Source organism: Colletotrichum spaethianum, assembly GCF_022836535.1.
Source record: "Colletotrichum spaethianum MAFF 239500 DNA, contig36, whole genome shotgun sequence".
NCBI classification, from domain to species: domain Eukaryota; kingdom Fungi; phylum Ascomycota; class Sordariomycetes; order Glomerellales; family Glomerellaceae; genus Colletotrichum; species Colletotrichum spaethianum.
Window position 1 is genome coordinate 160,717 of NW_026054806.1, and position 272,068 is coordinate 432,784.

The following is a 272,068-nucleotide window of genomic DNA, read 5'->3' on the forward strand; positions in this document are numbered from 1 at the left end:
ATCCTTGAAGCAACCCCCTCCCCAATATCCACCTCTGCAAATTGGCTAGCGCTTGCAAATCTGACATGTTACCACCCGAGACGCGGCGTCGGCGACGGCGTGCATCTGCCCACGGACATTCCATGCTCGCAGGGGTGGGGGCAGAAGCCACCGACCAACCTCCAGCACACTCCAGGCAGGTAGTAATTAGAGGGGTTTGGGGGCAGGAAGACTGAGAAGGAGGGGAATAAAGTGGGAATGGGTTGCGAATGTAACGCAGGCTCAACAGGCGAGGCGTTCCGCCCACCGTCCGCCCATCGCCCGCCCGCTCTGCGCGTGTGCGGCAAGGGCCTATAGCAGAGACGGGCCACGGCCGAAGAGAATCAAACTCACGCCCCGGGGGGGCCGCAAATTTGGCGGCCAACTGGAGGGGTGGGCGGGCGGCCCAGGCTTTTCTGATTTAACAACTCACCAAACTTCGCAAGCAAGCAGGGCCAGCGGCGCCGGCCGCTTGCCTGATCGAGGTCGATGGGGGGCTGGGTCGGAAGGTGAATCGAAAAGAGAGTAGAGAGAGAGAGAGAGAGGGACACAACAAGTTTGCGTGTGTGTGTGTGTGTGTGTGTGTGTGTGTACCGCGGGTGCGAGGAAGTCGTTCCCGCCAACGACACGACACCTCGTGTGCGTGAGAAGGGGGACCCCAAAATCTTTTGAGTCGTTGTAGATACTTGCCGCGTCCGGCTTCGACTCGACCTTGTGCAACCGTGGTACACACACCTGACGCACGCTATCTGCTTCGTGCAGTTGTAGATTTTCTCAAGGAGCAGTAATGCGAGCTATGAGGCAAACGGGACGGGGCCCAGCCCAGCCCACGCCCAACAAGCAAGCAAACGTATGTACGTACATCCAACGCACATGCGGCCATCGTGAGTGCAGCGCAGCTCTCCGCACAACGCGCCAGGGCAGGGCACGAGAGGTCCAGCTACCTGCTGCTGCCGATGCTGACGTTCCTACAGGGGTCACTGATGTAGGACATGTCGATTCTCATCAGATCTCTTCCAGCACACATGCGAGGCGAGGCTACGGGACGCACGCAGCTATCCCGACACATGCACAAGACGGAAAGGCAGGCGGGGAGGAGGAGGGGGGCCACCGGTCTTGAGGGGCCAATGATCATGGGTAGGGTTGGTTGATGGCCAAGCGATATCGTGAGGTACGTAGTATAGTCGTAGCAGTTCTTACTATTACCTAGCCGTACTGGACCTTTGTCGTTGGATCGTGGATCTTCGGGGACGCCAACCAACCTACATACCTGTCCGCTTATGCCTCACGGGTGCACAGTCGGTCAGGACAGGGCCTGGACATGGGTGGACTCGCTCCGCTGCGGCTGGCATGCTGGCTCTGTGCCATAACGATGCGATGACGATAGCCAGACGAACCCCTCCCCTCGTTGAGGGAAAAATAAAAAAAAAGAGGACTCCCAGACTTTGCCAGAGCCTCATCTCGAAGCGGGCGGCGACCAACCACCACGCCCGTCATCAAAGACATCAAACGGGCGGTCGCTGAGAGAGAAGCGGGGGATCCCAAAGGCGCACCGAATTGTTCCCCCGAAACGGCGAGGTTTTCCGTCAAATGTCTCACTTCAATCTCAGCCGAGCCCCCGTGTTGAGGGAATCAACGACAAGGGAGGGGAACGGCGGCGGCTGTCAAAGCGACTGAAATGAAAGTAACCGATGACCGATGATCCGATGGTCGTATGTAACGCGACAAGGGGCGGGGGGGGGGGGCAAAGAGACGACACGAGACGACACGAGAGGAGCAGTTGGATGGGAGAGCGAAAGAGAAAGAGAGCAAGATGGACCAACAAAAGCCGTGGCTGGAACAGACCGATCATCGCCGTCGCCGCCGCTGTCGTCCGCTCGCCCCACCGCCTTGCGGTGTTGGCAAATACACAATCCTACCCCCCTCCTCGTCGAGGCGGAAGAGAGCACAAAAGCGGGAGAGAGAGAGACAGAGAGAGACGAAGTCGGGATCTCGTCATGGGTGTGCAGTTGCGCGATTTCCCAGGGTATTTTCGTGAAAGGAAGGCTTGAACTGGACGAGGGCTGACCGAGAATGACTGATGATTGATGGAGGTTTCGGAGGAGGGAGAGAGACTGGAGACTGGGGAGGAGGGGGGTGGAGAAAGACAAGACCAGAGTGAGGGGGGCACGGGCGAAGGAGATGGACCATCGGCGCGCAACGCTACGCAGAGCGCACCCCCCCTCTCCCCTCCCTTTCCTCGCTCTCACCCCTGCCCTTCCCCTCCGCCATCGCATCATGCCATTCGCCTCCACGTGAAAACTGCAGGCAAAAACTCAACGTTCAGCAGCAGTAGCAGCCGGCGGGAAAACAGTGGGCAAGGTAGCCCTGCCAGCGCACCGTAGTTCCCAAGTGGGGGACGTCAGCAAGCCAACTCGTTCGGGCATAGGGCTATTGGCTCGTCCGCGGTGGAGAAGCAAGCGATGATGGGCTGGTGGGCCGGGGGAGGGGGTTCCAGGCCTAGGTCTCTCTCCTCTCTTGCCCCCCCCCGGGCCGCTGAGTGTGCCATTATCACCACCTTCAGATCCCGGCACAACGAAAGACGATGTGTGGGTGAGGCCGGAGGGGAGAGGGCGTCATCGTAAATAGGCCACAGGAGTAGCGGTGAAGAGGATGCTAAACCCAATTGGTGAAGCCATTATCACGTCCGCCAACCTCGCCCGAGGCGCCTCAACGCCACAGTGTCGAGAGACGACATCATCTCGTGTGTCTTCGTCGAACCGATGCCCACGGTCGTATGCGGCAAACACAGAGTTGTCTCGGTGGTCTCCAACGTTTGCTGGCTGGGCTGTCGGTGATATACCAGTCGGTGATATACCAGTCGCAAAAGGCGGGATGCCACCTGGGACATGTCACCAGTACCTCGTCTTGGGGTTTACTCTGATATAGTACATTGTCGCTTACACGAGCCGCGGGCAGAGTTCGGGGGTAGGCTCTGACTTTCGGCAATGGGAGTAGATGATGCCACCCGGGACGCGTCTCTCTCTGAGGCTCGTTCATGGGAAGCGACCATCAGTCTCGACACAAGAGCTATTGCTGCCGCTGCCGCTGCCGCCGTCGCCATCGCCGCTGCACTGCATTCCAATCCGGGCGTCTGGCGTGAGATTACTCAGACGTGCCAAAGTCGTTTGTTGAATGGATGACAAGACATCATTGCTGGCATTTCATCCATGCCATGTCGCGCAGACCTGTAGGCAGGCAGTTGCAGTCTCTGGCCCCGGCCACGTTCCCATTGGGCCAGCATCGTCGACGACGTGGAACTATCCATTGGAACGGTACGGGGACACTGTCAGACCTCACCCCAACGCCACGCCCGTCTGACCTACCTAGCTCGCAGCTGCGGGAGGAACTCCTCGTGCTTCTCATGTAAGGCGGAAAACGGTCCGCTCATGCATGCCAATTGGCGAATGGGAGCAGCAAGAGACGGCTTCCAAACAACATGATTTGCATACGACCTTCTCTCTTCATGGAATCTCCTGCCAGCACCTTGCGCTCGCGGCAGGAAATCGTATGTAGTCTTTCGTGGAGGGGACAGCAAAAGACCAAGCAAAGGAGCCAATCTGGTAGGGCCTGGGGCTAGGCTGTTGTCGCGGGGGTCCAGAGAGCTGACGGATTGCCGGTGACATACTCGTGCAAAGTCCCGCCGGCAGCTGGGTAAAGGTTCCCAGAACATTGCATGCAGGGCTCTACACAACCAGCAGCAGCAACACAACCGGAGTCGACAAGAGCCGGCACAATATGTTCTCTACATATTAACCAGGCTGGCTGGGCTGTGTGTGTGTGTGTCGCAGACCCAATGGCGAACTTCACACGTAGACGCGTCGCCAATTTGGGTGAAGAGTTCCGGTACCAGCAGACAGCTCTGCGGCGTGGTCGTAGGCGTAGATCCAACTGTGTTGTAAATGGTGTGGCCGCCAACAACGTGGATAGCTGTGATTCGCCTGATTGCGGCGCGGTTCGATGCGCTGGGGTCTCTGCCATCCCAGTCGGAAGAGCGAAGATGGCGCGCGACTGATAAGCTAAGGCGCCAGATTTGCTGCAGGCCCCGGCCGGGGAAGCAGGAGCGCAGCCAGAAAGTACTGGCTACATGGTCTCCATCGCGCTGTCCTGGCGTTCTGTGCGACGTTGAGGTGGCCTCTGGTATGCCCTTACGTACGGTGGCTCACTCGGGATCTGATTTATTTCGTACGGGACTGTCGGACTGCGAGCGCACCACGGAGGCTTCCCAAGACCTTGAATCGCCGGCTCGTCTGGTGACCGGGGACCCGGCTTCAGCGCTTTGAGAAAGCCCTATTTCGCTCGCTGGCTTCAAGGGTCAAGGGCCTGGAATGCCTACAAGACCCGGAGCGTACCCGAAGCCGTTGGAAGTCTGGCATTCCACACACTAGATGCAAAGTATGTTCTTCTGATAAACTCTGTCGGGCCAGCACTTGTCCCAGGCGACTGTTTAGCAGCGCTTGACAAGGTAGGGCATGCCGAGAACAATTGTGTTCCTTGCCAGCGCCGAACAGAGAGAGTATCAGAAGGCCGGCGGGGGAAAGGTTGAGTACGCAGTACGTACCCGGTACATTGCAGAGGGAGCAGAGGGACGAGAACGAGAGATAGAGAACGAGAGATAGAGAACGAAAGTGAGTTGACGGGTAAGCTAATGTGGCTAGGAAAGCGTGGAGTCTTCCGCTGCGACTGACACCAGCGGCCTAGGTTCCAAAGCGGCAAGTGGCTCGCAAATCGCAACAGGCCCAAAAACGACGTGGAGGCCAAGGACGGTTACGGCCGACCAGGTAAGTGTTGCTGTTGCGAGCCTGTGCTGCTATCGTTCCCAGGTGGATTGTCTACCTAGGGAGAGTTGTGTGTTTGCGAATGATACGACCGGTGGTTCTGGCCCTGCCGATCGTGTAGAGGCCGACTCTTTCTCCTTTCTTCTTCAGAGCGGATCGATATTACCCAGCCGCTGACGGGCTTGGTTACTTTGTCGAGGTGCCCGTCCCGGAAGCTTCTTCTAGGCTACCTACTGAGAAGAGGTGCGAGAATGGGCCCGAAAGCCCGTCGTTCGCCCCGAGTGGGGTTGTGCAAAACCATGCCCGGTTGACAGTGATTGAAACTTTCACTCAAGGACCCTGACCAACTCCACACCCCCAGCAAGAGGGGAGAGGGTAAGAAGTTCAAGGCTGTCCAACTGCCTGAGGCCAACGAGATGCCCGCTTCTGAAAACCAGTGCTATGTAGGTTCTACAGGGTACTTTGCAGGTCGTGTGGCCGTTGTGTCTAGGTACAAGTCAGAAACAGATGCCTAAGGAGGGGCCTGAAACGCACCCCTCCCTCCATGTTGCCAACAAGGGCCGTTCATTGGCCATGTTTTAGAGCTGCTTAGCCGCCTTGCAGCTGGGTCATGCAAGTGCTCAAGCCAACATCAGCATCACACCCTAACCCCTGTTGAATCTCCCATCTTTGGCAGCTTAAGATTTTAAGATGTCTGCAGGGTCTGAACTACGTGGGAGCCAGGGGGCCGCCAGCTATGCTGCTGACCTGCTTGCTTGCTACTGCTGCTGGATGCCAGCGGATGCTGTGCCGCCGTACATGAAGACGCTGGTGGGAACCGCCCCCGTCCTGGCTGGGCTGCATCTTGGTACGTGGAATGGTGCGCGGGAAGGTCGACGAGCCCGCTTCCCGCAAGGGACCATGCCGTCCGCGGGCGACAGTAGAGACACCTTTTGTATGTGTGTGTGCGGATTATCTGTGGAAACGCATCTTCGTCGGCCTTGATACCAGCCGCAACAAGGTTGGATATCTGGCCGCAAAAACTCTCGACCCCGAGGTCTTGGGCGAACTTTGTCATTCGGACGCAACAAACTATCGCATTGGCCATGGCCATGCTCGTTTCCTCTGGAGCCCCGTAGGTATTGTACAGGTTCTCTGGCTTGCATCGTGGCCCCAGGGTTCTGGGAAAAAGGGATGACGGACGGCTCTTGCGTATGCCATCTCGAAATTCAGCTGATCCCAATACCTTGTCGCAACATGTTTCGGGGACATGGATCGGATCGAGTAAGAATCAACAATGTATGTCAGATCTTCTCGACAATGTTGCTACCCTGACCGCTGTTGCTGCCCTGCCTTGCGGATAGGCTCTCGACTTCGGCCTGAGGCGTGCTTCAAGGTTCTGTGAGCTCTCAGTCCGAGGGATTGATCCATCGACACTTATAATGGTTTACCAACCATGCAAAGGCATACAATCACGTGTTGTGAGGTCGCACAGGCAAGCATCCATGATGGCTAGAGGTCTCAATGAAAAGTTTGCTTGCACCTGATTCACTATCCCGCCCCGTGCAATTTCAAAGCTGGAGTTGATTCACCAGCCCCGTATATTCGAGTAAAGGTGATCGGCATGGCGAGAGAATTGTTCTTTGCATTGGAAGCAAGGGGTAGATGACGTCGAGAGCCCGGCCTGGGATGCTCTCAATGCCCTAACGCGGCAAAGAAAGTCGGCGCCTGTTCTTTGGAGAGGATTCGGAGCCTTTGCTTAGCAGCCGTCCAATAGAAAGCCAGGAGCAGCCAGGCCAAACGCCGACACTCGGCAGATGATCGAGGAGCAAAGCGACGTCGAAGAAGGTGCCACCATCGCAGCGCAAGCACGGCTGTCGCCGCTGCCGCCACCAGGTTCACCCATCAAAGAGGAGATCGGCTGAGACAGACTCAGAAGGAAACAAAGAGCTTTCCGCCTTGCCGTCCCAAGGGCAAGTCTCAAACGACAATAGTCTATTGGTAGCGTGGCTGAACATGTGTCCTGTGAGACACGAGCGGGCTAATGTGCTTGGTTGGGCTGTTCCTGACGGAGACTTGATGGATTGGCGCCGTTCGTCAACTCATCCTTCTGAGTGAGACCTTCGACTTGCCCCCCTCGGGCAATTTCAACCAGTCTGGATTGGCCACGAAATCAGCGCCCGACAAGGAAAATTAGGCGGGCCACGCTGTCAAGCCTCCAGCTCTGGGTAGGAAGATGGTGCACTGGACCTCTCAATGGTCGAATTTTCCAGCCAGTCCTGGCGACAGTTGCGGTCCTCTGGTGATCCTTCCGTTTCTATGCCCCCTCCCCTTCCAAATCCCCTCCCCCTTTGCATTCGCCTGCTCTACTGCTTATGATTCTTGCTTGGTTTGCTTGAGTTGACGAGAGTCCCTATCGGGGCGGTTCGGGAAACGAATTAAGCTGGGTACTGGCCGCCTGCTCTGCCCGTATACAAAAGCGAGGTACGTACCCTCACAACTCAATAATTTGCAACTACTGTCCCGTTATTTCTCCAGGGCACACACGGTAAACTTGGACTGGGGGGGATGGTTACCGGCAGCGACCTTCAATTCGAAACGACGTTGAAGGCGTCTCCATTGTCAGCCTTCGAAATCTAAATTGAGTTCAAATGGGGCGCCAATCCAGCTGTCGTTGTGAAGTACCGAAAAGTCGACCCAAGTGTAGTGAGCAGAAATAGTTTCCGTGTGAGTTTGTCAGAAACCTTTGTCGATTGCATCGGCCATATTTGGCACAGCAGTGCAGGTACTGCACTCTAGATTGGCCCCTGTTGCTCCTTTGCCTTAGGTATTCCAGCAGCTCAAGGATTGCGCTCCAAGGAGATCGACCGCCCCGGAGAAGACACCTGGATTGCTGCAGAGGCCGAGGTGGTGGTATCCAAACAAGGTGTATGTACGAGCCGCAGTGTACAGGACGGAATCTTGCATTGTATTCTACATGCCCCTACGTGAGCTTCTGCACTGCACTGGGAGGCCAGAAAGCAACAAGAAAATACATTACCACCGCCGCCCGCAATGCGACCAGCCCCGCACTGGCCTGTTCATTGCTACGTGCCTGCGTGCGTCGGTCTTCGCGATGTCTCTCCTCTGGAACAGGGTGGACATGTGCGGCTGTGCCTTGGGCGGCTTAGACTCTAAGGGTCGACTTTGCTAAGCAACTGAGACTGTTCCTGTCGAACTGATGGTCGCGTGTATGGTGCATCGACGGCGCACGGCAATGCACCGTATCTGGCTCCTCAGAAGTTACATGTAAGGCTAGACATAACATGACGGCCCCCCCAGGTGCGGGATGGGCATGAAGCATACCCACATGGACGCAGGTGCATGCATTGCCCGGCTTGGGACCATGGGGATACATGGCAAGTGCGCAGTAGGCGAACCGCCTCCACCTTGTCGTCAACAACACCGATCGCCGGGTCCGTTGTTCTTGCTCTTGATTAATATTGAGAGACAGGTTCGCAGCCTTTGAGAGAAGTCTCTCCCGGAATCCAACGGGAAGGAACTGTATAAACAGACGAGTTCATGTATGAGCCAGCGGAAGAGCCCGGTGAGGACACCAGCGGAACAGGCGTTCAGATGGGTCAGGATACGGTGTTGGTAACCTCGAGCCAGAGCGACACAAACCTTGATCCCTGGGACCGTGGTATCTGGGCCCCGTCCAAATAAACCGCGTACGTACATACATGGCCGACGGGTAGATGATCCTCCTGCATTTCGTGGGTCGTTCTCCTTCCTTCACTGCAGGAAGCTAGATAAGGAACTTTGTACGCCACGGGGGATGGACGTACCGTTGCACCGCCCCAGCTCTTCTCGTGTCCGGCGTTAACCAGCAGACCCGTCGAAGACACGCCGTCACACAAAGTGCCGCGGTGTTGCGTCTGGAATGGCCATCGAGATCGCCAAACAGGGCATACGAGTCCGCTTCATTTCCAACGGGCAAAGATAAAAGTAGAGCGATGGGTGTAAGGTAAGGATGCATAGAGCCGTTACTAGGTCCAAAGTTCGTACCCGTCTCACGCCATCTGCAGGAATCTTGCATTGCAGAAAGCTGGGCCCTCGGAGTATTTCCAAAGGCACACTCAACCCGATGATCGTTGCAATCAGATCGTCAGTTGCTGGGCTGCTAGCTATCCAAGATTGAGATAATAGGGCGATCCGGAATCCCATGGCGAAACAAAACCTAAGCTCATGCGGCGACGGTGTTCTTCCCTGAATCACCCCAACCTTTGGCTTTGGCTGTTTACTTCGCAGCACCTGAGCGCGCGCGCGCTCTGAACCCAAGCCGTTGCGTGCGGTATATGCAAAGCTGTTCTTAGCGCTTGAATGGGCCGGAAGACAGCAAGGCTTTGGGCACTCGTCTCACTGCGGTATCATTCAAATGCTGCATGAACCGATGGCTGCTGGACTCGTCAAGCCGATGTTTGAGCAGCCACACTGACGACCACTCGTGCATAGGTGCAGTCTCCGAATGCGCAGTTGATGCCTGCATGCGCTTGACCCCTGACTGAGCCCTCATGCATTGTATGCCGTTTCGGACTGAGCCTAGGCAACTGGCACCGCACAACGAGTCCGATGAACCGTACCAAGCGTGTGAAAGGCAGACGAACCGGTCCGTGTTCGATTAAACTCAATTGGCGCAGAAGACGGACCAGGGGCCGATTTCACGTCTCAATCCAGGCGTTGCGCCGCAAGCTTCGCATTCGCAGAGGACGGGATCAACCTCAGAGGCGCCGGTCATGTCTCCGTTGCAAAGCCTCGACAGGTGCGGTACAAACTCTTGTGCTCTGGCATTGGGGGTTGACCCGAGTTGGCCCATTTGTCGTATGCCCGGCCATGGTCCGGGGACGATACAGAATATCGCCAAGCAAAAGCAGCAGACCATGGGTGCGATTGTAGGATGTGGTGATATGCCCACGCGCCGCGGCAGGATGTATGGAATTACCTAGCTAGCCCGGGCAAATCACTAGACCCGTTGGTCGTTGTGGGAAAGGCCTATCGCGAAAGATTGGGGCCTATACCAGCGTCACTAATGATGCCGTAAAATGGCGGGGTAATGGGAGATGATTGGCGAGCGGGGTGGCAGTGGAAAGTGCAGCGGTGGATCTGTCGCTGATTGAGGTCGGAAAGATCCAGTCGAGACGGCAGAGGCCCCACTATATCAATTTGGCCGACTGACGACCGTACGTAGGTGCGTAGGCATACTGGCCGTTGTCTAGAAAGGTGCCGTTCCACACTCCGACAAACAGCGGCCAGGAGTGACCGGGGAGACAGAGCAAGGCAATATACCGATATTGCGGAAGACCGAGACATCCAGGTGACGGCATGTGTTCAACGAGTCGTTGGACAATGGCAAACTGGCTCGGTCAAAGAGAGTCATCCGAAAAGCAGAGGTTGATAATACCTAGTGCCTACAGGGTTGCAACAAGGGAAACAGCCACCGTCCGGTCCAGGTGCCAAAGTCCCAACCTCGAATAGGACGGTGAAGGGGGTGGACTACCAGCGTTTCTTTTCCCATCTCTTGGCAGCCGTTGGGGTGGTGGTTATGGTGCGCCTTTTCTGGACCCGACGAGAATGTCTCGCCGGCTGATGGCCCTCCTGCGGTAGACCCGGTGTCGTCGCCCTCTCGTCATGGGGACGATGGGCTGAAAGCCCGGATTGGAGGATGAGGATCCGTCAGAGCTAGTTGGGGCTAGCGGAGCAGGGTAAAGATGAAAGAGGTGGCAGGTAGACGAGTGGTGTGGTCCGTGGTGTCAATGTTTGTTTAAGGGAGGTTGGGCGAACCTTGCTGGCTACGGAGCAGCGCGAGCCCACACAGGTGTTTCCGTACATGCATAGTACGGGTACCGGGGCTTCAGCGGGCCACAGGTCGCCCGCACGCCTGGGATGGAAAACAAGAATCGAGGCCCCGGATTGGCGATGACTTTGGAGGGCGTCGAAGTCCAGGTCGCAGCCAAGAATAAGGACTAGAGGCTTAAGACCTATGTTGACGAACGATTGACCCTCTTCGCGCGTAGTTCGATGACGAAAGCCTGCGACTAGGTAGCATGGAACGAAAGCAGCCCGACGTTGACGCGGCTGAAGGCGCATCTCGGTCTGAACCCGCTCCCGCCACTGGTATCTCGGAATGAGACACTGACCTTGCTCTCTGGTCAGGCTGTAAGACGAGATGCGACCAAGGGCTGTGTCAAGAGCAGCCACCCCCAGTAGGCATTACATTAACAGGATACGTTTGTGTAACGATGAGTCCGATGCGATGTGCGTAGTACGGGAAGCTCGGGAAGCCATCGAAACGTGGCCAGTCAACATCTCTCACAGTTGGATCCTTATTTGACTTGAACCCTGTTACTCAGGCCTGTCCATAGTGCTGCTACCGTGGCAAGGGGGGGGGGGGGGGGAGGGGAGACACGCATACAGGTTATTACCAGAGGCGAGACTGCTCGACGATTGAAGTTCGCCGAAGATACAATGCTACGAGAACGAGAGAAGCCCTGGCCCTCTCTCGCTTTAGTGCGTGCAGTGGGCAACCGCCTCTGCTTCGAGTTGACGCGGCTGCGGTTTACGGATCTTGCAGCTTGTCGCCGCCCTCAATTTCGCAATCGCAGTCGCAGTCGCAGCCGCAGGCGGTACGCACGGCACGTCCCCCGGACCGTGTCCAGGACCCATCGGAAGATAGGAAGTGAAGGGAGGGATGGTGGTCGGTTTGGGTGAGAAAAGCCAAAGTATGGATACCAGGCGGAAAGAGCATGATGGCGCGCAATGGGTTGTGTTGGGAAGTTGGCGGCGTGAGACAGTGACACGACATGGATAAAAAAGAAACGTGATTGATAGCCGGTTGGCCGAATTGCCAGCAGCCTTTCTCTCGTTTCTTAGGTGCCCACCGTCTCGGCCCAGGTCACGATGGGATCCCCCGGCCAGTAGAGCGAGTGAGGATGGAAGCTAGTGCAAGGTACGCTTCTCTAGGTTCAGAAGATGAAAGGCTTCTATAGTGTCGTGTGCATACGCATCGTGGTATGGAGTCGGGCGTCTAGGAGCAGGGCACCTGCCTTCATCTCGAGGGAGGCATGCTTATCTTTGGAGAGGGGGGATCCTCAATGGCATTTGCGTGTGACACGGCGATGTGTCCAACTACCCATGGCGAGCAGGAGATTTGTCGAGGATTCCTTCCCGGGCTGGATGAGTCCCACGGTCGGCCATATTACGAACGGAAACTCGAGCGAGATTGTAGGCAAGTCTGGGCTTGTTATGTTCCTGAGGCATAGAAACTCATCACACTCGGGGAAGGAAGGAAGGGGGTGGGGTTGTCAAGGTAGGCAGGGAGTTGCGACTATTCGCACCGAATGGCGGCAACCATAGAGGAAGAGCACGGAAAGAACCTGCTGGGCACACCTGGTTCGAAGTGAGGTCGGGCCGGGAGGAGCACCTTCTCTTTCCATCGGCTGTTTTCTCTCTTAAGGTGTATCCGTACTTTGAGTTGAAGTGAGGACACCCAGTTTGAGACCGAGTCCCCAAACAGCAATTCGGGCGACAAGGACTTCCTGCCTTTCGACGCGCACCAGGTGCGCGTCGCCCCTACCTGGAAGTACCCAAATGGAGCAGATGCGCCGTAAAGATACCCTGCGAGGTCGGAAGCCCGCGGCACCTGCCAGCCACCCCATGTTGTTCTTTCCTTGTCCTTTTACCCACTCGCGCTCCACAAGGAGAAGCAGGGTTAGGCGGCTTAGGTAGGCAAGCACATAGGGTTCGCAGCGGGGTCGGCGCGGAGAAGGCAAGCAGCAGTCCGCTCCGCAGGACCGAGTACCTACTCCAACACAGCAGGTATCGCAAGGACACGGGACACATGGCATGGGCAGCTGGGAGAAGAAAACAAGTCAGACACCCAGCACCGTCAGAATTCCCTGCCCCGAGTTCCACTTAGAAATACGGGCGACGACAGGGAAACCACGACGCAGGCCAACGGCCGATGCTGGCGCAGGATGAAAATTAAGAAATACACTACATAGTACCACCGGACAGACGACGGGACCAGGCAACGGGGTCGGCCAAGGTAGCGTTATAAGATCTGCCTTTTGACATGCGCATGGCCCTCTGCCGCACAGTGCAGCAAACGTCTGTGCTCTCGAGCGTCAAAGTCGGGAACCCCAGCCAGCGCGTACGGATGCTAGTGCGTAGTGCAAGATCAGAGATCCATACTGCGGTGGCCTTGGTGGAAGCTGGTTCGCTCGACACACGACCTACGTAGTGCTCTTCCCTACCCGATCTTGGTCTTTGGGAGGCCAAGCGAGTAAGCCGACTGTGGCATGGTCAGAAACCCAAGCCGGCCCATGGTCGTTTCTACACTAGGTTCGGCAATCGTCAACGAACGAGCCCCTCCTTGGCTCCCTGTACTAAGCCGACGGCGTCGTGCTTGGTGGACAGAAGAAGCGTCGAGAAGACGATGAAGCGCCATGGATTTGCTTGGGGGATTCCCCATCCTGCTCTCACGCTCTCCAACTTCATCTGTTTTTATCTCGTCGCCCGGGTCGTTGACTCGCAACGGCGTTTCCAGGGAGGCCACCGGAGTTTGAACATCTCGGGTCGACGAGCCGCGCCAGTCAGTGCAGTTGTTGTTACTGTTGTTGTCGTTGTCGTTGTCGTTGCCATGAAAGCCACGCCGTCGGGAACACAACCAAACCCCAAGCTGGCCTCGGCCGCCAAAGAAACGGATGCTTTACCTTGCTGCCGGGTTCAACAGACTTTCCGCTCGAAGCAATGGGCACTCGAACCCTACGTTTGCCGACCGGATGACATATGTTTTGTCGGAACGGCAGCACCTTGCATTCATGACGGAACTCAAGTCTGGGGCGCATGCAGAAGAGGGGGATGGCGTGTGAGCACGCCGTGCATCGTTAGCAGTAGACACATTCGACACCCAAACACAGAGTCCGACTGACTTTCGAGCTTCGGTCGAACAACAAAGGTAACAACAATGGCACGGGCAATAGATCAAAGAGAAGAATGAGGCAACGCCAAGTCCGAGGCCCAAGGGCGGATGAACAAGAAGATCGAGGAGCACGGCCGTCCGGACAGTGTGTCAACCAGCCAAAAACCGAGCCCGCCTGTTGTATGGCGTCAACCGCTGTTGCCGCTGCGACCACCGTCTCTGTCTGCTGAGCCGCTCGGGACGCTTTACACAGCACGCAACCTGCCGAACTTGACTGCGGCCTCTCAGCCTGGCTTGATAACCCCCCCTCTCGGCCCGAGTGACGTGAGTTAACGTCGGACTCGACCGTTGTTGAGGGAATGGAAGCCACCTCCAAAGGCCAGCTTGGAACTTCAAATTTTGCTGTGCGATGGACGATGCGGAAGCGCTGTGGAGCTACGGCGATGTTGCGCCGACACTGGAGTGAGTGAGTGAGTGGTCACTGCGCTACTGGGGACTTGAGACCGATAACCGACGACCTCCGTGTGACTGGAGGGGCGGTGCTGGGCTTCGACGACAGCTAGCCTCAGTGGGACAAGAGGACAGCCGAACTTCAAGTTGAGTTGAGACAGCCAGCGGCCAGGGCAGACCGATGACTTCAAACTGGCTCCTCGATGACTGAGAAGGGCTTCAACCTTTTCCTCAACAAGAGCTGACAGTTTTTGACTTGACGTGCTCCGTGCGCTTTGTGTAGAGGTACTCGAGGCGGTACTTCTCAAACCGAGGATAAGAACGAGGAAGAATGGACGACGTAAACCCAAGCGAGAGAGGAACGGAGTCTACCACCGCATCTCATCACCTCACCTCAACAAGGGCACTGGATCCTCTGGAGACGAGACTGGAGTTGGCGGGCACAGATTCGGAAGGCCCAAGATCGGATCCACCGCAACTCACTTCTCCTCTCCTCTGATGCCCAGGTCGAGCTTGAGGTCTTCCTGTCCATGTTCCGTCGGGGTCCCAGGTCGCCATGTCTGATTTGTGTGTTTGTGCGAAAAGGGTTGCCCACTGTCCGTACCGTGGCCCTCGCTCTCAGTTCGCCGGGGGGGTCGAGTTGTCCTGGTCTCATTGATCCGTAGCGTGGAAGCATGGCTCTAGGGTCGGTCGAGGTCGGTTGGCCCAGTCCAGTCCACGTCCACATCCACGTCCACAATTCCCAACCCACGTCCATCTCAGTCGCAGTTGCGGTCGGGAGATGTAAGATGCTCGCACAGGTATCGGTACCTCGTCTCGGAAGGGTACTTGGACTTGGGATTGATTGAGATGCTTAGCCGATATTTTTTCGCGACTCTGTCTCTCTGACAGACTGTGTTGCGCTGGGTTGCGATGCCTGGCATTGTCTTCTTTGGCGAGACCCTTCGTCCTTGAACCCATTTGTCCCCCATCCCACGCCGACTACTCCACGTCGTCCGTCCGCTCCAGAGAGTGTGTACGGACTGCCCAGCGTGTTGAGCGAGTCCCTTCTGAAAGGCCGACAGACCGACCGCGACTGACTGGGACTTGACCTCAGGCCATGGGCCACCCTGGTCGGAGCCAACAGACCCCTCTCTTCCTGGTGCTACTCTGCTCCAACCACGCCCCTAAGCGAGGGCTAGGAAAACGACAATGGAGCCACACGTCCAGCGAGGCCCTTTACGCCATTGCTCTTGTTGCACGCCCCCCTCTCTGGCCCTCCTCCTCTCTACCTTTGCCTTCCGACCACCACCCTCCACCCACCGAACGGCGACGGCTAGCTTAGCTCCTTGCCCGTACCACCCTCCAAGGGCTCAGGTAGGTAAGTAGCTGAGAAATCCCCTTTGCGCCCCCAGCCCGGCACAGTGGTCAAGACCGAAGAAGAGATGAAAAGAGAGAGGCGAAGGCCGACGGTAAAGTCGCTTACCGATGCAGTCGCAGGCCAAAGTGTCCAGGAGTCCAGGAGCGAGGACCTCCAAGGGAGGCAGGGCAAGATTTGACGCGACAGAAACAAAACAAAAAGCTGAAATAATACTTTTGGGGGGGGGGGGGGGGAGGGGAAGACCAGGGCCACTGCTAGCTAAGGTAAGGTACGGAAAGGTAACGTGAGGCAAGGTCATATCGCGGGTAAAGTCTCGTACGGCTAGAACAGACACAAGTCACGATACGGACAGGCTTGTTCAAAGGACGAGGAAGAAGAGGAGACATTACGAGTCAAACTCTCCACTTTTCTCTAAAAGGCTTCTTCAGGTGCTCTCCATCCAGCAGCTGAGAATATGTCAGGCAGGATACCATAGTAGAAAGGTATTGCCAGTTTTCCGTCCACACACGAGAAACAGTGTCCACTTGGGTTTTCGGAAGAGGGGCGCAACAGGCGACCAGAAGAGGTACAGATACACATGTGTCGAGCTTGGTAAGGTACAGTACAGTACGGCACATACACTACTACATCCCGTCCCCAATGCACGTCCAATGCCATTGAGAGAGAATGCCAAATGAACAGGCTAGAAAGACAAACATCAACTGGATAAGGTAGGGAGCAGGAGAGGAAAAGAAACGCAGACAGGAGGGACAGACCATACGCCCGTAGCTTCGGGCCCAAGAGTCGAGATGGGAATTGTCGTCGCCCAGCACGACGTTGTTCAAGTGCGAGTGCGCGTGTGGTTCCGATGCGGGTGCTGCTCTTCGGAGTGAATGGAGCGTGTGCGCTGTGTTGTATGTGCGTGTGGGCTGCCGTCGACCGACCGAGGTACTACTACCTACCTCTGGCCTTTGCCTGGACTCCCCGTCCTCTCTGCCCATACGTAGTAAACGTCGACGATTTGGGGATACGTATCTTTTATTTTTATTTCTTTTATCCCGCCAGCTTTACCTTGTTTTTCCTCGCACGCCCCCCCCTTTTCTCCGCCCTCCTCCCCTCCTTCTCCTCCTCTCCTCCCATCCCATGTCATCCATCATCCCCCCATCCCACTTGGTAGAACACCCCCCCGGCCTCCGTACCTTGGTACCTGGACTCTTAGCCTCGCCCTCTGCCATCCTCGTCCTTTAGCCCCTCCCCAGCAACCCCGGTCGGGCGGACCGTCCACTCAGCAGCGGCAGAAATCGGCCAAGGCCATCCACTCTCTGGGCTCCTTCGGGGGCAGGCCCTTCGCCTGTGCCATTTCCAATCTAAACCTACCCTGTCGACCGCTACCGCTCTCTGTACCTTTTCGTATGTATGTGTTTTGCCGCGAGGTACCTCTACCTCTGCCGCTGCCATGTACCCTCTGCCCTGCAACTGACGGCTCTGCTTCGACCTCACGGTGCCCATGCCCATGTCCCCCACCCCTTGCCATGCCCATGGGCCATGCCCCATGCTGTTCGAGCGAGCTCCTCTCCGTACCGCTACCGCCGTGCTTTTTTACCGCACCAGCATCAGCAAAGTGCGGACACCGCAGTACCCCAGTACCTTTTTTATTTTTTATTTTATTTTTTACCTCAACTTGCACCTGCACACTGCACCATCTTGCGCCGGCTGGGGTGTGTGGATTGTGGATTGTGGATGGATGGACTTCGACCTGCCTCCTCTTCTTTTCTCACCACCGAAAACAAAACCTTCCCACGCCCGTCTTCTTTCTTTTCTTTCTACCTCTCACGACTCCACCAACCACCTCCAATATTCCACTTAGGACAGCCAAAGAGGCGAGGACGGTAAGTCTGACTTCTTCTACGCCCACGCTTCCCAATGCTTCTTCATCACCATTCATCCTCTTGCTCCATACCTTAAACCGCCATCATACAACATCCATCTCTCTCCGTCTCCCCCCCCCATCATTCCTCTCCTGCATCTCTTCTGCACAACCCGCCCCCCTCTTATACGCCCAAAAAAAAAACCTCTAGCTAATGTACCTGCATTAGAAGAGTTGGGCGAGCTCGACGAAAGAGAAAGAGACGCAAAGAAAAAGAAGGACGACCAACACGATCGATCCCTCTGCTCTCGAGTGTTTGTGTGGTGTCTGGTACCTACCTGTCTGAATAGACCTTCATACAAACGGCATCCACCGCTTGTTACTCAGCTCCCGATCTCAGCACATACAAAAAAAGGGCATTCCCTCGCTTCCTATCGTCACCGTCCTAGGCGCCTTTCGTGCAACCCGCCTTGCAACCAAAAAGAGAGACAACCTCGTCTCCTCTTCTGCCACTTCAACAAACGGCATCGCCGTCATTCAGTCAGCACTCTCCGCGACAAGACACAGCAACCAAAGCTGCCTTCGAACCCATCTCAGATGCCCCCCGGAACATAGAAGCTTCTGATTTTAACGACTGCTTACGACGACCACGACCGTCCTGATCTATTTCCTCGAAAGAAGTTTCGTGCCCCGTCAACTGTACCATCTCTTTCACGGTAGCACCTTCACCGCTCGGCGCTCTCGTGCACTTTTTGCGAGCCGCCAAGACTTCAGCCTGCTGCTCCCCGTCGCCTTCGTTTCAAGGCTCTCTGGACAAATCAACTCAGCACAACGCTGCAGTAGGGCTAGACGCTTTGGAAGAAACCTCTTTCTTGACGTCTTATTACTTGCTGCTGTAGTCACGAGTCTCGCCCTGCGACTCGGACTCCACTGATCCTCTGGTGTTTGGTGTAGGAACCTTCGGGGCAAAACCGTGAAGCTGGATCTACCGTCGATTTCTCAAGTGCAAAACCGGGGACCGACCGACGTGTCGTATTACAACGCTCACGCTGCTCAGAGGCCATTGTACATGAACAGCGAGAGATTCCCGTCTCTGCCACTGCCAACTCCGCACCAGGCATACTCTTCGGGTACCTCGTCCCCCCGGGTCAGTTCCATCGGCTCTGCTTCAAGCTCTCACACAGGCTCGCAGTCGTCTTTCACGTCGGCCGCATCCTCCAACGGCCCGAAGACGCCTTCTCCCACTTTGCCCATCAACTCGGCGATCCCTGGATCTTCCAGCCAATCCATTGGCGGATACGAGCACTACCCCGCCATGAATCAACCTGCAGCAGACATGTACTATTCGCAACATATGTCTGCCGGCCAGGCGCCGCCGCCCCAGACTGTGACCTCTGGCAACATGTCTTACCATCAGCCCCCGCCGTTGCAGCCAAGTCACCTGCCTCAGTATGCCCAGCAGACTCAGTACGGCCAGCCGTACGGGTACACCAATGGCCTGACGTCGCCTCAGAGCGCTCCCCCCGCTGTGAACAACGGAATGGGTGGCCAGAATGTTCTTCCCCTCCCCGGTGTTTCGACTCAGGGCTTTCAGGGCTTTGACACGACCGGTCAGGTAGCCCCGCCTGGCATGAAGCCCAGAGTGACGGCCACTTTGTGGGAAGATGAGGGAAGCTTGTGCTTCCAGGTTGAGGCACGAGGAATCTGCGTTGCTCGCAGAGAGGGTGAGCTCAACTGACACTACTCTCACCGTGACCGCATGGCTGACTACGTTAGATAATCACATGATCAACGGCACCAAGCTGTTGAACGTTGCGGGAATGACCCGCGGCCGCCGCGATGGCATTCTCAAGAGTGAGAAAGTCAGACATGTCGTCAAGATTGGCCCCATGCACTTGAAGGGTGTTTGGTGCGTTTTACATTCCACGGTATCACCTTATCTGTACTAACGAGGCAACAGGATCCCGTTCGAGCGGGCCTTGGACTTTGCTAACAAGGAGAAGATCACCGAGTTGCTCTACCCCCTCTTTGTTCACAACATTGGTGCTTTGCTTTACCACCCCACGAACCAGACCCGTACGAACCAAGTCATGGCTGCTGCCGAACGCCGCAAGCAAGAACAGAGCCAGATGCGTGGCGCTCCCCAGACTGGAGGCCCTGGATTGCCATCCATCCAGCAGCATCATCACCACTCCATGGGCTTGCCGGGACCCCAGCAGTCTCTGCCATCTCATGCCAACATGGGGCGTCCCACTCTTGACCGGGCACACACCTTCCCTACACCCCCTACTAGTGCTTCTAGCGTGATGGGTGGCAGCATGGGCGCTTCGGACAACGGGTTCCAATGGGCCCAGTCTCAGGGCATGGGCAACGCTCAAGCTCAAAACCCCATGTCCATCGACACCGGTCTGAGCAATGCGCGCTCCATGCCTGCGACACCTGCTTCAACGCCGCCAGGTTCGACCATCCAGAACATGCAGCCGTACCAACAGTCTGGAACACAACAATATGACAACTCGCGGCCCATGTACAACCAGTCTGCTCAGCAGTCCCCTTACCAGACTACCAACCAGGCGTCGCAAGATCGTTCGGTCTACGGGCAGAATGATCCGTACGCCAAGAGCGACATGGGTCCTCCGTCAGCACGACCCGCCACGTCTGGCGCCTCTCAGGACCAGAAGCCCACAAATGGCATCATGCACCCCGACCAGAGTGCATCTCAGCCTGCCGGCGAGGAGGAGGCAGAGCATGAGCACGATGCGGAGTACACCCACGACAGCGGTGCTTACGACGCCAACCGTGGATCCTACAACTACTCTGCTCCCGCTGTTGGAACGCTTCCTGCCGAGCATCAGCACCTATCCCCGAGATGACCGGTTCGCCTGGCCACCCGCCCGCTTCTGGACGTGCCACCCCTCGCACCGCCGCCGCACCCCAGCCCTATTACTCTCAGCAGGCTGGTTACAGCACCCCTCCGCGCGTTGCCCAGCAGTCCAGCAATCTGTATAGTGTGATGAGCAACGACCGCAACTCGGCTGCTACAGGAGGCAACGACGTCTACCAGCCTCAAGCAGATATGGGCCCCATGTCCAATGGCTACCCATCCCAGATTAACGGCTCCTCCGGTGGCATTAAGCGTGGCCGTGACGACGACGATGATCTGCAGCGTCCGCTTAGCGGTGGCGGCATGGACCTCAAGCGCCGAAAGACTTTGATGAACTCGGCCGTCCCTGCTTACGACACCATGGCTCGAGCTGCCCCAGTGATGGCCCAACAACCGCAGCGAAGGTAACGGCGTTCTTTAGCGACATTAATTCCAACCTCTGCCTTTCGTCACTTCATTGGAGGGCGTTGCGGCTACACGGTACGAGGCATGATCAGTCATGAACATCTGATTTGATGATCTCGAAGCATCCAAACGGGGCTTCTTGACACTCCTTGCACACCATTTTTCTTACCTGTCTTTGTATTCGCGAGACGACCTATCGGCATCGACGATCCTCAGAAGACGACGCTGACGAGTTGACGACTTCTCATTCCCTGTTTTTAAACGCCCGTCATGGCTGTAGATGCTGATGAATGACGCCTTGCATGGAGGAGGGCTTAATCCTAAAGACTCGACCATTATTCTTTTTTCCGGTTCTCCTGGGCGACATACACGAAAGAGCATGGTGGGGTTGGATACGGCTTGCTGTTCCGTTATGACACTCGGGCAGATGAGCTTGTGACCACCACCTCGGAGGACCAACCATCAACATTACCACATTATTTCCTTTGCTTCAGTTTCGAATACAGTGGGGGATCATCTGGTACCAGTGTGTGCCAGGGATGGGGGATAGGATGATGACCTTATGACGACTCTTGTTTCTTTCACAAAAGTGTGAGACGTGTGATGGAGACTGTCTCTTTAGGTAACGACTTGATGAATGGAAATAAAAAAAGCTGTTGCTGCTTCAAAAAACAGAGACCCGGAGGGTTTCCATGACCTATGCTTCGAACCCACGTGAACGAGAACTCCCACAAAATGTTGGATTCGTAGAATCGTTTGGTTGAACAGTGCGGCCGATGACACAAGCCGTTCAAGAAGAGTTTGCCTCGATACCGATCCCTCTTGAGTGTTTGTGGAGGCCCTAACTCCAGAATTTGACCTGCAGTAGCCCATGGCCGGCTTGGCAGAGCTCATGTATATAGTTGTGTCACAGGGAGCTCTCGAATCGATATGCCTCTCTCTAGGTTGTCTTGCGAACATGGAGGGGATTGGACTTGGAGCCTTTGAAGGGGGGGGGTTGTCGACCGGACCTAAATCCCCTTCCCCGACTACGTTTCGAGCTTGCTAGCTGAAAGCCGGATGGACTCAATCACATATCCCACTGAATTGCGAAGCTGCCAATATCGATAACCCTTACCAAATGTTGCTGGCGATGCGATCTTGGGGTTACTCAGAGCGGACCATAGGCGCAAGCAATGCCTAGGTATGGCATATAGGACATTCTCAGCCGGAATCGATGTTTATCAGCGCAAACTCAGAGCAGAATCTCCTATGGATAGAACAAATTGAGCCTGGTGCCCTTTTTCGTATATACAGGTCTGAATTCTTGCCAAGTTCATCTCCCAAATGAATAACATTAGATAGCGTTGAACAACGTTGAGCAAGGGAAGGCACGACGGCTAAATTTCGGCCCGTGTCGCCCCACTATCGACTTGACGGTCCGCCCTGGGTAGGTCGCGCCTAGAGGCAGGTACTCTTGCGATGCGGGACACGGTCGGCCGCGGTTCACTCATTGCTTTATATACATACCTAATCTGCGGCTCGGTTCAAGCTCGACCCGTAGCACGCATCTTTCAACACTTGCCTCTAGCCAGACTCGTGTCACCAGTTTCCACCTTGGTTTGATATCAAAATTGAAGGCAGTATCGATAAAGCAGTTAATGGTCACAAAGACATTGGCATTATACTACGGTGCGGCGGCATTCTTCCACGAAAGTCAACCTGCGTGTTCACGAACGAACTCGACCGAGCGACCAACTCGCACGATGGCCACCCCGACCCAGATGAAGCACGCGGCTTCGCAGCAGGGCAGAACCCCTTCGCAGCTCACCGCGGCGACTCCGCCAGTGTCGACGCCATTCTCGGCGTCGCAAGCGCACGCGGCCTTCTCGCCCAGAGGGCCCAAATCGTCGCCTCAGCAGTTCAAGAAATCGCCCGCGACCTCGACCACCCTGATGGGCCACCCCGCGAATGGCGCCCTCAACTTCGACAGCCCTTCCGCGGCAGCTGCTATGGGTGCGCTCGGTATAAGTGGGGGATTGGATATTGGGCTGGATCACGTTGGCGTCGGAGGGTTCGGCGGCCTGGGAGCACTAGGCAGCGAGGACGACAAGATCAAGAGACTCGACGCAGTCATTGAAATCCTCGGGGTAGGCCAACACATTACACGCCTTTCATTCTGAATGAAGACTGACACACTGTCTTGTAGAAGGCAAAAGGCCGAGTCAGCGAAGCCGGACTCGAGCGCCTCACGCTCCGAACAGGTCTTACTAGCATGTGGGACGAGCATAGGTCGCCCGACGGCAGGAAGACGAGGATGCTAGTCATTGCCGGTCAGGCTTTGACGATTGATATCGAGCTCAACAACAACATCGTGGAGAACGTCTCATTGGGTTTCCCGGAGTCGGGCCCCATCGTCACAAGGCACAAAGACCAAGCCGGAAACATCCTTCTCAGGGACCTGCAGCTTCGCCCCGACCAGAGCCCGTTGACCAAGACCCTGGAAAAGTTCTCTGCAAACTTGGAGCGCCTGGCCAACCTTGACAGGCTGAGCGTCATTCCCGGACTTGACTGCCAGGAAGCTCTCGCCGGCATCTTTGAGAGTCTCGAGAGACTACACAAGTGGGAGCTGTCGAAGCTGCGGGAGGACCCTGCCATGGGCGGTAAGCCAGACCGTTTCCTCGAGACAACCGTCATGTGCACCAAGAGCGGTCGGCCCATGATGCATACGAGAGACATGGTGGGACTCAGCATCGAGTACTGGACCGAGAGGCGCCATGTCATTCCCAGAACGCCAGAGACGGTGCGCTACTGCGAGAATATGGAGAAGGTCTGGTCGATTCTCATAGGCTGCAAGGCCCTGGATGGTGACCTGTTCCCTCCAGTCCGGGTAACAGAGAACTGGATTTCCCAAAAGGTGGAGAAGGCCGAGCCTGGACCCGAGGACATTCTCGTTGCAGCTTCCGGACCGGCTCTCGACTGGCTGGAACCAGAGCCCACGACGCTACCCCAGACCGACGACAATAAGGACTCGGGCATCGACGTGGTGCAGCCGGACGGTACAACGCACAAATACCCGAACGTCAAGTTTGTGGCAACGCTCACCCCGTCAGTGATCGTGCCACAATCGGTATGGAACACGCTGCACACCCTCACAGGAGCGCAGGCTCAGCCCATGCCTCTCCCCACCTACACGTTCGACAGCATCTCTTTCCCGATACCCGAGGGAAGCAACCATGATGCAAGCGAGCTTCGAGTCATATCCTGCAAGAGAAAGGTCCAGGTCCCTGGCGACGGCAACACCGTAACGTCGCGGAAGCACAAGAACACCCTGCTCATCTACAAGCCTGTGTATGGCCAGACCGTGACTGAGCTATCCTTCTCGCACCCGCGGCAGCTGGTGGCAATGCTTCCCATTCTCCGCCAGTATGCCTTCATATCAACCTTGCTCGAAAGAAGCTTCGGCTCCAACATTACCGGCGAGACCGTACCGGAAGTCGACGAATCGATCATCATTAGCGATACCACGACGACACAAGCCGAGTACGACAGATTCATGTCCAAGACCTACAACGTCGACGAGCAGGAGCTTACGCTTGACGTGGTGCTGACTGTCCACCCTTCGGCCGGCCTCCACGTCGTTTTCCCCTTCCGAAACGCCACAGCCAACGTTGACCTGCAGATACAGCAGAATGGAGTGGTCCACGTCGTGTCACAAAACATTGTTCCTGCCAATGGCGAGGACGTGGCAGACGCGGACAAGGGCAAACACAAGCGGCTTACCCCGCAAGACCTGGGCAGGTTGCTCGAGGTGATGGAGGATCTCTGTTCCTGGGCAGAATGGATCCGAAAGAACCTGTCATAGATCCCCAGACGTTGGTGGGTTGTCTTATAGCCCCCCTGGCAGAGGGCAGGGCTTCTGGATATTATTTGGCTTTGTTTTTGTTCTGTATAATTGATACCCAGAGAACCTTTCCTTCTTCACCACAAGGGATCATCGGCACCTGGTTGAGCCGTCATTTTTCTTGTAGCCAAGGACGAAACATCGTTCAGTCTCCCATGGATACGATTCCTGAACGGGCGGGGAAGGTGGACTAGAAGAAAGTGATGCAGGTTTGCTTTCGTGCCCGTGTGGCGTTGGGGTTTCGGAAAGAGAGGCAAAGCAGGAGGTCCGTTTTACGCTCGCCTGACCGTTGAGAGAAGCCATCTAGCAGCGAGCCCGAACAAAGGGAACGCGGAACCACTTGGTGCGTCAACGGTTAGGGACTCTCATCCGGTAGTCCGGGTTAGCCTGCCGCCTACGGGAAGGCTGAAAGGGGAAGAGGAAGTGAACAATGAAGTGGATTACGATGACGTCCCCTCGCTCCGTCCTGCTACACTAGTGAAGCTCTCCCACATGGGCGGGATGATCGCTGGTGTTGGTTGTCGGGATCGATCGACAAGCGCATTTGCCCTGCCTGGCTTCCCGTGACGTCTACGTCGCCTAGTCCAATTTGTTGATTCATATGTTGCTTCCTCAGTGGGGCCGAAGGTAATGACGATGGGGGGTTTTTTTTTTTCCACGATCACAACGATGGGTTGCTGATCCAGACCCTGCGCGTTTCTACTGCGCGAAGCCAATCGAGTTCCTCCGGGCTGGCATGGTAGTTTGAATAATGAGTCCAAGTTGGGAATCTCAGGTTGGTTCAACCCCGGACAGGGGCCCGGGCAGGAGGAAGCGCGACTGCGACCCGGCTCCTCATCAATCCGCCTTGGTCTCCTCGATCGTGGTCCAGTACGATGCATGTCTTGGGTTGCGCACGGGAAGAAGCATCCGCCTCGGGGCATCTCTCGGGAGGGGCTGTCGCAGACATTTTGACACAACTGAATACAAATAGTCGGATACCCGATGGGAAGGGAGATGAAGGCGAGGGAGAAGAAAGGGCGGGTGTCCCGGGACTTCGTTCGGGTGGCGGCGCCGGACCACGGTCAGGCCAAGCGGGCTGGGCTGCCTTTGCCTTCCACTCCCCAAAGCCCTCGAGGTTCACGTTTGCTTTTACGTGCGACGGGAGCTAGACGCGCCCGGCAAATGGATGATGCCTCTACTGCTTTTCGACGGCGTTTGCGGCTTTTTGCGCGGTCGCTTGCTAGTTTTCTTTTCCCGACCTTCTTTTTCGGGCTTGGTTGTCTCTCCCGAATAAATGCGCCGCCGCCCTTTGGTCCCGATGCCTGATATCTAGAGACGATGGGCGGCCCACACAATGACTGCAACCGGTGCCGACCTGGTTAATTTTCTGCGTTTCTTTTCTTCTGCCCATACCCTTTCGTCACATTTTTTTTGCGGGAGTCTGTGCTGTCCTAGTGCCTGTCCTGCCTGCTTCAGAAGATCGGAGGGTGATGGATGGGGAACCACAGAGGGTCGAAGAGGGGGAGGGGAAAGAATGGAGGGAAGCGGTATCGATAGGGGGGTGTTCTGCGTTGTTATTGACTGGAAGTCAACAAACAATGGGAAAGTCAACAAATCGACTCCAAACAAAACATAGAGAATCCTCCCTATTCCACCTGGAAGCGAAATTGGCGGAGACCATACGGGCTACTGGATACCGCCTGATAAGGTAGAAACCCAGGACTCCGCAAACTCGTAAAAAGAGGAGCACAACTGGCGCGAGGACGGGGCTGGGGGCCATCTTTACCCGTGCCTATTACTCTCGGCTTTCCGGTCCCGTTGTGGCGGCAGCATCGGAATGGAATCTGGTGGTGAGAATCCGGAGACTGTTGTGTGAGAAAAACGACACGTCTGCCTGTTGGTCTGTGTACCCCCAATACGATGCTGGGAACCTGCGATGCTGCATCGTATCAGAGAGTTGACAGCCAGAGAAAGGGTTCGGCCGGTCCACTTCTTTTTTCCAATACTTCCAAAGTCAGAAGGTCATCCTGGAAGTCAAGAGGCCATCCCATCTCTTACTTTCTACCCGTCCGTGTTCCGGTTCATGTGCAATATTGGTGTAACCCTTGGCTGACACCTCGACTTTGTGACTTGCATTCCCGTCTACCGCTGCCCTCGGAGGCAATGCGACGAGTCTTTTTTTTTGTCGGAGCCCAATCCCCCTCCCTAAGCCAAGGAAGAGCCTGGCTACCTCTTGTAAGTTTTCTCTGCGCTATTCACCAACTCCATGAGGGTCAAAGAGCGTCCGAGCTTTCGAGGCTCGAACGGCGATCTTAAAGCTCCCCGCCATTGTGGGCCGAATAAGAAGCGTGGTCCTGGCACTGGACTCCCCTCAATGATGCGGGCGCCCGTTTTATTCTTGATTTTGACGCAGTCCGTTGAAGAGAGGCCTAGAAGAGTCAAGACGGAGAGGAGAAGGAGAAACACCAGTTTCTTCTTAGAGAAAACTCTAGTGAAGCCGCTGCCGCGCCCCTAGGTGCCTGGCCTTTCCCAGTGTTCCTATGTCCCAAAAGCTCCGTCCATGGGATGGGGGAGGGGGCAGCAGAAAAAGAGATTTGAGGAAGGCGAAGGGGCGGGAAGGTGGGCTTCAGGCGTCCCAGGTTGGCAGACCGGCGAGCTCGTCCCGCCCCTTGACTTTTTATCAAAAGCCATCTGGCACTTGCAGTGACTTTCAGTATTGTCTCGGAGGACTTTGGGCACATTGCGGCGTCGCCTCCAGATTAAGAGTGGAAGCGACGCAATACGGCACTGCGACGACCAGCATGAATTCGTAATATCAGGCGCAATTAATCGCTGACCCTGCTGCTTTCCCCATTGAGATCGGACATGCGATGCGGTTGTGTGGAGAGGACCTGACCAAGATGATGGAAGGAATGAACGATGCGCATGATATGGTATGGATGGCCCGGGAGATTGGGAAGGGATTTGATGAGGCAAGGTCAATGGCTGTTGGCCGGCCTGGTGGTCATGACGGTAGTGACGGTGGCGACGACGGTGGTGGCCTCAGCCAAAACTGGACGAGTGTACAAGAGGCAAAGTACCTCGGGGGTAGGTAGGATTGACAAAGTACATAATATTTGTTTTGTTGGTGTTGGTGTTTTTGTTTTGTTTTGGTTCCCGGCTGTGGCTTGTCGCGTTTGTTTAGTGGCCTGGCCCCATCGCCCAGCCGTCTTTCTATTTTGAACGATGAGCCCAGCCCACCTTTCCCCGCTGCCCGACAGTCGCCAAATTGTGGCCACTCGTCCTCGGCGAGCTGGTGTAAGCCAGCAATGACGACTTGGAAGGAGAAAGAAGGAAAGAAAGAAGCGTGCCGCTGCGTCTCGACGGAGTCCAAGTGAACAAGTGTCAGTCGAATCGTGGCTTTGAGACCAGGGGTCCTTTTCGACTCTACAGACTGCAGCTGCTACTGCAGAGTGTGACTGTGATTATGACTGGATCTGATCAAGGCGAACGAACGAGAGGAGGATGTAATAGACAGGGAAGGGGTGTCGAGAGTGTCTTCTTGGGGCGGGACTCAGGCGCCTCTTCCCCTCGGATGGATGTTAGAGCGCAAGCCTCGTCTACTCGTCTGGCCTTCGTTGGACCATGTGGTGCGGACGCTTGCTGCAAGTCGCGCAACGCACAGAACGGGAGAAAAAGATGGACCCGTAGCCGACGTGCCTGTGCCTCAGCGGTCAGCTTTGCAGTACTCTGTATCGTCTCCCAAGTGTGCCCCCCAGAACGTGTTGATCTCCCTTGTTGTTTTGCCCATTTTTTCCCTTTCTCGTGAGGAAGGGCTGCATGAGACCTCAGACGCGTGGGCGGGACCCTGCAGGCAGAGGGAAGATGCAGCCAATGGATGTCGACGGCACACCCCCGATAACCGTCCCCTGGTCTAGAGTCGGGATCCCCTGGCCTGCTTCGCACACTTCACTGCCAGACCGTTGGGTTAGTGATGTCAGGGTTGGAAAGAGGTCGTGGATCTGTTTGTTATGGACTTTGCGACCTGTAAGAGTGTGTCTGATAGCGGGAGACAAAAGGAACAGAGTCGCAGGTCGGGCCACAACGCGAAGGACCAAGACATGATGCGGCGTCGGGATTCTTCAGTTGAGACGTCTGCATGTCTAAACCCGGGTGATGAGATTTGTTTTTCTCTATTCGGGACCTGCATCTGCGACCTGACGTCTCTCGAACGGCCTCAGTCCGGGTCTTGCTCTAACAGCAGTACCCCACTCCCGGGACGCGGAGTCACGTGAACGCTAGCCTCTACGGGAAAAATTGTAAACAACACACGCCACGCGCGCCATCGCGAAAAGCATCAGCACCAAGACTCCATAATCCCACCGCACACACTTTCCACGTCTCGCTCTTTCTCCCCGTTCCAGAGCACTCTGTCCAGTCAGATGTCTGTTTCGACTGCAAAAGTCTCCATCCTGACTGCGATCCCCCAGCTTGAACGTGCCATTTCTGCCCGCCCGCCCACCTACCTGCCTTGCCCATCCCATCTTCCCTCTCTCTATTCCGCCCGCCCACCCACTCGTCGGCTTCGCGCTGCGCTGCACTTTCGCACTTACACCCGCATCCGCACCCGCACGCCCAACCACCCACCCACTCTCGCGCACACAACCCGACCTACGTACACACACTCACCGCGCATCACATTCCCTTCCCCGATCCGTTGCGCCTACCACTCTCCAACGTTCACCCATCCCAACTTTCCCTCCCCTTCCCGTTTGGTGTGTTGCGTCTATCGCCTGCGCGTGTTTCCAAGTTTTTGGGCCCCTTCCCAAAGCAAAGTCACCTCACACCAAGGTACCTCTTTGCCACCCGCGCGCGCGCATCAGATAACCCCGACCACCACTCAAGAGGAAGCCGTCGACTGCTCTTTCATGCGATGACTTGAATGAGTCCGTCTGCCGATCACGAATCGCGATTGAAGGGGAATGGAGATGCGAAGCAAGACGCATACCTGAACGTTCCTGCTTGCCAAAACCCCCCGAGGCCTTAGCGCCATGCAGTAGATGCACTTGCGCTCCCGTCCCGTCCCTTCTTTCTCTACTCTCGCCTCGCTCTGCCCTCTTCCTGTCTGGGCCCTCTCCCTCCTTTTCTTTCAGCCTTCCTTCCTGCAACATCGCACCCACCCTATCGTCCTACCAAGAAAGAGGGCGCCCTTCCCCGGCTGACCAGGCCACTTCGCCTCGTCCACGTGTAACCAGCCAGTCCTGGATACTTGGACCCCTAAACACGTCCCATCGCCATCGCCATCTTGGAGCAACACCCCCAAACATTGACGATACAACCTTGCGCACCCCAGAAAAGCTGCGCCCACACTCTCGGCATCCCTCCAACTCTCTCTATCTGCGGAAAGGCGGAAAACATTACGCGCCAAACCCTCCAGCCTACGCCATATATCTCCATCGATCGCGCCCTCGGCTACCGCCTACCTACTTCCCTAGGTTCCTCAGCGAAACAGTATACGACGACAAATACCAGCGACAGATTGTTTGGAAGAAGGATTGCTCATTGCTTGTCGAGCCTACACCATATCACGTCGTGTGACTCCGCCCTTTGTATTTCCACAGCGAACGACGACGACAAAAACAACAACACTCTCAAAAGAAGACGGCCAGTCAGCACGACACAAAGAACACCATCACGATGTCGTTCTCCAACAGCAGTGGCGGGACACTCACTGTGCCTAGTCCCACGCACGTCCACCATGTCGACGTGCTTGCATCATCAGTCAGGAGCCTCCGACGATCCCTCTCGCGATCACCATCGAAGTTCAGCCTGGCGCGTACGAATTCTCCAAGCTCCGAGAGCTCTCACAGCGGATCCCACACTCCCGTGCAGCAGCAATCGCCCTGCCGACGATACACTCCAACTCCGACTCCTCCCAGTAGCAGCCACAATAACACCACCACATTCGGGGAGCCATTCCAAAGCCAAACACCAGCGGGGCTCCCGCACTCGATGACCTCGACGACGCCTTTCAGCTCCCACCAAGCCTTGCAACACCTTTTCGCCCCAGCGTTCGCCTTTCTCTACGCTCTGCCAAGACCTCCAAGGCAACCGGCAGCCCTTCAAGGCCAGCTACTCGACTTCGGACATCGCCCAAATCCCCCCTCAAGCGCGCACTGAACGCTACAACAGAATCGGGGGTAAATTCCACTCCTTCCTCTTTTTCAAGCTCGGAGGCCTCGGGCCAGGAAAATAACCAGTCTTCTGCACAACAGAGCCCTCACTCGCGATCGTCCACTCAAAAATCATCTCGCCACAGCCTCCATCTCGACGTATCGGGCCACGCCCAGCAGACAAACATCTTCAAACATCTGGAAGGTCAAGGTGATTCGCAGGGTGCCCCAGGATCGGGCGCTCTCAAGCGTAGCGACGCCATTATGAACCTAGACCAAGCGTCTCTAGGTAGTCCCGTCGCAAAGCGGCGAAGTTTGCACGGTATTTCAAGTTTTGGTCAAAACACATCTGATTTCAACATTTTCGACAATACCGGCAGCACCACAACTAAGACCAATTTCGACATCCACGACGAGGCCAGCCGGGAGCGCGAGTACGAACTCTTTGGTTCAAGTGTTTCTGCTCGGGAACCTCTCCCTTCGCCGACCCCGCCTCCCCAGATTCCGAGAAGAACTGGGTCGCTTCGACGATCCACGCTTCAGCAAAGACAGCACGATAGAAGCTCCTGGGGACGCAAGTCTGGTGCCAATCACCTAGCTCAAATGGGCGGGGAATTCTCTACTCCCAACGTCAAGAATCGACCGCGCCTCTCGATGGACCAGTTCCTTCCTCCTCAGCTCCCTCGGGACAGCCCATTCACCTCCAACGGGCCCTTGCCCAACCCTTCAGCTCACCCTGTAGAGCGACCTTCTCATCAGCCTCACCCTCTGTCCAAGACTTTGGTGACTTCAACGTCTGGCAATAGCCTCGAGGAGCAGAATAACAGCATGCCTCCTCCCTACGTCTTCGAGAAGCCACGAGCCCCCCTTAATTTTGCCAGGTCAATGCCTTACGGATCATCTCGACCCTCGTTCATGCAGGAAGAGGGCGAGAACGTTACACCTTTCAAGGCAGCCAGGCCTTGGGCGGGAGCTTTTATGTCGACTGGTCTTGTTTCCAAGGTGAACCGCAATCCCGAGGAGGACAACAAGTTGATGATGCCCGACACCCCTTGCAAAAAGCCTACCAACGGCTTTGCAACATTCCCACCCCCGCCTGGCAGTGCGATCAAGAAGAGCAATCGGTACTCTTTTGGCGGCATGCCCTCAACACCTTTCAACCCTCCAGGAGCGCCATCTCGCAGCACATTCGGCAACACTGGAAAGGGGCTGGGTATCTTCCAGCGACTCGGATCACGCCATGCGCGCCGTGGCAGTGTCTTGAGCCTGGATGAAGATAAGAAATTCTCCCTCGACACAAACTTCAACGTCGGCCCTGGGGCTGAAAGTGATGCCCCTCCGACTCCTACAAAGCAGGGTCTCACACCCAGCTTGAGCAACCTAAGCGAACAAAGCATTGAGAGCCCCAGCGCTAAGAGGTCACTTCCGCCTCCCATGTCTGCTGTCCGGCCAATGATCTCCAGAGAATCGACTGGTAAGTGTACCTCTCAGGAACGGTTCGACTATGAGAGTGCGAGTGGCCCACCGAGCTCTCGGCTTGGCACTGCTATCGCTCCTACTAGCGGACTGTCTCTTCCCAGCGTCTTTCTTTGCCGTCATTTTGTCGTTCGAGGGCGGTAAGGGGTCTCAGAGCCCCTTCGCCACTGCGGACTCGACTTCATACCATGGCTCTCGATTATCAAATGGATTTGTTGGCTAAGAATACTCTTCAAAACACAGCTAGCCCAGTGGAACAGCGCTCCCCGCGAACGCCCTCGACTCACGTCGTTCTTCCCGACGCCAGCTGCCTATCGATCTCTAATCCTGCCGAGTCGAAGAGCACAACTACTCCAGTCACGCCCTCTGGACGTGACTCCTTCCAAAGCACTACCTCTCAACTCATGACTCCTGTCAATGCTGGTCGTGGCGACGCAGATGTTGATGACTCACTCTACTCTCGGTTTGACAAGGTCGAGATGGTTGGCAAGGGAGAATTTTCCTCTGTCTACCGTGTGGTCAAGGCTGGTTACTCTCGTGCCTCATTCCTCTCGGTCTTTAGTGGAACGCCTACGAAGAACCATCGCGAGAGCCCTGAGCCCGACCGCATTTACGCCGTGAAGAAAGCCCGTCGCCAATTCACGGGACCCAAGGATCGCTTGTCCAAGCTCAGAGAAGTTCATGCACTTCAAGCCCTGACACACGCAGACCATGTTGTTCACTACGTCGACAGCTGGGAGTACAACCAGTACCTTTACATCCAAACTGAATATTGCGACGAGGGTACTCTAGACAAGTTCCTCAGCAATGTTGGTCGCAAGGGCAGATTGGATGACTTCCGTATCTGGAAGGTCATCCACGACATCGGCTTGGTATGTATACTGCGTTTCCCCGCAATAGGAAGACAACTAACTTTGAGGCAGGGTCTGCAAAGCATTCACGAAGCTGGTTTTATTCATCTCGACTTGAAACCGGCGAATATTCTCATTACCTTTGAGGGCATCCTCAAGATTGGCGATTTCGGGCTAGCAACTGAGTGGCCCGCCGCCAAGGGCGTCGATGCGGAAGGAGACAGAGAATATATCGGCCCTGAAATCCTGCGCGGCGACTTCAACAAACCTGCAGACATATTCTCGCTCGGTTTGATCACTATTGAGATGGCCGCCAACGTCGTCCTCCCCGACAACGGTCCAACTTGGGTTGCTCTCCGTTCTGGTGATCTTTCTGAAGTCCCTAGCTTGACCTTCAGCGCCACCACCACAACCACGGCTCACCGAGACGCAGCTGGGGTTCCTACCATGCAGTCCTTTGACGACCCGCTGCTCGGCCAAACCAGTGCTCCAGATATCAGTCTGCATTCGGCAGCTGCTCCCACTCGTGTGAGTGTGGTTATGGACGACGAGAGTCCTTTCATCACGCGCAAGCGCACCGAGCTCAGGTCACCTCCGGACTTCATGAGCGATCCTTTCCACCCTAGCTCTCTCGACCAAATTGTTCGATGGATGATTAGCCCCGAGCCGAGCGAGAGGCCCACCATTCAACAGTTGCTGTCCACTCCCTCAATGATGTGGGTTGCCCAACGTCGCAGATCAGCTGCGACTGTCTTCGAAGGTGTCTGGGGACCTAGCGAGTCGACCGCACTCCCAACCTTGGTGGACGAAGACACCGAAATGATGGACGTTTGAGTACGATCCATACCACTATATGCCGCATCAGTCGGCTTGGAAGTCGCTCACCACTCTGGATTTGCACAGGGTGTGTAGAGCCCTTGATGCATCGTCTGGATTGAACGATTCTGGCTGGGTCGCTTTTGAAGTGGATACAGCTGAATGGAGTTGGAATTCCAGAAGATGGCGTTGGGACACGAGCCTGTGCCTCGCAGTCATTGATGACTATTGAAAATTACTTTAATACGGTGACGTTCGGCTTACGACATGACGATGCTACGGTTTAGCCTTACGAAGAGTTCAACAAGGCCTGTTGTGGATATTGTGTTTATGTCCTTTCTGGTTGTACGCTTGGCGGCATATCAAAACGACGAACCGTTTCACTCTGCAAACGACTTTCGACGAAAATGCCTAGGCATACGTACCAATTGGTAGTGCTAGCAAGGTATCGCCAAAGTTATTTGTTCGAAAGAGACAGCTGGAAAGTCTGGCGGCTCAGGAGCATGGCTTAGCATTGTTGAGCCTTTTTCTTCTGTCATAGCTCCGGTCGCTATAAGACTTTCGTGTATAGACTAGATCTGTATTCTTTTCGATTTGTGTCAGATGGCACCGGCTCCGCAACACACTTGGCGTCGAGTACGGAAACAAAAACGGGAATCCGGGGAAAAGGCTCTAGAGAGGCTCAAGAGACATATTTTCGGTTTTGTCTCTCGGCCCAAGCATCGTGCGGTAATGACGGCAAAGAAAAGTCTTCGACGAGAAACGGAGACCACAGGCCGCATTGCGCACGCATCACATTATGTATATATGGGTAATTCTGTCAGAGTATAGGCTGGCGATTGGGGGAGAAGAGGAAAGGAAAAGGGCTTTTCTTTTGTCGTGTGCCTTCGAGCGCACCCGCTGCCCTGGTTATGGTTGTTGTTTTAATGTGTTTCTTGTGAGGAATACTGCATGGTAACCGTATCACGCGGGCTTACCCAAAGATCAGATAGATCATCTCCTGGCCAGACTGCGCCTGTTCCCTTTGTCATGGGTAGGTTGCAATTTCTTTTGGCTCATGAATCCATGACGAAATGGCATGATAGTTATGAACGTTCCATTCAGACCAGTCCGAATCTGTCTCCAAAGTGATTTGACCCTTCTGATATGTTGTAGTTGTTAGCCTCGAAATGCTTTGGTCTCAACACAGTGAATCTCCATTGAGGCCATTCCCTTGGAACCAAGTCCGCTGCACTTGTCACACAAACACGGGACAATAGTGATGGGTAGGTAGTTCATCATTCATAGATAGGGGGAATCCGGTTCTGCGTAAAGACACCAATCAAGTGGGTTCCCCCTTCCCATCCTCCCGGCACGCAACGCCTAATTCCAGAATGTCTATGGCATCGTGGAACGTGTAATTCTCCATCCTCTTCCACCCCCAGAAGGAAACGGTACCGACTCCCGAAGGCGGGCATAGACTGTTTCAGTCGTAATGCCTCGCTTCGCCTCCCAAGTGTTTCTGTTATGCCATCGCGGCGGCTGTGGCCATTGCCCGCGGGCCGTGGTGATTATACGTCCATTCCAAACCCCTCTGCGCTCTCGAACCAGTTTCTGTTTGACCTCACGCTCTGGAAGTGTTAGCCGAGGCCGTTGAGGTCGTCTTAGTCTTCCTCCTAGAGGGCTGATAGACGTCGTTGAAGTTCATCGCGACACCGAGGAAACGCATGTCCACGTCGGGCTGATATGCGAGGTCGCCCAGAAGGATCTGAAGGCGGGAACGAAACGTAGCGCCGAGCTGCCGCAAGCGGTCCTGGAGAACGGGAAACTCTGACGCAACGGCCGGGTTGTCGTCCTCGCCGTCCGCACCCGGCTCCGACGGCTTTTTCTGGTGACGAGCGCCGCGGGTCGACATACGCATGACGTCGACCTCTTGCCGACGCGTAAAGTCCGAGACGCTCCAGCTGTAGAGGCCGTCGACGGAGTCACGATAGCTGAGCATGGCGCGCAGAAGGTCGCCAAGCTGGGAAAGATAAGATGTGCGATCATCTTCGCCAGTCGCTATGTCGGCATTCCGGACGCTGCGCCGCGCGCCGAGGAGTCCCTTGTGAGTGATGTCATTGAGGTAGCGAGTATGCGCCTTGATGAGGTCGTCTAGTGTGCAATCTTCGCGATGTACGCGCTTCTGGAGCTCATTCCAAGACGACTCGATAACCTCAAACAGGATGTAGTACTGGAGCTGGCCGATGAAGTGAATCATCTCAGCGAGGATGCCACGGGTTGACTTCCAGGTCTGCACGACGACTGGGTCAGAGTTCTGGAGCACTCCGCGCGAACCCGTCATACACTTGCGCCAAGTCGAGGCTAGGGCAAACTCGACGCGCTTGATGCGCCACAAGAAGTTGAAGACCTTGAGATACTGGCGGTTGCCCCAGTCCGTAACCACGACGTCCACTGGAGCATCAACTTTGTATTCTAGCGTGAAGCAATCCCATCCGATGTCGCCGTGTGATAGCTGCAACATACGAGCGTCGAGGCGGCGGAGGACCTCAGGTGAGTCGTACTGCGCATTGGAGCCGCGGATGGCATGCTCAAGCTGCGCTGTAAGGGTATGCCGGTATTGCGCACCAGCAGGGCGGTCGAGGTTCGCAGCAAGAGATTCCATAAGAAGAGCGATGAAATCGCCTTGGCCGAGAAGAATATAATTCTTCAGGGCCTGAAGATGTTCGAAAAGGTGGAATTTGTTCGCCATGAGATCGATGAGACGCTTCATCGTCGTCTTGTACGCCTCGTCGATCCAAGCCTCAAGCGTGGCAGTGTCGCCGTAGCGCAATTCCTTCGAGGCCGCCTTGGAGTAGTCCTCGACCCATTGTGAGTCACCGCAGCTGTGTCTGATGAAGTTGAGAGACTTGCCGATGAGGAAGACCTTTTGCGCAAAGTCCTGTGTGATGATACTAGGGACCATGTCCTTATCAATCTCATACTTATCCTCCCAAACACTGCTGCCACCTGTCTTGGGCTCGTCGGTCTGCTTCTGTTCCTTGACGAAAAACTCGCAGAAAGGGTCAAGAAGCTCGCCATCGTAGATCCAGCGACGAAGAATATCGTAGAATGGGCGGGTAACATGAACAAGCAGCCGTTCAGCAAACGCTGCTACCATGGGATCGCCATGCGACGATGAAAACCCATGGATAAGAGAAATGAGTTGGCCACCTCGTTTGCTCTCTGATTCTTCGGCGATGAGACTCATGAGCCTTAGGCCCATCGTAGCTTCTCGTGTCCATACCACGCATCTTTTCAGGGTTACGCCCGCCTTTCCAATGCCACCTCTTGGTGCAGATTCGTCTAGCGAGGACAGCGCTCTTCGGATCTGTCCTTCGAGCGTTGCGACCAAGCTGAGATACGACCGCAGCTCCCCACCTATTGCGGCTCGGATACTTTGCCTCAGCAAACCTTGCGCCGGGGATTTGACGAAGACATCTAGATGTCGGTACAGTAAAGACGGCTCAGCTACTGTGTGCAGGAGCGAGATGATCGGAGATGGTAATGTCGGAGGCAATGTGACGGTGTGTGGTTTCGAGAAGGGTAACGTCGTCGATGACAGTCCTTGTAAAGTAAAGGGGAGGTCCCGTAAAAGAACGGTTTCAGAGGGCTCGATCTCGATATAGTTATCGGCCAGAAACGTCGACTTTAAGGCTACCTGTCGTTTGTTCGCCACAGGCTCGTCTGCATCCTTTTCCGTTTCCTTGTCTTTTTCCCTCTCATCGACCGACTTGTTCTTGGGGTGCTTGGGAGGAAATTTTTTCAGTCCCTCGGGCGCAAAAGCGTCGTTGAACTGCTCCTCTTCTTGTCTTGAAATTGGCGTCGAGTTCTTGGATGATCGTTCTCTTTCATGTTTCCTGAAAGGATCGCGTTGTGTTTGCGAAGGAGGGTTTGGCGGGGGTAGGGGAAGTGGTTCGTTAGGGTCTGGCGAGTCGGCGAGCTGGTAAAGTAGGTACAGGATGGCCCATTTCTGGCCCAGCACAGGTAGAGAAAGAAGGCGAGTATACAGGTTCGAGAAGCGCAGTGCTTGTGTTGGGTTACTCTGTATGAGCTTCCTCTTGATTAGGTCTGAGGCATGGTTGACGTCCGAGGAAATGGCGGGGGACGCGGGGCTGTGAGATGGCTTCGGTCAGTGAAAAGGCGCAACATAGCCGAGGAATTGCATAACCTCTCACTGTTCGAGACTTACGCTTCCAAGACTGACTTCACCAACTCGAAGCAGTGGTCGTGTCGCTCCTGGGCGGCAGCGTCGTCCTCGTGGGGATCGTTGGGTATCAGGTGTGCAATTAGGCTGTCGACGGCGCCGGCAATGCGATGCTCGCGGTTGGCCGACATGATGGCATCGCCGACGACTGTTCAAGCTCAGGACCCGAGAGAAAGGCGGGACCTGCTCGAGCAGAGTCCAGAGTGAGTGGGCGGGTCTCTGGCTCAAGAAAGAATGGTGAGATTGAGGCTTCGTCGTCAAAGAAGGCATGGGCTTGGGTGTGTGTATTTGCAGCGAATGCAATCCACTGAGCGACGCGCCGGACGCGACTTCACAGTGTTGCTAATGCCAATTGCGAGCAGTCCACAGGAGCACATGGGGAAGTGGTCAATGCGCTCAGCCAAGTACCTTGAACCGTCGTTACCACATTAATCGTGCGCCTTCCTCGGTCTCCTCTACCTCTTCCCCAGGCTCAGTCCTCCCCTGGCATTTGTCGTCAGACAGTTCGGCAAAATTTCCATCGACAAAGCAGTGCAGCACCTCTCAGTCGCATCCCGTCTTCCTCCACTATCCGCAATTGAGAGACCGAGACGGACCCAACCACTGACCTCAACCCGACCTTTGCCATCACGCCAGCGCCCGCAACATGCCCCGTTCATCGAGATAATACCGGATTCGCGATCGCATCGTCTCCCTCTTTTGTTTCTTGCTACTCATGAACATATTTCCCCCCTTGCGCCAAGTCCTGTCTGCCATTGCTGCTCTCGCGCACGCGACTGTCGCTCAGCTCCACTAATACGCCTGACGACGTGATCTGCCTCTCTGGCATCCCGTCGTCGCAATGCCCGACATCGACCCCGCGGCCTTGAGCAGCCGCCCATCTGTGAATCTTTCAACACCGACATTATCTACCAAGTCCATCACCGTACAGCCTCCCGGCTCCCTCAAAACATCGAAAACAAGCCAGATAATTCCGGCCCGCATTGACCTTGAGCCGCTATATACCGCTTTGAAGCAGGCCATCGGCCCCGAAGCATGGGTCGTGTACAAGGAGTCAACAACGGAGTTCCTCATCGGTAGCCAACCCACGACATCTGCGCATTTTCTTCCCTGCTTGCTGACCCATCCTTCTAGGTCGACTGAACCAGACCGAATACTCGGAACGAATCGATCCCATCCTCGCATCCCTCAATGGCGAAAGGGAACACCTCCATAATCAGCTGTTAGCTGCTATATACGGCAATGTCACGAGAGAGATGCCCGACCAGGGCCTTGCCCCTTGGGTCAGCGCCAACGACAAGCCAACTGCTCCCGTTGGCAGTAAGCCTGTGTCTGGCGATGCTGCGGAGCGTCGTCTCAAGGGCGATGTCATGCAGCTGCCCACCAAAGACCGTCGGCGCATCAAGGATTTGGCTTCCAACGATGTTGGTCCCCATCTCTTCCTCTCTAAACCGGCCCTTGCTGATAGTGCTGCTACCCAGTTCGATCCTAACGACAGCCTTTCCAACGTCTTCCTAGACAATCACAGGCGACAGCCTAAGCCGGCCGAAGTACCGCCCAGTGCAGGAGGCATTGGTGGTATCAATAAGATGAGTATGTGGAAATACACCTCAACCTTGTCCGGGAGGGCCAGTGCTGACTGGAAATACAGATTTCGACTTGGAGATTCGCAAGCGCTTTGCACAGCCATTGGCCGTGGAGTCGGGCGAGTTTCCTGACGCTCCCGTAGTCGAAGGCAGGATGCTGCCTTTCTGCTATGAGGCAGGCCTCACCAGCGGCCATGTCCAAGAAGCGCCACACTTCATGTCTGTCGCGACAGAAACGTTCATTAAGGAAGCTCTCGCTGCTATATTCTCCAAGACAAGGAGCAATGGCCCGGGAGAGGGCGGAACCGCCGGTTTCGGAGCCGGTACACAATGGATCCAAACCCACAAGTACCGGCATCAGCTTGTCAAAGAGGAAGATGCGGCATTACGAGGCGAACTTACACGCGATAAGAGTGGCTTGTTACCTATCGAGTCGAAAGCTGCGAGCGAGCGTGGTCCCCTCGGTATGGCGGACGTGCGGATCGCCCTGGAGATGGCAGACAGTGGCCTGGCACAGTTCCCCATTATCAACACGGCAATATCGTATGGATATCGTGAAGGAGAGCTCGAAAACTGGCATGATTATACCTGGCTTCCGGGTCTTGAGCCCATTGGGGCCAAGGCGGGAGAGGCCTCCGATGTTAAGCCGCTGGCTGCGGAGCAGCTGCCGAACGGACACGTCGATGCAATGGAGATTGACTCGGAGCCATGGTGGGATGGCGCAGATCCTCAAGACATGGGCGCCCTCGACTCTGTGCTGGACTCATGTCTGGCTGTTGGGTCATAGTATGGCCGGCGACCAGAACAATCATCATGGGTTTCCAAGAGGGACAAGCTCTACTCGAAACGCTTCATTCGGGGTATTCATCCTATCTACAAGGACTGGGGACACTTATGGGGTTGGAAAAAAAGGCAGATTCGAACGCGTCCCCGGCGCTACAAAGGCGGGAAAGGTAAATAAGAGGTTTGTTTTGCTGCCTTCGAAAGTCATGCCCATCCAGCATCACCCCACATCAGCATTGGCATCAGGAAAGGCGTCGTTGGTTCTTTTTGCTCTTCGGCCATTTGGCCGAATCTTTTCAATTTTCTTTTGTTTATCCCAACATAGGATACAGGGGGGAGAGGGGGGAGTTGTGCATGCGCTCAGCTTCATCAGAGAAACGAGGGAGGCGTTCAAGGTTCTTTAGCAAAGGAAGGGTTCTGTACAGTAAGGTCGATACCCTATTGCTCGCTCTTTGTGGGCCTCACAAGTATGGAAAGGTGGCGAACAGGGTGGTTTTAGTTAGCGAGACGTTATAGACGACTTCATGTAACATGTATTACAAGCTTCGCCTGTGTGTCCGCTTAGGTTTTATGATTTTATATATATTTCTAGAGCTGGTATCTTCCTTTGAAGCTATGTGTATCGCAAGCCCTCTTTGTCTTGGATACGAGGCTAAATCTAGCAAGTACAAGTTTGCTTGTTACCTGGTCTCCACCGACTGTCTACAGTTTTGAAACTGAATCGCCAACTTCCTGCTTGGCCTTTTCTCTAAGAATCTTTCGCAAGATCTTGCCGGACTGGTTAAATGAGTTAGTCTGCTCGTTCCAACAGCAAATGATGGAAGCAAAACTTACAGGGTTCTTGGGGATGACATCTGTAAACGCAACACCGCCCCTGAGGCGCTTGTGCTTCGAAACCCGCTCCTCCAACCACTTGGCAATCTCCTCGCCTGTGGCATTGGTTCCAGGCGACCGGACAATGTAGGCCCGGGGAAACTCCTCTCCGTTAATCGTGACGCCGATGACGGCGGCGTCAGCAACGTCCTGCCGCTCGAGGAGGAGGGCCTCAAGCTCAGCGGGGGCAACCTGGTTGCCCTTGACCTTGATAAGCTCTTTCATGCGATCGACGATGAAGAAGAGACCGCCCGTCGAATACTTTTCGACGTATGCGACGTCTCCTGTGCGCAGCCAGCGTTTGCCGTTAGCGTCCGTGACGATAGTCTCTTCCGTCGCCTTGGGATTGCGCCAGTAGCCACGCATGACGGTCGGACCCGCGATCCACAGCTCACCGGGCACCTTGGCCTCGGTAATTTCTCTGCCGTCCTCGTCAACGAGCTTCGCCTGGCAGTTAGGCATCAGCTCGCCAACGGAGGAGCTGCGCTCCAGGCGCGTCGGGTCCCAGGTCATGGCAGTGCAAGTGACTTCAGTCATACCCCAGCCCTGGCGAACGATAAGGTCGTCCTTCTTGAGGATGCGCTCTGTCTGGCGGGCAACGTCAGCGGCGAGGGGCGCGGCGCCAGAGCCGACGCTCTCGAGGCTACTGAGGTCAAACTTTGCGGTGATGGGGTGCTTGGTCAGAGCGACGAGGATGGGTGGGACGCTGACGAGCTGTGTAACACGGTAGCGCTGGATGTAGGTAAGCATCTTAACGAAGTCGAAGCCCGACATGATGTAGACTGGGATGCCCTGTTTGGCGAAGTTGGCGACGAAGTACGTCTGCGCATAGGTGTGGTAGAGGGGCAGGAAGCAGAGGCCGACGGAGCGAGCGAGGGAGGCCTCGTGGTCCTCTTCCAGAGCTGACACCTTAACGACGCCGGTGCCGTTGGCGACATAGCTGTAGTGGGAGATCTCAACGCCCTTGGGCACGCCCGTCGTACCAGAGCTGTAGTTGAGACAGCACGTCGTCGTGCGGGCGTCGGAAGGCTCAACCCACTGGAATTTCTCGGCCTGCGCCCTAGGCGCAACCAGCTCAGTCCAGTGGCGAGCGCCGCCCTGCACAGGCTTCTCGGGTTTGCTCGAGCTCGGGATCGTGGTATCGAAAACGAAGACGTTGCTCGCGGGTATGGAGACTTCCTTCGCGGCTTCCAGAGCGGTGTCAAGGCTGCCCTCAGCAGCGACCATGAACCTCGCGCCGCTATCTCTGAGCTGATGAGCGAGCTCGCGAGTAACGAAGCCCGGGTTCGCGCCGGTGAATATACCGCCGGCCATCAGAACGCCGAGAAAGATGACAGGGAAAAAGAGGTTGTTGCCCGAAAAGAGCAGCACGCGGTCGCCGGGCTTGAGGCCAGCGGCCTGGAGGCCGATGGCGATTTGCTTGGCCACGAGGCGGTAATCAGAGAAGGTCAGGTAGTGGGTGTCTGGACAGTCTGCATCATAGAAAGCCTTGCGGTTGGAGAGGGGTTCAAAAGAGGATCCGAAGATCCATGTCTGCAGAGAGCAGTTCGGAATAGGTTCCGACCACCGTGATTTGATCGGCATATTTGTTTGGTGAGCGTTTCCGTTCTATTCCAACAGCAGATTACAGCCCAAGTATGAAGTAGGGACTCGAGAAAGAAGACGAAGGCTACAGTTGGAGACTGGTGTTGTTTGCTCAGACACTCCGGGGCCTAAGGCGTTTGATAGGTAGGAGTTATCCCCGTGTTTGAGACGGAAGATATCGAACTGGAGGATTGTGCGGCGTGGGAACGTCCACTTCGAGAAGGGGTCCGCTTCGGTAAGGTTTGAAGCTATCACTTTCGAGATCCCAGTCTTGATTTGAGCCGCGGGTCCCGTACTATCAGAGTAATATAGTATTCCTGAGCTCGAGTCAGTGACTATAGTTGCTTTCCTGCCAGAACAGCCCAGAAACTGCAACCTACTCAGAAACGAGACAATCTGCTTGTTCAATGCGAAGAGGGAAAGGAATCGGAACCGGCGGGATCCACGTCAACTAAAATGACAATGCCGAGGAGGAAACGAACAGGACTGCTACAAAGAAGTGGATTTCCGTAGCCCATATACTGGCCGACCCAGGCAGGGAACTCCAGACGAAACCTCGGGTCCCCGCGCCATACCCGGCCAATGACTACAGCCTTCCAGCGACGCCATGGGTTGCAACTGAGGCTTTCAAATCTGGGGTGGAGAGCACCTTCGTGACGCTGGATCTCCGCCTTAGATCCCTGTCGAATGCGGGGATGGGCGAGTAGGGGAAAGCTCCGCGACTAGGCAATGGAGGAGAAAGCTGGGGGAGGAGACAAGCCGAGGTACAAGCTGCCGGAAAGTTGGGGATGAGGAGGATGAGGAGAAACGACGACAGCTATTGTTTCCCAAAAGGGTTTACAAATCGTTCCGGTGTGTTCAATTTTGCGGCCGGAACGCCACACCCTTTGCCGGCCGAGGGCCTGGAAGACGTAGTATACAGAGAAAATGGGAGCGATGTGGAGGTGGATGGAGGCGAGCCGATCCCGGCTCTGGATCTCGCTTATTTGGAACCCGAGATGGAGCGAGCGACAGTCCATCGAGGGCTCTCAATTCCGTTACTGGAGCGTCAGACGTCGAAGAAACGAAACTTTGGAGTTTGCCGGTGTCAATGGTACAGGACGTGCGCAAAGAAAACTGATACGGCAGCTCCACGACATGTTCCACTTGACGTCGCTCGACATGCTGTATGCGGGCAGAAAATGGCAATACTCCGCCCGGCGGCTCTCTGTTCTCATTAAAGGTGCGAGATCGCCAGATGATCTAATAAGAGGACGCACAAGAGTTGAGGCTTGACTCAACACCTGCATTGGCCAATGGGCGTAGACCTGGTAGATTTTCCAATATGTTACCTCGTCCTGGCAACTGATTAGGAGGTTTCGGGGCCAGGTCTTGCTTCTGAGCCGCCTCAGCCCGAGGTAGAAGTCGGTTGTGTAACGAGGTTTGCGAGGTTTGGGTCAAATGGACTGCAATCGTTGATTCACCTAGGACCGCTTTTATTGTTTTGCGGCTCGCTCGGTACCATAAGCCAATACCGGGCCCGGACTCCAGCAGATCTCCAAAGAGTTAGTGTCTTGGAGTTCTGCGCGCAAGACAAGACGGCTGGAGCTCTAAAAAATTATTTGGCCTGGTTGACAAGTTGTTTCTGCACTTGGCCTCGACGAATCGCACAGACACAAGCGCTCTATGTGGTCCCCAATTAACAAGGCAGGACGCAGCGTGGCAGCTTCGTTCTACTCACCCGTTCCTCTTTTTCGTGCGGACGGTATACTGCCGATGAATATCTACTAAGAGAGATCAGAGACAACATAGATTTTTAGCCAAATGGAAAGAAAGCGTGCTAATTCGATGCTTTCGGATTGGTATTCTTCGTTTTCCCACCATCTGCATGCCCAATTGCCACTTGGGCCCTACTAATACGGGCAATGAATAAACAAGACCCAACGAAAAACGGTCCTAGAACCAATTATCTGTTATCGAAGAAGCAGTGGGAGGAAACAATCCATCACCAGCCTCTGTAAGCAGGAACAACGTGAAAGTTGTGGTGTCTCATGGGGCTTTCGTACCTGCATGCAAACAATGGACATTGAGCGAACGCACGGTTGCATGCATAAAAACACGATTCAAATACTTATGCAAACCTCAATGACGCTTACTCGACCATGTTTGCCTCTTGTGCATCCGCTGCCCCATAGACTTACCTAATCAGACTGTGGCCATTTCGACCAATCACAATGATGCATTATCCAAGCAGAAGCTCACGACTTTTGAACCTCCCGAATCTAACGAACAGCGCAAGATATCCGCAAATTAACCTCCCTCGTCCGCTCGCCCGCTCGCCCATCGTCAATTGAGCTGCCACCACACATCCCTCGCCATGGCCTCCAGACTCTCACCCCTCCTCTTCAGATCAGCCCTCCGCTCGGCAACGTGTCGAGCGGCGAGGCCCCAGTTCCGCGCCTTCTCCCTCACAGCCGTCCGCCCCAGCGACACACTCCAAGTGGTAAGCACCCTCCACCTTTTCCGCTCCGACGTCAATTGTCCGTATGGCTATGACCGAGAGCAATTCCAACATGCGGAGACAGTCGCCTGCGAGTCTCTCCTCGAGGAGCAATTGCTAATCAGCCTTGTCGAAACAGCACCGCGACTCCCCGAAGAACAACACCGACATCCCCTTCAAGTTCACCAAGGAGAACGAGGCCGTCATCGATGAAATCCTCAAGCGCTACCCGCCGCAGTACAAGAAGGCTGCCGTCATGCCTATCCTCGATCTCGGTCAGCGCCAGCACGGCTTCACCAGCATCAGCGTCATGAACGAGGTCGCCCGCCTCCTGGAGATGCCCCCCCAGCGCGTCTACGAAGTCGCCTCTTTCTACACCATGTACAACCGCACCCCCGTTGGAAAGTACTTCATTCAGGCCTGCACAACCGTGAGTCCAACCCTTGTTACGAAACACACACGGTCCTTCGAAACGTCTTTTCTCCGAGAATCCCGTAGCCGAGCCATAGTCGGGAAGCGACTTCCTCTTGATATCACAGGGCTACGGAACGAGAATCCGAATGGTATTTTCCGGAGAATTGAGTTATCGCTAACTGGCAACCCATAGACCCCTGCCAGCTTGGCGGTGTCGGCTCCGACGTGATCGTTAAGGCCATCATCGACCACCTCGGCATCAAGCAGGGCGAGACCACCAAGGACGGCCTCTTTACCCTCCTCGAGGTCGAGTGCCTCGGTGCCTGTGTCAATGCCCCCATGGTCCAGATCAACGACGACTACTACGAGGATCTCACCCCCGAGACCACTGTCCAGCTCCTCGATGCCCTCAAGGCCACCGCGACCGCTACCGGCGGCGGCGCCGCTGCCCAGGTCCCCAAGCCCGGCCCTATCAACAGCGGCCGCCAAACCTGCGAAAACAGCAAGGGCCTGACAAACCTCACCTCCGAGCCGTGGGGCCCCGAGGTGACGCGGAGCGACTTGTAAGAAAAAGCAACAAATGGGAAACGAGGGAAGGAGGTGAAGAGCGGTTTCAGAGCGTGCGCGAAAGTTGGGAGAACACTCCCACGAATGGGCCGAGCGAACGGAATAGAGCCGGAGGATAGTCCGGCTTGTATATAAAACACAATGTGCTGTATTCGAAATGCATGGGCGAACGATTTAGAGACTCATGGCCCTATGTTCCTGCAACCGAGATCGCGACCACTTTACTCGTTGTTCTTTTGTGACGACACGATAATGTCGAACATCAATTTGCTACCAAATCGTCGCTTCAAGTCCAGTTCCTGTGTCATGGAATATAAGGGGGAAATGACTGTGCGTCCTAGAGACAGTGTCTCACTCGGGGATTCTCAGGATCCAACCGTCTTTCAGCCTCTTGTTCTCGGAGCTGAGTCCTCCCCAGACAACAACACCGGCCTCTTCCACATCTCCCATCGGTGCCGTGGCGAACCAGCCGCGCGGCTCAGGCTCGCCGTCGTCATTATCATCATCATACGGCTCCGTCACGAGTTTTGTCCACTTGCCTTCGCCCGTCGGCCGGCCAATGGCCTGCCACATGGCATCCCGCACGCTGGCGGCGGTCATGCCAAGAGGCGGGACCTGGAACGCCCATACGTCGTCCCACATGGCGCCGGCGCCGGAATGACCATCCGAGCTGGGTTCGCGCTCGCCCATAATGAGCAGGAGGTACTCGCGGCCGGCACCGACGGTGACGGCCTCGAGGCCCGCTACGCTCCGGTTTCCGGGCCACGTCTGGCCCGGAATGAGGTGGATTTCCTGCTCGCCAGAGTTGGCTCCTTGGACGATGCTCTGCCAGCCGCCGCGGCCATGAACAGCAATTTCGCCCTTGGAAACGCCGTCGTCGAAGGTGTCCATCTCAAGGTGGAGGAAGTCAAGCTGTCCACCAATTTCACCCTTGCCGTCGAAGCCACCAAAGCGGAACAGCCGGCTCTTGCTGATAGTGATTGCGGCGCCGCCGCGGGCCGGTCCGGGCGCTGAAGGCAGCTGGCTCCACACTCGGGATCGGACATCGAAAGCCCAGAGATCATTGGCGCGCTCGCCGCTAGCGAGGCAGCCGGCGTGCACGAAGAAAGTCCCGTATCCGTCATCTTCTTCGTCGGTGGCATTGGCAGCAGCGTGGCCTACGATGGGAGCTTGAGGGATCCCGACCTCGGCGCTGTCCCCTTGGGCCCAGGCCCTCCAAGTCTGCTTGCCACGCGCGCGCTTGGGGGCGAAGTCGCGCGGGCGATCGGTCGCGGCGGCCGAGTGGTAGCTGCGCGGTGAGGGCATTGGCAGGATGGTTACCCCAGGTGCGGGCGGCACGGGATCAAGAAAGGACCAAGAATTGGTTCGTGTGTCAAAGACCCAGACACGACCGCCCTCCTCGAGGGGTTTCATGTCAAGCCCTCCGCGACCTCCATAAAGGAAAATACGACTGCCGATGACGGCAGTCGCATGACCAACACGCGGGGCCGGGACGTCGCTGAGGGAGGGGGTCTCAGGAAGAGCTGGGCCTTTGCCCTTGTCCAGAGCAGGGCCCGACGATGTGCCTTCTTCGCCAGCCATGACGGGTGAATCCTCCGCTTCCTCGGCAACGCCCGGGGAGGCAAGGGGAACCTCGTCGAGGAGTTGTTCCTTCTGTGCGGCCTTCTCTATGAGGTTCGGGGCTTCGACCGTCTCCTCAGCCTTCTCGACGGGCGGGTTGTACTGCTTCGCGGGGGCGGACTTGATCTTGTAGTAATCGGCGCCGGCGCTGTTATACGGCAGCCTGATGACGTGGACATCGTTATCGACCGGTTCACGGGGCCTGATCTCGCCGCCGAAGACGTAGGCCGAGCCGTTGACGACGTTGACGGTGTGGGAGGAACGGCCGAGGGGTGGTACGTCAATTCGCTCCCAGGTGGCCTTCATAGCTTTCGGGCCTGTGCCGCTTGACAGAGACGGCCTCTTCACGCTGGGTATGTTCGGCATGGCGGGGAGGTTCTGGGGGAGGGATTGCAGGATCTCGGTCGTCCGACGCTTGAGAGCTCCGAAAGACTCCATGGCGGTTTAGATAGGTCGTTTGGCCTCACAAATGCGGATAACAATGGTCGATGGGAGGCGGGGGGGAGGAAAAGAAGAAAATAGTGGACAGAATTGCGCGAGGATGAGGTCAAGTTTGTATGCTGACAGCTGCTGATGGTCGGGATGGACCTTGACAATATGACGTAGCAAGGAAGCGATGCTCACCTCAGCCCGGGGGGTTGGTTGTTTTTTGGGTGGGTTATAAGGTTGTTGTAAGCGGGCAGTGAGGACAAGCACCGGATGCGGGCGGATATGATGAGAAACAGCGAGGAGAAAGGCGTTGGTCCCGCAAGGAGGAGATGCTTTGTTGTGAAAAGGAACGGACAAGGGGAAAGAGAGTTTCTTTCGTTAATTACTGCTACACTCGCCTTCGCTCGTATCACCCAGCGCTTGTCTTCAACAGCTGCGGCCTTTGTACATTGGAGGATGGCTCAGCTTGCAGTCGGAAGCGGGGGCGCAGGCTTCCCATAGCTCCTGTCGTCCTATCAATAGCCCCGTAGCAGTTTGCGCACTGTCGCCCTGTCGTTTGGGTACCGGTACCTTAGTCGTCGGCAGTGATGTTGGTGGGGTAGTTCAATGTCGTCCTCTCAGCAGGGCCTTAGCTTGCTCCTTTGGGGGCGGTACTAAGGAGGACCCTGATTCCGCTTTTTTTCGCCAAGTTAACAGCAACAGTCAGCAGCACCGAACCCAGCCATCCCATCTATCCTTGACTTCATCGCCAGGGGAACAGCGTCGTTGATATCGCGCCAGGGGCACCAGTTGGCCGTCAATGGCGCCGCCGATCCGACGTTCACAGGACAGAAGCCAGCGGTGCCACATCGCCAACTGCCCTCCGCCTGGCACGACTCAGCAGACAATCCTCGCCAGGTTAAGATCCCACTCGTGCCCCTTAATAGCTGTATGTTGGAGACGTCATTACCCAATCATAAGCTGTGGCCGTTAACAGAGCTCACGAGATGCCCTGCAGACAAACATGTAGACTAGACAGAGCCCGATGCATTTTCCGCCGTCGCCCTGCGCTGCACATGTCTGGGCTTGAATGAACTCCAGCGGTGACCGCACGCTCTCGCGGTACTCCGTCGCAAGATCACCATCGCTTCCGTCAGCTCCATTTGTGGGCGGGCTGGCGGCGGCGGCGGCGGCGGGTTGGTTCGCCCTTTATCGGCCCGGAGAAGGTGCTCATCCGATGACTTCAATTTAAAATGTCAAGCCTGATCGGCCGTGCTTCGCATTTGTCGGACATCTGGCTTGACCGTCCCCGACTCCGGCATTACGGTAAACACTCGGCCCCGCCACACCCGGGCCCCGCTCTCCGGCGCCGTCCCGGTTTCTGCATGGATGGCCACGACACGCATACATCCTGGAGCAATGCCAATACGCGGCCACATCTTCCGAACTGGATTCACTGAATCACTGACTGGGCTGACGAGGCTACCTCACATGGCTGTTCAGCTGTGGACAGAAGGGTCCGGCCCGAGTCAACACCCTGCCGCCCCCAAGTTGACTGCTCATCTGTGGCATTTGTTCCGCCTCCTCTAGGCCCAACCCAGTTTATTCCCGTGTCGGCCCGACTTGCGAGTCTACAGCTCCAATTCATCAGCCTCTCTATCACGCATCTAACAGGATACAACCCCCCCTCCTCGGAGGCCAGATATCCTCACGTTCATCCATGACGCCCCCTGAAGGATCGATCGCACGGCGAAAAAGGGGGTTTCGAGAATGTAATAGGGGGGCCAAATGGCTTTGCTTATCTCACATGGGTAGTTCAACGGCGGAGAACCTCGAGGTAGGGAAAAGCCGGGCTGATTCCCACGCCCCGAACACGAGGCGAAATGGTGCAGCCAGCACGCAACAGCGGAAGACTGCAGCCTTGGATTGGAGAATCCCCCCATAAGGTACTAACCGCAGAGCATCGTGGTACAATCCATTCCTCTTGCTCTTCATACTTTTTCCACTTCCGACCAACTTGGCAAAGTACCGACAGAGCCCGACAATCCTTGTCATAGATTCGGATGGACGGTTAATTGGGGGCCGCAACGTACCATGGCGGAAGCGCACTGCCCCAAAAGCCATCTCGATAAAAGCCCAGAGATGCGAGTTTGTGCGCAACTAAACGCGCAGCTGCGCCGTCGGCTAGCGTACCCTTCTGCCTCTTTCTCGTCTCTCTCTCTCTCGCGTCCATTTCCGTTGCGGCGCAGTCCCCCACTTAGACCGAACAGACCGAATGGGCCTATGGTTTCGCGCGCTCGCGCGCATGTGTGTGCATAATTCCAAGCCGCATAACCGTTGGTGGAACATGCAAAGCTGCAATTTGCGCGCGCGTTGTTTCTCAACTCGTTCAGTGTCATCACTCTATCCAGCCAAGCCAGCTGCAACAACGGCCGGTGTCCAACGCGGACTAGTGCTGACAGCGCCATGCTGAAGCATCTCGGTCTCTGCTCGGGAACGCTGGGCCACAACCAACGGAACGCTGTCGTTCGCAAAGTGACAAAAGGGAGGAAATCAGGTTTCCCCGGGGTTGGGGGCCAGACGCCAAGCGCACGAGTTCTCCCTTCCTCGAGTTCTTTTCCAATTGCACCCCCTACCCCCCCTCTCTGCCCTACGAGAGGCACACGGTAAAATGTAGGATTGAAGGAATGGCATCCGCTGCTTGGGACGGACTGGGGAGGGTTGGCAACGGGTACGCTACCTGAAAGATAAGACTGGACCGACCAAACCAGACCGAAAGCTGGGCCTTGGAGCGGTAAAGGGACCCGAAGCATTATGCATCTTCTTCTCACGCACCCCCCCATGCAGGAGAGTCAAAAGGTGCCACCTGTCAGTCTTCCACCCGACCCCTTCCACAAGCCCCAAAGGTGTCCCGCCCTATCGACCCTCATGGCGGATGTATCGACTAGCGCCAGGGCGAGCCATTGAGCCGCACGGCTCAGGGTTTGCGGGCTGCCCCGGTTCCCAGTCGCTGGAAAACCTGACACGATGGGATTTGTGGGTGGGAGCGGTCGGTTAGCGGTCGGTCGTGTAAGTGAGTGCGGCCCTCTGCCGCCGCCGCCGCCAGACACAGGGCCGCCTCCAGAGCTTCCACTTGAGACGTGTCGAGCGCCAGATGAACTCAATGAGGCGGGAATAGACGCTTCATTGGAGTCTCCGGCGGTTACTGTCCCTCTGGCGCGCTTAAGTTGTTTCCTGACATCCTTAGGCGTCTCAATTCTAGGAATCAGCTGGGTAGCAAAAGGGTCGTCTCCGAATTGGGAGACCTGTCAGAAAAGCTGCCATTTGTGGTCTCCATAGGCGAAGAGCAGGACTCGGCGTATCTGTCCAGCCCTGTATACAGGCAGAGCCATTAAGTCGGGGCAGTCTGTACACAGACGGAGACCCCATGATTGCACGGCAGGAGTGACTTGATACCAATACATTGTGATTTTGATGTAGAGGAGATCGTGGTATATCATTAAGAGTGCCCTATGCCCGTCCATATGTGTAAATTCTATTCCTTGGTATGTGACATAATTGTCATTCTGCTACCCTTCCCCATCATACTCCGCCAAGACAGAAAAGCCCAAACTCCCACGAATACACCTTCGCAAGATGTTGATAGAGCATAAAGTAAAGAGAGAAAGCAGGTGGAAAGGTATCTAATATAGAAAAATCAAACACAAAAACCGAAGCCCCAAGCGACTAACATGTCAAGTGGGCATATCTACAAAGCAACGTATGAATATTGAACAAGGTCCGCAAAAGAGATTGTGTGTTGGTGCCAGTCACTCCTCGTCCTCTCCCTCAGCGTCTTCATCGGAGCCAGTAGCTACGATGATCTCCTTGAGGCAGGATGAGGTATTACTACTACTGTTTACCCCTTTTCCATTGCCCGAAGAGGGGCCAACCTCCCCCTTGAGTGGGTTGATGAGCTCCCAACCGCCAGGGGCCTTGGTCTGCCGGACGACGTAGACATCGCGGCTCGACGCCCACTGTGTCAGAGTTGGGTCGTTTTCACCGCCGAAGTAGACCATCGGCTCCTTGCCGTCGGCTGCGCGCTCGAGGTGACGCGCGACGTGCTCCATGCGCTCGTCCCAGGCTTGCGGTCCGTTGAACTCGTGCTCGCAGTCGTTGGCGGGGCAGCGCATGTACTGTGGCAAATCGCAGCGCGTCTGTTCGGCGTCTGCTTGGAGAGTTTTGAGGTGGTCATCCCAATCGGGAGTCGGTTTCTTCTGCTTCTGGGCCTTTCGGACGAGAGGGGGGACGTGCATGCGACGGACGTGCTGGGTGTAAAGATCTTTGCGGTTGAAGATGGCGCCGTTGGGCAAGGGAGGCGGTGTCGGCGCGACGGAACCAGAGGAAGAAGAGGAGGAACGTCGGTTGGTTGGAGGATTGGTGGTCTTGGAGCAGCCATCTTGAATACAAAGCCAGTATTGGAGGGCCAGGTGCTGGGAGCTTACGTGGCGTTTCCATTCGTTCTTGCTAGCAAAGGTGGATGGGCAACCGGCATAGTTGAAAACGCATACGAAGGGGCGGGTGTGGTGTTGCTTCATGTGCTTCTGGTAAGTGTTCTCGTCGGAAAAGGGGGTTTTGCACTCGGTGCAAAGAATCTTGGGGTTCCGCGTGGAGGCGATGGTCGGGTTGATTGGAGTTGGGAGCAGGCCACCGGCGTTGCCGCTGACCCTCGTCCTCTTTCTTTCCTGAAGTGGGCCATAGTTGTGCACCCGAGGTCTGATATTCGCGTTGCGAGAGCGCTTTCGTGTATGCTGCTTAGGCTTATAGTCCGAATCTTTGTCGTCTTCGAGGGAAACGCCGAACTCAATCTTGGATTTAAAGGGGTCCGGATCGCTTAGTTCAGGGTCGGGGTAGTTTGTTCCGCACGAAGACTCAACCATGGGGAGCTCCTGCTTGATGATGGCTCCAGGGGCATCAGGTGTAAGTTGACGTGACGAGAAAGCAGATTGCTGGGGGATGCCCGACTCGTCAGAGTCCGAGGAACAGAAGCTGAAGGTTCGGCTGTTGCTGAAAGTGGCTGGAACAACCTCGTCCTCGAACACGGCTTGAGAGATGTTTACCTCATGAGGATTGACGAAGACGTTTGCCTGCATACCAAGGCCAAGCAAAGTGTGGGATTGGTACTGTTGGGATTCCCAATCGCCAGTGTATTGCTTATTTTGCATGAAAGGAGAAGTGGCAGAACAGTCCGGGGGAGTTGCCGGGAGAACATCGCTTTCCGTGGGAGGACTGTTAGAGTCGCTGCTGGACAGTGTCTGCTGGGAACAGGGAGAGCCGTGCCTTCGCTTTGAAGCTGGAGGTAGCGCGGTGGTTTCCTGAGTCGGGCGGGCTAGGTTGTGCAAGGCCTGGGCATATTCAGGGACGAAGAAGGCTGTTCGTGGCCCGTCGATGTATTGCTGAATCTGATGGGTCTGGTTCACTGGCCATGGCGTCTGGTATTGCGTCTGGGAGTAGGATCCCAGACTTGGGTCGACTGGAGTGGAGGAGTTTGAAGTTGGTAACGACTCGAAGTAGGACATGGGCAGCTGGCTGAAGTTCTGTTGCCCGTAGTATAGTTGCTCGTGAGAAGGATGCCCCCCTTGGGCATGTTCGTAGAAATAGGCCATGTCGCGTCTTTCTTCCAGTTGAGGTCTTTAATCTAAGGAAGCGACTATCTTTTGAGAAGAGCCACGGAAGTAAGTATTGAAAGTTTCTGAATGAGCCCGGAGTCACAGATAGTCGGACAAAACAGCAGCGAAGCCGGGTATGCAGCCTGGCGAACGGGTCTGTCTCAAGCAGGCTATAAGGAAATTGCCTTGGGACAGGTTTGGAAGGTTTGGGCAATTGGTATAAATGACGGCGTGACAATAGAGTGATATAAGAGAGCAGATACCCTAGGTATGCTAAAGAACAAAAGGTTGTTGTCTTCACATCTGGGTTGAATAGTAAGAGACACGGCATCGACATCAGAAACCTACCAGTGTGGCGATGCTAGGTGTATATAAGTCCATTAGGTAAAGCGGAAGACCGGTGACACTGGAGTGCGCCAGGGCAGTTGGTTGGGCTCTCCAGGAGCAGAGCGCTTTGGGGGAAGGAGCAGAACCCCCATCACGCAGATACGTACTGCGCAGAGCCTCATGGTGGGGACAAACAAGCTAGCAGCAGATGAGAGGGCAGAATGAGAGGCGTGAAGGAAGAGGCAAAGATGTGCGGTGGTGGACCATCATCATCAGGCGCTGCGAGGAGCATATGCACACCCCTGACGCCCAAGGACTGCGGCAGGGTATGTGTGGTGTGGGCTGGCCCACCTAGTTTCTGGTGGCTGCAGATGGGTTGTAGCTGGTCGTCTCGTTGGCGAACGGTACGCGGATCACACCATCTTGACCACCAACAGAACAGACGGAGGGCCAGTGATGGACGGTAGTGGACAAGAGGAGCCGCCAGGGCTGTGTCTTGGTCTGCCCTTGCGACTCCACGGCTGACGGGACGGGTAGCTTGTCTCTACTGGGTTGGTACCAGGCACATCTTTTGTCGTATCCAGGCAGATACGGATGCCTTGCCCTCTGGTTGCCTCGTCGAGAGCGAATCAAAAGCTGCCCCAAGTGGACAACCCCAGACTTGCCAGCCTCTGTGCATCTATGCGCAATGTCAGTCAGTGCATGTCAACTCAAATCAGTCCGACGGTGAAGCGTCCATCAAGACTTGTATATTCTTGACTGACACTGCCGCTGTATCCAGGGTGTGCCCGAGGATGCATTGCCAACGTCACCGGCGATCATTATTGTGAGTGTCGGTCAACCGTTATCTAGTTTTATAGTTGCGGGCTTGGGAAGATGTTCTCTACTGCGCAAGGAGTATATCCATTTCGGTGGCCCTAAACCATGGAGGGTGGCCCCGTCCAAGGAGTTAGACGAGATGTCCGCCCAACGTTCAGCGTAACGTCCGACCTCTTGATACCGCGAGCGGGTAGATAAGCCCCGGGCTTTTCTCGGATGGCGCCTTAGGGTGTCGATACTGAAGACAGGCTCAGAACATGTCTACCGGCTGCTCCGCTAAGGAATGAAGATTCGATAGGGAAGCCACGGGTTGACTCCAGGGGCGGAGTCTATCTGTCAGTCTGCTGCCTGTCAGTCAGTCAGTCGAAACTCGCGACTGCTCCGCAGTGCTGATGCCACTGAAGAACAAAACCCCGGCCAAGGCACTTCGAGTGTGGATTCCAAAGCCGCTCAAACGCCTTGAAGAAAGTCGCAAGGGAGGGTGCCTTGTCAGCGAGCAAAAAGCAAAGATGGTCGCTGGGGGTCGAGATACAGTAGTCGGTGACGAAGGGAAAGTCAAGGAGAGGAACAGGAGACGCGGTGGAGATCAGAAGTTGGGACGGGGCATTCTGGACGAAACGCGATTCTGTAATACCAGCCAGCCCTTGTCTTTGAACGGGCGTTTGTGAGTGTGCCAGCGGAGAGTCAAGGTCTCTGTGACCGCGTGGGCTGGCAAGGGGAGGAGGAGTGGAGTTTGGAGGAGTCGAGGGTGGAGGGCGGAAGTTTGGGGACGGAGAGGGTGAGAGAGCGAGAAAGACAAGAAGAGACAGCATCGCGCACTTGCGCTAAGCAAGCATGCAGCTCGACGTGGAGATGCGATTGGCTTCTTTCCGCCTCCCCCACGAGGCGCACTCCCAACAAGGCAGCCACAGGCTACCTGGCGCAGTCTCATCGGAAGAGGGCCATTGCTGACTTGACAAGGCGGCTCAGGTAATTTAGTGGGCAGGTGCTGTAAAAGGACCGGGCATGACAAAAAGAACCCGGCATGGGATGGGACCACGCGGGAGACGGGAGACGGAAGGCTAAAAACGCGAGGTGATGATCCAGTCAAATACAGTACGGTCCCCACCCCGTCCGGTCGAAGGATGGTATGGAAGGCTTCCCTCCCCGTTCAGCGGGAGGAGCGTACTAGCGGATGCGGTGGATGCGGTGGATGTGGAATTGACGGGAAGGCGCCAATCTCGTACCCGCCGCAGCAACGCCCATCAGTGCCATACTACCTACGTAGGTAGCACCTCCCAGCTCGATTCTAAAAAAGGTTGCCTGGATTGCTGGTTCCCTAGGGCGGGTCAACCACATGGCACTGTCGTTCCTTTCTATGTAGGACGGGCAGAAGTCGCCAGCCACCCGGGGCAGCAAACCAAACCCGACCCAGGCATTACTGCGCTATACTGTACTTCACAGCCTGGGATGAACCTGTGATATTCCCACTTCAGCTTGCCAGCCGGGCCGCCCATAAGTACTGCATAGTAGTAGGTACTGCGGTGCTTTTTGTGTAACCCTCCCGTCACGCTTCGACTCTACAACGTCTCCACTTCACTACCTAAACCAAGTACTACTATGGTATGTACTACGGTACCTACCTACCCAAGGTCCGTCCCGCAAGACGCCGTGCTTGCTCCAAAGTCCCACGTTCCCTGCCCCGCTTCCCCTTGCTCAGTCCCCTTTGAGGCAATCTGTTCGGCTGCTGGGGGCTGAGGGTCCAGTCTGCGATACCGACCCTTGTTGGTCTTCGAAATCACCCGCGGCCGCCACAGATATTTTGTCTGGGGATAACACAGAAAAATCGGACGAACTAACAGATGGACGACCCTACGCGGGACCTAGCTACCGCCAGAGATACGCTATCTGAGTCAATACCCTGGTCCTCGAACAAACGACTCCTGTCAGGGACCCCCCATTCTAGACTCCTCAGTGGCTGCACTTCAAACAACGCTCCCCGATCTGTACTAAATGTGACAAATGGAACACACCATTATCCGAAGCCTCAGCCTGTTCGCTGTCACTCGTCAACAAGCTGCATATACATGGTTGGGCTGACCACGACCCCGTTGCCCGGGCGCCATCAACCTACCTCTCATCATGTTTGATCGGACCTCGGACTATCAACCCTCTTTTCGGATGCTGCCATGCAGACCTTCACTGCAACGATGGCGTGAAGCCATTGATTTCCACATCTGCGAGCCTCTGTCCCTCTTAGCGCAAAGACTTCTTGGCATCATGGCTAGCCCGGAAGGCCCACTTACCCATCATTCCTCCGCCGCTCGTTCACACTCCTCCCGTCTTTAACTCCTGGTCGATTGGGTTGCCCGTCTCCGTACATGGAGTACCGAACACGCGCAATTGCTCGCGCACGCTACGCTGCCACGTTGTTTATCTCACGATGGACCTGGTTGTCCGGCCCCCGCAGACACAGAGGAGCCAGCACTCAAGGACCACTCACCAACTTTTTACTGGATAGCATGCGAGGCGTCTGGGAATAGAGAACCCTGGCTTTCTCGGGCTTGCCTGTCGATCAGGGGGACTTCGACCAACATCACCGACGATAACCCGTCTGCGCAATTGCGCGCTACAGTCCAACAGAAGCCGCGTTGCTCGCATCCGATTCCCCCGTGCAAGGATGACTCGCTGTTTTGCATGCAATATCTCACTGACAAGGAATCTTGCCGCAATACCTCATGAGTGGCGGGCGTGTCGTTCATTCAGCAGTTGACAATTGCCGAACGGCTGCTTGGTCTTGCCTACTTGGACAATTCTTGCCCTAGTGAGCCAGGGAAGAATAAAGCACAGGGTCGTTGCCGCCCTCGCGGCAGGCAATGTCGGACTTTGAGAGTCACCCCATGCTAGCAGCTAATCTCTGCTCTCGAGCTTGTTTCCGGGCTAGAGCTGCTCCTTTCAGACCCCATGTTCGGGGACAAGGATGAGAGCCCATTGGAACGGCCAAGCTAGAGCTGAAAAAGAAGATTACTCAACGGCAAGCAGCAATCCCACCCCGAACCACAGCTATTTCGATCTCTTGATGCTTTCCTATCCAAGGTCTAACTCCGCTTAGCCCCTGGTTTCCGGACCCTTGTAGCTGGGTCCGGTTCAAGCACGTGGCACACACGTTGATACTGTTCGTATGGTGAAGATGGGATGAGTATGCTGAGCTATACTCTCAGTCTTGTGTCGCATGGCTTACCAACAATCTCACGGAGGTCTGCAATCTCTAGCAGGGATGCAAACCCACAAATCTCTTAGATCTTAAGCTACGGATGCATGTCTTGATTTGGCGACACCAGCAATGTCGACTACGTGCGTTTTATTGAATGCTCAAGTTGCGCAATTTTCGATGAGACACACTTGGTGCTTGTGCGGGTCGCGCGGCAAGTTTATTCTTATACGCGCAACTGCGCGCACGAGATCAATGACATCCACCATTGTCGATAGTGCAAAGCAAACACTCTGTTTCCTAAGCCCCTCTTGCCAGCCAGGCGTTGGGATTCCGAGCCGTGCGTCCGCGATCCTTCAGCCCCTTGCCTCTAGAATCGGTAGATCGGGAATGGAACAGATCTTGGATTCCTCAGCCATCTCACCTTCCCCCTAGTAAGGCCGGCTCGCGTGGGATGGGCGGGCCATTGGGCGGTCCCTCTGGTCTCATGGGACACTGCAGGCATTCCCGGAAAGAAACCGGCGTGAGCACCTAATGGAGATAACACGCCCGTCTGTGCCGATTCCGACTCTTCCATAACGGCATTCGCATCGATCGGGTGCGAATGTTCGTTGTATTCCGTCTCCGAAACCCTTCATTCCAAATACAGGTCGAAAGCCATCTTGGCATCCGGGACACCCGAAATTGATGTTGGGGATCTTTCATCGAAGCTTGGAGACACAGCATACTCATGGCAACCTATGCATGGTATCACTGACATGAATGGGGCACAGGTAGTTCTCTCTGTGGCCAAAGAGGGAAGACATGTTTACATGACAGCACACGGTGTGTGGTCTCTTGATACACCACATAACGGGGCGCCAACCTGTGCTGAAACATTCGACATTGCTGTATGTTGGTTGCAGATCTGCGCGATTCGTAAGAGGCTTTACAGGCAGCCACAATATGGCCGGCCTGGTGAGCGGTCTATTGCGAGACTGATTCGAAGGAGCATGTCGGCACTCCGTATCCAACACAATAACGGTATCCCGTCTCAAGGCTGGAAGCTGTTGGCTAGGGTTCAAATCGACCTAGAACATAATCTCAGGACGCCTGGCACTCGTCCTCGTTTCGCCTGACGACATCCTGACGGCCCCCCTCCATTACCATGGGTTCTGAATCTCTGCGCATCCACCTCCATCACCACCACCACCCCAGCACTCTGCTTCAGCCGAAACATGAGCCACCGTGACTGCTCAGCCGCACCAGACCACACGCGATTCTCGCTGACGTTTCCAGCGTGCATTTCCCTCCCTTTCCCTAGACAACCCTTCCACTCCCACGCCTTAAGCCACCCCGAAGCATGGGGATGCCCACACCCCCACAACAACCCACGGAGGCAAGCCCGGTAACGTCAAGACAACTGGGGAAATGATAAGGAAACATGCATATTCATACCCCTTAAGCATATCTCGTGCAAATCATCGCAACGCCATGCCGAATCCTTTTGCTACTTACTTCCCCTGCCGGCACCGCCAGGTCCAGCCCTGCCTTGTTCCGCCTTCCCATCACCACCACACCCCCTCTTCCCCGGCTCTGTACTTTTAACAGACACCACCCCCCCTCCAGGGAAATGGGTTGAAAGCTCTCAGACTGCGGATCAGAACCCTGTTGGTCTGCTTCCGCCGAGGGGGCTGACGCTACCGGCCCCCAACACACGGGTTTCAGGGAAGCTGGGAAAGAATGATGGGTAGCACATACCAAGGCGGCTACGGAAGTAAGTATATTAGGCGTTCGGGTGGTGGCAACGGGGTGGAGTAACGTGTGATGGCTCCTACTGCCAGCCATCCGCCCGAGTGCTTGCTCGAGGCGGCTTTCGAGGAGGGAAAGGCAAAGCCTACTTACCCAAACCCCAGGTCTCGGGAGGGTGCCGTCGAAGAATAGACGTGCCCAAAGGACGGACGCGGCTACGGTTCCTATCCTGTGACTGGTTTCCAATCCCTCTTCTGAACCCCTGAGCCTGGGAACCTCCGCCCTGCGGCGGTGTGACGGCGGGGGGCTGGGAGCCTTGCGGCCTCGTGGCATGTGGATGGGGCCCAGAAGTGAGCGAACGTGCCGTGACAGGGGCTTTTTCTTACACGCCATGTTTGTCGAGCACAAGGGGACAACGAGTTGCCGGCCGGGGCATGTTGATTCGGGAGAGAAAAGGCTTGCAAAGATTTGACAAATGCCTACACGGTGTGGATCAAACACTACCTAGGTAGCCGCCGCGTAGGTAATCAGTATTAGCAGACGCTGCCAGAGACGCCGGCTTCTTTCTGCTTACTATAGCAAAAGGTATATCGGATCATTGGAATACAGACAAGGATCCGTTGCAACTTCTCTAGCCTGGCCAAAGGCACAAAGAGGGTGGGAATCGTCATTTGTTTCGCGAGGCATGCCTGTTACCTAGCATCACTCCCATGTCCATCATAACAAACCATCAGTGCATCCAATGGCACTATGGTGGATATCATCGTCATCATACCCATCTTACATTACAACGCTCTACTCTTGGTTCTTGGTAGAACGATCGGCTTCCTTTTCACTCCGAATCAAGTCATATTTGACTTCACAGCCACGACACCATACGTGAGCGCAGTTGATGCAGCTGGCGTGCACCTTATAATCAGCGGTCCAGGTACAGCAGCACTATAAAGAGAACCTATTAGCAGGCATTCACCGCGCCTTATCATGATGAACTAGGGTCACTCACGCAGTGCCACATGTACATTCGTATACGCTTAGGGTCATGTTGTTCGTCATCGTCGTCGAGGCGCCTCTTCCTCCTCTGGCCGCTTACAGCCTTAGGAGTATCCTCGGGCTTTCGCGAGATAACAGCGACTGGGCTCTCATCGGCCGAATCATCGTCGCTTGAGTCACTCAGAGACCCGGAGAGGTCGATCTCGGGAAGTTCGCGATCGACAGCTACCCAGTCAGAGTGGTCTTTCTTGGGTAGACTGTGCCGACCTGCGTAGTGGTTGTCGATGTGGTTGAATCTCTCAGCCCAAGCGTTGGTTCCCTTTTTCGCGATTTCGACAATCTTGACGCAGAAACCGCACCAGAACCTTGGCTCGCCGTTGCGTCCAACGCGGCACTTGTCGAGGGCCTTGTCGACTTCCGCGACGTCGTCCATCTTGTGTTCCTTTGCAAGATGGTTCCGGAAAGTCTCCCGGCGGTGGCAGACCTTCCCGCAACTCTCACTTTCTTTATCGGCCCGCTTTTCGTGGCACTTCCACATCTCCACCTGGAAGTGCTGGCTGTTCTCGTGGCGCTTCCAGTCGTTCTTGCTGCCGAATTTTTTCTTACAGTTTGAGAATGTGCAACCATACGGCTTCTCATGGCGCTTCATATGCTTCCTGTCTTTGTGTTAACGCTATCTTTGGTCAAGGCGTGGCGGAGATTGCATACTTGAGCTCGCATTTTCGGCTGAAGCCCTTGTCACAGCTAGCATGTGGGCATCGATGAGGGCCGCTGGCACTGATGTTCGGAGTTGGTACGCGTTTCTGAGGAGCGGCTTCCGTTTGGGACTTCAAGAATGTCTCGATGATATTCTTAGGCACCTGCGAAAGGATATCGAACATGGCTTGTTGGCTCAGATCTTTGTTCTGGCGAACCGAAGGATACTGGTTCGTTGGCTGCTCCTCTTGGTCGACGGGTCGTTCCTTTGCACTGGATCCGCCTGTGGATCGATGACATGGAACTTTGGCAGCGTCATCGCAGTCCATGCTATCCGTTAGAGGACTATGAAAAGTCTCACTCTGGGTTCTATTCAGGCTAGTGGCATCTCGTTCGCAGCCGACGCTCAAGTTGATAGAGGACCGCTGAGGCTGGTTAGCACGAAGTCCATTGGAGTTTTCGTGCTTCGGTCCACCAATAACGGCCTTTGGAGATGGAGCGATCGTGATCTCTTTGGGCTGTACGAATTCATGGCGTGTGGGTTCACGAACCGGATCAGGTAATTCGTTCTGTAACTGTACCTTAGAACCAGCCATATCTACGTCCGATGCTGAACCATCGGGAGTTGTTAGAGATGGGTCGAGGATGAGGTCCATGGATGCTGGCTGTTCTTCTTGCGGGGATAGCTGAATATCCTCAAAGGCCGGCGGCCGACCACCCCAGGCCATGGAGCCTGCGTAGGACTTGAAAAGTTCCGAGCCTACACCTTCGAGAGCATCTTGCGCATTCTGTTGGAATGAATCGTCCTGGGGTCTCTGGAGCGATGACCTATGCTGATGTTAGATGTCACATCCAACGACAGTATGACAATCATACTTACTGCAGCGAATATTCGCTAAGATCATCCTCAGGGCTGACATCCTGACGATGCACACGCTTCAGGTGCTGTCTAAAGTTGTCCGCCCGGGGCCAAATCTTGTCCTTGTTCTGACATTGGCCAATCCGGCAACGAAATCGAGGGCCTGCGTTAAAGACATCAGGGTGAACACTGCCCTTGTGTCGGTCAAGGTCGTTCAAGGTGCCGAATCCCTCCTTCCGGGAACATCCGGCGACATCGCATCTGTACGCTTTGCGGTGCCGCTGGTTATGTTTGCTTGGGGACATGTCAGCGGGGTTGTCCGATATTAGCGCTGTCAGTTCACAAACTCACTTCAATTCTGACTTAGTCTTGCAAAGGGCTTGGCAGCCAGGGCAAATCAATCTGTTCCCCATAGCACCAAGATGGGATACGGGAACGGGCGTTGCAGCTATGTTGTCCCAGCCCCATCGGTGGCGGTTAGACCAAAGGGGTGATAGTCTATTATCTGCCCCGAAAGACTCTGGGTATCCTGGCTTCGGTCCACATCGTTGAAGACGGATGTGTTTTCGATGCTGTGTTTCGTCCTACTCTCATAACCGGAGTCAGAAGGCGGGAACCCTGGGGGACGGTATCACATTCCGAGGGCAGCGTGCTCCGCCAGCCCTGGAAGCCACTGGTGCTTCGTTGCTGACTATTTGGCGTAAGTGCTTGTCGGCCTTGCTGAGACCCGGCAAAAATCCCCGGAGGAACCCATGGCTGCTCGCCGCCATAAAATTCGATCAAGCTCCATGGTATTGGTGTCTTCTGATGGAAGCTCTGGCTCGAAGATGTTGGCATGTTGGCCACGGCCTCTGTGCCTTGAAGGGAAACCATCTGGCCTTGCTTTGCGGTATCCATCTCCACCGTCTGGGGCAAGTTCGCCATGAATGAGAGGTTGTCGTCGTAGCGAAGAATCGCGCCAGGGGTATCGACTCGATATATTAGCTGCAACGGGCAACTAATGACACGTTAGATCGCGGCATACAGAAAGGGCGACTCTGTGGGCTTTCGCAATCGTGGCCGTAGGCACTGGCCCGATTTTACATAACAAAATTGAGAATGGTGCGTGTAGTGGGAGACGCGGAAGAGAATAAGGGTAACCAACTCGAGTTCGAATTCAGGCAGGCAGTACTGTTTTCCCCTCTTATTACAGAAGCTCGAAGTCGGTGTAATCGGGGAGAACCCGGCTGTCTAGATGGAGTTTTTATCAAAGCGAGACAGAGTCCGGATGGCCGAGTCAGGATGAAGTTGGACACAGTTCAGTTGCCGGTCCGCAGTGGGTCGGTCGGGGGTCGGAAGAGGACGACTGAGTCCCGGAACTAGAAAGACATGGGTGGCCGGGCGAACGAACAGGCGAGGTTTCGCACGACGAAGACTGCTGGCTAGAGATGGACAAAATAGAAGAAAACCAAAGGTTTAGTCAGGCGGCATAGGCATGGACGGAGGGGGACTTGTAGTCATTCGGACGGGAGGAAACAGTGAGGGATGAGCACGAAAGGGGATGAGGTCGAGGGTGAGGATGAGGACCCGATGTGACTAATGCGAGGGAAGGTGAGGAGCAGATGAGGCAACTGTGAGGACGAGGGCGCAGTCAATTCGCTAGTCCGCCTTGCTTTTGGGCGACTCTCGGTGAGTAGCACACGTCGTCGTATGGCCCTGGCCAATCAGCATTCGGAAACACACTAGGCAGCGACACAAGGCAACCAGCGAGGCAATCAGGCGCCCGGGGAATGGTTCGCATTTTCCCACTTTCCAACACCGACAGTCCAGACCATTGAACAATCACTCCAGCACAAACTGGCCTCGGCCGTCGTCCCGTTGCGCAACCTACCACTGAAGACACCCCGTAAAAGGACAAGCATGAACAGCTCAAAGAACGGCCCAGGACATTCAAGTCACCCATCTGCCAAGAAGCAAGACTTCGAAGCCACATTGCTCAACTAATTTCAAAAGTGCTGTCTGTGTACATGGGCGTTGGCCGATTGAACCACTCGGAAACCACGCCAACTTACTTGCATGTTTCTGAGCCGACGTCCCTCTCGAGGTACCCCGAGACAGCCTGGTCGAGGGCTTCCAACCATGATACCCAGCCATGGCCAGAGGAGGAAGGTTTGTGTCATGTGCTCATGCTCACTATTCCTACGGTAAACGTCGTCTCTATATGTCTCAGCCGGCACAAGCAAGCCGCTCGTCTTCGGATTCTTGACCGCTAGCGCCTACCGGACCTTCCGCCAGGAAGAGTCCTCAGAGGCGAGTGAGACCATGGCGGCTGGAGGTCTACATCGTTATTGAGAATGTCTCACAAGAAGGCTTTCAGAGCCATGGCTTTCCGCGCAAGTGCGCAATCGTCTTGTTCTCTCGTTTCGTCACATTGTCTGCAGAGCACTTATATCGACCCCAAGCAACAGAGCGAGGCCCGCATACACGAGTTTGCCATGATCCCACCTACCAGCAAATGAACTAGGTTTCTATGGGTGAAACAAAGACCCGACATCATGTCTGCCCGTATTCTGCTTGTTGTGCAAGCCCGCACAGTACCTTGTCATATCACTTCTCATAAGAGGGAACAACCCGATATCCAACGGACAAGTCTTGATTGAACAAACGACCATCGCTCGACATATGATGTGTCATGTTTTCCAATGCCATCTTCCGGTGGTGCCTTCATCCCTAGGTGAGAACCCTTCCGGCACTTGCAGAATCACTTCCGTTGGCCTCCTTTCCCGTCTAACCTTCTAATGCTCGAGGAAATCTGCATAGGTTGACTACTCGGATGTTCTGGCAAACGGGGCCTTGTCCCCCGTTGTACACAGTATTACGTGCGGGACTTCCTTTTTTGCCACAACACTTGCCCTCACCAGATGGGCGTTCAACTCCGCCCTGCACTGCAGTATGCCTACTCTACGTATCCAACAGCACGATATCCGAGAGTTTCTGGACAGTCAGGGGACTGTTCGGCCGTATCTTCAGTTTGTATTTGACCCGTCTGATGTGCACATATTCGATGTTTGCTCTACGCCAAGGAGCGAGCCTACTCAGCTAGGTAAACCCGCCTATCGGGCCGCTCCGCAGAATGCAGATGACTTGGGTCCCAAGCTGATGGTCTTGATAATTGGGTGGTAGAGGCTGCATCTTCTCCACTGTCAATAGAATTTGACGTCCATCGTGTCACATGGCCTGCAAATTGCAGACGAACCCGATGAGAGAACAGGATGAGGCCGGTCGTCTCAAGCCGACAAGATCTTAGAGGTCCAGACGGACAATTCCATCTGTTATCAAATGTACAGCACCTTGATGACCTGGCCGCGCAAGGATTTGCACTGCACTAGCCCTTTTTGTGGCACAACCCTCCCGAAGAAACACATAACATTCATCACCTTTGCACGGCGATGCCATGCTGAGGCGGTCAGGTTAATGGACCTTTTTAAATGTCCAGATCAACAGGTCAGTGTTCCTAGGAGCAGTAGTTGACTTCGTCTGCACAACCATACTATGGCTGAAGTCCACCGGCCAGTACTCAAAGGCTAGCACACTACTCTCGTCATACATATTGTGTATTGCCATTTCTTTCTCGAAACAGCAAGCCAATCTTGAGGTATCTCAAGGAGAGGGATGAGAGGGTTCCTACATCGCTATCCCTCATCCGAGCAAGTGATCTGCAGCCACTTCCTCCGGGGCTGCACAGTTAAGTCCCCTCCCCGTCCGACGCTAAGCTTCGTATCGTAGCTGTTCAAGCCTGCACGAGGCAGCTATTGAGCGAAGTTGCCCCCCGCATGATATCCCGGCTTGCATGGCAACCTCCGCGAATCAGCGTCTCTTCGATGCACGAAACCAACGAGTTAGATAGGGACGTACACTGCGTCCATATAAACGGATATATTGGCGGCCTCGAGCTGCCCTTTTTGTTCAGCTGCAGACTAGTGTTAGAGAATTCCATCATGAAAACTGCAGCCTGTGAACGATGACTTGAAGCGGGATGTCTATAAAAGGGTGGCGAAAGCTCAGGAATATCTACTCCGTTATCTGTGGGATTCACTCCTAGACATCAATTGGCAATGGTTGCACCAGCAGGCATATAACATCACATTCTATACTCTTGCTGTTATCAACACATATTTGGAAAGCGAGAAGAGCCCTTCGAGGCGGGGATTATCCACAAAACTGGGTGAACGTTGCAACAGTATGTCTCCAAATAGTGTCAAAGTCTTTTGACTGCCGGAAGTCCCGAGCTGACCACAGGAAGAAAGCTACTCTCACAATCCTCCACCAACCCGTTCCAGTGCTTCCTTGAACCCACCCTTACAAGATGTGTGACTGGGAGGAATTCCTCTTCACCTGCAACCACTCGATTGTCCGGCTGAAGTCGTATTGCCACTTCGCCCGCAACGACCCGAACCACCAATGCTTCGGCGTGAAGGTTCTCCGCAACTCGTGGCAACAAAGCGTCCCATGCAATAACTGCATCTCGGTCTGGCAGGACCAGGAACGCTCTCATTTCGTCGCCAGGTTCAACCGAGAAGAGTGCATTGGCGATCAGAGCCGCCGTCGTTGAGGAGGGATTGGCCTCAACGACAATGGTGATGGTATATGTCTCTGTTGGGAGCAAATTTGGGCATCCATATGCACATGGCACTTGAAAGTTTGAACAGTGGTTTATAGGTAGGCGCAGGATGACCGACGTGCCAGGTTGTATAGTGGTAGGGACTTTTTATGGGCTGTGTTGCATCAAAGAGCGGGGCAGATCTTGGAATATTGGCAGATTGATATTATGATCAGTCTCTGTGCACAGCTCGCGGATGTATCTAGGTCCGGGGGACTGTAGTGTGTTCATGTTCTAGCAGGATGATGAACAGACGAAGACGCTGTGGTACATGTATCTCAATTCTCGTAGGAACTAACCAATAGATATATACGCTGATACTGTGATGAAGGTACTACGGAGTGACTTGAGAAGTGGTTCAGTTGTGCCGTTTCTCATCGGGTCTCAATATGTGACAAGATACGGGAGATACCAAGGGGCTCGGTTGAGTGAAGTTATAGACTTTATTGGCTCAACTCGGCGCGATGAACAATGTAGGGCTTCTTTACCTAAGTATCTCCGTGTAAGAGAATGGTTCATTGGGGTGATGATACTCTCAGCGTATCCATGAGCTGTTCTCTCGCAAGCAGGATCCAAGCTCACTTTGCAAAGTGTCTGGTCAGAGACTAGATTTAAGCCGCAGAATCGAGGGCCGGTTCCTCCTCTGAAACGGGTAGATTTTCATAGGAATAGCGTCAACATAGAATCTTCTCTTATCGGGTCCCAAGTCTTGAAGTTTTCGTGACTCCATGTAGCAGAGTAGATAGCTGGATGGCAAATACGGCAACCGACATGTACAAACATCCTTCGTACGACCGGAAAACCAAAAGGCTGCGCTCCACATTAACGGTTTTTGGACCACTGTATGTTTTGCGTAATCCTGAAGATAATTCGACAAAAAAGAAAAGGAGAAGGGGGTCTCAAGAGCTGAGACGCAGACTGTTTTCATAAAGGATTTCTTGTAGAGCAAAGCCAGAGGAATGAGGCTGATTACGCAAGACACGCTATTTTTCACCTATTCCAGCTCGAAGAAAAGCCTTGAGTCGATCCCAGTGAAAAGATTCCTTTACATAATGGAACTGAGACCCTCAATATTGCAACTGAAGCCTCCGACTCATTCTGGTAGTTGTGGAAAGCTGAGGCCGGCGGTCTGGCGAGCACCAGGTCTGGACCCGTGCAGGAACGTAATGCAGCATTGTTGGTATCGCATCTGAGCAATGGCTGTGACGCACGGCCTAAGGCGTTGAGGGTGGCCAAACGAGACATAGTTTTTGGATAAGCTTTGAAGTGACATAGCCTGCACAACGTACAACAGCGGTCAAAAGGACTTGACGTGTAACCGCAACGCCATCGTAGAATTCAAGAGCAGTGTTTTCCCAAAGAGGAACTGGATAAGGAGGTTCCGGAGGATTTGAAGAGAACTCGCGAGCTTTGGCGTGGTGCCAGTGGCTCATAATGGGCTTATGATATTTTTTACGTCTACACTTGACACTTGATCACAGCAACGTTCCACGCTCGGATGAGAGCCATCTTTGACCTCCTGTTATCCTCTGCGCCCTTAATGCTCCCACTTGCGTTCCGTTCTTTCAGAGCCAGGCCTCTCTTCCTCTTACCCTTCACTCTGTGTTTGTAGCTCCGGCAACACGGCCTACGACGTTGTACCGCTTGGAGAAGAAGGTAATCCAGTCGTTGAGGACGCCCTTTTCCTTATCGGGGAGATCTTGCCACTCGGAGCTGACATCCTCGGCCTTTGTTGAGGTCATCCCGAGGGCGCGGGAAGCATCCTTTCCAGCGAAGACTCCTTGAGCGTCAATTTCGGGTCCTTTCGTGGCTTTAGCAAGCAGTTTTCCGACTCACCATTGTAAGAACCTCCTGGTTGGTATGCCTTGTTGCCCGTCACGTCATAGACGATACCCTAGGTCAATATTGTAAGAACCGGTCGTAATTGCCCAAAAACTCTATCTTACCTTGATAGCAACGTACGTCTTTCCATTGGGGTCTGAGCCTATGATGTTGTTAGCCTCATCGGCATTAAGCGGGTGAGATGTCTAGAAAGAAACATTTGCATGTGATTAGGATAGTATGGGGATGGTATAGGGGTAGTATAGAACCCAACAACTGAACTCAGTTTTGAATCATTAGACATTCTTCCCAAAGAATAAAACAATCTAGATTTACTCAAATCGTAGTGACCGGGCTTCTGTTGTCGAGCACACGCCCTGGCGAATGGTAACGGTTTCTTCTGTGCACATACAGGCAACTTCGCTCAAGGCCAGATAAGAGTCACCTGGCGGCTTTCGCTCGAAGGAAAGACGCAATAGAAATATTTCTAAGATCAAAACAATAGAAACAAAAGCAACCTACCATCAGCCTTTGCCAACTCCTCAAGGGTGATGGGGTCGTCCTTGGGGGGAGCCAGGTTGACAGGGACCTTGGGTTCGAACTTTCCAGCCATTTTCTTAGGGTTCGGTGAGACAGAGACAATAAAGAGAGTATCAGTACCGAGTCGAAGTCGTTGAAATGTCGAAAAATGAGTTGCAGGGTTGAAGAAGCTTGGTTTCTCTTACAAAGACGGTGAATGGAGGGGAAGAAGCTCGACATTTGCCCCTCTGATGCCGTAGCTTCCCCACGATCCAGGTGGGGGGCTCCTGCGAGATGGCTGGGTGAGCCTCGGAGCAAATGCCGTCGTCTGATTCGCTGCGCATTGTGATGAGAGACCCACAACAGCAAGAGCTTTGGGCTCTGCGACTGTTCCGATCTTTTATTAAATTTCGTGGAATACGTCACTCGACAATCGCCCGAACCCGACCAGACACTACAGGTATTTTTGACCAAGTTTGTCCGACAACCAATTCTGAAGCTTACGGCTCTTCAACTACAATACGAGTTAGCATTCGACTGATCTCGACGATGGCAGCGTCGCGAATTGCGGCATGTCGGACCATCAACAGCCTCTGCCGCCGTCAGGCCGTTGGATCGTCCGCGGCGCCCTGGGCAACATTGCGAGCCCGTACCCTTTCGAGAACTGTTAACATATGCCAACATGCTCAAATGAGGCTGGAAAGCACTTCGAATTCATCTTACAATGGCTCCAAGAAGACCAATCCGCCAGCTCCGCCTCCACCCCCGCCACCCCAAGTACGCCAGCTTTGGAGAGCAATATCTTTCCGCTCACTGTTGACCTCCATGACACCGCGAGGAATGAAGAAGATGTTTAGGGAGAGTCCCGAAGAGCTTATCCTCGCCCTAGCGATGTAAGTTGTCTGATGTTGTTGCCAACCTCTGAACCACCCTGCTGACTAGTCTGCGCCCAAGTCTCGCTGGTTTGGCAGGTGTATCCATCTATATCGTCAAGCTTTATTTCGACTACTTCATGGCTCGGCAATTCACCAAGTACCCCAAGCCGATCGCAAAGTCTCTCCGCCGAGCGCTATACTACACCAACATCAGCCCCGACCCGAATTTAGCAAGGAAATACTACAAACAAGCTTTGGAGCAGTGCAATGAGCTCCAGCTGGATCCGTTCTCCGACGACGTCTTGGGCATAAGAATCCAAACTGCCGCTTGGCTTGAGAAGATCGGAAATTATCAGGGAGCCATCACTGTTCTAGACTCGGTACTAAGAGATTGCCTCAAGTGGGTGGAGTGGATGGAAAAGTCCATCGCAGACGGGACAGTGGACAAGTCAGGAAAGCCCCCTGCTGTCGAGGTACTAAACAAGGACCAACACCCGGCCGTTGCAGAAGATGGTGAAGAGAAGGTTGTCGAGAACTTATGGCACAAGCGTACCCGTCTGCTGGCTAAAGCCGTTGGCACCAGCACCAAACTTGGTGCTCTCTACTCCGATGAGCATGTTATGGAACCAGAGAACGCCCAGGCTCGCTTGACATGGGCTGTCGAGACTGCCTTGAAGGAATCACGTCGCCGCCATAATGAGGGTGTCAAGAAGGAAGAGGGCTCTTGGATGAGCCCAGAGGAGATTGGGGGAGCCATGGAATGTGCGTTGCCATCTATCATCCTACTTGGTAATATCACGAAGCCTCGATCGATGTCATACTGACGGTTTATCCCAGCCCTAGCTCAACACTATGAGTCCAAATCTCAATTCCATCTGGCAGTGCCGCTCTTCTTCCAGGCATTGCGTCTCTGCGATAACCCCTGCCACCGAGTTACAATTAGTAAGTTGATACCGCATCGCCTCGACAGTTTTGCTCGTTGCCCTCAAAGCGTACATGTGGACGTGGCTGACACATTACATAGTGAATAATTTGGCTGTAGCCTTCGCGCAGCATCCTCTTCAAGCTCTACTGGAGACCGTACCTAACGCCCCTGCAATTTCCAACGCAATGGTCAGCCCTGATATGCCAACGGATCGTGCCGGGTTCCTGGAAGCTGCCAAGAACTGGGCTCGCAACGCTTACTCACACTCCAAGGATATCACGGGTGACGAGCGCACAGAGGAGTGTGACGAGGCTTGTGCTGTGGCCTTGGCAAATATGGGCGACATCGCTGCCATGCTAGGAAAGAAGGAAGATGCTAGGAAACGTTTCCAACAAGCCATCGACATGAGCAATAAGATTGACTTCCCTCCCGGTGTGGCTCAGGCCAAGGCCGGACTTGAGAGGCTCTAGAACTGCCAGAGACGCCCGCTTTGGCCGCTCTAGTGCATCTTCTCTCAATTTTACAAACGCCAGGATCTTGAAGCCATACCCGAAACTGCATTAGCAACCTTTGATAGGGCAAGTGGCATCAGAGACCCCTACTATCGCGTCCACAAAGTCCCTGCATAGGGCTGGGACTAGACAACTGAAACAGGAATTTTCTTCTACTGTACTTATTCGCCGGCGGGCAGGCAGGCCCCCGCTCTCTCTCTTTGAACACCAGGGTCCTACAGCTATTAACCGAAGTCAGGCGTTGAGTTCTGACTGCCTTCCGGCATTGGCCCTTAAAACTTGACTGGGCCGGCTGTAGCGACGGAAGAATGTCATGGCGACAACCATGTGCCACTAGACCTTGTCTTCGTCTTGACCGGCAGCATGTGAGCCGTGCATCAATCTGGAGCCCATCGTATTTGTTAGAGCCACCGCCTACTTGCAACGATGGCGGATCAACTGCGGTCCTTAGGGACCGGCGGCGGTATCAATAAACTCGATTCAATCAATGGCAACCTTAAGCACTGCAATATGTCGTCAAGTATGCAGATAAGAGGATTGCGGATCAGCTGCAATCATTGTTGACAAAATGTGCCTAATCTGTTACCGTGGGACTGGGCTTGAAAATCAGATGAGGAACAATCTCTATTCCGCCTTATCCACGATGTTAGATTTCGGTCTGGGACCAGGAATGCTATGAAGGACTCAAGGCTTCCGAGAGCATGACTCTCCACACCCCCAAGAAACCCCTTTTCATGATTCATCCTCAAAAGCTTGGGCCGCGTCGCCCAGAAAACCATTTGGACCCCAAATCTGTCGTCGCCAATCGCGTGGCCGGGTAATAGCGGCTCGGCGTGCCAGCGGACGCATATTGACGGGTTCAGTCCCCTGCATGCTCACCCCGGCATCGCCATCACTGCAAGCCAGCGGGAAATTGCCTTTTTCGGAAAATAGTTACTCTTCAGTGGGGAGGAGCCCAGCTGGGCGAGTGGAAACCCGCCAACCACCGCTCAGCCTATTGGACGAGCTTGAGGATGGATACCCGAATCCCGATGCGAACTTGCAAAGATTCCTTCTGCCTAGATGGCTGTGGAAAGGGTATCATGTGGTGCCCACAGAGCCAGGTACTTCTCCAATACCTTCAGACAAACCGGCGACTAATCCGGCACCGTTCATTGCAACCTGTGGGGTACGGGACTTATAGGGCCCTCACGCTACCTTTGGATCAATGGCCGTTAGTTCGACCTGATCGAACCAGAGACTCCCGTCAGTGGCTGACCTCAAAAAGGCACAGTGGCATATTCCAAATACTTAGACCTGGAGGTCCCGAGTAAAGATGCGCTGTCATACCCTCACTCACTAACACAGAGAGAGGCGGTCAGTGAGGTGGACTTCTCATTGCGGCGTTACATTCTCGCGCGCGAAGATTGTATGCTAAGAAGTACTGTCACTCTGCAATCTGACGAAGCTCAACGAGCTTCGGTTCAGATGAAGACAACCTGCCGAATTCTCTTACTTGTATATTTGGGCTGAACGAAAGTATACGTTTGAAACCTCTATCACGACGTAGTCTTCGACCTTGTCAAAGCAAACCCGACTTGCGCCTGGAAGCGCACAAGGGCTTCAAGCACGTGCAAAACAAATGTTGCGGGCAACGGAGGTACCTCCGATCCTCTCCGCCGTTGCTCTTGAGGGTAACCCTCGCATGCACATGGGCTCCGGCCATTTCCACGGGCGCATGGTCTCTGGAGTGGGCCTTCACAAACTGCAGCTTGCGGAATTGCGGGAGGCAACGCCGGTGTCCGTCAACCTGAGGCATTTGTGAATACAGTGTCCTACCGTTACGGCCGAGCTAACCGCGATGTTACGTTTCTAAGTGCTGATAGTCTATTACCTTATCGGATCTCCGCTTGCACGAGACTCATACATGCCACACGAAGAAGGAGAGCTTAATCCAATTGCTACCAGCTGGATACCCCGGTCACTCCTCCCTTCTTGCCCCGAAGTACGCCTTGGATTTACCAGGCGAGGTTTTGCAATCTTCGTGATGTTCGCTACCATGACATTGTTCTCCAGCTCCAATCAGGCTACACTGCAACGTCGCTCTGGTTCAGCGGCCAGCACCGCCTCCCAGTAGTCCGTCAATTGGCATATACGGGGTGCAAGAATGGTGGGCAGCTGAAATGGACCGTTTCTTACCCCCACAGCCATATATGTTCCTGCACGAAGTGACCGAAGCGGCGGGAAGATCTACTCCGACGTTTCAAACGGAGTTCCGCTAACTAGTGGCGTCTAGACTCACAGAGCCTTGCCTATTCACGCTGCGGGCAAACCTGGGCCAAAGGGACATCCCGGTCGCCAAATGAATGCAACAATGACAGGATGAAGGCTTGATATTTCGGCTATCATCACCTGTTTGATTTTCGAGGCAACATAGGAATGAAAGACAAAGTGACGGGAGAAGCCGTCTCGAAAGACTGGGTACATATGCCGTCCGTGGTGCCTGCCGCGACCCAAATTCCCCAGTCTGGCAATAAGGGGGGCTGTCAGCTTTAAAATAGATTCAACTCGGTCGACCCATGGCTTCAGGTGCTCTGACAACGAACCCAACTACTCGGGACAGGGCCTAGGGTCTAGAAGAGGGAACACCCTAACTGCGGGACGGGACCGAACGGGCCAGTGAAAAGGCGTGATCCTTTCATTCACCGAGATTTATGGACTACGGTGATTGCTGGTTCTACTAGCGGAGCGAGATTTCACCCAGTCCTCTTCGTACTACGGGGGCCGCGATGTCTAAATCCCCTGTACGCAGTTGCTTGGGTTAAGTAAGGCATGGTCCCATGGTGTATGGGGACGCTGGCAGCGCTAGCAGCTGCAGCAGTATGACAAAAACAACCCAAGCTTCTGATTGGGGCGCTCGTAACGGCGGGGAGAGCTGATGTTCAAAAAACACCACAATTGAGACAACCCCAAACCCAGCCATTGAGAACCCCGCCGAAGCTATCGAGATGGGAAGCGAAGAACGACATCGGGAGAGGTTCGAACAGGGACAATTATGGCTGCCTGATCTAGGGGATATTGACCGGCCACAGCGGGACTTACGAAGCAGAAAGAAGCTACGCAGAACCGGGGGATTTCGCACATGCGGGCGGTGCAACAATGATTTTTTCCTTGACCTGCTATTTCTGGTACAGCAATAGATTTTTGTCTCCAGAGATGAGGTGATTGAGGACGGTTTCCGGTGTTCCGGTGTGGAGTTCCACTCCGGGGAGCGGGCTGCGGCGGCAGGATTCGGCTCCGGGGCGGAACAGGATTGCTGATCGGCGGTCGCCTAGGCTTAAGGTTATTTGACGGAGGCAACAATACAATCGACACCACGAGACACATCTGCTCGGTGTGCGAGCACCTGTGGATCAATTCGAATGGCAGAGAACCATGACAGCAGCGCCATTAAGCCACTGAGGGCAACTATGGATGTCACCTCAATACCTAACGGGCGTGCGTCATCTCGCTTACACCGAGGCCTCTCAGGGCTTGCAGATAAAACGGCGCGAGAAGCAAAACGGCACGGCTCGAAAACGGTTGCCGATTGGAGGAAATATCCATCCACCTGGTCGAACGTTGCAACCCGAACGGTGGGCCCACTAGTGCGGCGGAATTCCACCTCGCAGAACAAACAGCACACATGCCACGCTGTCGGTTCCTTTGCATGTAATCAGACAGACACGGCACCTGGTCGCCGCCTGCAAGCCTCGATTCTTCTCTTTGAGCAACAGTCGACATGTCCATCAAAACACGGAGTGTCGTCTATGTACAGATGAACCTCCCCATTCCGTGGATACGATTACAACGGCGGCTATCGCTTGAGCCCCGAAAGCATTTAGCTGTGGCTCTGACAGAAAGGCTCTGTAAACTTAGCGTACAAGCACACCTGATCCTATCTCCAAACACCCATCCAGATCACTGCATAAATGGGGCCACCGCTTATCAGATGGAATTCCGTGCCGCTGCTGCAAGCACAGGGAATAGAATGTACCTATAGGATCTAATTTCCTATCCTTCCGATTCACACACGAGGACGAATGACAAGGCAAACTCAGTCTTTCCGTGTGTCCTTTTGGGCCGAACACTGAAGAACCAGCCCCCATGGTCTAGCCCAACATCGCCTGCGCGTCCACGTCAATCATCCCCGGATTCAGAAGCCACTGGCACAAGAATTTTGGGGAAGTTGGAGAAAATCCCAATCTCATGTTTTCTCTCTTGCACATTTCACACCACCTCCTCACGGGCTGCGGCAAGACAACTAGCTCCAAACCGAAGCACACGCAAGCACAGGCCTGCTGGGTGTCGCAACACCAAGACCAGGGTTTCTTGACTTGCTATTAAATCTGCCATTCACCAAATCAGAATGAGACATTCAGCCATCCCAGGCAAAGACTGAGTTGGGCTCGCGTGCGGGGCCAGACCTGCGTCCCCCGCTTTCCCCCCCTCCGGGGTGCTGAGAACCCTTCCTACCTCGCGGTATGCCCGGCCTATGGCCGAGTCAAAGTCTGTTCGGAAACCCTCCGACGACGACGATTAACATCAGCTGACATGCCCGCCGCAGGAGTCTTGATGTGAGGAATCTGTTCGCCTCCAAAAAAGGAATCATGGAGGCTTCTATTGTTGGTATTGCGGAGTACCTTAGCTTTGGGCTACCGGGCTGGGCCAGCCTCGCAAGGCAACGCTCCCCCTGCCACATGCACTGGTGCGGTGATCGTGCCGCAGCCCTGCATGCCGTTCATTACTGGTGTGGTCCGTAACATAACTTCATACGAATTGGCCAACAGATACGTAGACCTCTTTGCTTGAGGGGCGCCGGGAAACCGTCTTACAGAGTTGGGGAAACGCACGATGGCTAGGCCATGCGAGGACGCGCATCAAAAGTCATTACTGTCGTCATACGGCACCAGAACAGCTTCTGCTGGGAACTGGTTCCGAGACGGGCCGGCAATGACTGACTATCTGTCAGCGACGATATCCGGCATCGGGACAAGTGTAGCCGTTACTGTCAGTTGCTCGCTCGACTTGTCATCAACGAAAACATGTCCCCATCCAACTTCGGGGTGCTGCCTACTCCTCCATTTAATGAGATGATACCATCAGGAAATTTGACGCACTACTATGTAGGCTTCTTGTCTTCCAGTAACCCGAAAAATGCGAAGGAGGTACGACATGCATCAGGTGCTGCCATTCTATGCATACGCCCTTGCCATGCTGCCCCCACAGCTTGCATCCGAATTGGGCTCCGCCCTTCTTCTGCCAGAAGTCTACCAAGATTGAAGCTTCACTGCTGGGAAGCGACCCAAAAAGGCGGGATTGCAACTGCTGCGCTTAGCGGCACCACCCCCTCGTCTTTCGCACCCCTCCCTTGGCGATGTACGAGTTTCGGGCAATGAGAAGCCATGCTTGGCTTTTTGGCGATAATGATGACTTTGCCGCTTTGCTTCCGCGATTCGACAGTCATCTCAGGCAAAACCGCCTATCTACAAAGATCTGCGAGACAAGGGCCAACCGACGGCCAACCGTTTTGCCGTTGTCTAACATCGCAGCAAACAAAATACGTCTGCCCGTCCAGCGAAGAAACGAGTCTAGTACACCTTGGGATCACGGACAGAAAAGGTCGCCTCCATCACTTAGACTATACCGAAGAGGCGAGACTGTCGATGTTCGCCTCCAGAATCTTCCCGTGCTTTGAGGGTGGGAATGATCAAACCACAAGAAAATGGAGATGGGCCCGGCTGCGGCGATGCTTTCATAAACCTACCGTCCGAGGTTCTGAGTGGTCAGGAGTGAGAGAAGATGATGGTTGGTCACAGAGAGTTATCCCATCTTGCCCTTCGAGGCGTCGTGGGCGAGAAGGCTCAGCATCATGCAACGGCGGCAGGCCCAAAGCTTAACGGCGCCGCGTCGGCTTACCGCAACAACCTCGACCCCTCACCTCCGTCTTTGCCCACCGTCTTCCGTCTTGCCCCCCGTCACATCTGGTTCTGTCTTGCCAGGGGCCCTTGCAATATCTCAGCCCGTTGAAAGCGGGACTTCACGCGCGAAATGCAGAGAAGACAGCAGCGGTCTCCAATTCCATCCCTGCCCGCACCACCACCCCATGCGGTATGTGCAAGCTCTCGGCCAGCCCCAAAAAGACAGCGGAGGCGATTCTTGCTGTGCTCTTCGCTTCCCCATCACGCAACCTTGAATGCCACCAGGGACCAGGAACAAGAGGGTGGACGGGGGCCCGCCATGCACCTAAGCAGCCCAGGAGGTGCGCTATCTGGGGTCCAATCCCACCGGGGTCCCACTGGGTGGTTGCATTGCTGGTGTCTACGTTCGTGGTCCTGAAGGGATCTGCCAGAATGTTGCTTACCTACGTACTTACGAACCACAGGACACAGCTTTTGCACATGTGCATATGGGTTCCACCCTGCCGCTTCCCTTTCCGTACCGATACCTTGGCTGGGGTGTATGCCTTCGTGGTGCTTCTTTCCCATACGCTGCCCATACGCTGCGTGCCTTATATAATTCCTCCCAGCCCTTTGCAAATCCTCGTGGCGTAGCTTATGTTGCCTTACACATCACTCTTCAGACACACATCCAGACTGACGCGCTACCCCCTTGCTTCAGTATATATCATCCCAAACCCCGTCCAGACTTGGAACCTTGCGCATCCCAAGCCGACATCAAGCCAGCCTGCTCTCGCCCACTACCCATATCAACTTACCGTCCACAATTCTATCCCCTCTGGCACTCAATTGTCACACATGGATCACTCACTGCCGCTCAACATGTACGACGACGTGGATACCTTCTTGGATATGGACGCTCCTTACATCTACGACGAACCTGAACAATATCTGGATACCGCCAGCTCATCCGAGTCGACAAGTCCCGTCATGTCAAGTGTAAGTCGACTCTTGTCGCACCCCGAGAGCGTCAATTGACTCACGCTTGGCCCAGTTTGACATGACCCTCGTGAACGACTTCAATGGCATGGATCAAGGCATCTATCCCAGTCCCATGAGCTCGTCTCGCGACACAGCGTCACCGCAACCCACTCTAGACGATAAGGCAGCCCCGGCCAAAGCCCCGGCCAAGAGGAAGCGCGAGAACCGTTACAAGAATGCGCCGCCGTCGGTCCTTTCGGTAAGTCCAAGTTTTCCCTAAGACGGCGCTGGTTGTACGACCCTCTAGCGGTAAACTAACACATTCCGTTCCTTATAGCGTCGCCGGGCACAGAACAGGGCCTCACAACGGGCTTATCGCGAGCGTAAGGACCAGCGCATAAAGGACCTCGAGGTCATGCTCTCCGAGCAGAAACAGAAAAACGATTCCCTCAGCCAGGCCTACTCGTCCCTTCACGCCGAGTACCTCAAGCTTCGGGGCGAGCAGGCGAGGTCGCAACAGCTTCCGCGACAACACACCGCGCCGCCAATGACTTACGACGCATCCACCGCTGCCCACATGGGGATGCCCACGCACGCGGGAACGATGAATTTTGCCGACAACATGTTCATGTTTCAGGATATGCAGAATTACACACTCTGAGCGGGGTATCAGCCTCTTGATGAGAAAGCAATGGTGATGGGCGGCAGGGAAAACGCAAAAGCCGTGGACTTCCTTCTGCTTCTGTTTTCCTTTCCTTTCCTTTTTCTTTTCCCTCTCCCACCAGATGAGTGTTACTACTGTTACCGGGATCCTGGGAGGGCAACCGAAGTTATGACGGTTATGCAAACAAGCGAATGGAAAACGACCGATTGGGTTCTATGGCTAAAGGTGGTTCAGCTGATTTTTCTGTTCTGGTTCTTTGGGGTTCTGTCTCTTCTGCTTTCCGGTCTTGGCGTGCTTGGGTCTATTGGCTGGCTCTATTACTAGATGGCGAACATGGGCTGGCAGGCCTCGGGCCTTTCTTGTTATCCTGGCGTTCTTTGAAATGGAGTTTTCATGTTTCTCTGTCACTTGAATGGAGGCTTCTCCTCGAGAAGGAAATCGGCGCGTTCCATTGCCACGATGTGTGAATGCGGGGGTTCGGTCTTGTCTATGGGACACTCTTTGGGGTTCGGAAGATGGAAAACCTTTAGGGAATAGTCGAGAAAAGAATAGTATTGACATGTGAGAATTCCATCTTTCTGAACACTGCCAATTCGAGAATCTCAAGCGCTTTCACACTGCCAAAGTTTGGGACTAGCTTTGTAAAAGCCGACCCCGCAACCCTATGATGGGCTCCAGGTCTGGACGTCCGAAGTGGTGAACAAGGGTGGGGTTCGGTCATTGCTTTTGCGTCCTGATAACCTTGTTTCTTAGACGAGGTTATAAATATCACCATGTCACGAAGGGAGAGTAGGGATCCGGTTCCCGAGGGGGACGATGTGGTTCGATGGGCTGAGCTTGCCAAAAAAGATGGCAGGTTGGCCGTCTTCCAGATCGAGCGAAGAGACGTGTGCGACAATGCCATTACGGAACCAGCCAAGTTCGTATAGAGTTCTCCCAAGCTTTCGGGGGGCTGTGGCCTCAGGTGGGTAGGGGGCTTGCCGTGACAGATTCGTCGACCGAAAAGGCTTGGCATCTCTGTACCAGATCTGGCTTCACCGACAGAGAAGTGTGTGTATGCGGTTTCTCGGTAACCCTGCCATCAGCCCTGTAGGAGTTTAGGTCATGGGGAGGTTACTCAGCACCTACTCACGTCAGCACCCTGTTTGACGTTACCCACGAGGATGGACATTTTCAGTGTCGTGTTTTGGGGTCCATTGATCTGGGTTCCGGGGCTGATTCCAGGGTCTTGGAGTTTTGGGGGCTACTCACATATTGTACCCGTCATGATCTTCTTAAAGTTATGGGACTCGGTGATCTACTGGGTTGCGTGCGCGGCTATGGAGCTTGGAAGCCTAAGCCTCCCGTGATGCGGATGCCTAGGGATGAAGATCACGGAAACAAGCTTTTCTAAGATTGAAATGACAGTTTACAACCGCCGCTTGTAGTGAAACGTGTGGCTGTGGAGGGTAGACGCGGCTAGGCTTCCGTGCGCCGTTACGCTCATGAACTCGTGGCGATACTTGAGATAATCCGAGAAAGCATGGTTTACAGGATGGTGTTGGTGTGTGCTTACCTTGACACTTTTAGAATGAACAGTAGGATATATTTACAATGTGGCGCGTGGTGCCCGTGCTAGTTCAGCTTGACAGGACAATGAAACTATGTTTGTGTAGGGAATGAAGGTTTTGGGCACGAATACTGGAACGACATGGGAGTCGGCTGCTGCCGACTAGTCGGTTATCGGAATATCAAGTCTGATGTTTCGTGGCTTGCGTAACCCTCTTGCCATGCTGAGAGAACACGCAGCTCATGCTATGAATATTGCGTTATGGCCGGTCCTCTCCGCGTAGATGATGTCATTCTAGGATTTCTCCCATCAAGGCAAATCGGGGTTTCTGCACCGTTTCAATCCAATTGAGAAAACAACCAAATACGGCATGTTACGTTGCTCATAGTGGTTTGTCTGCCTTGTGCTGTGCCGCACATGCGCTGCGGGCTCTTAGCATCTCGGTGTCCCCGAGGATGAGGTGACAAACTCGGGCCGGTTAAAGCTGACGGCACCCTTACCAAAGCGAGATAGCACCGGGCTTCCGCTATCTTCACTGCCACACCAGCCTCGACACGAAAATACGATAACAGATGACCCTTCTCTCCTGAACAACCCCGATTGAGAAAGGGCCTGCTGCATGTGCGTGTGCAACACGAGGTGCGGCTGCATTCCGACGACCCAAGAGGCCTCTATCTGAGAGCGAGCAGTAGGCGCGACTACCCCCAAGCCATTTGTTTCTATCACAAGCCAGAAGCCTACTTCGATAGTGTTTGTTACATGTCCCGTGTTGCTCAGAGCTGCATGTTCAAAAGCCTACCTGACACTCATTGACCCGCCATGCCCTGTTTGCAAATTTGAGAGCATATCAATATTAGAGAATTGCCTCGGTTCTAGAAGAGTCGAATATAAACAGGCTCAGGATGCTGATACGCCAATGAAATCTTGAGCGACACTGTTCCTGGCCTTGGAGATCGTCAGGGCCGCATTAAAGTGCCACAGGCCTAGAGAACCCCGTCTCTCCGGCGGCCTCTGCGGCCTGCGACGTGACAGGATGATGGCATGTCAGCTTTTCTACGAAAACAACCATGAAACTTGGTAGGGTTACGATACATGGTGGTTGATATGGTCCCGTGAAGGCTGTACGTATCGTATTTAGCGACTGTCGAGAGTATCCATGAGCCGGTCTCTACGCCAAACAAACATCTTCATCTGCTATAGAACTCCATTCTTTGCTCTGTATTCACAGTGGTTATTTTTGGGGCCAACACTCAATAATAATGTACCTCGACTTCGGTAATCACGTGTTGAGTGATAGCAGAGGCATTTCTTTCACAACTACGTTGCTCTAGTTCACGTGGTCATGACGTGCAAGTGGCTATATGAACCAAGGCAGCACCAGCAAGTAGACTGCTAGAATATGAACAACTCTACTTGCGATGATTAAATCCGCAGAGAATGTTTGTGGACAAAATATGAATATGAAGGCCACTTCGGCCACTCTGTGGTCAGTAGACAAAGAGGGTGTTCTCCTCATTATAGATGCCACCCCGATAATTAAGAGAATGGAAACAAGGTGAGAAAGGAAAAGGTTTCTATTGAATTCGGCATCATGGAGTGATTATTGATGAGCTACAGATTGAACCAGCTTTCTTCGGCGACAATTTGCTGGGTACCTCGCACAAGTCTATGTGCATCCTCAAGACTCATTGACCACAAGAGATCAAGATGGACGTTGCTTTATTATCAGTAGCGTCGAAAACTTTACATCAAAATACCAAATATTGAAATTGGTAGTAGGTGCGGTAAGATTGGATGATAGAGTAAACTCGTTACTTGGGAAACGACTGCGAGGCTCTATGCTTCACCAGCCAAACTGGACTTCGTCTTCCAGCAACAAGATGTTCATTTATGCAATTACTTCAGAATCACGACTTCCGCTCAACATCTTAGACAAGAATGGGGATAACGTTTCAAAGACGATGTCACAAAACATAGGCTGACAGCTCAACAAGGAGAGTTGGCCTAGTTCTGATAGTGATCAAGTTGCTGACAACAGCTCTGCCCGGAAGACGTCTGTGGCACGCTTGTCAGCGCTTTGTTGATTGGGTTATCTGCCCTGGTAGCGACAGTGACATCAAGCCAACCCCAAGAACGATATCGTGGTCTTTTTCTCGTTGCGGGTTGGGTAACGTATTCGCTTACTTTATCCTCGATAGTGCCAATTAAATCGCTCCGGACCAACGGGTCTCTGGAGCTGTCTGTCAATGGCTGCTCCATATTTAATATCTTATTGGTCTTAGATCACTCGAAGCTATAGGCTTCGAACTGCTGGCTAGATCGACCTGATCATAGTTATTGGATGTCCGTTCAGAGGCTCCTGACGCCGGGAATCAATCACCCCTAGGCACACCTGTTTCTAGCCTCCAGGGTTACCAATGCAGCTATCATACACTTTCCAGGTAGAAACGAGACCTGAAGCGGGAATATTACAGACGCACTCGAGCCTCCTTTGACCTTTGTCCCGCGTTACTTTCTTGCCAATTTCAAATGAGGCAAAGGGAGTTCAAGGTCTCCAGATCTAGAAGCCCACGCTCTAAGTCAGCTGCTAGTAGCTGCTGAAGACATTTTTGCCATGTGATCCCTCTGGCGAAGCAGGCTACGGGTGACGCTAGAGTCGACATCATTCAATTCTATCACCGCGAAGAGAGACAAGTGGCATGAATGCTATGTGCATGCGATGAGACATGCAAGTGGAGACGCGGAGCCATCGCTCCGAAGTTCGTGAAAGAGATCCAGCCATAGATCATTGTGTTTGCTCATCTGAGTTATCTTAGGTTGTTTGAGAAGGAGGTCCTGAGTATCGATATCAATGGAGCGACTGGACGAATGGGACGTTGGGCAGAAGTACCAGTCACGGACCGATAGTGGCAACGTGTCCTCAACACATGCTAACAAGGAATAATCACTCATGGTGTTGGGTCAAGGTCCCTGACTAGAGTCTCATCCATCTTCTTCAACAGGCGGCCATGAGGTAAGTTGATCTAGAATGTTCTAGACTACATCATATCAACGATAGATCGGTGTCTTGTTCGGTCGTCACCATTCTATGTTATCAAACAATACGGGTGAAGATTGCGCAAGCTAAGCTTAAGTCCACGCCATTCGTTGCCGGAAACTTCAGTCAACTCAAGAGTCGTGTATTGTGGAACTCGAGCGAAGTTTCGATGACTCAATTGCATGGCGATGTAGCTACGTATAGCCAATTACTGACAACTCAAGAGCCTGTGGCGAATTGTCGTGATAGCAGAAGATAGTAGGAAGCCTGACTCACTCGATAGATCATCAGCACCGACGGGTCGAGACCGATCGATACGAAGAAAAGGGGATAGGTGAAGGGGCCTCGGTTGGCATGATGGTCACGGGACTCGTGAGGGAACCGAGACCCACTGGTTGCTTGCAGCGTGTTCTGTCAATATCGCAGACCCCGCTGTGAAGGAGGCGGTTCACAATGACGAACGCCCCCTAATCCGGGTTGCCTTTCTCACTTTCATGACTCTTGCTGTAGTGAATTGTGGAATCATCCATCCCGCCATCACTGGTGTAACATGGATTCCACGATTGATGATAGCATATCTGCGTTATCGGGGTCCTAGTTCCGAGAGCCCCGAATTTGATAGCAGATCGGACCAGAGAGAGCCAAGAGGACTGATGCTCGAGCCTGCTTACGGAGCCGGAGGTCGTTCGAGCTGATCGGGAAACGGTCGTCGGCCGACGAATGAGATGGCAGCCTCAAGAGGAATGCGGCAGGCCAAATGGGACACACGTCAAGCGCGCTGTCAGGACAGCCGGCCTGCAGAGTAGATCGGAGGGGGAGGGGCACAGACGGCGGGGACCCGATTCGCGCGAGTCAGGGGGGCTTCAGCGACCTTTCTCCGCTGTCGTTGTGGGCACTTCCGATGTCTGCGCCGTATCAAAGCAGGACGAAGGCGGGCAGTCAATGAGTCTGCTATAGAGAGTGTCTAGAATTGGAAGCAAGCCGATGGTGACTTGGAGGTGAACGTCAGTCGGAGATGGCATTGCGAGATCGGTCGAATGGCGGACGTCCGCTTCGAGAGAGCTCCAGAAAGCTCTGTGACTGAGCCGAGTGGGGCCCATTGGTCAATTGACTCCCGAACTGACGAGCTTGACCGATCCAGGGGTTTCGGAGACCGAGATTGAAACGCGGAATTCCAGTCATACGGGCCTTCTCCCAAGAGATGCATGGGCATTTCAGACTTGTTGGGGCGGGAATTCTTTGGGCACGGTCCAGAAACGGGGCGGGCAGTGGCCAGCTGACGATGGAAAGGACCCATCAGAGAGACCCCGTTCCCCATCGAGTTGAAGTTGGCATTGCCGCCACGCAGCTTCGTGTGGTGCTGTTACTGTATGCCTTAGGTTGGATGGGCGAGCAGGACGGAAAGAGCGGTAGTCGCCGAACATGAGCATGATCATGTGTCACATTGCTGCGGGTTGCCGCAATGGAGTCGTTGTAAAGCCCCATGCTCAGGCCAGAACGGTAGAGGTGCCACATGGCCCAAACCGAAGCATCGAAAGAAGCAACAGCCTTAGCCATGCCCAGCGGTTCTTGGGTCATCCGATGTCGGGAATACGCCGTAGGAATGTCCCGGTTGGTGTTTGGCACTTACTCTTCAAGTGATGTCAACGGACAAGGCTATTCAAACGGGTGGTGGCAGCAGCGACAAACGACGACGACAGGGACGAAGAAAAGGGAGCAAGCTGGGATGACACGACACTGACGATGGGCAGTTTTCTCAAGAGTCACGGCGTCGAAGTGGCTCGATGGCTCGTCGGAGCATGGGTTCGCGGGTACTGGTCGCGTGGTGCGCCGGTACTTGGGTCGCCGCTGCGGTGTAGTGGCTTGGGCAATGTAACGGGCTAGCGGCGGTTGGTACTCTGTGTATCCACTACCCCGCAATCTGACCACCCGGCCCAGCTGCGCGCTGGTACCTGAGACCCCGGATCCCGGGTGGGTCCCCTTTGCGTCACTGTGCTCCCGTGGTCAAACGTATGGGACTCTGCAGAGGAAGGAACGGAACAGCTGAGGAAAGACCATCTGGTTTCTTCTGAGGGGTTCACTAGGGAAGACTCAATTGATCCTCTGGCAGAAAGACTGGCATGCCAAAGAACGAGCGAGACACCAATGGAGAGGCAAAGCAAGAAGCTGTGTGCTCTGGAGGGGGAGAGAGAGAGAGAGAAAGGGAACACACAAGGGGAGCCGACCGCTAGCCAGCATAGGAGACAGCTCAGTGCAATGCCGCCAGACAGACACAAAAAGGTGGCATAATGAAGGTTTGGTCTGGCGTCAGTCCACGTCCGTCTCCACTCCCCGGGGGCCAGTCCAAGTCCACACCGGCCGGTCCCCCGTCCCACCCCCTTCCTGCATCGTTGCTGCTGCTGCTTCCCTTGCAACAAGCCCCTCCGCTGCATCAGGTCACGCGATCCAGCTTTCTCTGCCACTCTACCTACTCTACCACAGGACCCAGGCTTTCCGGACCTGCGAGATGCAACCCGCCCATGCCTTGCACCTCATTGGACAAGCTGTCTGATGATCGCGTGATGTGATAGGCTGCCAACTCTCTCGAGCCTTCGACCTTTAAAAGCATCCCGCGTAGCTCTACTCGCCTACATATCTTCCCCCCTCTCCCCTCTCCATCCTCACATCACATCAACGATTCATCAACGAGCTTCTCTTTTCAATCCATCGAACCAACTCTTCAAAGGCGATTCCTTCCTCGGCGAACATCAACGACACACGCTCGACTGACACATCAATCCGGTCTGACTGAGCCTATCTAACCACCACTTGCACACGTACAACCAAACTTACCAACAACCAATTCCTCCAAGAGTATGTTTCTCCCACTAACCCTCCTGCTCCCCCGACCCTTTAACTTGCCCCCGCATCACAACCCCCTTCGTGTGACGTCTCCCTTCATCACTTCCGTCCCTTGCTCCAGGTCCTAGCCCCCAATGAGGACGCCGATCCTTCATATCATTACCACCCGTGCTCGAATTCATCTCGTCGACATGTCAATTAGCTGTTCGATACTTACATGAACTTATTCGACTAACATCACGCCAGTGACTCGTTCCCACAAGTACAACGACCGTGACCACGCCGGCCTGGCCGATGGAACCGCTTCTCCCCAGGAGCACTTGCCTCGCTTCTTCGCAAAGCACGGCCACGAGGGTGTCGACCCCAAAAAGGTGAAGAAGAACGGCGCTGGCAGAAGTAATTGGTATGTTCGGACCTCCTGTCTACCCCACTTACACGCATCTCTTTCTTGGCGATGTCAGAGCACCGCCATATCCCCCCAAAGACAACACCTCATGCATTCATTTAATATAAAGTTCCGTTGGCTGACATGGCTGCTCGCCTCACAGGGGCAACGCTGGCGAGGAGGTCATTGATGAGGACTTCCACTTTACCAACGCCCGCCGCCGCACCAACAGCAGTGGCTTCGCCGACAACATCGCGGCTTTCAAGACCAAGTTCGATGTCAACGAGCCCGAGCCCGTCTTCGAAGAGTCCGTTCACGGCCCGGCTGAGGAGGACGGCGAGGACCTCACCAAGACCGAGTCATCCGAGAGCGGCCGCTCTTCGGCCTACGGTGACGACAAAGTCACTAAGCACTAATCCCTGACATCTAATTTACACATTACGATGTCTCTCGCTCGTGTGCACTCCCTCTCATAACCGCTGTTTCCGGCACGGCAGTCAAAACGTTGTCTTTTTTCACAACTTGCTACCAACAAACAACTCAAACACAACATATTGCATTGGAGGACAGGTTTTACTGGCTTCTGGTTTTATTTCGAACGGATTCGGCGACATATGGCTTTGTATTACGAGGAAATCGGAGGGGGTCAAATCAGGATCCTCACCCAAAGATTGACTGCCTCGGCGGCGGATGATAGCATGCATCACGAACATTATGACCTGGCGACGAAAAGTGTCGCCCTTGTACTATCAACTCAAACGGCCAATGATCTTCAGAATAGATTCATGCCTTGTATGCTCTGTTCCTCGCTGCCTTGTGAAGTTTCGCTTGCAATCCTGTGCTGTCTCTGATTATAATGTTTCGATTTTCTAACTACTGCACCGAGCCTTCTTGTTGATTCGGATCGAGTCCTGTTCAGGCGGTAATCCCTCATGGCCGAAGTATCATGGCGAACACCAACATTTACTTTTGGCCCGGCACTAACAAGGGGCCACCATTACACCGTAGCTCTTTCTCTAGGAAGCATGGACACCTGCCGATCAATCGCATCTGTGTCGACTTCAAGCAATCAATCTTGGCTTCTTTGTCAACCGCTTAAGAGCCTTTGAGCAAAGTTCACCCTTCCCGCATCTACAGCCTCCCGATTAGGCAGACTCTGCCTCATACCGACCCCTCATCTGTGGATAGCACCCAACACACTGTGTATACACCACCCTGACGAAACAAATCTGCTACCCCCGCTTTTGGTCACTTTGCAAATACGATTCTTCACCATTCGACTCCAAGTACGCAAAGCCGTTTGACAAACGGGGACTAGCCGAATGTCAACATGAAACGGGCGTATAGTATTTTCTCCTCCAACACCCTGAGCCCGTTGGTCTCCATCATAGCCAGTTCTCTCCATAGAGCAGCCGGAACTGTTGGAGCAGGAGAAGTCTCCGCCTCATCCGCTGTCTCCAGCAACGGGCTCGGGGTACCATTGGACTCGTTAGCGGGGAAGAAGAGCTCGCTCCAGGCCTGGTCAGTCCAGACAAGCTTCCCCTGCGTAATGCATCCTGTCTCGTCTGCTAGGGTACCCATGATATGGGGGTTAAGAACGAGAGTATGCTGCTTCATGCAGGTCTTGCACGTCGCAGATGGCAGGTTTGCATATAGGGGCACTCCGCAGCTGAAGAAAGACGCCACATTAGTTATCTGCATTATTTATGGCGGGAGGCTTGATGGGAAGAAGTGTGTAAATTACCACTCGATACAAAATATCATCTTTCTTCGATGGAGCTCAAGCAGGTTGGTTCCAAGGATAGTAAGACTCAGTTTGCCGGTGAAGTCGGTGGCTGGGTCGGCGCAGGCGAAGTCGTCCACCTCAGCGAGCGTAAAAAGCGGCCGGACGGGCCCATGAACGGCCTCCGCTGCATTCCAGACGCCTTTCGGGAAGGGTAAATAGACGCCCTCCTCCTTGACTCTGTTCGTAACCCATCCACGAAGCCAATTGGCATCCTGGAAGTTCGGATTGACGTCAACGATAGTGTTGTAGTTCAGGCTGATGCGGGCGGTTGAAGGCATTGGCTTGGTGTCTCTGGGAGGCACGAACTTTGGGCTCGTCAGAAGCAAAATGGTCTCGTTAGGCTTCCATAACTTGGCGGAGTTGGCCTTGTCTTCCCAGAGAGTCAGTACGCAGCTAGCGGTATCGTCACACACGCTGATTTCGATCAGCTCCGCCTCTTTCATACGCTCTTGCATTAGAATGCGTTTACGGGCGCCGATGCTCTTAATGCAGACGATGATGCGTGCTCCTCGGGTGTCATGTCCCGTCTTTAGATATTGGCGTAAAGTCATCAGACCAGGGAGTAGCTTCGACTTCTGTCCGTAGTCGTTGTACTCTAAGGGTACCCGGCAGAGTCGTTCGTTCTCTGGAGTATTAGGCAGAAACTGGATGAACTGTTTCGTGCCTACGTCTGCCGGGTTGATTGGTGTATACATTGTGACAAAGGGGATGTTGCCATGATTCGAACCAGCCGCGGTACCTGTCCAGCTGGCCCAAACGGTGACAAGCTGTCCTATAACCAGAAGAGAAACTGGAATACCGATAGGTATGAGTCTGACCTGAAATGCTGTTAGTCTCTGCAATGATCGTGTGACAACATGAATAAATACCCCTATAGCGCCTGTGTCATCTGCGACAATCAACTGATGAGTCGGGCGACTATAAGTGTTCATGGAGTCGAGCAAGGCCGGAGCGTAGTTGACTACACGGCCGGTGAAACGGATGCGATTCGGGCCCGGTTGAATGTCGCCGATACAGACCTCCTCGTAGTCCTCTGACGGATTCCACGGACGAGCAAGAGGATTGTTACCAGCATCAATCTCTGCTTGTGTAAAGCCATCATCTTTCAGTGGCCATCTTACAGTTGACGCAGCTTCTGACGAAGTCGGAAGCTCCTTCTTGTAGAAGGCCTGTATGGAGAATGTCGACATCGTGGGACGGAGGATTGTCAATGGAAAAATGAACACGTTTCGACATAGGAATATGGCCAGAAGGACAATTACCTTACCTTAATCCATTGGAGAGTGTGCTAATGATAATATTATCAATATAAATCTCTTTGGCGCTCTTGGAACAGAAGGCAGGAGCAGTAGGATGTTGAATCAGGGAAGGACCCATCCTCGTACCTGCCTCCTTACCTGCCTCCTTACCTATGATGCCAACACACTTTTCCGATGCTGCCATTTCAAAAGGCAACAACAATTTTAAGCCATAGTTACTATGATACCAGCTAACAGCATACGTTAAAACGATAAGCGTTGAAGTTGGAGATTCTTCGTTTTTGTAAGTTAGGGCAACAGGTAGACGGTATATCAAGCGGGCTTGTTGAGACATTACATAGGTACGGGAGGGTTACCCGACGAGTTCAAAAGAGCTACATGTTGTAAGAGGAAAACTTTCAGGAGAATGACGATCCACCGGTGGTTTGCTATTTTGATCATTGAGGTTGTCTCGGCGGTCCCGTTGGCACTTGACAGTTGTGGAAACGCTACACATACACCCAATCGCAGCGTCACCACAGAGCTGCCGCGAAGCTCCCTAGGTTGATTCAAAGAAACAGAAATAACTTTATCCTCGATGTACGTGTTGTTTTTGTTGTCTTACTTGGAAGCTTGGAACAAGTATGTGTATGCTTGCTCTCATTCACATAACTCAGTGTCTTCTATATGGGTTCTCCCTCGGTTATAGTGCTGGTTCTGTTCTGTCGGTTTCTTCCACGCTTAACTAGCGATCCAACGAAAATGATGCGTGTAAATACAGATATGGAACAAACAATGAATACGTATGTCACAACTCTCAACGCCCGACGCAACATCTCTGCCTCCTAGGCTGCAAATCAGACCGCTTTTGGTTGCTATTGTACTGCTGTTCAATGACTGAGAGTCTTTTGCACCCGGAAACTATGAAAATATGTAACCACATCAATCGGACTTCTTGTCAAAACCATATTAACTATGGGCTATATCTACGTCTGCCCGGGGCCTTAATCTGACACCGCGCTAGAGGAGTGTGAAACTGACGTTGATCGACGACTCCGAGTGGTAAAATCTTTGACGCTCCCAGCCTCAAGGTCTTTCATTCCATACAGACCCGAGGATTCGTGGGTCTCGAGCGCGGACTGCTTTGTGGTCATCTTACCTTTAGCGCCCCGAACAGCGGGTTGCAGCTCGGTAGTTGAGGAATCGGGAACAGTAACGTGAGATAAGCGGTTACGGCCCCGGTTACGGCCCGCTTCGCTTGAAGGAATGGTGTGTTCATCCGAATCAGAGCGTCGGGTGAGCTTCCCGAAGAGTCTTGGGAACGTCTTGATAAGAATAAGACGAAGGGCCGGCATGCAGAGGCAAATGATGCCGGTAGGAACTTCGAGACATGTCCAGAAGGCGATATCGAACTGATCCCATGTCGGATTCATAGATTTCGCGAAACGAACCAATGACTGTAGTCTCAGAATGCTGACGATGGTGACGCTGAATATCGTTAGATCGCTGTCCCAAAGTGTATGGGAGGGGGGCTTACAAAGTGCCGACGCAGAACATCAGCGTAACAGCAAGCTTCTTCCACCAGTGAAGGTTGAGGGTCCGGATTCTTGATAGGGGCAGGTAGAGCATCCAGAGATCCAGAACAATGCTGATGATGGCATTCGCCCAAGCTACCGCATTGATGTTGACACAGGTGCCTTGTTTCTCACCATCCCATCTTGTCCAGTAGAATGAGATAGGGGTACACTGAAAGATGCCGACGAGGAGGAAGGCGACAGTATTGGTGGCGTTGAAGGCAACTGTGCCCCACAAAAGCTTTCCGAGGCCGGCGCGGTCGAAGATGCGCATGTAGAAGCACAAGATTGCCATCTTGACGAGACCCATCTGAACGAAGTACACGGGCTCCAGGAGATAGAACCAGTAGCCGAAACTCTCAATTTGACTTGGCGTTAGGGTCCATATGTCCTTGCCGAGGCCGGCGGGCACGAGACCAACTAGGTTGATGATGAAGGACGGGAGAACGGCGACGTAGGCGAGAAAGGTGAACAAGTCATCGAGTCCGAGCTGTGTCGATGAAAAGAACTTGTATGTCAAGCGGGCAGCCACAACGAAAGTGCTGAGGCCCAGTAATACCCAGGTCAAACGAACATACTCGGGGCTGTGATCTCTTACGGGTCTATTACAGGTTACCTCGAAGACACCTTTGGCATCTGATTCGCTGTTAGCCCATGGTTTAAGGATCTTTGAAGGGGTCGCTACCGACGAAGGGCATCTTTGATGGAACAGGCTGATGTTATACAGCTCTGGGTCGTGGTTTCAAATTGCGAATCGGAACAGATACACGTCGCATTTGCCAACCCACATGGCGAGCCTTGGATTGCAGAAAGAATGCATGTAACCTAGGTGATGTGAGACTCACGTGCTCTTGACAAGAAACAGAACACTTACGGCGCAGGTAGGGAGCTGTGCCACAGCATCCGTTATGCTGTTGACCTTCTGGGCTGCAGCAAAAAGCATTGGTACGACCAATAGCGCAGACACCATGAAGGTGAGGGACACCGAATACCTCATGATGTCCTGTATGCGCCCGTTGCGTCAATCAACAAGTGCGGTAGGCCGTTCCAGGACTCTATATCTTGTAAGTGGGATATACGTTTCTTTAAGAGAGAAGCAAGGACAGCTGCAGACCGTTGACCTCGCTTTTGTCCTTTGCAACCACCAGGACACAAACCGAGAAGTAAAAAGGACCCCATGGTGGGCTTTGCCGGCAACATTCAAGGGTAGCCCAGAGCCATCCTTTGCGAGTGGCGGCCTAGGCCGCCTTCAAAGAACATGATGTGCCGCATGCAATAGTCAATCTCGGCGTGCGCCACCCAAGCCTAGACCAAAAAGGGCGCAAGAGGCGGCGAGTCTCTAGTTCCTCCACATGGTGGATATACGGCTAGAGGATGACGATCGACTTCTCATTGCGACCAGATCGTAGAGGGGGCACTGCTTACGGCAAGGCTGGCGGCTACCGTCTTTACCTTGGTCCAAGAGGGAACAAGAAATGGATAGAACACCTCGGCAGGCAGCTTCGTGCAGTCAACCATTGGCAGGAAACGCCACTGGGCTGGCTCCAGGCTCGGAGACGCGTGCCGGGCCCAATCATCTTATCCGCCTACTCGAAATTGAAAGGGCCGGACTGGGATAGCTGCTCAGCAACAACAAGCCACAAGCACCCCGAGTGGTATAATCTCGGCTATACTTAAGGGCACCAGACTGTTTTGTTGTTGTAGACCTTCCGGTGTAGAGCAGATGAGATTTCATGGCGGATGTAGTAGGGCTTGGTTGGTCGGAATGCGTTGGTATGGGTTGTCTGGGAAAGGGGGGAGACAATGGCAGCAATTTACCCTGCAGTGCCTCTGATTTTCCGTTACCGGCCTGATTTCGTCCTTCTGCGGATGGAAGACGCCTGGAATGAGAACGCGTGGAACCATCCATTGGGTCAGTCTGCTCATGATGTCCCTCAGCGGGCAGTGTCAAAGAAAAACAACGCGTTTCATCAGGCAAGTGTAAGTTTAGCTCTTGCGCCAATCCCTTCGAGTACGTGTAACCCCAAAAACGTGGAATCGAACAAGGTCCCAGTGAGGCAGGCATGCTTTGAAGCCATCACCAACTAACTCCATGCCTGCACGCCAGGTTTCCTGTCGTCCCATCATCAATCCGCTAAGTTCAATCGCGTGTCTTCCATGCTTCTCTGCTCCAAAAGTTGGGATGGACGAATAGACACAAGGCAACGTGGGAATGCCAGGGGGCCTTCCTCAACCTGCTAGTGCTGGTGTAGTGGTTGCCAGAATCGCTGCAGAACAGAAGCCGGAAGGCAAGGACTGATTAGCTTGCCCAAGCAATGTGCGTGAGTGGACCACTACCCAGGCCAATGATCGACAACGGATGGTCCGTGCATCCGCTTCTCACTCAAGCCAGAAGTGCACGGATCCTATTCCTTGTAGCCAGCTTATCTGCTTATCGGGTGGGCATGTGCGTCAAGGTCCCAAATTTCTAAACTTCAGCTCGCGGCAGCCTCGTGCGTTTCGGTTGACATCGGCAGATCAAGCTACACTATCGAACACCCTCAGCCTCTCAACCGCTCTGCTGATACTTCAGACTGTTGGATTCTGTCCGTTTCCTTCAGTAGTTATTTACATAGCGCGCTTCGCATTGGAACCATCAGAATGTCTGCTCTGAACGCCTTCCACGAGTCTCTTCCATGTACGTTGTTGTGGGATTCTTTCGCGCTCGCAACCTCGACTAATACCAAACGCCTATAGACATTGACGACGAACCCACAGCGGCGGAGCGCGAAGCCGCCGAGTCCTTGATTCGTGCCGAGTTGGCCACATCATCCCCGACGCCTGCATCAACCTATACAAAACTGTCCTTCTCCCCCCTGATCGAGCTCGAGCTGGAACGCGTCGCCTCCAAGCAACCACTTAAAGCCATTGACCTCGAACGCTACCAAACACAAGAGCCTTTCCCAGATTCCGAGAAACCATCGACAGCAGAGGACCGTGAACGTCTCGCCGACTCACTCCAGAAAGCCTACATTGCCTACACCTATCTAGACACACGTGCTCAGAACCTCAACCTGCTGGACAAATGGGGCAAGAATGCTTGGCTGATTGGCAATTGGGGCCTGGAGAATGAGCTCAAGTCTCTCGAACGTGATCTCGCCGAAACGAAGCGCCTGATCGACGTCTTGACCGTCGCTCGAAGGCGGCAGCAGGAGGAGGTGGCAGCTGAGATGAAGGGCCTGGAAGAGACTTGGAAGAAGGGTGTAGGAAGGACATTGGAGACTGAGATCGCCGTTGAACAATTGAGAAGGGAGATTTTGGAAGAGATGAGAGTAAGAGGTGGTTAATGCGGACCCTCTGGCGCCGACACTGAAGCACGAACTGGGCGAAACTGCCTGTTAAAGACTGCTCGGTCGCATTGTATATGTACCAACAAGAATCAATGATACCACGGGGATATTCTAACCCTTACACTTCCAGGACAACATCGTGGATGAAATATTCTTTACTAACAGGTATCTGGACATCACTAGCCGTGTCTCTTAGGAAGCGAGGGTAAGAGGTTCCGCTAACGCCGCCGTGAATCTTCACATTCACTCTCAACTTGCCAAAGCCTGCCATCCAATCTTGGATAAAACGAAAAACCAACCACATTTCTACCCCTTTTTAGGCCGCTTGAAGCGGATCCATCTCCTCGACACCAGTTTTGACGCCTTCGTACTTTGTCCGTCTCATGATGCCTTCGACGGGACCTAGGAGTCTCTGGAAAGCGTTCTTGCCGAGACTTGCTACCTTGACATCCGTTGTGGCAACAATGCTAGCGGCACGAGGGGCGTCATTCAGAAGCGCAAGCTCACCGAAGAAGTCCCCCTTACTGTAGTGCTTTACAGATTCTTCGCTGCCACCCTTGTACGCATCGGCTTCACCACTTTCTAGAAGGAAGAACGAGTGTCCAGGGTCTCCCTCCTTGATGATCGTTTCTCCCGGCGCGTACTTCTGGGTCTCCAGCGCATCGGCAATCTTGGACCGCTCGTATGGTGTGAGGCTCTGCAGCAGAGGCACCTCTTCAAGGAAACTCTCATACATCCGTCGTCGAGCAAATGTCGACTCCATGAGGATGCGGCGGAAAGTGAGACGATCCAGCGCCCAAAGGGTACATCCAGATTCGGCGGATATAACGGTCGCAGCGCGAGGGGCATTGTACATCAAAGCCAGTTCACCGAAGGAGCCTCCAGCCTGGATGGTACCGACTTTTTGGCCCATGCCCTCGGGACCGGGCTGCAAGTGACCGCTGCTGTTCACGTATACATCGAAAGACCCTTTCTCTACCACGTAGAAGAAGTCGCCAGCGTCACCCTGGCTAATAACCTGTTATGGAAAGTTAGGACCCCGTTCGTGCGATAGTTCGATGTTAAAGCCAGCTTACCTTGATGTCCTTAGCAGGAATCGGTTTTTCGTTGAGCGCACCCAGAATCTGGGCGCTCTGCTCCTCATCCAGGTGGCTGAAAAGAAAGTTGCCCTCAATGGCGGTCTGCAGACGTCCCAGCTGTTCCTTGCTCTTCTCGTGGTAAGGAGGTGACCAGTTATCGTACGTGTCCGCGCTGGGCTTCAGCGACTCGGCCGAGACTGAGGTTCGGCGGCCAAAGTTGTATTGAGCGGGATAGCTCTCGGGATTCGGCGGGCTTCTAAGAGCAGACGGCGGGGCGTCGTTGGCAGCGTCGCCGCCGAAGGGGCCGCTAAACATTGAACCGGCATTCATACCGAAGTTTGGTGATGTAGGAGACGTAACGGTATCGTTCTCCTCTTCCTCAACTACTCGATGAATGGCGTTGCCTCCCGCTGGGGCTCCATCGCTGGGCCCTCCGAAAGGGTTGGCATTAGCCCCGAAAGGACTCTTGAACATGCCGGACATTATTCTGGTGTAGGGTTTTTGTCTGTAAACAAGTTCGTTTCGTAGATGGGGGCTCGTTTCGTGGGGCTAGCTGCTAAGTGGGCGTGCGAGTCGGCGCAGAGTTCAAGGACGTCGACTGGAGATATTTTGTATGAGCGTCGTGGTTGGAGGCTTCGTGCTATTCTGATCAGCTTCATTCAGCTCACGACATTCGAGCGGCAGCAGCAACAGGAATGATGGATGGTTGCCCTGTCGCTTAGGTCATCAGGGTGGTGAACAAAGAATGCTGTGAAATTGGTGGGGTTGTTGGGTAGGGTGCAAGTGTGGGTGTACCTGATGCCTCGTCCCCGCGTTCAGGCTGCAGTAAACGAGCTGATCACGACTCCCTAGCGACTACGCCGCGGAGAGGTTATAGGTGCGATGACGCAGATCGGAATGAACAAATGCCGTTGGTTGTGGCGGGAGACGCAGAGGGGTGGCAAGATGCCCGAATGCGATGCCAAGGAAGAGACACAAGGGGAAGGGGACAAGATGGGAAATAGCAGGACACTCCTGTAAACTGCGGCTTAGGATGGAAGAGAGTAGCAAACGTAACAACAATGCTGCGATGTGATGAAGCCGACGAAGATATGACGGCAAGCAACAGGGAGATGACGGTGATGGGTTGAACTATTGAGCGGGGGCTGGACCGGCGCGCGGCCACGAAGGGAGCTATCACTTACCGGAGGGCCGTGTACGGAGCTAGCTAGTGGGCGATGGTAAGTTGGGGCGGAGAGCTCGACAGCATCCGTGATATTGGCTACAGAATCTTGAGGAGAAGATTTGTGGTTGACCAGACCCTAACTTGAAGAACTAGCAGGCCGAAGCAGCTGTCAGAGACCAAGAGTGACACTTGGCGATCGGGTTGAGTGGGTTGAGGGGGAGGGAAACAATAAGTGGGAGAGGAGAGATGCGAAAGAGAAGAAAGATCACGGCGTGCGGTGCAGCAACTATGATCCCGGATGGGGATGCGGCTAGTATGTAAAGGAGGGACCAGGGGGAGGCGTGGCAAGTGACCGGTTTCTGTATCTGCTCTCGTACTGTCGTCCGGGTGAGAGACGAGGCCACGAGAATAGCGTTCGCTTGTGTGTCTTGATCGAGGGAAGCGGGAGGAAGTGACGAGATGGAAGCACAAGATGGGGAAGCGCAGGAAGCGGAATGGCCAAGGGAAGGGAAGCTTTTTGGGTTCGGTTTAGGGACGAGGATTGCTCTGGGACGGGGGCAAGAAGGTGGGGGGAGTCGAGAAGCAGGAGGAGGCACGGAGGGCCCTTTGACGCATCGCTGCTTCCAGTCAAATACAGCAGCAAAGAAGCAGGTGCTCCCCTCCTTCTGGTGCTCCTCAATGTTCCCCTTCTCTTTCCACAAGGTGACGGTGAGGTCCTAGCTTTTGAGGGGCCTTGCTGCCCCGGCCGACCAGTCACGGGTGTCGAAGGGTTCTAGAAGGTGCACGGATCATAGGCTGGTCTGCTGCCGTTCCCCTACCCTGCAGCCCGAAGTGTCCGGGCTTCAGCTTCCACTTCCAAGCCGCTTCGGTTGCGATTCTGTGCAGCTCTCAGCGCCGCCTCTGACTGGCTCACGTTTGCTCGCGTCAGCTAGGTATTGCCTCAAGACCGAGGCAGAGATACGTACCGTCCGTCCACTTCAACTCTCCGGTCTCCCAGAGGCCTCAAGCTCAAGGCACCCTGGGTCCCCTGGTTTCGGCCATGTCATCATGGGGACAGCCTCCCGTGGAATTTCAGGGCGCTTTCGGTGGGTCTACCCCGTCCGCCCGCAATTGCCCCTCACTAAAACTCGGCTGTCAGTGGCTCGTCCATTCGATAGCCCGTTGATCGAAGTCGGTACGGCCATTTTAGGGGTGCAGCCAAGGGGAGCCCGATCCCTTTCCTAGCAGAGGTCTTACCTGTTGGTCTCAGGAATCCCTCCCTAGCCGACATCAGCCCGCTGCTTTCGCCTGCAATTCCAGCGGCTCGTCGATTTCAGACAGCCAAGTCTCTTGTGTCACCAGGCTGCTTGTGGTCCGTCCGACATTGACATGCGAATGCGTCCTGTCGAGTTCTGGTTAGCATATATGATGAGGCATTTCAGCCGCCAGTCTCTTTGAAGTTTGCGGCAATGTTCCCTTTGGGTCGTACATCTGACCGTTGACAGATGGTCAGTCACCTCTTGCGCCGCTTTTTGCTTCTTGATATGGGAACACAGAATCCTGTCGGCCAGCTTCCCACCTAAAACAACACCCATGTATGCCAATATCCGAAAGAACCCAGTATTTCATTGGACCCTGCAGAAATGGGTTGCGTCCTCAGCGATGGTAGGTCGCTTGGAGCGCGCGTGGCCACTAATAGGATAAGGAACAGCCTAACGGCACACCATCGCTCCTCTTGAGTCTGGTTTTATTATCATCACCACAACTTCGCCTGTTACTGAGCCGTTTCTCCCTGAGAGTAAAATAAGAGCGATGGGGCTAGGGTGGAAGGGAGGATTACACATCTTCAGTTCGTCAATATCGTATTTTATGGCCCTGTTTGTGCAATCGACTAACCGAGCAAGTTACAAGACTCACCCAGGAGTTCATATGTGAATCGTCAAATAACAGAAATTATTGGCAAAGGACATAACGGGAGAGAGTAGATGCACGAGGAAGATTGGCCTCCTTAGGGTGATAACATAGATGTATATAAGTATGTACACGATCAGCCTAAACATAGCAAATCCGATATGGTGTAGTGGCCAACATGATGCCCTCTCATCTCCGTTGAGAGGTTAGGCATAGCCCCGAGTTCGATTCTCGGTTTCGGAAGTATTCTTTTTCTCTTTGGTTGTTTTTGCTTCCAAGGCACAAGTCTACCTCCGGTCAACTCGTTTGCCTACCTTTCGTGCTTGGACTAGTGGAGGTTTTGGGCTGGCTTTTGCATTTTTGTTGCATCTGACTGAACCTTTCTCCTGATCGAATGTCATTGCAAAACCGCGTAGTGGAGCGGTGGAGTTGTGTGAAATGATAATATTAGAAATGTAGACTAGGGTCCTTCACTGTTAGCGCCCTGTCAAGCATGGCTCTACTGCAAGACTGTTCACCAATCTTTTTGTCATCTAAGTGAGCGTCTTTGGTACTCTTCGTCCTCCACAGCGGATCATTCACAGTGAATTAGATGTTTAAACTGATGACTGCACTGTGATCAAGCACTTTGCAGTGTCCGCCCGTGCTCCATGACTGACGAACAAGTGGACCGCTAAGCCACGACGCTAGGCCCAATCCATGCATTGGACGCCAAGCCACACTCTCGCTGACCTCCAAGTCTCCTGTCTTGCCGGGCAAGCGCATTCAAGCCCGGACTTCAACGACAGCAGTTGATTCCCTCCTGTCACCACTTCAATCGCGCACCCCCGAGAGTGCATGATTGCCCAAGATGCCCGAACCATCGCCAGGCGTCAATCACGCTGACTCCATCGACCCGCAACATGACACAGGAAAGAAGGAGGAGAAGAAGAAGAGCCGCCGGCCTGCAAGTACGTGGAAGCCCCGGACCGATGTCAACCTCCCTTCGGCGGTCGCGGAAGCGCTGGGATTCGAGCGAAACGAGGAAAGCGGTGCTGATACTGGTGTGTTTGATTAGATACGGCATTTCGTCAACAGCGCTTGAAGGCATGGCAGTAAGTTCATGGCGATGTCTTTGCGACGTCAAATCGCGGCGACAGACCTTAGCGGCTGACTGTTGCAGACCGATCTTGACGCCTAAGACTGTCTTGCCCCTGTTCTTCATTATCGGCATCATCTTCGCTCCCATCGGTGGACTACTGCTCTACGCAAGTGCCAAGGTAAATGCACGCCGCCCGTTACTTATGGAGCGGTCGCTAAATAACACGTCCTGCAGGTCAAGGAGATACGGATCGACTACACCAACTGTCTTGCCGAAGCAACGGAGAACCTCGAGGCCATGGATTCGAAATACATTAGCACTGCGTTCAAGAGTGACGACCAGACCAAGAATGCTGTGTGGGCTGTGACGGACATCGAAGTTGAGGATGGACCGATTACATACCCAGCGAAGCAATGCAGGATCCAGTTCACTATCCCCGAAGACATGGGGCCACCGGTGTTGTTCTACTATCACCTCACGAACTTTTATCAGAACCACAGACGATACGTCGCGTCTTTCTATGACAAGCAGCTCAAGGGTAATGCGGAGTCTGGCAGTAATGTCAACAGCTCCTCCTGCGAGCCCCTTGAGTGGGATAAAGAAGCCGGGAAGCCGTATTATCCCTGTGGTAAGTCTTGGTGCTGGTTGCGGTGCCCTCTTTCAGTAGACTAAAGGACTGCTAGGATTGATTGCAAACTCAATGTTCAACGATACATTCACCTCGCCCCGCTGGTTGCAACAAGACGAGATATACCCGATGTCGACGGACAAGAACATTGCCTGGGCGTCCGATGCTGACCTTTACGGCAAAACCAAGTACAACCCCGAGGATGTTGTGCCGCCACCAAATTGGAGAGTCCGGTATCCCAATTACACCGCCGAGCACCTCCCACCAGATATCTCCAAGTGGCCTGCTTTTCAGGTATGGATGAGGACTGCTGGGTTGCCGTCGTTCAGTAAATTATACCAGCGGAACGACGATGAGACCATGAAGCAAGGCCAATACGAAGTCAATATTACCGACAGTAGGTTTTTGTGGTAAGATTTGCACGAGCCAGGCAGTGCTGACAAGTCTAGATTTCCCAACAACGGAGTACAAGGGAACCAAGTCCATCGTTATCACCACGCGTACAATCATGGGCGGCAGAAACCCTTTCCTCGGTATTGCATATGTCGTAGTTGGTGGCATGTGTATTCTCCTCGGTGTAGTCTTCACTGTCACTCATCTCATCAAGCCGAGGTAAGTGATCCTTCTCCATAACTTGAAGCTCACAGAAGCAAAGGCTGACCCCTGCACAGGAAGCTGGGTGACCACACCTACCTGTCCTGGAACAACGCACCAGGGTCCAAGCAGGGTGCTGGCGCCAGCTCGGCAATTGCATCAGGTCGTGAAGTACGACCCGGCGAAGCCTAGAAGGCCCGCGATGAGTCGCAGTGCCCTCTCCACAGCCGTACAGTTTCCAATGCCACCGACCCCTCCGTGGCATCGACGACAATGGCATACAGCGTCACCGCATCATCCGTTGGGGGGCAACGCCTGGTTCTACCCATGTCGCCGTTATGAGGTTGGTGGACTGTGGTTTTTGGGAAGGGAAAGCCTGGCCTGCGGCGTTTTTGTACGGAATGACATGAAATTTGTATGAGTAACGGGGGCAACAGGATTTTTTCAGCCAAGTTCCCCCCTACATCACCCACACCTCCCGCTGCCTAAGAGAGAGAGAGAGAGAGGTCTTGAGAGGGGAAGGTGTTTTGTTATTTTGCTGCTCTGCACCGGCTGGTCAACGCGCGTTGCTTCTTTTTTCTTTTTTGCCTGTAACGACTTTCTTGGGTTTCAACCAACCGTCCTTGCGCGTGCCGTCGTCTTCACGTGGACTTCTTTTTCTTCCACCCCCCAACAGGAACGAGGGCGAGGTAGGCAACCAGCAGAAACCAGAAACCGTCCTTAGCTTACCGAGGGATCCGGAGTTATTTGGTTTCGACATCAGGTAGACCAGCAACATCGCTTCAAACTCATACATGGTCCTTCCTGTCCCATTAGGAACCCGTCCGTCCGACGTGAAATGAGCAATTCTGTGAACACACACACACACACACACACACACACTTGTCGCTGCTTACGACAACGGCAGACCAGATAAAACGTAAATAGCAACAAACAATCGGGTTTTCCATGCAGGAATCATTGATTAATAAGAAAGCTATCTGTTTCGTCGTTCCGCCGTCCACTGGAGGCAGACCCTTGATCACCAATGACCTCTCCTCCACTCATCCCAAGACGCCTACACAACAATTTTGATAATACAATTGACGAGATAATAAGCACAGTGCACTCATAAAGATCGCTTCCGTCTGTGTCTGCGGTCCGCCATCTCCCGCATCATGCCAGAGACGAAGAGAGTGACCCTTCTTAGTGCTTCCGCTTCTTGCGGCCCCGGCCATCGTCTTCATCGGCGCCACCTCGAGCATCCTCGCGGTCACGCTTCTTCGCCTTCGCCTCAAGCTCGTCCCAGTCCTCGCCCTCATCTTCATCGCTCATCTCGGCGTCGTCCTCTTCATCGGAGACATTAGAGCCAAAGTCGGAATCTTCTTCGCTCGACTCAGAAGCCTCCTCGAGTTCGTCGGATTCTATCTCAAAGTTGCTCTCCTGATCCTCCGAACCGGCATCCTCGTCGTCAGAATCAGCCTGCAAGAAGGACCAACCTCCGTCGAGGAAAAACTGGTGGGTATCGGCAGTGACCGTCTTCATGATCGTCGGCCAGTTCAGGTTGAGAGGACCCTCGGAGTAGGCGATGTCTGAAGAGTCTAGGAATTCCTTGACGTGATCGAGGAACTCAACTGGAATGGTGTTGACGTGATATGGTGGCCGTGTAAAGTCTTTGAAGACAAACACAAGATCAAAGTTTTTGAGGCCAAATTGAACACGTTCCAGATGGGCAACTTCGATGTCCTCCAGGGTAATGACCATGAATGGCGGCTCAACAACTTGGATCAGGCACTCAGTTGTAGGCTGGATAAAGACGTTGCTTCGGAACGGCACACCGTGGAAGCCGAGATCTCTGATAGGCACATCCACCTCGAGGTTCTCGTTCTTACCAGCCTCAGCCATCTTCTGGGCGAAGCCTTGGAACAGACGGTCAAGCTCGGCGCGGCGCCTACGCTCCTCTTGTTCCTGCTCGAACTCGTCCTCGTCACCGTACCGGTACTTCCTCTTGCGGTTACCTGTCTCATCGAACTGGATGTCCGTTGCCTCTCGGTAGAACTGGACGTCCTTGGTCTTCTTCTTGTTGGCAACCATGATGGGGTCCTTCAGATGGATGTGGATGATGACGATCAATTCGTGCTGGCAGGGCTGGAAGAAGAGGTGGCGGACGTTTGAGAATAGAATATCCACGCGTTGCTGGGTGCTTAGAGGAGACTGATAGCGAATACCATTCTGGTGGATTTCCACCTTACCAGGAACCCGCTTGCCTTCCATGGCAGGACGGATGAAGACGTTGTCAAGCACGGCGGGACGACGGTCTGGTAGCTTGTTAGCAACAGCGCAAAAACTTCCATGGTGAATTTCAACTTACTTCTTATCTCGACGAGCTTGTCTTGCTCGACAACGTCCTCCAGCTCCTTCTTCTCCTGCTCCTTCTTGTTCACATCCCGCTTCATGTTCGAGATTTGAGTTGCGATTTCTTGGTAGCGGTCACCATCCGTCGAGCGGAACGTCAAGCTTCTGACGAAGTGGGCCGAAGCGTCTTCAAAAGGCTGGTCGTCTTTGCGACCAACACCCTGACCAGGAGACAAGAAGTTGATTCGCAGGAACGACCAATCACCCTCGTCACTCTTGCTCGCGTTCTTGATTGTGTTGATGTGGAAAGGAACAGGACGGCCCATGACAGGCAGAACGACTGTGTCGTTTCTCGCATCAACCACGATCTGCAGATCACGGACCTTGGGAGGAAACTGATTATCGCGCTTGTATGAATCGAAGCGCTTGAACTTCTTCACCTCCGTGCCATTCTGTCCACTGGTGGACTCAGAAAAGCGCGCCAGACCTTCCTTCTGCTTCTTGGACGCCAACTCCTTCTGATGCTCACGGCGTCTCTTGTCCGCATCGTCGTCAACAGTCGTGGTTCGCTCGGATCTCAACCTCGTAGAAGTGATGTTCTTCGTAGCAACAGCACCAACTCGGGAATCCTTCTTCTCCTTCTTGGGCGTAGGCTGGGCCTCTTCCTCGTCTTTGAAGAAAAATGAATTCGAATCCGCATCGATGGGAGTCTCTCCGGTGAAAACGACGGCCTCGCTTGTGGTGACACGAATCGTATCGGTAATGACCAAGGAGTAAATCTTACTGTTCTTGTCCTGCGGTTGGGGGTTTTCGATATCGCTAAAACCGGTGGTAATGACAAGGGTCATGCCATCCTTCAGGGCTCGGGAGTTCTTCGCGTTGAGAATCAAAGTTGGGTCCCTGTTCTCCAGGCCGACGCCCCAACCAACGTTCTTCAGGAAGTGCTTTTCCAAATCAGGCTTCTTCGCCTTGATCATGCTCAAAGCTTTGTTGTAGACTTCCTTGATTACGACGCCGTCGCGGACCTCCTTCAGGATCATGTTGTGAATGTTGAAAAGAAGCTTGTAATTGCTCTCCTGCGACTTGTTCGGGTCTACCAGGTAGGTACGAGCGATCGCAGAGCAGTATGACTTGTAGCGCAAGCCCATGGCGGCAACAATAGTACCAGGGTGCAAAATGTCGTCGTTGCTCTCCGAGTTCATCTTCAAGTCGTATTTGCCACCGCTCTGCACCAAGGGACCCAGAACCCAGTCCAGCTGAGCCGGGTCCAAGTCCTGAGGAAGCTTGGTCTTATTGGGTAGCTCGACCGTCTTCCAGAACTTGGTGTCGTCAAGCTTCTTATCAACCTTGTCTGCCAATGCGCTGTGCTTGACCTTCTTCTCCTTATCAAGAATGTCCGACATTTCCTCGAGGAAAAAGGGGGTCATCAAGGCGACGCAGGCCTTGGACGCAGTTCGCATTGCTCGGAGCTCGGTTTCGTCCTTCACGGAAAAGGCGTGTTGGGAAAGGGCCTGAGACACATCGACCTCTTCGACGTCCTTGCATTGATCGGCGAAGACCTTCTTCCACTCCTCGATGAAGGGACCCTTGGAGGTGTCCTTGGCGATGGTGCCAACCTTGTTCTGCAGGAGAGGTGTGTTAGTGGCAATCGACGCATGACGCATTGAGGGCAGCGACTCACGCCCGAAGCCTTGATGACTTCAGCAAGCTTGACAAACAGCTTTTCATTCTCAGCTGCGTCCTTGCCTCGGACAAGGACCTCGAGGGGGAAGCGGCCGTTCTTCAACTGCTCGAGATGTTTCGCTATGTTTGCGTTAGCCAAGATCCGTCGCACGTGTGGCGCGTTGATGGCGAAAACTCCTCACCCTTCTTCGCAGTCGTCAAAATGTAGATTTTGTCGGTCGTCAGCAGCATCATCGTCGTCGGGAATTCGTAGCCGAGAAGCCAAAACTATTGTCCCAAAAATGTCAGTTTTTTCGACTCATGCATTGAACTGATGGCGAACGCAAATGGGGCGGCTCGCGTCGTTACGGATTGGAAGGATGCGACTGACATGCATGGCGTTGTTCTTGTGCAGCTCGGGCACCTCCTCCACCTTGCCCATCATGACGACGATGGACGAGGCGCCGTGGAAGATGTTGCCATCCTTGGATCGCAAGTCATTCTTCCAGGCGCCCGCGAGGCGCGTGACGCGCTCGTGGAAGGCCTTGCTGTCGATTTTGATCTCCGCCATCGTCGCTGCGAGGTGAGTGACGGATGTGGTGGCAGAGAAGGGGGTTGAAGAACGAAAGGTTCCAGGTTGCTGCTGGCGACGCGAGATCCGAAAAATCCACCGCGTAAATTGGGCGAGGCAGGAGCTGTTCACGTGACCGCGTCGCGCCTCACTTTTTCCCCAGTTGCAGTTCAGTGAGTGGTTGCTAAGGGAAGGGGTTCGTGGCGCGTTGGCTAGTGGAGGAAAAGGGAGCTGTTCAGGGGGCGAGCTTGCCTGAAGTGTGCTGAAGGTAGTTTGGGTTTAGGCAGGCGCTGCAGCCAATTTCGGGTCGACGTCAGCGCTTCAACCTCGGTGATGTCCACGTCGCTCTTCATCAAGTCGATGTACCCTTGCAGACCCAAGGCAAAGTATTTTGCAGGGTCGTTGAAGCTGCTTCCTTCTTTTGCTGTGAGGACAGTAAGGAACGTCTGTATAAGACTAAGGTAAAATCGCCAGTTATTTCCCAAGACTGAAGGCAAGCAGAAACCGGACCAACAGTTGACTGAAGAACAGAGCTGCAATGACTGTCATATAGAGAGCGCTCCTGGCGATTGACTTTGAGATCTCCTCGATGGGTGGGTTCCGCAGACAGGGAGACTTTAGGAGGAGTCTAACGGGTTTCTTGTAACTCGAATACAACAAAAGTAAAAGTGTCGCTCGAGCGACCCAGATGTACTTGGCTGGCTGGTCTTGCGGTGCCGTATTGTCGTAGTTTCGGCTCATAGCCGAAAACATGAGCCGAAAACCCCCAATCGTTAACCTCTATTCGCAGTGTTTACTGCGGTAACAAACTTCCGCAAGCGCGAAGGGCCAACTCCATACTTTCTCCATGCATGTCATACAGTGCACCCCCAAACGCTCTCCACTGAAAATTACCCACCGCTGCCGGCACCCTAGCCAAAGTTCGTCCCAGGCGTGCTGCGGCCAGAGTCGCTGGATAGCGACACCGGCAAGGCCGGGACAGCATTCAACCGGGAGAACAGAAAGGGAGGGGGAAGAACGCTCGCTCGGCCCGCCCGATTCTCGGGATGTGGAGACGGGACTCATAACCCCGCGCTCTTCCGGAACACCTTAATATAAGACATCGGAGGGCTCACACGTCAACTTACACACGATATTTCTTGCTTGCGGCTTCAACCCGTTTTCCTACCATAGTGATCTTTACATGCCCCCCTTGGCCAGATTCCTGAATCTCTTCAAACCCAAAAAGTCACCATACCTGCCGCCAACAGCAAAACACCCCACCCCCAAGTACAAAATGCGCATCCCCTACGTCGCCAACCCGCCGCCAACCTCAACCCCGGAAGACGCCGCCATCGTCTCCCGGATCCAAGCCCGCCGCAACCCCCGGCCTTTGCAGCCCCTCGACCTGGCTCTTCTACACGCCCCGCCCGTTGCCGACGGCTGGAACTCCTTCCTCGGCGCCGTCCGCACGCAGACCACCATCCCCGCGGACCTGCGCGAGCTCGCCATTTCGCGCGTCGCCGTCGTCAACCGGGCCTGGTACGAATGGGGCCACCACGCGCCGCTGGCTGTCGCAGCGGGCGTCTCGGCGGATGCCATGGATGCCGTCAAAGTCGAGGCGCCGCTGGAGCTAGGCGCTCGGCCCGCGCTGCATTTGAGCGAGAAGCAATGGGCCGTTCTGGTGTACTCGGATGAGATGACGAGGAACGTGAGGGTCAAGGATGAGACTTCTGACAAGTTGAAGTCGTTGTTCAGCGAACGGGAGGTCGTGGAGATTACGACAACGGTAAGTGAGACCAACGAGTGGTGGGGGGTGGGAGTAAGAGAAGAGCGGCTGACGATGAGATTTAGGTTGCGTGCTATAACTGCGTGAGCCGGTTCTTGGTGGCTCTGGATGGTAAGATGATGATTCCGAAGTGCTCAACCGACACACATTTCTAACAAGCGTTCAGTTGGCGAAAGGAACAGCACTGGCCCTGACGACGTCTCGCTCACTGGACATTGAGCTGACAAGTTGTGTACCGACGTCGAGGACACAGGCGAGGTACGGTTGAGCTCGAGGATCAATGTCTTCAATACGAAGAGAGCCGAACAAAAGACTAACCGCTGATGTGTAGTGTAGACTGGGGCCGTATGGACCAAGAAGGGGCTAACAATGCTGTGAAAAGGGGTATCTCATCCACGTGAAATGATGTAAAGGTCCTCCTAAAGAAACGGCAAAAACAGTAAAAACAAATTTCCTCCCGCATCAGCTTATGAGCCGAACCTGCAACCCCGTGTCCCCCATACGCCTATCACCAAACCCCCCTCCCGTGATTTTCGTCGTAATTCGTGTCCGCTACCAAAAGTGCACAAGTGCAAAAGAGCCGGTATGTGCTACTGCTGTTGTCAAAAAACATGCTGCTCTAGGCCAGATGCCGGATATAGCCAGACGGTAATGCCGTCCGCCATTGATGCATATGCAATAGTTCATACGTCGTGAATTCCATGTAACCTTTAGTCGTAAGCCGATGTTCCGCTGCTTTCGTCGTTGCTCGCGTGTCCATGATCGCCGTCATCTGCGGACGATGCATTTCAACGTCTGCGGCAGGCAACGCCTCTTCATCCGCTACAAATCAGATTGTCAGCTTGGCATTCGCCAGCTCCTGCTCGATGGACCTTTCGATAGAAGAGCGTCTCTTGTGCATCCGAGGACTTTTTTGCAACTCCTGCACCACACCCGCCCATCCAAGCTTGTGCCCTGTTCCCGTGTTTTCGCGATGACCGATGGCCTGGGTAGTTAGCCTCCTCAGCGGCGGCCTCTCGCGAATCTCTTCCGTCAGTGCGCGCGTCAAACTGGCGTTCAACGCGGTCATAGGTGGTGTGAAGGATGGAGACACGGGTGTCTTCTCCGGATCTCTCTGCGGCGTTGTCACGGGCACCTGTCGCTCCGCTGTGGCAGTCGCCCGCTCTGCAACCATTCCCATGTATACCACGAGAAAGCGCATCCTCACGAGATCCAGTCGGCGGACGCGCTCTTCGAGATCGCGGCGCTTGCTGGCCCAGAGAAGACGAGCGCTCATGCGCAGGGCGGTGGTGTCGTCGGAGAGGAGCAGAGAGCTAATGTCCTCGCGCAGGTCGTCACCACCCTTCTGGATCTCGCGGAGCAGGCGACCGAGGCGGAGCTTGTCTTCAAGGCGCTGGACCTTGGCGACATCGCGGTCGTAGCTCTCGTTCTCCTCGACCGAGAAGTCAACGGCGTCGATGAATGAGATGATTTCGTTGGGAGCGACACGGTAGGCAGTAATATATGTTGTCAGGATCTGGGATAGGACGACGAAGGAAAGGATGAGTGCGGTCAGGATCAGGACGATTGTCCACTGGCGCGCCTCGGTCTCGGCCATAGCGGAGAGTGAAGCACGGAATAGAAGGGTTTAAGTGGCGAGTGAACTGGCGATGGACTACGGCGACATGATGCGACGGAGCAGCGTTTGTCGGTCAGAAGGTAGGTCTATGAAGGACCGCGATCTGCGACGCGGAGACAGCGAAGCGGAATGGCACTGGCAAAATGTAGGGAAAGTAGGAGGCAACATTGATGACGATAGAAGTGCGCACATGAAATCAGAGAGGGCGGGAGGGCAAGGAGGGCTTCGAGGCCTTCTCAGTGGTAGGGTGGTGAATGGCACAGCACGGCAGCAGTCATCTCATTCGGCCCAGTGCTGTGTGCGCCAGTACGACGTTAGGGTATGTAAGTCGGCTCCAGACGCAGTCGCAATCAAATAATGCCTCCCCTTCCTTGCTTCTTTCTGCCCCTCTTCGGTGCGTTTCTCCCTTGCATCTACTTCTCGCGACATGCAGCCACTGGGCGGCTGGAGCCAATAAAGGACATCGAGGTCGCTCCAAGACGGATACCGTTCGTGGACGTGGGATGCGACGCTCCCATGGTTGGTGCCCTCCCCTGCAGCTGCAGATGGAAGCGTCACCTATCACTGGACAGACCAAGGCCAAATTCTGTATCCAGCATGGCTTCACCGTGTGGCCCGAATGTGGCTCGAGAACCGATCCGCTGGGGCCGGCGCTCCTTGGGTATTCGAGAATTGCGAGAGGGGCTACCCGTCGGCGAGGGCTGGACGTGTGACCAGCGGTAGCAGTAGCACCGATTTCATCGTGGCCCTCGTTTTCGGGGCTTCGTTCTGTGGGTTTTGGCAGTATCCACTGTGCTGCATATCGTGGGCGAAGCCAGCCCTCGCACCACTCACTTTGAGGGGAAGGGGAGCAACTTTGGCGGCCAGTGGTTGCCTTTGGTGGTGTTGGTGGTGGTTCGAAGACGAGACATAGAGGTCTAGAACCTGAGACCTAGCATTGCGGGTGGGCAGTAGGCGTTGGGCAAGGGGTGTTTGTCTGGCGGTCAGCGACAAGACAAGATGATGCGAATGCACAGAGCCGAGAGGTAGCATAACTGCTGGTGTTGGTTTGTAGGTGTCCAAATCGCGATGAAGGGGGAATGAGAAAAGGCAATGTGTGCAACTGTGGGAAGTCATCAGAACTGCACGGTCAAGACATGCAAATTCGACTGGCTGTTTACACTGCCTTGATCTTAGGTACCTTACATGTCTGTCCTCCCAGCGCCATAGGTAGTGTGCCATCCAAACGCTGCAAGCTGCGGCCTATGTTTGGCTCCCTGCACTTGCTATGTAAGTGGCTGGAGACTTGCATTATTCTATGGCGTATAGGCTTTTTGTGCATGCACTTGCGCTGCAACCCGAGGTCAGCGGGGTGGCTAGTTCCTTCCGATCGCCGGTAGGTGCATGACATTAAGGTAGCAAAAGTGTGGCATCGACCCTCAGTACCTGCCTCGCTGGTATCGCGAGCAGAATCGATATCAGAACTAGGTTTCCCACGGCTCACCGTTTCGTGCCTTCCCAGAGCCTGTCGCAGGGGGTTAAGGGCGGGGATCCTGGATACCATGAGTCGGCATTGCACCAACCCACTTTCCCAATCCGGATGCCACGGCACAATGCGTTACGAAAGATCTGGGTTTGCTTCCTTGTGTCAACCATAGGCGCACAAGAGATGGAGGTAACGAATGAGGCGGATGATTTAATTCACCGTCTACCTTCAGGACTATCTAGGGATATGCATTCTCTCGTGCAAGGGGGTATCAAATTCCATGTGTGTATCCTTCACCACGCCAGCCATCGCTCATACTAGTGAAACCAGGAGGATTTGTCCATACTTTACTGCTTAGCCTCGGCCTGCTTCTGGATATCGTGCTCGGCACCACGCTGCTGAGTCTTGCCGGTGTCGTGCAGACCCTGGTAGTGCTCCTGGCCAGCCTTGTCGCCGGTGAGGCCAGCGACAGCGCTGCCGACGGTGCCCTGGATACGGTTGCCGATGCCAGAGGTGTAGTCATTGAGCTGGCCCTTGGCCTCCTGCGACTGACCCTCAAGGTTCTGCTGGCGGCCTTGCTGCTTGAGGTTCTGTAGTTGAAATGTCAGCTTCAGTGGCCAAAAGGAGTCACATTAACTTACCTCGGAGCCAACGAGACCACCAACAGTCTCCTTAGCAGAGCCGACGGTCTGGTTCCATGAACCGCTGGTACGGTCAGGGTCGTCCTTGCTCACGCCCTGGGCGGTAGCAGTGAAGCCGGGAAGCTTGGCGGTAGCGTGGGAGGCATCGTGCTCAACCTGTGCCTTGTCCTGCTTAGCCTCGCCCTTGGTCTGGTCGGCAGTGTTTCCGGTGAGGGAGCCAAGGAGGTTCTGGGCAGCTCCAGTGGCAGAGTCGACGTAGGACTTGAGGGTAGAGGTGTTGTCGTTGCTGGCAGACATGGTGATAATTGGTTTGGTGGGGTTGGTTGATAAATTTATTTGTTTGTAAGTGAGTTGGAAGCGAGTCTGATGGGTTGTGGTGTAGTTGGTGGTCAAAAGAAATGTTGAAGTTGGGGAGAGGACTGGTATTTATCTAAAAGAAGCCAGAGCCAAGGCTCGCAACATTCCTGCAGTAGGCCGCCTGCAACATGTGATATCTCGTTGTTCTGGCAATCGCGATCGTGTTTGCCAGGTTGAGCTGAAGGTGTGATGTCATATTGGAGAAGGGCCTTCTGGGTGCAAAAGCACAGTAGGGGGCCAGTGTGGAGGGGAACCCAGGAAGGAGGGGCAGCTTTGCACCTTGCACGCCTTACATGATGTCATCTCGCGACTTCACCCTTTCTTCATCAGCCAGCAACGCCATCGTTGCCTCCTTTCCGATATCTCCTCGTACTTGCCGTCTCAACAACTGAGACGTATTGTCATGGCCATGTGAGCCCACAAAAGACGTAATCAGAGCTTGTCTGGAATCTGTCGTTCCAGCATGCTACCTGATGAGGAATGGTTGATGCACCTCTCCCGTCCGCCTTGGCAAGATGCACCCTGGGCAATCAGATAATCAGACAAGAGCATGGCGCAACAACGCGACTGAATATTGGCCTGCATCGGACTGTCGCATTCATGGTACAGCACTAGCCGTTTTTGTCTAAGGAAATAAGCCATATCATCCTCGAGCTGCCCTTAAATAAGCTCGTCGCAGTCGCAGCCCTCCAGAATATTCTGGAGCTCTCACAGCTTTGGGCATCTGACACTCCATGCAGATCTGAAAGGTGTTGTGCTTGTTGAGCATTTACATGTAATCATTTTAGGGATGGGCATGCTTTCCCTTGATTCAAAGCTAAAATGCTGGTTACTCATTAGCGGAGAATACTCAAAGCAAAGGCATCGTCTGCTTCATGTTTCACTGCCCAAGGCGTCCGCGTTGTCATTCATGCCAGAATAATATGTAGTAGTGTACAGGTTCAAGTTCATCAACAACAGCCAATTGTCACCATGTTGAACTCGACTGCTAGCGGACTTTCCGGTCAAATTTCCGACTTCCATTTGGTCGGCCCAGTCCCAACTCCAATATCCCCGAGCACAAAAACGAAAGGCTGGCTGTTTAGGTATCTCAAATGTGGGTTTTAGTACAGGCAACTCTGCATTAGAGAGATGCGGGAGAATTCTTGCGCGGACCTCGCGTAACCCGTGGGTTTTGCTTGGGATAGACGAGGTCGAGTGCGCAGGCACGTGTACCGTACGGAACCTATGCTTAATGCTGGCTCCACTGGATCGTGTTCAGGTCGACACCCTCCTGAACTAATTCCCAAAGAGGGCTCAGTTCACGCAGAAAATCGACCCGCTCCTTGACGGCCTTGAGAACGTAATCAATCTCCTGCTCGGTTGTAAAACGTCCAATACCGAATCGGATACTGCTGTGGGCGCTCTCATCACTGTTGCCTAGCGCACGCAAGACGTAGCTGGGCTCCAAAGACGCAGACGTGCAAGCACTGCCAGAAGACAAGGCAATATCCTTCAAAGCCATGAGGAGAGACTCGCCCTCTACGTAGGCGAACGAAACGTTTACACATCCAGGGTAAAAGTGCTCGTGGTCACCGTTTTGTGACGTGTGCTCCATCGAGAGGAGACCGTTGAGGAGACGATCGGATAGCGCCTTAATGCGCTTCGAGTCGTACTATAGCATCTGTCAGCAGTTGTTTCGCAACAATGACAACAAACATGACGGACGAAGAAAGGTTGGATCAGATACGGTGCTATGAATCAACATGGACGTCCTTGTCACGGGACATTCAGAAAGCCATGCATGTATAGAGCGAATCATCATCCAGGGAGTGGCAGGAAGGAGATAAAAAGCAAGACGACAAGTTGAATCAGTACGTACCTCCATTTCCTCGTACGCGATGCGGCACGCTTCGCCGAAGCCGACAGCCAGCGACGGGGCGAGAGTGCCGCTTCGCAGGCCTCTCTCCTGTCCACCTCCGCTGATGATAGGGTCGAGCCTAACTCTCGGCCGCCGGCGGACGTAGCAAGCTCCAATACCCTTGGGGCCGTAGATCTTGTGGGACGAGATGGACATCAAGTCGATGTTCATAGCGTTGACGTCCATGGGAATCTTTCCGACAGCTTGGGCAGCGTCGGTGTGGAAAAACGTCTTCTTCTCCCGGCAGAGCTTTCCAATCTGCTCTAAGGGCTGAATGACACCGATTTCGTTGTTGACGGACATGATGCTGACAAGAGCAGTATCGGGGCGGATAGCGGCAGCCAGTTCGTCCATGTCAATCAAACCAGAGTTCTGGACAGGAAGATACGTGACTTCAAAGCCCTCATCCTGAAGATGCCTGCAGCTGTCCAGGACGCACTTATGCTCAGTCTGCGATGTGACAATGTGCCTCTTCTTGCCCGATCTGCCAAAGAATCTCGCGACACCCTTGATGCTCATGTTGTTGCTTTCGGTGGCGCCGCTGGTGAAAATGATTTCCTTGGAATCGGCACCGATGAGCTTCGCAATGTGCTGCCGTGCCGTCTCAACGGCCTGTTCACTCTCCCATCCGTAGGCGTGTGTTCTCGAGTGGGGGTTGCCGTAGATGCCAGTATAGAACGGTAGCATAGCGTCGAGGACACGGGGATCGACGGGAGTCGTGGCTTGCATGTCCAGATAGATAGGACGCTGGCCCTCCTCCATCGTAGTGACTTGCTTCAGCACCTCGGCCATGGGGCTAACCATGACGTTTGGTGCATCGGGAGACTGGGGTACGACATCGATGAAGTCCTTCTTGTCGAGTTTGATAGCCGTCTCGACGTTGACCTGTGCATTATCACGCTTCGTCTCGGAGACGTATCTGCGCTGCTGAGATAATCTCTGCGCAGGAGCTGTCGCCACCCTTGATAATGAGGAAATCCCTCGCGAGGGAATTCCAGGTCCTGTTGTGTGACGGCATAGGCGACCCGCCTGCCTAAAGGCGGTGGAAGTGATGCTAGCCATGATGTGATTGATGGTGATGGCGTAGGGAAGAAGAGGGAAACGAGCTTCAAGGAAAGAAAGACAAAAAGGTGAGAAATAATTTCTAGAAGGAGGAGCTGCCGCCCTCGCTATTGGGATTTTTTGACAAATTCGATCGGGTCTCCGACCGCCTCGGGGTCGGGGATAAACAGCTGGGTCATGATTGGCCAGATCCTACGGCTCCTCCCAGTTGATGACGTTCCCCATTGAGATGCGGGCCTTTCGAGGGGCGGATTCGGTTACGGCACCTGTCAAGACCGACCCTCCGAGAAGCAGAAGCCCAAGACTGGGCCGGGCCTCCAATGCCCAAGGCAGGTGCACTAGAGAAGGAGAATGATTACCTAACAAAACGCGCACGCGCACGCCTCCCAGGACCAGGTAGATTCGTCTTTTGCTGGATGCGGACTGGGTACGAGGTTTCTTTGGTGGGAAAAGGAACGGGCTCTCGGAGTCGCCTCGCGCCCTACGTAGGTATGTATGTACCTGGTAGTTTACCGCATTCGCCGCGACCGAACAACTGTATTCCACTTGCCCTTTCGCTCTGCATTGTTCAATTTCCCAATTTGATGCTCCGAATGTCCTCAAGCTTCGATCTCTTTCTTCCATCGAATCTTTTCCCCTCTACCTTCTCGTCTGCCAAACCCAGGCGCCATCACCGCAAAACACCCCTACTTACCTTACAGGCTCACTGTGCTCCGTCCTTCCCGTTTGACCCCCGCCAGGCACCTACTTTGGGTACCTTAGCTCCCAAATAATAGGGCCTTAGCTCCTGTTTTTCGGCATCTCATGCGCCACAGCCAAGCGGTCTTGCGCAGAAGCTGACCGGCACAGCCACGCCTACGTCGTCACCGGCGACAATCAGGTTGCGAAAGCCCACTCCTCAAAAGGTTGGACGTGGAATACCCTCAGACAGCGAATACCCTCGTCATAACCTTATCCCACGATATTACCACCTTTGCCCTCCATTGGCACGACTTTCACAACACCTAATCCGCCACATCAACACCACAGTTCCACCCCGCCATGAGCTTCCGGGGCTTCCAGAAAAGCGTCATTCGGGTACGTGTTTCCACTAAATGAGGGGTCTCCCCGTCCCTTCCGCGCTATGGCGTGAGGACGGGAAACAGGATTGCCGGCTGATGATCTATTTTTCCTTGTCACGAACAGGCGCCCCAGCAATTCAAGTCCCGCTTCAACATCGGTGAGCACACAAAGGATGCTGTCTACATCGACTCCGAGCGCAGGTTTCAGGAGCTCGAGACCGAGACGAAGCGATTACACGATGAGTCCAAGAAGTACTTCGAAGCCATCAACGGCATGCTCAGCCACCAGATCGAGTTCAGCAAGGCCATGACGGAGATTTACAAGCCCATATCTGGTCGCATGTCGGATCCCGACAGTTTGGAGATTCGCGGCAACCCGGAGGGCATCCGCGCCTGCGAAGAGTACGAGGCTGTCGTCAAGGACCTGCAAGAGACTCTTGCGCCGGAGCTGGAGATGATCGAAAGTAGGGTTATTCGCCCAGCCAACGAGCTGCTTGACGTCGTCAAGGTCATTCGCAAGACCGCAGCGAAGCGCGAACACAAGAAACTCGACTACGACCGACACCGACAAACCCTCAAGAAGCTGCAGGACAAGAAGGAACGGAGTGCCAAAGACGAAAAGGCTTTGTGGAAAGCCGAAAACGACGTCGAACAGGCGACGCAAGAGTTCAACTACTTCAACGATCTGCTCAAGGAGGAGCTGCCACAGCTCTTCGCCCTCGAGCAGCAATTCATCCAGCCCCTCTTCCAATCCTTCTACTACATGCAGCTCAACATCTTCTACACGCTCCATGAGAAGATGCAACATTGCGACATTGGCTATTTCGACCTGACCCTGGACGTGCTGGAGGCGTTCCACAAGAAGCGAGGCGACATACAAGAGCAGGCTGAAAAGCTGACCATCGTGAAGTTCAAGACAACTGGCCAAAAGCGCCCACCAAAGTATGGCCGTCCTGCTATCGAAAGCAAGCCTCAGCACCTGCTTACCGCCGGCCCTTCCTCCACTTCAACCTCCGTAGCAACGCCCACAGCGCCGCCCTCGAAGTTTGGTGGTTACACTCGGCAGGGCGAAACCTCCGACGTCAACCCCCCGCCCCCATATTCTCCTCCGGCAACGAACGGAACGCCTGGCGGTGGACTCGCTGCCATCGCAGCAGCAAAGTCAAAGCCTCCTCCACCCAAGCCCAAGCCCAGCCGACTCAGCGGAGCACCTGCTGCCGAGACCGTCACTGCTTTGTACGACTATGCGGCACAAGCAGAGGGCGACTTGAGCTTCAGGACTGGAGATGTCATTGAGATCATCAGTCGCACAAAGAACGAGAATGAATGGTGGACCGGCAAACTGAATGGAAAGTCTGGCCAGTTCCCAGGTATATATCCCCTATCATTGTGACTATGTTGAGGACAAAGACTGATCGACTGGTGGCACAGGAAACTACGTAAAGTTGAATTGAGCGACTAATGAGACTCGCACTCGCTAATCATAACCGACATCTTTGATCTTTGCCCGGATACACTGTGCCGCAGAGGCACATTAATGAACGACCGCTGGGACATTGAGGGAAGCGCGAAACACTTGCATTTGGGGTCTTCGGCGTATGCAGAAGGGATTGCCCGTCATTTCGAGTCGGAAAACAAATGGGAGAGAAGGGAAAGGAACGGAGGGGAGGGGTTAACTTGGATGTAGTGTAAGAAAGGGTAAGGAGGCTGGGGGATGACTCGCTTTCGTTGCGACCCGCGTGGCACAAGGCCGTAGCCTCACTTTTCTTGGGGCTTTTCGGTGTAGAGAGGCGACAGTGGGCATAGTAAAGGAGGCATTTTGATCCATACCTACTTCTTTTCGTTCTCCAAAGCACTTTGCTGCTGTTTTCAGATCATAAAGTCTCTTCGTTCTGCCAGTATCGGTATTTTCCTGGCCATTTGCAGCGCCTTTCTACGAGAACCTTTCTATGAGGATCTTTCTGTGAGGGCCTACCTGCAAGAAACGTGTGGTTTCAGGTATAGCGTCCCTTGTGCTGTACGCTCGAGAATGGTTTCTTGGCTTCCCGAACGCTCTTCTCGGACAGCAGTAGTGTGTCTGGGCCTTAAGCTTGCTGTCATGGGAAGCCGGAAAGTGAGGCTCTTTCGGTCTTTTCTAGAGAAAGAGAGAGCCTAGGTAGAGCACCATGTGTGGTACCACGTTGAACGGGGAGTTCCGCTTGCACATGAGGCTCATGGAACGGCCTAATGGTCTATCTCATGCAGACCTTTGTCAAAGGGGGCATGCATACGTACGTGAGGTGGTATGGTGGGCACAGTGGCTGCAGAAGACTGCCCTCCTCCCCTCCTTGTACCAAACGTATCATGACAATGGTGGGATACGGTATGCCGCGAGGGTTTTGAATTCTCGGTGTGCATGCAGATGCTTCCCCGGCGCGCTCTGTCATGACAAATTGCATCCTTGACATCCCTCTTAATTGCCGCCGGTGGCCGCGGAATGGGAGCCGCTGAGGGGAAGGTGTCTCGACCGGCGGCCGAGTAGTGCAACTCACAGTTCCATTTGTGAATAATGTAGGCAGTACAAAGCCTCTTCTGTTCGAGAAGACGGCAAGTTGGATGTACGGGTCTCAGGCGGAGCTCCCCGGCGCCGCTGGCTGTTCCACGCTCCCATTCTAGCCATATAACGCGGGAGATCAGCTCTGGTAGTACACACCACGTGCGCTTAGTTTCTCACGTTTCGAGTGCTAAAGATGTGACACGTATAAGCAATGATAATGGATTGGTCTTGTGGCCCTGTCCCCCTCGCTTAAGGCGCGATTCCTTCATCGAACAGGGGGGTCATTCGGGTAGCTCGTGAAGCTAAGGCAAGGCAAGCATCCCTCATTGCACGAACCACCACCGCTGAGCGGCCGCGAGCGGGGACGAGCAAGGAGGTCGGCAAAACAAGGCAACGGATATTTCCCCCTGCCGCTGTGTCATAAGCAAACAAGTGTCCAGTGTGCAATACCTAATACATACGCCGCTACTGAGCTCCGTCGGGGTGAAGGGGACGCCCACTCAGCCACCCAGGTCCTACTCTCCTCCAAAGGCGAGCCTCCGACAAGGTACTTTTACGCCATGTGATATTCATACCAAATGAGCCATTTGAGGAGGCTGAAGTGAGATCTGATCCCAGCCGGAAGGCAGGTGACACGTCTAGAACATTTGACAGACATGGAATTATGCAGCCGGAAGGCAGGCTCTCAATTTTAGCTCCGGCACGAGGTCGAATGATCCTTGCTGTATGCAAAGTTGAAGCCGAAAGGTTTTCCAGGCGTGCAAGGGCTGTGCAAGTATGCGGCTGGGGCTTTTCCCAGCCAAGCTGGGGCGTCGAGTCTGCATGTGTCTGTCCGCAGATCGGTCGATGGTTGCCTTGGACCAGCAGAAGACCCCTCACTCAGAGAGGAGTTCCTCGAAGTAGGCCCCGAAGCCGGCAACGACTGTGGTGTGGGATAAGGACAGGGGTCCATCGAGTCGTTCTCCTGTGTCTTCGGTCGAGTTTGCGGTAGCGTCGTTGGGCCACCGGGCCAGTGATTGAGATTTGGAAGCCTGGTGGCAGGATCGAATGAGATGAACACCAGCGGCCGTTTGCTCTGGGATGCTCGTGGCCCGACGGCGTAAACGATGGAGCATTCGTCCATGACCCCCGAGATAGGGTCATAAGTGCTGTGACCCTTTGGGTTCAGCAAGCTGTCCAACTCTGCTAGACGCAAGTTGTTCTGGCTTACGTCAATTTTTGGTGGCCACCAAGATATCTTATTTAGCGTGCAAGGCCTGAGGGGCTTGGGAATTCCTTGCTCAGAGCCGTCAGCAAGGGGCTCTTGCAGATGGGGGTTGTTTCTAACATGACTAAAGCGGGATATTGAACGTAGCTGCAGCCTCCGCGTCATCGAATCAGAAGCATCAGGGTCGTTGACCAAGTCGATAAACGTTTCGCAAGAATGGTTGTAAGAGCGTATGAAGCATTGGCTAAGAGTTATTGCTGGGGTTGTTGAGCCATCATCACCCCTGTGAAATTGCGAAGACTCGCGTTGCGGCTTAGCATGGGCTATCGTGCTAGTCGAGCACGAATGGGCAGGTGAGCCCTCGTTGTCCTCGGTGTCGCTTTCGGAGTCGGAGTCGGAGTCGGAATTGTTGTTCGAATGGTTATGACGCTCAGAAAACTTGAGTGCTGTTCGATACGATGTTCTCGTACTTGAACACTCATTGACTAGCCATTCTCTTCGGGATTCCAAAACCATGATATCTCCAGTAATCGGGTCTTTTTCAAGTTGCAGAGCACTCCATCTGTCATCGATTGGCCCTTCTTCGTGTTGCCGCCGCCACATGTCAGTTTTTGATGTCAGCTGCATATCCGCAGCCCGTGAACTTCCCATCGGCAAACGAAATCCGTAGTAGTATGACGTCCAATCAGATTCGTAAACCTCAAAGGTATTTAGACTCGAAAGTCCATGGAAGTGATCGTCGATGATTTCAAAACAAACAGTGGAGCCAACATCCGATCCGACTAAGTCTTCGAGGTCCAGATGGCCTGGAGCCCATTGTTCCTTGCAGATGTCGAACAGCTTCAGAACCCATCTTTTAAAGCCGTCGTCTCCAGTCAAAGAGTGGGTACCATAGTAAAGATATTCCCTGTTGTTACGCACGAACACCTTGGATGTTGATTCGAGACGGTAGGCTGCCAGGAGTCTCCTTTGCCATAAGTCTAATACGACGAGGCAACTTCGTCCCTCAGACTTTGGCGGACTATAGAGGCAGCTCAAGATCCCATAGGCGAAGTGCAATGGCCGAAACTTATATTTGCTATTCCCGAGGTCTGGTCCTAGCACGGACTCCAGTAGCGTGCGGGTATCGATGACGATCTCCGAGTCTGCAGACCCATGGAGATCAAGGAGGCGGAGCGACTCGTGACCATGGGTATAGCAAAGCATCCCGTCACAGTATATAAACTCATCTGCTTGAGCAACAATTGCAGTAGCATATGGCGCGGCGGTGGCAATGGCGTCTCGGGTCTTGACCAGGCGCCGTAAGCAGCGGGCATATTGCTTGGAGAACCGGGCATTTTGGACCTCGGGTGAGTATGAGGCATTAGTCTAATACACTCAGTCAGCATGGCACGAGACATATGTAATTAGGTAAAGGGGATCTCACCTCAAGCGCGGCCCGACAAATATCATCGTTGATCACCAGGTATCTGAATTGTGAACAAACCAGGCTGAGGTTGAATATGTCGTGTAAGTCTAGAGAATCCGCTATGTAGGTCATGATCTCGATAGGCAACCGTTGCATCCTCGTGAAGTCGACGGCCGCCCTGATCCCGTCTCTCAACCATCCGAATGGAATTGCGTATTGTATAGAGGAGTGAGGTCAGAATTGGAAACGAGGCGAGATCGATGCTGGAAGGGGTTTGTGTATGGTGCCGAAACAAGATTGGAATCATGTGAACAAGGCGACCCAACTTAATGCACGTTCGAAGATGCTTTCTGCAGGAGGGGGGGTTGAGCAGCAACGCTTTAAGAAGCCTCGAGCAGAGCCGCAGAGCCGCATAGGCGCAGAGCCTCAACCCCCCCCCCCCCTTATTTGAGACTCGTGGACTTCAAGGGGATAAATAGTGCCGAGGCGATGGCATTCGTCCTCCGACAGCCTCGTTGTTGTACCACATAGTAAAATTGAGCTTTATCATGGCTATTCTCGCCTATGCTGTTCCCGGCTACCCCCTGGATCGGGCTACGAAACAGCTTGTTTGCGATCGAGGTGAATGATATTCATTATTGTATGGCAGGCATGCAGCCTGATTCCAAATTGAGACTTGACTGGAGCAGAGCTAGACCTGCTCTTCACGGTGTAAGATTTGCAGGGGAGCAGGGGAGGATGAGGCTCTGCGCAATGACCTAAGGGACGAGTCTTAAAACTCTTAATGGCTTGGTGCAGTGGGCGTACGAATCCGGGAAGATGCCTTGTACACTTCGGGCACAGCCAGGAAGGCCCTGCTTTGACTTACAAACATCAAGGTGCTAGCATTCCTTAGATTGAGCGCCGCCCAATAAGATAACATTAAGGACCCACATTGAGGCTCAAGTAAATGGAATCCCAGTGATTTCCCCTCAGTGTCTTTCGTCGGCTTGGTCCAATTTCTTTCCCAACACTACTATGCATGTGTCAATAGCATCCCCAGAGTGGAATGAAGTCGTAGCCCAAGCCATCTTGACACGGCTGGGCATGGTCATTATCTTATTTCCAGCCCTTGCGGCCCTGCGTTCGGCCTCCGACTCGAGGGGAAAACTCACACCCCGCGACTTGCCGACGAAGCTCGTCACTTTTCCATAAGCGGACATATCATCTCCGCTCGTCTCAATCACCTCAGCGCTGCCAACCCGCTTACAGCAGCACTACTCGCTCCCAGGATTTGCCGCCCGACTGCTTCGAAGAAGAAATCACTTGGTGTGTCTCTAGTGCTGCGGATCTACCTAAACTCACAAGGCTTCTAGGGTTCATGCCCAGGAGAGGGGCGTCGCCCCATTAACTGGGATGTCATAACGAATGTCGGGTTCCCTGGATACATTTACGCCCGCTCTCGCTGCTACATGGAGACGATCATCCTCGAAAAGCCTCACTCAGCTTATGGAGCTTGTCCCAAGCATGAGGGATCCTCTTGATTTTTGAGTCAGTTAACGCCAACCATTTTCGGGCTGGCGATATCGGCGCCCATAGGCCTCGAGCCGTTGCCCGGGGGGCTTGCCTGCCCTCACGATGTGTTACCGCCTCGCTCGATGTCACAAGGTCGCAGAGACGACCTACCAGTGAAGCCCACATGTCCAACAAACAAAAGACATTGTGGCCAGTGTTGCACCCCGTGAGCAAATGATGTGGCGTCACCTTATTCGCTAGACACACCTCAGAAGCAAGTAACTCGCACGGGTAGTGTTCAACAAGACTGGATATGATGGTGTGGCAGTCACTTGGCCAGGCATGGCAGTTTGTCAGTACTCATGAGACTGCACTGGTGCGGCTGTGTTCCGAGGCCCTAATGTGCAGAATCAAGGAATCCGAGAGGAATGTGCACCTTAATGACGTTGATCTCGTGCTGCTTTTTGAATGGACTAGGATATTTTGACCCGCCGTTTAAGGAGCCAATGTAGGAAACGCTCATCAAGGCCACATGTCTACTGCTTCGTATCCCCATCCTGAACCCGGGGTACTGGCGTTACAGAATCAGGCTATCACTGAGCATCTGCAAATGAGGCATGAGACGTCGACTTCGCATTTGCCATAATACTTAGAGAACTGGCGAGCTCCTAATCCATACATGTTTGACAACGCGACTGCAGAGTCTTCGGTTTTAGAGAGCGGTAACGACTGGACTGAGACGACGAACGCCGATGATAAGACTGTTTTTCCAGCCGAATCTCTCTTAGGATGCATGTAACCTCGCAGTTTGACGCTGACCCGGTTTCCAACGACGTAACACCATCACCAGGGTAGAGCTACCTGAAGCCGGCACTCGGGCAAGACTTCCAGTATACACGTTACCTAATTGAGAAGAGGAGAGGAAGAAGAATGTCCCAGTGCCTCGCTCTCTGAACTAGATGCCATCCGGAGGTGCTTCCCAGCACCGATATCTACCCATGATGAGGCTCTGTCCTAAAACATGCGCTAGCCCAGTTCCGGCCTGCAAGACTGATAGCCTTGGATCCAGGTGTGGTCGAATCTCGACATGATATATCAACCTTGTTACTGGAGAACCTCCCTTGAAGCCCCTGTCACCGACATAGGAGATCTACATGACACCGGCAAGCCGGCCGAGGGTTCCGGGCCCGGCTGCACTAGTGCTGACTGCTGTGCGAGAGGAAGGCACTCTTGTCGATTAGCTAGGTGGACTACTGCTGTGCTCCGGAGAAAACTAGATCTGGATCTCTTCTTCTCGACTGCCTTTTTCATGGCGGCCCTCACGACCCTTTGCACAATTCTGGCAGTACGGTACTCGAAAGACAAGCTCTGCTGAGACCTAGCCCAATATTACTCATTCGAAATGATCCAATGCCTGCAAACACATACTTGCATCCTAATCTTGATGCCACTTCCCTAGTCCTCAGAATGCGATGCTTCTGGCCGAATTTCAGCCAGCGTACGTACTGTGCATGTCGTAATTCACACGGCTTTCCCCCGTCGTCAATCCTTTCGAAGCTAAATAAGACTTTAGCTTGGACAGGCCTTCAGTCTTACATACCACATTGCATACGTTCTCCCACACATTCTCCTCCCAACTTTCACCTCATATACGCGCCTCGAAACTAGCTATGAGCTCTACGCAAGAGATCGACCTCTGGTCGCCTTTTACTAGAGACGTTCTACTGGAGGTCCGAACCAGCATGATGAAGAAGATGCCGGGATTAGAGGTCGAGTCTGGAATAGACAAGAGCCTCAGAGAAGGACCGATTCATGTATCTTTACTGGGTCTTGACGCGGACGAGCATGACCCGACCTTCCATGGAGGTCCCGACAAGGCGATTCACGGTTGTAAGTGGCTCAATTGCTTCACCTGGCGGTCCTCTGCCGATAAGGTGCACTGCTGAAAAGGATTTGTCCAGATTGCTCATCGCATTATCCTGGCTGGAAAGAAGAGTATCCCGGGGCAGCAGATCGCTTCACACCAGGTGCATTTGGGGAGAATTTTGTCACCAAGCACATGAATGAGCGGAACGTCTGCATTGGAGATGTCATCGCTGTTGGTGATGAGGTCGTGCTTCAAGTCAGTCTACCGCGCCAGCCATGTTACAAGCTAAACCACCGATTTCAGCTGAAGAACTTTGCCCCAACAACGTTCAAGACCAGCAGGACCGGCTGGTATTATAGAGTCCTCAAGGAGGGCACTGTAAAGGCGGGCGATGAGATCAGGCTCGTTGAGCGGAAGTGGCCCAAGTGGACCATTGAGAGGATCCAGGAATATTTGCATAGGAACCAGAATGACTTGGCCATGAACGAGGAGTTGGCAGCGATTGAAGATTTGGGCAAGGAAAGCCGCGGGGCCTTCCAGCGGCGAGTGGCGAAGGCCAAGACTCAGGAGAAGAGGGAAAGGGGTGATAAATGGCGCGATTTCAAAATCGTCGAGAAGACAACCCAAACTCCGCGAATCGCGTCGTTTGTTCTCGAGGCCGTCAGCCTCAAGGAGAACGTGGAAGGTGTAGACCCTGGCGCCCACGCAAAGCTTAAGCTTCCCAACGGCCTCCTACGGTCTTACTCGATCGTCTCTGGAGACCGCAACGAATTCGAACTCGGTATTGCCTTGGAGGACCAAAGTCGTGGAGGCTCCCGTTTCCTCCACGAGTCCGCGGCCGTCGGAGACGTCCTTCAGGTCGGGAGGATTACCACCGACGTGCAGGTCGCAAGTGCTTCGAGCAACCATGTCTTCATAGTCGGCGGTATCGGCATTACCGCCTTCCTGGCTCTCGCCGAGGCATACCTCGAGGTTCACTTCAACTTCGAGATGCACTACGCAGTGCGTTCCGCTGACGACGTACCTTTCCGATCACGTTTGGAAGCTCTCGGTCGCAGTGTGCGACTGTACGACAGGTCCAAAGGGGAGAGGATGGATATTGGCGATATCATGCGGACGCTCAAGTGGAACAGCCATGTGTACGTTTGCGGCCCCACGCGGATGATAGAAGCTGTGAGGACAGCAGCAGAAGAGTGCGGTCTCGATGAGAGCGACGTACACTATGAAGCATTCTCTGCAGACACGTCGGGCGACCCGTTCGAGGTGGAGATCGTGAACCAGGAAGGCAAAGTCCTTAAGGTGGGAGCGGAGGAAACGTTGTTGGAGGTGCTCAAGCGAGAGGTCGGGGGAGATGTTGAGAGTAGCTGCGAGGTTGGCAATTGCGGGACGTGCAAGGTAGTACTGAAGACTGGCCGGGTTGATCACAGGGGCACGGCGTTGACTCCTGAGGAGAGGGTTGGATCAATGCTAAGTTGCGTGAGCCGCGGTATTGAGAGGATCACAATTGAGATTTGATAGCGTTCACAGGAAACGCATTCGACTACAGTAGTTTTGATATTGTGCCCGGTTAATCAACTCACTTCTAACCTCTGGCATTCCTTGGCCGGGACCGAGTTACATTGAATTTTGGCTGCGGAGAGGACAGAAACCTTTGTGTTTAATCTAGAGGATTCTTTGCAACAAATTCTGAGCACATGCAAAATGTATATTACTGTGAAATGTTCCAAGAGTCCAACCATCTAGCGGCTCTAGTTGTGTAATTGACATCTGCAGCTGAATTGGAGAGGCACAGAGGATCTTGCACTTTGCATGGAGTGGTCGGTCTTCACCATAGATAAGACAAAGGACAGCCAATGTTCGAAGTACCAACCAATAATACTGCGTTTTGATAAGAGACGAGCCCCACCTTAACTTTTTTTTGGTTTGGGTCCGACGAGAATTTTGGTGGCTCTCACGGTTCATTTCTCGAGGACGACAAGCGCATTCTTGGTGTCGACCACATTTTCCCACAATGTCACCCGCCGAGTCCCAAGGAGATGGCTTCGTAATTCTGCCAGTGAAGCTACCAGCGCTTCCATCTTGTCCCATCACCGCCCTCCACGAAATCCGCGTCCGACGGAATGCGCCCAAGATCCCGACCGAGATCGACGACCGGAGTCTTTTCCTCAAGAACGTCCCTGTCGACAGTACCGAAGCCCATTTTCGCCAGGTCTTTGCGGCCCTCGTTGGTCCCGGTCGATTCGAGAGCATTGCGTTCGAAGATGAGCGGAAAACCAGCACGGCGATCGACCCGGCCCAGGCCGTGAAGGTGACGGGTTTCGGCAAGAAGCGCAAGCGTGACGAGCAGGAGGCAGAAGAGAGAGCAAGGGAGGAAGAGGTCGCCCGGCTACCGGATATTTGGACTAGGAGACTGCGCAAAAGTGGCAGCAGCGCCATTGTCCTCTTGGCCGACCAAAAGAGTGTCGAACTCGTAATGAAGGCTATCAAGAAGGCGAACAAGTCGAAGAAGTTCCCCGTCTGGGGGGAAGGGGTTTTCCACGACCTTTCCGAGCTTGGTTCGCAGTGGATCTCAGCACATATCCAGCTGGCTCGTTGCGACAAGGCGGCGACGCAAAAGTCCGTACATGCCTTCTTCAACGTCTTCAACCGCAAGGAGAAGGAAGCGGCTGAGATGGCCAAGAGGCTGCGTAACGAGCCGGACGAGGACGGATTCGTCACAGTCGTCCGCGGCGGCCGTGTCGCGCCAGCGAACAAGACCGAGGCAGAGGAGGCCCGGCAGAAGATGGTGGACAAGGCGGAGAAGAAGAAGTCGGAGACGACAGACTTCTATCGCTTCCAGCTGCGCGAGCGTCGCAAGGCGGAGCAGGCCGCGTTGATGAAGAGGTTCGACGAGGACCGGAAAAAGGTCGACGCGATGAAGGAGAAGCGTGGGAAGTTCAGACCCGAGACATGATCCGGCAATGGAACGTCTCGTCAACCAACTAAAACAAGATACCCATTTACGCCACATTATTGAAACTGTAAGTTGTCTTTCTGTCTCACGCCCACCTCTTCCCTTCCACATGATGACGCACGCGGGGCCAGCGGAGCACCTTGCGATGAAGGGCTTGTCCTGGATTCAGTGGTGCAGTGCCGACAAACACCGCGTTACCATATCTTCTCAACTTGTCTGAAATCCAAGAGATTCTGTCATTACAACCTCAGTCGGTGTTGAACACCAGAGGCTAACTTGACGCCAGACTACGAAGGTCGGAGGACCGGCCATAAAGGCCATGCCAGCCGTGACAAACTCGCTATGTTTGGCCATTGGAATCAGAAGTGCCCTTGTCAGACTGCCCCTGGGTCATCCACGACAAGGAATCACTGCATACAGATGCTCCTTTGGCCAGAACCTAAGTGGACCCGACAAAATGAAAAGATCGTGTATCAGTCGAGTCGGAAAATAGAAATGCCTCAGTGCAGATATCACGGACTGGTCTAGTTTTGACCGCCACGCCGTTCAGCCGTCCTCAGCAGAAACAATACCCAGCCACGTGTGTGTCGGCAAGTCTATCTAACCACTCATGGGATTATTCCAGCGAACTCATCAGACGCAGTCCCAGCGCGGCATCGGTGTTATTGGCATGTTCTTGGCACCCCTACTTGTAACCAACATGCTCTTGAATAGTATATGGCGTGGATACTCGTTCAAGCCTCTTCCCTATTTAAACTGTTTCTTCGCTTGGCCACAAAGACTTTAGCGTCAAAAATCGCGGTCTCAGACTCCTCAGCCGTTGTTAGTGAACAATATGTTAGATGCGCTAGTGATGGGCTACCACACGGCCGGTTCCTCGCGGCTCACGAGGTGGGAGGATGAGGTCTGGAAACATGATCTTGTTTCTCAAAGTGGCTCGCCGTAAAATGTCGTTACTCACTTCGTTTTGTTTCAATATGTTCTCTTTTAGTGACAACCCTTTTTACCAATTGAAACTCCGCCTCGAAGGCTCACAGAAGATCTTTTGTGCACATGCTTGCCCGCTCCGTGCCGCATGACGACGTCCAACTTATTTGACAGGCCCTGGCACGACGAGGGTTTTCGGTTATCGTCTCCGACCTTGCAGCCCAGGGCTGGATCGCGAGTCTATCGGCTCGGCGTTGGGGTCGAAAATGGCATAGCTCGAGGTAGACCGACATCTGCAAGTTTGCGGCGGGAAATCCAGCAGATTTCCCCTCCACATCTCACGACTTTTCCTTCTCTCCATTGTCCTCATCTTGAGCGCTGAGACCCTGCCAAGTGATGTCCGTCAATACGCTCCGACAACTTGTCAAGTCCAGCTCTGTCCAAGAATAGCAGGCCGTCAAGCCCACTGTGATCGCCTTCACCTGAAGTTTGGCGTTTTGTTGAGAGCAAAAAATAAAAATACAAATTAACGATGCCGTTTCTCACACGGACCTTATGCAAGGAGTTGCGATTGCAAGAAAGTGCTGCCAATGCCAGAAAGCCTCATGAGGACGTTGGAAAACGACTCATGACCAGGCACCAGCGCGCCATGCTGCATGCGAAAGTACCAATCTATAGCACAGCATGTGCAACAACGAGAACCTTTGCTTTCTGCCGTTGTCCTGTACCTGCATTAGACAGCACGTCGGCCTACATTACCATCACCTGTTGGGGGATGGAATGGGAAGAACAGCAGCTGCATCAAGTCGCAACGAGAATCCTTTAGCCGCAGAGCCACCAAGTCCCGCCGATGCTGGCTTCTTGCGGCTGGAAGCAGTTTCTAATGGTCGCGAACTAATATCCTTTTCGGGCTAGCCTGTCGACCGATGTAAGTCGAAGACTGCCACATCGCAGAATCCCCCAATCATTCTCAACCATCGACCTTTTTGCAATTTCCCATGCCCCTTTTCAGCACCCGATCGAGCGTAAAGCAGAGAACTCCCACCGCTTGCTCGCCCGGACCGCGTGATGCTTAGCCCCGGTCGCCTTCAATGGGGTCTTGCATGCGCAGTTGGCATCGTGAAGCCTTCTTCGCAGCCCTCCTTCCCCTTCTGGGACACATAGACCGTGAGGCCAATCTAGCCCGGCCAAGTCCACCGAAGAATCTGTTAGAGAGGCCCTAATGAGGTTGTTCCCAAAATGAGGGACTCGCTTAGTCCACCGAGGCTTTTCTGGCTGCGATGCCGCTGTGCCTCTGGGCGTGTAAGTGACCAATCCGCCAACGGCACAGGAGAGATGCCCAAGCACTCGCGATGAGAGAGCGTGGGAATCATAAGCAGCACGTCGTCCGCCTCGCATGAAGGGGGCTTGCTCTTCTCTCCTCACGCAGTACACACTAGCCAACGACTGTGCCGTCCAGCAACCTCCAGAGCCATCTTGCTCGTCCAACGACGTATCTCACGTCAAGTCATTCGCTTTACCACATCTGACTTACACCAAGTCTCTCTTTTATTAATCCTAATACAGCCATCATGGCCCCCTCACTCTTTGCTCTTGGTACGGCTGCCCTAGCTTTGGCTGGTGACGCCGCCGCCAAGCAGTTCGTCCTCGACGACACCTACGACTCGACGAACTTCTTTGACAAGTTCGACTTCTTCGAGAGCAGATACGGCACTGGAAATTACAACGATGTCGACCTCACTTCGGGTTACATCAACTACCGGACTCGTGTCGATGCCCAGAAGTTGGGCCTCATTAGCAACGCCGGTGGTGAGGTCTACTTGGGCCCTGATGTCCAAAATGTCACCGAGTTTCCCGGTGTTGGTCGTTCCAGTGTGAGGCTCGAGAGCAAGGCCATCTACAACAAGTCTCTCATGGTCGCCCGCTTCTCTCACCTGCCCAAGCCTGTCTGCGGTGCTTGGCCTGCTTTGTGAGTCTTTGACAGGATACATCTGTACTAGATACTCGTAGACTAACGTAACTGAAGCTGGTCTTACGGTGCCCCGTGGCCCCAGAAGGGTGAGCTCGACTGGTTTGAGGGCTGGAACAATGCGGTAAGGACCTCAACCGCACTGCTTCTCATGGCCATTACTTACAACGTTGCAGGCTGCCAACAAGCCCGCCGCCCACACCTATCACTCGTCCGAGCAGGGCCAGTGCATCATTAGTGATGCTGGCCAGATTTCCAAGGTCAATACGGCCAACTGTGATCAGTGGGCTCCCGGTCAATACCAGAACGAGGGTTGCGCTGCCACTGCCACCTCTGCTGATCCTTGGGGCTCTGCTGACGGTGGTGTTTGTAAGTGAAGTTGAAGGCACTTGAAGGTCCACAGCCCCCTGTTTCTAACAAAATCCATAGACGCCGTTGAATGGACCGATGACTACATCAAGTTCTTTGGTAAGCCTATTCCCAAGTAGCATATGCTTCAAGAGCCATCTGACCTTGCTCCTAGCCTGGACTCACGGCGCTGCTCCCAAGGATATTGGATCCGACTCCCCCGATACCTCCTCCTGGGGTACCCCTTCCATGCTGATCTCCAACGACAAGTGCAACATCAACAGCCACTTCGGGGACCAGAAACTCGTGATCAACATTGACTTCTGTGGCGTTCTCGCCGGCAACGAGTTTATCTGGAAGGACCAGTGTGCTGCGTCTACCGGCCACGCCGTCTGTTCAACCTACGTCGCGCAAAACCCCTCGGCTTACAAGGATACCTACTTCAAGATCAAGGACATTCGTGTCTTCAAGGAGGGTAGCAAGCCCGCGGTCACGACTTCAACATCTGCCTCCGTATCTGCATCTGCCTCCGCGTCAGCTTCTGCTTCTGCCTCCATCTCTGCTTCTGCTTCTGCCTCCGCGTCGGCTTCTGCTTCTGCCTCGGCCAGCGAATCTCACTCGCAGACAGGTACGGCCAAGGTCACTGACAAGTCTGTCAGCGTCTCCGACTCCCAGACTGCTATCGGTAATGCCTCTGCGTCCAAGTCTGCTTCCATCACTGCTACCGGCATAGCTACTGGCACCATCACCGCAAGCGCCAGTGCCACCAAGTCCGCGTCTGCCAATGGCTCCGGCTCTATTTCCATCAAGTCCAACAGCGTTATTGACGAGGACGTCTGCACCGAGGATGACGATGGTGTCATCACCAAGAGCGTAGTCACCACCAAGGACGTAGTTACCAACAAGGACGCAACTACCACCAAGAGCGGCATCACCAACAAGCAAACCGAGGCCGTCGTCTCGACGACCGCCGTTGAGCTGACCACTTCGACTGTCTACACCACCAAGGTCTCGACCGTCACTGCGTGCCCACCGGCCGTCACTGATTGCCCGGGCCGGATTGGTAAGGTCATCACAGAGACCATCGCTCTCTACACCACCGTGTGCCCCGTCTCATCGGTCTCTGCTCCTAAGCCCACGGAACCAGTCAGGGGCAACAATCACAACGAAAACAACGACAATAAGCCCAACCCCGGGTCTGAGGTCTCAACCACCACTTTGACCACCGTGTATACCATCACAAAGTGCCACCCTTCCGTCACAAACTGTCCCATTGGAAGCGTCACCACCAAGATCGTGACGAAGTCGGTCCCTGCCGCCGGCCCGTCCGTGCCCATCGTTACCAAGATCGTTGTTCCTTCCGGTTCCATCTCCGCCCCGGGCGTGACCAAGACACTCTCCCGGGTCTCATCCTCCGGCCTCCCCCCGAAGCCCAGCGCTCCCAACGGCAAGCCTCCCGGCTACAACTCTACCACACCGGTGTCCAAGCCCTCCACCCTGTCTGCCCTTAAGCCCTCAGGAACCGCCCCCGGTGCTTCAATCACCGGCTGCTCTGGCCCTAGCTGCCCGACCAAGCCGGCCGTTGTCGTTAACGCCGCCGTCCAGGCCGGCGCCAGCTTCGCGCTCATGGCCCTTGGCGCCCTCGCTGCCTTTGCCTTATAGATGGTCACACGTCCATGCTGTCCATGCTGTCTCATGGGATAGATGTCACAACAATGTTTAATGTGTATTCAAGTGTGGCCAAATCGACCGCCCATGTCAGGAGAGAAGATGCTTTGGTTTCATTTGTCGCGAAAAATGCAGATATCCTGTCCTTCTGGGTACGTCTTGATGCAGCACGCGTAGTTGTAGCTTTGGCCTGAATAATAATGAAACGGGAGTGGTGATACAAGAGCACCAGTGTCCGCAATGTGACAATGGCTTACTCAGAGGACGCAGAGAAACAATCCCATCGAAAGTCTCAGGTTTTCGATGTAGGTGAAAAGTTTTTTTTGAGTTGAATGGTCGCTGCCGTCATGAGAGTCCAATTTTGTCTAATGGCTTTTTGGCCTCTAGGGGCCGATTTTCACTAATCTACATGAATGATGCTGCTCGACTCCCCCCTCCGCCCCCCGTTGAAATACAGGGGACGAAGGAATTGCTAAATAAAACACTTTCCACCCGCTCGCTCACTGCAGAGCGGTCTTTTTGTCTGCTCGTAATGGTTTTCCTTCCCCGTTCTTCATAATCAAGCGTTCCTCCCGTCTTGTCGTCAAACTCAGTAATAACTCCCGAGCGACATACTGCCGTTGTAATTTCTCATCCGGGGAAGGTCTTTCGATCCATGACAATCCCGCGTGCCAGAGACGGGAGCCTATCTGCCGCCCTTCTGCATCTTGGTGATTTCCGTCTGGTACCGGATCTTGAAGCCGTTGCACAACGCTCGCATGTCAGGGTAAGCCTGCTTAAGCAACTCGAAGCCACCGGGGATAACACGGACGGGCCACGAGTTGACCCTCGACGAGCGACTGGCCTTGAAGCAAAGCCAGAAGTAGCCGGGGTGCTTAGGATCGATGCAGAAAGCGTAGGCGGAACGGTTGGGGTTGGCGTCAATATACGTTGTGAGCCATTTTTCTGCAGTCAAGGTTAGCTATACTCAGCCATTAGTGCATAACTCACAGCAGGACTTACCGAGATCCGTCTTGGACCGCTTCTCGAACTTCTCATGCTGCATCATCTCGTCCACCTTTCTGGACATGGCCTCGATGTGCTCGTGGATCAGCTCGTCTAGATCCTTGTAGGTGAACTTGCCGCCCACCTTGAGCAGCTTGCCGACGGAAAATTCGGTCTCCTTTTGGAGCTCAAGAACGTCAACGTGCTGGAAGACACCATCGGCGACCTTCCAGGTGATAGCCAGATGATCGTTACCCTTTGAAGAAGGACGGATGATGACCTCGCCGGCGGCTTGGGTGCCGAGCCATTGCTCCGCCTCCAACCCGTTGAAAGGCTTGAAGAGAGGATGCTTGATGACTCTCTGGGTGCGGCCAGTACTCTTGTCCTTTTCGCGCAGCTCCTCCTTGTCCGCCGCCTCCAACCTCTCGTCCCACTGCCCATGGCCGTGATACAGCGGGCGCTTGTACGGGCGTTTGACCTCTGCATCTCTTGCAGAAAGCTTGGCAAGAAAGTCCTTGTAGTTTATCTCAAGGACCTTGGCTTGCACAGTCTGCCCATTTGTCAAAAGACCCCGAACTCGAACACCGTCGGGGCCATCATGTGACTCGATGCGGCCCTCTATGCCGCAGTCCAATTTGACGATGGCGAAATCGTCTTTGACTACCCTTACGTTGACAGGGATGATCATGCCTTGGGCAAGAGTATCCTTTGTCTCACCAGTGAACATAGTGAAGATCTCATTCGGGCCGAGAGATGCAAAGTTACGACGCAACTCTTCGTACGGAGCCTGGAGTTCTGCTCGAATAGTCTCAAGTGTGGCGCGCTTCCTCTGGCTGTAATTCCGTTCGAGCTGCTCAGCATATTCTTCAAGGATAAGCTCGTTGACCTTCTCCTGTTCGTCTTCTTTAAAGAGCTTGCGAACAATGGCTCCTGGACCGTTGTGATCGGTCTCCGCCTTGACGTCTTCCTCGTCAAGTTCGAGAGCGTCAGCTGCCATCTTGCGGCCCAACTCGTAGTCCTCTGGATGGACACGGGTGTTGTCAAGAGGGTCCGAGGTGGGATTCGTTGCGTCGTAGTCGATGAATAGGAAACTGGCGCAGTTATTCCATACTCTGGGACCTACAACCGGGAGCTTTCCGCTGTCGGGATCGCCGACAAGCTCGTCTCTGCTGCTGACGGCCCCGCCATTTGCGTTGATGGCTTTGATTACACTTGTGGCTTTTCGGGGACCGAGACCCGCAACATATGGTAGAAGATTAGCCGTATAGGAGTCGCCCACCGCCTCATTGATATTGACACCGCAGAGGTTGACCATGTCAACCATCGCCGACTCAAGGTGTTTGAGGAGCTTCTCTTGAGGCAGCAGATTTTGACAAGGGTGGAAAGCTAGGGTGGTAATATCCTTGCCGAGAGCAGCGTACTCCTTGAGCGGGTTCTGCATGTAGTGCGCCAGGGCAATGCAGTATCTCGTAAGGGAACTGAGAGTAGGGTGCTCGGCGACCGCTCGGGGACTATCTTTGTACAACCGAGCCACTTCATCGTTCACAACGATGACTTCGAGCGGCTCGGTGCGGTACTCGCCAAGCTCGGGGTCGTCGAACTCAGGACCCATCAAACCCTTCTCGTTAATCAAGCTCTCCAAGTCTCTCACGAGCTTCTGCGTATCGGCGGACCATCCACTAACACCAATGGCATCGGGGCGGCGTCTGTTGACGATCTCAACAAACTCTTCGCGAGCACGCTCATCACGGGCCAGATTGCCCAGCTTGCCCTGCTCAATGACCCGGCCATCTTCTTCAACCGAGGCCCAGCAGGTGGGGTCGCGAGCTGGATCCGCCATGCCGTTTGACAGAGTAATGATGCGAGGTACCGTGCCAAGAATCATGCCCTTGGGCTTGTACGGTGCTTGATCGAGCCTCTTGGAGTACTCTTCACGGCAGGCTTTGAGGACTTCTTCTTGGCACGCGGTGCGAAGTGACTCCTTGACACCCTTGGCGATAATCTTGGACAGGCGGGGGACAACGAGGTCAAGCACCTTTTGACGCTCCTCATTCCATCGGTCAGCAAGTTCACTGTAATTGTCCGAGATGAACTCTTGGCGTAACTGGCGCTTGAAACCATCGTCGTTCTCCAATGTCAGCTTGACCTCAATGAGGCCTTCCTCTTCAGCCTTCATCATCTTGAGGTATAGATCCGGCTGGCGAGCGACATCGGCAATGGTTTGGTTGATGAGGTACTTGACTTCGTAGAACGGGTGCGATTCATCAATCTTCTTCAGGCCCTTCTCCGTTCGACGACAGCTAATCTCGCCCATTTGGTAGAAGTTGACCCTAAAATGCTTGCGCATACGGGGGTTGACGAAAAGTTCCTCTGCATACATTTGCCGAGCGGCATACATGACCGTATCGCCTGTCTGAAACTCCTCGTCGGTAAGAGAGTCGGCGAGGTCATCCGGAAGTTGGCTATCGTCATCGGCCCAAACTTTGTTACCTTCGCGAAGAGTATTCTGAGCGAACCGGTCCGGAGTGATACCGTAAGCGCGGACGAAACCAAAGGCCTTGCTCCGCCTGACCCTGTCGACAAGGTTTGATTTTGAGCCTGGGCGCTTCATTTGGTTGCCATTGCCGTTAATCGAGGACATATCCTTGAGCTCGGCGGCGTACTGGAAATGAAGGTAGTCTTGAAGGTCTTGCAGTTCCTCCATTGTCGCGGCCTGGGGAATCATGTCTTCGAGCACGTCGTCCTTGATGCTCGAAGTCGACTTGAGGTTCTCGAATGTCTTCTCCAGAGCATTCCGCTTCTCAATAAGCGACCGGAACTTGATGTCGAGTTCTAGGATGCGCCACAGATCGTCCTGGGTGAGCAGCTTGTCCGCACTGACAATCCACTCGGGGGCATCCGGATCGTCGCGATGGTCTGGGTTTTTCGTCTTTTTCGCGTGAATCAGATAGTCCTTGCGATGTTGGAAAACGTAGGGGACCTCAACGTCGTCGACAACAAAGAACTCAAGAACCTTGCCGATAGCCTTGGTGAAGGGTCCATGCAGTTCGGATTGGAGTAGCTTTTTGGGCCACATCAAACCCGCAATCCACCGAGCCTCCTCCTTGAATTGCTCGGCGCTGATTTGCAAGTGCTTGAAGGGTTTTCGGTCCAGCTGGAATCTTTCGGGCTCGTCCGTGAATCGAATCTGGTTATCCTCGTCGGTCAAGAGCTTTTCCTTCAGTTGCGACGGCTCGAAGACATCCTTGAGCTCGATGACCTGCTCCTCTCGTTCACGGTCCTCTTCCTCGTCCTCCATTTGAAGAGCCCAGTCGTAGTCTTCTCCGTTTCCGAAAATGGCCTCCATGTCCTCGAGGGCGTCTTTGTCAAGACCAGCGGTATCAACCACACCTCCCACCCCCTTGTCACGGGGACGGGCGACTTCAGCATCTTCGAGTTGGCGCGCTCGTTCGTCTTCGTCCTCCGGATAGTCTTCTTCAATGAAGTCGTCAAATTCGTCGGCCTGGGATCGGTAGTTGGACCTGTTGTAAGGTCGGGAGTCGGCAGGTTCTTCATCGTCATCGGAGAACATGTCCTCTAAGCCACGTCGCTCAGTGCCACGGTCATCTTCGTCGCGATGTCCCCGTTTGAGACGCTTGAACTTCGGCTGCAAGGTGTGTTAGCAAGGTGTATGGCAATATGAGCCCGTAGACATCGTACCTGTGTGGGCGCACGGCGTTCAATTTGTTCTCCGATCAGCTCCAAATCGTCCTCGTCCAGCTGCTCCTCTTCTTCTCTGTCACGATGCTCTCGCTTCCGCTTTCGCTCATGGGCTTCCTCGTCCTCGCCTTCTTCCTCTTCCTCGTCTTCATCGACAATGAATCCTTCACGGATCTGCAAGATTCGCATTAGTGGAATGCCAAGTCGCCGTTACACAAGTTTGCCTACTTTGCGCGCCTCCTCCTCATCTTCGTCGTCTTCTTCCTCTTCAGAAGAATCCTCAGGGGCCGCGTTTCTTCTGCGCGAAGAAACAACGTCTTCGTCCATTGACTCCTCATCCTCGTCATCGAGTTCGGCCTCGCCGTCGACGAAGTCACGCATTGAGTTGCTCATCTTGAAGTTGCGAAGTGTGGAAGTCGGGGCGCGTATTGCAAACCACGTCGTCGTATTCGATAGGGACTTTGGGGCGCGTTGCGCTCGCTAATGTCAACCGACCAGGCTCCAGCTCGGGAAGGGAAAGAAGACCCCACGTCTGTTGTAGTTGCTCGGCGTCGAGACGTGGTCCTTGAATGATTAGAGGAGAAGGATGTGATCGAAAGTTGAAGGAAAGCGTCCTTGTCCAGGCAAATTTCAGTTGCCGTTGCTTGCACGCCTGCGCGTGGGAATAATTGAAAGCTTGGACCTCCCAAGGTTGCTCCAGCGCGCCTCTTTCGGGCCCCAGACTTCAGCCTCGTCCGGCTGAATCCCACTGAGGCTGGTGCGATGGTTGTTCCGGCATCCGACGATACGTTGTTATCTTATCGGTTTATCCGATGCCATCCGTGTCTGCTATCTCCTAATCCACGTGTGGCCAGATGTGATCCCCTATCCCCTGCTCACTGATGTGAATCCTAGATTTCCGAAGACAAGCTACCCCAGGCTCACTTATCCACTTCCCGCCACTCAACGTCCTTGCTCATGACTCTACTCGATGTTGCGTCTAGGACAAGGATCACATGGTCAAGACTTGCAAAGGACAATCAATCTTTATCAAATCCGCTGAGGAGCTTACTCAAGTCAGCAGCTCCTGCTCGTCGCAGCGCAGCAAGGTACCATTTCGCATCGTCGTGAATGCACTAGACTTAATGGGGATAGGTTCCAGAAAACAAATTGCTTTGGGCCAGCCATGTGCAACAACTGGGTACGAGGCGGGTTAGCTTGCCTATGCTGCTTCGTCTCGGGCCATGCCGACCGCATCTTCAGGCATATTTGCCCGTGCGACGGAGGCGCAAATTAAAGAGAGGATTAGAACCCTGGACATTTCTCATGAAGCTGTTTCGATTTCGTGATTGGAAGGAGCATTGTCAACAGGGAGTCGAATAGGAGGACGCTAAAGGTTTCTGCTGGTTTTCTGTCTATCAACCTGACACAGACAAGGGCGTCACAGGGAAGCAAGCGCTATTTCAGCCAACAGCAACTGGTGAGCTACGGATCCATCATGCAATGGTCGATGGCACCTTTCTGCGCTTGGGCAACCATCTGGAGCCTGTCAGACAGCAGACAAGACAATGCACACAGACAGTCGAGTCTTAGGTTGGTTGGGGGTGTGAGGGGCCAATGAGGGCGGGCGGCAAGACACTGAGACACAAGGCCGTTTTGCGATTCAAGGCCCTGGTGCAGAGACAAAGTGGGATTTCTTCAGTGCTTCACCATCGTTGGCCCGAATGCCCGAGTTGGCTCATCACATCCAGTTTAGCAGTCCGCGGCTTACACGGGGCGCAGAGACGACAACGCCCAGGCCCCCTGCTAGAGGGTCGCGGACTGGAGTGATGGATCAAGAGGGTGATGGAGACGGCGGCTCGATTGGACTCGATTGTCGTGCGAAAGGAGTGAAGTATGGGCGATCGTTGATGGATACCTACTCACGGGAACGGATGAGAGAATGTGTCTATTATTAGATGGGAGACGGGGCGCGTGTCTCTGATAGGCACGCCAGCTTGCATTCTGGTACTGTATGTATGGCATAAGCTTGCTCATATCACTGTCATGTTGCATTCGCGGATGAGGAGGAGACAACGGTATCAACGAGAGGGCGATAGCGTTGCTCGCGTCGTCGAGCTTGTTTCTCAGGTGTCCATACCCGACTTGGGGCGAGTTGCTGGAGTTGGCTGGCCTGACCGAAGGGCGGGCTGGGTCCAGTGGCTGAAAAACCGAGGTCAAGCGGTACCCGGCTGGACTTGCAGAAAAACTGGACTGAAGAGATGGACAGTGCTGCAGAATTCACGGGCAGGTGTGTTAGCGGCCATGAGGTAAACTAGGAGGTCCTTCCCTAACTTTCCCTGGCTTCCTTGACCCGCGGGGCAAGGTTGAGAGATCCATTCCGTCCCTCTTTCTATCGTGGACTGCACCCGGCGCGTCGTTGCTGGCTCCACGAAACTGCAGGGTCCCCTAGGGATTTCAGGCGGTTTGCTGCTACTGTGGCTCTAAAACGTGCGTCAAGTCACCTCTATCCCGTACTCGGGAGCTGGGTCTCGACATCTTTCAAACACTGGCCCGGTCTAGCGCCTACCGTTCTCTTCTGGGCTCTGGCCCGTTCGCATCCTGCCGTTGTGACCAGTAACCTTGGTACAAATTATCCATCGTATCCGCCGTTGTCGCAGAGAAACAAGCGGCCACCAGAAAGCTAGGGGACCTAAGCAACAGCAAAACCCGCCGGTGAACAGTGGGAACGGTGCCAACCCCTGGCCCGAAGGGTCTATCTATGTAGTACGGTGCCCAGAGGCCAGAAAGGGGCGAGGTCAGAAAGAAGTCCAGCCGCTACTCGCGCGCGGATTGGTACCTGAAGCCGACTCCCCGGGATGACCAGGTTTGGGCCTTGAACAAGAGATACGGAGACAGCCAGCCGCCTCCAGAATCCGAAACCTTTTCTGAGCCCTCATTTGTCGGCCTGACGTGCTGGAGACCTGTGTCTTGACACTAGACTGGACGGGACCGGACTGGACCGTGGCTCGAGTGGGCTGCTCTTGATGCACCTGGGCTCCTGACACATTGTACCTTCTTCCTCCGGTCCCTGCACCTGATGTTTGTGTGTGTGTGTGGGTGTGTGGGTGGGTGTGTCGGCCGGCCGGCCTCGTGAAAGTGAGAGCGAACCTTTGTTTAACCTGACACCACTCACTCCGTGCATCGCCTCTTTTTCCTCACCTATCAACTTCTGCACCCGTTTCTACTTGACTCTGCTTGTGTGGTCCTTCTACTTCTTCCCCCTCCCCCTCCCTCCTCTTTTCAACATCCCGCCCCGACCCACGTACCACCCATCTACTGATCGAGAGCAACCTCATTTACTTCTACGAGGCTTTCTCATTTACTCCTACCCAGCAACGCGGAGCACGTTGCCTATTTCTTGCTCGTTCGCCCCCTCCCCCTCCCCCATTCTCGGGTCGCCTCCCTTCCTTACCTCCCCACCCCACCTTGGCCGAAACGGGGACACCATCGAGAACAATCACACCGATAAATTTCGAGCCATTCTGACGCCCCTCTTGGCCCCTTTCCTACAACCGCCTGTCGACCTCGAATATTGTCCATCGCCTTGTCGCCCGATACTAGAACTCGCTCACGACCACGCCGACTCCCTACTCGCCTGTCACTTGGCTATTGAACTCAGGACCCTCGACCCTTCCGCACCTCGCCCGCCTCTTCTCCGACGCTACGCCGATCGTTGCAATTTGTCTCAGTCACCATCCGTTTTTGTTGTTCTCGCTCAGAGGAGGCGACCAGTGGTTTTGCATCTTCGCCGACGACGAAGATTTCCGGCGTCCGATTTGTGGTAGCACCACTGCGCAGTACGCATTGACGACTTTCGACGATTTATAAGCTTTGACACGGCACAGGCACAGCTCGAGTAGTGGTGCAGAAGAGCAGTTGGAGCACATACATTATACCCAACCGGCCAACAGGGCATGACAGCGGCCTATTTGTCGCTGTAATCGCTGGTGTATTCCAGTTTCACTTCTGGTCTTTCGTACTTGACTCTCCAAGTGAGAGCTAGTAGCCCACCATGGCCGACCCATTTGCGCCTCGATCCATGAAGCGCAAGAACGTCAAGGGTCTCGCCCTGACACCTGCCGCGCCCAAGCCTCCTCCCACCGCCGAAACCAGCAGAGCTGGATACGATCCCCGCGATAAGGATAGCGGTGAGCAGTCAGCGCAGTTGGAAATCGGCATCGAATACAAGCTGGACCTGAGACCAGAGGACCTCGAGATTCTGAAGGAGCTTGGTTCAGGAAATGGAGGCACCGTCAGCAAAGTCAGACATGTTCTGACTGGAACCGTCATGGCACGCAAGGTCAGTAGTTTCTTCGAAGGCAATGCATGGAGTCGATATTGACCAACCTTAGGTTATCCACGTGGAAGCAAAGAAGGAGATGCGTAAGCGCATTGTTCGTGAGCTCCAGATTATGCATGGCTGCTCGTCCGAGTACATTGTCAACTTCTACGGCGCCTTCCTGAATGACCACAACGATGTCATCATGTGTATGGAGTACATGGATGTCGGGTAAGCTCTCAGAAAAGGTTCAAACGGCCCCGCAAACTTTTGTTAATCCATATTCCAGCGCCCTTGACCGAGTATCCAAGGTTTTTGGCCCAGTTCGAGTCGATGTACTAGGCAAGATTGCCGTGGCCACACTTGGAGGATTGACCTATCTTTACTCGAAGCACCACATCATGCACCGAGACATCAAGCCGTCCAACATTCTTGTCAACTCTAGAGGAAGCATCAAGCTGTGCGATTTTGGCGTTTCTGGCGAACTCATCAACTCTGTCGCAGATACCTTTGTCGGAACGTCGACGTACATGGCCCCTGAGCGGATTCAGGGTGAGAAATACACAGTCAAGTCGGACGTCTGGAGTTTCGGTCTCACCATTATGGAAATGGCTATTGGAAAATTCCCATTCAACGCAAGCGAGCAACTCTCGGACGGCGAGTGTGCGCCGGCAGGAATTCTGGATCTCTTGCAGCAAATCGTACACGAGCCCGCGCCGAGACTACCAAAGAGCGATGCCTTCCCCTCGATTTTGGAAGACATGATTCAAAAGTGTCTGTCCAAGGTTCCAGACGAAAGGCCTACTCCCCAGGAGCTTTTTGTGAGTCTGGATCCACCATCTACGGGCGAATTTGCGTCCACTAACATTTACTCTGTAGGACCGTGATCCATTCGTCCAGGCTGCGAAGAGAACACCAGTCGACCTGAGGGAATGGGCGGTGGGAATGATGGAGAGGGACAACCGCAAGTCTCATTTGGCACCTCAACTGTCGCCGGCCACTCGCGATCTCCTGAACTCGAATGATTCTCCAACATATCACGGCGGGTCTGGAAACGATCGATCCCTCGACACCCCAACTTCAGGAGAGATCCCTATCGCGGGCGCTGGTATTATCTCTCCGCGGGAACCCGCAAGCCACTCCAACCGTTCCCCCACTCGGAATGGGCTCAACACCATGAGCAGTCGGCAGCCAGGCGGCCATCCTGGCATGGGACAGAGGATTGTTACAACCAATTCGATCCCTAAGGCTGGCGAGTATCCGAACAGCGCCGGTCCTGTGAGCGCCAATGCCGCCTCATTCAGCCTGCCTGTTCGCCCTGCTCCCGGCGGTCCCCTGCCACCAGCCCCTCCTCGCAAGGGGACTCCCGATGACCCAAGACGCGAGAATCGGCGACAGGCGACGTTTGGTATGCCCCCGGCGCCCAGGAGCTACGCGAGCGATGTGTACAACGGTACCTCCAATTAGTTGCAGGAGGGCTTTGACTACATCCATGGTGGTGCGCCTCAACCTTACCAAGCACAACCACTGCATAATAGAGCATCAGGCCGCGCCGTTTTGCTACAACAACCAGAGTCGTCTTCCGATCAAGGGCCAAGAACTTGCAACGTATTTGCACAGACAGCTTTCCGATCACCGTCTGACAATCCGGTGGAACGAGCGATCGCATCAGCCCCGATCTACCCGTCCCAGCGGTCACCGATGCAGGACATGAGAAGCCACAGAAAGCGTCGCGCAGACAACGTCGCTGGCTTGGAGGACCCTTTTATCTAGTAACAACCCAAAACCTGCCAGATTCACCTAACTCTTGCAAAGGCCCAATAGCCAGTTATTGAGTTCTGGCCCCCGCAAAGTTTTCTCCGCTTTCTTCATCAGCATCACTCGGCGTATGTATCGATATCATTCTCTTGCAAATCCGGGCGTCTTTTTGAAGTTTGCCCACGATTTCAGCCTTTTTTCATCCTTTAGAAAACTTGGACAAAGTGGCCTTGATCGACTGCGACCAAGACGGGGTGGATTTCGTCGACAAAAAGGGCCACCCATGTAAGGGATTCCTGTATCTAGCATGCTTGCACGACGGATTTCATAGGAGGCTACATGCTGTCTAGACAGAGTGAAGAATTCTTGAGCAATGCACCGTGCTCTTTTCCCTGTGAACTTTCTCTCCGCTTACGAAATGTGTCATTCAACGAGCAAACAACCAAACGTGTACCTTTAACCAACGCCCGAATCCACTTTTTTCTTATGATCAAGACTTCGATTCCCTACCGCTAAATCCCTCCTCGAGGATGGGAATCAACTCGTCTAGCCGATGAATCACCAAATCAGTGTGCTCGTGGTCAGTCAAGTACACATTTACGTCATTGGCGAGCAATACCGTCGCTGCGCCAGCCTTTCGACCCGCGGTCATGTCATCGATCGAGTCCCCAACCATGATCAACTCGCTGGCATCACCCCGAACTCCTTCGGCTCCTGCTGCGGCGTCGCTTGCAGGCTCCTGCACTGCCTCTACCGGCTTGACCAAACCCCAGCTCCGAGCGATGTGCAGAATGCCGGCGGGATCGGGCTTGGGTGGGCGGAAGTCACGGGTAATGACGGGCTCGAAGAGTGAGCCCTCGAGAAACTTGCCGAGCAGGTGGGCGACGGGAGCGTCGAAGTTGCGGGTGCAGATGCCCTTACGGACGCCGCGGCGGTCGAGGTAGGACATGAGGTCAGCGAGGCCCGGCTGGGCGACCTGGGAAGCCATGGCGGTACGCTCGATCTGGCGGACGGACTCCATGGCCGTTTCCTGGGCCTCCTTTGTAGGAAGGGCGTAGATGTGGTCGAGTATGTCAACGGACTTGGTAATGCCAAGGGCCTGACGCATCTCGCCGAACATGTAGGTTTGGGGTTCACTAGTGTCTGGTGAGTAAACAGAGTAATGGGACAAAAGCATGAGGGTTCCCACTCGGGGATTGAGATGCTTGTCAAACGAGGAAAGGAAGTGCTGAAGTTGATTCAAGCAATGCCATCTTCCTCAGTTGACAGTTGAGAAAGAATGGGATGAAACCAAAGAGAAATAGAGCGTTGATCAAGACATACCATAATGTTCCGTCCACATCGAAAACAATGCCCTTCAGCCGAGGTGCGGTTGAGTTGGCTGCGGCTCCGGGTTTCAACGGTGCAAACCGCCGGGGAGTGACTGAAGCCATATTTGCAATAAACCGCTTCATAAAAAGAGACGTATTGTCACCGACGACTTATGGTGACGGATAGAAGAGGGGAGAAAAAGACCAGGGTGTATGTATGGTATTGGAAGTCCTAGTCAATTATTATCGCGATATTTCGATAAGTCGATAAGAGTCCTTTGACTCTTGTGGAGTATAGCAACTAAGACGAACAAGTAGGTACTTGCGGGATCGATGACCGGCACTGTCAATCCGATGCAGCGTCTTTCGCTCGGTTACGCGAAATCCCGCACCGGGCAGGGCACGAGGGGAAGTGAATCGAGACGCTGAGCTGGAAAACAGCGCTGGTAATGGTGGGATGTCTCACAAAAATCTGGACCCCGGCATGGGAGGTGACATCGGCGGCGAGCCTGGCAGGTGGGCGGTCGGCGCGAATCTTCTGTAAGGCAGGAGAAGGTCTGGGTGGGGAGAGCTGTCGCATTCCATGCGGCGGTGCCGCGTGCCCATTCTGCAGAAATCTAGACCGGCAGTAGCTTTTCGTACGGATGATCGGTCGTTAGGGATTTCATATAGACGCCTTTGCAGTTGGCAATGGGCCTAACAGCGCTTGATTGAGCAGCTTTGCCTCTTTCTTGAGGATATTAAATTTTACGCACCTCACAACCAGGTAACCTAGCAGCGACCGCCACACGTTCATCCCTACCGCTACCCTACATTACGTTAGAACCAAACCTACCTACCTAGTAGAGACAGCTCCCGCAAAGCTCCCTCGTCGAGAGCGCATCGCATTCCCACGACTGCTCCAACACGGCTGACATTTGGGTGCTGTGCAACACCCAACCGTGATGAGCTCGTCGACCAGCAACCAATGGCCACCTAGGCGGCCGTCGAAACGGAGCGTAAGTGACATGTGCCGAGCACGGAAGTGCGTTTGTCGCGGCCTGTAGCTAACCCGCGATGCGACCCCAGAAGCTACGAAATGGCACCTTCATCGTCCCAGGCACCGGCGAACGCAGCCGCCGTCAATTCTCCCTCCGCGGATCGAGCATCGAGATACCCCAACCCGAAGTGGACGGATACCGGTCCCTGCTGACCGCCGAGACCACGGGCGAGTCCATCGATGTGCTCAAGCATAACATCAAGACAACTGCACTGCACTTCTGGGACTGGCTCCTGTCCCCGGCAGGGAAGGGCGTGCTGAAATGCACCGTGGCATACCTGCTGGGAAGCATGGCGACATTCCTCTCGCCCATCTCGACCTTTCTGGGCAAGCCCGACGGAAAGCACGTTGTCGCGACTTTGACGGTCTATTTCCACGCCAGTCGCACGTGGGGCTCCATGGTCGAGGCCGTTGCCATCGCCACTATTGCCGTTCTGTACGCCGAACTAGTATCTGTGCTTGCCATGGCCTTTTCCGTCGTTGTCGGAGGGCAGCTTGGCCTCATACCACTATCGCATGTCCTCATCCTGACGTTCTGCATTGGCGGCGGCATGGGTTTTATCGGATGGGTGAAGCAGAGGCTGAACAATCCTCTGGTGAACGTGGGCTGCACCCTTTCCTCGATCGCCATCATAGCTGTCGTTACTAGAGAGGAGGCCATTCATGAAGGCCACTTTTCCGAGGCTAAGATTGTGCAAGTCCTCAAGATGTTAGTCATGGGTATCACGATCACGGCGGCAGTCAACCTCTTGATCTGGAGGGTATCGGCAAGAGCGCTTCTGCGCGCCTCCATGAACTCTGCTGCCGTTTCACTCGCGGACATGCTCTCCATGATCACCCGCGGGTTTTTGAACGGCTCCGAAAACGAGATCATGTCGGGGATTTCTCCCAGGTCGTGAGGTTGTACAAAACTACGTACGGTAAGATGACGAAGAGTCTGCGAGAGTCCAAGCTGGAGCACTGGGTCTTGGGTCGCGAGAAGATCTACAATCTGGAAAAGGCATTGGTGAAGTCGCTGGAATCACTTTCGCAGGCCATTGGAGGTTTGAGGAGTGCGGCCAATACGCAGTTCACCCTGCTCAAGGAGATGCCACAGGACCCCATGGCTGGACAGCTGTCCCCTGGAAGCACAGTGTTCTCTCCAACGCTTTCTCGCGCAATGTCTCAGTACCTCAAGGGGCTCGGGACCGGTTTGCAACCCTAGCGTCGATTGAGGAGGACGAGGAGATCGACGATGAATTCGACAGTCATCCGAGCCCCGGGGAAACGACAGATGGACCGCCAGCGCCGCTTCCAACATTTCGTTCTCCGTCAGAGATCTTTGAGCTTTTCATAGCGTTGTTAGGCCCCTCGATGAAGTCCTTGGCGTACACCCTGTCGGAAATTCTGAGAGAACAAGCTTTCGCCAAGGGGGCCGATTCTAAGATAACAGTAAACCCTCACTTCAAGCACAGCTTACAGGACGCCATGGCTCTGTACAGCAATGCGAGGACCCATGCCTTGCAAGAGCTTTACAACAGTATCGAGCTGGGTAGGGCGCGATCGGAGAAGATCCAAGCAGACATCGAGGAGGTCGCCGCTGCTTGCGGACACTTCAGTTTCAGTTTGCAGCATGTTGCCGAGGACATCGACGCATACTTGACAGCCCTGGAGGAATTGAAGTACGCCCGTGAAATGGGTTCTCGCAGCTGGAACTGGCTCAAATTCTGGAAGTACTTCTCATCGCCCGCAAAGCCCAAGGAAGCCGACCCAAATAACGTAGACACCGAGCGCTTGCTGCAACAACCTATGGAACCTGCGGAGCAGCCTGTGCGTCCCATCAGAAAGTCGGCCCTGCCGAGAGGTATTCCGGATACCATGATCAAACAACGAGATACTTTCAGTTGGAACGCTGCGCCGAATGCAAGCAACATCATGAGATTTGCGTCTCAGCAGCTTCTCAAATGCTTGAGAGTCTTGGCGCGTGATGACAGTAAGTTGACGGAATCAAACCACTCTCTGCAGCGTGGCTAACGTCTCTCGATAGTTCGGTTCGGTGTCAAAGTAGGCTTCGGTGCCATGGTTTGGGCAGCCTGTGCCTTCATTCCGGCTACAAGACCGACTTATCAGCACTGGCGAGGCGAGTGGGGTTTGCTATCTTTCATGATTGTCGCTTCCATGACGGTCGGCGCGGCCAACACCACTGGAACTGCGAGGTTCATCGGCACAATTGCCGGAGTCGGCTTTGCCCTGATAGCCTGGGCCATCAGTCAAGGAAACGGCGTCGTCCTTGCCTTTCTGGGCTGGATGGTCAGCTTCTTCAGCTTCTACATGATGTTGATCAAGAACAACGCTCCTTTTGGTAGGATTACGCTTCTCGCCTGGAACGTCACTGTTCTCTACGCCTATTCGTTGTCACAAAAGGTGGATGATGACGATGACGATGAGGGCGGTTCTAATCCTCTCATGTTTGAAATCTGCTACCACAGATTCGTTGCGGTCTCGCTGGGTATCCTTTGGGGTATCTTTGTATGTCGAGCAATCTGGCCCATCTCGGGCAGAAAGAAGTTCAAGGAGGGCCTGTCGGTGCTCTACCTCCAGCTGGGGCTCATTTGGAAGAGAGGTCCACTAGCCATACTTCTCAGGAGCGACAACACGAGGTCATACATGAAGGCAGGCGAAGAACAAGCGCTGCAGCGTTACGGTAAGGAAATACCTACAGAACCTAGACTCGCCTACGCTAACACAAAGTACAGCCTTTAAGCTCGAAGCCTTGCGTAACTCTGCAAAAAGCGAATTCGAGCTTCGTGGTCCCTTCCCTGATGCCGCTTACGCTCGAATTATGCAGTCCACCAGCAAAATACTAGACGGCTTCCATGCCATGCGGCTGGTGACCTCCAGAAGAGGCCAGCTGTCCGCTGGCGAAAGGGCGCTGCTCGAATACACGGCGCCAGAACGCGCACAGCTTTGCGACCGTATCTGCCACGTGTTCCAGGTGCTCGCCAGCTCCATGATGCTAGAGTACCCACTAACCGACGCGATCCCTTCGGTGGTGGGCAACAAGGACCGGCTGCTGGGCAAGATTTATCAGTTCCGCAAGGACCACCAGCCGCAGTCCCCCAAGATTGGAAACGGTGAGGGGGAGCAGCCACAGGACAGCAGCAACGGACACGGCAACCAGGTTAGCAAGAACAATGTGGTCGTGGAAGAGAAGGACTATGCGCTGTTGTACGCATACACCCTGGTCACGGCGCAGGTCGCCCAGGAGCTGGAGTACGTACAGCGGGAGATTGAGAATCTGTTTGGCGTCCTCCACACCGAGGCGCTCTTGCTGCAGTAGGCGCGTGCTTGCGCGCTTGTAAAGAAACGGAAGAGATCCTATCGACGAAGGGGGGACCATTCGAAACTGCGAGTCAAAGAGACGGAGAGGAAGAAAAAAGAAAGGGGCGACTGGCCGACTAGAACTCGAGTGACTGACTGACAAAACAGGCGATGAGCCTTTGAGCTGGCGTTTGGCCTCACTACACACACATCGTTATCAAGGATACCTTTGCAGACCCGCCATCTGACTATGGTATTACTTTCTTGGCGGGCTGATGAAAAGCGACGAGAGCATGGGATACCAGACATATATACATATACACATACACTAGTTGTAGTAGTCGTTGAACATTGTTATACCCCCTTCTTCTCCGAATCGTACGTGACGTCAAGCTCGTGTGTGTTCAGATGACGAGGACCATATGGGAAAACCACGACCTTTGTAACGCGTGGTTCCGTACAAATGCATCCGTAGCCCGCCGGGAGACAACCCGTGTAGGGTAATGTTGTGGGCATGTCCGACTCTAGGCACACCATCCGACGCCGAGGGTGGCATGTCAGTCACGCCGGCCCCAGCCTACGAGCAGCAACCCGACGCCGGGGACGAGGCCTGGCATGTCTTGTGAGGTGTAAATTGTGTGACATGGAGGAGTTTGCTACCCTAGCTATACAAAGAGCACCGAAGCCGAGAGTGATTGCGAGCCACGCCAGCTCGCCCGTCCATCGCGACGTATCATGTATTAGACGGCGAAACCGGAATGCTTTCCCACGGATCTACCCAGCGCAAACCACACAAATGCATGCTCCAAGCGAAACGCTTCTACAACCAGCCTGCCTGGCCCCATGCGTCATGTCCCTACAGAACAGTCTACTAGGAACACCTCCTTCGACTCTTGTCGCATAGACCCTCCTGGATCAGATCCCGGGAAAAAGAAACAGCTACGCCATCTGAACGCCACGCCAAAAAAGACCACAAAACCCTCCCTTGAACGCCCATGAGTAAATGACAACGTATATGGTTGATAAGACAGCCTCAACTCCAAACTCGCTGCGTCAGCTTCATAAAAATAAAAGGCATACACATAGTCTGAAAATGCGGCAACGTTCTTTTATGCTAGTTCCAGCCATGCATGCGCTCGTGGTCTTCGTGGATGCGGAAACCGACACCTTCGTCTGCGCCAGGGACCTGCCAGCCTCGCTGGGTGCTGGGATACTCGGACGGCTGGCTGCTTACTTCGGAGTGCACGTCATCTTCGGCCGTCGGGGAGAAGAGCGGGTCGATGTTCTCGCCGTCAGACATATGGTCCTGGTCCTCGATGCCTGGCCAAGGCTCATCCTCAGGCAACTGAATCTGCCGCGAGTACGATGAGTCACCCTCCCGAACCGGGACCGGCTGAGCCACCATCTCGACGCTGTAGTCGCTCTCATTGCCGTCATCGTATGGGTTCGTGCTTCCGTAATCGGGATCTAGGTTTTCGTCATCTTCCGTGGGCGAGCCCTCCACGACGCCGCCCGAGCCACGTGGACGCGTCTCTGCTAGGGGCGCGTTGCTGTACGGGGTGGCATAATAGTGTGGCGTGATGCCACGAGTCGATGGGTGACGCTCGTCGGAGGGAATCACACCGGGCATGGGGCTTGGTGATACAGTCCAGCGCGGCGTGTTAAGGGGGCGGCTCGGAGAACGAGTTCGGCGGCGTTTGTAAGCTGTCGTAATGTTTGGTGGGCTGGTGCGAACATGAGCGCCCGCTCTTTGCTGTCCGAAGGACGAGACACGACGCTTGATTTGCTGCGATGGCGAGAAGTTTGCGGGAATTGCCGGAGGCAACGAGGTAGTGCGGATGTAGGGGGGTTTGGAGGCTCTTCGTTCCCTTGCGGGAGTCTGACCACGGGTCATCATGGGGCTGGAGGATCGCATCGAAGATTCCATCGCGATTTGGTGTAGAGAAGGGGAAGCTGACACGCGCTGGCCGGCCTGTCGTATGCTCAGAGATGACTGGGCGCTTGGGGTCTCGTCAAGCTGATCATTCCACACCCAGTAGTCCTCTCGCGCGTCGGCCTCGGGCACAGTTGCTTGGGAGTCAGGGTAAAATCGGCTTATCTCCCGTAGACGTTGCCAGTTCCAGCCACTCTCGTAGGCTGGCAGATCCTGGAGATAGGCCTCGGGCTGAGTGATGAAGAGGCGAGGTTCAGAGGACCGCATGATGACCGAGTTGAGGAACGATACGTCCCAGAGAGCGGGGGTGATCATTTCCGCCGGCGTCAAGAAGCGGAGGCGAGAGTCTTTGTGAATCTTGCGGAGCGGAACCCACGGCTGTTGCAAGCCCAGAAAGCGACTCGTCTTGCTGTCGAGACTGCGTCGCCGTGAGGCCGAACGCGAGCCGCCCGAGAGTTCGGCAAAGGCGGTGCCAAAGGCAGCATGCATTGCTGCCTGGACGCTTCTGGCGTCGGATCCCTTGACGGAGATGGTGCGCACGAGGCCGCGGCTTTCCAGTCTCTTGTTGATGATGCTCATAGGGCTGCACGCCTTGGCCATCAGCCATTCGTAATCGTGGCCCGGATCGGCCCACTCGGCGCAAAAGGGCGACTGTGCCCTCAGAGTCGCGGAGCTCATGGTGTTGGGCATTTGCGTCCACTCATCTAAGCTTGAAGGACCATCCGACTTGAAATCCTGGAGCTCCTGCCAGATTCTCTTCAATGGGAAAGGTAGAAACACAACTTCAATTTCCCAAGGTCGAACGTTCGTGGGGAGTAGCGACTGAAGCTGAAGGATCTGAGACTGCAACGACTGGATCTGACTGAATATCTCGCCCGAGTGCCCTGCTCGGGTGGTGGTACTAGTTGCAACCGAGATAACGCTGTTGGTCGACTCATCAAAGTTTGGGCGGTCAGCGCGGCGGCCTGCAGTACTGCTGTTATCATTCATGAGCTTCTCAACCTCCTCGACGCGGACTTCAAGGTCAGTCACGCGAAGATCAGTGGCATCGTGCTTCTCGTGGCACTCATCGTGGCCTGCAGCAGAAAACGAAACATTTTCCAGCCTCTCGAGGCGGTGCTCATGTCCTTGAACAGTGTCCGAGAGGTGCCGAAAGGTATGCCGGGAGGGTCCAGCAAACACAGCATCTACTTTTTCAACGGCGCCTGGGGGGACTGCGGAGCCCTGGGAGTATCTGCGCCATGTTCGCTATGAAGAACCACGGCCCCGGTATCGTCCTTGGCCTGTTGATCCTGTTGGGCGGGGAGGTTCGCATTCTGGAATCTGTCCTTTCGTGGAGATTGCAGGTTAGAAGCTGTAACACTACTAAGTGTCTGGAGACCTTTCCCGGCAAACGGACGAAGGTAGCGAGCCTGGCTGGATGACGCTGTGGAACTGGGTTGAGATTGCATTAGGCATTGGGCTGGTATGGGCGGCAACGCAGTGTTTCCTGGATGGGACTGGATGAAATCGCCCCAGCTTAACGTATCTTGTAGAGTGGACTCCGGCCGCTGTGTGGAATGGTCCGGTTGGCGAGGCCTAGGTTCCTCGGGTTTGTTTGGGGATACGGCCATGGCAGCGTCCAGGTTCATAAACTCCATGGTCGGGGTGAATCCGGTGGGCATCCGAAAAGACATATCTGGCAGCTGGACCGGGCTAAGAGGCTCCCTGGACATCCTCGGTCTCTCATTTTCCTGGCCGGCAACCTGCGCGACGGGCGTGGGTGTGAATGCGGGCGTCGGCGCCGGCGCTGGCGCCTCGCTCGCGGCGCGTCCATCATCGTGGAAGCAGGCGTGATGCGAACACATGCACCAGACGGAATTATCAGTACCCAGGTTGTCCGTGTATGCTCTCCCGACGGCGAAACGGCTCCAGAAACGACGGCATCCGCACTTGGCTCCATTGGCGCCGGGCGTCAAGTCCACGTAGTTGCAGGCTCCTCCAGGCAAAGGGACGGGGTTGCGCTGGGCAGCGCCATCATTGTAGATGTCGAAGAAAGAGGAACCCGGTAGAGGGGGATCGAATTGTGTTGTTGCCATTGGCGGCAGCAATATTCATCGGAGAAGTTGGGCGGCGGGGATGGGACGACAATGGGACGGGCGCGGGAGCTCGAGAGTCGTTGGGATGAACCGGGATGGGAGGTCGGTGATATGGATATCGAGGTTGAGAGAAGGAAAAGGCGTTCGGAGAGAAAGAGAGAAAAGTCCTTCCGAGGCCCAAACCAAGGCCCTGCTGGGTCGCAATCCGGAGAGACCTAAAACATTGCAGCTGCTATGGTCGTTAGCCCTCTTTCCGCCGTCCCGGTACGGTATAAATGTCCAGGTTTGGAAGGCCGGCATTCGCAAGCCAACCGGGGATAATCCTCAGGCCCAAAGCACACGCACCCGTAACGGAATAGTTGATTCGGCGAGTCGGAAATAGCAGGTTGAACAGTCAGAGGGGCCCGTCTTTTTTATATTCGCATGCGTAATTTCGGGAATGATTGCGCGAGTCGAGAAAAGTGACAGGCGGACGAGTCTGGCGGACGATGGAGTGGTGGAGGACGAGTGTTGTTCATAGAAAGTGAGGCGGCGACGGGATTGGGCAGTACGACAGAGGGACAGGAACCAGGACGTTGGTTGATGGGCGGATGAGCTGATAGCGGGGGTAATAGGGAACGCGCGCGACGAGTGACCAGGAACGACGCTGGGAGGGATGGATAGGTACGAATACAAAACGGCAATGGGAAAATGTGGGGAAGAGAAACAGTCGAGAACCGGGCTGCTTTGCTTTGCTCCTTCAAGGTCACAGTGTCGATGTGTTATTGGGAGGAGCATGGCATGGGGGCATGCAACTAACTGCAGACGCAAGTTGGCATGATGACTCGAAAAGGAGTTGCAGGGGTTCCTGATATCCCAAGTCCCGTCCTCAGGCCTCTGTCTGCTGTCTGTGAAAATCATTGCTATGTATGTAAGTGACAGTTGAGTTGAGAGTCGGCAGATAGATAGAGCTGGTGATGCGGCATTGCACATGGGATGGCCCGGAAGGGGGGGAGGGTGTGCCTGGCTTGTAGGTATGTACGTGTACTAGCTGCATGTTGTGCGCCATCTCGACGCGAGCTCCCATCGTCCATGGATGGCTTCACAGAACCAAGTCGGCGCTGTTTGAGGACCGACATGGTGTGTGGCACGTCTGCTTCAGCTACTCTCACCGCTGCAGGTGGCCGCAGCCCACTGTAGACCAGCAAGAGGTGTGCATGAATAGGCGCCTTCACCGCGCAATTCCTTAACCGACTGCGAAGGCCTGAAGCAAGTAGATCAGGGGGATGACGAAAAGATTGGATATCCACGACCAGGACGCGTCCCTCTGCCATGGGTTAGAGTGTCCAGGTGGCTCGCGGACCCTTGCAAGCTTCATGCTCCTGGGAGGCTGATTGGCATGTACCGGAAGCTTCCCATTGGCCGAGTATCCAACCTCTGGGCGACTCGGACCCCTCTTCGCGCTCCCTCGCCTGCCTAGGTACTTTCTGCGTTTCTTGCTCCACACCGCAACACGGATGCAGGGCCGCTTTGTATCTTTCTGGGTTGCAACTCCAGCATTTACAGGTTACTAGTACTGGCATATGGGAGTTGATTCTCCTGCAGTGACCTGCAACCCGTTCATCCCCCCCCGGTCCCGCTTAGACTCAAACAATGCAAGACTGGGAGGGATGGTGGATTGTGGAAGCAGCGTCGGAGGACGAAAAAGCAACGACGAGGCTGCCCGCTCTATACCAGAGATAGAAGGCCGCAACAGTTTGGCAGTCATTGACTCGACTTGGTTGGGCTGACGGACCGCCCGACTTCTTTCTTTTACACTCAAAGTCTGGGGCGGCGGCAAGCACACCTTCTTCGCTTCACTTAGTGCGCCCTCTCCTCTTCCTCGGTACTCCTCAAGGCGACAAGACGAGATTATGTCGGGTGGGCGAACAGACTGGCACCAGGATAGGGCCTTGATTGATGGACATATTGTATGGGGCCCCCTACGGCACCAGGCTGACGTTCGATGATGCTGTCCATTCGCAACCACGAGGCGTTCGCGCCCCGTCGATCTATTAAAGGCGAGGCGTCCGACATGACTGGTCCCCAGTGGAAACGATTCATTAAGACTTTGCTGGCCGTGTTCGCTGAAGGATTGTGCAGTACCAGTCGAAGCCTTACGATAGATCGTTGGTTAGCATCGACGGAAGTGAGGTGGTCAAGATGAGGAGTGAAATCCCCATCCCCTGCGTTCGTACAGGGTGAGAAGCGGCGGTGGAGTTCATGATGGGCTTGAGGGATAAAAGTTGCTTCGTCGATCGCGCGCCGCAAGACGCGCCGTGACACGCGCCTCTGCAAACGCACGTCGTTTCGCAAGCCACAGTGTGCAGGATCTGGTCGGTTACACACATACACACACCATCACTTGGTTTTGCCAATTTTGGTTTGGGTCTCCCTTCCCGTCAGTAGTCCCTCTCGGAGCCAAGACTCCACATTTACCGCCGTCTGACCGGTCCACCGGGCTGAAGGCCCGGTTGAGTGGGCCATTCCTTTCCCAGCATGTCTTCTTGCCTGTTGCGGCAAGTGTCGACTTTTTGCCTGTCGTTGACGCATCATGCACTGACAACGGGCATTTTCTGTCGTGCTTAGGTCACCAGTAGTCATTACACAATGAGTTTGGATAAAAGGCTTTCGATTACCGAAGCTCGATGATGTTTATATGGTCTCTGTAGATGCCCAACAGCTCTAATCAACCCTTTCTGGTAATGATATGCAAATGCTGCCCCCAAAAACACCTATTGAAAACGAGAGATTTCCTTTGACTCCCGCTGGCCCATGTTGTAATACACATCTATCGTGAACAAACGCCCGTTCGTAGCCGCTAACCGTGTCTCAAGAGAGTAGAAGTGGCGAGTGACTCTGCCTCTAATGTAACTGAGAGTCTCACCTCGTCAAACCTCGCCCCAGCTTCCCATGGGGCCAACCGAGGCGATGACTGACCCGGTTCCAAGGGACCCTCCGATGTCCCAGTAGTGGCGCGACGAAACGCTGCTGCGTCTCGCCGATCGCCTTGTGCTCTGGCTGGCACAGCTAGACGCGTGTCGTATAGCAGCAGGGCTAGACGGCGTCGTCGCCTTGAATGTCCTGCGCTCTACTGGTCGGGCTCGGGAGACGAGCGGGTGATGCTGGCGCACCCGCGCGGCCTTAGCTGCTGTATCTGGCGTACTTGAGGTGGCAAGATGGGAAGTACCGGTTGTAAAGGCAGAGGACGGCGTCGACCGCGAGCTAAAACGGGATCGCAAGTACCGGAAGACGAGGTTGACGTCTAGGTCTTGCTCCCACTCCTCTTGTGTAAAAGATGCGGGCAATGGTGTTGACTCATCCCGAGTCAGAGGTACGGGAGGATCCGACTGGGGCCTGCTGGCGGGGATGTTGATGGGGCGCGCGTGTTGAACCATTGTTGGCTGGAACTCGGGCATCTTTGTGGACACTTCCTGTGCCTTGGGAGCCATTGGCGTATCAGCACCTGACTCTGGGATGACTGGCAAGCCGCCGTAGGGGATTGGCATTTGTTGCATGCGAGTATATGTCGAGAAGGCGCCGGGGTGGTGATGCGACAGCTGGTTGACCATCAAGCCAAGCTCTTTTGCGACGCGATCCAACGCCCGCAATTGCCAAGATGAGTCATTGGTCTCCTGAGTGGGTGTGCTGGACAGATCCGCACCCGTCTTGGGTGTCGTCGACAGGTCATCATCTAATGGAAGTTGCTCTCCTAGCAGAATCGAGAGTAATCTCTCGTCGATGCCTAGGTCGTTGAGAACCTTGCGGGTGATTTTGGCAAGCAGACCCCGCTCGTCATCCTTGGTATCCGTCGACTCATAATGCCAGTCCATGCTGTCAGCGTCGTCTTCGTTTCCTATCGCACTTAAGCTTGCAAGGTCCTCGGCCTTCTTATCTTCGGTGGTCATGGTTGGCCTGACAGAAACCATGGACTGTCGTCGGCGTCTGGTCTCTCTGCCAATCTCTTCCAGAAGGATGCGACTCTGCTCTAGACGCCAGGCCTCAATCCTCTGCATCTTGTGCGTCTCTTGCTCTTCCTCGGCTTCCATCTCAAGTTGGGCCAGCTCGAGACTCTCGCGGCGCCTTCGCACGCGCTTGGGGTTGAACCTTTCAAAGGCGTAGATCTGCTCCTGAACCTCTGGGTTATCTAACCTGAAAGACCCCAAGCCATCATGGGCTGGAAGCACAGGGGCACTCTGGGCGGCGGCAGCAGCACCCGCAGATTGTGTATAGAGGCTCGGGACTGTCCGAAACTCGGGTAGGTGGCTGTCGAGACTGTCGAGTTCAGCATCATCTTCGACAGACTCGTCATCAATAGCACTTGAAAGGACGCCTGACTGCCGCGACTCGGTATCGCGGGCTGAATGTAGGAAAGTGTTGAGGCTTCCTATGTCACTAAGCCTCGATCGGCCCGGCGTAGGGAGAGACTCCTCCTCTTCGCTGAGGTAGGAGGCTGTTGTCGTGTCATCAGCAGGTTCGAAGAGCACCCACGAGTGGGAAGCGTCGGTGGCTGCTGGATCTTGAACGTGGAGCTGGGGAACGTCCCGCTCCTCCTCCTGCAAAGGGAGGGCGGCACGTAACTGCGACGGCCGCCTTGTCGGTTGATGGAAAGCCATGATGTATGTTTCGTTGTCAAGTTGTCAAGCCGGTTGGAAGAAAGGGAAACAGCTCAAGCTGGTGAGGTAGGTAGAGTTGTGTTCGTCCGATAAAGGGCGGGCGAACAATCACGATAAGGCCCCCCAGTCGCGATATGCAGTGACGCCTCGATAGCGGCGCCCCGTATTAGTAGCGCGATGTCCGTTCGTCGTTTGACAACGTCTCGAAGTCGAAGTAGTAAGGCAACGAGTTCAGGCTCGAGGCAGTTCAAGCATTCAGAATAGGAAAGAGGTCAGGTATCGGTCAGATACAGGCCACACGGCGGATATATGTGGCAGCAAACTACTGGGACCAACAAACGACAAGAAGGATGGAAGGAAGAATGCGGGATGGATGATAAGAGGATAAGGGGCCGGGGGTCAGAGGGGTGGGGTCTCTTGGGGCCAAGGCCAAACAGAGAGAAGGAGGATGACGGACTGGGTCTGTCACTGTCACTGATTAAGGCGTCACCGACTAAGAGCGGGCCAAGTACCGCAGTACGAACCACCTACCATATTGGCCATGTACCTTGCACCGCGCGCCGTTACGAGTAACCCCGAAGCAAGTGGGCGAACTCGGCGGAACGACGGGACAGGCGCGGTATTCTCAGACAACACACCTCCAACCAGAAAGGCTCAGAGGAGGACGCAGCAAGAAGACAGACAGAGATTGGGGGAGCCACACGGTGCTACTGGCAAGGGGGGACAGGCGGGTGAATGGCGCAGGGTCAGACCAGAGCGGAGTGGATGGATGATGTGCTCGCGTGCGGCAGGCAAGGGATCCAAGGGCAAACCACACTTGACTCTAGTGTAAGCAAGGAACCTTTGGCCTTGATCCATGACTCTGGGACATTCACGTTGAGCCGGACTCGAGAGTGAAGAAGAAGAAATAAACAAGGGGCGGGGGAGACTCGGGTGTCCAATAGCAGAGAGCATGACGAGGGAACCCAAGCTCCGGGCTTGCTGTTTCTGGGTTCTGAGAAGGGAAGACAAGAAAGGGATCGCTTTGATGGACTGCCATGCCCCCTCCTCTTTCTCTTCCTCGTCATCCTCGTTACGCCGCAAAAAGTGCTAACTTTTGAGGTCCTGACACTGACAACCCACTCATCCATGGGCTGGCTGGCTGATTTGACTAATGAGGGTGCTGGTGGCGCCCTGGCCCTCTTCGAAGGCTGGCTGGTCACTGGCTGCGCTGAGCAAGTCTGCCACACCTTACCCGCCTGCAATACTTCAGATGCGCCCTGAGCGGCGGACATGATGAGACATGGCGGTAAGACTCGAGGGGGGAGAGAGCTATGAACTCTGTTTTGTTTCCTGAACATTAGATCTTTCGTGTTCGCGGAACGGACTGGTAGGGGCTTACGCAGGTCAAAACGGGTGCAAAGTATTAAGGTCAGGTAATGTTCGTGTCATTTATGGCCTCCTTCGGATCGCTTTTGCAGGCGGGAACAGAGAGCGCCATCTCACTCTGACTTTCTCACTCTCACCCATCCGTTTGCACGACCGTTGCATATACGCCAGACTGGAGAACTGCCACCAATATCTGAACACCTGTACAGACGGACTCCTTGCCTGGGTTCGCCTCTGCCTTTCTGGTGACTGCACTCCGGCTCGTTTGCCGACTCAACAAGGGAGTCAGGAGGTCACGTTGGCGGCCATTTTTGCCCCCAAGAACAAGCAGATCCATGCCATGCCGCGATGCACATCTGCCCCATTCTCGAGTTTTGGCAGAAGCCGCAGCGCCAGGAATCCCATCCCAAGACGGCCCCCATCCGCTTATCACCGAGATCAATGCCTTTGCGTTCCGAGTTTTCGGCCCTTTCATGAGGGAGAAAATATTAAAGGAAAATTTTATCCGCCGTGCCATCATCCCACTCCGATGCCCCAAGGACTGACTCTCTCGTCCATCCTCGGGCTGTCATCGCCCCCATCCCGACTTTCGGAGCAAGCTTGGGGAGTCTTCTCGAACCTCTCGCGAGTCGTGAACCTTAGAAAAACAGGTCCAATGTTCAAGGTACTTTTGGCTTTACCAAATAAGTCCCATAAAAACGTTCCAACTTTTGTATTTTTTTGGGTGGCACTATCCCAACGTTCTCCAAAGTCTCCAAGTCTCTCTCTTAGTCTCCAAGAAGTTACCCAGGTCTCACACCGAACACCATCCGAAATCCCGATAACGTCATTTAGGTCACCTGGGATCTCGGTGGGACCTGATCGCCGTCCACCATCTGCCCCTCCATCTCCCCCTTCGAACACCGGAGCTGGTGCACGTTGGCTCCCCGAAAGTCGCTACGGCCCTCATCCTCGCTGTTCATCGGCGTTTGCAACACCCATCTCATCCCACCAACCACCTAAGGATCTCAGCAAATCTCGCTGCGGCCTCTGACTGGTGCGCACCGTCGTCGTCGTCGTCGTCGTCGTCTGCCGTTTACACAGCTGGCCCATCTGCCTGCCCCCTCTGCATCCTCGACCAGCGCTTACACCTGCATCTCTGACAGGGACTATTGTTCTCAGGCGGATGGCTGGCTGTTCCTGCACTGGCTCCTCAATACTACGTTTACGGCACACAAAGGTAGTACATTACGACATGTCATCGCTTCCGTACAACGCTGGTATCCGGGACCTGTATCTGCGTTTTCAGCTCATGGCGTCTGATACAGCCATTCAGCTTACGAGATCACGGTCACTTTCCGGGTTTAGGAGAAAAGGGTTAAGAAAAATGTCCACTCGAATTACGTACTATTTGTCCCATGATTGTACCCATTTCGTGCAGCGTCAAACCGTGCCTCATTCCTGATACTCGGATGAAGGGGAACCCCCTCAGGGACTCTCCTTTCGAGACATCCAGGCGCAGTTGGGCAGATGGGGTCGTCCGCGTGACCTAGATGAGGACGTGCCCGCCCACATGGTGTCATTCAATGCCACGGGTGATCCACGGGCCAGACCGTCCACCACAATATTTTCACTAGGCACGCATAATTGAGATTGACATCATATTGGCCTCAGCCTTGGGTTCCTTGATTGTCTGCATGTCTCGGGGAAAAGAGAATAGTGTCCGTCTGTACAATAGGCTCCATCCTTGATTGAGCCGCTTTCGAAGTCTGCCTACAAACCCAACTCACTATCCCTTTTTCCCGTAGTCCATATCTCATTCGCCATGAAGATACAGGCGCATGTTTGTGAAGTGCCAATGATTGAATTCCTATCTAGAGTCTGCCGCAGCATGACTCCCATCATGTTGACATGCAACCACTTTAGACGCCAGCCTGTAGAAACCCAAATCCCAGAAGAAACACAAATCCCACACCTTAAGCCTCAGAGGCGAAGGCATCGGGGAAGCGCTTCATGTTCTGCTCAAGAGAGCCGTGGTTGGCGAGGAACTGGACGTAGGCACCGTCGACCTTGACGCGGCCAGCAGCCTTCTTCTCGAGGTACTCCTCGCGGCGAAGGGGAGTGAAGCCCCAGTTCTTGGAGATGATGATTTTCTGGCGACCAGGGAACTTGTACTGGGAGCGGCGGAGGGCCTCGAGGGCAACGGCCTTGTCTGTGAGGTTCGTTAGTGACATCGTACAACACAACGAACAGCGTCTAGGGAGGACGTACTGGAGTCACGAGTGCGGACGCTCATGATGATCTGGCCAATGTTGACACGGGCGACAGTGCCGTTGGGCTTACCCCAGGCACCACGCATACCAGTCTGAAGTCTATCGGCACCGGCGCAAGACAACATCTTGTTGATACGGACGACGTGGAAGGGGTGGGCGCGGACGCGGAGATGGAAGGACTCCTTTCCGGCGGTCTTGACGAAGTACTTGTTGGCGCAAATACGGGCGGCCTCGAGGGCCTCGGAGCTCAGCTGCTCATACTCGTTGGAGACGAGGTGGATGCAGAGAGGGAAGTCGTCGACGGTAGCCTTCTTGCGGCCAAGATCGAAGATGCGGATCTTGGGGTCAGGGACACCACGGTTGAAGCGGGACTTGGGGTACGGCTAAGAAGGGGGAAAGTTAGCATCATCATTCAGGCGCGCGAGGGCATTCCCAGGCCCTGCGACGTCCTCGCTTCTCCATCTCAAGAACTGCACATCGCTGCTGCCGTGTCGGTTGGGTAGTGCCGCAATACGATGCAGGTCTTCCTGGGTACCATCATTTCCTTCCTCATCTTTCGAAGCGCAAAGTTGTCGTAGGATTTCGGGTGTCGTCGCGGGGGACCAGGGGGTGATGGAGTCGGCTCACCTTGTTCTTGCAGTACCGGTAGCAACGAGCGGGACGACGGGCCATCTTGACGGTATTGAGATCTCGCGGGATCACTCGTTACTGCTGTTGGTGGTTTGGTTAGTGGATGGGTGTCGAATCCGACCGGAATTTGGGCCTCACTCACTTTTGTAAAGGTTGCTACGATGCGTCAGACCGAGAAGTAGTTTTGATTTCAAAGCAGAACGCTGGGTAAGCAACCGGTGGCCAACCTGGGCCCACTCTGGGCTCGCCTAATCGCCGGCGTTAGGGTTTCTACACACGCCAAAACGGAAGGAGTGGCGCACGAGCGTTCTGATTGGCCAGGCCGGAAGCACTCGGTGCGGGGGCAGAGTTCACTCTGGGCAAAATGAAACTCTCAAAATTCATTTTTTGACGATTTTCTCCCGCGACCATCGACGACAACCACCGCCCAGCGCCCATCGACCAAACCAACCGCCAAAATCCCCCTCAAAATCAGTCAAGATGGCCCCCGTCAAGAAGAGCAAGAAGGACCAGTAAGTTACCATTGATTGCATGAGTCTCCCGAATTGCCGCCTCCAGCTCCCATTCCGGCTCTGCTGCCGCTCTCGCGGTATCTTGACTTCAGAGAAATAATGTACTAACGAGAAGAATAGGAACTCCATCAACTCCAAGCTTGCCTTGGTTATCAAGTCTGGCAAGGTCATTCTTGGCTACAAGTAAACCAACACCGGCATTGAATCCCGAAGACCACCAACTAACAGGGTAACAGGTCTACGCTGAAGTCTCTGCGCACCGGCAAGGCCAAGTAAGTCACTTTCTTCGCCGCAAGACATGAAGGCCTTGTTCTAACATCCATTTCTAGGCTCATCCTCATTGCTGGCAACACCCCCCCTCTGCGCAAGTCTGAGCTTGAGTACTACGCCATGCTGGCCAAGACTCCTGTCCACCACTTCAGCGGCACCAACGTAAGTTGCTTCCCAATCGACTGGAGCAAGCGTGTTCTTGCCTCACGTTGCCTCTTGCTATCGACTTCGTGGATCTTTGGTCCCTTGGTCAACCCAGCGAAGAAGTCTCGGTCTAGACTTCGGAGGGTGAACAATTGCTTACTTGTTATGCCGAATAGATCGAGATGGGTACTGCTTGCGGTAAGCTCTTCCGCTGCGGCACCATGGCCATCCTTGATGCTGGTGACTCCGACATCCTCAGCGACCAGGTCGCTTAAGCGGATGAAGCACGGATTGGCTGGGAACGGCGTTTGGGAACATGGTCAACGAAAAAGGAAAAATGCGGTTCGCCATTTGGGACCGTGGCTTGGGATTTGCCGTTATGATACCTCGGTCTTGTCATCAGCACAAGACTTCATGATGACCGTAGGCACTTTCAATCAAAAAGACTCGCCTGTTACCCAGCTATTCAATGAGTTTTGCTTGTGTCTCCGTCTCCTTCCTCTCTAGATCCTTTCGTCATGGGCGCATGTGTACTTGTACATGAAAAGCACTGCCTCTGAGTGCAGATTTCCCAGTCAAGATCTCGTTTACAACGAGATGCTGGTACAAAGGCTGAACAGAGATATTAAGGAGAAAAAAATCTTGATGTTGGGCAAAACGATGTTCCGTTCGTCCTCAACAATAGCACTGCACCACGGCCAGAACCATGGCCCAGCCAACTTAGCGTTCCGTCAAACGCCACAGGTACCAGATCCGGACATGGCTGCTAGGCACGGTAGATACCATCCCGCTAATCAATGGTCGCAAAGTTGGTGAAAGTCGATTGGGCTTCTGGGTTCCAGATCTGGAAGGCCGTCACAAGCCTTGCATTGATGGCAACATGAGAATAATTTCGCCGTTCCCACCGCGGTGAGTTCTGGCCAGTCTCGCGCAAATTGGCATCCAATGGAGCGGGGGGCCCTTGGGTACAAAGACGGGCCGATCCCACTATCATCGATGGGCTCCGCATTCCGCTTGCTGAACATTGAGGGGATAGGGGTGCATGTTGCGGAGGACCCCTACCAATTGCGTATTCCTGTTAGGACAACCTTGGCGGCTGTCTGCAAACATGAAGTACACGTGCAGTTCCCTTATGAAAGCTGATCAGTAGACGGCGGTGCCGACCCAGGCCAAAGTATGTATAGAGAACAGCCCAAGACCAAGAGCCTATCCCAAGGGCAATGCCTGATTCTCTCGAAAGCGAACGGGGGCGTTTCAATCCGAACCCAGACTGCATCGTGCTTTGGTTGCCTACGTGTTTTTGTTATTGAGAACGCGACGCGGGATACCACTGAACTGCGTCTATAAACGCTGTGGGCTTCCTGCGAGTTTGTTTGTTGGTGCATCAGAAAGTACCAGTTCTTCCATCCATTTGCCAGCAAGGCAAGCTCGGATTCGAAGAGATTGCCACAATAGAAAGAAGGTTACCGTCCGTCCCATCTCAGCAAAAGGCAAAGACGAGACGGCGTGTGCAGCATCTTATTCGTCACGCTGGCCAGTGTGTGGCACTGGCCGTCATCTCCCATCATCCGCCGGAGCTGCGAACGCTGGGCTTCGAAGAGACGGGACTGAAACGAGAGCTTGCCACGGGTTTCCTCAGACGCATCCAACGACAGCAGTCTCAGCTCGGCGCTGAGAACGGGATCGATCGAGAATAGCATACGCATGGTACATAGCACAGGGTTGCCGTTGCCTGACCTACCGCACTAGACTGGCCACCCTACGCCGTCACGAAGGTGCCAACCCAAAACGATAGGCTTTCTGGATGCCGGGGCTCGAGTCTGTTCGCTCTGCAGCGCTCGAGTAACGCGAAAACCGTTTAGTGACCTAGGTTGGAATTTGGAAGAGAGAAAAAGCATTGTTCTCGCTCCATTTCACGCTCCCTGGTTGGCCCACGTCCTCCATCCTGAACACTCCAGCGAATAAGACCCCCTGAAGCCGCCCCGAAATATCGGAAATTCACTGGAACCTGTGGACTGGACAACCGACACCGACACACACACACACACACACACTGCGCACCCGCACGCTGTCACACCCCCGTCGCCTGCCAGGATCCAGCGGGCCAACGCGAGGGAACTGAGAGGAACCGCAGAACTTACTTACCGGGGCTGAAGCCATCTGACACCGTCTTAAGCTTGCTAAGCTGCTGCTGCTGCCGCTGCTGCACACCCTCCCACTCTGCACTGTACTCCTATTTGGCATTCGCATTTTCTGGGTAGCCCAACGATCGACGACTCTCCGCTGTTGTGTGTTCCTGCGCCACTTGTTGTTCCAAGAATAAGCAATTACACACCCATCTGGTAAGATAGCCTCTTCTTCTCTCTGGAACGGAACATCGTCACTACAGGAATAACTTTGAGCACTGCACCTCGACCGCCGCCTTTTCTATCGCTCGACGAGCCCCCCCCGCTTACTTTTCGTTTCCCCAGGTTACCCTCCGCTGCGAACTGCATCAACAACTACTATTGCCACAACAAGGCCTCCGCGACAACCATGTCCGCTGCCACCGCAAAGAAACCGCCCGCCGCGGGAGTCGGTCGCGTTTCTTCGACAGATTCCCCATCGTCGCCTACTGCGTCTCCCACGAGAACACCCACGCGCTCCTCCACGCCCACCGCTGCTTCTGCTGCGCGCAGAGCGCCCGCTCGATCAGGGACGCCTGTGTCCGCTCGCGCAGCCGCCGCAAGAAGAGATACCCTGAGCAACAGCAACAACGGCAACGCCGAAGCCGAGGAGGCTGCGAGGGCCGAGACCGTTGCGCTGCTGGACGACCTCAAGGAGCGTCTCTCCAAGGCCGAAGTCTCATCCGATCAGTACAGGAAACAGGTCGAAGTGCTAGAGACGAGACTGGACGATGCCATCAAGGAATCCTCCAAGCTAGAGGAGAAGGTGCATGAGGCGGAAGAGCAAATCGAGACGCTGCAAAACGAGAAGAGAGATGCCGCCAAGAAGATGCGCGAGATGGAGGCGATCTACGAGGCCGAGCGCAGCTCAATGACCAAGGAGAAGGAAGAGATGTCCAACAGAGAGGAGGAGATGCAGACCATTATCCAGAGGCTGAAGGACAACCTGTCGCAGCGAGCCAGCGACGAGGAGGGCCGCCCATCACGGCAATGTGAGTTTGACTACGCCACGACCGAGAAAACAAAAGGCTAACAAAACCAAGCCGCAACGTCGTCACCAAACGTCGACAATGGCAGCTTCGCTCCCCCTTCGTCCTTGAACCGTAGCGACTCCCGGAACAATTCCAAGATCTTGCTTCAGAAGGACAAGCTGATCGAGTCGTTGAGGCTTGAACTGGCAGAGGCCCAGATCAAGTTGGTGGAATCCGAGAACCAGGGCGGTGGCAGGCTGCAAGAGGTGGAAAGGCTACTGATGGAAGCCCGCATGGCCAATGCCCGCCTCATGGAAGACAATGAGAGCTATCAACTGCTTCTCCAGGAGAAAACCCTCAATGGCGACTTCTCCAAGAACGATTTCAGCTACATGGGAGTATCCGCCAACCAGGATGCGCTCAACGCGCTTGAGGGTCGCCCTGGCGGTGCGAGCCTGGCGGATGAGCTGTCCGAGGATGCATCCGACGCTGGCAACGATAACGACCATGTCCGCCGCCTCGAGTCAGAGCTCAAGTCCATGAAGGACCAGAACAAAGCGCTCACGCTCTACATCAACAAGATCATTGAGAGACTCCTCCAGCACCAAGACTTCGAGCACATTCTGGACACTTCTAGTGAGCCCAAGCCACCAAGCGCCAACACCAACAAAGACCTCCCGCCCCCACCGCCAAAGGAGGGCGCTTCCGGAGCATCGCTATTGCAACGGGCGAAGACCATGGCTGTCGGACCAAACAAGGCCAGACCAAGGCCCATGTCTTACATGCCTTCGGCACAGCCAGCCAACTCAGCACATACCGATCCGGAGACGGCACCTAGCATTCCTATCGGGAACCTGACCCGTTCCTCCAGCACTCGCCGTGCGCGCCCGATGAGCGAGCAATTCACCGGCGTCAACCTCGTCAACCAGATGTACAGAGGACCGGATGGCCCCATCTCGCCACCGCTTGGCTCCCCTCGCACCCCGCGAACTTCGCAGACCTTCTTTGGCGGCAACCCCAACGCGGCGGCGCGGGCACCCAGCGGCCAGCAGGCACCGACGGCAGGAAACTTCCCCGGGATGCGCAGCGAAACGTCGAGCACGAGCGGTGACTCAAATGACCTGGCCACGCCCCCCTCGCAGTCGCCTCCTCGGTCCCACCACGAGAAGCAGACCACCTTTGCTGGCAACAAACCCCGCCCTCTGCGCCTGGTGCAGGAGAACAACGAAGCCAAGCAGGAGAATAACAAGCGATCCAGCTGGATTGGCTGGGCCTCGGGCTGGGGCAAGAAGGATGAGTCCCCTCCGGCCGCATCCAACGAGGCCATTCCCGAGTAATCGGCACATGATTATGCCATTATGTTTATGACCTTGCTCTGCAACGCATCTACTTCTCCCTCTCAGCATCGGACTTTGGCATGGTTGGATAAGGAAAAGAATAAAACAAAGACGGGATACCCCTCCTTTTTTTCTCACGCCGGGGACTTTTTGGGGGGGTCTTCACATGCGCCGCTTGGTTTTTCGTCCCTTCACACACGATAGGAGTCTGGGCTGGCATCGCAGGCAGTGTACCAACGAAACATTGGGTCCAGAGGCGCTATCCATCCATCTCAACAGACTCTTATTGTCTACTTCTGCTTTCCTCTTCTCATGGCCACGTTTATTCTCTTTCTTTTTTTCTATACAACACATTATATCTAGTACTTCAGACTTTTCTTCTTCGACGTCGAGGATATGGAGGGAGAGGGGCAAAGTCATCGTTTCAGGGTCTTGGGAATGCGAATGAGAAGGTGGCTTTTTTTGTTGCTGGTGGCGTTTTCCTATTATCATGATTAACAGCATTTCCTAGTGAGTGCTGGATATTGGATGACAGGCGCGTCTGCTTCCTACTAATGGCTTCGCGGGCTGCCGAGTCCTTAGGCTTGTAACCTAGCTAGACGCAATGTTGGATAGATACATGAGTAATGCAGAGATGGCTTGACGTTAGAACATTACTCCGCAAACACCGGTGCGAGGTGAGGTGATTCAGTGTCTTTCTCCCTGTGTCAATAACCCACAGTTCACATGCGAATCTTGACAGAAGGAGGAAGATAGTCAGCCAGCCGTCCCTGTAAGCATTTACCTCCCGACTAAAGCTTTCCGACTCGGGCAGCTCGGTTTCTGACGAAGAAGACTTTTACGGTTCACTCAACACAGACAGGTAAGGACCGACCCGGACACCTGGCTTGCGTGGATGGGGGGCGCAATTGAGGGTTCGCGTTGGCCATTGTAGGTTGCTGTTTTGTCCGGATTCTTGTTTTTGGGGGGGGTGCGACTACAACTTACCTCTGTAACCGTTGGAGCCGAGATGCCTTGCTAAGAAAGCATGCCCTGACTCGACCGGGCGAGCAGAAGGATATGTTCCCGCTCCAAGGACACAGCGAAAGAAACCCTTTGAAACCCCGTTGTTTCGTCGCTTCGTTACACCAAGCAGCAAAGCCAGCCCCACTCCCGCGCCGCCGATGTGTCTGTCGCTACGGCGATGCTCTCTGTCGGTCGATGACCATTCCTCGCGGCCGTCCCTACAAGCGGGAAGACTGGTCAGAAGGCCCGTTTTGTTTCAGCCCGAATGCGAGAGATCAATGACGGATCTCTCTCACTCATACCTACACAAACACACACACACACACACTCTCAGTCTCGGACCACGTACGATGCTTCTTTCCTGCGGGTGAGAGCCACGGGACAGGAAACGCGTCGTTGGTCACAAAAAGATAGCTGTTATAGATACGATTATTTTTATTCTACGTCTATGTAGAGTTACAAGCGGCTGTTGCCGCCGACAAAGCTGTCAAGCTTCTTCTGGTCGTACACGTCCGCTTCGACCAGCTTCTCCCACTTCTGATGCTCACTTGTCAGCGCCGTCGTCACACCAGGACGCGGGGGGAGGGGAGGGATTCGCGAAGGAGGACGTGTAGTTCGCCATCCTCTCCCGGGATTGAAACTCACCTTCTCGCCAGAGACCTTGATGAGAGTTGGCAGGTTCGTGACGTTGAACGGCGCCTGTCTCCACGGGTTCTCCTTTGTCCTCCACCTGTAGTCCCAATGTTAGCAACTACGAGCACCGATATGCCAAGATACGGCTTTGACTGGTCTCCAATATGCTCATTGAGACCCAAAGACTCAGAACATAAGACAAGAGGCGGGAGAGGACCCCTGGGGTGGCGGGGGGTTCAACTCACTCCTCGGGCAACCCCGCGTAGACGACTCGGACGGTGTTGTCGTCGCCGCCAAACTTCTTCTCAATGTACGGCTCGGCCGCCGTGCAGTCGCCGCACCACGAGCGCCCATTGCGGTGCGAGGCGTAGACGACGAGGTACGCCGGCTTGGCCTCGCTGGCCTCGGCCTTGAGGGTCTCGGCGACGGCCGAAGCGGGTTCCTTGGTGGTGATGACGGGCATTTTCCTGGTATTCTTTGCTTCTTGCGAGGACGGGCGAGGCAGAAACGTCAACGAGGCTGAAGCAAGTCACTTTCCTTTTCTCCCTCTTTTTGTTGTTTGCGGCTTGAAGGTGAGTAACGTTGAGCCCCGTCTTATATGACTCGCTGTTGGCACCGCGAATGGCACAATCCGTACAATCATTTGCGTTATTTGGTGGCAGTAGAATACATGTTCCGAAGCTTAACCGAGTCTCGGTCGTGCCACTCCTACCAAAACAATACTCGTGGTATCTCCAGCTCTTGCCTGCCGTGTCACCTCTGGCAGGGCCTTGGAAGTGACGAGTCTCACTTCTGACAGCCTCGGGACATCCCTGAGTTGTCAGCCCCGTGGGAGCCTCCAGACAGACGAATGCTGAGGGGTTTGACCAAAAGCTAGTGTGAATGAAAAAAAGAACTTCTACCTACAGCCACATAACCAACAGTACAAACCAGGTGAGTCATGCTCCGGGGGAAAAAGGAAGCCTGGTAACCTCTGCGAGGAAAAAGGTAAACATGACAACTGTGAGATTCGAACTCACGCCTCTTTCGAGACCAGAATGCTCCCTGATACTCAGGGAAGACGCAGGCTCTTGGTTGAACCGTTATCTTGAGTCTGGCGCCTTAGACCGCTCGGCCAAGTTGCCCGTATCAGATCAATCGGAAAGTCGAGTGGACCAGATGTGGATACCGGTTTGTGGTGCAGAGGAGGCTGAAGGAGCTCCTCCTTCACCCTCCTCTTCTCGGCGTCCCCTTTGCTGGTGTGGTGCAACATCCTTCTTCCCTCTCTGCAGCCGCGCCCCCCCCGCCCCCCCTCACTCTTTGATATTCCAACAACGCACACCAATGGCGTGTTCGAACAACACCCCCGCAGCCTGAAGAAGACGGGAAAAAAGAAACCATACGAGCGAAGTGATATAAAGGGTTGTGGTGGACCCGGCCCGGGTCCGATCGGAGGGGCTGTCAAAGGCAAAAGAACGAAACCAATGAACAACAACCCCTCCCGACGTTGCTTGGGGGATCTGTTTACATTACCCACATATCCATCCATCCGCGTCCTGTCCCCCCTTTCTGTTGTAAAGGCGGTCAACGTTTCCCGTCGGAAACGCCAGAGTGGTGGGTTCGCGACTGTTTGATGAAGGCCAGCTGGCGGGGCGGGGCAGACAGACATCCAAGCATGTCTGGAGAAACTGGAGAGGCTACACCGTATGGAGGGGAACCCGCGTTACACAGCACCACATATTGCTGAAGCGGTATTTTGGCTACAAAGAGACTAAGGCATGATAATCCATCATTTTCCATGCTTCACGGAAATGAGACGACGGGGCTTGTCTTCCGAACAACTGTTCATTTTGTGAAATCTCACCTCTAACCATATCTAAACCCCTTCTCTCACACTCTAGACCTCCATGGTTAGTATCTTCTCCACATCACAACCCTCATTGTCATTACGTGACTTTCTTGTTGAATGTAACTTTTCTTCGTGTCACGCACCTCTGCAGGCGGACCTGGCTATTCATTCGATTTCCTCCCTCTCTCTCCTGTTGGTCGTCAAGCTTCGTTACAATTACAACAGTGTAGTTGCCACTTTTCCCTTTCTAATGCAAAACCATCCCAGTGTCAAAAGGCCGTGTTGAAAAATATTCCTAGACCGAGTAGAAAGACCGCAAGATGAGAAGCAACTGTCATAAACCTGTCCCCCATAGTAAAGGAAAGTCCTGTCCTTGAATGAGTGCGCTGTGCTTCCTGATGTACTGTGCCGAGCGAGGGCATGTGGTCCACGAATGGTGGGGATCGGCCGGGTGAAAAAAGAAAAAAGCAACGCAAAACAGCAGCTGCGCAGAATCGCAAGCTCAAATGTGGGAGAGCCATCGTGATTGACGACAGCCTCAATAAGAAAAGTATGTACAGGTCGCTTTTGTCTGTCTTTGTTCCAAAGCGCTTGTTGTTGGATAAATCCCACTCAACGCCGCTTTTCCCTTGAAATGCTATGCCATGCCATGCACGCTCAATATACAGAACAAGTTAACAAAAGAAATGGTTTGAGTGTGTCGACCGCCAATGAGCACACCCTATGGTTCAAGACCTGGTACCTCCCCAGGTAGAGTCGTGTTTGGCCGAAGTGATGGATCGTTGGCAGAATTGGGCTTGACCGTTGTTCTTCCAGATATCGGTGCACTTCGTACCCGCTGACTCAAAGGCAGGGAATAACGAACGACACCTTTGATGATCAAGTCGAACTCATCTTGAATGATCCGGCCCCAACGCTCAGAGCCCCCGGCAGAATGGTTGCCTGGGAGATGAAGCCGCATCGTACCTGTTGATGCTGAAACACCCTTGTTGAAGAAAGATCCTTCGAAAGACAGCGGACTGTCAAACTCCGTAATGGTGCCCAGGCGCATGTTTGGGGCAGTGTCTTCGTCCGGCGGGTCATCAGGAGGATCATCCCGTATATGCATATCCGGGCCCTCGAGATCGTCCTCGTTCCCATCATGCGGCCGCTTCCACCAGTCATAGTCTGTTCCGGCATGAGGCGACTTTGCGAATATCTCGAGATTTGCCTGATCGATTGACACCACTACGATATTGGGGTTGTGAGCTTTGACCGTCAGATCAAACATCAGTTCCGGGTCACTAGCCAAGACGTTTTTGATGGAAACGAGCTGGATGTCCGTGAGCGGCTGCGACGTGGCGAACATGAAGCCAATGGCACCGGTAATGACAAGTAGTAGCATCATCGTCACCACCAAACAAGCAGCGAACCGGTTCAAATAAGACGGCTGTTGCCTGTATGCCTGTGATTCCAGGTTTCGCAGGTTTGTGGGCTGACGCCGGCTTCTTCGCGCAGACCGGACTGTAGACGATATCAAAGGGGTGCGCTCGTCGTCGGCTCCAGTAGTTGTGGTGTCGTCGGCGGCATCATAGCGGGCCATCTGGATCGAAGATCGCTTTCCGAGAGCATGCGGACCACCCCTCGCGGAACTAGCAACCCTAGGACTGGGAGGGCCGGACGACTGCCTCGAGGTGTTGCCCGATAGCTTCGATCGTGCGGCATTGGGGAATAGCGATTCGTTATCAAAGAGGGAGGGGTGCGAGTTGCCAGGCTGGCGTCCCCACCGTCCAAAATGATTGTGATGGTGATGCCTGGTTGTGCCTCTGCCCGAGCCAGGTCCAACGCTCCTGCCGCTACCTTTGCCATCTTCGTCGATGCCCAGGCTCTCGGCTCCGTTGTTATTGAACGTATTGACGAACTTCATGCTCTTCTTCAAGCCGACTGCTGCTGCGCCACCCTGTAAAGCTTCGTGAATCGAGCGCATGCCCATGCCGCCAGGTCGGTCAGCTTGGCTGATCATCGAGGTAGCGCTGGGAGTCCGTGAATGGAACCGGCGTCTGTCGCCTACATCAGGGGGGTTAGAATCGTAGACGAATGTCTCTTCCGAGTCTGACGTGTTCGCCTCGTCAACTGCGCTGGCCACTTTAGCCTCAAAGATGTCTGCCTTGGAGGATGCTAAATAACGTCTCGTCAGTAAATTTCTGGCAGATGGAGATATTTTTCCACTTTAGTTGAAATGGAGATGAACACCGAGAAGCAAAAGCTGGGTTCCGCGAACTGCCGCCAAGTAACCACCCGCTCCGCTTCCCGGTTCCAACCCAAAGTTTTAGTGGGCAACAAAGCATTAGTTGCTGCAGACACTGGTCGCAGGCTTCGCTGAGGACGCATCCTGAAACGAGAGTGTAGAATTGAACTTGGTGTCTTACCATTGCCAGAGTTGACAGTCGGTTGCTTCCGGCTAGTCCTCTTCTTCTCTTTCTTGGGCCGAATCGTCTCAGTGCTCGGCTTTGCCTTGAGAGTACCGCTGCTAGCTTCCAGTTTGGAAGCGGGCGCCAATGCAACTTGAGGGATGGAAGATACTGTTTCCGTCTCGACTATGAGGGAGGATCCTTCCCCAGTTGCCTTGGTTTTTCCTTGCTTGTTCGACAGCACGCTAGATTGTCGCGTCACAGTTGGCACTGGAGCAGAGCTCTGCGAGCGCACTCTCAACGTTCCGCTGTCGACCATCTCGTTGGCTTGGAGGGGTCCTCTGCTGAGTCGAACTGTCCGGTTTGCGTCGGCGGGGGCGAGGTTGTCGGCGCTGGCAGCTGCCTCGTGGGCTAGCTTCTCACTGACCTTTTCCAGCGTAGAATCCATCTGCCCTGGTGAATTAGGCAAGCTTACTTCCTGTACTGTTTCCAGAGCCGACCCGTTTGCGGTGACCGGGGTTCTCACACCAGAGGGGGCTTGCGAGTCGTCGGTCTCGCTCTCAGACATGGAAGGTAGGGGGTCTGGTTGGGGGGAAGGTGAAGCTCTCGTGAGGTTTATTTTTGGTGTATCTTGCTCACTTCGACGTGATGCGGGTGGATTTTGAGGTTTGTTGAGCTGGGGAGGGGGCGAGCGCAAGCGAGGCGACACCGGCCAGCGAGGGCTATCTCTCGCTTGGGTCACCTCAGTGTTGAGAGGCGCCTTCTGGGGGTTGATGGATTTCAGGAAGGATTCTTGCGAGTTCGGGAGGAGGGTAGGAGTGGTGGCAGCGGAAAGAACTCTCGACGACGCGGGCGGGCCTGGTATGCTGCTGCTGGACCTGGGCGTCCGGACTGCGGTCAAGTCTTGCTGGCTGCTTTTGCGCGACCTCAGCCCGGGGGTAGATGCCGACTTGGGCGCGATGGTGGGCTTCGAGGGTTGTCTCGAGGGCGAGGTATCGCGGGAGTTGTATGGTGATGGCGTTAAGGATGTGGTGGCCGAGGATTCCCTGGAGTGCGGCTGGGGTTCGGCGGTGGTGGTAATAGTGTTTGAGGGAGGAGCGACGGACGTCCCTGCGTGTTCTAACCGTGACTGGCTTGCGTCAGAGGACCCGTTCGTAGTGCTGGATGTCTTTTCCATGGTCGAGGATTTTCAAGTGAGACAGCAAAGGGAATGGAACCTCGTCTAGTCCTCATACCAATCGAATTGTGGGTGGGTATTGTTAACTCGGGAGCCGGCAGTCGTAATTCGGAACCAGGCCTATCATGATGTTCGACAATGCGACGTGGGATGCGATGGACTTCTGGGTGGAAGGTTGCGGCCCTATTGGGGATCTGGGGACGTCGTTCTCGACGGGTTGTTGTGCTGCTCAGGACGGGGGTTGAGGCAAGACGAATGCGCCGTCGTGTCTAGGTTTCGTGGTTGACGAGTTGCTATGGTGCCGGCGAGTTGGCTGCTGTGGATCTGTTTGACAGGAACACAGGAGTGAGAGTGAGTCGCAGAATGGTATCGGGCAAAAGAATATGGGTTTGGCAACGAGGCGTAAGAAGCTCTAAATGAGGGGATGGGGGGAATCAAAGGTGGTGGTGTAAGTTAAACGGGAGTGGGAGTGGGAGTGGGAGTGTGTGTGGTGTGTCTGATGTAAAAGGCGAAGACGAAGACGGCTGAGGTTGGTGGAGGTAAGTGGTGGTGGTGGTTGTGGGAGACGGGATGAGGTCAGTAAGGCAGTGAGTGCAACGCCAAAAAAATAATTGCTGGGTGCGCTGGCACTGGCGGATGGCGCTGGTGCTGGTGACGGGAGGTACTTTGTTGGTGCTGCTGTTGGCAACTGGGAATTGGGGAGTGGGCGAGTCTCAAAGACCTCAGCAGCCCCAAAAGTAGAAGCACCTGTCGGGAAGCAGCGCATTGTTTGGAAGGGGGGAGGAGAGGTACATCGCTCGAGGGGCTCGAGGTACCGTGTATAGGTACCACAAAGTACACTTCCATCCAACCAGACCCATGCGCTCCACGGTTACCGGGGACCAGTTGGCGTGTCGTCAACAAGGCTGGTACCGAGCTACATGGTAGGTGACCTTGTGCAAAGTACACTTCTGCTGATGCGTGCCCTGCTGCCAGCATCCTCCAGAGGCGATGCATAGATGCTTCTGCTGCCGTCACTGACTCCCGAGGGCGAGGAGCAGAGCTGCCTTTCCCTGCTAATTGTAGGCATGTCCGATTATATCTGGTTATTAACTTTTTATTGATTTTTGTAAGGAGACATGCATGCACTACTTCCATCGACATCTTTTGCATCTCTAGGTGGCGTGCTGTCACTGCTACGTCTGTGTTCAGTGTAAGCGATGGAAGCCATGCTGAGTGCAATCCGCATCCATTCATCATCGACACCTCATTGAGCCGTACCTTGGGCCGTCCGACCAACCACGACGCAGGGTGCCTTCCAGGGGAACGGCACGGATGGGAAGCAAACAAAACCTCTAACAGGCCCGGAGTGAAGCTCCCTCTTCCCCTGAATTCTGCGGGCAATGCGACAAAGGCCGGAAACCTACGAAGAAAACAAAAGGGAACCCGGGAGGAGGGAGGCGCAAAGACAAAAGGAAGCGAGTAAGGTACCCGTAAGGCAATCAGCGACCAAGAAACCTTGATTATTCATACGGGTGGGGAAAAAAAGAGAGAGAAAAAAAAGAGAAATTCTAAAAACACACACCATTTCTACCACAGTACCGACTCGTAAAGGGAAGGGCGCCCCCGATGTCTCTGCTCGCCCTAAACTCCTTTCTGTGTAATGAAATATCTCATTTGCAAACCGTATCGTCTGTCATCCTCCCTTCCCTTCCCTTCCTCGTCCCTTCTTTTGCACGGGTTTTCTCTCGTCTTCCAGCTCCATCCTAGCATAAAATTGTTTCTGCTCAACTTCGGCGCCTCTTGAGGGGCCACCATGGGAGACATGGACAGGTCTGGGTCTGGGAGCTTGGTGCTCAAGGCACCGCGGAAGCGTTCCTGACAGTCCGCAGCAATCAGAAGCTTTGTTCCAGGACCCATCAGAACAAGTCAGCAACGAAGGTTTCCGCCTCTCCCCCGAATCTGCCTTTTCAGTCATGCGTGGGTGGAAGACGGGTTTGGCTTGGACTCCCTCCTCCTGTGTCCTGCCGGCTAACGGGCTGCGCTTGACTGGATGGACGGGCCACGGTCGACGGCAAGCAACCCTGGGCATCCTCCTCGTCGTCTCTTCTCCGCTGAGTAGAAAGACCGGAGCTTTGGAAGAGTGGGCAGCGCCGCACACGGGTTCCTTCACCAGCAGCCAACGCGAGAAATGGACCCGACTTGCTGCAGGTCCCAACATAGCGTCACAAAGGACGAAAGGCGGAGGGCTCGGCGAGGGAACGCAGCATTGTGCCACCGTGAATGGGCAGACTGCAGAGAGAGAGCCAAAAAAAAAAAAAAGAGGGGAGACGACAAACCCCATCCGCCATTTCGCCAGGCCAGGCCGGTACCAGGCACAAACGTCAACACCAGCCAGCCAGCCTGCCTCGGAGTTTGCGACTGAGGGTGTCCGGCCACCATCCTCGCAGGGTACGTACCCTTTCATCCGCTAGGCATAGACCACTCAGGCGGGGGAGGACACCCGTTTTCCTAGAAGGTACGAGCGAGGTACGAGGGTACACGGTCTACTTCGCCAGACGTACCTTTTCGCCCTTGCCCTGCCTCAACTCCTGCTTCTTACATGCTTACATGCCTTCCAGACCAGTGTGCTTTGGACCGATTGATCGAAAGAGAAAAGACCCATGGCTGGCAAAACCCCTGAAACCACTACGGGATGCCTCAGACCGCAACTTCCCTCCCCGATGCTTTTCTGCAGACTGATTCGTCCTTGTTGGGCTGTGGATGAGAGTGGATGATGAACGCAGCCCAAGTCCACTGTCCCCAAAGGCCCACGCCCAAAGCTCCTTCATCCGCCATCTGGAATTTTTCTGGATGCAACTTCGTGGTGGCCCCCCGGCACCAGGCAAGGCAAGGCAAAGCCAGGACATACGGCGCAGCTGATCCCCATTCAGGAACCCACTCGGCTTTCTTTTTCCCTGTCCTTTTTTTGTTGTTCTTTTTTTCTGTTGCACCGGCGGGCTGTCACCTAGTTTCCCCGCCGCCATCACCGCTGTTTGGGATCGGATTTCTGGAACCTCGGGACGCTGCTCTTCCAATGAGAGCCCCTGGCTTTATGTTGTCCCTCTCTCCCCTGTTCCCGGATGAGAGAGGAATCTGGGTTCGATTGAACTCTCATCGCAGCCGACGCCGCCTGCGCTGCCACTCGTCTCCCGACACTAAGCAACCGTCATTCGGTTTCTCGACTCTTCTATCTTCGCAGATATTGGTGCTGTTATGCACACGTTTGTTAAGGCCAAGGGAAATCAGGCGCTTCAGCCAGGAACCGCGACCGGGACCATAACTGGGACCTGCAATCTGGTGCATCTTGTGCCTCAAACTCTACTATTTCCAAATCTCGGATGCAATGGAATGGGGACTACGGTGACCCTCTTTGATTGCAGCCATCTCGCTACCAAGAGCTGCGCAACCCAACGAAGAAGTTCGGCGGGAGCTCGTCACTTGGACGAGGGTCACGGGATAAACTACAACCAGCTCTGTTTGTCGATGTCGATTATCGGACATGGGCGCAACACCGTTTGGAACAATATGTACTCGTGCTTTATGTAAGACCAAATCAGAAGCGATTACGTGGGCGTCGGACCCGGGGTCGGGGAACATTGAAGTCTACGCACGTCTCCGGAGACTCTCACCCTGGTCAACTCAGGCACTTCAGCCCTCATGAGGAACTATGAATCGCGGTGCCCGCCGCGACCTGACGCTTGACCCTCCAACGGTCACGAGTTGAGATAGGTATAGTGGCGCGCACTCGAGCCCCTCGTCGTTTTGATGCCCTGTCTTGTTGAGGGCTCATTCATCTTGGAGACTCATATGACTCTTATTCCGGACCCCATCGTTCTTTCGCTCGTCCTGGCTGTTGTCGCCAAGGGGTTCGACACACACACCCCCAATATAGTACATAGAAACAGCGTCAACTCGAATCCCATGCCCTAGAAACGAAGTCGGGCACAGCACCGCTTGCCCTCGTCCTGTCTCTTGCTGCCAACAACCCCTTGCGTTTCACGCAAACAACTGCAGGTTTGCCGACCAAGAATCAACCAAATCTTGACGCCAGGCTTTCTGAGCCTCTCACAAGCGGCCAAGTGGACGACGTGGCAGGCACGCGACTGGCTGCATTCCCATGTGCACCCAATCTTGGGCTGTCGTTTAGGGGGCCACTATCTTGGGTTCTGGAAAATCCAAGACATCTCCTAAAGCGAGAAAAGATTACCGGCCCCCGGCCCCCAGACCGAACGTCACAGTGAATCCACCTGCCCACGAGGCAATTATCTGCGCTTCCCATCCGCTATCCCAATGGCACCGGCCTACCGGGGTGGATGCGACGCACGATTGGCCGTCATTCATCTCACTCCAATCTACGGACGAGGCAGAACGAGCGCCCAGAAAGGCGCACCGGGACGTTACCGAGACGGCTTGACGTCTCGACATCTTTGCTTATTCGATCAACCCTCCACAGCGATGGTTGTGCTAGAATAGGATCCGGGCTTTTCAGCCAAGGCCGTCCGTACCTACCTGATGCTCTCCTCATCGGCGCCTATCCCCATCCGGCTCTAGTCATCGACCTTGGCCCATCGTATGATGGGTCGCGGCGACCCCCGCAACAGGATAACAAGTCCTCTCTGGTCCGCCCAGACCGAGGCGCTCACCGGCCATCCTGACTTTTGGAACACCGAAACCCGACGAACCGCTGATCTGACAGCTGATGCTGTGCGACGGAACCGCTAGGTATAAGCCGACGTCTCCTCCTTCGGCTTTACTCAACGTCGCATCGAAAAACGCCTCTCTTTGCAGAGTACAAGGAATTGTGTCCCAAATGTGGCTCAGCTGGGTGCAGATGAAGGTATCGAGGTAAGTCAGATTCCGTTGTAAAGCAACACTCTAGTGCCCAGAAAGGGTACTGGGAGGATCGGTAGGCAAGTCTCACACTCCCGTGCGACGGTGCCTAAGTGGTGAACACTTTTCCAACGCGACTTTCCAGCTGGTCTCAGGGACAAGAAGGAAAGCCAGGCGCTTTCAGACGAGAAGAAGAACCCTCCGTTTGCTGTTCTTTTCCTGCTTTGCGCCTTGACTATTTTGCCCCTTGAGCCTTGCTTAGGTATCTACAATCATGGCCCCCACCCATCAAGAGACACACCTCGTCAAACTCCCACGTCTGTACCGCTTTCCGCCAGCGCGTGATTTGCAATTCCCAGGAAGTTGTTCCACCTACCTGTCTACCATCCCGCGTGTCAGCGCCGCTTGCTGGGCGTTGATCATCTGCGCAGGAACCCGGAAGTCTATAGGTTGGGACAGCCAAGGATAATATGGAAGAGGCATGAGACATGACGTGCCACACCTCTGTCGGGCAGCTTTAGGCAGGCAGGCGAGACGAGACAAGACATGACAACCAACCCACTAGACGTTGGAGTTAACCCGCCCTCCTGGAATAGCGGGCGCCTGTCAGATGGGACGGGCCTTGCTCGTCTCGTCGCGATGCGCTGGCGGGAAGCATCCACGCGGGTAGGCAGCCTTCCTCTCTGCTTACATATGTGGTTCCGAAGGTGATGAGTTGCGTTAGGCGCAGCGAAGTGTGTGTGTGCGTGCCAAATCTCACTCGACACTCTTGGGAACTGCATGCACCGAGCCACACGCTCCCACTGGTTTTTCCTTGGACAGCACCCTTCATTTCTTCCGTTGTCTCTAGTCGATGTATTCCTGTGCGAGACGTGTATGATGTTGTACCTGATGAGGAAGGTGCCATACCCGGGTAAACGTCCTGTCCCAGCAGAAAAAGACACAATGTCAAAATGCTTGCTTCTTCCACCGGCCCAATTCGGATCAAACGAGTGAGTGAGTGACATGATCGGGAAGTCAAGCCTTTTATTTGTGGAAAGCGGTTTCCATTTCGAGCTGTTCTCCAAGCCTGCCTTGGTTCGACCCAGCGGGTTGCTTGGTTTTGCTTGCGCGAGGGAAGCACAGCCGGCATGCAACGGTGTACATCCCTCGGCAAGGCGCATGCCGATTACAGTCTGACATGGTGACTCCGTCAAATTGCTGGCGCGCAGCGGCGTTCCTCACGGATGGAATGGATGGGGCCTAGGAGTGTAGATCTCTCTCTCTGTCCAAAGGCTGAGGGAGTACGAATCGGGGGGGCTGTTTAATCCAGTATGGTGAGCGTCGAGGTGAGGCTCTGTTGACATCCCAAAAGCCCTAGGCCTGGTACGCGGATTCGTAGCCTTGCCAGTCTCTATCTGGGCGGTCGTTCAAGTAATGGGGGACGGGGGGACGACCTGATGCTATTCCTCACCTCCGACATGAATGTGGAAGGAGACACAACTCGGGCCAGAGCGGACCGAACAAAGAGTATCTTGTCATGCCGTGTGATAGTTCATCTCTGCCTCGTTGTATATAGAGACAAATTACAACCAGGGACTGGTCACTGGAGGAATACGAGGCAGAAGGAGGCCATAAGGAAGCGCAGCACAGCTCCATCAATGTGAAATACAACCATGGACCATCATTCTATATCCGCAACTTGATATCTCTCTCTCTAATGTTTTTGTACGCCCAAACGCCAGGCCAGGCCATGGAATGCCATCCAATATAAACAACCCGTCCCCTCGACGAGCTATTATTCAAGCAAAGTGAATGCCCTCCGAGTTGAGGGCGGACAGCAGCTTCAAAAAGTCCGTCTCATCACACGAGCGGGCGCGCTTCTCCAACAGGTCGGTGCTCTCAAGCGCGCGCTCAATCTTGCTCCGGACGAGCGCGGCAACCTTTGTCTTCTTGCGCTTGCTCTTGGTCTTCTCGGGCGCCTTGCCGGCGGCGGCGCTGAGCTCCTTGAAGAATTCGGGCGTGTCGTCATCCATGGGCTCGACGTCGTCCTCCTCTGCACCGGCGTCCGCGTCGTCGTCCATCTCCATGGCGTCGTCTTCGTCGTCCTCAACAAGGGAGTCGTCAAGAGGTACGTTGTTCATGGCTGCCCACGTACGGTAGTTCTGTGGATTTTGTGAGCAATCCGACTTTTTGCCAAGCAGAGGGTTTCGGTGATTACCTTCTCGAGCATCTGAAGGACTTCCTTTGTACCAAGCCAGCTGATTTTTCTGTCAGCATTCATGTCTTTTGTACCGTTTCGTAACATCTTACCTCGCTCTCATGGTTCTGTTCTTGCGGTTGAAGCACTGAAATCAAGGATTAGCAAGAAAACGATTGAGTACGTGCCTGTCAAGTACTCACAACACGGAGAAGACCGTCAAACTCCTCGAAGGCGATGGTGGGACGCTCGGCACCCTGCTTGGGCACGATGCGCACAACACAAGAGTCGACTTGTGGCGGCGGCCTGAAGTTGGCCTTGGAAACCTTCATCTATCAGGGTGTCAGTGAAGGTATTTGTGTATGAGTAGATGCGTCCGCTACTCACCACATTGGAGCACGTCGCCCAGAAGTTGGCGTTGACACTCAATCTGCCGTAAAGCTTGTCTCCGGGCTTGGCTACGAGTCTTTGACCGAATTCAAGCTGGAACATGAGAATCGCTTGCCGCGGTGGCTTAGGCATGGCAAGCATCTTGAACACCAGGGGCGAGGAAATCTAACAACAAGTAAGCCCTGTGGTCCCTATAACGAGACTTTGAATTACTTACCTGGTAGGGCGTGTTGGAAATGAGCACATCAAAAGGCACCCAGTCGACCTGATGTCTAACGTCAGTAAGAACCAAACCACGACAAGCCGGACCTCCAGGACATTTGCGACACAGTGCTACTGTGCACGCAAGAATCGGCCCAAGAACCCAGTGAAGAACTGACCTTGATGGCGTCTCCAAGCATAACTTCGAGCTTGCGCTGCTCGGGTGTTCCTTGCACACGCTATATATACCGTCAGCCCCTGGATATCGTCCTGCCTGTGTGATGTCCAACCTTTGTGACTTCGGCTGCCATTCGAGGATCGAACTCGATCGCAATGAGCTTCTTTGACTTTTCCAATATCCGCACCGTCAGGTTACCGGTTCCGGGACCAATTTCCAGAACGGTATCCGTCGGCTTGAGCTCGGCTTTCTGTATGGATCTGTTTAGCATGCGCTTCGTCGTTGACAGGAACTGTCTGGGCGTACATGTACGATCGCGTCCGCAACACCAGGGTTCTTCAAGATATGTTGACCGACGTTTGTCTACACAGACGTTAGAATCAGTTAACAAGAATCATCACAGCTAACATACGTTAAACTTGAACACATTGTTGGTCTTCTGGGAGGGTCGAGAGTAGGGACCCGAGGAGGAAGAGGCGGCGTTCCGCTTAGGGGCTTTAGCCTTGCCCATTGTGTCTAAACTGTCGCGCAAGTTCGTTTGGTGTTGCGATGAGAAATCAAAGACAGAAAGGATCTCCGAGGGGGTATACGAAGAGGTTTCGGAGGCAGTGTGTGTTGACAGCGAATGCGACTCCGAAATCTTGACGATGTCGAAGTCTGCGGTGAAGATGGAGGGGCAGCCTTTTGTAAATTTTAGTGGAGCAACCCCACTAAAGGTCGTGGTGGCAGGGATCCCGTAGCTTAAAAACTTTGGTACCACTTCAGCCTTGCGCAACCGCCAGCTCTGGAGCTGCAGCCGCTCGCAAGATCTCCCTACCTTCTATACAACTCCCAGGCGGTGCGCATTCTGTCATCCTTTCCGCGCCAACGACGAGAGAACTGCGCACTCGACACGATGTCTGGCCGACGCGACTTTTTGAGCCAACCGGCTCCCGAAAACTACGTTGCCGGTCTTGGTCGAGGTGCCACGGGTTTTACAACGCGATCCGATTTGGGGCCTGCACGCGAAGGACCAACCGAAGATCAGATCAAGGAGGCCGTCGCGAAGCGTGCTGCACAACTGGGACTGGGAACCGACGGAAAGAAGGCAGACGAAAATGACAACGATGATGACGACCGATTCAAAGATCCCGACAACGAGGTTGGCCTATTCGCCGGTGGCGTATACGACAAAGACGACGAGGAGGCCGACAGGATCTGGAAAGAAGTAGATGAGAAAATGGCAAGGAGGCGACAAAAACAACGAGAAGCGCGCGAAAAGGCCGAACAGGAGGAATACGAGCGGAAGAACCCCAAGATCCAGCAGCAGTTCGCCGATCTCAAGAGGGCGCTATCAACAGTTACGGACGACGAATGGGCAAACCTCCCGGAGGTTGGGGATTTGACAGGAAAGAATCGCAGAAGCAAGCAGAACCTGCGACAACGGTTCTACGCCGTTCCTGATAGCGTTCTCGCCGCCGCAAGAGACTCGTCCGAGCTAGGCACCACCGTTGCGGAAGATGGTGCCTCCTCAAGCGCAGACGCAGCGGACGGTACGATGACGAATTTCGCAAAGATCGGTGCCGCGAGAGACAAAGTCCTCAAGTCCAGACTTGAGCAAGCGTCACAGGATGGCACCGAATCGGTTGCTGGTAGCGCATCGACTATCGACCCCAAGGGTTATATCACCAGCTTGAACAAGAGCGTCCTCAGCGAGTCTCAAGCTCAGGTCGGCGACATCAACCGTGTGCGTGAGCTCTTAACGTCGGTTATCAAGACCAACCCGAATAATGCGCCCGGTTGGATCGCGGCAGCGCGACTGGAGGAACTGGCAGGCAAGACGGTTGCTGCGCGCAACGTGATTGCGCGTGGCTGTACACACTGCCCTAAGAGCGAGGACGTCTGGTTGGAGAATATTCGACTCAACGAGGGCAAGAACGCTAAGATCATCGCTGCTGAAGCCATCAAGAAGAACGACCGGTCCGTACGTCTCTGGGTCGAGGCGATGAGGCTAGAAAACGAGCCCAGGGCGAAGAAGAGAGTCATCCGACTTGCCCTGGATCACATCCCTGAATCCGAGGCCCTCTGGAAAGAAGCGGTCAACCTGGAAGAAGATCCGGAAGATGCTCGGTTGCTGCTGGCCAAGGCAACAGAGCTTATACCCCTATCCGTTGATCTGTGGTTGGCTTTGGCAAGACTAGAAAGTCCCGAAAACGCTCAGAAGGTCCTCAACAGGGCACGTAAAGCGGTTCCTACGTCTCACGAAATTTGGATCGCTGCCGCTCGTTTGCAGGAGCAGCTTGGCGAGGGCACCAAGGTGAACGTCATGAAGCGTGCCGTCGCGGTTCTCGTCAAGGAATCTGCCATGCCTAAGCGCGAGGAGTGGATTGCCGAGGCTGAGAAGTGCGAGGAGGAAGGCGCTGTCATCACATGTGGAAACATCATCAGAGAAACACTAGGCTACGGTCTGGACGAAGATGATGACCGCAAGGACACCTGGATGGAGGACGCAAGAAGCAGCATCAACCGCGGCATGTACGAAACGGCACGGGCCATCTACTCCTACGCGCTGCGTGTTTTTGTCAACAGCAGGACGTTATGGATGGCCGCCGCCGATTTGGAGAGAAACCACGGGACGAAGGAATCCCTTGCTCAGTTGTTGGAGAAGGCTGTCGAGGCATGCCCCAAGAGCGAGGTGCTGTGGATGATGCTGGCCAAGGAGAAGTGGCAAGCCGGCGAAGTCGACAATGCCAGACTGGTACTTGCCAGGGCTTTCAAATCGAACCCGGACAACGAAGATATTTGGCTCGCTGCCGTCAAGCTCGAGGCTGAGAACGGAGAAACCGAGCGCGCTCGCAAGTTGCTGGAGGAAGCCCGGGACCAAGCCCCCACGGATCGTGTGTGGATGAAGAGTGTAGTATTCGAGAGAGTACTGGGCAATAGCGACGCAGCATTGGATCTCGTGCAACGGGCTCTGCAGTATTTCCCGGCTACTGCCAAGTTGTGGATGCTCAAGGGACAAATCTACGAAGACCTCGGGAAGGTCGGCCAGGCGCGAGAGGCATACAGCACCGGCGTCAAGGCGGTACCCAAGTCTGTCCCCTTGTGGCTCCTTTACTCCCGCTTGGAGGAGAACGCTGGGCTGGTCGTCAAGGCTCGCAGTGTTCTCGACCGAGCCCGACTAGCTGTGCCCAAATCACCAGAGCTCTGGTGCGAGTCTGTCCGCATTGAGCGGCGCGCAGGTAACGTCAACCAGGCCAAGTCGCTCATGGCCAAGGCGCTTCAAGAGGTGCCCAAGAGCGGTCTCCTTTGGAGTGAGCAGATCTGGCACCTGGAGCCACGAACCCAAAGGAAGCCGCGCTCATTGGAGGCTATCAAGAAAGTGGACAATGACCCGATACTCTTCGTGGCCGTGGCCCGCATCTTCTGGGGAGAACGCAAACTTGAGAAGGCCCAAAACTGGTTCGAAAAGGCGCTGGTGCTGGACAGCGACAACGGCGACACCTGGGCTTGGTATTACAAGTTCCTGCTCCAGCATGGCACAGACGTAAGTTCCCGAACCACCAGGATGGAGTCTTCTGTTCATGTACTAATGGGATCTCAGGAGAAACGAGCGGATGTCATTAATAAATGCGTCTTGAACGAGCCCCGACACGGCGAATACTGGCAAGCGATCGCCAAGCAGCCTGCCAACGCTAGGAAAGGCACCGAAGAGATTCTGAAGATGGTGGCAGAGGCGTTGGAGAAATGAGTTTATGTAAAATGTATGTGTATTAGAAAATCTCGCAGCGTCGAGGAATAGAGGAAAACTGGTCACGTAACAACATTACCAGGCGCAATCAAGGGATACCAATGGGAAGTCAAATATTACTTCCGTTCAGCGAAATTAAGTCAAAGTATTAAAATTTGTTCATGTTGCACAAAACTCCTGACCCTGAGCTATAGGGGAGAAAAACTAAAATGCAACCGATGCCCCGTGTCATGATGGATCCGTAAAAGAGGAAAAAGGGAAGAAACGATGACCGCTATATCCTGACACGCCTATTTGCCACCGAACCAGCTGGAGATGCCGCTCTTGGCCTTTGCAGCCTCATCCTCAACCTTCTTGTCAAAGGCATCAACCTTCTTCAGAGCCTCGGCCTTTGCGTCCTTTGCATATGCCTCGACGTTGCTCTTGGTCGCAGAGAACTTCTTGTCGGCCTGGGCAACCTGTAGGAGTGGTCAGTCAATCGTTCCAGCCCAATTCCAAACAAGCCTTGGCAGAGAAATGAATGCGGGAAAACGTACAGCAGAGTCGAGCTTTGCGCCAGCCTCATCAAGCTTAGCACCAACCTGGGCGCCCTTGTTCTGGGCGTCGGGGGTGCGGCCGCCGGGAAGGTGCGACTTGACCTCGGCGGAAGCTTTGTGGACGTCGCCTGTTGACGCGTTGGTTAGCACCTCGAAGATTTGCGGCGTGAAGAGAATGAGTGGGTGAGGTAGACGTACTCTCGAACTTGGCCTCAGCGGCCTTGGGGTTGCCGCCAGCGCTGTAGAGGTAGTAGCCGATACCACCGGCAGCAGTGAGGCCGAGGTAGACGGGAGCCTTGGACTTGGACATTTTGATTGATTTGTTGTGTCTGTAGTGAAGAGTGGGAAGTCGTTTCTGATGTAGCTTGAGCTGTAGCTTTGTGGTTGAGATGACGAGCTTTGATTGATTGAATCAACAGAGAGAAGAAGAGGGAAGAACAGTGGTCGTCACAAAGGATGGCACGATCTATTAGTACTACCGAATCACGAGCGCCACAAGCTCTTGTCTCATTCTGCGCGGTTACACCCTTCTCCCACTCCTGGTGCGCATCACACCAGTGACCTTGCCTCACCTACTGGCCTGTCGTCGGCTAGGCAAGGAATTTCAAGCTACCAAAGCTCCTGGTTGACGTGAAGGTATGAAGGATACATGACGTCGAGCGGCATGAATGCGGGGAATGGCAGGTAGCTTCCCCCTAGCCGCTCTTGGCCGAGCACTCCACCCGAGCCAGGCCTGCAGCGTGCACAGGCCATATGCTTCAGAGGGGACCGTCTGGGTACTTTCATCTCACGCCTTCCAGGGCATATAGAGAGGTACTCTCAAGGTTCACCATCAGACGCATCCCGACTGTGGCTGGGTCCCTTGTAATATACCTATCAAAGCTCCGAGAACCAGCTGTCATATTTGATGGAAATTCTTCTTCCTTCCGTCTCGACAGCTCCAAACCAGGTTCTCTCAGCTGGCTCTCGTACCAGCCGAGCCGCTGTTCTGTGGCTCCCGTGGCACCCATCGTTTCCTGGCACAGCTTTGGCAACGCTTGTCCGAGCTGGACTCTCTGGCATTCAAAATCAAGGACAAGGGTGCTCGACGCTCGTTGAGAAACGCTGTGACTTCGCAGGTATTACATCATCGACAGGACCTGACGACGCGCCGCCTCCTGCCCTGGCCCCGTCACCTGTGAAAGCGCCCGAGCCAGCCCGTATCCAGTTTTCGTTCCAGACCATTGCTTCGCCATTCCGCCGTGCTGCTCCTGCATCGTGCTAGCCTTCTTCAGTATCTTCAGTTGGTCACTGCTTGGCGATGGTGGTCTAGCCTACGTTAGGTCCGAAGCGCGGTTCCCAATTGACCTCCTAAAACTACACCTCGCAGCACGCAGTTCGTAGTAGTCTTACCATTCAGGGATTTCTCCCTCACCACGACCCTTCCTCCCTTTTCCACCCCTTCGACGGGGCGTCTGGGAACACCGTCTTCGTACAGCCGTGGGTCGGCACAATGTCTGGGTAGCCAGACTCTGTTCGTGTTCCAACATTCCAGAAGAGGCGCCGTCATTACTTCTGCGAAGCTAGATCGCGTCCGGCCTGGTATCCCATCTTCCCCACTCACGTCTCCTATTGTCCTCAAGTGTGCCTGCCGGCTCTTGTTCCGACGCGTTGGGTATCGGCGCCGCATTTCGGCGGAAAGCTTTTGGCGTCAGGCATGCGAAGCTGTGATACATAGCGATGCCATCATTTCGAAGCTCTCGTCGGGTTACCGGCCTGAAGGATAGTGATTACGACCACGAGATTGACCTCGTCAACCACGACGACCGCGTTGCATCGCCGAGTATCGAGACCATTGGTGGAGCCACCCGTGCATCGACCAGATCACGACTGCTTCGAGACGAAGATCAAGAGGGGGATCAAGATGCGAATGCAGATGCAAACGACGATACGGAGCGCAACGTTGCCCACGATGCTGGCTCCTCTCGGCAATCTGCAGAAGAAGAACAGAACCAGCAGTTAAAGCCCGCGAAACGACAGAGTGCGCCAACGCTTGAGCCTCAAACCACGACAGCCACGACAGCTCCTTCAATCGAAGTCGAAGGTAAACCCGTCTTGTACCCATCTCAAAACCGGGATCAAACTCTGACATTTCCCCCAACGTAGGACCCACACCCCAGGAAGGCCCCATACCCATACGAAATGGTACCCAAAAAGCAAGACCAGCGACAGCAGAGCGGGAAACGGCCATCGACGTACTGTGGGAGAACGAGAGAGGCTGTATAGTCTGCGGTATCGCCCTCTTTTCTGGAAAGGCCCTGGGCAACCTCGACCCCTCCCCATGGCAGAACCAGTTTCACAAGACAAGTCCTACGACGACAAAGACAGCTCAAGTTCCCGATCCATCATGGGAGTGGGCATGGCCTGAGTGGAGAGTACATCGGCCCGAAGGCGTGACAACGGACGAGTTTGGATGGGAATACTCGTTCATGTTCTACAAGAAGTTTTCATGGCATGGGCCGAAGTGGTGGAACTCTTTCGTTCGCAGAAGGTGTTGGGTTCGCAAGCGAATCAAGAAGAAGCCCGAGGACGTTTCAGACGATCCGCATATGCTGAATTCGGACTATTTTACAGTCACGCCTGCTAATCACAGCCGCTCCTCTAGCGTAGCGGGCAGCAGGCGAGAGAGTATCAGCAAGACGAGCATACAGACCAGTGTGGCGGAGGAGAAGCCCGACATAGAGGATGTGCGGACGCTTATGGCGGTCCTACGAGCTTCGCGAATCGACCGCGAGAAGATCGAGGCCGTCGAAAACTATCTGGCACACGCCAAAGACAACCTCGAGCACTTGCAGGATGAGATGCACGAAATTATGGGCATTTTTGTGTTCCAGGCCTCGAGGAGGCTTCTGCTGAGCCGCTTGACGCAGATCTATGACGATGCGGTCGCCGCAGATGAGCAGGAGGGCGACAGTGACAAGGCAAAGGAGAGAAAGGAGCATCTTGCCGCGGCGATCAAGCACGCGGATGAGGAAGTGAAAAGGCTGTCGTATTGGAGCGACGTCAAGGGTCTGGCAGAGAACGGCGAAGCCAAGCACGCTGTCGCAGAAAACGAAGGATGGAACGAGAGTTGGCAGGGCGTTGATCAGAGCGGTCCGGCCCACGTCAACTCTGGCGCCTTGCCTGGGTCACCCAAAAAGTGATGGGGATGAGGGGATAAATTCTTTTCTTGTATACCCGGCTTCATATAATACAAGTTTGCTAGTCGCTGTTATTCTAGTACAAGGAGCTTTGCCTTCCAATCCCATTTATCAATGCACAGTCCCGAAATCCGTTTTAGCACTTCAAACACTGTCCTTCCAGAATACGTGCAGAAGGCCGCAGCAGGCAGGTAGGTAGAGTGGAGCTGGGGTGACGGACGGGGCCGGGATCAATCGGCGCGAAGTGGAAATTTCTCCTAGCTGGGCCTTGCGAGCTCGCTCAAAGCAATTGGCCGAATTCTTGACATTTTCAGATGCAACAAACTGCGAGCCCAGCATACAACATGGGCCATTCATAGCCAATGTCCCTGGGAATCACGCTACCATGGAGAGCCCGATCCCACCGCATTGGCGTCTCTGGGATCTCTCTGATTCCCAGGGGTCCTCGAAGATGGTCTCGGGCGCCTTCGGCTCAACTGTCGCTCTCTCATCAATGGATGCACACAGCTTCCGATTCCACCAAGCGCGGCCCCGGTGAGACCATCGCGTCACATCACGGAACCAAGTCAGAGAGCACGGCTGCGCGAGCGAGCCACGACGACCCTGCGAAGGGGCAGGCGAGCAGCCGGCGGTTGACGCTGTTAACCTTCTCCCCAGAGGACGGACCAACGAGGAAGGAAGAGCCAAGGGTGTCGATCGGGCTTTCGAAACAGGAGTGAACGAACCGCAGCCGTCGCCATCAACAAAAGAACCGATAACAACGACAATAAATGGTCAACGCTCGGTCAGCGGCATACAACGGTCCGCGCCTACAACGACGTCTACCTCCGCCGAGGAAGTGCAGCAACCTCTGCTAATCAGGAAAATTCAGCTTGGTACTCTGATCAAGGATGGCTCCCAAAGAGAGGTCACGCGGTCGAAGAAGCCCAGCAAAAACACCAAAAAGACTGCCGTTGCCCCCATACAACACGATTCCGTACTGGTTGCGCCAGCCATACAATATAATTCCTCACGAGAGACGCGGACGAGTCTTCAGCGAGCCTCTCAGAGCGTGACTAGACAGCTGCGGCTCCAGGCTATCCGGCAGATCAAGAACCAACCCCTGACCAACTGGCGGGCTACTTTGGATATTCTGCGACTACGGACCCGGCCGCTTAGGGGCCATGGCAGATTCGTGCACGCAAGATCTCGGTTGGGCCAGAGCTTGGGAACAAGCTGCTATACGAGGTGGACCACACTATTTGGGATATCCACGAGCAGACACGATGTCATATCGAGCTTCGTTGGCCTGAGGACGGCAACGGGAGGGCGTCCAGTGATGGGATTCACCTATTGCTCTCAGGAGACGAAGAGGCGTTGGAGCATGCGAGCGAAGAGATCTCTCGGCTTGCTGCTCAAACTAGCAGCAGGATAAGCATAGAAGGAGCCATCGGCAGCAAAGTCTCGACGACCAAGCCAGAAGAATCGGCCCCGTCTACGGTAGAAACACTATGGGAGAGTTCCGTGGAATCGCAACGTCCGGACTATGTCCCCGAGTATACATCATACCAGCCACACCACAAGATCTTGAAGCCTCGAGAATGGACTCCTCAGACGTTCCTAGCCTACGTCACCGCCATCACGAACGCAAGACTCCCTGAGCGTCTCGCGTCCAAGTTTTACGGCTCAGGCACCACGGCAAACGAAGCAGCAATTGCCCTACTCAACGCAGCCTTCGCGGACAAAACTGCGAGCGCGGCGCACTCGGGGCGTGCATTCAAGAAGGCGTTGCAGTTCATGGAGTTGCGCGGCCATTCGCATCGCAACCACGCCCGTGAGTTTTTCAAGAAAAGATTAAACTCCCCCCTGCCCGTTGACACTGGCACCTTCAACATCATCTTGGCCGGAAACGTCAAGGTCAAAGACCTGTACAACTTCGACTCTATTGTGAAGCTGATGATTCGGCACGGCTGTCTGCCGAATGCCCAGACCTGGTCGCTGTTCCTTCAACTCATGGAGAGCGAACACGTCCGCCGCCATGCCATCCAGATCATGCATTCGCTCGGTCTGCTGCTGGACCCTATCGCCGTTCGACTCATCGCGAAGGAGCTAGTCGTATACGACATCCACCACGTCCGAGACAACTGGCCCGGCATTCGCGAGTTCCTTCAAAGCCAGGACGCCAAATATGGCAGGTCCTGGGTCTCGAAAGCCGCCATGAACAAGATCATGAACGAGCTCGGACGCCTGGGTAACCTCGCCTCCTGTCTAGATCTCTTCGACATCATGACCGAACTGCCCTTGACGACCCCCACCACCCTCACGCTCAACACGATCCTATATCATGCGCGGTCGCAGCGCAATTTCGCCCTCTCCACGGCCATTCTCCGCAGGGCGCACGAGCTCAACATCGCGCTCGACGAGCAATCGTACCACGAGCTGTTCACCCTGGCGTTCAGGCTTCGCAAGCCCAACGCCATGGGTCTCATCTGGCGATATGCCTGTCTAGAAGGCAAGACCAGCTGGTACATGCGTGGCCGTGTTTCCGACCTGCTGGACCAGAGTCCAGGAGTACATACAACCAAGACGGATGGCAAGCGGACCGCTGCGGACTTCCCGGCACTGCCCTCTTTCCATCAAAAAGACATGGAGCCGCCGAAGCGCAAGAATTCTGGCGCCTGGGTCGCCAGATTCATGTACGAACGGTTCAAGGGGTGGCGCCCCGAGGAGCCCCTCCACGAGCTCCTGGACGCGTCGTGGGAGGTCGATAACCGGATCAACCAGGCGGTCAAGCAAGCCAAGCAGCAGAGCCAACAGCCGCGCAAGATTACCGTGCCCGGCAAGCCGCTGTCCCTCCGACGGAGGGTCTGGACGACGGAGCCCGAATCTCTGGAACGCCTCTGCGTCGATATGACCGTCACGCATCTCGCTCCTGCAGACGGCGGCGAGAATGCGTCTCTTAACCAAGACCTCGAAACCACCACAGCCGATCCCGCAGAGAAGATCAGCCCTTGAATGTGTCTGAGGGTTACTCAAACAAAACCTTTTCTGAGCCATCCAAGTAGCAAGGCCTCGACAACCATGCATAAAGAAACATCCTGTACAACATCACCGATCTGTTTGCTAGACAATACCCATAGAACCTGTATACAAAATCAAAAGTCCAATTTCCTCACTCGAGACAGCCCCCTTTCCTACTACCCATCCAGATGAATGTCTACATCGTAGCGCAGGGCTTAAGCAGAGTACCCTCATCTGACTCGCATCTAAGAAAGGATAGTACAAGGATGGCTAGTCGTCGGGCCGTTCTTCCAAAAGAAAAAGGTCCTCGGGCAACTGACTATTGACGACTTCTAGCGCCGTCGGTTAATTTGTTCACCTGCGGAGAAGAGGAGGGCGGCTGACCGGTCGGGTGGCTTACATCACTCCGCGGCCAAAAGCACCAGGCCCATGGTACCTTGTACAAGCTTTATGGCTTCTTGAGCTGCGGACTAAATCCCAGGGCGCAAGACACCGCAGGCCCCCAAAGAGCCAATAACCCTTGCTCTATTGGTCTGAACGGTCATTCCCATCACAGTGCGAGCCGTCGATGAAGGAATATGGATTGGTTTATGCAAATAAATTCATGTGTAAGGCCGTGCCACTAGGTAAGCCCACGGTGGGCCACTAGCTACGGCACGCACGGGTGAGTCTTCGGCCCTCTTAAACCTGCGGTCGTCCGTCCCTTTGGCCGCAGCGACTGCTTCCATTCCACCCATCGCAAACCTGTCGACGGCCCGGACACCCAATATGATGAAGAAAACAAGTGGAAACATTTCAGTCGTCCCATCCCAGCCAAGCCGTATAAAGTCTTTCGAATCTCTTCAAGTCATACGGATTCGTAGTCCGATCATTTCCGAGCCAGCATGCACATCCACGCCACATCATTCGTCAAGGTAAAGTCGACATCGTCGGCCGCTGAGCTCACTTCTCCTTGCTATCGGCCTTCTGCGACTCTGTCGACTCAGAGGTCGCGGCCGGCTTTGACTCCTCCTTGGTCTTGTCCGCGTCTGCTTTGCTCTCCTGCTCTGGCTTCGTGGCCGACTTGTTGTCAGCCTCGCCGTCCTTGCTTGTTGCTGAGGAGGCCTTGGAGACCTGGCTCTCAAGATCCTTGTCTTCCTCCGCGTTGTCGAACATCTCGGTGTCGTCGGAATCGGTCAGGACCTCAGTGCCGTCGCCAAGGAAGATGATACGGCCCTTGTAGCCGCCAATGCCAAAAGGCTTGCCCTTGTTCTCAACATCTACGTCGTAGCCGCTGTCGCTGTCGTCGAAGTTGTGGTGAACTCCGGGACCACGGAATTCAGCTAGTTGCAGGCTATGGATCAGCTCTCCTCCTTGGAAAAAAGGAAATTGGGACACGAAACAGATGTACTGTAATAACAGGGGGATAATGGTTGTATTAAAACGGGAAAGAGAGCGAGGTCTCAGAACAATGTGGGTGGAGGTATTGGCGCGCGTCCAACGCCTTAAGAGGAGGTGGATTCAGGTTCAGTCGTACCGTATTCGGGAGGGGCGCAAGGTCCGTCTCCAGCAGCAACACGTCTGGCAATCTCCTCGTACCACTCTTCCTTGGTCTTGCCGCGCAGAAGGCCAATGATGACCATGGTCATGTTGTCGCAGCCAACACCACCAGTCTCCGAGTTGGAAGCCAAGCAGTTGTCCATCATATTCTCGCAGATCTTGTCCAACTCCTGCTTGGCCGCAATGCCACGTCGAACAAACTCAACAACCGCCTGAGAGGACTGGCAGTCCCAGATACCTGAAAGTAATGTCAGCCAGTGATTCATATGCCTGTGTCTAGAACCAGCTTCTGTTGCGTACCGTCACAAGCAATGACCAAGAACTCATCGTCATCGCTAATCTCGTGGGTCTCGACATCGGGGAAGGCAGTCACAATCTGGGCCTCGGGGGAGAGCTCTGCGCTCTTCTTGAACTCGAAGTCGCCAATGGCACGAGAGAGCGCAAGGTTGCCGTTAACGCGGCCAAAGTCGACGAAGCCACCGGCGGCTGTGATACGGGACTTCTCGGCTGAGGAGAGGACAGGTCAGCGTTGAAAGGTTGCGCATGCCACGAGCAAGTACTTACCCTCGAGCTGGGGCTTGTGGTCCTGAGACAGGGGTTTAGCCCGGCCCTTGATACCGAGAACGCTTCTCGAGTCGCCAGCGTTTGCCTGTTCGCAGAATTCTACGTCAGTAATGCGACTGTATCGCGCGAGGCCAAGCGGGCTCAAACGTACCACGTAGATCTTGTTGTCCGAGATCAGGCCAACGCAGGCAGTGCAGCCAGAGACCTCCTCCTCGTACTTGGGGTCTACAGAAACCCAACTGTTAGCACATGCATCCTTCACGGATGTAACAGACGACCATGTTTGCAAAGGCGAAGCCCCCGGAGCGTTGTAGAATTGAGGGATTCGGATTATTACCGTTGAGAATCGCGCGGTCCGTCGCCAGAAAGCCATCCTTCAACGCCTGCTCGTAATTGCCCTTCTTGAAGGTCTCCTGCTTCTTGATGATTTCGTGAATGTTCTCTCCAGCAAACAAAGCCACTTTGTCACCGCCGTGACCGTCAAACACTCCAAAGAAGGAGAGTTTAGACTCGTGCTTCTTGGCGTCATCGCTACCGGGAACAAGAAGATCGAGGACGGTGGTATGGGCATCCTCCATGCTTATGCGCCAGCCCTGCATGGCCGAGACGCCGTAGAGGAGGCGCTCATCTTCGCCCTTGGCCGAGTTCTGTAGTGGTGGAAACGTGGTCAGTCAAATGGGTCATCAAGAGGCTGGAAATACGTCATAGCGAGTGAACATTGCCGAACAGAAAGCCCCGAGCTACCTTGCCACATCGCGTGCCCGCGCGGTATCACCGGAAGCAAAGGGCAAGGCAAGGCGGGGTTCGGAATCATCTCCATGGGTGACTGCGCCCAAGGGAAGGAAGTGCAGTAAGGTGTAAATGGTTTCGAGGTAGGGTGCTGGACAAGGCAGCGCGTCGCCAGAGCAGAGTCCAGGTGAGCTGGCCTGGGCGTACGAGGGGAATCATGACATACCTTTTCGACAACGGGCTCGGAGAGAGTTTGACCCATGGTGACGGATGCAATGAGTCGGCAGCACAGCTACCGGGTTTGAAAGGTGTTCGGTCGGTCAATTTATGGTCGGGTGCTGGTCGATATCGCAGCCAGTAAGAGTTTTCAAAGCCCGTCGTGCAGTGCGCAAAAAGGCTGAGAAAAAAAAGAGGCGAGGTGAAGGAAGGTGGTGCAGTGCGGTGCGGTGCGGTAGCAAAAGGTTCTAGATCGCGCACACTCGGCCAGGAAGCGGGGTATCCGAATCGCAAGGGAAATAGCAGGGGACAGGCGTCGATCCCCAAGAGGTGTTGGGTGTGGTTTTCTGAGGGAGGGAGGGAGAGAGGATCGAGGTCGGAGGAGATTGTTGCGCGAAAATGGTATTGTTGCGCAAGAGGGAGAGGGAGGAAGGAAGAGGGAAAAAGAGCCGAACTCAATCGTAGCTCGGTGTGGTGTGGGTGAGGTTGTGAGTAAGAAGAGTTTTCCACGCGGATGGGCGGTGGTGAAGGCAAGGTAGGCAGGCAGGTCAGGCAGGTCAGGTCGCGTGTGGTGGCACTCTCTCGAGTGAGTTGTTGTGCGATACGGGGAAGGCGCAAGCAACAGAAGGAAGGAACAGGACAGCAGGCTGGGCTAGGCTGGGGCAGGAGGTTGCTTGCCTCTCCCCTCTCCTGGCTGGCTGGCTGGCTGGCTGGCTGGCTGGCTGGGTGGCAGGTGGTTGTGAGGTGACTCCAAAGGGGTACGTACCGCCAGCAGAACCACAACCACCAGACGACTACGACGACGGTGCTAAGACCCAGGTAGGGAAGGGGCCAGGTTTTTGGTATCCGTCCAAAGCGAAGGACCAGTTGGTGACGAGATTGTGAGGCGAACTGGGAGGATACACTGGCTGTGTGCGGTGGTGCTGGGTCATGTCGCCGCCTCCACTGCTTTGCACCAACAACAACACCATGGAGGAGTCACCTCGCCCCAGCTGACCCAACCTCAGTCGCTCTTGTCTCAAGATGGACAAGAAACACAAGACTTTTCGGAGGACAAGACTAAACCGGTACGTTTTCCCAGTCGAGTGTCCCAACTCTATTTTGAGTCTATATGGAATTGGACGAGGCTCTCAACTCTCTCGATGGCACCGCTGTGGGCATAGTAAACGTTGTCTGTCCAGTAAAAAACAAAACCCAAAAAAACCAACAATCGGACAGAGGGGCGTTATGCGTCTTGTCCCCGTCTCTCTCTCTCGCTCCTACTTGCATATTTGCCCCAGCACCTGGCAACGGCCTGGCCGGCCAATAGAACGAAGGAATGGATACACTCAGTTGTGCGGCAATTGCAATATCGTCATTTCTAAGCTGTTCGGGGACAGGGTGTACGTGTTACGGATCCGGTACGAAAGGATCTGCTGCAAATACCTAGACGACTTTTCTTTGGTCTCTCTCTCTTTCTCTCGTCGCACTTCCACTCTGCTGCGGTTGCGTCATAGCACTGGCGGATGCTGACCATGCTTCATACCAATTTTGTCTCTTGTCCGAGTTCCGTCACGATGGAGTCTTTCATAGTCTGGGCTGACCAACATAAAGCTCTGTCTATATCAGTATGCCATTACGCCTTATGACAATCACAACAGCCAACTGGAAGTGACACAGTCTTCCATCATCATGTTTAGTCAAGCCAATCTATCCACCTGCCATACCTATGTACTGCACCGTGCTCATGCAAGGGCCCCCTCCCGCCCCTCTCTCAACCTCTGCACCTAAAAGCAGAGAATCCCATCTCCCCCTCCCATGCCCTCCCCCTTTCCAGTGTGCCAGTGTTCCCCTCCTCTCTGAGCCCGAGCGAAGCTAGGACCTGAAGCAGACCAAAAATGGATTGGAAAATGAGGTCCAAGCTCTCTCCTCGCCCTCGGGAAATCCGATCTAAACCCCAAAGCCTTGGCCAGAGGGCCAACGGTGGGGGCTCCTTCCTCCCTTCTCCAATCTTGGGGCTTCAAGTCACGCTAGTCGCTTTCAGACCGGCTTAGCTAAGTTGTGGCTGAACTCCCACCATTGGCGCAATGTGTGTCGAGCATGCGCCCCCCCACAAGACCCTGCTCAAGCCTTTCCAAGGAGCGAGATAAAAAAGCACAGACTCATTCTGCTTAAAACAAGAGAAGAAAAAAAGGGGTCCCCGGGGAAGCCTTCAGTGCCCTCTCAAAATATACTTTTGTGGCATCGCCAATTCAACATTACGGTCTGGGTTCCCTATCCAGGGTTATGGATGTCTACACTTTCCCACTCGTCTCTGCCTCCCAAACAACACCTCGGCCATCTCATTAATGCTCCCACTCCTGCTCTATTACTACTGGAAGATAAGAAAAAGACGCCGAGTATCGAGCTCCTCGGCGGGTATAACAAATCGCAACGCTTCCAAACGAGAGATATGTGTTTGTTGTAGGAAAGGAGGGGAAGAATGCCCCTCACATGAATACACGGAAATCCTCACTGCTGCTCAGCCGACTCCGAGGACCCTTTTTCCCCACTGTCCCCGCCTCTGTCACCCAGTCAGAACCTTCCGAGTCATGCCCCGAAGAGTATCGCGCCAACCCCTTCCCTTTGCCCAGAATTTCGCTACTTGGCCTCGACGATACGTAGCCCGGGCGGCTCTCAGAATCGCCCTGCTGCCCGAAAGGGTCTCTGTTCCAACGGATGGAGCTGGACGATGACTGTCGCGACAGAGACATCTGCTTGCCTACTCGGCTGTCCCTCGTGTATCTTGGCCCGCTTGAATCTCTCTTGACAATACTAAGTGGTCGAGGAGATAAAGAGGGTGTAGGTCTCAAGAACGGGGAGGTCCGAGTCAGCTCATTGTATGCAAGGCCGGCAGAGTCTCTCGGTGATATCGTTTCCCAATTTTTTGTTTCCCTCGCCGATTGTAATGAGTCGGAGTCATCACTCTCCAGGATATATCGATTGCGGGATGGCACAACCGACCGCCCGCCAAAAAAGGGGCTTGAATCCGACTTCCTGCTAATGGGCCGTGAAAATGAACCATAACGTGATTCTGGCTTTGAGTCTTGTCGGCCCAGTCTGCCGCGTCCTGATCCAGACCTGGAGCCGCGGAAGCTACTCTGTGAACCCAAGTCATTCAAAGCTGTATATGTTTTCCTTGATCGCTGCGAGAGCGAGAATCTCTTGCCACGTATGGGATTGGACCCTGATGGCGTGACTTGCTCGGGTATGGATGCCAGGCTATCGGAGCCAGATGCGGCGGGTAGTAGCAACGATCGATCAAGAGTCAACCTAGAAGGTTCTCTCCATGGACTCGTGTAGGCCAAATCGGGGGTTGCTTGGATACTGCTGGTCTCTTCCTCTATGGATGGGATAGTGACATCCAGCACGCTCCGGAACGAATCGTCTCGCTGGCCTAGTGGGAAACCGGAAGAGTCGGAATGTACATCGCTCGGGCCGTCGTAGGTGCTCGTCGATCGCTGTTGCGTATGCTGAGGCTGAAAACTCACGCCCTCAGTACGCCAAGTGGATGTGAAGGAAGGGGATCTTGGCGACAACGGAGATCTTGGCGACAAGCTTCGTTCGGATCCTCTCCAGAAATAAGAAGAGCGGTTGTTTGACTGAGACATACGGGACCCGGTGATGGTAGAGAGTGTTCTTGATTGCCTCATTCTCTGTACGGCAGAATTGAAGTAACGCCTGCTGTGTCGATTGCTCTCAGGCGGCTTCATCGTCCCGAGAATGGAGTGTTCGGATCCGTGTCTACTGTGCGGTTCGCCATTCATCACAAACGTGCCGGGAATGGGTTCCGAGATCTTGTTTTTGAGGCTGTCCTGAACTGATTCTCGATGTCTCCTTCTGCGGCAGCAGATGATCAAGAGAACAAGAATGGCCAGGAAGAGCAGAGGAAGCAATATGGCGAGGACAATGTAGCCAGCTTTCAGCCCCTGTTTCGAGCTGTCGCTGGCCGCTGGATTCGTTGGTTTGGCTGAGGGTGTGGGAGCCGTTGAAGTGGTAGCTGGCACAGACAGTAATTTGAGGGCCGCTGTTGCTGTCTCTGATTCCTGTGAGCTCTTCGATGTTGCCTTGACGATGATCTCGATATTGCTAGGCGACCCAGTCTTGGGGGGCGTTCCTGATAAAACCAGCCCCTCAAGCATGACCCAAGATTCTGGAGTGTCGACTTCTAACTCAATGTCTGAAGGCGTCCATAGGTAAGGTTCGATATCAAATGAGAATTCCTCCCCAGGCGTAGCTTCGAAGGCTAAACTCGTATTTCGGAAGATTTGCGTTATGACGGTGATTGACAAAAGAATGTCGAGAGTGCTGGCGTATGCATCTCGTAAAGTGAGTGTTGAGTTTGACGACTGTGCATCATCAGGGGCGTTTCCTTGTATTTTGAGTGTTGTATTATCGACCGAGAGCCAGCTCGGTAGTTCAGATATGGTAAGATCAAGGTCGGCTGGCGCAATAGCGTTGCCGTCCGATCTGATGCTGCTAGCCAGCGCCGTGTAGGAAACCTCTGTCCTCCGAGTCGCGTTGAGTCGAATGATAGGGGTGTCTGTTGTGAGTCTGTGAACGCCAACAACGATGGAAAACACGACGGAGACGGCCGCGAATCCGACTATATCAGACCCAGAAAAACTGAAGTCAAACTTCTGGGGTGGTTGAAGTAATGACTCGAACGGGGGCGTCTTTCCTGTAAACGTCAGGCTGTTGGTATCAAACTTGATCCAAGATGGTAGAGGGCTATTGTTCGCCGACGTTGCATAGTAGCTCAGCCCGTCTCCTGCGTAGGAGAACGTGTCCTTGGCGAAAGAGAAGGAGAAATCGGATGCAGGATATGCCGCGATGGCAGACGGTGACGAGGTGTCGCCAAACCGCTGTATTTGTTCGGATAGCGGTATATTGAGCTTTGGCGTCGGTCTTCTGGTCACCACCAGCGTGGCCGTCATCGTTGCCGAGCCCGTATCGTCCGTCGCAACTATGTCCACCGGTATTCCCACCACCTCACCAGGCGGCACATCGTCATCCTGAGGGGTTCCAGAGAGATGGCCGGTGGTGGCATCTATTGATAGCCATGATGGTGCATTCCTCAGGCTGTAGGAGAGTTGGGACTGAGAGGCAAAGGTCTGTGGTGAAAGAGTGTATGAAAATGGCTCGGATATCCTGGTCGCAGGTGGCAGCTGAGAGTTGAATGGAAAGTAAACGATTGGTACTGCTCCCGAAAGCGCAGCTAGAAACGGGAACACATACAACATCACGTACATTGCCATGGCTGATGCGTTGTACGAAAGGAACGGCATCTGCGAGCCAAAGAAAGGGAAAACAAAAACAAAATCAATCGGGGAAGGACATGACAAACAGAAGGTAATTTCGTCAGAAACGAGAGGAGCGTGGGACAATACCCGTAAAGGATATGCTGGGCGCGAATCCCGTCGTCTATGGCTACTGATTCCCGGTTGCGGATGCCTCCCTTCGTGCCAGTGTTTGCGCCCTCGTAAAAAGGGTCGCGGATGGCGCGTGCTGCGCACTACTGATGCTCTGCCACACGACCGACAAAGAACGCCGCTTCACTCGAAGAAGCCTTCCGCTACCACCATTCCAGAGTGGCCAAAGTCAATTTTCCAAACTCGGAAGGCTTTGAGGGGACTGATCGAAGTCTGCATTCCAGCGACGGGTTGAAGAGCTCCAAGGGCGTTGGGAAAGGGTCTGCTATCGAATAGTATAGGGAGGCGGGATAAGACATATCCACTCGAAACTTTGGCTTCGGCGACGTCTGGAATGTGATGTCTCCATCATGGGGGTGAGATGAGCGCCGAATAGACCGGCCAACTGAACTCATTGAATGCAGCATTCGTCAAGTCCAGTCACTTCTGCTTTACAAGGAAAGTTGGAAGACATAAAAGGGAATTGCCGCGAGACAAGATGAAATTTCCGGGGCACAAGGTAAAATCCATACAGAAACGGCAAGAGCGAGCTCGGTTGGCTCCAAGTTCCCTTCCTAATCAGTGTGAGGCTCAACTGAGGCTCAACTGAGGCGCTGTTAAAGATGGTATGGAAAGAGCGGATAACCGGGTTGTTTGAACAGCAGGGGAGGCATAAAGAGCGCAGAGAGGAAGGGTCAACCCCGCTTGAGGCAAAACGCACCTCCCCTTATCGGAAAGTCTAGATTGTCGTCGACCTCAGCCAGTTAAAAAAAAAGATAGCATGAAAATCCCATTCAAAAACGCCAGCGATACCGCTTTTTCCGCCATGCCTTTTGGACCTGCACCAAATTCGGGTTTTTTTTTGGGTTGAAAACCACTGCCTACCTGAGAGCGACGAACACTGTTCATCCGTTTGTCACTGTGTCGTTGAGACCATAGCTCGCCTCAACTTACCTTATTTTCCACTCTCGCTCCCACGAGGCCAGAAAACATAGCAATATGAGAATCCTCAACAACTCCCTCATACCCGAACAAATGGAGTCTGCCGACCGGTCTCCCTCACCGGACTTTTCGCCCTTGGCCATTGGCGAAGACCTCACACCGCTTCCCGCATACAAGGCCGCACAAACGTCGTCCTACGACATCTGCGGTCTTTTGTCAACTTCTCTCAGACTCCACGAAGACCTCGCCTCGGGATGTGGCGGTCAGACCTGGCCGGCAGGTATGGTGCTTACAAAACACATGCTGCGTTATCATCGGGAAACTCTGAAGGGTGCGAGAATGTCAGTCAACTTACCCCATCCTTGCTTTCTGCCACGTCCCCCCCACGGGGCCGCCTGCGAAATCCCACCGCTGCTGCACATTCTGTACCAGTATGGCTGCCAGGATCCGAAAACTGTGCCAGAGAAATAGCTTCTATCTTGTCGCGAGAGACTGAGCTGACTTGTAGCTTTTCGGAGCAAACAGATTGGAGCTGGGTGCTGGCGGCGGACTCGTTGGTCTTGCTGTCGCTTTAGGTTGCGAACTGCAGCAGACGCCCTTGTATCTCACAGACCAGGACGAAATGTTCGAGTTGATGGAAAAAAACACAAAGTTGAACAACCTCCAAAACAAAGTCAAACCAATGGTTTTGAACTGGTGCGTACTTCCCTTTCTGGTTGCCCAACCCTAGCCATGCGTCGCCTTTCTTCAAGTCCCCGACCCCGGGCTTGCACAGCGCGGGTGCCAAGGCGGTGGGTGTATGTATTGTATGGTGGCTAGCGTGGTCTTGAGATCCCCGAGCGAGCTACTCTCTACTGCGCTGCAGGTCTACAGAGCACAGGTTGGAGCTTGGGCGGGCTCGGGCTGCATTTCAGCTGATGTTTGAGTTGCTGATGAACGAGACAGGGGCGGGCCGCTGGCACAAGAGGTTATCGACTTCAAGCCCAATGTCATCTTGGCAGCCGATTGCGTTTACTTTGAACCAGCATTCCCACTGCTGCTGGAAACTCTGACAAACTTGCTGTCTCTGGAACCCAATGCGACGGTCTATTTCTGCTTTAAGAAAAGACGACGTGCGGACATGCAGTTCCTCAAGAAGGCCCAAAAAGCCTTCCAAGTGACGGAGATTGTTGACGATGATCGGGTGATATTCAGCAGGGAAGGCCTGTTCCTCTACACTTTCACAAGCAAGAAGCCGATAATGAACGGCAATCGACAGTAATTGGCGTTGACCGTTGGATCATCTGTTGTTGGCGAGCCATTTTCTGGGGTAGTGAACGGTACTGAGCTTGAGTTGTGAAAGCGTAGCTTCAGCTGGAGTCAACGAGCTTTGGCTGGATGGTGACACGCCCGATGAAACCCCGTCTCAAGATGAGTGGGTGTGGATCGAATGCAGAGCAAAATGTGGTGCTCGGGTTCCATCAGTCTGTTGTCTCAAGTGGCTCGTAGCCTGACATCCAGTGAGGGAGGGTCTCTCGACTCTAGACTTGTTCTCGTAAAGATGACCGATCTGGGTCGTGTATCTATCAGAGGACAGCTCTTGATGGCTGGGTCCCGGTTACCAAATCACATCAACCACACCGACGGTGGCGAGGGGATGTTTGGAGTTATCGCATCGGTGAAAGGAAGTTCATTAATACATAGGATTACTTCGGATATTTGACCAAGCAATCCAATCTGCCATTAATAGTCCAGGTGCAAAATAGGACCGAAGCGATATCGATCGACAAAGATAGTGGAGACCATGGAGCGGGAGACCAACAATACCCAGATTGCCAGGCTGAATGAGTTGGCCCAGACCAATGTTAGTCGGCCCCAGTTGCGTGCTTGAAGGACAGGGAGACGTAGGGGTTGTCAGTGGCCGCTGTGCCGCTCTCCTCCCACTGGCAAAGACGTGATTGATTCACCAAAGGTGTGAGGGGTTTTATCCTCTTCTCCCACAAGCTGCAGGTCTGCTGCAAGCCATGAACGACTCGCCCAGTGAGCGTCCAGGGAAGAGGAAATCTCTGCGTCCGCTGGCGCCGTGGAACTACTCAAGCCAACGTGTCGGCATATCCACCGACTAATGCAGGCTGGAAAGTCCAGGAGCAATCCGTACCTCTCAGCGTCAAGAGGGGAAAGGGAGGAAAGAAAAGTCAAACTCGGGACTGGCATTGCTGAACCACCAGTGGTCACTGACACTGACTGGTGTGGTGGCATTGCCCGAGTTACCTGATCGTCCGGGATCAGAGCCGGGCAGGGAAGAGCCAGGGCCTAGACGGGCTGTGAGGGTGAGGGTTGCGCTGAGAGGGGAGTTCATAGCTGAGCCAAATTGTGATTGGCGCGTACCTTGCAGATGCAAGGAACCCGCGAAGTGCTGAGTAGGTACACTGTGTGCTCGGGCGTCGCCTTGATCATTTTCCTGGTTCGTTTCTATTGTTGCATCGTCCCAGTCCTTTCTTTCGTCTCTTCCCTTCCTTCGAGCCAAATACTAATGGCAAAGTCAGCCTCAGGCACAGGTGAGAGAGAACTCCGAAGGCCCCTTCCCTTCCCTTACGGTTTCGAGGCCCTTGGTATCCTTACTGCCAACATGTGAGCGCGATGGTGCAGTCGCGGCGTGCCAATGTAACACCCCAAAGTCATCGATCAATGTCTCTCCTAGTTTCCAGGCGCATTGTCTAGTCAATGTTGTACCGCAGCCGCCATGGCGTCGGCTGATTCGACCCGCGGACCACCAGAACAGAAGAAGGATCCTTTCTCGACTCTCCAGCGCGGCAACAATCCACATTCCAACTGGTCAGTCGCAGGCCTCCACGCTGCCGGGGTGCACAAATGTTGGCGGTCGGCAAGCAGGTACTACCCGTCACTGCCCACCCCCCCGGGCCACCGGCTGATCGTCATTCTTCTGCTTCCAGGATGCCTGGACGATGGGACGGGGGTGTTTAACGGCGTTCGGACCCTGGGCCGTTCTCCTCCACTGCCTTCCACCCCCCTGAATATGAGAAAAGGTTGGAGCCCTCTTCCCAGGTTCCGCGTGTTTCAAGGAACAAACGCCTGTCGGACGGCTTATCCAATCGTCAATCGCCGGGAGATGATGAAAAGGAAACAAGATGACTAAACTGCATGGCAAGCGACAGGGGCGGTGTGGATCGAGAGGCCTTGAGAGTCTGGGAGAGCACGACGTGAAGGCCGGACAAGCGGGCAACGACAAGGACGTTGGACGGTAGTGACATGGAAAGTGAGGGGAAGAGACGCGCGCAGTCCATCCCTTCAGCTGTCTACCGCGCACTAGCGGTTACCACAACAGCAGCAAGAGCACGTCAGACGGCAACGACCAACCTTGAAGACAACGGGATGGCCCCAAACGCATGTGATGATGGGTGGCTTGGAAGAGGCCTCGAGGTACAGTTCCGGTTACCTTGTGCCGTGCTGACCGTCATCACCATGGACCACGACCTGCGCCTCGCTACCCACTTGTCCGTCTCTTCCACTTCCCGGCAACCTGTACGCAACCCCAAAGGCAGGCTTCTCGCAGTGCCACCAAGTCGACGTTGCTGGTTCGATTAGTTGGCCAGACTGACGGACGACCTGCGTTTCCTCGGCACCCACACTTCCAGCTGTCTGATGTTTGCGTAGTCTGCAGTAGTGCGTCCGGCCCAGCTTGCCCTGACTAATGAACCTCCAGACCAGAACAGGGTGGTTTGGGGTTGGGCTCGTAAACATCGAAACGGTGGACCGATCAAGCCCTAGAGGGCCAAGATGGGCTGTACCTTGTCACGGAGCCGGGGGAGAGTTCCAAGCCAGACCAAAAGGATTAACAGAGAAAAAAAAATGGCCCGAAGCACGTCTTGTTTTTTCTTCCGCCGTGCGGAGTCTTCCCCCCAGCGAGTTCGTACAGGCGATGCGACGAGTGAGCGGGCAAAAAAGAGGCTGCGCTAGCGCGTCCGCGCATCCAACGGGGCTATTTTCGCGCCCCTTGGGGCTTTGCTTCTTCCGTGTTGGTACGTTCTTTTTTCGGACCAGAAGCAGACCAGCAACAAGCTGGCAACGGTCCCATTCAAACAGTCAACCAGTGACGACTTGACAGAGAGGCAGCGGCAGCGCAGAGAAACTGCCTTGGCCGGGGATGGATGATGCATGGCGAGCTCGCAGGGACGAGGAAAACCGCAGGCCAGCAGCTGCTGGTTACATCCTTGCCTGTTCCCACGCCAGACCGAAGCCTCTCCACTTTTGCTTTTTATTCCCTCTCGGGGCTTTTGCGACTTTTGTTGGACGCTATCCGTCCCTATGGCGCAGCGCTCTCTCGATCCTCGTCAGGTACCGATGGCACGTTACGCAGGCCTGGACTGGGCCCCCGAAGTACTTCCAGCATACCCGTCAGGCACACTCAGCGTTGTGGTGCCAGCCAGCGCCTGCAGGCCTCCACTCACACCCCCCAATGCCCACCTTGGCCCCCTTCCTAGTCTCGCCAGTCCCGAAATGGCTCGCTCTAGGTAGGTACTCACTCTGCTCACCTTGTGTGTCCAACGTTTGGTTTCTACCGTCTGTCTGAGTCCTTGCATGGGATACAAATCCCAGCGAACCTCCGCTCCCCAGATCGGTCGTCTTTTTCGATCCTTCCCTTTCCTCTTTTTTTCATCCAACAACGCTCCCTCTTGTTCGACCAAAAACACCATTCATTCCTTCTCTTGGACCCTTGAGCAGTGCTCGACCAACTTCCAGCCCAAACATTCATTCTTTCCAACAGACTGTGTCGAGGTTCAATCAAACTACCAACCCACGGATCCATCCCGTCTTGTCGTACAGAGAGTTCAGTGAACTCCCTTCATCCCATCTTTACAGCCTGCCAGCCAACCTCGAGACTCCAACGTACATACCAACGCGTGCCCAAAGCTCCCGTTGACAACCTTGAACCCAACACAGCTTCACACGCTCCAGCAAGCACAGTCCCTGATCGAGAGGCCTGGCCCATTGCATTTATTTCGCTTCCAACACAGCCTTGACGGAAAAGAGGATCGCCATTTATCAAGAGACCGTATAAGTCTTCCTGAACAACACATACATAGCCAACGCTTCGGCTACGAACAAGCTTCACCTACCCAAGATGAAGACCACCACCATCCTTTGCGCCGTCCTGGCCACCACTGCCATTGCTCAGCCTCACCAGCATGCCAACAAGCGCCGTCATGTCCACGGCAAGCATCAGAAGCGCGCTCTTGTCACCGAGTGGGTTACCGAAATCGCCTACGTGACCGAGTGGGTTGACTCGACCACCACCGTCTGGGTTAACCCCGATGTCTCATCCACCAGCACCGCCGTCCCCACGACGTCGGTTGCCGCCCAGTTCTTCGAGCCCGCCGATCAGCCGTCCTACACCACCCTGTCCACCTCTACGAAGCCCTCTGCCGTTGCTTCACCCGTCAAGGAGCCCGTCTCGCAGGCCCCCCCTCCGGCACCTACCACGTCCACGTCCACTCCAGCCCCCGCTCCCGAGACCCCGACTCCTGAGCCCGTTCAGTCTTCTACCCCCGTCTACGTTGCGCCCCAGCCGGTCCCTACCACCTCTTCTACCCCCGCGCCCTCTCCTCAGCCTACTACCCAGGCTGCTGCTGCTGCTGCTCCTGCTGCCACCCAAGCCAGCACTGACTCCAGCTCCTCCAGCAGCTCTGGTGGCACGGTTCACACCGGCGACCTGACCTACTACGCCGTAGGCCTGGGGGCTTGCGGTGAGGACGACAGCGGCAAGGACCAGACTGAGAACATTGTTGCCATCTCTCACCTCGTCATGGGTACTCAGTCCAACGGCAACCCGTACTGCGGCAAGAAGGTCAAGATCACCGTCAACGGCAAGTCCACCACCGCTACTGTCAAAGACAAGTGCATGGGTTGCAAGGCCGATGACATCGACGTCAGCGAGAAGTGCTTCCTCGACGTGTTTGACAGCCTTGGCGTCGGCCGCAAGACTGTCGAGTGGTCTTTCATCAACTAAGAGCTCCACTGCGTGTGCGCTTTCTCATCCCAGCCTCAAATGTTCGTCAGGAGCTCTGCGGGTGGTTTATCGCCTTTCACCATGCTGCTTTCCCAGGGAAGGCGCTGCACCCACCAGGGTTTGCCCAACCTTGGCCAACTCAGAGAGCCAACCAAAATTTCCCCTTCAAATTACCAAGAAAAATTCAACAAGCTTGGTCATATATACCCAACCACCCTTGTATCTCAGACGGACAGCGCCCGACTCAAAAGCATGGGACTGGATTGGATTACAGAAGGGCAGTGAACGAAACTTTGTTTTCAATGACGTGATGACAATATCTATATACCTGTGGATGTGTATCCGATTCTTCTCGGGGCCATCTTGGACAGATACAAATGGTGTTTTGTTTTTGTGGACATTTTTTTTCCGTCGGCTTATAGAAGTAAACTTCAATGTATATATCTATTAGGGGGTGCTCACGAGCCTCCCGACTGGGTTATCTGGTGCCGCGACGGTATCAGGAAGAAAATAAAAAACCAACATTCGGAACTCGATCTACATACGTGCCTGAATTCTGTTGACTATTCGGCCGAGTGTTCACTGATCAATGCTAATGCAGCCCCCATGGGGTACGGGGCTACGCCCCAAGCCTACTTGACCGCAATGATAGTAGCGGGAGCTCACTCAAACGTCAGCAAACAAGGTACGAATCGGCGGGAAGCAGCATGTCCATGACAAACTCTACATTCCGGCAAATATCTCAGGTGACGTCGAGAAGTAAGAAACACCCAGCCAAGACATACTGGATCGCAATTTTTATTATGGCTGTCTTATGTACGCATCCGGGGAACCCACCCCTCGCACCCCTTTTCGAGTGTCTCACTCCGCAACGATGCGGACTGCTCTATGGCCGTTGAGCTGGGGTCAGCATATCCCACCTCTCCGCCTCCTCGGCGCCTTCCCGGAGATGTCGAGCAATCCGTTCCACGACACGGCAGAGTCTCAATCTGCGTCCAGACACACCCGCATTCCGCCTCGGGTCGCCCGAAAGCATTCCATGGGTTGATTGTTCATTCTTCATGCGGGAATCTAGACGCCCCACTGGCCGCCACTGGAGTCTGAAAGCGCGTCCATCATCCGCCCGGACAGACTGGCCGAGGGTCCCAGCACCCGGTGGGCTACAACAGGAACATGTCCAATTCATCCATCTCCTTGATCGAGGGCAGGGCCCTAGCCTTGGCGGCCCTCTCGTCGCTGACCAGGAACTCGGCCGGGACGTCCACCGCATCCTTGCCGGCCCCCTGCGACCCGGCCATCATCCCGGCCACCGCACGCCCGCACAACGCCGCCTGCGGCATCCCGTGCCCCGTGTACCCGGCGCAGACCCACAACCCTTCCCCGCCACCGAGGGCGGAGCCCGACGGTACGGGGCCGACCCACGGCCGTCCGTCGCGCGAGAAGGCCATGATGCCCGTCCACTCGTAACTCGCCCTCAGCTCCTCCTTCTTCTCCCCGTCCCCCAGTTCGACGTTCGCCGCTCCTGCGCGACGCAGGTACGCGGCGACGACGGGGTCGATCTCGTCATCGTCCGAGACGCCCACGCCCCTCAGCGCGCCGCGCGCGCGCCCGCCGCCGAGTATCATCTCCAACCCCGGACTGGGCCGCTGGATCAGGTAGTCGTCCTGGTTCGGCTCGCCCTTGGAGGCGTCGGAGCTGGCCATGAAGACGTAGCTCCGCCCCAGCTCGGCGCGGGGCTCGGGCAGGAGCGCGGCCACCTGCCCGCGGACGGGGACGATCAGGTCCGCGAAGGAGGGCAGCAGGCGGCTCGTGTAGGCGTTGGACGCCAGGAGGACCTTTTTCGCGGCCACCTGCCCGCGGTCCGTGTGGACGACCCACGAGGCCTCGCCGGGGGAGGCGGAGGAGGAGCCGGGCAGGTGCTGGAGGCGGGTGACGGGGGTGTTTGTTTGGATGTTGAGCCGCCTGGCCTTGGATTGCGTCTCGGCGCGCGACCCGGGGCCGAAGCGGCGCAGGAGGTCTTCAAAGATCCACGTGACGAGCCTGTACGGCCACACGCTCGCCGCCCTCTCCTGCACGACGGCCCCCGCCGCGTCGGGGACCCTTAGGGTCCTCAGCTCCCCCGGGTCGGTGACCAGCCTCGCGAGGCCCGCGAGGTGTGGCGGCAGCGCGGCGATCTGCTTCTCGGCGGCGGCGACGAGGTCCGGGGTGAGGAGGGCGTGGACGCCGCGGAGGGGCAGCCAGTCGCACGGGACGGCGTTGGCGGCGACGAAGTCGGCGAGGTGGGCGTAGTTGCGGAGCTCGAAGTCGGCGATGGCGGTGTTGGGGTTGTAGGCTATCGGTTGGCAGTGGCCCCCATTCTGTGCGTGGATTAGCTCCGAGCTGAGTAGACTTGCGGGTGGTTTGTGTGTGTGAATGTGTGTGTGTTTGTGATGGCGCATGAGAGTGAGAGGTCCAGGATGAGATGTTCTCACCAGGTGTCATTGAAGCCGCTCACATCACTGTAGCCAACCACACGAATCGGGAGTTTCGAGATCTGACGACAAGGAAAGGATAAGCTCACCCGCCCCGTGGCGCCCCAGCAAACCTCCCTCGCTTCGAGCAGAAGCACGGTCTCCGTCCCGCTCCCCGCCTGCTGTTCTAGCAGTTCCTTGGTGGCGAAGGCGCCCGTGATGCCGCTGCCAACGACGACGACGTCCGCGGTCGGGGGCAGCGCCTTGGTGGTCCTGTGGCCGAGGAGCGCCTCGGAGGGCTCGCGGTGCCAGTAGGATGCGGTGCTCTTGGCCGAGGGGAGGTCAGCCTGGCCCGGTCGGAGGGTTTCGCCCGTCATGGTCGTCTTCTATTACTTTGGGCCTTTGAGAGTATCTGCGGGGAGGCCTGTTGATTGAGCGAGCGATAAGGTGGCGGCTAGGCTTCCGGTTAGGAGGATGAAGGAGAATAAAATAAAAGTGTGTTCCAAGCTGTTGCGGTAGAATAGCGCCACACTCTTGACTGTTCGTAAGCTTGCCGTGTGGTCGGTTGGGTCATGTGTTGACTCAGGTGTTGAAGGAGCGAGGTAGCCTGGTGGTTGATCATCCGGCTCCGACCGGCCCTATCGCCGGGCAATTGAGGTCGGTCGGCTTTCGCCCCCTCTCTCCGGCCCTGCATCCCACCACCGCACGCGCGTCCGAGGACGTGGCAACCTCAGCACACGTCGCAGCACGCGTTGCTGGTGCAAGATCCACGGATAATATAATACGTATTTGGGATCCACGGACCATACGATGAGGGAATGAATGATTTGACATTACTGCCCGGGCTTCTGTACAACTTTTAGGGTGAAAACGCCAACTGGTCTCTATTGTGCCCATCCATCCATTGACTACCCCGAGGAGCGTCACAGCCCATGTTTTGCTGCACCGCGCACTGCTGAGCCCACCAAAGGTCATATCTACAAGACAAGAATACGCTAAAGGACGTAAATAGCGTAGAAGAACATTCCCTCTCCAACTCTTTTCTTGCTTGTCGTCCGTGGGGCTGTGTGGTTTTCTTTTTTCTCCGTGCTTGTTTAACCCTGCATCTTTCTTCTCTTGCCGATCTGGGCGGAGAAACCAGTCTTGATGGCGGTGACGGAACGTCTCGAACCGCAAGAGTTGCAGGTAATGAAGTACAGACGGTTCTCTCCCTTGGACAGCTCGGTGTCGGCGGATTTGCCTGGAAAACTTTGTCAGCAAGCCGCGGCAGGCGCAGGCAGCAGGTGGAGAATCTTGACTTACAGGTCTTGCAGGTGACGTACTCGACTGCAAAGGAGAATGCTGGTTAGCAAAAACATGTCACAAGCGCGAGATCCAAGACTTACTGATGTACTTGCGCAGCACGTTCTCGAGCTGCTTCTGCTGGAAACGACCCTTGATGACCAGGCGTCTGCTACCGTCGACGGAACCGCTGGTACCCAACTCGGAGAAGAGGTAGGCGGTGACGTGCTCCTCGGTTCTCTTCATGCGCTTGCAGATCTCGGCAATGTTGGCGAAGATGGTCTTCTTGTTGCCTTCACGCATGCACTGCGGGGGAGGGATCTTGTAGCTCTTGGAGCCGCTAAGGGCGTGGTCGGGGTTCTTCTGGGAAAGCTGGTGGAAGAAGCGGTTCAGGAGCAGGCTGTAGCTCAGGGCCTTGGTCTCGTCGTGCTGCCAGATGCCAGTGCCGGCGTCCATGTCGCCGTCGTCGGCGGCGGCCTCGGTGGCCTCACCGCCCTCCTGGTTACCCTCGAGGTCCAGAGCCTTGAGCTTGGCGGCGAACTCGTCCTCCTCGCCGTCCTCGGCGACCTTCTTCTTCTTCTTCTTTTTCTTCATGGTCAAGTCCAGTCCGCCGTCCTCGCCAGCGGGCGCATCCTCGGCGGCGTCGTCACCGTCCTTGGGAACCTTCTTCTTCTTCTTCTTCTTCATCGACAGGTCAAGACCACCATCCTCGACGGCGGCTTCGGGGGCCGTCGCATCTTCGGCTCCAGCTTGAGAATTGGCATCAGCATGTAAGGCTTCAAGGGCTGCGGCAAGCGGCGGCGTACGGGGCGTGTGCGACTGGGCTGTCTCCTTGGGTTCCTCGGTGGCGTTGACCATCGTGACTGATCCGTCGACGTCGACGACTACTTGCTCGTCCGTGAAGGCGACTGATTTACGCTGTTTGCGGTCGGGAACGGGGTTTGTGTCCTGTGGGGAAAGCACCTATGTTAGAATACAACGAAAAAAACGATAGCGTCGGTTTTTTCTTTTTCCTTCCGTCAAGGATAGAAGGGGAAAAAAAACTGGATCGGAGGGGACGTGACGGGATGAGAGGAGGGGGAGAACAACGTCAGGTGGTGATGTCTTGCAGCTTCGGCGGTTGAGGTTGAGTTGAGTCACGGAAAATGTTCTGTTCAATTCGTGTCTGGTTCCGGTTCGAAGTGCAGTGGGGTAATTAAAGATGGGATTGGTGGAGGGGCCAGTGGGTGGTGGTGCTCAGAAGTGCGCATGAGGGAGGGCTAACTTCTTAGCAGTAGGGGAACTTACTTCGACATCCATGATTGCGGCCTGTGTCTCACTGAACGGAGTCTCGGTTAGGTATCCTGGCGCGTGTCCTGGTGAAATCCTTGAGTGGTCCGGGGGGTGGCTGGCCGTTGAACAAGTCGTGTACTGGCGCAAATGGTGCAGAAATTCCAAGCGACCGGTCTGCAAATGTCGGACGAGGCGAGTTTGGTTCGGGACTTTGTGAAAGGAGAGATTGGAGTTGGCTGCAGCACTGGGAGATTTCTTGAGGGGTGCGGGTGTGACGTGAGGGCGGTCGAAGGAGGCGACCGATCCTATCACTGTAGCGCTGAGCGCCAATCTAGGTGAGGGTGGGCTGTGAGTCAAATGATGGATCCGGTCACGTGATTGGCTCATGTCCTTCCATCCATCTCTGTCCGGTGCTCGTTCCCATGTCTCCCCTCCTCGGTGGTGCAGTAGATGGACCCATCAATCCGGCCCCTGCAGCCAATCACCATCAGTATCACCGACATCTGTGACTGACCGTGCCGGTGCCGTTTCTGGTTGGGGGCAAACGGGGGGGAGCTCCAGGCTACCTACCAAGCGTTCCGACCTCCACCGGCACCTCCAGCTGCATTGGTATCGATTATCGGAGGCATCGCGGTCCTTGATTCAACTCCTCCCCTCGCGAACGTCCATTTGGTAGATCATCTTGCATTTCCGACGGCTACGAGCACTGAGCACGCCTACAGCTTGTCGACAAGCGTGAAATAAGGCGCCGAACCTCGATCTCGACGTCCTGTCTTCCCGGCTCGTCGAACGCACATCCCAAGCTTAACAGCCGAGCGCCGACCAAACGGCCGACGTCGCCATTACCCCGTCATGATGGCATCCACCGACTCCTTCATTCTCCACGACGATGTCTCCCCTTCCTCCGACAATGATGAGATCGACTCACTGCCCTCAATATCCAGCAGCGTGCTAGACTCCGAAGATGAATCAGATGCGCAGGAGGAATGGGAGCGTAGTCTCGAGCAGATTCAATTGCTGTTGACCATGGTCATTGTGCCATTTGCTGGCAAATACTTTGGCCGAAAGTTTGCATACTGGAGTAGGCTGCTCGATTGCTCCTGTTGTTGCTCAGACACTGACATTTGCTTGCAACAGGTTGGTCACGATACATGGAGTGGATGCACAACGTCGAGGTGCGGTGGACGAACAAGGGCGCGTTCAAGGCCGCCGGAGCGGCAGAGGCTGCGGCAACATTATAAGAGATACAGCAAGGCCCGCGGGCCCGGCCAACGATCCTTCGGATCTTTCGTCATTAAGCCAAAGGCATCGACACGATGCCTGGCGTGTATACATGGTTGGCGTTGAGGAAAGCCGTCATAGAAAACTGGACGGCATATAAAGAAAGAGGCGAGGCATCGGGCCTGGCCAACTAGATTTGAATCATAACGTTTGTCATACTTCAAACCTGAGTAGCACGGGGAGCTGTTCTCTGTGCTCTTTAGGAATTTGTGACTTTGGAAAACTCGGGTCCATTCACATGTGTCAAATGACCGCACGCTAAGGAATCATAGTCTTCATTTGTTAAGCAACTCTCGTTTAATGGTATCAATTCGCAGTGTTGTACTACAAGGAGCTGTTGATGGCCCTGTGGCCAGTCTCCAAAGCTCCCAAGGCGTTATAAGCCCGGCCATATCCATAAAAGCATATCCATGTCCCATATTCCATATCCTGTCACCCATTACTACTACATGCCATCGTGAAAGGTTTTCAAGTAAAAAACAAACCGCTGCCAACGCCGTCAGCCCCAACTCGCCTTCCGTGGCGTGTCATGAAAGCCAGATGTCTAGCCCAGCTGCCGTTTCTGTGGGAAACACCCAACAGGTTTCCTTTGCCGTGTAATTATTCGCTATGAACAACAACGACCGAACTCCAAAAGCTTTAGACGCCAACCTGCGCCATGCTGGGCCTGGAGCTGCGGACGGAGCCGCCTCCGCGACGGAAGTTCATGAAGGTGAAGAACCCGCCAGCGCAGAAGCTGGCGAACAGGAACCACATGAAGACTGTGCTGGCCTGAATCTCGCGGCAGCGCTTCTCATCGTCACCGGAACCCCAGACAATGTAGTCGCTCGGCAAGTCACTCCTGTTCAGCGATCCGCAGTTGACGGCACGGAGCTTGGCTGACAAGACGATGGCGTCGATGAAGGTGAAGAGAACGGCGGCACCGTCGAGGGCTAGCAGCACGATGGGGATAGCAATGGCCGAGATGAAGGAGGCGGCCAAGCCGTAGAGAGAGGCCAGCCAGCAGACGACCGCGACAAACATGGAGAAGTTAATAGCAGCCATGGCGGAGCCGGCGCTGTTGATGTTGAGGGCAATGACATTGCCGATCAATGCTGTAACGAGCAGAACCCAGAGGATCTGAAGACCCCGGACGAGCATTGGCAACATTGATTCCATCATGCTGGGCAGTTGGTGGACCGCTTCGTAGAGTTGTGAAGGATCGAGATCCGGTGAGTGGATAAGAGAAGCGGATGTTTGGGAGCAGAATTCTCCCAGGTTCGAATGGTATGTAGTTGACGTAGATGTTGTGGCGTGACTGGATCTCGGTGACGACGAGTGCTTGCAAGTCGATGATGTTTGACAGCCGGGAGTTGCTCTTTAACAACCAAGTCTGTGTGCAATGTGGCGGAAGACAGAAGTAGACAACAACGTGGAACAATCTGTGTAGGGTGGCGTGGGACGATTAAAACAAGTCTGTCTGATGTGATTTGGTTGTCGGGTGAGTAGGGTCGCGCACGGGAAAGTAACAGCAGATCAGGGTATCTTTAATATTGCGCGGGAGGGTGGGATGGATTCGATTGGGGAGGGAAGTTCCTAGGCTGTGGCAGACATGGATGATGGAAGGGGACCTTCGGGGACTGCACAGATTGCTGCGGTCCGCACAAAGCTGGTACGCTTGGCCGCGGCTGCACACAGACAAGAGGCAGTGACGGGCAGAGAGCAGAGCTTCGATGATTTCCATGGAGATCGGCACTTGCGGGAACGATGACCTCACCAGCCAATGCCTTCCGCCCGACGCACACACGCACCACGCACAAACACACACTAAAAGAGGTACGTACCACACCCTCCGTGCCCTGGGCTGCTGGTATTCAGCTTGACACTGCTCGAATACTTGGGCGCCTGACGTCTCTAGAGACGTCCAATGGCATCATCCAAGGGTCCAAGTCGGCCCCGAAGCAGCCGCTAGACGGTTTGGCCAAGGCCGCGTTCAGCCCAACGAGTCCCTGGGAACACCTGCGGCCGTCATCAATCGGCTCAGACGGTGTCATCCAGCAGATGGCATTTGAAACTAGAGCAGTGAAATTTTCTGCAGTAAATAGTGTAATAACACAAAAAAGTGGGAGACGGAAGACGGTGGCGTGTTTCTGTTGGCGCTTCTCCCGACATGGCCGAAGCTTTCCAGGTTCGACACAACCTTGAGCTCCCCAACAGGCAAAGCAGTAGGCTCTGTTTGCGTCTCGCATGGGTCATGAGTTTTCTGCATTGGCATCCGACATTTTCTGCGGTTGAGAGTTGAAACCTGGATGGCTTGCCCTGGCAGGAGGAGCAAGAAAAGGCTCTGCGGCACCCTGGGCCTCCCCCCCCCCCTTGTCAACTCTCTGCCGAATGGGTGGTGCTGGTTGGCGGGTGAAGAGGCTCGCAGTGCCCCTCCCTCTTGTTTTGGCAATTCTCTGCCCCTCTCGAATCCCCCGCCCCTGCAGCAAATCCCGTCTTGAAGAAGCCTTTCCCCGGCGATTCGCTGTCCCGGAAGGATACACGCAATCTGGCCCAGCAACCCCGGAAACAAACAATCCACAATCCATCCACATTCATTCCAAACCAACCCATCTGCACCCTGGCTCCGATCGCTGTCGTCCTATCAAACCTTGAATAACACCCTCGGTGAAACAACATGAGCCACCATATCCGCGCTTGCGAATCTGTGGAATCGAACTCTACCGACACACTTCAATAGCCTTAGGAGCCGGCTACAACCACACGAGCGTCGAGCAGGAGAGGGCGCAGCGAGCCTAACAAGCCTCGTAGACGGCCACCCGGTCAGATCCCATCACCCGTCTTCTCACCACCAGGAACCCCCAGGTCGCAACATCATCACGCAGTTTAGATGAGGACAAACACCTGGGGTTAAACCACCATCGGCTCACGCTTGCTTTCCCGTGTCTACTGTGTCCAATCCATATCGCATGTCTCTTCTTTGTGTACTCGTCGTGATATTGAAAGTGAAGGAAAATTGACAATAGTAGTCCAAGACGGCAGAGGCGGCGGGGAACAACAAGTGTTGCCATTAATCTCGAGACGATGCCTCGAGAAGCGTTCGAGTCACCCAGTGCGCCTTCCCAAGCCGGTACAGACACTGCTACTCTCCTACAAATACCCCAGAATCTCAGAATGCCGACTGGCAGAGCACTTGAAAGTCTTTCGTCTCTCGCTGCTGCAACCCAAAGGCTTTGGACCAGTCGCAATCAACAACATCCACCAGCTCCAGAACCGTTGCAACAGCAGCTTATACTTCCTGGTGAGCGAAGTCGGGCAAACATGCATGTCAAGTTCGCCTTCTTGGCCCCTTGGGATTCTGTTCGAGACGGCCCTTTGACTAGGCACATGGTAATGTCCGCCAAACCTCTGTCATCCTCTCGATGCCCGAGTTGGAAACTGCATTTCTCCAGCCCCGATCCAACTGGACCTCCATGTCGCTCTCCAGGTAGTCCGCATATGAAGACCAGCTTGCATATAAACCGCGCTGCTTGTAGACGAGAGATAGATGAAGCCGAGTTTGGCGTGCTTACCACATGTTTCCTCCTAGGCCACTCTTACAGAACGGTTATCGGCATTTTTCACTCATTGTGCTTCCGCCATAGCACCGAGCCTGACTTCCTGGGCTTCATCTCAACACAGATAATGCATCGTCCCCAGCTCTTCCTCTACTGCTGCACCACTAGCCTTTACCTTACTCATATTCCAGCTCTCGGAGGCCTGGAGCTGTGTGCTGACAGTGGAAATTGCTGCTACCCAGCCGGTTATGCTACAGGGTTCCTCTCCAGGCCATAGCCCTCAACTCCCAATATGCAGCACCCGGAGCTTTACCAGTCGCCGGGGCCAGTGCCCGACTGGCTTGTTGAACGTTGAGAGGGACAATGAATCGGGGCCAGCATGGGTTTGAGAGAATGCCACAAAGGCTCCCTACAGAATCTCAGACATACTGGCCCTGACACGGCTGCTTTCGCAGTAACCCGGGAGATTTATCAGATGACGGCTTATCCAGAAGTACCAGACGAAGTGACTCAGTCGCTATAGTGTCTCGTCGCTCGCTCATTCGCGGTACAAGTCAGCGGCCTATGGCGCCAGTTTGATGATATACCCGGAAGAGGTGGACAAGAGACAAACTCGCGACTGCGGAGCAGCAACAGCGTGACTTCTGACGGAGCGCGGGGCATGAGCCCAGACTTCGGCACGCCGTCTTCGGCTTTGGAGACCCGTAGTACACGTGGTCGTTTCCATGACTGGTTATTACAAACTCTAGCCAAGCTACTTGTGAGAAGAGCGAAAGGGAACTAACGCGGTCAGAATGATGCGGCTGACAGAGGTGGTGCACGGAAACCGATAATGATTGCGAGTGCCACGTTCTTCGAGTGCCGTTCCGTGAGCATCGTGAGATATCGTGACGCACTTTAGCAGCAAGTGCTACGTGTGAAGCTAGCAATAGAAGAGAGAGAGAGAGAGACAATAAACTTGCAATGTCGTCATTGAAGCAGTGTCGCCAGCTAGCTACTGCAGCGACACGCGCTTGTTTAGCGCTGCCCTCGGAGGGATCGCTGGATTGCTACTAGACGGCAAAGATTGAAGAGAAGCCGACTCATCAGACACATAGACATGTCGTCATGGAGAACGGTAAGAAATCGATTCGTCAGCCTCATCAGCACAATGGACCCGTGGCCGTGAAGAAGGTTAAACTTGTAATCATTCATGGCAAAACCAGACCCGCCTCTAGTGGTGTTCATAACAGGGAGCCCAAGTTGTTCTCACTTGGACACGCTCCGTGCGATCCTTCTATGCATGTGCCTACTCTGTCCCGACGCTATGGCTACCTGTGATGAAGCCTACCTCCGGGCTGGAGGAGTTCCCTACCGACTAAAGTTCAGTAGCCCCTCGATATACTTGCGCGTATCGATGCCGATCCCCGAGGCCAGACGGCCCGCGCCGTCGCCCCACCCCGCTCCCGCTCCCGATCCGCCGCCCTCGGCGTACGACGAGCTTATGCCACGGTAGCCTGCGTGGTCGCTGGCCCTGCGGATCAGGAAAATCTCCTTGCTGACCGTCGGGCTAGGCAAAGGGGGCGGAGACGGCCTCTGTATGCTCGAGCCGTCGCCACTCGTGGCCAGCGAAACCTCGCTCTCCGACGTTGGCGTGTCGTCGTTGTCGTCGTCGTCTTCGTTCTCCGGGTATCGGTTTGCTGCGGCCCCGTTCGTGTGTCGGTCCAAGATGCGCTGCCACACGACCCACCACCCGCGGTTTGTTTTGCAAGTCCGCTCCAGCTGGTTGATCTCCGGCCGCGTGATGTTGAATATGTTGAGAAGCTGCATGTGCGTGTTCATCGCCTCGACACGCGACCACGGCAATTGCGCGTTTGACTGAAACATTTGCGCGTGATCGGGTATGTTGGGTATGCTCGAGAACACGGTCATGGCCTCGGAATCCCAGATGAGGTCGTAGATGTTTGACGCTGCAGAACCCACATCTGGTTTTGCTGGCCTGTACTGGATAGAAGAGAGCAGGGGTTTTCGGAGAGGCGCCAGCTGGTGATGCAGCGATTTGTAGAATGAGTCCCAAGCCAGCGAGTCGGTCCTCAGCTCGAAGAGAAAGGTAAAGATGAATGGCTTGTTCACATAAACAACAACGCGCAGCTTGCTCGCCTTGTTGAAGTCCTGGTTCCCGAACAGTGGGTTCGAGCTCACGGCAGTGATCCCGAGAGGGGTCACTTCGTTTGTTAGGCTGCCGAGGTCCTTTACGACGTCTGCTTCGAGGCGGTCAGTTCCCGTCTTTTCGAGCTCGACATGAATGGTGCGAAGCAAGGTCCGAGAGTTCGACTCAACCTCGGCCGCCTCATCAGAGTCCTTGCTATCTTCGCGTTCGCTGTTACTGCCCTCCTCAACGTCACCTATCAGACCGATGAGGTATTGGCCTACATCGTCATCCATCCGTTTAGGTTTTGGTGCCGTAGAGGAGGTGTGATGGGAGGACTCTCCACTTTGCAAGGCGGCAACGGCGGACAGTTGGTTTTTGTCGGCAGGTGATGATGTATCCGACTTGCCAATCGACCAGTATGTGCCGTAACCAAGCTTCATGTACGTCATGAGCTTGTCCATGTGCCCATCTCCCTCTTCCTGCGCTGCAGGGGCGGCGGAAGTTGCGGTGTTCTCCTTGCTGGGCCCTGGCTGTTTGGCTTCCTTTACGGTGCCAATCTCCTGGCCACGCCGCTCCGCAAGCGTTCTCGTAGACCCAGAACTTCCAGACCCGGAACCAGAGTCAGAATGATGGCCGTTTGGCCGAACTGGAGGTCGTGCAGGAACGTCCGGGTTTTGCGATGGCTTTGTCTCCGGAGCCGGCGCAGCCTTCCGCGGACGTCGTGCGGCGCGCAGAGACATCGGACTCTCGATTACACCGTAAGCGTTTTCGCCCCAAGTGTACAAGTCCTCCATCCACTGTGCCACATCTCTGACCGACTTCCGAGACAAAGCTCCTGTTCCCAGGAAAATGGCACCGTCTTCGGGCCCTGGATCCTGGCCTGTGCCCAACCACGGCCTCTTTGGCTCCTTGCCATTTTTGGGCTCGCCGTCGGCATCGAAAGAGCCAAACTTGCAGACGACAAGGTCGACAAGGCCCTCAACTCTGCTGACAAGACCTTCCAACACTTCTCGTTCTCCGCTGCCCCGGTCTTCTTCACCGACGCCGATGCCCAGTTCGCCGGAAGCGGCTATGTTGATGCCGCCGAACATGGTCCGTACCGGGTTGCCCTGCAGCATGACGTTCCATGTTGACAAGAACAGGTCCCAATACCGACCAAGAAGGCTGAGGAACTTGGTCCTCCGAGAACGGACAAACAGAGCGCTGAGCGAGGTGCCATGGTGAAGCAGGAAGATGGAGTGAGCACGCAGTATGTCCTGCAACAGAAGAGACGAGGGCTTGACTTCCTTAGATGAAAACTCAACGACCTCTTCTGGGGAGTCTTGAGTCTTCCCGGTCTGCAACTTGGGAGGCAGGGGAATGCGTGTCAGATCGATGGACTGCGCGCAATCAGCAAGCGAAAGGGTCGTTGCGTGGACGGGGGACGTACCGCAAGGATCCACCAACCTTGCTCCAGCTCGTGGAGGATCACACGCGACTTCTCAGTGTCGATGGAGTCGACGGGCTGGCCGCCGGAAAAACTCCTACTGAACTCGACCATGCCCTGGGCGAGGCCGATCTGGCGGAGACGCTCATTGCGTTCTTCTTGAGAAAGGTTCTCGGTGGGCTTGGTACGGGAGCGGTGACGGCGCTTCTGTCGCTGGGTGCTCACCGAGGCATAGTAGACTATTTGGTCGTCAAGCGTCTCATCCGTGTGCCCCAGGGACGGGTTGAAGATGGCAAGGAAGCCCAGCTGAGCCGGGACGATGCCTCCGGGTGACAATGCCATGGCCGGGGTGATGGCGGAGGAGGCGTGGCCCTCAACGGTTCACTGAGAGCGGGTACGGTACGGTGCGGAATGCTGCGATGCCCGGATCCATAAACCTCAATGAGACGGGTACGAGGTCCGGAGGCGGCGGAGGCAGGCGGATGCAACAGGTAGCAAGGCTGCGCAAGCCGCAAGTAATGACAGTAGACAAGGTCGTGGGGTCGTCAGGCCAAGGACTGTGGCGCCTGTGGAACGACTGGAAGATGCACCTTGGGCTCTGAAAAGCGGCGTTGGGGGATGGCAGCAGACGAACAGACAGATAGACGGACGGTGACGGGACTCTGGAGAATGGGGACTCGAGACTGCCCACGCAACGCGATGCAGAGCAACGCAAGCGCGCAGCGGTGGCGTTTGGTGTTCGCGATGCCGGTAAAGACCTAGGCCATTCGGAACACGGTGGTTTGGAAAGGGTCTGCGAAGGTCGAGGCCTCGGGGGCGAACGGGACTTTGTTCGGATGATATGTGAAGATGATGAGATCTCGATCGACATCCCCCACAATGCAGGCGTCGGGACAAGCGATTGAAGGTGCGAGGCCTAGCTGTGTCTTGATTGGGCTGAATCAAGTGACAGTGGACTGAAAGCTGAGGGGACACGCCTAGGAAGCCCAGGCCAGACGCGAGCTGGCGCAGTGGTGTTAGGTGCAGGCGCTGGAACCTTGCGGCTTGGATTGGTTATGGCCTAGACTACTGTGGACCGCCGGTTCTCTCAGGACTCTTCTTTTATTTTTCTCTTCTGGACCTGGCCGGAGGCTCGTGCGACACTGACAGGAAAGTAGCAACCATGCCCTGCCGCTACGTAACATCAGACACAGCAGCAAACGATAGCGCCAAACCTCGCCCCTAGCCAGGCTTGCTAGGCTGGCTGACAGTGGACACGGACGGTGACGCTGGATATGGCCTCCCCCGACGGATGATGGGAAATGGGACGGCACGGAACAAAAGACGGGAACGTAGAACTTCGGGTACCCCATCCAGTATGGGAAGGTCGCCGCAGACCGAGGTATCGGTTGTTAGTATTCCCAGCACGGCCATTGGGTGAGACGCTTCAAAGTGGGGTAACATCATCGGGGTGCCTGCCCTTGCCTGCCATGTGTGCCAGTACCTATGCCAGGAAAAAAAAAGCATCCAGAAATGGCTGCCGCATTCTGATCAATTCGGTTTCAGCGGGCGGTCAAGCGCATCCACGGGCGAAAAGGCACCATTTGAGGAAAGGTCTGGACTGGTCCAAATGGGCGAATTCTGCTCCCCCTGGACACTCACACACTCACACACACACACACACACAACACCACCATCTTAGCCCTTCGATACGAGACAGGCGGCATCCCTCACCGGGAATGAGTGCCATGGCAATTCTGATTTTCGCATGAAGAAGTTTGCCTCGCGGAAGGGGATCCGCCTCAAACACAGCTGGCATGCACAGACTCTTCCGAGCTGGACTGGAACTGGACGAACGCTCGACGACGCCCTGTCGACTGGAACTAGGTTTTCTGCTTGTCTTTGCTCGTCAGTACCTTATCCTGTCTACCCATTGTTTCGTACAGATATGGCCACTTGCATCTGAGACGCTGATATGCCTTGACAGCGCACCCCGACGCTAGCCTTATTGCCCAGATAAGTGCCACATCGTCGTGCCACTTTCCAGCGCACTTGCTGCCTCTCCCGGTCCATTCCAAACCCCGTATACCACAACGGCGTATGAGTAATCAAGCTCTGCCTCACGTTGCCGTATTACATTCTCCTTGCCTCTTGTTATCTTTCGGGTCTGGTTCCTTCTGAAATGTGCTTCGTCATGTCTGCGAAATAATAGCCCCAAGACAACAGTATTCAGCTGGTGCAGTGACTGGCCGAGGCGATTCTTCCCACTTCGAAGCCGGCGCAGAGCCACCAATTTCTTCTTCTCCTGAACCATGCATGCGGCCTGGGGCAAGGGAATACGCATGGCTTGTTTAGCTTACGTACAGACACAATGCCGACGTGCTTGCTGACAAGACCTAGCAACTCATGTCCTGGTATTGCAAGGTAGCGATTTGAAACTAGGCGACGACGAGGAGGACGACAGCTCCTGTTCCGGACCCTTAGACTGTCACCTCTGGCTAAATCGACTGGCGAGGGCGAAGCTCTTTAATTGAATGTCCCACGTGGCTAAGCAGAAGTGCCGGCGATCATTTCCTACCGTGAACCCGTCGCAGGGCCCATTGACATGCTTGGAGAAGCCATACTGGGCTGCAATTGGATGACCACATCTCACCTCATAAGCAACGGCATCTACTTGCCCATGGCAATCCCATTGGAAAACTGCGCATGAACACTATATCACAACGTTGCCTGACAATTATATGCTGGCCTAACACACGCACCCCTGACCTGCAAAGATGGTTCTGGATATCGGCCAGAATGGAAACAATAAACCACCAGGCTGGACCAATGCCAACTATATGCCTCGACACGGCTCATCAAACAGTTGCTAGCTGGCACTGTTATGATGAAGATCAGTTGTCACGACGGAACCCTCTTTTGGAAATGTAAGGATGTTCGACAAAAGGCCCACGAATTCCGTGCTTCAGTGAAGGAGAGGGTAACAGATGACGTGCGGCTATGAGAACTTGAAACCCACCTCGAGAGATTCAATCATTGGAAAGAAGGCGGGGATGTTTCAAATAGACCCTCGCCAACCGTCTATCCGGATCGCATTTCATTGCATGATGACGAGCTTCCCAATGTTGAACAAGGCCAAATCAATGTACTCCGCAACACGGGGGTTGACAGCAAGTCTCCAACCGTAGTCGACCTGATTCTGGGCATCATGTGTGAATTTGTCGATGCACCATCTATCGAATATGCTGATGGGGAGAGAGAATTCTCGCCCAATCGTTGAGCGTATGTTGGGCAAGACCGAACATCACCCCAACCGTCAGATCTACCAGATACATACGGTTCTTTTGACTGTCTCATCTGTCATGTAGGTTAGTTTCGATGGCGAGCAAAGCTGGCGATGAAGTCCTTCGTGTTCTCAAGCCTCCCCATCTATCAATCAAGGCTGACACATCGACAGTACTTGCGCCTATGAAAACCTCTAGGAGCGTTTTCCCTGTGACGGTGGGTAAATACGGGGACATGGATCATGTGACAGCGCACCAAGAACTCGCCATCATCGCGTTGCCCGACGGTATGGGTCAGATGAGACCCCGTGAACGCGAGGGAGCTCGCCTTGCACTCATCTTCACTGGCTTCGGTCTGGCCGAGGATTCTGGCTACGTTATGACCCGCGAGTAGTGGTTTATGAGTGATAAGAGGACTGCTGGAGGGACAGGCGTAATTCTATTTCCATTCCGTCTTTCCCGTTAGTCTTTTTTCAAATTTCGAGGATGGAGTGGGGAGAGTTTCACTCAGTCCTGGCCCTGTTGGATCTCCGCGTAAAGGGGTTCCGTTCCAGGGCGTAAACCTGGAAAGCACCACCTCTATCGCGTGAAAGGCAGAAAACAGAGACTAAACGAAGAATAGAAGTGTCTCATGGGGTGGAGAAAGAAGCAGTCACCAGTCCGGAATAGGGGAGAAGACCATTACGGATGAATCGACTTGGTCTGGTTCTCCGTCCTGCAACCCTCCCTTGCCGCCGGACCGGCAGCCAGTGTTGGATAGAGGGACGAGCAAAAGAAGAAGGCAAACTTCAAAGGGCCGCGTCCAGGAATCTTGTGGCATGAAGAGAAAACGACCGAGGCTATGGCTTCGTTCATGCCGAAGCGAATTCAAAGGGTACTCTTGTTCTCAGAGGCTCGTTACCTAGAGCGGGATGGGTAAATTCCAAACTGTGATACTTCATGTCACTGGCCCTTTTACACTTGGCTTTTTCTACTCATGGCCTGACCATGTTTTGCCTCTTTAATATTTATAGAAAGAGACGAGTTCATTCGAGTCCGTAATGCTGGCCTGTACATGTCACCATGACCAGTTGACTGAATATCGATATTGAGCTCAACTACACGAGTACATGCCGATCTTCCATGTTTCATGAGGAATGCATCACACGCCGAGGGTTTCCATAAATTGATCATCATAGTCCCGCCCTGCTTTGAAGGCATCAGTCATTATATTCCACACCGCCGGATACACGGCTCAACCACCCTCGTAGACCCTATTTATACCGTGACGACAACAGCCAGGCTATTACATTAGAATGTCGTCTCCCGCAGCTTTCCAATTTTGCCAATCTCGTACTCTATCCAACGACCGACCCGCGTTCGCCCAGGGACAAGGATGCTGCCCGGGTTCATGACGTGGCAGCCCTCGTACGTGACGCAGAACGGCGGCGCCGTCGTGTCTACGAGCACCATGGACGTTGGCAGCGGGTACAGGTGCAGTGCTGTCGCGTAGTCCCAGTGTACGGGCCGGATGGACTGGCGGAACGGCGACAGGTACCCCTGATCCAGGACCGTCTTGACGAGCTTCCGCGCGGTGTGCACGTCCTGTGGGACGCTTGAGTTGACCTGCTTGACGGTGGGCTTCTTCCTGGGGATGTCGACGTCCATAGCTTCCTCCTCTTCTACTGGGTCATTTCCGCCCATAACAACATCATCTGCGCCGTCTTCGGTCTCAGGGGGCTGGTTTTCTTCGTCTTCGTTCTGGGGTTGCTTCGACGTTTTGAGGCGTACAGCTGCCCGGCGGAGGCGGGCTGAGATGTCGTCGCGGAAGACGACGACTTCGTGGTTCGGACCGAACAAAGTCACACGACTGGGATTTGACGTCCAGATGGCCTCGCCGTCGCTCTTGGCCCGAGCTCCGCGTTAGCTGCGGCGAAGACGCGCCGGATGCGGGAGGTAAAAACGTCTGGGGCTCCTTTCCGAGGTAGCGGGTAGCAGCTCCCGCTGTAAAGGAAGAGACCCAGGCATCGTTATCGCCGGGGACGAAGATGAAGGTGGAAGTCTGAAGGAGAGTGGGGAAATCGGATAGTGTTGAAGCCAAGGCGTCGAAATATTCCTTGTATTCTATGCTGCCACCGCTGCCGCCTCTCGCGAGGACGGCGTGCTGGGTGAAGTTGCCAGTGATGACAAAGCTCATGGGACTCGCGCCTTCGGGCTCGGCCGCATATATCGTGAGAATCCTCCGCAAGGCCTGCAACGTCCGTGGCTGGTCAAGGTTCAGCTCGCCAAGAATGACCATCCGGCCCCTGCTGGGGACCTCTTCGGCAGAGTGTCGGGGTAGCAGGCGTTGCTCGAGCTTCCGCATCTTGGACCCGACAGCTCGTTCGCTGCCCACGCCGAGGAAGTCAATCCAGCCGAACCCGCCTCCTATGGTGTGGTCCTGGCCGCCGTCCGGGCCGCTGACACCTAACGTGGCCTTTCTCTTCTCACAGGGAGGCTGGCCGATGAAGAAGCCCTGGAATCTGCCGCCTAGGGTTCCACCAACACCACTGCTTCCGCTTAACCCTTTACCGACAGATTCTTCTTCCTCTTCGTAGACACCGTCCACAAGGACGATCATGCCTGGTGCGAACCATGCCGAGTCCTCGGGAATCGCGACTGCTTGAGATACGTCAAGCGCAATCGTAGCCGTCAGGTCGCTGATTGCGAGACCTCCCGCAGGGAGCACATTCAGCATGCCCAGAAGCATGTGATGGCTTCCATGACGGCCCAAGAGGTTGGCAATTGGTGTGATCTTGTGGTTTAGTTGATTCGACGAGGAGCGTTTCAGCGATGGTGCTCTTGCGCTTGCAACGGCTGACGTTTGGAAAGACTCATTCCTGAGTAGCCTTTGGTGTATGACATTGTACCTGTTCCGGAACAGAGCAGTCTTGTGTGTTGCTGGTGGTAGTAGGGAGGGCTTTGATGTTTCTCTGATACTGTGTTAGCCAGCATGTCTTTGTCGCAAAGTGGGCCGGTCCCTACCTTTCGAAATGCTTCTTGGCAACATTGTAAGAGAACCTCGGTTGTTGGTATGCGTCAATAACGTTGAGCCATTTCCGAGGATCTCTGATGTTTTCTTCGTCGTCTTCCTCCTCCACACCAAGACTGGACATGCCGAAGCTCTGTTGGCTATCCTCCCGTACCAAAGACGATTGTACTGGCCGCAATCCTAGCCTCGCGTTCGACATGTCCGCATCTTGTCCCGGCTCGATCAGAAGACTATTCTGTCGACTCAGACCCCTTGCGCCAGTCACGATCTTGCCCCCGCTCATATTTCCCTCCAAGGTCTTCAGGATATCCTTAAGCTCTGGGCTGGCGCCATCGACAATGACCCCGCCATTGCGATTCTTCCAAGACTTGGCCACCTCTTCCAACACCTTCTCTGCTAGACCTTCCTCCCGCCATGCTGAGCCACAATGTCGGCCGATAAAGGTTGCAAGCTCTTGGAGAGCGCTCGAGGTCAGCGTCAAGCTGTGTTTCTTGGTGAAGGTCCGAAATGCCAAGGGTCGGAGGGTGGCTGGCGGGAGTATAATTGGGAGAATCGCATGCTTCGAAGGCGCTGAAACCTTGAACGGCTTCAGGGGGTGAACTGGGGTGCCAAATGCGGGCGAAGATGAGGGTATCGCGGAGGAAGGAGGGGCCGGCGTCTTTGCGCCAAAGATGTTGGCCATGGGCATTTGCTTGCGCTTCGGGGATATTGACGGCGGCGGATCCATGATCGCAGTGGTTCTCTGTCGGGGTTTTCGAAGATTCTATAACACGATATAGCAGGGGCAGACTCGGGTCGACTTCAGTATGGCGGTTAGTCGTAATGGGTTGTAAGAGTTGCCGACCGTGGTCGCGAGTTTGAATGGGGGGCACCAAATGTTTAATTGAGGCGCGTCTGATTCTCAGCACCGCGTCTGGCGAATTGATCGCGTTGGGTCGCGCCACATCATAGTGGGGTCATGTGGCTGTGATTTCCAATGTGGCTGAAGCTCTTCTCGACTTCCAGAGCCCAGCATGCCGTCATTATTGGACAGGAAAGTGGAAGCTGTTCCCTCTCGACAAAAAGCTTCGGGATCGAGGTGTTGTATTGGTATCTATCGTCCTGCACCTCAGAATGTTAGCACCAGCAGCTCGATTTTTCCCGAGGTTTGCCTCAGGGAAAGCATTCTTTCGCCCAGTTTCCAGTCTGTCGTCGAACCCTCGCATTGTGAGTGTTCTCTGGATGACGCAAACACGCAAGACGCTAATCAACGCTGCTGTATAGAAAGTTTTCCCCGCCGATGCATCGCGAGCTTCGTTTCTCCTCTCATATCTCGAAGATGAGCCGCCCAATCAGAGGCTAGCTATCGGATTCTCTGCGACAGATCCCCCGACTCCACGTTCGTTCACTGAGAACCAGGCATTCACCAAGATACTGTATGAAGTCCTCACCGAGAACGCGCACAAAGACAAGGACCTCTTAGCTCAGGCGCAAGCTTTTGCTGGCCCTGGCGGGGCCAATCTCGGCTCCGGAGGAGCTTTTTTCTCGCAGAAGAATACCAAGCGCTCGTCAAGCAAGGTCGGCGGCGGCGGCGGCGCCGGAGGCAGCGGTGCTGGCGGTGCCAGTGCCCAAGGAGGCGCTGGTGGAGGCGGGCACGGTGGTTACGTCCACCTTAGCGACTCGAGAAACCCTCCCGACTTTGGCCGGATTGCATGGCCCGAAGACATCTTGGGCAGTGTTGAGGTTGATCAGCGTGGCAATATCATTGGGCAGCTCGAGCCTAGTGGGACGTATCGTATCATCACCAACGAGGGAATGTAAGTGTATAGAGCTCACGATGCTTAAGATGGGATGCATTAGCTAACAGCATACAGCCTTGGACTTAGTCCGTTCCTCACAGAGAAGCTCATTGAGAGACTTCGTGCAGAAGACAAGAAGGACAAGTCATAGTTGTCTCTCGGATTGCTGTAATTTTATCCAGGATTTAGTCGGTAAAGCTAACCCTCCAGCATGTATGATTATACTTCTTCGAGTGTAGATTTAGCTCCCTACTTACGACCCCACATGGCTCTAAGACTCTTTGAAATTAAGTCAAGATGATTTCATTCTTCATCGCCGAACGGTGCTGCTCCAGGGACGAATTGCAACCTTGCAAAATGTGAAGGGGGGGGGGGCGGTTCAGACAGGGAGAAGTCTCCGCGGGTTATGGGAAACCCACTTACCTCCACTTGGTCTAATATCTCGGCAAGGAACAAGCACGCGGAGGGGATCGTGAGCCTGCCCTCTTAACCTCGGGAATGGAGTCGCTGCAGAATCTTTTGTCCTGCAGACACGGTTTCCCCCCACAACCCCGTACTCGACTCCCGTCGTACGTGGACGAAAGTAGAACGAGACAGAAGCGGGCACATGCACCAGGCTCTAGACCGCCGGCTCGAGCTTTTCTTCAGGCATAGCTCGCCGATGAACCCTGAAGACTTTTGAGCTAAAGCCCCAAACCATGAAAAGCTCAAAGCCTGGACTCTCTCGAAGCTCTTGCAGCATTGACGGCTCTTACAGCATTGACGATGCCTACAGCTGCATCAGACCCTTTGGGGCTCGGGGCTGTTGGTCCCATGTGTGGTAGGATTGATCAGGGTTCTTTTAGCGTGTGCAGAGATGCAGCAGCGCCTTGACCGATGTGTGCTCTGAGTTGCCGGGCCGTTAAAGATACCCACGATACGCAAGCGAGCGGCGATCCTTCGGGCCCATCTTCTCTCGAGTCAAGGGAACTGGAAACTTCCAGCAGCCAAGAGCGGACTTTGTATCGAATGGTGGCATCGTGTAGTTTCTCTCACTAATGAGTATAGGGTACCTTGGGGAAGCAATACGGTGGCCCTGTACTCGCGAGCTGCCATCTGTTGGGCTTCCCACCTCCTGATTCAGCTTGAAATATGTCAAGGGTATGTTCGTTCCGACAGCTAATGGCTCGACATCTTTGGAGACGGGCTGGCTAAGAAGATGCACTGATGATCAAGCCGCGCCTCATGACCTGGGATTATTGGCCATGCATTGGTGCCGTTTTTAGATGAGGGTTGTCGGCAAATACACTTATCTGTTCTCAGAATCGGAGCAGCCATCGCGCAACCATGGGGCTGCCGCATGTTGGCATTGCTGGTGTTCCGAGGTAATGCAGTCGGCCCGGCTCAGTCATCATGCTTATGAGCTGTCACTTATCAGCAGCCTCTTTCCACCGGTGGTCTGGGGAAGTGAGGTGTAAGATATGGTGATCGCCCTGTCTGTCTGCTCACTCATCTCAAACTTCAACCCCCCGACGCGCCCAGCATGAGATGAGGTGGTGCTAGGACGGGAAAGTATTGCTTTGTTGCTGCATTGTTCAGGACACATTGGGCCTACCCGATGGAAGGCTGCCCGACCCGCGCCAATTCCATTCTTCATGTCGCTCCATGTCGCAGTCGTAGTGATGTTCCCACCAATTGCCTAAGGCCTTTTGTCTGCTGTTGACGATGGAGCTGTCCACTAAGAGCCGTTGAATGCCCTGTAAGTAGTAGGAGCAGCCCCTCCATGATCCCCCCCAAAATGGACATCGAAAGCACAGACCACAGGCGGTCTCCCCACCATAGCGGTAGGTAGGTGAGAGGTGAGTACCTGGAGTGCGAGGTGCAGTGTGGCACCTGGCTGGCAGGCAGGCCACATCAGGCAGGGGGGGAGAAAAGGTCGTGGTGGTCAGTTACACAGTCGTAGTGTGAGCCTGGCACGAACCAGGAGCGCCAGGGAGCTTCTTGGCATCCACTCCACCTCGCCATTCCATGTTCCCCTCCACAATCCACCCACATCCAACTTCGTCATGCCCACTTGAGTGTGGTCCAAAGGCTTGCTCCGGCCACAACCCATTTAAACAAAAACGACCCGAGCCCCCCTCCCCCCGACCGACAACATGGCTTCCGGTTTCGACGAGGAGGAGCTCCATATCAGCCTCTCGCCATCCCAGATCCGTCGTCGCTCTCAGCAGCACGGTGCTGCCGCTGCCGATGCTGCTGCCGCCGCCGGTCATCACGAACTACGACCGCCTTTGCCCGACGCCGCCATCAAAGCCGCCAACATGGGACCTCCCGTCGACACCACCGCCCCGCTGCGGGACAAGATCAAGACGGAGCAGCGCATCGGTGCATACAAGATCATCAAGACCCTGGGCGAAGGCTCCTTTGGAAAGGTGAAGCTGGCCATACACAACGGCACCGGCCAACAGGTCGCCCTCAAGATCATCGCTAGGAAGAAGCTCATTAGTCGCGACATGGCCGGCCGAGTGGAGCGCGAAATCGAATACCTACAGCTTTTGCGACATCCTCACATCATCAAGCTGTATGTCCTCCGCCGAATATCCGCTATGGCCGTTATCCGTCCAAACCCCTCACTAACCCGGATGATCGCAGGTACACTGTAATCAAGACGCCCAACGAGATCATCATGGTCCTTGAGTATGCCGGCGGTGAGCTCTTTGACTACATTGTACAGAATGGCCGCATGAAGGAACCCGAGGCTCGTCGATTCTTCCAGCAAATGCTCTGCGCCGTCGAATACTGCCACAGACACAAAATCGTCCACCGAGACTTGAAGCCCGAGAACCTCCTGCTTGACGACAACCTCAACGTCAAGATCGCCGATTTTGGCCTGAGTAACATCATGACGGACGGAAACTTCCTAAAGACGAGCTGCGGAAGCCCGAACTACGCAGCACCCGAAGTTATCGGTGGGAAACTATACGCCGGCCCCGAGGTAGATGTCTGGAGTTGTGGCGTGATTCTCTACGTTCTGCTAGTCGGTAGACTGCCCTTCGATGACGAACATATCCCCAGTCTATTCGCAAAGATTGCGCGCGGAACGTATAGCATTCCACAATGGATGAACTCTGGCGCCGCGACGCTCATCAAGAAGATGCTGGTTGTGAACCCGGTACAGCGTGCCACGATTGACGACATCAGACAGGACCCCTGGTTCATGATAGACCTGCCAGCCTACTTAGCCCCGCCGGTCGAGGAGTTCTTTAACACAGGTGTGGATCCTAACAAGGCCATCCAGAAGAGCGACATCGCTCCCAACGCTCCCCCAAGAGTCCAGGAGAAGCTACACAACGAGGTCACGGAGAAGATCAGTAAGACCATGGGTTATGGAAAGAAAGATGTTGAGGAGGCCCTGCAGGCTGCAGAACCGTCCGCTATCAAGGATGCATACATGATTGTCCGCGAGAACAAACTTATGCAAGTGAATGGTAAGTATCATGTAAGACGTGCATATTTCGTTCTGACGCGTGTACAGAGGCCATGTCATCACTCTCAGTCGATCAAGATGGATCGAGCAGCCCTTTACCGAGTGCTTCATCAGCCAGATCGGGCGGTTCTACCGTGGGCGGACAGCGTCCTTACATCAGCAAGATCGGTATCCTGCCGAGCAGTCTGCCAGCCTATCACAAGGAATATGTAGAGCGTGAAAAGGGAGGCTTCGAAGACCATCCGACGCCTACTATCGTGGTCGATGAACCAGGGCTCTCAGCCCGTACAGACGCCGAAAGGGAAGAGACAGCCCGGCATTTGAAGCCTCACTCGAGGAGCAGCCAAGTCCGCCTCGACGACTCGGCCAAACGACCTCAGGGTATGACCCCTGTTGTGCAAGCCAAGAAGACGAAACCCGTGAGATGGCAGTTCGGCATTCGCTCTCGCAATGCACCGTGGGAAGCCTTGCTGTGTATACACAAAGCGTTGAACAAGCTGGGCGCGACCTACGTGCCAGACGAAGATTATGAGAAAGTTCATGGGACGGAGATGGATCAGCCCAGCAACGAAGGTAGCTTTGTCGACGACTATGCATCTCAGGGGGGCAACGACTCAACTAGTAGTATAGATCCGCTCAAGCGATACAAACTGCCTGCCGACCCGTGGCATATCAAGGTCCGCTGGGAGACACAGAGTAAGCCGATCTGCGCCACTTGACCTGTGAGATTTTGCTAAGTAGACCACAGCGCTGCGGAAGAGGTCGGAGACTCCCACGGAGGGAAGCAAGACCCCTGATAGTTACCATGTCGTCGGCGACGATGAAGTCAAGCGCGACTTTGTTGCCTTGCATATGGACATCCAGATATACGAGATGGAGCACGGCGTTTACCTAGTGGACTTCAAATGCTCTGGCTATGAGACGGCCGACAGGAGATTGCTGGAGGAGAAGGATGTCACAAGTCCTTTCCCGTTCCTGGACATGGCCGCCCGGTTGATAATGCAACTAGCCGAAGCGGACTGAGGATCGTTTCTTTACTGTTCCGTTATCACTGTCGATGAGATGTCTTCCGTTTTCGAAAAGGGGCAACTTAACAAGGACTTCAAAACGGTGGGCTCAGCAATAGACATGGGATGGTGTGCCGGTCATTCGGCCACGTCACAGCGTCAGGTTATGAGGACAAGGGAGTTTGGGTGTGCCGGAGATGTATGGGTGTGTGGTGTTTTTTTCTTTCTTTTTCCTTTTGAGTAGACTCAGCGGAAGGGCGTGGGTTTACTTTGCTCCTTTGGGTGGAGGCAACGAAGAGCATCGTGTGTTCCCCACCGCCGAGTTGAGACGTATGGGAAGGCGGGTTGTGCTCGAAACATGGCAAGGGGGTAACTATAGACATTGTTCTTCCAGCATGCCGAGTAGGCTATGAATCAGACAAGCATCAACATTGCTCATTACGGCTCGACCGCGGTGCCACCTTGAGAACTCTGTCTTGTCGGAGCACACTTAATGTCCGAGACCCGTACTGCCACGACATCATCCGGCGGCCACCGGCAGAGCCTCATTGCTATAGGAGTACTGGACGGGACACCATAGAATCTGGGACGCGATGGGCAAAGGCGGCAAGAAGCTTGGCTCAAACTGGTAGCCAGCTCCGTGGTGTGTGCGTTTTGGTGTTCGTGCTACCGCAAATCTCAGATCGCACGCCACGGATCGTGTACATCACATTCATTGACCCCTCGGGGCGTGTTGTCGCAGAGCCTCATGGAAACAAGCGCCAAGAGCGGAACTGCAATATAAACTTTGGAGATGCCCTCCATCTGACACGAGGGCACAAAAGTCGAGACCGAGTCCCTTGTGCTCGGAGCAATAAGCGAAGCTCAAAGCAGAAGCCAGCTCCGTCCGGACGGTGACACGACAAACTCAAAATAGAGGGCTGACAGGGAGGCAGGCGGCGGCATTGGACCCTGAACGGGCCAAGTGTCAGTTCACGGGCCATGATTGACAGACAGCTGCTGCTCAGCTCGTGGCAAAGGAAAAGTGTATATTCGCCCTGGGGGCAAAGAAAACCCCCGTTCTCCATCGTCAAGGGCCTCTCATGTTCATGGGACGTCGCGAAACGCTTCAGACGATACGCGTGTTCAGGGCCCGGGACGAGGTGGGAGAGACCCCACTAAACCAGACACACTGGCAATACCGTCTAGGTTGGTCTTGCCCCCCGTGCCGGACAGGCAGACGACGGTCGACCGAGTAAGACCAGCTCTCGGCGAAGTTCCAGAAGCGGGGCCAAAGTCTGGAACTCACGGCACGGTGCAGTAATCTCCGGAACAGCCGCGATTGCGTCCCCTCCTCCGGCGTGCGAGGTAGAAGATGCCGCCTACGCGTACGTCCCCTTCTCTCGGTCGCACGACCATCTGCCGAACTCAGGAATCCGGCCGGGAAGTGGGCGCCTAGTTTCTTTGACCTGGCCCCGGGGAAACTCTGTTACTCCTCGTCGCCGATCCGGTCTCCCTCCCTCTTCCCTGCGTGTCATGGCGTTTGTCTTTCTTAGTGATGCTGACAATAGCAACCAACTCCACGCCGTGACGTCTCCCTCCTGCGGACGTGCTCGATTTCGATCGCGTTTACAGGCTTGTCACAGTCCGTTCGGTTGGGTATCAGATAGGGTTCGCGGCTTCTGTGCTTCGTCTGAATTGTCGATTATTCTCATCTCTACACCCGGTATGATACCCCTAACCACCACCGTCACCACACACGGCCACCGCCAATCATCATGGACTGCTGAACCTGGCCAAAAGAAGGGATAGGCCTGGGACGGGAAAGGGGATGGAGGATGCGGGTTCTGCAGGTCACCGAAGATCAGGACAGGGCCAATGGACGACCGAGAACCCAACGAAACGTGCTCTAGACGCCTGCTCTTACTCCTTGGCCGCGTCTCGGACGTGCTCTCCCTCAGATCTCAGATTACGCCATGCGTTGCGTAGTCGCGTACTGCTTCAAGTCTATGTCGAATCACAAGTTTGAGCCATCCGTCACAAAAACCTTCCTTTTCTTTCCTACCTAGGTATGAAGATCTTGTGGGATCAATAGAGTTTTGGTTCATCCTACACCCGCCTCAGATCCTTTTTATTTATTTTTATTTACGAAACACGGCTTGAGCAAGAGGGACAAGAAAGTACGTGTTGATCCGTGGAGCGGTGGCGAAGGAGATGAAGAGAGTTTGATATCCGACAAAGAGTCTCCTCCGTTCAAGGCAACCGCAATCTTAGTTTTGTCCGTCCCCATTCGCGCCCTGGCCTCGGAGTAATTGTCTGATTACCCATCTCTGACTACACGGATTATAGTTCAGTTGGAAGTTCAGCTCGGCTATGGGAGACCGAGCAGCGTCAGCCCAACCTCACGCCCTTCCGTAGAAGCCCACCACCGCTTTGCACCCCTTCGATTGCTCGTTCCTTAGTTGAGAGTTAGTAGAGAGTTGAGTTCTAAAGGACTATGACAATGATCGAACTCCCGTCTTTCATTTTTGCTTTGGCAGCCGGAATCGACTCCGACGAAGGCTCTCTCGTCGAGACGAACCCGACGCCTCCTCCCTATTAGCGGCATTGCTAGTTGTCAAGTCACGGCCGTAGACGCCACACACCCCACGATGGTTCAGATCTAACGGCCTCGAACCCCCTTCGATACACTTACAGACCTGTCATGAATCGCGGGCTTAGACTCTTGCACTGCAGCAGGGCCAGCGGTGTTCCGCGCCGCGAGACCGCCAACGGCGACGCCACACCGCGCTACGCAGACTCGGGACACGCCCCCTTCCCCTCACCGTCAATCCTCATCTCCAACTCCTAACCAAAGACGAGAGAGAGTGAGAGAGGGAGAGAGGTCTTGCGTTGCCTGCCGGTGGCGTGCTGGCATGGTTGGGGAAGACAAGGGGAGGCACCAAGTTGGGGGGGGGGGGGGGGGGGGGGGGGGGGGGGGGGGGGGGTGGCGCGGGCAGAAAATCTTCCAAAATCAGTTGCTAGACATGCTACAAAGGACTTTTTATCAGCCGCCCAAAAGAAAGTTTCCTCCTATTGCGCAGGGAGACACCAAATAACAGATCCTTCCGTCACAATGTTTCCCCCTTCCACGGAGATCAAGAGATTTGAGCAACAGGTGCCGCACGGCCACCTGACGCCATATCGGTTGACATGAAAGTCTGCATCAGTATCGGCACCGCATGGCTCGTGTCCAGCGCAGATAACGTTCAGCCCGGACGAGAGGAACAGCACACACGCAACGCCTGCACGGCCCAAAGTGTATGTTCTGTCTTGTCCGTTGCTAGTGGATCGAATCTCGACAGTCCCTTGAAAGTATGCTTTTGCACGGCCAGCTCATTGTCCCTTGGGCTCATCCTCTAACTCTTTCTGTACACTCGTATAAGTGAGTAGAGTTTCCCTGGCAAAACATCAGCAGAAGCGAGTGCGAAGCTCTTTGCAGAGAGTTTATTAAACTTTCCACGTCAGCAAAAAGGCTGAAAACGAAAAGGGGGGGGGAAAAAAGGACAAAAACAGAAAAGGGAGCCAAAAAAGCTGTGACGGTGCTACCTGGACGGGATGAACATGCCATCGGTGGATGTCATGCATCGCGGCGCCCGCTCTGCCTTGCCAGCACCTCTGCACGTATTGTTCTGCTCCGGCTTGCTTTGACCCCGGTTGACTAGTACTGGCCTCGGAAGCCTTGCATCTGCATCTCCAATCTTGCCCCTTTTCGTATCTTTTCCGCAAGACTGCGACATGGGCGATAGCAGTGCTACGCTACATCACCAGACACAATTACAATCTGATCGGGCCTACCTACTGTCTCTTCCTCCTCGTGATGGGAGGGGTTGGGTTCGGTTGTGTTGGGAGGTACTCCCTCTACAAGCAGCCTCTTGCTTCATGACATCGCCCCAGAGAAGATCAGATGTGTGGTTTGAGCTTGTCGTCTCGGGCTACGTACCCTCTCGCTATTCGCCCAGAGAGGCAGCGAGGGTACTAGCTAGAGCGGAGCCAATATCATGTATGCGGATGTTTTGGGGATTAAGGTTTTGGCCCGTCCACCCTCTTGCTACACTCCGTCCCCACCTTTCCTTTCACCCCCCGGGGCTCCCTCTCACACATCTCGTCGGGCTACCTTGAGGCCAACCTACGGGCGACAACAGCAAAACAAACAAGAAAGCCACATTGTCACACCATCTTGCCGGGTCCTTTGTTCTTTTGCCCTTCGTCTTCTTGTTGTTTGGCTACCGGATCGCTGCGGTGTCTGGATGCGCCTCTCTCCCAACGGCGGAGGATGGATGCATACCCGTGATATCGGTACACCATATACGGGCTCCCCTGCTGATGTTGCAGCCGCATACGGACGGCTGACGATGCTGGTGATGCTGATGATGCACGTTATCGACACGCCCATGCCGCCCACCTCCCCAGACTGCAAGACGGCTGGACCGTCGCCATCAGGCCGATGGTTGCAACACCAAAGAACCTACTGCCTTCTACCGCGTCGTCGGTCGCTGACACTGACACTGGCAGCGTCCAGCGTCGGCATCGGCACCGACACCGGCAGTAGCAAGCTGCTCGCAACGCCCCCTATTCCAACCAAGCTATGCTCTCGCATCAAAGTGTCACGCCCGGCCGGTAGGTAGGTTGCCTCGAAGCGGTATTTTCGGCCGCGCAACGGCGATACAGCACGCCAGACCTCATGCCAGTGCAGTTTCTGTAGGAGGAGCTCACATCTGTAGTCCGGCAGAACTCACCCTCCCCCCCCCCCTTTGTCCACATCTGCCTCTCTGTCTCGTACCGACATGCGAACTGCTCCAACGCGCATGGACCTTATTTCGCTGTCGACACTCCGAGTCAATAAGGCGCGAGAGAGAGAGAGAGAGAGAGTTGACAGAGACCGAACCTGCCTGAACCCAGTAGCTCCAACACTTGCACGTCAACAAAGCCGGTATCTGGTTCTAACCTACCTCCCAACCTTGTAATTCAGCACACGTTCTAGAAGGAGTACGGAAAGCTTACGACATACCGGCCCAGGCACGCGGTCCAAGTATGCCAGCGCAGCACGGTCACTTAGACTTGAGAGTTCCGGTGGGCATGTGGGATGCCTGACAGGGCCCCCCTTCAACCTTCAACCCAGCCGACTCTTGCCTGTTGACTTTTGACCTTTGAATTCGACCCGATCACCCACTGCCGCGGACGCCGTTCGCCTCGCCGTAGGTACTTACTGCCTCGGCCCTGGCCGAGCTCTTACATCTGTACCGATACAGGGTTTGCATGGCCGGGCTGGAGCGCTGCAGCCCTTGGTCCCGCTGCCGGATTAGAAATGCATGTAGATACACACACGCATACACGCACACACGAGCCGCAGTGTATGTGAGTAAACCTTTGGTTTGTCCACCGCCGGCCACCGGCCGCCGCCCCTCCACACCCGAACCTTGGTCAACGTCGGCTTTTGACTCCGCTGGCTTCCGCGCCTCGTATCACGCAATCCGCTTTTGCGGTGTGCGCGCGCGTTGAAGCACCGCATCGCGTTATCCGAGACGCAATGGAAGGGGCAGCAAAAAAAATAAAGGGGGGGGGGGGGGGGCGACGTAAGCAACTGGCCGCATCTGCACCCACGGCGGCTCCAAACCTTCTTTTCATAGTCCCCTCCTGCCCTCAACAACACCCCTCTCCGATTCTAAGCCCCGTTGGACTCTGGGCCGGCCTGCTTGTCTTGTGGTAGTAAGCCGGAGGAAAGGGCGTGTGTAATGGGGCCTGGTTCGGTTGACTCAAGCACGCGGAGGGCGGATTGCGTACAGAGAGATCCTCCTCCAATCACAGCCCTGGTTCGCCTCAACTTGGTAATACCGGTAATGGTGTAAGTCACCCCCATAGCCCATAGTGGGCAGGAACACCGGCTGCCTGTCCCTCAGCGGATGCATCACAGGGGTCGTGTCCGAGAAGTGCGAGGGTTACGAGCATGTACGAGGGCTACGAGCATGTACGAGGGTACGAGGAGGGAAGGGGGTTGAAATAACAAACAAAGAATAAAAGGTACAACCATGCAATGTTGCAAAAAGGAAAAAAAAGGCTTGCTCGCGTTGTCGGTCCATGGGTTGGAAGAGGGCGCCAAGACTCAGCCTCTGATTCTGGCGCAAAAGGGGGGAAGGGGGGACCACAGAGCTGCACAAGGCGTGCCGCCAGTGGTGACTGACAACGAATGGGAATCAGGGACCCCCAAAAACCATACCAACATTGTTTCGTTGTGGTCTTGTGTGTTCCAGGGCAAGGAGCGGCCGCCGCGTAGCGTGGTACTCTCTCTGGGCTGGTCAGCACACTATGATCGATTCGCCCCGGGCATCATGTTCGGCGAGGGAAGCGGCGCACGAAACTACTCCCGCCGGCTGGGCCTGGTCAGAAAAGAAACGTGCCAAAGCTTATCTGCGACGATCGAGCATCCGATGACCTGCTAGTTCCCCTCCCATAGAGTTCAGAGAAAGAAAAAAAGCGAGAAGAGAGTGCGCGATGTGCAATAGGGAGACGAGGTGTGGTAGGCAGAAGGAATGTTTTTAAGGTTTGACCATGGTGCTTCGCTTGTATATTAACGATCGACGGTGATGTTCCATAGCGGCGATGGCCCCTATTTTCGCTTCATCTATTGGGGGGGATACGTTTTTAGATGGCGAGGAAGGGGAGGGAGACAGAGAGAGAGAGAGAGAGAGAAGGAGACGGAGCGCGTATAGGACGCGAACAGACCAAGAGTCGAAGCGCCACACGCCCACCCCCCTCCTTGCTTTGTCATTCCCTTTCCCTCCTCATCATCGCCCTTTTCTTGTTTGTGAGGCGCGAGGCTTGGGGAAAAAGGGTCAAGGGGGGGGGGTTCGTCTTCTTCCCAGACTGCCGGGCTTCATGTGATGTTGTGTATGAGGCTTGGGGGCTCCGAAGCGCTTGCAAATCTCAATTAGGCTTTCCACAACGCGTAGCCGAGGAGAGGCTGGTGCGGCCCTAGTCACCCGGGCTGCCATGAAAGCTGCGTAACTGGCGCATTTCGCGCCTTGTCTGTGAACCACCGAAAGGCAGCTGGGGGCCTATGGGTACGGGGTGGAACGTGAGGAATGACGGGAATGATGGGCCGGACAATGCCCGCCCGGGTGGAGCAGAAGCGTCCGGGACAGGCCAGGCGGTCCACATGCATACTCTGTACAGTCCATGGCGTCTTCCAAAATGTTAGCCATGGGATTCGTGATATGCCGTGGGATTCTGATCCCTTCTTAGAGTTTGACGGTGCATGGCATCACTGTCGGGCATCCGCACAGGGCCACGATCCCGTACGAGAAGGGCACAATGTCGCGCCACGGGCAGCACAAATAACCCTGCTCGAGGCTGCAACCTGCACCCTAGGGCATGGAAGCAGCGGCGCTACAGCGAAGATAGAAAAAAAGAAACGTTGGTAGTCTTGAGACCGCATTGGCCCTCTTTCTCTTTCCTCTGTCACCAGCTTTGCCCGTGCCGGACGACTCGATGCAACCTAACCTGCCGACGAGATTCTCTGTAGATCGCTGCCGGGCAGAGTGGCACGAGGTTTGGCAGGCGCGCTGTAAAGCTTAACCCGAGGAATGTGATTGTAGGCTGTGCTAACTCTATTGCACTCCCTCCCTGTTCGAGGCTACTCTGGGTGTCTGGTACCAATGCCAGCAGCAAACGGGGCCTGCACCGAAACATGGTTGATCGGTTCGTAAAGTGGACCGCGTACGCTAGGCTGGAAGGGGGGAGGAGGGGAGAGATGACGGCTATTAGGCCCCGTTTGCTTCTAACCCCGAAAGCTAATAAAAATAAAAAGCAAATCCCGATTTCGACGTCCTTGCCTGAGATGAGACACATTCTCACCTTTGCCACAATGAGCTAGCAGGTATCCCGGGGCACTTGGGCCAACTCAATAGACTCCTGGGTGCTTTTTGTCCGTGTAGATTCCAGCTGGTCGGTGTAACCCGGAGTCCGACAAGCCATGTCTGTCCATGTGTGTATATGTTGGCCCATTGAATCTCTTTGAAACTTGGCAAGTAACTAGTGCTTCATTGTCGATCTTAATTGGCGCCTCCTGAAAGGCTTGGGACGGACAAAACTCTCTCTCGACCATCGGCAGACTTTTCTTCATCACACAATACCGTGTTGTTGCTGGCTTTGACTCGCCTCATGTATAGCTCAACGTCACGTGCCCCGTCTCGACCGCCGCTGAACCGGAAGACCTGCCGAGTCGTGCCAAATGCCGAACTGTTCTTCATATCTGCCGGCATGGAGAAGACAGCCGTGCCGTTGCGGAAAGTAGAAAGTTTGGACACCGTGTACTGCTCGTTCTGTCCCTGCCTGTTGCGGTTTGGGGCGTTGTAGGCCTCCAGGCCGGTTGGGTACACGCCCGCGCCTTCGACCTCCAACCTCAGCTCCTGAAACAGGGTTGCGTCCAGATTGAGGTCGCCGGCTGCCGTCATGTTGGCAGTCTGGTTGACTATCAGCGGGTACGAGTACGTCGACTGGTACCTGACCAGTCCGTTGAGCAGTGCATCAGTGCCGGTGATGATGAAGTTGTTGAAACCATTGCGGCCGAACTGGCCTAGTGTTGCATTATTGGTATATGAAAGGTTCTGGGTCCACTCGGGGTTCTTGGTCCCCTTTTTGGAGACGACCTCGCCCTTAATAGAGATGGAACGCGTCACGTCGAGGTTGAAGGCAAGAGTCTCGTTTGCACCGGTTGCGTTCTTCCCAAGTGTACGACCAGATATCTTGATATCGGGATCGGAAACGGAAACTGTGGGCCGCTTCCCGGTCGTGACGGAACCTTCCTCGTCTAGCCAGAGAAAGACTTTACCCGAGACTACCCAGAAATTGCCCACGGTGGTGTTCACAAAGACGCGGTCCCCTTCATCGGCAATACCAGCAACCTTGATCTTGAAGGTGTGTTCTTGACCGTCGCTTAGGACGGGAAGCCATGGGGATATGTCAATCTCATGTTCCCGCAAGTCGTACGCGTCGAGGCCGACGAGCGGCCGGTGAAAGCTAGGCACAACGCCACCGGTGAAAATGACAGGGAAGGGCCACTGCACGCCAGCAAGTTCGTCGTCGATGAGAACCTGGACCTCACGCCAGGGGCTTCCGGCGGGCGCCATGCCAACGGTGGCATTGAAAGCCGCGGCATCGCTCTCGAGGACGTTGCTCCACCAGAATTCCTCGGTTCCCTGACCATTGGCCGACACGGAAAAGACTGCTCGATTGGCATTGCGCGGAAATTTGACGGTGCTCACGGCTTCGCGCTCTGGCACTTGCCAGGCACTGCCTGTGTTGGAGGACGCGTTCCGTGATGAGATGGGAATGATGAGGTCAGCGGGGGGTGCATTGTCGGATTCCGCGTCGGACTTGAAGAAGGTTGCGGTCAGGGTGCAGTTGAAGGGCCCCGTGTATCTGTCGTCTTGGCAGCGTTAGCCGTTTTGGCCCCCACTCCGATGTCTCCGAGGGGGGAGGGAGGAGTTTGGGGTTGGTGACATGGGCCTTGTGATAGCCTGGTCGCTTAGGATTGAGCTGGAACATCAAACTTACCGATGAGGTTGGGGAGGTCGAAAATGATCTTTTGGGGAGATTTCCAGAGGCTAAGGTACGGGGTCATGTCCTTCCAATAGGTCCAGATAATTCCGGGCGCCGCCCTGGGCTCCGCTGTGGATGTTCTCCATACCTCCGTGTCGCCGAGATACCACAGAGCCAGCCGATCCAGTTGGCGGCCTGCAGATGTGGCAGTAAAGTTCACAATGACGCGGTTGAAGTCGCAGCCAGGAGGCGTGTACTCGCCTATCAACACAGGTCAGGACATTTATTTCCGCTGCTCGTCCGCAATCTCTTCGCGCGCCACGTGAACTTACCGACGAAGGGCTTGTCAAAGCTGTTGCCAAATGAGTGGTCCATGAGATGTACCTTACATTCGGTGGGGTCCGCCGGGGGTATTCCCTCGCCATCCCCGTCGCCGCGGGCCACCTCCTGATAGACGGGCCCATTGGGACCCAGCACTGGCTGGGCGACTTGAAAACATTCGAGAGGCCGTTGTCGCCTGGCTTCGTCTGCGCCTGGCGGAGGATCCGATGACGCCGGAGTATCGGCTATGATTCCCTGGTGATGGGTGCCATGGTCCGACGAGGCCGCCTCCGGGATCAGATTACGTGAAGCCACATAGGCCGTGTTCAGAACAAGGACAAAGAGTGACAAGGCGAGCGCCCTAGAGACTGGCCGAGGGGTCATCGTGGGGCCTTTGGGGGAGGGGGTTTGGGCTCGACGCCTCACTCTGCAGCCTTAAGGCCCGGCTGCCCTAAGTCCCTTGATTGGGTGTCTGGTGGTTGGTGTCAGATACCGCGTGACGACAGAGAAGGTGTGGGCAAAACGGCGCATCGAGCGAAAAGCCACCGAATCCCAGAGAGTCGGTCAGATAGACAAGGAGGGGGAGGGGGGGGGGGGGGGGGGGGGGGGGGGGATGAAGGGAAAGAAACCCAATGAGCGCCACCAAAAGGCAGGCCAGGCATGAGGACAAGCGCTGGTGCAAGCAGCTGAAGGACACACTAGAGGCTAGGCGGCGCGTTGCGCCACTGGGGATTTGGGAAGCGAAGGGACGGGATACAAGACGTGGGATCTGCGTCTATTGGAAAGTATAACGGTTTGGGCGGAGGCGGGCAAGTGAGCGGGGAGGCTGTAGGCCGAACCACAACCGGTTTGGCTCTGGTGCTCATGCTACTGCGCTGGGGGCGTATACCTTACTTACCTGGTTCTTGGGAGGATGAGGCAGCTTTGGGGGAAAGACCAAGGTATCGGCGTGGGGTGGAAGCAAGTCCTACAACAACAACAACAACAACAACGAGAGTTTGGCGATGGCAGGAGGAAAGTCGCCGTCCAGAGGCAAAACTTGATGTACTATGATGACGAGCCAGATGAACCAAAGAAGACAACGGGCGTTGTCGGTCAACCAGGTCCAGGTCAAAGTCAGAGAGCCAAGCGGAAGACCAAAAAAAAAAAAACCAGGCGGCGGAAATGGTTGAAGTAAAGGATTGGTGATCTCCGTCGTATCCGGAAAAGGACAGTAAAAAGAGCACTAGAGAGAAGCTACTTGCTCCCAATATTGAGTTATGGTTTCGCAAGGCTGTTTCGCGAGGGTGGATGAGCGAGCTGGCGGAGCAGACCACAAACGAAAGGATCGAGGAACGAAGTCGTCCCGCGAGGCACTGGGAGTCATGAGAAGGCCAAGATGGAGTTGTTGTGCGATGGTGTATCAACCGACCTTTTCGGAAACACCGTACTTTCCTTCAGCTCAGATGGCCATCTCAAACCAAAACGGGGACTCAATGCCCGTGCAGCTCCTTCCCATCCGCCCACGGAATGCTGTGTTTGGCAAAGGCAAAAGGCCAGCCTCAAACGAAGTGGTGGCTGCTTTGCGACAGGTGCAGACCGCCGCCTGCCGGTCTGCAGGACCTCTCCTTGCTCACTTTCCTCTTTCGTCACTACGCTGCAGGAGGCACACCTGCCATGCCATGCAGGCAAACAAAACACCGAATAACCTTAAAGCTTCTCAGCACAGTGAGAACCAGCCTGGGATCCGAGCTGAGGCCGCCCTGCCACTTACAGGTCGTTCCGAGGAGACAGCCCTTGGAAGAGGGAGAGACAGAGAGAGAGAGAGAGAGAGAGATTTGTGCAGTCAGCTGGTTGAGCCGTGAGTCAAGCCGGTGAACATGCCTCCCCCCCCAAGACAAAATATGTTAGTAATGCCAAGTCATGACTGTAGAGTCGTATAGTTTTCATGCTAGTCACTAGAGAGAGAGACAAAAAAAAGTCCGTGAGAGCGAGGGAAGAGTCACGTCATGAATCAAACAAAGTTGTTTCTCCCATCGCTATCAATGCCATCCAGGATGCGTGTAACACCAGGAGTTTGTCTATAGTACAAGAAGAAGAAAAATGAACCAATGATGTAAATGCTGCTGTGTCATATACGTGCAGCGGGTAAAATGAACAAGAATGAAAACGACCAGGTAGTTTCCGCCCAGAGAAGCAAAACACCCCCCCTCCCTCCCCAAAAACGTATGGTGAGATCAGACACGTCCATCCCCTTACGCCCAACCGCCCCTCGATTGATTCCGGCCGCGCAACGAGACATATCTGCAAATAGCCTTTTTAATCGACAAATAACCCCAAAGTTTAAACTGACACGACTGATCCATCATCGTTGCCCGCGCATTCCACGAACCCCCAAGACATTCGACTTGGTCCATGCAAGCCCACCGTCGAGCGAAATTATACCATCCCGTCGGCCTTGACATGGCAGCGTCTTAGCGGCCTCCTGCGCAGGCGCCTCGAGCGCTGGCCAAGCCACACTTGGAGAAGGGGTGCGCGGGCTTGGAGGGAAAACAGCAGTTTGGCCGCCCAGAAAGTCTGTAGACGTGATCCATACCGCTGGTGGCTTGAATGGCCATCGGCAACCAGTGATCCGAAACCAACAAGTCGTCCCGAAAGACACCACCCAGCCCCCGCCCCTCCCCCCAGTCGAATAGACATGGGAGCGATGCCGCTGCCAGAACGGGAGTGCAGTATGGCGGCATACGTGACAGTGGCAGAGTATCATCGCGGTGAGAGGACATGCAAGTCCTCACCCGGGTGACATACATCACTGCAGAGCAGCCGTTCGGCGTCTGTGCCAATGGTGCGCCCGTCTTCTCCTCCGCGGTGCTAAATGCATCGTCGGGTGGTCCAACGTCTTCGTATCCCCTCCCCCGATGTCTTGGGGGAGGGAGGCTAACCGCAGCTAGCTGCAGGCAACCAGAGCAGGATGTAGATGTGCGTCGTCGTAGAGACGCCGTCAGTCTGCAACATCCCACACGTAGTCCTCTCTTCAAAGGACTTTCGTGTCGTTGGCACATGCTAGGATCCTGGTTCTCGAATTGCCTGCCGGGACCCCGTACCCTCATTTTCCTCCCTGCGCATGCGGGCTGCGGGCTGCGCTGTGACGTCCACCGCCCACAGCTGGCAGGGGCGTGGAGGAGTAGGAGGAAGACTGGAGAATGCGTGTATGTATGTGTGGCGTGTGTGAGGGGGGGCCTTTTTTTCTTCTTGTTTTCTTTTTTCTTGGAGAGGGCGAGGGGATGGAGCGCTTGGACCCACTCCACTGTTCCCTATTCGTTGGCGACAGGCCGGGACAGGGGGTTTGGTCTGATAAGTGGATGCTCTTCGGGTATTAGGACGGAGATATGCGCCTGGTGGGTTTGCAGGTGGGCTGATAAGATGATGGGACGGATAAGGGGACCGAGGCGCACGAAAGAGCCAAGACTAGATACTCGGGTACGGCAAGCAGATTGACAGGGCTCTGGCGAAGGATGGCGAGACCGGATGCCTGCTATGGGAACCATGGCTTGAAAAGTAAAGCACATGCTTTGCTTTGTCGACTAACGGCGGATTTGGAAAAATTGCGGGCGCAACTTGCGGATGCTGGCCACCCGCTGACTGCGTTGCGTGTGTTGCTTCATGAACTGCGGGATGCTGCTCCCAATACGCATGGCGACAGAAACCCAAGTCGCTAGTCATGCCCATGCTTGCGGTCGGTCTAACTGCTGATTGCATATGCGGCGCGCTTCAGGTGCAGGACAGAGAGGTGCCAAACCGGGGAGACACACTAGGTTCGCAGACTCGGCGCCTTGTGTGTAAACCCCAATGAAAGGCATAGTGTCGTGAACCTGCGCGCCGGGCTATGTGCAGTGGGCGAATTGCTCTAGAGGTCAAAAAACCTCCCTTAGCAAAGTCGGGGGCGTGGGAGTCACGCGCGGGCGTTGTCCCAGTAGCGCTTTCGTGCGGCCATGGCGATCTTGTTGCCCATGAAGCGGTGCTGGAAGTAGTTGAAGACGGCGAACTCGTCGCGGTTCAAGACGTACGACTCGGGCTGAGCGGCGACCTTGGCCCAGATCTGGCTGATAGCGCTCTCCAGGATGCTGCTAACAGTCGGGTCCGAGGCACCGTCGGGGCTCTCTCTGGCGATCTCGAGGGCTTGCGCGACGCTGGCGGCATCCTTGATCGAGGCTGCCGTCACCGAGGTGGTGTTGCCGACGTGGAGGCTGTGGCCCATGCTGCTAGCGAGGGAGCTGAGGAAGGGCAGGTCGGTAACAGGGCGGCTCGGGGAAGACAAAGGTCTGAATGGGAGGTAGAGGGACTGGTTGTGGTGGTCTCCCTGAGGTGTGATAGACAGCATCGTAGTGTAGTAGAGTGGAGGACGAGAGGTGATGTATATATATATATATATAGATGGCGAGTGCTATGTTGATCTGTTGTAAAGAGGCAAGTATGGCCAAGGTGGGAAGGCTGGGAGGATGAGAGGTGATATATAATGTGATGGACTGAGCCGATCTGGCCTAGGTGACGGGGAGGGGCGACGATATTTAATGAATAGCCGGGGCCGGCAACGAGGTAGGTACAAGAGCAGGAACCGTGGATGCTGGGAATGCTCCAATTAAGAGGCGCACAGTTGTTTGACGTTGTGCCTTGGCTTGTGGTGTCTGTTGCAGGGTAGAGCTGGAGCTGACTTGATGTGGGTTCGATGTGCGATACAAATGCACCGATCCGAATAGGACAAATTCAACCCCGGATTAGACGCTTCTCTTATAGCAACTGGCCTTGCCGCCGCGGATGAGGGAGCGGATGGGCAGCCCAGGACAGGTACGGGTACGGGTAGTCAGGCATGGATTGTAAAAGTGTAATCGTCCGTACTAGGGTACGTAGCTGGGCAGGGAGTGTGGGATTCTGACTTTTAATTTGGGGGTGTGTGTGTGTGTGTGTGAGCGTGGGGCGTGGGGAGTGTGGTGATAGAAAGTGACAAGTGCAAAAAGTGTGTGTAGGTGCGTGTGTGAGAAGGCGTGTGAGAAGGTGTGAGATCAGAGACAAGTGAGAGGCAGCAGCTTGTAGTGCGGCACGGGAGGTGTGCGTGGGTAGGCGTGTAAGTCATCAGTCAAGTGGTGAGTTTCCCGTAGGAAGGTTGTCAGTTCCAGCCAAGTCCAGTCCAAGTCGTGGGCCGTGGCATGAGCAAAACAAGACGAGGAAACAGATGGGCGGGTCCTCTTTCGACGGACGACAGTCGACCTGGGACTCGCAACAGTAATGCGACCTGCATCCCGTCACCAAGTGACCGGGGGGCCCAATGCAAGCATCCAACCGCCACGCAGAGTGTATAGCGTGGCGGCAGTCATTAGCCTCGCAAGAAGATAGGCTGGGTAACCGCAGGCAGGCAAAGAAGCCCAGGAATGGTATGATGGGGGAGAAAAAGAGACCGTAGATTACATGGGTCATAATGGAGTCCGAGTACGTCGTAGTGTGGACAGAGGAGAGATCCCAACCAGGGAGTGGAGAGATGTGATGGTGGATGGATCATGAACTTGGAGAAGGGGGGGGGGGGGCGTGTGGCCAGAGTGGGGATCTTGGAGGGAAAACCGAAGAGTTAAAGGACAAGGGGCAGAAGAGTAAGGGTATCAGGGGGGAGGGGTGGGAATGCTGTTCAGGAAGTGAAAGGTTAATAAACCTAGTCAGCGGCGACGGCGGCGGCGACGACGACGACGACGACGACAACGACAACAACACCATGGACCAACGGACGGTAGGTATCGATTGATTGACGGGCGGACGAGAACGACGAAGGAACTGAACTCTAATGGAGGCTTGCCTTCACCGGGACAGAACCAGTGTCTCCAGGTTAGTCATGGGTTGAACCACCTCGCATTCGAATTCCCATAGACATGCAGCCACCCGTCAGCCATCAAAACCGTATTAGCCGGGCCAGGAGGAGCAGGCCCGGTCGAGCTTCAGTGTGAGCTTACATATAGTGTAACCAACCGTAATACCCTGTGCCGCCCTGTGCTGAAGTGGTTCTGCTGCGGTGCTGCGATGGGAATGCCCATGCATCTGCTGCCTTGCCTGAAGTACGCAGTCAAGGTCAAATGACGGTGGTATTCATCCCGCAGGCAGTTTAGTGTAGACGAAGGAAGGACGCGAATGCTAATCACCCTTCAAGACCTAGATCGGGATGGAACAGGAGAGGCGTGTGTGACCCCACATGGCCGAAAGTCTCTTTGACGCACAACCAGAACGGAGGTTTTTCCGTTTTGGTCCAAGCTGTTTAGAAATCCGATCACCTGTGTGAGAATGCAATTCAGAGTTCCCGACGGTCATTCGTATTGAGTATCTGAAGGCACATCAGGATGCGCGTGCAGTGCTGATAGTTGAGACGGGAGATAGCACAGACTCGTACGTGTGGTGAGCCGCGAAAGCCCGAGAGGGAGAGTGTGCGTACAATTGCGGCAAGTGTGATGTAAGTGCTCCGTACGTGTGTGAGTTGTAAAAAGTCAAAATGCCCATGTTCGGCTGGGCCGTGAAAAGTCAAGACGGTGTGGCGAACGGGAGCGGGAAACGGGTGGAGGTCTCGAATAGGCCAGCGGACGGAAGAGTGGGTGCGAAAGATGGGCGTTTATGGCGTAGAGAGAACGACTAATGAGGCCCGGTGAAGATGGATGAGGCCCGCAAAGGCTGAGATGGAGGGGCAAGACACCGTTGTATCAAGTTATCGGTGAGAGAATGGCGACAATGGTACGGAGCATGAATGAGGAAAGTGGGCAGTCCCCCCTCCTGTCAGCAGTGTGAAAAGCAGCATTCAGTTATGAGGACCTGGAAAGAAAAGGTCTAGAAGCAAGCTCCTGGGCACTACCCGACCCGTCTTAGCTACTGGTAAGTGGGCGAGCAGGGGGCAAAGAAAACGGAAAGGAAGAAGGAAAAAAAAAGGGGGGGGGGGGGCAGCAGAATGTCACAAGTTGTTGGAGCAGCAGCCATTGATTGACCAGCTCGGTCCGGAGCAGACCTGTGAGCAGAATGACTGCCCAGTGGCTGCGAGTGTGAGGACAGATGTCTCAAAGAGCTCTGTCTCTCTTTGTCTCTCTTTCTTGCTGCGGGCAGGCAGAGGACAGGGAGCATATACGCTTGCCGCTATCAGACAGATACATATTGGAGGGTAAGGTAGCGATTGTGGCTAAACCTCTTTAGCCTCGACTCACAGTAGTCGCTGGTGTGTCAGTAGCCAGTCGCCTGCCGGGAGACCGAGATTGGATACGCGTAAGAGAGAGCGTGTGACAGATGAGAAAAGGAACGAATGAAAGAGTATGAATGACAAGGAGCGTGTCAGAGAGAAAGAGGCCCCAGGCATGGCGCTCAAGACTCGGAAGCCAACCAGGACGACGCTTGGTTTGATGCACCGTCACTGGCGGCCTTGGAATGGTCAGGGCAGGCAAAGAGCGGGCCAGGAAAAATGGGACAATCTCATCCCGGCCCCGTTTGCCAGGTACTTCCCACACACCTTAGTCAGGCTCGTCTCGCCCAGCCGAGTTGCAGGTGTCAGGAGCCGATGCTAGTGTGTCTGTTTGTATTCATACGGGGGCCAGTGACGAGGGAAGGGAACTTTCAACCTCATATTGAATGGCAGAAGGCTTGCACAATGGTGCATACTCTAGTAGGTGCATGGGCTTGACGGCTCATATGACCTTGAATTCTGTCATATTACCTCCGCTCTGAGAGCCACGGCCACGGTACGTACAGGACCACGGAGACAGTTCCATCGTCTCTGATTCGATATCGTCCTGCCGCCTGCGTACCGCGCCCATTGAAATGATGGTGCTCGGTTAATTACGACTCGTCCTGTGGCTTGTTGTTGCAACCTTATTCTGAGCCCTGTCATTATTGCCAGTGCAATAACCACTGGAATGGGGGCATTCGCGCCTGGCTGTTGGTCCTTTTTTAGCTCCGACTCTGGCTCAGCCTTCGGGCCCTTTAACCTTGGGCAAGGTCTCGGATAAGTGTGTGAGTGTCATACCGAGAATAGGAGGCATCCGATGATGAGGACGGCATGAGATTGGAACGCAGCAGTTGGAAAGGGAAAAGAAAATGCAACTTTACGTCCAGTCTACGGTGTCATCCATGGGGCTTGCCATCGAACTAGGCAACTAACTCGGAGCTACCCCATGCCATGGCAATAACTCTTACACCCCGAAGCGTGTGCCGCAAATGCGAAGTGAAAGACGTGCGGTTACCCGAAGGCTGAAGACAGTTAAGCCACTGGGCGGCCGCTCGCCTAGCTCCAGCCCCCCCTTCTTCACCTCGCGCTTTTCTCGCGTCTTCACCCCCATGCAGCGACGCCCATCGTCCCATGGACCGGGAAGACACCTCCTGTGGCTTTCGACTCAGGAAAACGTTGTTTGCGCTAGGCAGGGCCGGGGGGCACCCTCGAGCACAAGGGCGGGCTCAACAATCAAACAGCTGCACAACCCAAACTCGATGACCTTATCAGACCTGACCTGGCTTGACTCTCACTCAGAACTACAGAGCACGTATGCATGCACCCGTCCGGCTCTGTTATACATTTACAGACTACTGGCAGCCATCGCATGCTCGTGCGCACGCCTGTTTCCCCGTCATTACCCTGGATTCCGCGACATACGTAAGTCCGCATAATAGTACCCAAGAGTTTAGAGTGCGGATACCTTTGACCGGGGACTGGATCCATCCAAGAGGCCATCTCCTCGGGCTCTGCACGGCACCAAACGAGCCAACAATGAGACGGCACGCACACCACACTCTTTGCAAACAGAGGTGATATATCATATTCACACTTGTGTATCCCGACCCGAATCCTTCGAATGTCCGCCCTGCATTTTCGAGTCCATTACCACCAGTCTCGGACTCTAAAGCTGGGCAACTTCCTGGCTCCCTGTTGGCGCTCCGTATCCGTGTCCTAACCTGACAACTGACAGCGGACAAAACATCGAGACCAACCCCCCATTGGCCGCGTACGGAACCGTCTCGATGCCAATATCTGGTAGTTGGCCATGAATCGCTGTTGAGTATCAGATGTCATACATACAGAGGAAGAGAAAACATTTACGGAAGGAGAAAAGGATCTGCCATGATCCATCCAGTATCCCTGGCCTATGACACAATAGGATGTTGACCACTGGGGGTTGGGGGCCGTACGCGACGCAATCGGTTTGCTACACTAGATTGTCTGGTTGCCAGCCGGGTGTTGTCGTCGTTACCGACGTACGGAAACACAGCACTTTGGAGTACGTACTACATGGCTCTGTCAACGACGGAGTTGATCTCCGTTTTGGCCCCTCCCATGCCCGTCCATCCGTCTGTACACTAGCAGGCTAGCCACAGGGGACCGACACAAGACCAGAACCAAAACTTCCAGCTCCCAGTCCACTGGATCTCTCGGACTAGGATACCCGTCCCCTCTTTTCCCTTGCGGCGATGGGTAGGTGCGTGTGGTCGTTTTGTGCGTCTTTGTGTGGTGACCTTCTCCTTCTCTCCATTGTATCGTATTTAATCAACCTAATGTGTCTTCTCCCCACGGTCAAGGTTGTCCAAGTCAGGTCAATCGCCCCCCTTTCCATGCCTCTCCCCTGCACTTTGCCAAGCCTCGCTGAGTCTGGGCATGCCCCGGCCACTTCAACACTATCTGATGCCCCTCTAGGGGGAGCCGTGGAGGGGCAACTGGCATCAATGTTGCTCGAGCTGAGTTGGTCAGGTACTCAGGGAGTGACGCCGCAGGGAATGTGGAAATTTGCTGCCTGCATGGACAGCGAGGTGCCTTGTTTTACTGTAAACTCTATCTCTCCGAGTTGCTGGGAGGGGGCGAGCCGACTTCCGACCCGGGATTGACGAGTCGCGGGACGGAGGAGGGACTCAATTCGGGGGTTCCTTGGGGGGAGTGGCCCTACCATCCAGCATACGACGGCTGAAGAACCAAGCGCCCATCCCTTCCCCCTCGCCCTTCCCGTCGTTGCCCACAGCGTCCTCCCTTCAGCTGTGTGTGGCTCGGGAGAAGGGCAACGTCGTCATTGCGCCTGATCGCGACAGACTTTTTTCTGTTCTTCTGTATGCCATGCGTAACAGCGCCTCCAGACGTCCACGGCGGCCTGACATGGCCGGTGTCAGTCGCGCTTCGCCTCCGGAGACGTTATGGCCACATCCCGAAATATAGCAGCCCAGCCCCAAGGACAGGCTCCCGAATAGGACAACGCTCCGTCGCTGGATGGATGGATATGGACGTTCTCTTGATCAAGAGTCATACGAGACCCTGCCATGATACAAACTCTCTTTTGATTGTGATTCTGTAAGCATCACCTGAGTCTCTCGTTGCCGCCGCGTTGTTACCCGGTTTTACACGTCGGCCCTTCCTCCGCCTGGATGTCAATATGCGCCCCAACTTGCCGGCCGGGCCCAGCAACTGCCACAACTTGCCTTCGGTCGTTGACCGAGCCCAGACCCATGAGTGCGATCATCCCGCGCCTCACGCCCCCCAACCGACGCTGACCCATTGTCCTCCATCTGTGGCGTTGCAGCGAAATACACCCAGAAGCAAGGAGCCCTGACATTGCGGGATTCCACCGTGAACTCTCAGAGAACTCCTCCAACTCTCTTTGTCCCGTGCCAACCTACTTTGCCGCCGCCGCCCATTGCATACCATACTTCGCACTTGCGCTGCTCCCCGCATGCCCGAAAGAGGGAGGGAAAGCTTCTCTTCCTGTGGTATCATTGTACCATCCGTCAATGGGATTTCTTGGATCAGCCGCCTCCTTGACCATTTGCCCATGTTCTAAATTTGCCTCTGCGCGGACCCTGATCATTCCCTGGGCCTACGCAATTCTCTGCCATTCACGCATCAAGCGCAAACGTGACGCTCGTCGTTAGGAAATTGGCCTCGACTTACGTAGTGACAGGCTCACTCGTAACCCGGAGTTGTAAGATCGACAAAGCAGTCCCTGTCTCCCCTTCCATTGACCGGTTTGGTCCCCGTCTTGGGTGTCTCTCAAAATCAAAGCGAACGCACAACCCGTCACACCCCACTGTGGAGTTCTCCCATCGTGTGCCTGGCTCTCGAACGGCTGAACGGATCCAGGGCATGAGTTCGACAGCGGAGAAGCAATCAGAGTGAAGCCTTGGCCTCCCTACGAAACCTCGAAACCATTACCACACTTGGTCGACATCTCCGTTCCTTAGCCTAGTACGGCGAGGGGGCCACTATACCTGGGCCGCGGTAACAAAACCAATACGGCTACGTACCTGCTCTAGTACGTAACGGCGTTAGCCTGCCTGAGTCCCTTCCCATCCCGGGCGGCTCTCGATCTCTGATCTAGCCGACGTCTCGGGCCCCGCAGAGTGCCACGGGGGGCTGTTCGTTTAGATGGCAAGAAAACGCCCTATGCGGCGCATAAGAGTTGGGAAATAAAAACCAATAAACGACAACTAGCAAGTTCACGATGATGCTGCTTAGTCCGTTGGATCCTGGATTGGTCTACAACCAAAGTAAACCGCCGAGGTTTGACTTGATCAGGACAATCTTGCGGAGTGGCTTGATGAAAGGGCTGAAGAACATTGAGTAGAACCTTCACATCATTGACAAAGCCGTCCGTACGTCCGTACGAGATGGCGTTTTCATTTCCCATGGCGCTATACTCTAATTTCTTCGACCAAGAGCGACGGAGTTAACCAAGACGCGAGCGCGGCGGGGCCTCAACGGCAGATGCAAATCTCGTTAGCCAACACCGGGAAAATAGCGGATTTACACTGACGACGACTCGGGGGAGGGGGCAGTCGAGGTTGTCGTGAAACAGAGTTGCCAGCTGAGCGGCGGTTGCTCACCACGGAGATGTGTCCCAGTTGGGAAAATACTAGTCGCTCCCCCGAAAGGCAAAACGGCATCACGGTTGTGACGAGGCAATGATGGGCTGGGCCGGGTCGGGTCCGGGGGCCAGCTGTGTCTGCCTATGTGTTGTGCGCCTCGCGTTCAGAGTTTGTTTCTGAACAACGGGTTTCCGGACCGGCTGTGGATCAATCATCGTCTTTCTTGGCCTGCCCGACCAAATTTGCTTCACCTTGCAACGTGCCATGGAGCTCCGGATTTACAGAGCACGGAACGGCACAGGCAGGTTTAGAAAGGATGGGGGTCAGGCGGAGCTGGGGGGGGGGGGGGGGTTCGGTTCGTTGGCCAACAGATACAGGCACACAAGACCCGGCCGATGGACCGGTGTCCTACCCGACCCGACCTTTGGTGGGGCACTTGATGATCTCAGAGGCCGAAGAGGAAGGGGTAGGGACCAAGTTCAGATCCCGAGGTCACTAGGGGCCCCGGGCCACGGGCCCCGCGAAGGAAACAGAGTTTTGGTCCAAAACTTAGACAGCTTATGTGGCTTCCACATGGCCGTCATTTTTGGAACCCCCATCTCACTCATCGCTGACAACGACAGACAAGAAAAGTCAGAAAGAAGGGTTCTGCTCCGTGGAAAACCGGGGCAAATCAGGATCCGATGGTCCACCAGTTCCCACCTGTTCCCACCAGTTGGACGTGCTGCCCTGGTTCTCATTCTAGAAGACCGAGAACTTTAAATACTGGGGAAATATGGGGCCAGACTGGGTGATCATGCAGATACCTGACAAGCAGGCACAGAGAGCCAACAGTGACACGGCAGATGTGAGGGCCTGTGGGTGTCTCCCGTTTGAGGTAAAAGGTCAGGTCCCGGTCAGGCTGGCGGTGAACCGAAAATCGTATTCCAGCAACCCACTGTTGATGAGACTGAAGTCAATTATCGTCAGTCACCGAGGTGGCCGGCAAACACTTTCTCTCCTCAGGCTTCAGCTCCTGATTGTGGAGCGTATTCGCACACACAACATTGTCATCGTCTGGACCCACGGGGTTTCCGGGGGGCGAAGCGAGTCGCGGAGCGTGGAAGCACACCATGGCATCATTCCGCACTTTAGGCCTCAAGGGCCTGGACGCTCCTAGAGACTTCGGGAGATTGTGAGCGGGTCAGCTTGTACGGGAAGCATATCGTGGCCACCTACCGATGCTTCATCATCGCGTGGCCAGGCCCGTTGACTATTGGATATTGAACCCCTAATCGGCCAAATTCCGTTGTCCACTCCAACCACTACCCTGCCGTGTCTGGTCTAGCCACGCCGCAACTATGATGTAGCATGCCAGATAGCGGCGTCACCAATATCGATATGGTACTCATGGCCGGCTGGGAATACCCTCGAGGAGACGGTCAAATTTGGCTGTATCTCGGGCATAGTTCAGACGTCTGATAGTCAACACAGACTTGTGTGCCAAAGCAGAAGAGTGGGACCCACCAGCCATCGTGATCTTGCAAACAACCCTGAATCGAGCACAATTCTCGAAGCCCGGAAGAACATTTTTTTAGCGCAACTTGCTACATGCGCTTGGACAATGCTCTACTCCTCGCGTGCCTTGCATCCGTACACCAGCACCCTTCATCCATACAAGTCTCACGCCCAAGGTCCCTCTCCTTTCGGGCATGACGTTTGACAATGTGCGACTGAGCAGAAGTTTGGACAATACCACACACTCGGGAATCACGGCCCCATGAAGGGCCTGGTCCAGTCTGCAATGCGAAAACACAAATCAGTCCGTCCGTTGGTCCTCTTGCCGCGCACTTCCGGTAACATTTGTACTGAAGCAAATTCTATCGGGCCAAGCCCAACTGTGTTGTTTACAATAATTCCACATAGAGTTTGGGTGTCTCATGTAGTGCTTACAGCTGTGCTGGTCTATGGGTGAGTGGATCTACAAGCGTCTATAAGCCGTTAATAAACACAAAAAATAAAAGACACAAGAAAAACCACAGGACCGAGGGACCCGCCAATCCGAGGGTAAGGCGAGTGCATCGTTCATTGATAATACATGATTAAGCAGGAGCCCGGCATGCTAGGAACTCCCGACCCCGTCAGGTAGGCGGAGGCTGGGCAGCACGGAAAGGGTCCCATTTTGCGGCTTATTTGCTCCGCCGTTTGCCGATCTGCCATCCCCATGATCTGAGCACCTTGACAACCTTTGGTGTTACCGCCGCGGTCAGAGGCACTCTGAGGAATATGAAACTTTTGTGGATTGCGTAGGCCAACGCCAGCTGAGTTCCCAAGCCTGCGACAAAGTCAGTTCGTGAACAGTGCCGGCCAGTGGATGTTAGGCGATCTGAAGTGGTGAGCTGCATAAACTTACTAGCTTCCGCCTTGTTGCGCCGTTCCGCCTCCTCTACTCCCCAACCTGCCATTTCGACGGCTTCACTGATATCATCGCTGCCCAGCTGTTCGGTTTCAGCCTTGCTAAGCGCGGCCCTGTATTCGGACCACCAGTTCTGGACCGAATCAGGGATCACTTTCTTGAGATTGGAGACGACCCAATGCTCAAGTTGCCCTGCAGCGTATTTGTCAGTGTCAACTCACCTTGATTAGATGCACGCGTCACTCACCGATCCTGTCTGTGCCAACTATTCTAACAAGCATGAAGCAAAAGGGAAAGTCGAGAACGCTCAAGGCCAGATACACACCCACGGCCGACCAGCCGTACTCCCTCGAGAGTTTCTTCAACCTTTGGCTCAGCGAAAGCGATTCCTCTGCTGTGCCATCTGCTGCCTTCCTCTGTCGGGCGGAAAACCGGAACGTCCGGCGCGACGACTGAAACATAGTTTCCAGGCGAGATGCAATCCAGCTTGAATTGTAAGTTTTGGACCATTGAGACGTTGACTGCGACGCGGAGGCTCGTTGACTCAGTGTTCGTTGGCTTGTTGTCATGAGGGTCCTCCTTGGCACAGTGAGCTGTTTCTTCCACACTGCTTCCCATGCACTCTGTCTCGTTGCCGGTACGGCTCGGCGCGGAATGGTCGCCATTTGGAAAACCGGTCGCATCATATCGATAGTTCGGAGTGTCACACTGCCCGATTCCAACGCGATGTGCTGCTTCCAAGTGTGTATGTGTATCGACTCGAGCTGATGATAAAACTGGTCGATCTTGCAATGGAAACGTGCCAAATTCGATAACCTTCGGTGGTGGTAAGGTCAGTGTCGAGAGCTTGTGACAGCTTGCTGAGAGCTTGGAGATCGAACCGCCGAGAACTCCGGGTGGATGACGACAAAAACGCGTGACACTCTCCGATGCGCCGCCGATGCCGAAGCTTCCTCGAGACACAGACACAACAAGCCCAAAGGCTCACAGAAAGACTCGGTCGTGCTAACCAGTGCGATTGATGCTTTGTGGCGCGCGCTGTGGCAGCCGAATTGCGCTCGCTTCTTTAATCCTGGGGTTTGGGGAAAAATCTGACGAGAATGGAGCTCTTCCGATGAACTGCCCAGCTGCAATGGCGTGGGTACCTAGCAGACATCGGAACGTTGGGCGGAACATGCCGCAATTGGCGGTGCGCCTAGTCACGTGCCTCTCATCGGAAGATGCTAGTACCGGCCTCCGACCCCATCTCTCGTCACCCGGAAGTCGGCCCGGTGCAGAGGCTCAGGACGTATCAGCAGCACGTCCCTCCAAGAAGCCAGAAACCTTACTCTCACCACAGTCCGCGCGCCAACTCACTACCACTACCGCGTGTCCCGTACGCAGTCAACTTTACCGCCGCCCATATTAGTTAGCCCTTTGCACAGATCAATCCGCCCTTTACACTCACTGCACGCTGAAAGTCAACAACGTGATGCAAAAACCATTAGTTAGAGTTGAGCATTTGCAAGCTAGAATGCAAATCTTGGCACGAGCGTTGCGCTCTGCTTTTTTCCCCCTTTCTTCCCATTTTCATACTTGGTTGTATCGAATTACGAGAGTCGTTTCAAGTCAGGATTTACCAGACTTGGCTGATTGATCCTCAAGTGTCTGAGGACCAACATGATCCGGAAAAAGGTTCTCGCTCACGTATTCGCCCTCAGGATCTCTCCGGCGCCCCATGATCTACTCCGGGTTGAGGGTTCTGTGAAAAGGCCCGGGTGTGTGGGCAGGGGCTCCCACAATGAACGCTCCCTGATGGCTCAAGCTCCGTAACATTTTAGAGTATCAACAAGTCGGCTGCACCACTCTCCGTCCGAAGCTTCTTGGAAATTCTCAACTCTTTTATTACATGGTAGCTACTGCAAGTAGACTATCTTACCTTGTCGGTAGTGGTGATGCGGTTTTCGATGATCTCATCCATAGTTGACGTAGACAATTACTTTAGAAGGCAAGCACGGGGCAGCCATACGCAAACTTAATCCAAATTCAATGATTAAGAGCTGTCAGCTTCCAGGTTTTGCGCCAAACTCTGGAGCGTTATCTGTAGGATTTTCTGACAAAGAGCAGGGCCGAAGGAAACACAAAGAGTTTTTATGCTATGGGACATTCGTGGGATAAATGGAACAAATCTGATCAGTATTGCCAAGCACGCCCTGGCATCTCTGTGGAGCTCAAACACAAACGGTAGGTTCGATCTTACTTTGCACCGAAGTCAGTTATGACCCAGCCGCCGCTGTTCTGCGATTCAACCCACCGACCGCGCTTCCGTCCCCGAGAGCCCGGAAGTCGGGGTTGAGAGACTCGGGGAGACCGAAGTGCCATGGCCGAGCATATTGGTCTTGGAGAGTCTCTTATATCACCACGGAAAACTTTGAACTGTATCCAAGCATCGAACGTTCATCATTGGCGTTTCAGTTCAGCCTTGTTGACCGCTACAAGTGAGGCCAAACTCTGCAGACAGCAGGTGATCACGGTGATCTCTCCGTCCAGGACCGCTTAATTGGAGGATAGCAATAGCGCAAACCTTCTCAGGGACCCTTCGTTCCCGATCAGGGCCTGGCAAAGCGCTGGCGACCGCCGTGCGGGGACCGGCAGGCAAAAAAGCGATTTACGAGGACAAGGTTTGTGATACATGTACGAGTGCTTACGATCAGGGATGCAAAAAGTCAAATCTCACCGGGCCCCGCCGGGCTGAAAGGCTAGGACGCTCTTGTGATTCCACATCACTCACAGCTTGCTTTTCAAGGCCTCCGCCACCAGGCGAACCTTTTTACCGTTGGTTGGAAGTCGATTAAGGCCACGCCGTGCACGAGTCTGGCCTTGGCGCACCCCGAGCACCTCCGAAGCGGTTGGTGCACTTCGGGTCCGGTTCGCGGTTTACGGCCCTCTGGACCTCTGGGTCCCTGATGCAATACTACCCCACCACGGATATTTTGCTTGGCGCCAACTTGGATCTGGTACAGGGATCCTTGCGATCACCCACTCTTATATGGGGAGGGGTGAACATAGAGCTAGCTGATCAGTGTTTGAGGGTGGGGAGGGAGTGTGTTTTGTCAGAGCATGTGTATTTGTGGGCGAGTGTGCAACTGTGCACCCTCTATGTGAGAGTGACTCGCAGGTTGCTCAATGTTGGCAGCCGGTGACACAGGCACATTTTTCCATAGTTCGGATGGTTTACATTCGTAAGGCTTTGTCACCACTTCTGCGATTTTTCCGCGTCCGTCGCGGCTATCGCGGGAATCAAATCCCTGATAGGCTTTTTCTCGAAGCTTTCAAACCTTCTTGGCGTCTATGTCAGAAGGCCCCGCAAAGAGCGCGTTGTCCGTCGCCTTCACTGTCAAGAAGTCCAAAGTTTACCTGCTGACGGCAATGCCGTGGCAGCAAGGCGTCATGAGCCCACATGCGCATGCCTTGCGACTCATTTTCCTAATCTGTGTGTTTTTTTGCGTTTCCTTTTATCCATTCATCATGTGCAACATTTGCTGGTCGGTCGGTCCACTTAGCGGCGGGTATCGTGCATCGTATTCGACACTTTGGGGGAAAGTACATAACTACCCACTACTTTCGATCATGATTCCACATGGCTGCAAAGTTGCCGGCCGGAGGGTGTCTCCAATACTGGACTGGAGGGGGCTGAGGTTATGATTGGAACCCCTGAGTAAGAGAGTGCCCCGCTAGATGATGGCAACACGGCAATTGTTGACGTGGATAACGGTGCACTGAGCCTCATTCTCGAGTCAAGCAAAGTCTCCTAATGGCGTTCATCTTCAAGCGCCCCGAGGTTGTATACATAGGCGTGGGCTGGGTAACTGCATACCTATAGTAATATATTACCAACCTGATAGACCCCGCCGTTTGTTACGCGTCGAGCGGTCCACTCCTGAGAACAAACGGCGAACTGGATTTCTACGACCTGTTGGTGGCTTATCATCTGAATCAGCAACCGGACTCTGGCCGACGCAGTCGGACAGGCCCCATCAGGTCATCGCCGAGGAAATTCCGAATGCGTGCTTTGCAAGGGGCGATTGGCTGTTTGCTGGCGGGTCGCACAGCAAAAGCAGCTGCATCTGACTCGTTTCGCAAGCCGTGGCCCAACTTGGAAAACTTCTAGAAGCGTGGCATGATGTTTCAGGTACGTACTGCTGACAACCGTAAAGAGAGTTTCGTTGGTTGTTGGAGCTGTTGGACCAGCTGAGCAACCAAACCCCCTATAGACGGGTGGACATGGACGGGTGGACGGGTGGACGGATTGTACGAGGTACTCTTCCTCTTTCGACCGCAAACTTTTGACAAAGCTCCCTGATAGTCATGTTCCCCGAAACGGACAAAGCATTTTATTTCTTTTTCGTGAAAGATTAGACGGGTTTGTTTCATCTCAACCGGACGTTCTGCCCAAAAAAGGTGTCCAGAAGACGTCGTGGGATGCTGGCAATTCTCATGATTCGCCAGTGGTTGCCTGCAGACCCGGCAATAAGATTCCCGGGATCGGCCCCCACAGGGTATCCGTTCTGTGGCATGGTGTGTGGACGTCCGAGTTTGTATGTCCGACCATTGCTCACCCGTGCTTCCACGTGTATCAACAGAAGTAGCCGTATCCTGATTGACGTATGCATGGCGGCAGGTAGGATTGGTAGGGTCATGGTAGGTAGGTAGGTTTGTATTTTACAAGGACCTCATGACACATCTCGAGAGTGACATGTCCGTACATGACACCCCTCTGCGAACTCAAAATTGCGGTTCAGGTATCGGGCGTTGACCGTGCCTTACACGTGTAGAGAGTCCCTTGATTCTCATGAGCCCTGCTCCTGGTCACTTCTTTAACAAGCTTTTGGTTTAATCAAATCAGTTGCCTGCCCGTGCAACACGTCTGCCCTCCACCCATGTACCAAGATTCAGTACACTATATCATTAACTGTTATCGATCTGAAAAGCCACGGTGACGCTTTATACCGCGTCTGGACTCACCGCGAATGTCGCATCTCTTCGGTAAAGAAGTCATACTCCTAAGCAGCCCAGAGTAGATAAAGGTATCCTGCGCGACAGGAACCCCAGCCAAACAGCTGCGATTAGAATGCCTCTTCCAGGCGCACGAGGCGGAGCTCACTCCAGGTCGTAAAGTGGAGATGGGCTTCTTAGTTCTCTTCCTTCAGCTGGTGTCACCTTTATCGGAGCATCAGCTACGAGAGACGAGATCGTCATGGAAGCTTCGAACTTCCGGATAGGATCCGTTGTCTAAGGGTTGCCGGCCGTGACAGACTTCGTGGAAACCGGAGCGGGATTTCGTGCAGCTGCCAAAAGGTTAATTCCAAGTTGTAGTGTGTAGTCACACGCATATTGTGGTGTGTAAGTGCGTGTCAAACATCATCATGTGTCACCCAGGATCAAAGCCCGTAAAGCGTCTTTTTTCAAAACCCGAAAAGTTTAATAACAATAAAACCCTGACGGTGACGCTTTTCCCCGTGTAGTCTTTACGGGTGCGACAACTCTTGTTAGTGGAAATCCTAGTTCGCCTGGAAGCTTTCTGCGAATCCCATAAGTTTGTCTTTCGGCAAAGCCAATAAATGCATGTTGTCTTGCGGGTTGCGTCGACACTGGGTTACATTACTATCGTGAGAGTTCAGAGTTTCCTCAAACCAAGTTCTACTGCGCCACGAAGAGAACGCGACAGCCAAAAAGCTTGCTTGTTCGGTGCAGATGATTACTCTACGACTTTCGATGCGATACATGTCAGGCCTCATTGTTTTTTAAAACTTTCGGGTAACAACGTCTTCGGCTTTTCCGAAACCCTACTAGAGCCGTAGATTACCCTCTGTTCGCTTAGAGTCGCCTTCATTTGATTTGTGACGTCGATCTAAATCGGCCTACTGGGAAACAGCTACAATGTACTGGTTGCAGAGTCAGCACTTAATATCTGATAGTTGCTTGAGAACCCTTATCTCACAAAGATTATCCATGTTAGTTGCAACTAGTCAGAGACTATTCAGGTTATCGCACTCTGGTGGGAGAAGGGATGTGCTTTCAGGAACGGAATGTGGGGTTTGGCAGCTCTTAGACTGTTCATTTACCGACCGACTCGAACGCAGAAGTCATGTCTTTCCATCATCGCTTCATCCAAGGGTCCTAGCTTCGGAAGAGGTCGTACGAACAGGCATACGGGAGAGCCACGGCAGAAACGGTAGAAGCAACGAATTGCAACAGCATCGTGCCACGATGATCTACCTACCACTGTTACAAGAGGTACGTCACAGAGGAGGTTGGCGGCATGGAGGATACCCGATCTTGGCACGGCTCGGAAACGTAATGGAGGGCTTCGAGAACACCAGCAAGTCGGCCGTGGAAGTCTTTCGTCGGATGCGGGACAGCTGATCAAGCACCAGAACTGAGTCGGTAGCAGACGATGTCCCTGCCGCTTGTAAAAGTAGAACCAAACTACCCGGAGCCTGCGCCACGGTTCTTCCGAGAATAAAGACAAGTTGGTATGACCGGGCAAGCAATGTGAAAATTTTCAAGGATCACCCGGATTGCAAACTTTAGTCAGATTCCTTGGAGCTGTCAAGTCGCTACTCGATCAACCTTGCAATTGAGTGATCTATGCAGGTGGATGTAGTTGCGCACCCACGATTTAAGGTTGACGATAGCTCCACGCATCTACATGAGCATACCGTACCCACTTGGAAACGGTGAGTTGTGACTCAGGAGATCTTCTTGCACGTAATTACAGTGTCAGTATGACGTTATAGCGAACTGCTGTCTTTCCCTTGAATTGACGTAGTTGGTCCCAGTTGTCTCTGGAGACAACAAACCGCAGTGACGTAGTTGTATCTAATTGGTTGTGGGGACAACTCGAGTTGTTATTCTCGAGACAATGTCGGTCGCTGGTTATAGGAGTAGTTGCAAGCGCCGCTATGCCTCGCTGGGTTGTGTTATAGGGCATGCCTCTATCACACAATGTGACGCCCATTGTGACGACACTTAGTGCTACCTCATTGCCGACGAGACGTTGAGACCTCGTTCGTTAGACACACCCGTCTTCTGAGTCGGGTAAAGGTTAGATTTGATTGAACCTACTTGGCCCCGTCTTGATGCTGGAGCCGACACCTCTTGGCCCATTAGGCCTTGATTGACCGTGATATAATTTCCTTTTTATCGACTGAGGGTAGACTCAAACTTTGAGGATTTCACAGTATGAAGCCGTATATTGTGGGCCCAGGGGCATGATTCGAAGCAAACTCTGAACCTCTTAATATTGAACCCCTAGACATAATTGCTTGGCAAGTCAGCTGTTCCAATCACATGGGTATGCTGGGCAACTCGCGCTATTATATTTGGAAGCAGATTGTTTGGTCTCAGAAGAGTTGGTACATGGTGCGGTTAATAACTTTACGAGATTGTCTTTGAACTGGTTGAGTCAAATAATCCCGCAGTCGTGTTTGCAGCATATGCCTAACGATGGGAAAGAGGTGTTATTACGGGCTTTTATCTCTTCAATAGAGAAGGCAGGTTGTATTCCAGCCTTCGGGCTCAGTGAGGGCACACCACTTCTCAATGTTTGAAACTCATCATGTGTGACTCGACATGTGAGGGTCTGGTTCACAATGGAAAGCTGGTGTCGTCTCGAGCTGTAATCGTACCATGGCCCATCTGCTTCGAGAGCCAGGTTTTAACGCCAAAAAACCGGCAAATCTATAGCTTGGATGGTGAGTCAATAAAATAGGCAAAGATCTTGCTTGAATCAGTCTTTTCACGGCAACGACACGTGTGTATAAGTCATTGAGACGCTTCGATAAAGTACCACTGTGTCAAGGGCCTATTTTCGTGAAAATAGATCGCCATAATATTTTTAACTCGAAGAAGAAATAGGGCAGAGTAGAGTCTCAGATCCAAGGTTAGGTCATATGAGCTGCTGGATGACAAGAGAATCAGGAAGGTTCTCCCTGAGTTGATCATTGGCATATGAACGAATCTCGTACCAGAAACGTTAGTTGCCGGGGTTCTGGCTGGACAAGTTTGCAGGCAAAGCCTGAGAAATCGTACTTGAATGAAGAAATGGCTGAAAGTAGAAATTTAAGTCATACCCGGATGATGTCAGCTCATCCCTCTGGTACAGTTCTAGAAGTCAGTCAAACCTCTGTTCTCCCTTCGGTTCTCTGACGTGATTTGAAGTTCAACGACTTTTGACCGGTTCTTAGTGGCGCTGGTTCTCCTGCAGAACTTGTGTCTCAATTGCAACAAGTTACTGGCAGCAGTAGTGGTCACAAGTTACGTTACGGTAATTAAGAAGGGCTTGTTTCTCCCGATAGCTTGCGAAGTGCCTTCTATTGCCGCTGATCGGTGTTGATCTGCGGTTTCCAATGTGATGCTGCGACTGTGTAAACTGGACCGTATGTCATCTGTTTCGCAATACGGCAGATCTTTAAAACAACCGCCTATTATGATGATGACTTGCGGCCCCCGGTAGCACTCTTACCCTCTACGGGTCAATACTATCCTGACTCCTCTTACTCGTCCCTGAACTGGGGGGGTTGCTCTTTTAAGAATGGATTCTCTAGAAGTCTGCTGGTGATCAACCCTCCCCAAAGGCTTACGAGCAACTCACGAGGCACTCTTCGCAGCACATGTATGGGTGTAAGTGGTCAAGAACACACTTGAGGGTTGCCTCTCATGAAGTGGGGAACGCCGGATATCTTTGTTGAGGCTTGCTAAGACGAACGAGAGAGGAGTTGTCAGGTCCTTACCAGCCTTTAGTTCCTCATAAACAGACACTATAGCCGGAAATTTCGCTTGCCCAGCCTGTACGCCCTCAGGATGAGCCATGCAGATCGGGATGCCCAGATTGGACCAGTATGAGAGAGCCCATTATATTCGGTTCCTGCTGAAAATCGAGGCATTTGCTCTATGACTTGAGGGACCATGATACATCTCATCCACGAGGCTGACTTGGGGAATGTTGGGCAAAGAGCCCTGGAAACCGTCTTGACAAAGTTGTCGAGTCTCGCACATGTAACGGCAGTAGGGGTCGAGATACTCTTGTAATTGGGTTCCATGTCGAAAGCTAAGATTCCTAGAACGAGGCAAAAGTTTGGGGTTTCCTCTCTCCTGGTTCTATGGCGGCATATGCTTCGTTCAAGTAACGAGTGAGAAGATGCCAGAGCTAGGCATTCCAACAACCTCTATACTCGAGTTCAGCTGTGAGGATGATCTAATGAATGTAACAGAAAACACAACTACACTAAACTTTAGAACCCAGAAAACAACGTCCATAATCGTCTGAGTCCATCTATCACTGGTTGAGCCCAAAACCAAAGCTTCATTGTGCCATAGACCAGAGGTAGTTTGGTATATCTTGATGGTTGGGGAATTCATGGAATAGAAACCGTTGTATTATTTTTTGCATCTCTGAGGCATCCTTTCTGATTAAAGACTATAGGCGAAGCTGAGCCTTTGTATGATGCTCATCTCGGGAGTTAAACGGTGATGTGGTGAGCGCGGCTGGAGGTGATTCTCAGATCGGTATATGTCTCGGACAGGCTTTCTCAGTCGTTCATCTGCCGCCGGCACTGTTCACTTATCAGAGTCACGGCGTCCTAATACGAGACAATGAGCGTCTTGTCATGTATAGACACAATCTGCTAGCCGCAGAATTTCACATCACGAGTCCCTCAGTCAATCACAGCAATCTCTTGTATGATTATGAGTAGATGCTCGTTTATTCTCAGTGGCAGGGTAGCGCTATGTTTTCCCAGTCGAGCAAGTCGGTCACTCTCACTCCCTTCGCGAACAGATCAACCCTCTGTTAAGTTAAGATAGCAAGTGGCACATCATCTAACATAACTTAGGGCTTGATGAAGTAGACATGAAAGGACAGTGACAGACCTGAACAAGAGCGAACGCAGAGCAGTTTCATATGGCCCAGACCCGGTCTCACCTAAGAACCAGTTACTAGAGGATGGATATGACTAACAGGCCCCGTATGGCGATTAGTTGTCTTACCAACATCAATCAATTCTGTGTCGAACCAAGATCCTGGACTATCGACGGACTTCTACCATAAAAGGAGCTAACAGTGCATGCCGTTCACAGTCCAAAGACTCTACCGTCCTAAGTTGCAGACGCAGAATTTCTAGTTATCATTCAGACACTTGTAACGATCACTGATTGATGGGAAACACGGCCTGGTGACCTGGTATTGCCCTGGCTTTCTGACCAAGATAAGTCAAGCCAACACTGAATCTGTACCAATTGCAAAGCCGAGGTCTCGGGTATCCAGATCCTATCTTACCCGAGAAAAGACACTGACCAAGCAGCGTAACCAGTAAATTTTAGAAGAATACCGTCGTCTGTGTGTCTGGGACATGTTCGCTGGAACCTCGATATCTTTGAGGGAGGCCCGCCATATTTTCGGCTGTGGATATCACAGGGATACCCGCTCCTCAAGCTCGTAAACCGACATTACTGCATCACACACAGGAAAAGCCATCATAGATGAGACTGGAAAAAGAAACGAGGAGGATGGAGGTGAATCTGGTGACAGGAGCTGGTGCAGAAAGAAAGTCCCGACTTGGCGGGGAGGTCTCACTCTGGGCAAGTTGCACCTCGTTGGAGACGCACTTCACCGAGCGGCCGAGTGGTCGTTTTAAGGGATGTTACATGAGGCTCAATCCCATCCGAGTTAGTTGCAACGAGCTTCGTTGAACTTCTGTGAAGCGATTGAGGGTCTAGAGCCTTGGATGTCTTGGTTGAGAATTGCCGCTGGACCAGATTGGGGGTGACGCAGCATGAAGCTCGGACCCACTGCTGATATCCTTGTCGAAAATAACAGCTGTGATTGGTATTGTTAGCTTTTTAGTGGATAGGGTGCGGCTGATTGGTCGGTACCTGGGCGCGCCTTACCCGGCATCGCACCACACAGCTGCCGCTGCGCCAGTGAGGTGCCGTGGTGCCCTGCAGCGAGCTGAGGCGAGGTGTACTATGTATGGATCCCAGCGTGGGGGAGACCGCTGGAAAAGCAACGTGCGATAGCGTCATTGGGACTTCATGGAGAGCGAAGCCCGGATTCTTGGAAATAAAGTGGTGAACATTTTTCGTTGGGAATCTCTGGGGTTTCCATGTGACGACAACGGAAGAGCCTAGCAATATCTTCTCACTTCCTCCACTCCATCAGCAACCAGGAGGAAGAAGACAGACGTCCCTTCTCTGCAAACGTCCGACTGCACCGAGCCTCTCTCATCGTCAGCTGCAGCAGAAACCTAGCTTTGTACCTTGCTCGAGCTGCTACCCTACTTGCCTGCCCCCAACCGTGGTACCTCTTACCGCATTTCTGAGACCGCATCGGCCACCATCCCGCACGCCGCCCTTGTCTCTTCCCATACAATCCGGGGCCTCGTGACACCCAATTCTTACACACATCAATTTCCCCCCATTTCTCACCGATCCCACGACGCCGCCACGACCGCAACGCAGCCATATCTCCGCTTCCGCTTCTGCTTCTCGACCTCACTACAAAACCGGTATTGGCCAGAGTAGGTGTCGCATCTACTCGCCTAGTAACCGATAATCCTCGTCCCGGCAAAGTCAATTGACGGCATCAAGCGTCCTGTGTTTGTCACCTAAACAATCGCCACAAGCAGCCCCCACGGAAGCAGTTCGACCATGACATCCCCGACGAGTCAACGCCGTCCTCGCGGCTCAAGCGAGGACCACGGCGCCGGCGTTTTCGACGATGCCAAAACCTACTACACTTCGGAAGAGCGTCACATCAACCGTGCTGGTCCTCGAACCCGAACTTACTCTCAGGTATGATAACGCTGTCGACCTCCCATCCCTGACCGCTTGTCACCTTCCATCCTACTTGGAGCAAGGATGGGCTGACTCGACTCTAGAACAGCTTGTTCCAGCAATTTGAGCGCATGGGACTTCGCGAACCCTTCCGGCGAGGCAGTCACGGTCAGCACAACCCCTGAACATGATATTGTGGGCTTTGGAGCATCTGGCTTGCTAACTCCGCAATCTTCAGATGAATCCACGATTCCTCACAACCGAAAGTTCCTCATCCAGGTAGACGAAACGCTGAAGAGCCTGCAGGCCCAGGAAGATACCGATGGGAACATGCAGATTACCATTGAGGACAATGGACCAAAAGTATGTACATGCCGGCTGATCCTAGGACTGGAATCGAAGCTGACATGGTGCCTATCCAGGTGTGGTCCTTGAGGACTGCCGCATCCGCAGGCCACAACCGCTTCGATGTCCGAGGCACATACATGCTCTCGAACTTGTTGCAGGAGCTCTCGTTGGCTAAGGAGTACGGCCGCAAGCAGATTATTCTTGACGAAGGTCGATTGAACGAGAATCCTGTCAACAGGCTGTCGAGACTTATTCGCGACCACTTTTGGGAAGGATTGACGAGAAGAATTGACGCTTCGTCTGTGGAGATCGCGGCCAAAGACCCCAAGGACTGGACCGACGACCCTCGCCCTCGTATCTATGTTCCTGCCGGGGCCCCGGAGCAGCTGGAGTTCTATACCAAAGTCGCCAAGGATAGACCAGAGATCCGTTTGGATGTGCAGAAGCTCCCCGAGGTCATTACGCCTGAGCTGGTTCGCGACATGAACTCTAAGCCAGGTCTCCTCGCCGTTGAGATGGAGAAGATCAAGGATCCCAAGACCGGTGAGGACACGCTGAGGGGTCTTCCCTTTGTTGTGCCCGGAGGTCGTTTCAATGAACTTTATGGTTGGGATAGCTACATGGAGTCGTTGGGCCTTCTTGTTAACGACAAAGTCCATCTCGCCAAGTCCATGGTGCAGAACTTTTGCTTTTGCATTCGACACTACGGCAAGATCCTGAACGCTACCCGCTCTTATTACTTGTGCCGTTCTCAGCCCCCCTTCCTTACGGACATGGCCCTCCGTGTCTACGAGAAGATCAAGCATGAGCCTGACGCCAAGGAGTTCCTCCGAACATCCATGCTCGCCGCCATTAAGGAGTATCACAGTGTCTGGGTCGCCGAGCCTCGTTTGGACCCTGTGACTGGTCTCTCGAGATACCGACCTGAAGGGTTGGGTGTCCCCCCCGAGACGGAGGCGGGTCACTTCGTCCACGTTCTCGAGCCTTACGCCGAGAAGCATGGCATCACCTGGCAAGAATTTGTGCAAGCCTACAACAGCGGTAAGATCAAGGAGCCTGAGTTGGATGAGTACTTCCTGCACGACCGAGCCGTGCGTGAGTCGGGCCACGACACATCATACCGACTTGAAAAGGTCTGCGCCAACCTGGCAACAATTGATTTGAACTCGCTCTTGTTCAAGTACGAGACCGATATCGCCCGTACCATCCGGAACGTATTCAACGACAAGCTGGTGATTCCAGCCGAGTTTGCCGTCGGACCGCTCAAGGCTGGCGAAGTGGTGACGTCGGCCATTTGGGACCGTCGGGCGAAGCGCAGAAAGCTGGCCATTGACAAGTACCTCTGGAATGAGCAGGAAGGCATGTACTTTGACTACAACACCGTCGAGAAGGAGCAGTGTACGTACGAAAGTTGCACGACCTTCTGGGCCCTGTGGGCCGGCGTAGCCTCGCCCAAGCAAGCGGCGACAATGGTACAGAAGGCTCTGCCCAAGTTTGAAGCTGTTGGCGGCCTCCTGTCGGGCACAGAAGAATCCCGTGGCGTGGTCGGCCTGGAGAGGCCCAACCGTCAATGGGATTACCCTTATGGCTGGGCACCCCAGCAGATGCTTGCCTGGACTGGACTTGTGCGATACAGCTTCACCGACGAGGCCGAGCGACTGGCCTACAAGTGGCTCTTCATGATCACCAAGGCCTTTGTCGATTTCAATGGCGTAGTTGTTGAGAAGTACGACGTGACCCGGCCTATCGACCCCCACAGGGTCGACGCAGAGTATGGCAACCAGGGGCTCGACTTCAAGGGCGTCGCCAAAGAAGGGTGAGTTCTCCGACGACACGATGCGCTGGCGTGATCAGTGTGCTAACAGAAAGCAGATTCGGATGGGTCAACGCAAGCTATGTCTACGGCCTGCAAATTGTCAATGCCCACATGCGGCGTGCTCTGGGTACACTCACCCCGTACGAGACCTTCCACGACGCGATTGAGCAGAACAACGA

The 272,068-nt window shown here is 54.5% G+C and overlaps 65 protein-coding genes and 2 non-coding genes across 67 annotated transcripts in view; 31 read left to right on the plus strand and 36 right to left on the minus strand.

Moving 5' to 3' along the window:
- Positions 1 to 22,463: 22,463 nt before the first annotated feature.
- Positions 22,464 to 24,562, plus strand: ColSpa_10528 (uncharacterized protein; the record flags this gene model as incomplete). Its single annotated transcript, XM_049276740.1, has 2 exons — positions 22,464 to 22,847; positions 22,907 to 24,562. The coding sequence occupies 2 exons, from the start codon at positions 22,464 to 22,466 to the stop codon at positions 24,560 to 24,562; spliced, it is 2,040 nt and encodes a 679-aa protein (XP_049132697.1).
- A 2,921-nt stretch (positions 24,563 to 27,483) lies between these two features.
- On the plus strand, positions 27,484 to 27,678 carry ColSpa_10529 (uncharacterized protein; the record flags this gene model as incomplete). Its single annotated transcript, XM_049276741.1, has 1 exon — positions 27,484 to 27,678. The coding sequence occupies one exon, from the start codon at positions 27,484 to 27,486 to the stop codon at positions 27,676 to 27,678; it is 195 nt and encodes a 64-aa protein (XP_049132698.1).
- A 3,321-nt stretch (positions 27,679 to 30,999) lies between these two features.
- Positions 31,000 to 33,896, plus strand: ColSpa_10530 (mitosis inhibitor protein kinase wee1; the record flags this gene model as incomplete). The annotated part of the gene is made up of 3 exons (XM_049276742.1): positions 31,000 to 32,209; positions 32,455 to 33,083; positions 33,135 to 33,896. The coding sequence occupies 3 exons, from the start codon at positions 31,000 to 31,002 to the stop codon at positions 33,894 to 33,896; spliced, it is 2,601 nt and encodes an 866-aa protein (XP_049132699.1).
- A 1,585-nt stretch (positions 33,897 to 35,481) lies between these two features.
- ColSpa_10531 (splicing factor 3B subunit 6-like protein) lies at positions 35,482 to 38,234 on the minus strand (the record flags this gene model as incomplete). Its single annotated transcript, XM_049276743.1, has 2 exons — positions 35,482 to 38,011; positions 38,089 to 38,234. The coding sequence occupies 2 exons, from the start codon at positions 38,232 to 38,234 to the stop codon at positions 35,482 to 35,484; spliced, it is 2,676 nt and encodes an 891-aa protein (XP_049132700.1).
- Positions 38,235 to 38,944: 710 nt separating this feature from the next.
- Positions 38,945 to 40,476, plus strand: ColSpa_10532 (transcriptional factor SWI5; the record flags this gene model as incomplete). Its single annotated transcript, XM_049276744.1, has 3 exons — positions 38,945 to 39,179; positions 39,238 to 39,696; positions 39,755 to 40,476. The coding sequence occupies 3 exons, from the start codon at positions 38,945 to 38,947 to the stop codon at positions 40,474 to 40,476; spliced, it is 1,416 nt and encodes a 471-aa protein (XP_049132701.1).
- Positions 40,477 to 41,174: 698 nt separating this feature from the next.
- On the minus strand, positions 41,175 to 42,929 carry ColSpa_10533 (4-coumarate--CoA ligase-like 7; the record flags this gene model as incomplete). The annotated part of the gene is made up of 2 exons (XM_049276745.1): positions 41,175 to 41,249; positions 41,307 to 42,929. 2 exons carry the CDS (start codon positions 42,927 to 42,929, stop codon positions 41,175 to 41,177), a joined length of 1,698 nt encoding a protein of 565 aa, XP_049132702.1.
- A 2,356-nt stretch (positions 42,930 to 45,285) lies between these two features.
- On the plus strand, positions 45,286 to 46,389 carry ColSpa_10534 (NADH-ubiquinone oxidoreductase subunit, mitochondrial; the record flags this gene model as incomplete). The annotated part of the gene is made up of 3 exons (XM_049276746.1): positions 45,286 to 45,411; positions 45,548 to 45,971; positions 46,016 to 46,389. 3 exons carry the CDS (start codon positions 45,286 to 45,288, stop codon positions 46,387 to 46,389), a joined length of 924 nt encoding a protein of 307 aa, XP_049132703.1.
- Positions 46,390 to 46,740: 351 nt separating this feature from the next.
- Positions 46,741 to 48,447, minus strand: ColSpa_10535 (nitrile-specifier protein 5; the record flags this gene model as incomplete). The annotated part of the gene is made up of 1 exon (XM_049276747.1): positions 46,741 to 48,447. One exon carries the CDS (start codon positions 48,445 to 48,447, stop codon positions 46,741 to 46,743), a length of 1,707 nt encoding a protein of 568 aa, XP_049132704.1.
- A 3,779-nt stretch (positions 48,448 to 52,226) lies between these two features.
- ColSpa_10536 (uncharacterized protein) lies at positions 52,227 to 54,062 on the minus strand (the record flags this gene model as incomplete). The annotated part of the gene is made up of 1 exon (XM_049276748.1): positions 52,227 to 54,062. One exon carries the CDS (start codon positions 54,060 to 54,062, stop codon positions 52,227 to 52,229), a length of 1,836 nt encoding a protein of 611 aa, XP_049132705.1.
- A 6,986-nt stretch (positions 54,063 to 61,048) lies between these two features.
- ColSpa_10537 (uncharacterized protein) lies at positions 61,049 to 61,555 on the minus strand (the record flags this gene model as incomplete). The annotated part of the gene is made up of 2 exons (XM_049276749.1): positions 61,049 to 61,084; positions 61,136 to 61,555. 2 exons carry the CDS (start codon positions 61,553 to 61,555, stop codon positions 61,049 to 61,051), a joined length of 456 nt encoding a protein of 151 aa, XP_049132706.1.
- A 250-nt stretch (positions 61,556 to 61,805) lies between these two features.
- Positions 61,806 to 62,982, minus strand: ColSpa_10538 (uncharacterized protein; the record flags this gene model as incomplete). The annotated part of the gene is made up of 2 exons (XM_049276750.1): positions 61,806 to 62,646; positions 62,699 to 62,982. The coding sequence occupies 2 exons, from the start codon at positions 62,980 to 62,982 to the stop codon at positions 61,806 to 61,808; spliced, it is 1,125 nt and encodes a 374-aa protein (XP_049132707.1).
- A 4,040-nt stretch (positions 62,983 to 67,022) lies between these two features.
- ColSpa_10539 (uncharacterized protein) lies at positions 67,023 to 67,268 on the plus strand (the record flags this gene model as incomplete). The annotated part of the gene is made up of 1 exon (XM_049276751.1): positions 67,023 to 67,268. The coding sequence occupies one exon, from the start codon at positions 67,023 to 67,025 to the stop codon at positions 67,266 to 67,268; it is 246 nt and encodes an 81-aa protein (XP_049132708.1).
- A 1,643-nt stretch (positions 67,269 to 68,911) lies between these two features.
- ColSpa_10540 (putative sterol O-acyltransferase 2) lies at positions 68,912 to 69,750 on the minus strand (the record flags this gene model as incomplete). The annotated part of the gene is made up of 4 exons (XM_049276752.1): positions 68,912 to 69,117; positions 69,153 to 69,210; positions 69,263 to 69,300; positions 69,660 to 69,750. The coding sequence occupies 4 exons, from the start codon at positions 69,748 to 69,750 to the stop codon at positions 68,912 to 68,914; spliced, it is 393 nt and encodes a 130-aa protein (XP_049132709.1).
- Positions 69,751 to 70,481: 731 nt separating this feature from the next.
- ColSpa_10541 (uncharacterized protein) lies at positions 70,482 to 71,926 on the plus strand (the record flags this gene model as incomplete). The annotated part of the gene is made up of 4 exons (XM_049276753.1): positions 70,482 to 70,549; positions 70,599 to 71,293; positions 71,375 to 71,473; positions 71,574 to 71,926. The coding sequence occupies 4 exons, from the start codon at positions 70,482 to 70,484 to the stop codon at positions 71,924 to 71,926; spliced, it is 1,215 nt and encodes a 404-aa protein (XP_049132710.1).
- Positions 71,927 to 78,768: 6,842 nt separating this feature from the next.
- Positions 78,769 to 79,528, plus strand: ColSpa_10542 (AP-1-like transcription factor napA; the record flags this gene model as incomplete). The annotated part of the gene is made up of 3 exons (XM_049276754.1): positions 78,769 to 78,885; positions 78,941 to 79,126; positions 79,205 to 79,528. 3 exons carry the CDS (start codon positions 78,769 to 78,771, stop codon positions 79,526 to 79,528), a joined length of 627 nt encoding a protein of 208 aa, XP_049132711.1.
- A 7,621-nt stretch (positions 79,529 to 87,149) lies between these two features.
- Positions 87,150 to 87,759, plus strand: ColSpa_10543 (uncharacterized protein; the record flags this gene model as incomplete). The annotated part of the gene is made up of 3 exons (XM_049276755.1): positions 87,150 to 87,162; positions 87,205 to 87,361; positions 87,507 to 87,759. 3 exons carry the CDS (start codon positions 87,150 to 87,152, stop codon positions 87,757 to 87,759), a joined length of 423 nt encoding a protein of 140 aa, XP_049132712.1.
- Positions 87,760 to 88,657: 898 nt separating this feature from the next.
- ColSpa_10544 (uncharacterized protein) lies at positions 88,658 to 88,924 on the minus strand (the record flags this gene model as incomplete). Its single annotated transcript, XM_049276756.1, has 1 exon — positions 88,658 to 88,924. One exon carries the CDS (start codon positions 88,922 to 88,924, stop codon positions 88,658 to 88,660), a length of 267 nt encoding a protein of 88 aa, XP_049132713.1.
- A 159-nt stretch (positions 88,925 to 89,083) lies between these two features.
- Positions 89,084 to 90,319, minus strand: ColSpa_10545 (uncharacterized protein; the record flags this gene model as incomplete). Its single annotated transcript, XM_049276757.1, has 2 exons — positions 89,084 to 89,947; positions 89,999 to 90,319. The coding sequence occupies 2 exons, from the start codon at positions 90,317 to 90,319 to the stop codon at positions 89,084 to 89,086; spliced, it is 1,185 nt and encodes a 394-aa protein (XP_049132714.1).
- A 1,581-nt stretch (positions 90,320 to 91,900) lies between these two features.
- Positions 91,901 to 92,938, minus strand: ColSpa_10546 (uncharacterized protein; the record flags this gene model as incomplete). Its single annotated transcript, XM_049276758.1, has 2 exons — positions 91,901 to 92,525; positions 92,787 to 92,938. The coding sequence occupies 2 exons, from the start codon at positions 92,936 to 92,938 to the stop codon at positions 91,901 to 91,903; spliced, it is 777 nt and encodes a 258-aa protein (XP_049132715.1).
- A 1,643-nt stretch (positions 92,939 to 94,581) lies between these two features.
- Positions 94,582 to 95,267, plus strand: ColSpa_10547 (pre-mRNA-splicing factor SPF27; the record flags this gene model as incomplete). Its single annotated transcript, XM_049276759.1, has 2 exons — positions 94,582 to 94,618; positions 94,678 to 95,267. The coding sequence occupies 2 exons, from the start codon at positions 94,582 to 94,584 to the stop codon at positions 95,265 to 95,267; spliced, it is 627 nt and encodes a 208-aa protein (XP_049132716.1).
- A 319-nt stretch (positions 95,268 to 95,586) lies between these two features.
- Positions 95,587 to 96,832, minus strand: ColSpa_10548 (cAMP-dependent protein kinase regulatory subunit; the record flags this gene model as incomplete). Its single annotated transcript, XM_049276760.1, has 2 exons — positions 95,587 to 96,288; positions 96,347 to 96,832. The coding sequence occupies 2 exons, from the start codon at positions 96,830 to 96,832 to the stop codon at positions 95,587 to 95,589; spliced, it is 1,188 nt and encodes a 395-aa protein (XP_049132717.1).
- Positions 96,833 to 99,559: 2,727 nt separating this feature from the next.
- ColSpa_tRNA_276 lies at positions 99,560 to 99,647 on the plus strand. Its single transcript is given in 2 exon segments — positions 99,560 to 99,596; positions 99,613 to 99,647. It is a non-coding gene; the product is annotated as a tRNA-Glu (tRNA).
- A 607-nt stretch (positions 99,648 to 100,254) lies between these two features.
- ColSpa_10549 (meiotically up-regulated gene 89 protein) lies at positions 100,255 to 101,899 on the plus strand (the record flags this gene model as incomplete). The annotated part of the gene is given in 7 exon segments (XM_049276761.1): positions 100,255 to 100,447; positions 100,462 to 100,498; positions 100,567 to 100,663; positions 100,720 to 101,113; positions 101,169 to 101,510; positions 101,563 to 101,725; positions 101,785 to 101,899. The coding sequence occupies 7 exon segments, from the start codon at positions 100,255 to 100,257 to the stop codon at positions 101,897 to 101,899; spliced, it is 1,341 nt and encodes a 446-aa protein (XP_049132718.1).
- A 993-nt stretch (positions 101,900 to 102,892) lies between these two features.
- Positions 102,893 to 106,274, minus strand: ColSpa_10550 (FACT complex subunit SPT16; the record flags this gene model as incomplete). The annotated part of the gene is made up of 5 exons (XM_049276762.1): positions 102,893 to 104,004; positions 104,058 to 105,663; positions 105,723 to 105,844; positions 105,907 to 105,991; positions 106,095 to 106,274. The coding sequence occupies 5 exons, from the start codon at positions 106,272 to 106,274 to the stop codon at positions 102,893 to 102,895; spliced, it is 3,105 nt and encodes a 1,034-aa protein (XP_049132719.1).
- Positions 106,275 to 107,550: 1,276 nt separating this feature from the next.
- On the plus strand, positions 107,551 to 108,261 carry ColSpa_10551 (uncharacterized protein; the record flags this gene model as incomplete). Its single annotated transcript, XM_049276763.1, has 2 exons — positions 107,551 to 108,042; positions 108,202 to 108,261. 2 exons carry the CDS (start codon positions 107,551 to 107,553, stop codon positions 108,259 to 108,261), a joined length of 552 nt encoding a protein of 183 aa, XP_049132720.1.
- Positions 108,262 to 108,871: 610 nt separating this feature from the next.
- On the minus strand, positions 108,872 to 109,639 carry ColSpa_10552 (uncharacterized protein; the record flags this gene model as incomplete). The annotated part of the gene is made up of 1 exon (XM_049276764.1): positions 108,872 to 109,639. The coding sequence occupies one exon, from the start codon at positions 109,637 to 109,639 to the stop codon at positions 108,872 to 108,874; it is 768 nt and encodes a 255-aa protein (XP_049132721.1).
- A 1,833-nt stretch (positions 109,640 to 111,472) lies between these two features.
- ColSpa_10553 (uncharacterized protein) lies at positions 111,473 to 112,063 on the minus strand (the record flags this gene model as incomplete). Its single annotated transcript, XM_049276765.1, has 2 exons — positions 111,473 to 111,715; positions 111,767 to 112,063. The coding sequence occupies 2 exons, from the start codon at positions 112,061 to 112,063 to the stop codon at positions 111,473 to 111,475; spliced, it is 540 nt and encodes a 179-aa protein (XP_049132722.1).
- A 1,291-nt stretch (positions 112,064 to 113,354) lies between these two features.
- On the minus strand, positions 113,355 to 115,085 carry ColSpa_10554 (cysteine desulfurase, mitochondrial; the record flags this gene model as incomplete). The annotated part of the gene is made up of 2 exons (XM_049276766.1): positions 113,355 to 113,777; positions 113,985 to 115,085. 2 exons carry the CDS (start codon positions 115,083 to 115,085, stop codon positions 113,355 to 113,357), a joined length of 1,524 nt encoding a protein of 507 aa, XP_049132723.1.
- A 1,041-nt stretch (positions 115,086 to 116,126) lies between these two features.
- ColSpa_10555 (regulator of nonsense transcripts 2) lies at positions 116,127 to 117,539 on the plus strand (the record flags this gene model as incomplete). Its single annotated transcript, XM_049276767.1, has 2 exons — positions 116,127 to 116,162; positions 116,271 to 117,539. 2 exons carry the CDS (start codon positions 116,127 to 116,129, stop codon positions 117,537 to 117,539), a joined length of 1,305 nt encoding a protein of 434 aa, XP_049132724.1.
- A 6,922-nt stretch (positions 117,540 to 124,461) lies between these two features.
- On the plus strand, positions 124,462 to 126,173 carry ColSpa_10556 (carnitine monooxygenase reductase subunit; the record flags this gene model as incomplete). Its single annotated transcript, XM_049276768.1, has 3 exons — positions 124,462 to 124,681; positions 124,753 to 124,913; positions 124,962 to 126,173. 3 exons carry the CDS (start codon positions 124,462 to 124,464, stop codon positions 126,171 to 126,173), a joined length of 1,593 nt encoding a protein of 530 aa, XP_049132725.1.
- Positions 126,174 to 126,669: 496 nt separating this feature from the next.
- ColSpa_10557 (ribosome assembly factor mrt4) lies at positions 126,670 to 127,611 on the plus strand (the record flags this gene model as incomplete). The annotated part of the gene is made up of 1 exon (XM_049276769.1): positions 126,670 to 127,611. The coding sequence occupies one exon, from the start codon at positions 126,670 to 126,672 to the stop codon at positions 127,609 to 127,611; it is 942 nt and encodes a 313-aa protein (XP_049132726.1).
- A 2,498-nt stretch (positions 127,612 to 130,109) lies between these two features.
- Positions 130,110 to 132,517, plus strand: ColSpa_10558 (endo-1,3(4)-beta-glucanase; the record flags this gene model as incomplete). Its single annotated transcript, XM_049276770.1, has 5 exons — positions 130,110 to 130,507; positions 130,565 to 130,631; positions 130,684 to 130,876; positions 130,937 to 130,975; positions 131,031 to 132,517. The coding sequence occupies 5 exons, from the start codon at positions 130,110 to 130,112 to the stop codon at positions 132,515 to 132,517; spliced, it is 2,184 nt and encodes a 727-aa protein (XP_049132727.1).
- Positions 132,518 to 133,208: 691 nt separating this feature from the next.
- Positions 133,209 to 137,599, minus strand: ColSpa_10559 (transcription factor atf1; the record flags this gene model as incomplete). Its single annotated transcript, XM_049276771.1, has 4 exons — positions 133,209 to 133,468; positions 133,526 to 137,153; positions 137,207 to 137,380; positions 137,435 to 137,599. The coding sequence occupies 4 exons, from the start codon at positions 137,597 to 137,599 to the stop codon at positions 133,209 to 133,211; spliced, it is 4,227 nt and encodes a 1,408-aa protein (XP_049132728.1).
- A 6,155-nt stretch (positions 137,600 to 143,754) lies between these two features.
- Positions 143,755 to 144,384, minus strand: ColSpa_10560 (putative uncharacterized oxidoreductase; the record flags this gene model as incomplete). The annotated part of the gene is made up of 1 exon (XM_049276772.1): positions 143,755 to 144,384. One exon carries the CDS (start codon positions 144,382 to 144,384, stop codon positions 143,755 to 143,757), a length of 630 nt encoding a protein of 209 aa, XP_049132729.1.
- Positions 144,385 to 145,630: 1,246 nt separating this feature from the next.
- Positions 145,631 to 146,512, plus strand: ColSpa_10561 (uncharacterized protein; the record flags this gene model as incomplete). Its single annotated transcript, XM_049276773.1, has 1 exon — positions 145,631 to 146,512. The coding sequence occupies one exon, from the start codon at positions 145,631 to 145,633 to the stop codon at positions 146,510 to 146,512; it is 882 nt and encodes a 293-aa protein (XP_049132730.1).
- Positions 146,513 to 146,538: 26 nt separating this feature from the next.
- Positions 146,539 to 148,932, plus strand: ColSpa_10562 (uncharacterized protein; the record flags this gene model as incomplete). Its single annotated transcript, XM_049276774.1, is given in 4 exon segments — positions 146,539 to 146,803; positions 146,818 to 147,585; positions 147,640 to 148,296; positions 148,349 to 148,932. 4 exon segments carry the CDS (start codon positions 146,539 to 146,541, stop codon positions 148,930 to 148,932), a joined length of 2,274 nt encoding a protein of 757 aa, XP_049132731.1.
- A 1,095-nt stretch (positions 148,933 to 150,027) lies between these two features.
- On the minus strand, positions 150,028 to 152,924 carry ColSpa_10563 (uncharacterized protein; the record flags this gene model as incomplete). Its single annotated transcript, XM_049276775.1, has 2 exons — positions 150,028 to 152,070; positions 152,106 to 152,924. 2 exons carry the CDS (start codon positions 152,922 to 152,924, stop codon positions 150,028 to 150,030), a joined length of 2,862 nt encoding a protein of 953 aa, XP_049132732.1.
- A 2,909-nt stretch (positions 152,925 to 155,833) lies between these two features.
- Positions 155,834 to 157,558, minus strand: ColSpa_10564 (uncharacterized protein; the record flags this gene model as incomplete). Its single annotated transcript, XM_049276776.1, has 1 exon — positions 155,834 to 157,558. One exon carries the CDS (start codon positions 157,556 to 157,558, stop codon positions 155,834 to 155,836), a length of 1,725 nt encoding a protein of 574 aa, XP_049132733.1.
- A 3,323-nt stretch (positions 157,559 to 160,881) lies between these two features.
- ColSpa_10565 (60S ribosomal protein L10) lies at positions 160,882 to 161,850 on the minus strand (the record flags this gene model as incomplete). Its single annotated transcript, XM_049276777.1, has 3 exons — positions 160,882 to 161,117; positions 161,177 to 161,561; positions 161,806 to 161,850. 3 exons carry the CDS (start codon positions 161,848 to 161,850, stop codon positions 160,882 to 160,884), a joined length of 666 nt encoding a protein of 221 aa, XP_049132734.1.
- A 438-nt stretch (positions 161,851 to 162,288) lies between these two features.
- ColSpa_10566 (60S ribosomal protein L30) lies at positions 162,289 to 163,009 on the plus strand (the record flags this gene model as incomplete). The annotated part of the gene is made up of 5 exons (XM_049276778.1): positions 162,289 to 162,320; positions 162,441 to 162,503; positions 162,557 to 162,592; positions 162,650 to 162,752; positions 162,911 to 163,009. 5 exons carry the CDS (start codon positions 162,289 to 162,291, stop codon positions 163,007 to 163,009), a joined length of 333 nt encoding a protein of 110 aa, XP_049132735.1.
- A 2,260-nt stretch (positions 163,010 to 165,269) lies between these two features.
- Positions 165,270 to 167,207, plus strand: ColSpa_10567 (uncharacterized protein; the record flags this gene model as incomplete). Its single annotated transcript, XM_049276779.1, has 2 exons — positions 165,270 to 165,891; positions 165,943 to 167,207. 2 exons carry the CDS (start codon positions 165,270 to 165,272, stop codon positions 167,205 to 167,207), a joined length of 1,887 nt encoding a protein of 628 aa, XP_049132736.1.
- A 1,461-nt stretch (positions 167,208 to 168,668) lies between these two features.
- On the minus strand, positions 168,669 to 169,308 carry ColSpa_10568 (thiosulfate sulfurtransferase RDL2, mitochondrial; the record flags this gene model as incomplete). Its single annotated transcript, XM_049276780.1, has 3 exons — positions 168,669 to 168,749; positions 168,858 to 168,942; positions 169,091 to 169,308. 3 exons carry the CDS (start codon positions 169,306 to 169,308, stop codon positions 168,669 to 168,671), a joined length of 384 nt encoding a protein of 127 aa, XP_049132737.1.
- A 531-nt stretch (positions 169,309 to 169,839) lies between these two features.
- Positions 169,840 to 169,969, minus strand: ColSpa_tRNA_277. Its single transcript has 2 exons — positions 169,932 to 169,969; positions 169,840 to 169,883 (listed from the first exon to the last, which is right to left on the minus strand). It is a non-coding gene; the product is annotated as a tRNA-Leu (tRNA).
- A 1,425-nt stretch (positions 169,970 to 171,394) lies between these two features.
- On the minus strand, positions 171,395 to 173,631 carry ColSpa_10569 (vacuolar segregation protein PEP7; the record flags this gene model as incomplete). Its single annotated transcript, XM_049276781.1, has 2 exons — positions 171,395 to 172,830; positions 173,082 to 173,631. 2 exons carry the CDS (start codon positions 173,629 to 173,631, stop codon positions 171,395 to 171,397), a joined length of 1,986 nt encoding a protein of 661 aa, XP_049132738.1.
- Positions 173,632 to 173,836: 205 nt separating this feature from the next.
- On the plus strand, positions 173,837 to 174,289 carry ColSpa_10570 (uncharacterized protein; the record flags this gene model as incomplete). Its single annotated transcript, XM_049276782.1, has 1 exon — positions 173,837 to 174,289. The coding sequence occupies one exon, from the start codon at positions 173,837 to 173,839 to the stop codon at positions 174,287 to 174,289; it is 453 nt and encodes a 150-aa protein (XP_049132739.1).
- Positions 174,290 to 180,872: 6,583 nt separating this feature from the next.
- Positions 180,873 to 182,550, minus strand: ColSpa_10571 (dimethyladenosine transferase; the record flags this gene model as incomplete). Its single annotated transcript, XM_049276783.1, has 8 exons — positions 180,873 to 181,340; positions 181,474 to 181,602; positions 181,658 to 181,825; positions 181,878 to 181,925; positions 182,041 to 182,100; positions 182,152 to 182,289; positions 182,346 to 182,402; positions 182,452 to 182,550. The coding sequence occupies 8 exons, from the start codon at positions 182,548 to 182,550 to the stop codon at positions 180,873 to 180,875; spliced, it is 1,167 nt and encodes a 388-aa protein (XP_049132740.1).
- A 384-nt stretch (positions 182,551 to 182,934) lies between these two features.
- Positions 182,935 to 185,769, plus strand: ColSpa_10572 (pre-mRNA-splicing factor prp1; the record flags this gene model as incomplete). The annotated part of the gene is made up of 1 exon (XM_049276784.1): positions 182,935 to 185,769. The coding sequence occupies one exon, from the start codon at positions 182,935 to 182,937 to the stop codon at positions 185,767 to 185,769; it is 2,835 nt and encodes a 944-aa protein (XP_049132741.1).
- Positions 185,770 to 186,059: 290 nt separating this feature from the next.
- On the minus strand, positions 186,060 to 186,615 carry ColSpa_10573 (uncharacterized protein; the record flags this gene model as incomplete). The annotated part of the gene is made up of 3 exons (XM_049276785.1): positions 186,060 to 186,227; positions 186,306 to 186,433; positions 186,504 to 186,615. 3 exons carry the CDS (start codon positions 186,613 to 186,615, stop codon positions 186,060 to 186,062), a joined length of 408 nt encoding a protein of 135 aa, XP_049132742.1.
- A 1,409-nt stretch (positions 186,616 to 188,024) lies between these two features.
- ColSpa_10574 (meiotically up-regulated gene 65 protein) lies at positions 188,025 to 189,487 on the plus strand (the record flags this gene model as incomplete). The annotated part of the gene is made up of 2 exons (XM_049276786.1): positions 188,025 to 188,388; positions 188,451 to 189,487. The coding sequence occupies 2 exons, from the start codon at positions 188,025 to 188,027 to the stop codon at positions 189,485 to 189,487; spliced, it is 1,401 nt and encodes a 466-aa protein (XP_049132743.1).
- A 1,160-nt stretch (positions 189,488 to 190,647) lies between these two features.
- Positions 190,648 to 192,478, plus strand: ColSpa_10575 (uncharacterized protein; the record flags this gene model as incomplete). Its single annotated transcript, XM_049276787.1, is given in 2 exon segments — positions 190,648 to 190,675; positions 190,686 to 192,478. Coding segments are annotated over 2 exon segments (1,821 nt in total).
- Positions 192,479 to 193,426: 948 nt separating this feature from the next.
- ColSpa_10576 (protein phosphatase 2C 2) lies at positions 193,427 to 195,578 on the minus strand (the record flags this gene model as incomplete). The annotated part of the gene is made up of 7 exons (XM_049276788.1): positions 193,427 to 193,806; positions 194,001 to 194,261; positions 194,324 to 194,530; positions 194,588 to 194,672; positions 194,739 to 194,812; positions 194,925 to 195,234; positions 195,543 to 195,578. The coding sequence occupies 7 exons, from the start codon at positions 195,576 to 195,578 to the stop codon at positions 193,427 to 193,429; spliced, it is 1,353 nt and encodes a 450-aa protein (XP_049132745.1).
- Positions 195,579 to 199,045: 3,467 nt separating this feature from the next.
- On the minus strand, positions 199,046 to 200,487 carry ColSpa_10577 (axial budding pattern protein 2; the record flags this gene model as incomplete). The annotated part of the gene is given in 2 exon segments (XM_049276789.1): positions 199,046 to 199,152; positions 199,164 to 200,487. The coding sequence occupies 2 exon segments, from the start codon at positions 200,485 to 200,487 to the stop codon at positions 199,046 to 199,048; spliced, it is 1,431 nt and encodes a 476-aa protein (XP_049132746.1).
- A 6,538-nt stretch (positions 200,488 to 207,025) lies between these two features.
- ColSpa_10578 (allergen Asp f 7) lies at positions 207,026 to 207,910 on the plus strand (the record flags this gene model as incomplete). Its single annotated transcript, XM_049276790.1, has 1 exon — positions 207,026 to 207,910. The coding sequence occupies one exon, from the start codon at positions 207,026 to 207,028 to the stop codon at positions 207,908 to 207,910; it is 885 nt and encodes a 294-aa protein (XP_049132747.1).
- A 1,160-nt stretch (positions 207,911 to 209,070) lies between these two features.
- ColSpa_10579 (gamma-glutamylputrescine oxidoreductase) lies at positions 209,071 to 210,737 on the minus strand (the record flags this gene model as incomplete). The annotated part of the gene is made up of 2 exons (XM_049276791.1): positions 209,071 to 210,267; positions 210,471 to 210,737. 2 exons carry the CDS (start codon positions 210,735 to 210,737, stop codon positions 209,071 to 209,073), a joined length of 1,464 nt encoding a protein of 487 aa, XP_049132748.1.
- A 717-nt stretch (positions 210,738 to 211,454) lies between these two features.
- ColSpa_10580 (eukaryotic translation initiation factor 2 subunit beta) lies at positions 211,455 to 212,499 on the minus strand (the record flags this gene model as incomplete). The annotated part of the gene is made up of 3 exons (XM_049276792.1): positions 211,455 to 211,600; positions 211,663 to 211,701; positions 211,746 to 212,499. 3 exons carry the CDS (start codon positions 212,497 to 212,499, stop codon positions 211,455 to 211,457), a joined length of 939 nt encoding a protein of 312 aa, XP_049132749.1.
- A 1,269-nt stretch (positions 212,500 to 213,768) lies between these two features.
- On the plus strand, positions 213,769 to 214,154 carry ColSpa_10581 (uncharacterized protein; the record flags this gene model as incomplete). The annotated part of the gene is made up of 2 exons (XM_049276793.1): positions 213,769 to 213,994; positions 214,051 to 214,154. 2 exons carry the CDS (start codon positions 213,769 to 213,771, stop codon positions 214,152 to 214,154), a joined length of 330 nt encoding a protein of 109 aa, XP_049132750.1.
- Positions 214,155 to 214,833: 679 nt separating this feature from the next.
- Positions 214,834 to 215,355, minus strand: ColSpa_10582 (non-classical export protein 2; the record flags this gene model as incomplete). Its single annotated transcript, XM_049276794.1, has 1 exon — positions 214,834 to 215,355. The coding sequence occupies one exon, from the start codon at positions 215,353 to 215,355 to the stop codon at positions 214,834 to 214,836; it is 522 nt and encodes a 173-aa protein (XP_049132751.1).
- Positions 215,356 to 219,080: 3,725 nt separating this feature from the next.
- Positions 219,081 to 221,629, minus strand: ColSpa_10583 (vacuolar fusion protein MON1; the record flags this gene model as incomplete). The annotated part of the gene is made up of 2 exons (XM_049276795.1): positions 219,081 to 221,198; positions 221,291 to 221,629. The coding sequence occupies 2 exons, from the start codon at positions 221,627 to 221,629 to the stop codon at positions 219,081 to 219,083; spliced, it is 2,457 nt and encodes an 818-aa protein (XP_049132752.1).
- Positions 221,630 to 224,644: 3,015 nt separating this feature from the next.
- On the plus strand, positions 224,645 to 224,944 carry ColSpa_10584 (uncharacterized protein; the record flags this gene model as incomplete). The annotated part of the gene is made up of 1 exon (XM_049276796.1): positions 224,645 to 224,944. The coding sequence occupies one exon, from the start codon at positions 224,645 to 224,647 to the stop codon at positions 224,942 to 224,944; it is 300 nt and encodes a 99-aa protein (XP_049132753.1).
- An 896-nt stretch (positions 224,945 to 225,840) lies between these two features.
- ColSpa_10585 (DNA polymerase epsilon subunit B) lies at positions 225,841 to 227,278 on the minus strand (the record flags this gene model as incomplete). Its single annotated transcript, XM_049276797.1, has 2 exons — positions 225,841 to 226,399; positions 226,494 to 227,278. The coding sequence occupies 2 exons, from the start codon at positions 227,276 to 227,278 to the stop codon at positions 225,841 to 225,843; spliced, it is 1,344 nt and encodes a 447-aa protein (XP_049132754.1).
- A 271-nt stretch (positions 227,279 to 227,549) lies between these two features.
- Positions 227,550 to 228,287, minus strand: ColSpa_10586 (DNA polymerase epsilon subunit B; the record flags this gene model as incomplete). The annotated part of the gene is made up of 1 exon (XM_049276798.1): positions 227,550 to 228,287. The coding sequence occupies one exon, from the start codon at positions 228,285 to 228,287 to the stop codon at positions 227,550 to 227,552; it is 738 nt and encodes a 245-aa protein (XP_049132755.1).
- A 386-nt stretch (positions 228,288 to 228,673) lies between these two features.
- On the plus strand, positions 228,674 to 229,489 carry ColSpa_10587 (uncharacterized protein; the record flags this gene model as incomplete). Its single annotated transcript, XM_049276799.1, has 3 exons — positions 228,674 to 228,766; positions 228,824 to 229,356; positions 229,414 to 229,489. The coding sequence occupies 3 exons, from the start codon at positions 228,674 to 228,676 to the stop codon at positions 229,487 to 229,489; spliced, it is 702 nt and encodes a 233-aa protein (XP_049132756.1).
- Positions 229,490 to 231,473: 1,984 nt separating this feature from the next.
- ColSpa_10588 (sugar transporter STL1) lies at positions 231,474 to 233,827 on the plus strand (the record flags this gene model as incomplete). Its single annotated transcript, XM_049276800.1, has 5 exons — positions 231,474 to 231,898; positions 231,970 to 232,025; positions 232,281 to 232,805; positions 232,853 to 233,500; positions 233,553 to 233,827. The coding sequence occupies 5 exons, from the start codon at positions 231,474 to 231,476 to the stop codon at positions 233,825 to 233,827; spliced, it is 1,929 nt and encodes a 642-aa protein (XP_049132757.1).
- Positions 233,828 to 241,880: 8,053 nt separating this feature from the next.
- On the minus strand, positions 241,881 to 244,074 carry ColSpa_10589 (peptide-N4-(N-acetyl-beta-glucosaminyl)asparagine amidase A; the record flags this gene model as incomplete). The annotated part of the gene is made up of 4 exons (XM_049276801.1): positions 241,881 to 242,462; positions 242,685 to 243,256; positions 243,385 to 243,630; positions 243,702 to 244,074. The coding sequence occupies 4 exons, from the start codon at positions 244,072 to 244,074 to the stop codon at positions 241,881 to 241,883; spliced, it is 1,773 nt and encodes a 590-aa protein (XP_049132758.1).
- Positions 244,075 to 247,621: 3,547 nt separating this feature from the next.
- Positions 247,622 to 248,050, minus strand: ColSpa_10590 (uncharacterized protein; the record flags this gene model as incomplete). The annotated part of the gene is made up of 1 exon (XM_049276802.1): positions 247,622 to 248,050. One exon carries the CDS (start codon positions 248,048 to 248,050, stop codon positions 247,622 to 247,624), a length of 429 nt encoding a protein of 142 aa, XP_049132759.1.
- Positions 248,051 to 257,684: 9,634 nt separating this feature from the next.
- On the minus strand, positions 257,685 to 258,372 carry ColSpa_10591 (uncharacterized protein; the record flags this gene model as incomplete). The annotated part of the gene is made up of 3 exons (XM_049276803.1): positions 257,685 to 257,830; positions 257,909 to 258,103; positions 258,159 to 258,372. 3 exons carry the CDS (start codon positions 258,370 to 258,372, stop codon positions 257,685 to 257,687), a joined length of 555 nt encoding a protein of 184 aa, XP_049132760.1.
- Positions 258,373 to 269,599: 11,227 nt separating this feature from the next.
- ColSpa_10592 (neutral trehalase) overlaps positions 269,600 to 272,068 on the plus strand; it is a gene marked incomplete at both ends in the record, with an annotated part of 2,494 nt that continues 25 nt past the window's right edge. Inside the window, 5 exons of the mRNA XM_049276804.1 lie at positions 269,600 to 269,743; positions 269,830 to 269,893; positions 269,964 to 270,088; positions 270,148 to 271,889; positions 271,946 to 272,068. The exon at positions 271,946 to 272,068 is cut by the window's right edge and continues 25 nt beyond it. Of these exons, the coding sequence (XP_049132761.1) occupies positions 269,600 to 269,743; positions 269,830 to 269,893; positions 269,964 to 270,088; positions 270,148 to 271,889; positions 271,946 to 272,068 (2,198 nt within the window). The remainder of the gene's footprint in view (positions 269,744 to 269,829; positions 269,894 to 269,963; positions 270,089 to 270,147; positions 271,890 to 271,945) is intronic.